A 279,195-nucleotide genomic window follows, 5' to 3' on the forward strand; every position below is an offset into this window, starting at 1 on the left:
GAACTCCAAACAAAAATGGCCCATATATGGGGAAATGTAATTTCATATCCGAGTCGTATTAATAACGTGCAAAGGCTGCGGTCGGCGAGAAATTCAAGAAGAAAATCTTTGGCCTTGATTTTCTTCCCTATAACCGAGCTTTTCCCGCTAAATACGTAGATAGCAACAAAACGTTGAAACAATGTCCCAGACATAACCTAACGTGGTGTTGCACTTAGCAGCGTCACATGAAGGGGTCGTCGCCACGGCTACCACCCAATTACCTTTTCCTTCGCATGATCCAAGTAAGCGCTACGGATATTGCTGCCGGTTTTGTTCACGGAATAATATAGGGTATACAGTACGTGTCGGTATAGCATACATCTCGTGCAGGTCATTCGGCGTGGCGACGCCCCGCGTCCATTCTATGCCACGAAACAGCCACGCTGTGAACTGGGCAAAAATGTGAAATCTACGTCCGATCTTCGTTCAGAATAAACCAAATGAGCATATTTCGGCCGCCTGATTATGGCACGGTGCAGTCGCATAGCACAAGATATGGTGGTGGTGTCTCGCCAATATTGAAGGTAGATCTCGCCGAAGGTAGATCGGAAATTTTTATTTGCGTGTTGTTTGTTGCCTGTTTGCGCTGTGCCAACGCATTTTCCTTACCTTCGCATCTGGATGGCGGCAGCACTCTCGCACCAGGCGTGCGCGTGCACCCGGCACGTGTGCGCGAGGCTAGAGCTCTGCGTGCCAAGAAGACGAAGAAGGTGTCAAGCCGGTGCCCGCTCATCGCTGCGAACCACCTTCTCCTGTAAGCATATCGTTTTGATCTAGAATTGACGCATATTCCACCCATAAGATTCGCACTAAAGCATGCTGACGAGCTACACACCTGTATACACGCACTGTACAGCAGGACCGCTTGGGTCTCGCCCAAAGCGTGCCGGTGGTGTGAGGTGCGCGGACTCGTTTACGTACGTGTGTGTCTGCTAAGCGGTCTTCGCCTCGTCCTGATCTGCAACACGTTTGTTGTTCGGAGCAAAGGAGGCATAGCAAGGAACTACCTATATAACCACGAGTGCCGCCGGTCGTTTGCGCAAATCGAAACATCGTGACAGCTGTATGCGTGGAGTTTACTGATCTATAAGGTAAAACGACACAAAGCACTACGTGTGTACATATAAAATGGTTACATGTCTCTGGGTACACATATGTGACTCGCCAAGAAGAGGGACTATCCAGAAGATGTGCGCACCGTCACATGGTATTAAAGGGTTTCTCTGTCTCTCCGTCATATGGCGCTTATATTGACCCTTTTCACGACGATTCCGTGGGCGCTGCCATGTTTGATCACGTGGTCACGCGCCCATTGTTTGCCTCAGCTGCCTTCGTTTCCTCTGTGTTTACAACGACTGTGCAGGACGCCGGCGCGGCTCTGCGAACCTCTGTTTCGGCGGATATCGTAGACGGTGACTGGGTGGACGACACGCGAAGTTTTGGCTACAGCTTCAAAGGACATGTTCATTACGCTCATTACATGTTCATTAGCTCATTACGCGAGCAGCGTATGCGGTTCTTGTAATAAAAGCCGGGATAAAAATGCATTCCGAGCTATCCTAGCTTTTCGCTTATGAATTGGGTCAGCATCAGTGTGTTTAGTTCTTCGTTATTTATTTAGCAAATACTTTTAAGCAGTGGCGTAAGGTTTCCCGGGCTGTCACTATCTGATTGTTTATTTTCTGCCTGATCGCTCGCGGGCATGCTCAGTTGTGATAAATTTGTTCTTGCTGGGCACAAGACGTGTAACGTAGATGTTCTGCGCGTTGTAATAGCATGTAGCGAATACATATTATCGCTAGTCACTCGCTTACTGTGTGGACCGTTACGAAACGTTCAGCTTCGAACATTAGTGTGCAGTCGGTGTAGTCGCCCTCACCCATGCTTCGGCGCATTGATTCGAGTGTGCGCCCGTTCACTTACTTGATACGTTGAATGGGCGTAAGTTTGCGTGCAAGTTGGGGTGGGTGCGTGTAGATAATGTGCGAGAAACTTGCTATTTGCCAAGAAGCGGCGCTACTCCTTCGTCACCGCGTAACGAGCGGTGCACACTCGAGCACACGTTGTGGGGTTGAAAACCCTTCCTTGGAGGTTAGCGCTACAACGCTGGCGGATGAATGGATCTTTTTTTATCCTCAAGGGAAGCCGTGCATTGACAGTGCAGGCAGTCCTGAAGGAGCAGCGGTCCGTGAACTTGGACATACAGATTCATTCCGTTCCTTAATATGGCAGTCAGAGTTTTTAGAGCCAACTACTTCACACGTCTTCACTGCACCGCTCCGTATTGTGCAGCATGAATTGAGCACAATGCGTTAGCGAAAAACCAGTTGCATTTCTGACAGCTGATCGCACAGAAGCAGGGCAGAAGTAGTAGTGATTTCGTATTCGTGTGCTTTCGCCGAGGCAACGTGCTGCATACCGTGGAAAGTGCCATCTTGTTTCTCAAGAGCGAACTGCTTCGCGAAAAGGGTCATAACAGCACCACCGCGGAGTTCGCACACATGTTCAGTCTCGAAAAGAACTGGTCCGCTGTCTTTCCGACCACAAGAGAACGTATGCGCGGACCGGCTGCTACTGTTTGATCTCTATTTCCAGGTCGGCGAACTCTGATCGGTATAGACAGCTTCGAGTTTCGGCCATGGAGGTGGCATTCCGAACGCTCGCTCTTTTTTCTCGAACGCTCTTTTCAACAGAAGCCTGCTCGTTGCTCTTTTCTGGACGCTTTATTTCGTAATATAGCAGATTCCCATACGCGGCTGCTCTTGACAAACAGCTGACATCAACCAAGAATGGCCTTTGGATCAGTGCGCTTTTCGTCGTCGTCGTCGTCGTCGTCGTCATCACCATCATTATCATTATCATCATCCTCCTCCTCCTATTTAATGACCATTGCAGGACGAACGCCTCTCCCTGCGATCTCCAATTATCCCTGTCTTGCGCCAACCAATTCAGCTAGCGCCTGCGAATTAATATCATCACCCCACCTAGTCTTATGCCGTCCTCGACTGTGCTTCCCTAGGCACCCATTCTAGAAGTAACCCTAATGGTCCACCGGTTATCTAACCTACGCATTACATGAGCTGCACAGCTCTATTTCTTTCTCTTAATGTCGATTAGAATATCGGCTATGCCCGTTTGCTCTCTGATCCGCACCGCTCTCTTCCTGTATCTTCACGTTACGTCTATCATTCTTTGTTACATCGCTCTTTCCGTGGACCTTAACTTGTTTTCAAGCTTCTTTGTTAGTCTCAAAGTTTCTGCACTATATGTTAGCACTCATGGAATGCACTGATTGTACACCTTCATTTTTAATGATAATGGCAAGCTTCCAGTCAGGATCTGACAATGTCTGCCGAATGTGCTCCAATCCATTTTTATTCTTCTGTAAATTTCCTTCTCATGATCAGGGTCCCCTGTGAGTAATTGACCTAGGTGAACGTACTCCTTCACAGACTCTAGAGGCTGACTGGCGATCCTGAACTCTTCTTTCCTTGCCCAGCTATTGATCATAATCTTTGTCTTCTGTACATTAATCTTCAACTCCGCTCTTATACTCTCTCTGTTAAGGTCCTCAATCATTTGTTGTAACTCGTCCCCAGTGTTGCTGAGCAGGACAATGTCATCTGCAAATCGAAGGTTGTTGAGATATTAGCTGTTGATCCTTACTCCTAAGCCTTCAAATAGCTTGAATACTTCTTCCAAGCACCCAGTGAATAGCAGTGGAGAGATTGTGTCTCCTTGCCTGACTCCTTTCTTTATAGGTACTTTCCTACTTTTCTTGTGGAGAATTAAGGTAGCTGTGGAATCTCTGTAGATATTTTCCAAGATATTTATGTAAGCGTCCTGTACTCCTTGATTACGTAATGCCTCTGAGTACTGGTATATCGAGTGAATCAAATGCCTTTTCGTAATCTATGAAAGCCATATAGAGAGGCTGATTGTACTCTGTGGATTTGTCGATTACCTGATTGATGACATGGGTGTGCTCCATTGTAGAGTATCCCTTCCGGAAACCTGCCTGTTGCTTAATTTTTGGTTCACTTAAGTCCAGTGTTACCCTTATTCTATTGGAGATTATCTTGGTGAATATTTTATGTAATATGGAAAGTAAGCTAATGGGCCTATAATTTTTCAACTCTTTAACGCCTCGCTTTTTGTGGATTAGTATAATGTTGGCATTCTTCCAGTTATCTGGGACCCTTGAAGTCGGTAGACAGTTCGTATAAAGGGCCGCTAGTTTTTCAAGCATGATGTCTCCGCCTTCTTTGATTAAATGGACTGGTAGTCCATCTTCTCCTGGCGCTTTTCCCCGTTTCATGTCTTGCAAGGCCCTTCTAACTTCATCACTAGTTTAGAAGGAGCCTCTGTAACCTCTTCATTACTACTTCGAATGGAGGTATCGTGGCTACTTTGGGTACTGTACAGGTCAATATAGAATTATTCCATTGCTTTTACTATATATTCCAGATTGCTGATGATATTACCCTGTTTATCTTTCAGTGCATACATCTTGGTTTGTCCGATGCCTAGTTTCCTTCTCACTGTTTTCAGGATGTGTCCATTTTTTACTGCTTAATTACTCAGCCTTTCTTACGTTATAATTTCGAATATCCCTTATTTTCTCCTTGTTGATTTGTTTTGACAGTTCCGCTAATTACATTTGACCTCTTGAGTTGAGCACTTTCATTCTTCGTCGTTTCTTTATTAGGTCCTTTGTTACTTGGGAGAGCTTGCCTACTGGTTGCCTCGGTGCCTTACCTCCCACTTCAATTGCTGCTTCTAAAACCAGCCTAGCGACGGTTTCATTCATTGCCGTCCATGTCATCTTCATCTTTCCGTTCCGAGGCTGCATATTTGTTTTCTTCGTATACTGTTACTATGTATATTTATTGACGCAGTTTAATAAACAAGCTGAAATAGACAAACATCTACTTTAGAATTTTGATAATAATTACGTTCTCCCGGACGAAGCCGACTGTACGGTCTGCTCACACTCGGGCGCGGCCGCCTACGTAGGAATTTAAGAAGAGTTGACTGTTGGGCTGGTTGGTCGTCCATATCTGAAGTAGTAGCTTAGCGCAAATAAAACCACGGACACAATGAAGACGGACAAGGACAAGCGCTACTCACAACTGTTTAATGGAAGGAAGGATAGTGCATATATATATATATATATATATATATATATATATATATATATATATATATATATATATATATATATATATATATATATATATATATATATATATATATATATATATATATCCTCTTGTCACGCATGCGTCTACCAAGCAGAAGTGAAGCCGGTACATGCACATCAAAGGCGGTCGCGCAAGAAGTTAAATTCGGCATCCAGTAATGTGATGGAAGGCTCACTCACACATCTATCTCTATTTTTCTTGATAAAGAAGGCCTCAAGAGCGAGCCTGGAAGACGCGTTGCCGCTCCTGCCAAAAATAGTTGTCGCAGAAAATCGAGCGTCGCAGCCACACGCGGTAACATGAGCCACCAAATGTGCGCCCTTATCCTCTTTTTTCTTTAGTTTTTGCGCATGTTCCCTTAAACGGTCATTCACACAACGCTCAGTTTGACCAATGTAGAGCTGCCCACAAGGGTGCAAGGGAATTGCATAAACAACCCCTCTGGAGCACTCAACAAAGGGCTTCTCATGCCTCGTGCGGCAGCCCCGCCTGCTCTTACAGCAAACTCGAGAACACAGCTTCGAAAGCTTGTTGGGCGCAGAGAAAACCAGAGGAATACCATGACGGTTAGCAACCTTTTTAAGGTTGTGTGACACCTTGTGTACATAGGGAATAACCTCTGGTCTTACCTTCTGTCGTTCGACTTCTGCGCTCGCCCTTCGTGCTCCAAGCTTTACTTTTTGCAGAAGAGACTCTACTATAGCATTGACGACCGTCAAAGGGTAACCAGCTGCCAAAAGGCGTCCAACTTGGTTCGTAAAACTTCCCTATTAGTTCGTAATTCCCTATGTACACAAGGGAATTCCTTCCATTAAACAGTTGTGAGTAGCGCTTGTCCTTGTCTGTCTTCCTTGTGTCCGTGGTTTTATTTGCGCTAAGCTACTACTTCAAGTAGGAATTTAAACTTTGGCCACGCTGCTTATCGGTGTCGTAGCCGTCGGTTCTCGCTAATTTCGACAAGTTTTGAGCGCTCAACTATCCTCGAATTACGCGAAACGAGGTAAGACCACACACACGTTTGCCAGTGCGCGCTGACTTATGGTCGCTCCTGGCAGACTTAGCTCCGTATTGAATTATTGATAACTCTTTAAAATGCGCAAGTTGGGCGTAGCTGATATCCACCGGTCAAGCTGGTGCTGGACGAAGCCAGTCCGCACCAGCTAGCACGGCCAGACTGGAGCATATGAGCGCGATCGCACACTCATATGAGGGCTCGATGTCGTGCACAAAGCAAGCGCTGCGCATACGCACTACAGTTGCATGTAGCTGCGGTCTGCTACGTAGCGTAGAGACCGCGGCCGCCTCGGGGTGTCGCGATGAGTCCGCTGACTGAGTTCACTGCGGCTCGCTGAGGACAACCACGTTTGGCTCTTCGCAGGCGCCAAAATCGAAAGTAGTACGTGGCGTCTACGTTAACACCCAAAATCAAATTTGAACTGCGCCCTGCGGCGACGTTCAATAGGCGGAGCGTTGTGTGCACACACGGGTCTGCCGTAGCCTTCGCACTGCTAGTCATTGAAGAAGGAGAGTTAAGCACGGCGCAGGGGATGTTTGATTGCCAATAACTCCGCTTCTGCTGAACGCATTGAAGTGCTTACTGTGGCAAAGTATTTCTGAAATAGTCTATTTTAACTTCAAATACAATCTCGATTTTGATATAGAGAGTGGTTCAGGGCGCCTAAACCTAATCAACAAATAAACCGCTGAATTTATCAATCAGTGTAAGTGGAAGGCGCACAACTTGCCGCTTAGGCACGTTCACCGTTATCTGGCGCCGCGGATCTTTAGCTAACGCACATGCGTAGTCAGGCTCGAACGCGTGGTTCCCTGTACATCGGGCTATGATATGCATTATGAAACATCGTTCCAGCGCACAATTGAACACGGACGAGAAGAGAAGGACATCACGAACGCCGGTATATTCACGGAAAACAGGGCTTTATGTACACAGGGGGAGGGGAGGATGGGGGAGAGAGGGGGGCATTGTTAGTGCACCGGACCACCCAAAATTTTTTTTTCTTTGGTACAGGCGACAATCATCGCAGAGGCGTCGAAACCAAAAAAAGTGAGAAGAATGAGGGGAGACAGGGCCCAATGTACTAGAAAGTATATCGCTAAGTATGGACAGCTGGGCTAGTTGGCTCTGAATGGCATTATGAAACATCGTTCCAGCGCACAATTGAACACGGAAGAAGAAAAGAAGAAGAAACAGTAAATATTAGCATCAGCAAAGTTCACGCAAGGAGCAATGACCATATACAGAGACCAACCAGATTACGAACAGCCCTAACATTCGCTTGTCGAAATATTACTCTAAGTGCTCGAGAAAAGAAATGAAACAACACTAGAAAAGAAGATGAAAACAATGATAAGCTATTTATATAACTCTTTTGCATACGGAAATATACTTCCTACAAAGCAGTAAGTTAGCTTACAAGAGCACTGAGGAATCGCACATGTCAAAATAATACTTGTGAACGAGAATGGAATCACGAGTATACTTGTCTTCGAAGTTTCCAACTTGCCAGTAGAAAGCTTAAATAGCGGCAGCAAGTTGCTTTGCTACACGAAAGAGAGCAGAGTCGCCAACGCGTTAGCGACACAGAGCACCCACAGAGCCATAAAACTCTGCTTGAAATCTTTACGGCTATTATATTCGTACATCGATCTGGCAGAGCATTCATTCGCACACCCTGTCTCTCCAGGTGTACGCTATGGCCGATGCCAGCAGCGCAATGTCCAGCAGCCGGTCCGTGCTCGAGGCGCCCCCAGCGGCGAGCGCCGGGAACGCCCACGCCGCCGTCGTCTCCGCTGCCGAGGAGTCTGGCAGCGGGGATGGAGGCAGCGAGCAGCAGGCCGGTGCCCCGCCGTACTTCGTGTCGTGCTCGGACGCCTGCTTCTGCGCCTTCTGCATCCTCTTCGTGGTGGCCCTGAGCTTGTCCTTCGCCCTGGGCATCGCCTACGTACAGGGTGCGCCTTCGGCGGGCTCGGCACTCTTAATTAGCCATGCGTGCTCGATATGTCCTTCCACGAGTGGATCGAGTTAAATCGTTTCCACAGGTGGAGCGGTTCCCTGGGCTTTATAAAGTGCGCAGTAACTTGACAAACCAGGACTCAGGAACCATTCATTACATGAAAGAAGTATTGTGCAGTATGACAATTTGTTTACAACGCACTACTAGCCATTAAACATCGCATAATGCTGCAACGTCCATCAGTTCAGCATATTAACAAGGGCAACTATATCTATGAATGCTTTAGCATTGGGAGTGTGAAAGTGGTAAAAAGTGTGTGCGTGCGCGATGCTGCATGGTCACGTTGTAGAGTGATATATATATATATATATATATATATATATATATATATATATATATATATATATATATATATATATATATCTGTTCCAGACCACTGTCCGTGGCACTTCGCTCCTCGAAGAGCCAGGACGTGTGTCGAGTGAGCTCCTGAACAACAGTTTGAAATGCGGGGAACCCGGTTTAAACCATGGATCCGCAACCTCGAAGAGGAGCGACGTATATGCTAAAGCATTTTCCTCGCATTTACCGCTAAATCGTCACTGAATTTTCAACACTAAGCAGCGCAGAATTAATTTATAGCAGAAACATAAAGCACATACATCGTGTACAAGATGGTTAAAGCCACTGTAACAAACGATAGTGTACAGAACTGCACTAACTGACGTATATACAGTACCATGCAGTATGATTTTACATACCCCACGGTCACACGTGCAGGGCACTTTCGATCGCAAATCGAGCCCTATCGGGATCGATTGCAATCGAAAGTACGGCGTGTGACAGTGATATTACACATTTCAAGTGCAAAGAATTAAAGGGAACTTTACCGTGGCTTCTTAAGTAAAAATAATAAAAAAATGAAAGACTATCTTCTAGCGACATCATGGATTTTTGACAACAGCTGCTCGAGAATAATCTCTTGTATATAATGATGATTATGCAGCAGTTTGATGAACTAAAACACTAAAACTAGCTAATTTAGATAACTTTTTCTGCGCGAAAGTGTAGCCCACACACCCAAAATTAATTTGAGGACAGCGAAGTCACAGTGACCTACAGGTGCAGTTCGGGCGCCGTATTGTAAATGGCAAATTTTGTTCTTCATTTCTATTGCTATAGTGGCCAACAATTTTCCTCCAGGTATATACGAACGTGGTCCCGAAAGAATGATTAAGCTGCCTAATTGATGTTGTGTTGCTCTCTAGTATTATCCTTTCTTATTCCGTTAATCCCTCCTACAGCGACAGTGCTCGACGCTGCACAACTGCCTTTTACACACATGGCCTTTTCGTATCTTACTTATAAATAGCCAAACTTTTAAGCGCGTCATAAATTTTGTCAATTGCACGCCTTTGAACATGCCATCGATTTTGCGCAGGATGCTATAATCGCTTGGGAACCATATTGCTAGTCGCAGGCTAAGTTTGCAATGAACATCTCTTTCTATTTTAGGGGCCAAAGTAGTGCGTAAGTGTTCATGATCAAAGAGGGTCTCGTTATTTCAGCTTGCATGGTGCGCTTGTATATAGTGGAATATTCGGTTTACACGCTTCGTTCTCTTTCGCTTCCAGGCGTGGCGGGTGACGTGGCAACCCCTCCAGGCGCCGCGAGTGAGTCAAAATGATGCGTCCTCGCGTTTAGTGAACGATTTCTGCAGACATGGATGTTATAAATATAACGTGTGTGAATAGTGATTTTTTAATACCGAATTCGAGTACGAGTCGAATATCGAATAGATTTTGAATAGTTTTCAAATAATAAATAGCTGTTATCACAATTAATATAGAAGGATGCTCACATCCCAGTATTGAAGTTGGCAAGTTGCTGTCATCACACAGTGCGTATGCCTTATGAAGCGTTCTTTATTAAAAATACAAATGTAGCATTAAGAGCAAAGTAGTAGCTTTTGGCACGCACAGGACTCTTCAGAGCGTGCGAATGACCGCTGTACAGCCTGTAAAGTATGGATAGCTAAGTGACGTAGCCTGTTCCACTACGCAAGTTGTTGTGTTTTGTGTCTATACTTCGCCCGCGGGGTTGAACAATTACCGTACTTTTGTTCCAATTTTATGTTTATTTGGGCGCAGCTGGTGTTTTTGAATATTCTAAAAGTACTCGAAAAATATTCGTATTTGCGAACAGTGACTGTTTGATTCGTCATACGAAAGTTTCGAATATTCGCACACTCCCAAACATCGCGCGCAGAGGGGACGCTTTATAAAGGTCACGCCGACCCGACGTCACCTTACAAGGGGCACCGAAGGCGGCAGGTTGTCACAGAGCGTTATGACGCTTTCCAGAACGCCAATGCGCGCATTTGAACCGCTCGGAGCGATTCGGGTGTGTTCGCGCCCGTGCCAGTGGCATTTTAGAGGCTGGCGCTCCTGCTCGCTCATTGGTAAGCGCCACTAACCCTTGGGAATAGATGAACTCTGTGGGTTGGTGTATAAACTTCCCTCGTCACGAGTCCTCCAGAAGGAGGAGGGAAGGGACTTGTGAAGGAAATAAGTTAAGGGGGAGCATTATGTCACGCAGCCAGCCTTCGCAAACTAACTTTCCGTGAAGCCCATCCCCTTCGCCTGTCATCTCTCAAAAAGCATAGGCCCAAGACGGGACCCTGCCTGCCGGTCTTGGACCAGTGTGCTTGCACTGGGGCCCCCCAAACTCGGCAGCCCTGGGGAAAAAAAATTCCACCGGAGAAGTAATTGCGTTCGGTGCACCGATGCCTCGCGTGCATCGGCGAATTTTCGCGCGCATCGTGCTTCCGCGTGCCGCCACGAGGTGGCCAGACCCGAGGTGTGCACAAGTCGCCAGCTGCTCCGGCACTGCTTTGACCTGAAGGTTCAGTCCCGTGCAAGGGCCGCACCTCGTCAAAATCGCGAAAAAAAAAAAAAGAAGTGCGGCACTTACACGAGTCCATAAGCGGTGGGTTTTAACATCGACGCGCACGTGTTTGGGCGCCTTGCCAAGCGCTCTGCGCACATTTTCTCTAGGCGTGTTCGAGCTACTTCAGTCGTTTATATTGCAACGAATACTCGATTATCCTTTCTTATTGCAACGTGTAAGTGCGGCTGCCGCACGCTGCTGTCGCACTCTTTCGAAAGAGCGCAGCTATAGGCGGGCGGTGGAAGACATTAAAACTTACCGCATGACTTAGCTCGACATGATCACGTGTTGGGCCGACTCTTCTGGAATAAAGTTTGTTCAGTAACGCTGCCTTCTAGTTCTTCCCTTCCGCCATGGAGTTGCAGAAGTTCAAAGCGACCACTGGCGCCCCCTTATGGTTTCCATTTCCAAAGCGGACCGTGACAAGTATTCTGGAGAGCGTCAGATTTGGCCAAATGGTAGAATTCGCCATCTGCTGTTTTAATTGGCTCTCACTGCTGCTACGGCCTTTCTTATTAGCCATAAACGCCGCCGTTGTATTATTTGACAACATCGCGGAATTTGAAGGTGTCTAGAGTAGGCACCCCGTTTATACCTTTCTGGACACTGCTTCTTAGTTCAGGCAGCAAGCTACCTTCTACGTGTATTATTCTTATGTTTTTATGCCATACGCCATATTTGAACATCGGGTCTTTAGCCTGACTGTAAGCAGCTGTGCTCCACGCGGGCTCAACTGACGCGGAGCTCAATGAAAATACCCCGTATTTTTATTGTCTGCTTGAGAGTGCGTTTACAGCCCGCGTTCCGACCTGCTCTGTGCGTGAAAACAAAAACCGCTCGGAGTGGGACGGGGAAGAGCTGCGTGTGGTACACCGTGGTCTGCATTAATTGCTCTCAGCTGAACGATTCTTTATGCGCACAAGCTTGTTCAAGGCAGTACCGCTTCTTCGTACGGCTCTAAACTGCCCGTCTATTGACTAACGTCCGATAATTAAAGGCACAGGTAACGAGCAGAGAGAGAGAGAAAAAATTTCTGGAGGACGCTTAAGCTTCGCCTTTAAGAGGGGACCGCGATACCATTCAACGATCCTTGACTGCTTCTCACGCTTCCCGGCAACTGGGGCGTATGTAACCGTAATGTTTACCGGGAAGCGCTGGTCGCGAATGCTATGCACGAAGGCGGGCTTTGGGGTAGAAACGCGGCCTCTTGTGTGGGCCGCGATGCGGCGGAGGCGAGCGCCAGCTGGAGGTACTGCAAGGAACCGGGCGTGCCGCTCTGTGGCCCCCCAAGACATCCACGCGCCGGCGTGCACGAATGGTGGACGCCGCGGTCGGTTTGTGAATTGTAGAACTCCTGGAAAAGGGCTTTCTTGGAGTTTTCGCGTAACAGAATTATTTTTCTCGTATAGTCAAATTACAATCTGAGAGCTATCTTGTCTGTAGGTTGTGTGTATGTCGTAGTTTGATTTTTCCGCGTATTTTAGCTTGAGAAATTCAATTATTTCAGTGAATTCCTTGCGTCATATGGATGGCCCGAGTATAAGTGGTGCGAAAATATTTTTGGCGAGATGACGTGCGACGCGAAACGCCGGACACCGTCGGATTTTTCGTGACACGGGCTCCGTAACGCTATCGCGTTAAAAAGAGGGAGATGAATAGCTGCAGATACTTAGTGCGCGAAGTCTGCTCCAGATTTCAAAAGCATGATGAAAGACGCACACCTTACTGATCGCCTCAAAGATTTAAATTGGCTGTTCGCTCAGCAGTCGTGGTAGCAAATTCTTTGCTCAGGTCTTCTAAGTAGAGCCTGGCGGTCCTTTCCTCTTGAAAAGATGTGTTTGTCTTCTCTTTATTTTTTTGCGGTTCCGCAGATAAATTTTCATTTGGCGTAAAGCGCTAAATGAGCGCACTGCCGAAGCTACAGATGCAGGTACAGAAAGATGTTGCATGTATTTTACGACTGGGTCTAGCAGCTCATGGACGTGTTCATATTTTGCCTGCGGATCGAGCCTTCGGAATGCTTTCAATTGACAGACTCGACGTTTGACAGAATAGAAAGGAAAAGCAAGAACTGCGCCCAGAGACGGCTTAGATCAAAATCAGCTGCATGTGCGCCTATAATGCCGCGTTTAGGTCGTCAGCAGAGAATTGACTTCCTATGGAGGGGTCAGTCAACGTGCCTGCTAATTTGACCAGCATGCCAGGCTGATCAAAGCGCCGCCGCACTTCGCTCGTAATACCGTCGATCGCCTCAAAGTACTCTTTGCGCAATGCTGCTTTGGGGCCGAGCACAACTGGCGGGAGAGACGTGTTGGACATTTCAAACCTCCTCGGCGGCTTTGTAGGCCTTCTACTGCGAGGCTCCTTCAGACTATAGCTGAGTTCCAACAGCGGCCGTGTGGTCCCACAACTTCTGCAACGCGGTTCCAGACTGCAGGCGGGACAGTGCCTCGCAAAGAGTCTCTGCAGCTTCTTTCACACCTGCAGCACGAAACATTGAGCGTTGGAGGATACTTGATATAGTTCTTCACACGAACCAAACAAAGCTATGGAGATATTCATTCCCAACAACGTTTCAAACTACCCAGGATTGTTCGGCATTGTTACGTTTCGCCTACGACGCGCGGTTTAGCCGGCGCGACTGCAACAAAGCGGCAGACATTTTGGCCCGTTCGGCGTCGCCGCTACGCTCCCCGCCAAGCGCGTCCAGGCATGTTCCGATGCCACGTGTCTTCATGTGCGTGTGTGAGTGTATGTGCCATTGTGCCCGACCGGAGGCGATACGACAGCAGAGGTCACCTTCTCCTCCCAGCCATTGTGCCCGACCGGAGGCGATACGACAGCAGAGGTCACCTTCTCCTCCCAGTCTTTGTGACCGACCGGCGGCGCTACGACAGTATGCGTCACCTTATCCCATTGTACAATCACGTGCTCGTCTATTGAGGGGTTCCTTCTTGCCCTCAACTGCGAGAGTATAAAAACAGCTGCCCCCGGACGCCAAAAGGAGGGCTCCGATTTCTTCTGTTGAGTAAAGTGCACTCCCGTCTCTCTACTTCGGTCAACCTGACCGCCAACTCTTTGCGATGTTAAAATAAACAAGTTGTTTTGTTGTTACCAGTCGACTCATGCTTTGCCGGGACCTTCGGATGCTTCCAGTTGTACCCCAGGCCGCCAGGCCAACGCTACCCTTGGGGCTTGCGACCCAGGTGCAACCACGGGCGTCAGCGCCGAGTTCCCAACAGGTCGTACCATCGGTGCGACCACAACAACCGTTCAGCATCCATTCAAAATGCCTTTGCTGTTATGTGCCATCGAGCCTGTTCCTTGAAGGATCTCACCTAATGTTTCTTGGACCCTGGAGTAGTTCTCAGTGAACCTTTTCATCGACTTTACCCTTACTGTCCTTCTTGCAGGGCATGGAGGCAGAAGGCTATTTGACATTGGCTCACCCACGGATTCCTTACCGAGGGAAGAACAAGAGACGAACAAACACTTTTGCGCTTTTTTGATTCAATAATGACTCTGGAAAAATGCTTTGCTGTACTCAAAGCACTGCCAATCGTGTCGCAGCGCTTACTAGTTTTCTTCAACACAAAATCTAGGCAGTGATTGCTACCATGTACATGCAAAGACCTCGGTTCCAGACCACTAATCTTTTTCTAGACTCCTGCTAAATGTTCGCACATGTTAGGTGTCCCGTCACTGCAGTGGCAACGAATGTTGTGGAAATCAAGGTAAAGGCGCAATGTCACATCTTTGATGCCCATGCATGTATAGCGTGTCATCCCTACTATCCGGCGCGTTGTACAGGCCAATATAGTTTTCGTGGACGTTGACTGCTCTGTCAGCACAACGAACGTAGATGTCAAACTGCTCTTCAACTGTCACATCAGTTGTTCCGTCAGCTATTATGCCGTAGAACGGCCTACAAACCGTGGCTCTAGCAATTTCCCGCTGTATCGCGTAGGCCACGATCTCAATTAACTCGTTCTGCACGTCACTGCTTATCCATTTATCGTTTTTTGCCATCCTTTTCCTCAATGCTGGAATGTCCTGTGACTTTTCATCAGGCAAATCGAGTAGATTTCCATCGTATTTAGTGCGCTCACTCAGAGCTTGGCCTGTGCGACACAGGAAGCAGACGGAACTTACAATGACACGTAGTATCACCCTGGCTGCTGCTTGCTATACAAGCTGTGTGACACGTATACTCCCCATCTCGGCAGATTGTCGTTCATAGCTTGAATCTAAGTGGATCTGGGGTTTTTCATGCCGTAGGAACCTATCTGTATCTTCTTTCCAGTTATTAAAACTAGTCTTAATAAAAGCTGGTTCGGCTGCTGCAGGCCTGCAACCCTGTCTCTTGGAAAATGAAACGCACTCGGGACAAAGCATCACGTTTGTTGTCGCTGTAGCCTGGCGTTACAGACTGCGCTGAGATAACGGATACTTTCATTCTACACCTCTACTCTAGTTATTCGCACGCGATGTCGGCGATACATACCAGATGTGGGCCTTTAGACATGTTGCGTGCCAGTACTATACTAAAGCGAACTTCGCGGAGTTGGGCGCGCTGAGGGGGTCGCACAATACTCAGGTCGTTACTTGTTTGCCTCTCACTTTAGCGCTACTCCTGCAACCGTGTGGCAGGTGTTCTTGACAGTCCAGACACACTGAGAAGAAAGGTGCTTGGAAGAAAAGTGTAAGGAACCGACAGGTGCTGCGCTCACTGAAAACTTGGGGTTCAAGTAGGGCATCTCCTCATGTGGGGACCTTGCCAAATTTTGTTCCCGACATGTCCAAGGGTAGAACAAGCACCTCATTTTGTCCATTTGACTCGCCGACATCGTGAGAGAGAAGGGGCAGATAACACGGGAGGCACGGGGAGTGGTGAATTGATAATCAGCCTTTTCTTTATTCGAGATGCCGGATGCAAGCAGTAGAAGGGCCACGACAGGCAAGGGGGAGCGGGGATGAAAGACACAGGGAGTGAGTGTGCTGAACTCTGTCAAGGAAAACTACGAGTGGGCTCGAGTGCTTGAACTACGCCCCCTCCCCCCCAGGTAGCACACAAAGTCTTGAAAACGTCGTATTAAGGGATTCAACGTCTGAAACGGATTTTTGACCAAAATCGACGCATCAAAGACGTTCCAAACAAGATAGCTTAAAAACGAGGGGTGAATACGTTTTGATAATGTTGGAAGCCAGACAGCTTAAAAACGAGGGGTGAATACGTTTTGCAAACGACTCAAAACGCCACCGCCACGCCACGGCGCGTCAGCCTCTTTAGCGGCTTCTACAATATTCAACAACCCATCAACGCGATCCAACCTTGCGCAAGGTGGCGATACCATCGTCAAATCATGTGACCAAGGTGGCCACGTGATTCGTGATGCCGGGCGAGCCGGGGCATAGTCGCGTCGTCATGGCGCCGTCGCGTCACCGCACTCGCATTGCGCTGTGGTGTGTTTGCGGCTGTTCTGAACGTGCTGCCGCTGCCCTTTGCTATGTAAGTGTTGCAGTGTTTTGCTGTCAAGAAAACGATATTCTGTGATCAGTTTGGGTTGTGCGATATGTTTGTGTGGTTTTAATTTGGAAATCAGTAGTGTTTTCAATTGTTATGTGATCAAGGCGGCCACGTTATTCGTGAAGCCGGGCATAGTTACGTTATCGCACTCGCATGGCACTATGGTCTGTTTGCGACTGTTCTGAATGTGCTGCCGCTGCCCTTTGTCATGTAAGTGCTGCAGTGCTTTGCTGTCAAGAAAACGACATTCTGTGATTAGTTTGGGTTGTGCGATCTGTTTGAGCCGGGCATAATAACGTTATCGCACTTGCATTGCGCTGTGGTATGATAGCGACTGTTCTGAATGTGCTGCCGCTGCCCTTTGTCATGTAAGTGTTGCAGGGTTTTGCCGTCAAGAAAACGACGTTCTGTGATTAGTTTGGGTTGTGCGATCTGTTTGTGTAGTTTAATTTGGAAATCAGTAGTGTTTTCAATTGGAGGGCGCGGAGTGGAGGGCACTAATCAGCTCTTCAAGTTCATTGTCATGTTATGTGAGGCGCCTTTTCACTGACGCTGTAATTAAGGCGTTAAGCGCAGTATAAGGACGAAAGTTAGAGGAACGAAATCGTGCCTGTGTGTCCCTAGCGTCGAGGTCGGCCGCTATGCGTGATCCTAACAAGAAAGCATGTTGCAGAATGCGAAGAAAGGCGGCAAAATTTCTGTCTGTGCGCACCTTGCCGATCTCCGCAATAGAGCCATCATCGTGGTATTTTAGTCTCCCGTTTAGCAAGAGTGTTGCAGACAAGGGAACTGGTTCAAACAGGCTTTTTTTTAATGATTCACTACTAGTGCGGTATCCCAAAAGGTGAGGTCAAGTGCTCGCCCTATTTTCTTCCCTCGCGCTACAGTGCACTGACAGAATTTTGCGTGCACCATACCGTGCTTTTATCGTTTGCGCTTCAGGTTCTCGATTGTGTTTTCGCCCCCTTTACCCACGTGATGGGTATTTCATGGTATTACCGGGTACCACGTGTGTCCATATATTGTGTCAAATATATGAAACGGCCAAATTCGATTTTATTTGATGCCTCAAATGGTAGTAATGTATTGAGTCCCTTGTAGCTTTGTGCTTGTTATCAATTTTACTACTTGGCGAATGGATACAGCATGTACGCTGCATAACTCGCTTGTGCATACTGCATACGTGAGTCGAGTATGCTCTTGGTATAAAATAACTTGTATGCTTTAGGTAGTACGATTGTTTGCAGTTTGGGACATGTGCCGGAATGTACGCTGTGCGCCCTTCGCGCTTTACGGCGGCCTGCCGAGTTCGTGCGGGTGCCATGTGTGCGCATGGAGTTCGCGAAGCGCTCTCGCAGTTTTTTTTAATATATATATACATGCGTTCTGTTCGCGCGCTTCGCACAACAGGGCATGTCGCAGTTCTTTGTCCTTGTGCAACCCATTTTCCTAGCGTACGTCTGTGCATTATTTGATACCGGTTTCACACGGGGCTCTTTTAGCCGCTATCCAGTCCGTTACAAATCGAATTTCTCGGTCGTGATGGCTCCTCTGCACAAGCTACGAGAGTGAGCCAGTCGCATCGATAATTTCGATCCGGATCGGGCTTGATCGCGATCGAGAGTGGTCGTGTGACACCGGTTTTACACATGGCTTCCACATAGGGAACACTAAGTTCAATGCTACTGAGTGAAGAGCAAGTGCATATATATGCCAGTGGTGGTATGTGGGCAAGTCTTTCTGGTGAAGCCAATACTTGTGCATTCAAAACATTTCAATTACCAGCGTAGCGCATTAATGTGTTTACTTCGACAAAATGGAGCACCAGTGCAGATATCTGAACATACCTGTCCAGGGCAGCAAGTGTGTCTAGATTGAAACCACTACCAGCATGTGCGGCAGTTCTATTTCCAGCAGCGGGACTGCACAATAATCAGTAGGGTGCTTTCAAGCTGTTTATATATATGAAGCTCTGCCTGGACTGTGTGCCAAATATTTTTGGACGTGAAAGTGGGGGTGAATTGGTAAACATCAGTGGAACTGTGCCTGGACTTTCTGGCAAATGTTTTTGGATGTGAAAGTGTGAGTGAACTGGCAAAGAATTTGCTCTGGGCTACATGTGTTAAACATTTTTCTCATTCAGAGTGCTTTCTTTTACTTTAGGAGACTGGAGATGTGCGCAAAGTGTGACATGTCAGTGTGCTAATTAATGTATTTGCTGGTTTGCAAATTATTCGTTGCAACTTTATTTTTGCCAGAGAGGTACAACTTTGCCTCTTGTAAAGGGCTTTTTAGATAAAACACTTACTATTTATTATGACCATTGCTTCATTTGTTACACAAATGCAGCTTCCAGTGCATTCCAGTTTATTTCCATGTTTATGTAAGCTTCTAATATGAGGCTTGTATATTCATTTCTCACGTTCTGGAGTGGCAAGATGCAGCATTACTGTTTCATCGTTCGCTGTACTACAGTAGTGTTCACTTGTTACACGGAATCCCCCGTTTAAGTATTCTGTACTAATTTCACTTTATTGCTTTTTTGTTGTATGGTTATTTTTTCTTGCCATTACCTTCTTTGATATATCCTAAAGGCAATATTTCCAATTTTGCATTGTTCCCATTTTTTTATTTCTGTCACAGGATTGTTTTATGATGGTATGCGGTGGTATTTCTTTTTGTGCTCTTTTAACGCTTCTAGATGATTGGTAACATTGCTTGGAGGCAGTTACCATCCAATTCATACTCTTGCATTTTTCAGTCTACTTCTTCCATTCGCTCCGATGTCACTTCTGCATAACTCTAGTCCATCTAATAGCACGCGCACTTTACTATGATAAATTAGACACTTTAGTACACTCCAGGTTTTTCTGTTCATTTTTGTATGTGTACTTGCAATTTTGTTTATGTGCTAGTGAATGTTCACTTTCGAGTTCATTACGAATCCTTTCTGCGACTTTTGTCAATGTTGATGTACTTTTATTTCTATTTGCATTTCTCACACAGTTTGTTCGAACCTTGCATAAGCATTACATTTTAATAAAGTGTTCTTGCTTTGTCACAATGTTCTCATTTCATGCACTCTTGGCATGAAGGGCTTGGTCTGGCCACCTGCCAAGACGTGGCCATTTGTTCTTTGCAGGATGTCAATCCCATTGTGGTTGTAAGCATCGTAGCTTACTAAAGGCGGTATTAAGGATTTATTATTCCTAACAGGCTCATTTTCGTGCGACTTGGTAGACGATGCGCCGGCCATGCGGGGAACAGTGCTTGGCACTGCGCCATGGCTCTTACAGTCAACACCGACGCTTCTACTCATCTGGGGCGCGACTGGAGATCGTTGTTTGAAACGCCCGATCAGTTTTACCTGACGCGATTGGCCTAGGCCGTGCCAACGGGTGCGGCTGACGACGTCTGCGCGGCATAGGCCAGTCGCGTGAGGCGAAACTAAACGCGTGTTTTGAACAACGATGTCTGATCGCGCCCGTCACCCGCGAAAATTAGCTTCAGATGATCGCAAACCTTTCAAGACCGCTTCTAGACCAGCTTTTCGATAACGTCCTAAAAACGTTTAGAAATTGGTTACGAATAGTTTTGGCAAAGGGATTACTTGTGTCTTTCCCAATCCTTTTTCTAGACCAGCTTTTCGAATACGTCTTGCAGACCTGTTCTAGATCGTCTCAAGAAAGTAATTAAGCCGGACATTAGCAGAGATATCCGACGTTTTCCCGCCGAAGTTCTCTCATTCGTGTCTTCTTTAACCCGTTTTTATCGTCTTGGATAAACGCTACGAAAACGTTACGTATCTCTTTTGTGCTACCTGGGGGGCCCGTTCTGGAGAGCCCGTATGTAGTACAACTAGCGAACAGTATCAACTTTGGTACTTTTCTCTGTTACAAGTGAGGGTTGTCTCCTCCGGAACGCCGTCAGTTGCACTTCGCTCCCCGAAGAGGCAGGTCACGGGTCGAGTGAACTCCTGAACCACATTTTGCAATGTGGCGAACGCTGTTTAAATGTCGGATCTGGGACCTCAAAGAGGTGCGATAATTGCAGAAAGTGCACTTTTTCCCGTGGGAGTCAAACGGCGAAACAAGGCACAGCAAGGTATTTTGTAATGTTTACGCATTTCTCTCGCATTTACCGCTAAATCACCGCAGATTTTTTTTTTTAGGCCTCCTAAGCTCAGATCCGTGACAACACGCTCTAGCAGCTTGCATGGCAAAGCACGCAGTGAGGTAACCACAAACATTGTGATAATGCGTCCTCACCTGATTGAGATGTCAATTTGTAACGAATGTTCTTTTTTTTGAAGCATCAAATGGCCCATAGGGCGAGAAAAGCCAGCTTCTGTAGCAGCAAAACGGCGCCTAAATTCCCATTGGCTGTGGCGCTACATCACGTGCGCGCCACTGAGCAGAGCGCGGGCGAAAGGGAACACCTGCTGCAGCACTGGAACGCCAGGTGTTGTGTGATGGGAAAGAGCACCGCTGCGACGCCACGTGACCCTCGCTCTCGCAAGCCGTGTTATCCGCGCGTTTTATTGTCCACGCAGGCGACTTCGCCCTGGTAATCGCTATAAGGAAATTAACTTATAAAAACCGAATAAATTCGAAAGAAAAAAAGGAAACGTTGACAGTAGTGAGTTCCGAACCCAGGACTTCAGGCTCAGAAGCCGACCATCTTAGCCACTGGGCTAAACTGGCCAAGCTTCTCAACGCGCTCGCTTGCCCGCAAAGAGTTCATAACTCGGAGGACCGCTCATGCAGCATCGTTCAATTGGACATTGACGCTTTCGCATTCCATAGTCATAAGGGCTTAGGCGTCCTCGGATATTTTTTTGTGACCTTTTGAGTAAGCGTTGAAGTACATTTCTGATTTTCGTATACGTAATATCGGTTTCACTTTCAGATTATGGAAGCTTGCTGTCGAGTGTCCTGGCGGGCTCGAGAAGACAGGAGGCGGCGCCCGCTGCCAGGACCGTTAACGACAGTTCTTCCGTCCGCTGACGCCAGTGCGACTCGATGGAAAATATGTGACGGCTTGAGGATATAAATGTGTGCAATGTATACGCAACGAACGTAGCGTGCACTGCAACGTTGTACAAGGACGTCTCACTGCGCGTTGTCGCAAACATTTTTGTCAGGTATCTTTAACTATACTATCAGGAGCAATACTGCAGTAAAGACGTGCGCGTGATTTTGTATTTTCTTCTAAGAACAAGCGTTTAAATTTCGTGATGATTGCTGCGTGCTATAACTATGAGTTTCGTTGGAATAAATAATCACGAGTTTTTCTATGTCCCCGCCAATCGTGCAGACTTTCCAGTTGATTGATAAAACATCGATTAATTAGGTTTGCGAATCTAATAGGACCGAGAGGGTGGGAGCTGCCTTCTCATATTGAATCAAATGTCGAATTCTTTTTATAAAGATGCTTTTGAATATAGTCTGTAGGAAGCTGCGTATCAACAAGGCGTATATATACGGTGTCCAAGTTAATGTTACCCAAGCTGTTAAAAAAAAACAAGATTTAAGAACATGCTGCAAGATATAATTTAAAGCTTACTGTCTTCGGTCGTCAGACCTCTGACAACTTAATATAGCAAGTCTTATAATCGTATTTTGCACCGCGATATTTAAAATTATTTTTGTTAGACAGGTTGGGGGCTAATGTTCTCACTAGGAAAAGCACCTATAAACACCAGAACACTACATCACTTCAGATAAACAAGGTGAGAGTGACAACGGAAACACAAAAAACCGCGAGTCGGATTTCATAAATAGGCATAAATTGCGTATGTGGCGCCAAATAAACGGTGCCTCTCCGTTGCAATCAAATGTATCTTGGATATTCCAAAACCAACTTATTTGGCAAGCTGGTGTTTGCGTTATTCTAATCGACCCAACGTAAGAAGCGTGGAACTGCCTGAGCACAATTAGAAGCGGACATTGCACACAGTCACTTCGCGGACGCCACATGTCTCCCTCAAGTTTCCAGTAACCGTGAAGCTGTTCGGCGTTCTTGGGCATTAAAATTGTTTCGAAAATTTCACAAATATCGCAGTTTCGCCCGAAAGGCGAAGCATTGATTGCGACAGCAAATTATTGGAAAACTACACGAACGATTAACAAGCATGGTGTCGCGCGCACAGGCAAACTTGGAACATATATCATGTGATGACCGTGAACACTCGCTGCCACAACGATGGCGTGATGAGAGCTGACCTCGGGGAAGGGGGGGGGGTGCGTAGCAAACGCTTTTAGAGCGCAGCTCTTTGGCGTCCGTTCCTGGGTTTCGCGTCGTCGTCGGCGTTGTCGTCGGCGTTGTCGTCGGCCTCGTAACCAGCTCCGCCCCCCTTTCATCCCCCCAGCGCTAGCAGCGACCGACTGATACCGCTGGATGCCGCTGACGCCGCTAGAGAGTCAAGATAACGTGACTGCATAGAACACCGTCGCCGCCATGCAGAAAGAGGAGGAAAGGGTCCCCCCCCCCTTTTCTTGTGTGGCGGATAGGGTGCTCTTCAGTTGCCGACGCGCCGGTTATTTCACGTAGGCCCCGGCACGTCGACGAATACGTGACCACCTTCCCACGGCTAGACCTGGTTCTTAGCGCTGCGGAAGCGAGGGTATCATATTGTTTGTGTCGGCATCGGCGGCGTTGTCCCTGAAACCAACTCCGCAGCTGGGGTTGACTCACTATCGGCGTCAGCGGCATCAGTCAGTCGCTGCTATCTCTTCCCTCCTCCCTTTATCGTGTTGTCCGCTTGCTGCGCGCGCTTCTGCCCCCATCGTTTGCCGCTGGGTGTACACGCCGCCCCCCTCCCCCCTCTTCCTGCGAGTCTCCGGTTGTCAAAGCGCCGGTTCGAACTTAATTCCTTTCTTCGCTCCTCCTCCAATGCAACCCCTGTGCGGTGGCAATCAGAGAGCCAGATCGGTGGCGGCGGATCTGTATATGTGCACCGCCCGAGCCGAAATTGCCGCTGCCGTTCGCCACTGCGAAATTATCTGCCAGTTCTTTCTGAGCCATGAGCGAGACGACCGATGGAAGTCCTCCGTCTGCTGCTGCTGCTGCTGCTGCTAAACAAGCTGCCAGAGCAGAGGCCCAGCGCCGTCGCCGTCAGAATCCAGAGGTGCGTGCCGCCGAAGCAGAAGCTTACCGTCGCTGCCGTCGAGATGATCCAGGAGTACGGGAAATATAAAAAAAAAAATTCTGTGATAGCGCATACATGTGTTGCTCGATTTCTTTGCCTCAATCTATCGAAAAGGTGAAACAGCTTATTTGCTGCGCTCAAATTTCGCATTAGGAAGTAACGTAATCGTCGGTAATTTTTTCTTCAGCAAAACGGGCTCAGCAATGAAATGAACTCTACCGCGTACTTTTGAAGAGTCAAATGCTCAGACTCCATACACTTTGTCCATATCTGTTGCGTACCTCATCGCTCCCGCCGATGAAAAGACTCTTCAAGAACAGCAGTCGTCCCGGAGGTATCAAGTACGACGCCATTTTGAAAAGGTCGCATGACGGCGATTTTGTTTTACTTCTGTGGTTGGCTGGTGCAGTAACACAACCCCTGCGCTAGTTCACTATACCCGCGTGGTCCGTGTGCCTTGGTAGCCAACTGTTCTTTTTTGAAAGTCTTATCCTACTATAGCAGACGACACTCCAATCCGCTGCCCATGAGTGAAGATGAGCCGAGAGAATTGAAGTAAAAGTAAACTAAAATAAATATTGATCGACACACATTGTAAAATGACGCGCACATGCACTGCACATAACAGCGCGATTATCAACCTCTGAAGGACAGTCCACAAATTCAGCTGCAGACATAAGTAGGGGTGGGCGAACATTCGACGTTGCTGATGCGAATCGAATAGTAGACACTAACTATTCGAATTCTTATTAAAACCATACTTTTTTAAATATTCAAACGTAACCAAATATTTTCCAACAACTGACTGCTAAAGTCTGGTTACTGTTCTCCGCCTGCTAAACAGTATCGCAAGTTATCTGAAGTGAAACAGCAGCAAGTTCTTGAAGCTCTGATAAACAAAGTTGACAACGCAAACTTTTTAGTTTTGCGTCGTAGGCCTATATGACAACCTACGATTTTTGCTCGTAGTCTGTTATTCATTGCTTCTGGCAGTCTAACCATACAGCAGTTTTACCTTTTACTCGACAAGTCCTTTTACATGTGTCTACGGCACACAAGTTCTTCAGGAACCTCTTATTTTACAACTTCAAACTCTTCTTTTCTTATATTTTTTTGACAAGCATTTATTTAGCGTTCTTGAAAGCTATAGTCATACAGCAGCCATTCATTATTGTAAAGCTTGTTTGAAACTAGGCTCTAAGATGCTGCGAGGCTGTTTGTGCAGTCTTTCCTTTGAGAATGAGTGACCTTGTGCTTAGAACTGACCCTATACAACTGTTAGCTCTTTCTCTATCTCTCGATATACCTATATCGAAATAAATATTCCTGCTGTTAATATAGGCGTCTACGTTTGACTATTCGATATTCGGCACTAACTATTCCTATTTGAAAAAGTTTACATTTGCCCTAATAACATCTTGATGATAACTAAGGTCTGACCATATAAAAAAAAAAACATTTTCTCACGAGCCAACTGAAACATAAGCTCCTGGGAGAACAACTATTACAGCTACGTTCACATGAAGGCCAAAAAAACGTACAGATGGCATACATATCTTTGGGATGTTCTGGCTAGAATATGAGAAATTGGACGCCTGACTGATGGTCCGCTTGTCCTCGAAGAGGTGCTAAACTATGAGATGTTAGTTATGTTTTTTATTTTATTCAGGCAGCTTTATCACCCCCCACCATTATTATTATTATTATTATTATTATTATTATTATTATTATTATTATTCAATTCAATTCTTTATTTGCAGACGTAGAACATACAGAAATACCAAAACTGGTTGGACCCGTAGCCACAGGCTAGTTGCGGGTCCAATGAAAAATAAATAGCAATTACAAGTACTAAACAAGTAAGATACACCGCGTGCATACACATATTTGTCGCACACCATTGCATGAGCGTTCAAAAGAAAATGCGAAAAGGCGTCGTTTTCAATATATCTTGAGCTGTGAAGTACTGCATTGCAGTCTTACGACAGCTTCAAGAGCAACTGTTTTTCTTTATAATTGGTACCGTTGCTAACTTGTTTAAAAAAATGGCACATCTTTCATGCAGAAGACCGCTAACTATAGACAAGAACGGCACCGAGAGCGGCGCTGCTGCGCCGGCGTTGAGAGCGCCGCATGCGAAGCAAAATTCTATTAGCGGGTGGTACCCCTCTCCCATCTCTCGTTCGCGCCGCCTTGATTTCCTCCTGCACTGCGCGTGTTTGGGCACGTTTCGTGCCACGCGCGGTGTGTGCCTACGTGTGTGCGCGTGGACATTTCCTTCGAAAGGCGGTGTACAGTCTGTTTCACATTTAGGGGAAAACTCGAAGCGCATTGCATCGCGATGCGGCGAGCGCTTGAGTCAGGCAGCGGCAGCAGCTCGCGCAGGTGCTCGAGGGGCGGGATCTTGAACGGCGCCGTCTGCTACGGCGGCGCGCGCTGGCCGCATTGTCGGGAAACGTTCTACTGTCAGGTGCAGGGCGCCGATCACATCGTTACTGCGTGAAATGAGCCGGTATTCTTTGCTAAGCGTTGCGCGACGCCCACTGATACGCCTCGAATGTAAGTTCATCGCTGCAGGGCAGTCATAGACGACGTACTGATTCCATACATTCTTGACGGCCCGTTTCTGGAAGGCGACTATATATTCTAACGCGATAGGACGCCGATTCACACAGCTCGTGCTGTGCAAGAACTGCTAGAAGAGCGCGCAGTCACTCTCTTGGAGCGGCCGCCTCAATCCCCGGGCGCCAACATCATTTAAAATGTCTGGGGCTCGTTGAAAGTATCGCTGGCGCAACATCACCTCTATCAGTCGCCCGAGGATAGGCTTCGATCCACCATCGTCAGTGACTGAGACGTGCTGCGAATGAACACATCCCAGATCAACTCATTCTACACTTCACTGCCTTCCAGGATGAGCGCTGTCATCGCTGCCGCTGGGGACATGACGAGATACTAACTGAAGTTCCGAGCGTGACGTGTCCAATTCCCCACCGGCGGGCAGGGTCTGTCTGGTGTAGCGAATGGTTGTCGAGAAAAATCACTTCCAGCTCATTGTCTGAACCTAAAGCTTTCATTTAATCGTATCCGTTTGTTTCATCGTGTTCGACTCCCATTGTTGAGTGCCGTTTTCCTTTCGAGCCAAACAAAGACTGAGCACGTTGCGCGCACATCTTGGTGCGTTTTGTCGCTGCTCATTACGGTAGCACACACACAGTGAAGAAATATACGTGCACACGCTCAGTACTCCGGCCTTTCGAAAGAACAAATGAACCATGCTGTCAAAAGAAGTTTGTGGAACTCCATTATCGCCAATGAAGGATCAGAGTTTGGCGACGCACAACGTTTAGTAAAGAATATCAGCTCAGTTCTCGCAGTACCGATGAAATCGGTGCACTGCCCCTGACAGTACCACGCTTCCCGAAAATGCGGCCAGCGCGCGCCGCCGTAGCAGACGACGCAGATCACGACACCGCCCCTCAAGCGTGTGCGCCTGCTCGAGCTGCTGCCGCCGCACGACTCCATTGCTTGCCGCATCGCGATGCAATACGTTCTGAGTTTTCCCCTTAGTGTGAAACAAACTGCACACGCTATATTTGTCTTTAAGAATTAAGGTCGGTACGCTTGACGATTATTTTTATGGCTGCAATGCGGCGAAAGGGCAGCGTCTGCTTAACCATGTAAGTGACGCTGAGCAGGTAATTGGAAACGACATCGTATGTGCCGCCGGAAAAATCGTCAGCACATACGATGCGGCACATACATACGGCACCTACAAGCTAAAGTCATTTTTGCAGTTTCTCACATTATGTTTGCTACAAATCCGTGTTGTATCTGATGGCGACAACGGACTTCTATCGACACTGTGCGGAAATAAACAAGATATATCGCTGCATAGCACAAGTACGACATGCGCACACAACTTTAACTAGTACGTCTCCTACAATATGGAATAGAGGCAGCAATGTAGACAGCTTGGCCATTTTTTAACAGTACTCAAGAGACGGAAGTTGACAGTATTATTAATCATTCCTGCTTCAGCAATGCCGGCGCGACCAAGACGCGGGTGTGTATTGTCCAGTAACCCGATCGATCGGTGCAGTGGTGAAGCGGGAATGAACTCCGGTCATGTTCAATGCATCATGCACATATTCAATTTCTCGGCACGCGTGAACTTCGGCCACTGCTAGCGCATACAACAGACGTGGTTTCCATTCTTGGGCAGCGCACACACAAACGAAACACGAGAAAGAAGACAGGACAAGCGCTCGTTGAACTTAAAGTTTTTATATGAATAAAAGGATTATGTACCGAGTAATTATTAAATTCACGTGAGTTACATATAGAAACCGTTATACACTCAGGAGTGATCAATGAACGAGCTCGCTTCGTTTGCCAGTTGTTTACTTCGCTCGGGGCACCGCAGTAATCCATGTCTGTCGTCTGCTTCTTTCGTACCATTTTCTTGTGAATCGGCAGAATTTCACTGGTGGCATCAACCATATCATGTTTACATTGCTGTCGTGACAGTTAACAACACAATAATAATTTCCGGTTATTCGAAAGGCGCCGTCGCAAACAAGAGACGTTTCGCGCGCAGCGCGAACTGAACGCGGGCGCGACCGCGAAGGGAAGCGGCGACGGAAACTTACACCCGTTGGAGATGAAATCGCTCCGCCAGGGGAGAAACGAGCGCTGGTGTCTAGGATGAAACTTGGCGTGCGGTCGTCTATAAAACATAGCATTCTGGAAATTCGCCATTAACCTGCTGGAAACCGAAACAAAAATTGGCATATGTTTCTTTTTTATGAAATAATGTTTTAATGAGCCTTAATAGTTCCCCAAAAAATTAATTATAAATAAAAATACGGTCAAGTCATGTTTTAGGAGCATAGGTTTTAGTCATGGCTTTAGTGCTCGTGATGCCTCCTTCGTTGCCTCATTCAACTGCTTCAACTGCGTCAACCTTTGGCAACCCTGGTTATTACGCATCCCAGAGTTCCAAGCTAATGCAAATGGCCGCTTGACTAGCAGCTGCCGATTCAAGACGCTGTTGGACCGGGCGTTCGAGGGCGTGTTTCTGTAAATGTTGTTACACTGTATTCCAGTGAACGCATTTCTAAAATCGGCCGCAAGATGGTGAGTGCAACCTCTATAAATAAGCGTCTCGTCATAATATTGCTCAGCCTGGATTTCATAAGCGAACATAGCATTAACCCGCGGTCTGCATCCCTGCGGATGCTTCCGCTACAGTAGTCTTGATCGTGTAGAACGAACGCGGCCCCTGGATCCAGCGGCAGTGGAACGAATAACTAACGGGCGTTGTCCACGCTTAGCGCATTATGTGCTAAGTACGCTGGCGCCAACAATCGTTCGGTGTCATCAAGTGGGCATTTCGAAGCAATGTACGACGAAGTAAAACTAAAGTAACGTAAATGCTTACGTGTGGCGTCTCGGTGCGATCAATATTTCCAAATATGAGGGAATAACACGCTCGTGCAGAATCAAATGTGCGGCACAGTGAGGCACCGATTAGGGGAGATAGGTATATTGCAAATGTGGAGTAGTGAACAGTTGATTTATTCAAAAAAAGCCAGCTTCGTCACATGGCTCTTGTGTTATTTCCTTTGGTGTCACGATCGGTATTGTGTGTAAATAATTAACTCCGTACCATATCTCCCAATTAGGTTTCTGAGCTCAATGGTCTACGTCGTCTGTTTTGACTCGCGCTGTGATACTGTCACCACAAGCGGGCGTGTTCCGCGCATCGTAGTAGTCGACGAAGCAGTGCGTCGAACGTGATTGTGGGTGCCGGAGCCTTTACCGTTGGTGACCCTATATTTTTGTTTTTCTTTGCAGATGCAATTTATGCTGCTGTTCAGCCGTCAGGGCAAGCTGCGGCTTCAAAAGTGGTACATGGCTCATCCAGACAAGTTGAAGAAGAAGATCACTCGTGAACTAGTCACGACCATCCTTGCCCGGAAGCCGAAGATGTGCTCCTTCCTCGAATGGAAGGACCTGAAAGTTGTCTACAAACGGTATGCACGGTTTTCATAGAGACGTTTGTTCATTTGGGTTGTTCTTACTAGGCATCGGTCATGCTGCGTGATGCACACTTTTGTATGTCGCGTGCACAGGCGTGTGCGATCGTGTACTGTACATGCCGTAAAATCTCCTTAAAAGTGATTAATTAACTGTGATTAATCGCCTAATAAAGAAAGGATGTTGCATTGGTGTTGCAAGTGGTGGTCGCACATTTCTTTTTCGAGGTTGTGGCACGAAAAAGCAACTATGGACAACACGACAGGACACAACCTACAGTCGTAGTTAGCAAAGTGCCATTGGAGTGGTATATGCTTTTTTTTTTATGCTTCTCCACTGTCATCACTAAACACTATGAGCTCATCAGCTGCAAATATTCACGTCAGGATGACACCGATTCCAGTCCACTAACCAGAAAGTAGCTTTACTCTATGTATAATCTGCACATTAGCAGATTACATTGAGCACATTTATCTATGGTAACCCCATTTGTGTCTGCACTAAGGATTTGAATTGGTAGAGTTCTTACCTAAAGGTGTTCTCTGGGCTGCAATTTTTTGCGCTGCACTAATGCCATTATTCTAAACCTGTGTTTCAGTTGTCTATGGTTATATGATTAAGCACATTCTAATGGCAAACGAGCTTCCAGTTATACAGGATTCACCGAAGTGGCAAATCTTTTGAACAGTGGTCATGCCGGAGTCAGTGCACAAATGATAGCACAGTGCACTTAGATTCGAGACAGGAAATGGCACCCATAAAATTCTGGGATTTAAACTCCAAAAGCTACAGAGTTTACGATACATGCAATAGTGGTATCTCCGGATTCATGTTGGCTACTTGTCGTTACTTAGCGTGCACCCAAATCAAGGTAAAGGAGCATTTTTGCATTCCACCTTTACTGGAACGCAGCCACTGCAGCTGGGTATCGAGCCACCACTGAAGCGCCGCAGCCAATCTTGAGGCACAAAATGTCTGCGCTCGCCGGAAGCGCCATCTCATTTCTAGTGAGGAAACCAGTCATTGAAAAGCTTCTATAGCTTCATAATGATGTGGATGTATGTTTGTTGTGGTTTTAAATAATTATTTTATCAACATGACGTAATAATTTGGTTGCTACATTGCTGCAGTAAACAAGTCTAAATCATGATGTGCTTTTTGATGCAGGCACACTGAGACATATAATAAACTACCTTAGCAAATGTCTTTGTCATGGTCTTTATGAAATGTTCGCGGTTGCTGTTCACCATATGATACGTAGTTTGTGTGCCATCTAATCTTCTACTATAAAATCCCGAGAGATAGCCCACCTAAAATCGAGAGAAAATCGAGTGAAAATATGAGGTGGGCTAAATTTCAGTGTGGTGGGTAACATTCAGGTGGGTAGCTTAGTTTTTTTAAGCCGGTAGGTTAGTCAGGGGTGGGCTGTCTTTTAAAGGTGGGGCATCTCACGGCATTTTTTGGTAGCTTTTCTGAGCATGTTTCTCCTAACTGAATGTTGATTGGGGGCCCAAGTGCCGCTCCTGAAATTGGAAATCAAATTATCATTTACTTCCTTTACACACTTCTGCTTGTAGGTTTGTGCAGTGTGAATAGCCATACGCTCCATTTTAGGCACTTGCTGGGGTGTGGATAACTTTCTAGGAAAGGACATATTCAAGGTCACAGGGAAAACTTTTGTCACTTCAGCTTATCTGGGTGCTTGCCTGCTGACTGCATGGCGGTCTAATCTAGTTCAGGGTCCCTTTTTTGGGCAGTTCTTCCTACATGTGTCATTATGACATCATAGGCGGTAGGCATCATTACCATCTTCACCGCACTACCTTCATCATCTGTCTGTTGTTCTGCCAAACCCCTTATCCAGCATGGAGTAACAGGCTTGAGTTGCATCACTCAAGCTGGCCTCTCCTGTCTCTCCTTATGCCAGCACATAAAGAAGCTTGCTATGTGGTTAACTCCTACGCAGTAAAAAACTGAAAAAAAAAAAAAATAAGCCCCCATGTTGTGCTTCATGAACTATAACACCCAAGCATGAGGTCTAGTTGTCCTATGACTTGGTACCAATATTGCTTAATAAGGGTTTTACTTGTCCAAGCTGCAGTTTTTCTTAAGCTCGCCAAAACTAAATTACCACTTCAGCTCATTGCAGAAAATACAGCTGAGCTTGAGTGCATGCATTTATTATTTAGCGATAATTTAATTAAGACATGCTCAGATAATATTATTTCTTTGTTACTACACTTGGAACCAACTTATAGTGATAGCAGTTTTGATTGATTGATTGATTGATTGCTTGATTGATTTTTACCACACACAAAGTACAAAAGAAAATTGCACATGAAATGTGGTTGGGAAAGTGGGAAAAGAAACTACATACATGTAGCTCAAGTGCCCCCACCTCCCAGTACCCAGCAGCGGACACTTCAGCAGAAGTAAATAATACAAGTACACGGAGACTGTCGGAGTTTCGATACTTGTTTGTGAAAGAATAGCAGACACTTTAGCAGTAGTAAATAAAACATGCTAACAAAAACTAACAGCAGCAATATTTGTTAAATAATACATATAGGATGGAAACTACTGCATTGTGTGACCAAATAAACGAAAACACCAAATGATAACAAACATTATGCAAAAAGCGCGTACAAGTCATTTCTCGAAATTGCATGCAAGTTCTCTAATGTCAGATAGGATATATTTAAAATCTGTGGCACGCTAAACTGCATCTTCTGAATACCTTAGTGCGAGATCTTGGTACATACGAAAGTTTTGTGCACCTTAAGGAGCATAAAGAAGTGTTATATTGCAAGTTTGAAAGTGTTCTCATATTGTGCGTACTCTTACATATTTCTTATTTAAAAGCAGACAGTAGCTTAAATCCATATAATTTGTCTAACTTAAAAATTTTGAGTTTAGTAAACAACGGAGATGTGTGCACATCATATGACTGCTTGGCAATGACTCGAGCATTTTTCTGCATTGTAATGTTATAATTATAACGTTATAAGCTTATACACAACTTTCTTAGTGCTATTTCCCCATACAAGATGTCAGTAACGCAAATGCGATTCAAACAAGGCAGTGTGTACTAAACGGTTCTGGAAGGCTTGAAGAAAATACATACACTTCCTTAGCATGCCTAAAGCTTTTGAAAGTTTAGTGCGTAAGTAGTCAGTGTGGTGGTCCCGAAGCATAAATTTGTTACAATTTACTCCAGGGATTTAGCTACAGCGGAGATATTAATGACAGAATGGTTTAAGTGTAGGACATCACCGAGGTTACATGGTACGGATTTTGGATGGAATAAAACAGCTTTGTTTTAGAAGAGTTTCATAATAGTGTGTTTTTGGTTGTAACATATAACAATATATCAGTTATAACAACGAGAAGTTGCTGCGCCAACAACTTTTTGTATGTTTTCCAAAGTGAAATAACCCACTTGCTGCGTAATCACCCTATAACTATGCCGCACCTATGCCGCATTATCAGTTATAATGATGAAGTCCGTCTGCTGGGTGTCTGAGCTGGAAGGTAGTGAAATGTGAAATCCTTCAAGAACAAATAAGGAAAGCGAGAAATTTGAGCTGCAGCACAATAGCCCACTGCTCCAACAGCCGCTGCGCACTCATTTTCCAGCCTTCTTTGTGCGCCTCTTTTCTGTCGCCTTCCTACCCCTCCGGACACGAATGGGCTGCGCCCATAGCTGTATGCTGCGCCACCCTCCGAAACACGAGTGGATCACACCAACTGTGCTGCTCACATGTTGGTTACTTGCCCCTCATTGAGCGCAGTTCTGCAAACAGCTTAATCACTTGCGTTCATCTTTGTTGGTTGCGTCGAAATCGTTCCTGGCCATGTGGTTTCTCAGCCTTGTTTGACTTGCCGCCAAAACGGAAGATGGTTGATCCGCCCAGTGATCATTGGCAATGCATGATGGTGCCGGTGAAAAGAAAGTGCACGGCTGTAGATTTGGGAACTAAGTGCTTCTAACCAATTAGGTGATCATCGGGAATGTGCTTGCATTGGATAGCGATGGGGACGATGGCAGCTGTGATGTGGTAGGGGAGGCTGCCTCAACGTTGTTATCACAGGAGGTCCGGCAGATGATTCAGTCCTTCCGGGGCTTCATTTTGGCGAGGAACTTTCCACTGCAGTGCGTGGAACAACTGGACGTCTTGGAGAAAGATGTCGGCAAGCTTCGCGTAAAGTAGGGTTTTCTTGTTTAAGCCACTGAGAACTACATGGCAAGATGCTTGTGGTGATCTTGCCTCAGCATTTCTTCTGGATTTCTCAAGCTAACAGGCTGCCGTGGCAACCTTCTTGCATTTTTAAAAAAGCCCCTTTTGGGTTCACCAAAGCGATGCCTCGGTGATGCTTTGGTGACCCCTCTTTGCAGTTTTTATAGCAATGCTATTCTTTAATGCCAACAGCTGCGGCTTGTTACACATGATTGGACCGTCCAGAAAGCAGTTTAAACGAATGAACGAAACCAGCAGCTGGATGGAGAAAGGTGGTGGGGAGGGTCACTGGGCCTCCTCGCCATTATAGTTTTCTCACATCAGCTCTGCCATCTCCCTTTTAATTTTTTCATGCAACCCGGTTATAACAATGGAATTTTCGTGGCACTTGAATGTTGTTATAAGTGGGTTTGACTGTAATCTTTAGTATTGAAATCAGCCTTTATTCTTTAATTTTGGGTGCATGTGAAAAGATAAACCATGCACATCACACATTTTATGAATTTGAACATTATCTGCAATAGTGAATAAAGAATAAAGGGAAAATCAGACATCCACCCGTTCGTAGCAATTGCTACTAAGGAAACCTATACGGCTTCATCGAAAGAAAAGCCTCATAGTTGAAGAAAAATTCGTCCTGGTCTGGGACGTCCTGGTACCGGGTTCCACCTTGCGGGTTTCTGCAGAACTACTACGTCAAACTATCTGCAATAGTGTGGCACAGTATAGGAAGATTGGGAAATTTTGTTCATTTTTTGGGGAAAGAACTTTGGATGCAAACGATTAAGAGGCACTCCATGCAGTAAAGTTGCGTCTCGCAGTCGAGTTTTTAACTTCGTAGTAGCAGCCTCTCTTCTCCTGCCATGCTCACTTGGTGGGAAACAATAAACTTTGAAGGCTGCCTCATGCGAGGTGTAGGCAAGCGTGGAGGATTATGGTGCCATTATGGTGACATTGCAGGATTATGGTGCCAGCTTGACATGTGAAAAGAGGTTTATGGATGGGGTCTCGGGTGTGTGCACCTGAGAGAGACAGAGTGAGCTTAATTTTCCCTGCTGGCCAGACATTCACTAATCCCCATGTGCACTAACGGGGCGTGCTGGCCAGGCAGTCGTTTAATTCTACATGCACAAATGAGCCACAACTAAAAAATATTTCTCGTCTCCACTGTGTGACGAACTGTAGGTGCCTGCCATGGTGGCTGGCACTCAGTGGCTATTGTGTATTGCTGTTGGGTGTGAGATTGTGGGTTTGGTTCCCAGCTGTGGCCGCCGCAATCCCAAGGTGATGCAATACAAAAACATTCACTTGCTTAGATTTAGGTTCAGGTTAAGGAACCCTGGATGAGTGAAATCAATTTGGAGCACCCCACTGGGTGTAGTGTCTGTCATAGCCTGTGTGTTACTTTGTGACATTCAAAAATATGATTTGATTTGATTTAGAGTAGGGGAACACCTAAGAAAGCTGGGTAGGGGGTGTTGGAGCATGCAGGGGAATCGTGATGTTCTGAGCAGGGCAGTAATATTGTACGATGTGTTCTAGTAGAGCTATATGGCTCCCCCTCATGAGAGTTTGCATTCTCTGCTTCATTCACCAGTTCACATGATTGGCACAGTATGGCAATCAGTTTTGCAGCTTTTCCAGTGACTCACTTTATGTGTGCCATGCAATGACTCTTTTCAGTCTGTTACAGATGTAATGACACCCCCAACTGCTTGTTGTCTCTCTTTTCCGTCCAGGTACGCCAGTCTGTATTTCTGTTGTGCTGTGGAACAGGTGGACAACGAGCTGCTGACTCTTGAAGTAATTCACCGATATGTGGAGCTGCTGGACAAGTATTTTGGAAGTGTACGTGCCTTCTGCTGTTACAGGATGTGGTCCTTGGTTTTTGAGTATAGTCATTTTGATTGCTGGACCAGTATCGCAGAAGCTTGTCAATGTATACCTCATGACGGCAATTTCTTAACAAGGGAACTCCTGGGCTCCTGTCATGCTGCACAGAACTCGCTGAGTTAAGTAACTTGTTAACCCAAGTGCGAATAAGTTCTGTTGCTGTAAGCCACTGTAGGTCAGCTTGTGAGCTCTTTTCTGGCCCAGTTGATTAGTTGGTAGGTAATATGGCTTGTTCTGAGTAGCTAAAGAGGGGCCTTACCAGAGGTAGTACTGAAGTGGGCTGAGGGGAGAGGGTGCAGCTGACTGCCCGAATTTCATCTTGATTCTCCATCACCCTCCTCCTACCACCATGGAGTGCCCACTGAGGTGCCTTCCTGCACACGAGATGAAAATGGAGAATCATGCTCTGTGCCACCCCACGGAAAAATCCTGGCACTGCTCCTGGGTTGCTACTGTCTGCAAGGCCAGTTCATTTGCCCATCTTACATGGGGCAGCATCACACAGATTCGTTGCAACCATGTGAAATGTCCATAGAGGTAGATGTATGTCTCAGCTTAGATGCACGCAGCAAGAACATTTTTTGTGTGTGTTTTGTCACCTTACCTCTTGCGTAATATTTACTCTCAGATTAAGCAAAGTTTTTGTAAGAAATAATATATGTAGTATATCCTAGCATACCAAATGCTAGATACAATTTTACTTTGTATTAGGAACCTATTTTTGAAGTGATGCAAGTATGTGCAGTATGAAAAGTTTATAATCTTTTTCTACTGCTTTAAACAAATATTATTGAAACAAAGAGTGTGTTCTTTCGGGGGGAGGCCGGGGGGGGGGGGGTGTATGAGAAAGGAGTTACTAGGATAGCCAGTTCACAGCAAATAATTGACCTGTACAGTAAGTATACAAAGACAAATGATCTGGATCTACTATTTTGCCTACAGAAAGATGATTACAATGGACACAAATAAATGATGCTCAGGTCTAGACAAAATTTGAACCCAATTGCAAACAGGAGAACAAGGTCACCCATTGTACATTACAACCTTTGTCTGTTCTGTTGGAGAACGTGTCGGGTACATCATGCGTTGAGGGAAGGACGTTTGCTAGGACACAGCAGCACTATGTCTAGTGATCATTGCGAGAAATCTGTTGTATACAGGATGAGTAGATGCGGACTGCGCAATTACGCTCATTCCTTTGTTGCCATGGCGACATATGTGTGCAGGTGTGCGAGCTGGACATCATCTTCAACTTTGAGAAGGCCTACTTTATCCTTGACGAGCTGCTCGTTGGCGGCGAGATGCAGGAGACGAGCAAGAAGAACGTTCTTAAGGCCATTGCAGCGCAAGATTTACTTCAGGAGGTGAGCGTGCCTTCCTTTCTTCTCATTTGCTTTCTTCTTCCCCCGCTCTGCCATCTGGATGGCTTAGTAGTCTGTCGTGTTGGGCCAAGTGGCCAGGGCGTCACGTACGGGGACTGAAAGTAGTCTCTGGCATTGTGACGTTGTGGGTGCCTTAGGGACATGAAAAGAAAGTGTATTCGGACTGTGTGTTTTCCCAGTCAGCACATATTTTTCTCGCTTTTTTTTCCCAAAACAAATGAACGGGGTTCAACAGTATTAGGATCCTCTTCAATCTGTCAGCTTGTCCACGTAAAGGAGTCTTGAACCACCCCTAAGGCTTGGTGAAAAAAATGCAGTCTACGGATAGCATACTCTGCCCTGAACATCTCAGTGAAATTTTGCAGTCGTGCGCCACACATGTAGCTCATAAGCAGAGTGGGAAGTCATTTATTTCTCAGACACTCTTTTTTTCAAACAAGGCCTCCTCCTCACCTCCTTCGAAGCTGCCTGCGGCTTGCATATTTCATCATATGCAAGGTTGCTCTAGACTGCTGCTATTGGCTGATAGCTGACATAAATGAAGAAGGGTGTTTGGGTCAGTCTGCTTCATCCTACTGTGTATATTTATTGATGCGGTTTTATAAACAGGCTGAGGTAGGCGGAGATCTGCTTTCAAATTCGGGAGAATCACGTACTTTCAGGAGAGGCTCGGCTGCAGCTGCCCATGCAGGAATTAAACTTCGGCCACCCTGCTTATTGTTGTCGTGGTTGTTGGGTCTGGCTAATTTCGATTAGTTTTGAACACTCAACTAGCCCCGAACCCCGCGAAACATCAGGTCAAACCACATGTATGCTTGCCAGTGCGCACTCACTCCTTGCTGCTTCTAGCTCAGTGCCTTGCCAGACTTCACTTCATATTGAATTATTGATGACTCTTCGAAATGCTCGAGTTGAATGTGGCTACTATTCGTTGGTCAAACAGGTGCGGCACAAATCTGGTCCGCGCCACATAGCATGGCGCGACTGAAGCATATGAGTGTGAATGCGCCCTGTCATGTGCAAAGCAAATGCTGCGCATACGCACTACAGTTGCATGTAACTGCGGTCTGCTTCGTATTGTAGGTCGCGTGACACCATGAGCACTGTGGGGGGGGGGGGGGGGGGGCACGATGAGCCCGCACGCTGAGTGTGCTCGCTGAGGAGAACCACGTTTGGTGCATCGTAGGCGCTAAAATCGGAAATGTGGCATTTACATGAACATACAAAATCAAACTTGAACTGCGTGCCACGGTGACATTAAGTAGGCGGAGCACTGTGTCGCCTGCTCTGTCGTAGTCATTGCAGTGCAAGGCACTGAAGAAGGAGCGGCAGTACCGTGAAGCATTGTCAAGGTGATCTTTAGCTGCCAATAACTCATTTGCAGAACAAATTGAAGTACTTTTCGCTGCAAAGTATTTCTGAAATAGTCTACTTTAACGTCAAATGCATTTCTCGACTTCGATAAAAGGGTTATCAGGACCCTCAGTGCCATCATAAAATTTGCAATGCAGTGCCCCATGGATTTTCTTGTGCCTTCCACTTGTGTTTGCTAACGTTTTGGCACTCGGTACCCCCCATTTTCTTTTACTGCTTTCTTAAGACTTTAGCACTAAGAAGACAGTATGTGTTGATGGACTCTAATATGTGTGTGTGTGTGTGTGTGTGTAGCATGCTGCACTGCATTGCCTGTTGCTCTCTATGACCTTAACGGACACTGAAGAGTGACACTAAGTTAAATTAGAGTTGTAAAGTATCGTCTTACAACTGTAATTTCATTCATGTAGCAAGAAAGGTTATTACCACCGGAGAAAAGGAAGGCTGGACTTTCACATTCGAATTGCACTCTGGAACCTCGTCGTCATGTGGCACTGGGGATTTCAAAGTATTTTTTTTGTCTTTCGGCCATTTTGGTGCCGAGAAAGTTATCGAAATTTGATATGTTGAGCATTCGGTTTGTTTAAGATGTGGTGTAGTCCTTTGTTACTGGTGAACGATTAACTAGACTCAAGTAGATGCTGTGAAAATCCATGACGTCGTGACGGCCACCTAGAGCGGGAGTCCCAGGGCGGCGGCACTACTTGTATTTTGTTATTGCACCTTTTCTGGCTCGCCTCTCTTGATACAAACGGCAGTTTCGCAATTTCATGAACATCTACTAATGAAGCATAAAATTATGTTCCTCTGTAGTGCTTCTTTACATTTGTTGTGTCAGGCTGAGCTGCTAATGTTGTTTTTCTCCTGTCCTCCTCCCCAAGGATGAAGCCGTTGAGAACGCCCTCAAAGAGTTTGGACTCATATGAATCTGATGTCTTTTCTTTTAATGGTGGCAACATCGCTGTGGTCATTCTCATCTTGAGAGTGACACTTAAGCAGTCTACGTGCCTGCTTTTCAACCATTTTTTTTTTTTCGCTTCCGTCTTCTGGAATTCCTTTCTCTCTCTCTCTCTCTCTCTCTTTTTTCTGAAAGTGTTTCTTTCACAAACTGTGACATCTTTTGTGTATAATTTTGTGAGACACTTAACGTAGTAAGTGGGAAGAGATGCTGTACCGAAGAAATTTACTCTTGACTACTCATTACTGTTAGTTTTTTCTTAGCAGTAAATCTGAAAGATCTGTTTTGAGTTTGTTTTCTTATGTTTCATGTAGCCTTACTGTATCAGAGAGGAGAGACCATAGAATCTGTTGCATTGCTTGGCAGCACTCATGGTTGGTAGCAGACTTCGTAGCTCTTGAATATGGAAATGCCATTTTCAAGGCGCTGCAAACCCTTAAAATACCTGAATGTCATTTACAGCTAAGCTTAACAGACCTTGGACAATTGACAATGTAATTGGTGCTGTCCAAAAGGGAAGCCAGTCAAATGCAGTTAACAGCACTGCAGTAGTTGGTCGTTATTTGCTCTCTAAGCCTTTTTCAGCTACTATTTCATTTGTGGGCAGGAAAAAAAAGAAAGAGGGGTTGGGTGGGGGTGCTTGTTGTTGACACTTTTGTTCTTTCAAGCAGTCAAATGTAACATTTCTGTAGTCCTTGACATACTTTACCAGGGCCTTGGAAGTTCTTGAAAACCTTTGTAATAGATTTTTGTAAAACATTTTAGCTGCTATCAACTCTGCGTACTGCCAGTTACTGCAGATAAGTTTATTCTAGCCTTTAAGCCTGCTTGTATTTTAGTGACTTGCTCACAGAATGTTTGGGACATTATTTAAGCAATGTCTTTTCTGCCCGGTGTTGTTGATTGTTGTGTGTTCCTGCATGTGGTAATGTGCTTAATGTGTATTGTTCTGTGGTGGCCTCCAGCGCATGAATGGTGGTGGTACATCTGTACTGAAATCTCTGTGCTTCAGCGAATTTAGCGCTGGCATTTTTCGGCACTACCTACCTTTGCTTGCCCTTGCGCTGTTTAACCCTCATGTACATAGAAACATAGCCTCGTACTTCGCTCCTTATGTAGCGCAGATTGTTGTGATTGTATGTATGGAATACGATGGTTTCCACATTATATGAGTGGAAATGTTAGTCTACTGTTGCTCTGTCATTTGCACAATGCAATGGGCCTGCTAGCAACTTTCAATAGCATTTAAATCCACCTTCCCCAGTGGCTTAGCGCTAGAATGTCCTCTTGTCGACCATGAGGACGCATGTATGATTCCTGACCATCATGGCCATGTTTTGATAGAGTCAAATGCAAATGTGTGGGTGTACTTCGATTTAGGTTCATGTCGAAGAACCTCAGGCAGTCATAATTAATATGGAGTCCCCCAATACAACATCTATCATAGCCCCAGTGTGCCTTTGGGATAATAAACCTCATGAATCAGTTGAATTAATCAAGGTCTTCAAAAGCAGTTGTGCGCATGGAACTGTGTCAGTCCCTAGTAGCTGTGGTGACAGAGCCATCTGAACGTACAAAACATGCCTACTCACGATGGCTTTTGTCTGTGAAGTGTTATTATTATATATTATATTATTTCTATTATATTGAACGACTGTGGCTGGCACAGCATAGCCGGAGTCATGTTTGAACCATTAAAGGAACTCTAAAGGCAAATACTAAGTCAATGTGGACTGTTTAAATACCATTCCAGAAACCATGCAACACCTTTTTTGTGCCAAGAAAAGACTTGCCGTATTTACTCTATTCTAACGTGCCCTTGATTGTAACGTTAGTGCACCCGTTTTCCACAACCAATACAGAGGGGGAAAAAGAACGCTCGATTGTAGCACGCACCCGTTTGCTGTGACGTAAAAAACAAAAACTCCTTTACAGTACCGCGAACCTCATTCTTTCATACAGAAATAAAACTTTTGGAAGAGACAGAAGATTTACTCCCCAATGCACTAAAGTTGCGGTAAATAAAGAAAGTTGCCGTTTCGCCCGAAAGGCGAAGCGTTGGTTACGATAGCAAATTAGTAGGCAGCTATACGAAAAGTAAGGATAGTAGCTTTATTGGCCGTAGAAACTTATAAACATTCGCTTTTTAACTAAATTAACAAGCATGGTGTCACGTGCGCACAAGCAAACATGAACACGCTTCACTCAATGACTGCGGAAACTCTTTATCAGAACGCTGGAGCGAGGAAGTGCGGTAGTAGGAGCGAAGAAATTGACATTTGTGTGGTCTCTCGCTTCAATGTGAACTAAGCGACGAGAACACAGCGTGGTACGCCTATATGCGTAGACTGTTGTCTTTGTTGCAGATAGCTTTCAATATAGGAGCCGCGCTGCTGCGCCGTACGTAGCAGCCGTTGGTGTAGAACGCCTCTCCTGTTTGTGCCAGTCCCGCACGCAAGTTTCGGGAACTCCGAACGCCTGTGATGTGGCCCAATTTCCATTCGTCTCTGCACACGATCACTTTCCTTTTAACTGTGGCATCATGATGAACTCGGCATGTCATTGCAGTCAGAACTTCCATGCTGATAGAGCAAACGTAGACGAACGGGAAGACGGATGGTGACCTAGCCTAAGCCAAAGGAAGCATGCCTAAGCACATGTACTGCAGCACATGGAGGAAGCTCCGGCAGCTAGGCTCGAAGCGCATGCGAGGCGGCCATTTTGAAATGCCGATGGCGGTATGGTAACGCAGATTTAGAGTCGTACTCAATTCTAATGTGCACGCAATTTTTGGATCCGTTTTATTGGAAAAAAAGTGCGCGTTGGATTTGAATAAATACAGTAGTTTACGAGAAAATTGCATCTGAAGGGTCCGAATACCTCTTTTGAAATTCAAATCTCCTGCCACTCACGTTGCATACACCATCACTACCCTTTGCTGCCGTCGGTGGGTAAAATGGTGCCCGACAGACGGCGCTACCGAGCCAAGACAGAGCGGTGGATTCGCCACTGCATCTGCTTTTTGGTCAAGTGGCGTAGACTGGTCGGGCATCCCGTGACGTCAAATGGAAGTTGAATTCTCTGATACTTGCACTCTGTGCGAGTTTCGCGAGACAGCAAAACCACTGCAGCACTACACGATAACGAAACTACTGAAACGCGAAAGCATGGGCAGTGCAGAGACAAGCGAAAATGAAACCTTTAAACTGCCTGTGTCATTGTCAAGGGCAATTTCAATGAGTTCTTTTTTCTAAAAGGGAAATTGAATTCGGTAAGTAGCAGTTTATTTAGTCTTGTAATACCATACAAGCGTCTTTTTGCAATGAGTGGTTGAGTACTAATGACAAAATTTAACTGAGGAGTGCTTTTATCATCAGGCAACTAGTTGAATATACCGTGGGAGTCTCTAATCATGTCCTGCATTTACCTGAATTTCTCTATTATTAAGGCTCTGTTTCTGATAATATTGATGCCTTAGAGATTCTCGAGCATCAGTCTATCACTTTAGCTTGACTTAATGTTTGTCTTTAGTGTCCCTTTAAATCCACCTTAGCTGCACTCAACGACTAAGCTAAGTCGGTGGACTCAGTACTCCAACTTAAGTTTTTTACCCAGATGGACCATTTTTCTAATTTGCAATTGCGCATCACAACAGTGCACATCTGCCTAACTAATTATGGCACTGGTAATCGTTCAAGTAAAGATGAAGTGCGAGCTGTGCACCTTAGCAGTGTAGCACATGGGTTCAACATAGGAGCTGCATTTACTTTTTCCATCTGATAAAAAAGATAAAGGAAAGAAGAGCACACACAAAAGATGTGAACACATGCTTTTGCCTAGGCTGCTACAAGCTTGGAAAACTGCTGCACAGGAAAGCTAACTGTACAATTAAGAAAGGGATTTGAAACGAACGTAGCACCTAGAACGTCATACGGACTAACCAAAATAAAAGTTATTTCCTACCATTAGTGTCACGTGCCTTGCGTGCTGATTCTGAGCTTGAAACTTTCTTTTGTACTAAGAATGTCAGTGCTATGTAGCAGCGCAGCCGCAGTATGAAAAGTTTGTGTTAACAGACGTATGACGCTTCCAAGTTTTGCTCTGAGCAATTGAGTCGTTCTTCTGTGAACCATGGAACGTTGCTCATGACAGTTAGCGTCGCACAAATTTCAGCTTTGAAGCTTTGAAGTGTGCTTGGGGAACTTAGTGAACATTCAAAGGGGACAACAAGGAGAAACATGAAAAATGCTTTAATTGGTGAAATCATGTTTTGCAAAACCCAATTTATGTCATCTGGAAGAAAAAGTTTGATTAGCAGCTGAGAAAATGAACGCCAGAGTTCTTTATTTGCCGTGAAATTACCGCGCTGACGTGTCAGCACAATGATGTGCATTTAATTGCAGATTTGGCTGTTTGCATGCCAGAAATGTTTCCGTCTGAGTATTTCCAGGTTGAGTCTTCACTTCTTTTAGAATGAGTTTCGTGTAAATATTTTGATCACTAAACAGTTTACTAGGCCCAAGCACATGTAGTTAAGGTCCATTACATCATGATCAGACTTGCTGTACTCCATCTCAGCAGCTCTGTACAGTGCATGAATGCTGTTGGTTGTGTCAGGCGACCAGAAAAAAACCAGAAGAATAGCTCCTTCTTTATTCGTCTCTGATTGCACTCCACAATGTACTGACTGACTGGAATCTTCATTAAAGGATTTGTAGCATGCAGTGAACGAGCCCCCCTCGTTTCCCTAGAATACACAACCAGCTCTCGTTCCTAGGCTGTGGTGTGCTGCCATGGAATTGGTTAGATGGAGTGTTGAAAGAAGTTGAAGCTTGTATCGCAACCCATCTTCCTTTTCTGCATGCCTGTTGGCTTATAACGCGTTCCCTTATTATAGATCTGATCTGTTCGTTAGAGGAGTGTAATATGCCAGATCTGCTTGACTTGGCATTTTTTCTTTATTGTCTATTTTAGAGTATTTTTTACAGCCTTAGCTTACTGTTCCTTTATCTTGGACATCATTTAGTCAGCCTTGCGTGGCACTTAGACTAGAAAAAATAAAATGGAATACAAAAGAGACAACTCTTCAAAAGTATGAGTGAAAGTTTGCTTCACTGGGGAAAGTGACAGCAGCATCATAGCTTCTAGTGGCAGATTGCCTTTACCACTTCAATGCTTTCACAACAGTCTGTGCTACTGAAAGCATCATGCTATTTCTTTTTATACTATGTATAGAGAGAGACAGGTATTTATAAAATGATAAATGTATTCATGTCACTCTATATTCAATGGCAGAGACAGTATGTCTCATACTATTATGATAGACAAAGCCTGCCTTCAGCTTGTTAATGCCACACCTTTCAACAACACTTTGCATGCTTTACCAAGCAGATGTAAGCTTCATCAGATAACCTTGAGGGCCTTGGTATTGTTATCTTCATCACGAATGCTCTTCTTTTTGCACAGTCACGGGGAGTATAATCTGATTAGCTTGTGTCCAAGGGGATATCAATTGCCCACATACAGCACTTATGGTTACACATTTATAGTAAGACCATCGTAAATTTAGTTAAAAAGGAAATGAACACTTGGGCTCTGAAAGTTGTCTTTCGAAGAAGCAATATAGGTTAAGCAATATGTGTCAGTGTTTGCTCTTAGAGCATGGTTGACATTATACTTCCAAATGAAGGCCGAGCTTATAACTGCAGCTAAGGTTCGTTGTTCTTGGGTTCTGTTTTAAACAGAAGCCAGACAAGAAATAGAAATAGGAGGAAGATGTCTAAATTATGGTTTGTTGAATATTTATTCTGCCTCTTGAAAGCAAGTTACAGAGCTGAACTTCACGTGTCTTTTGACCTGTTCTCAGAAAGCACCTTAAGCCTATTACTTGTGAAGGATTTTTAGATAATCGAGCATCTTTCTTCAGACATATGGCCACGCAGCTTCCACATCAGTTTGATTGATGTGACACTGTGCATGAGATCACAGCTTTTTGATGACTGCCCGTAGTAGGCATTGCTTGCAGGCAACAATTGCCATGGTGCTGTTCCTATTCTCTGAACCCGACAGAGCTGTGCTTCGTGGATGTTGGCTATACTGTTCTGGTAAAGAATGATGGAGAATGTGTAATCATTCAATCCTTTGAAGGTAGACAAACCCGGTGGCCAATGTATATTGCGCACAGGCTTTCTTTACAGTGGTTAGAATTTCATATAGACTCCTAGAAGCTGAAATTCGGTAATGCAAATGTTTTTGCATATTTTGTGGTCTAATGACATTGCAGCTTGAGTAAGACCTTTTAAGCTGAAGACCTTTTTCTTGTGTAAGTTCGGTGCATGCATCTGGCCTATAAGGGCCGTGCTGCATGTGGTGTTGTTATAGTGTCTAGATAAGCAACAAAAATAGCCATAGTTAAGGAAAAAACATGTGAGGCCGCCGTCATTGGCACGGGCCAACATTTGTTCACAGTACCTGTATTTAAATGACCATTGCATCTGTGGTTGAAAATTTCGTCCATGATGACAATCGTTTTGCACTGCAAGTATTGTGATCTTTCGGGGGAGAGATTTTAATGCCTAAAAGTGCTTGCTTCATGTTTTGGGGGATTTGACTTTCTTTTTAATACATATTGCATTCACGATCACTGACCTTGGAACATTGATGTGATGTACATAATTCTATGTCACACAGCCTTAGTTTTTAATGGTTACACATGATATCAGCATTTCATTTAGGCCTGGCATAAGGAAGGACTTCACAAGCAGCAGCTTCATTTATTCTAGAAAGGATTTCTCCTAAATGACATTCTGAATCCACTATAGGCCTGCAAGAAATATTTGTGAATGAGATAGAAACATTCTAGGAATAAATTGCAATGATGAATATGATCAAATATAGCAAGCAGGCATTTTTAACACAGCTACCTATTATTTTGATATGACACTGCAGATACTTAAGGCGTATTTAATATGTGATAAAAGGCACGTTTAAAATGTTAACATTTTTATACTGCGACATTTACTTGCATCAAAAGCAAAATACTCATTGAGTACCTTTCAAGAAATATTTCATATTTGAGGAAATGAAATGTGCCAGGATAATTGAAAAGTATTCTCCTTTTCTGAAATCCTGCTAAAGCTACATACAGTATTTGCTATAATCTGCCAAGTATGTTAGGGAATGAATTGATAGTCTTATTAGGATTTCATTCTAAATGCCTGAAGAAAGAAAAACCTGCCATCCATTAAGAGTGAATTTTATAAGCCAAGAAAGCCTAAAATGGACAATATCTGCTAGAAAATCCGCTCAAGAAGTTGCACTGTTCACAAGACACATCGCCAGTGATTTTGGCTGACTGCTTCCTAAATATTCTGCCTTATATTGCATTATTCTGCATTGTATTAAGAGTGATGTACCTTAGAGGTCATAGTTTCTTCAGAACTTCACGGTAAACATTGTCCTGGACAAGCTGAAAAAAAAAAAATTAATACAGCATATTTAATGCATCATCAGCACCACCTATTGCTAGGAAGGGCAGTGGCAATAAATGTGATGTCAGCGATGTTGTCAGGTGTACTTTAGCGGTATGTCTTTGCAACTTCGATGACTGCTTTATATGATAGTGAACTTTTAATTCGCCAGTTAACATAGCATCCTGCATGCACTGTACAAGCATTAAAAATATGGCGACCACAAACTTGAAGGTTGAGTGAATGCCAGGTGTTTTCCCTTTTGATCATGCTAATCGCATCACATATTATGGTTTATACTATCATCATCACCAGCATTGAAATTTCATGTTGCTGACTAATGAAATTTGTGTACAGTGCAAGTGCGGCATTATGGCAGTTTGCAAAGCTTGCAGCTGAGGGTGTATACAAGCCACTCTTCCCTAGCATTATGCTGACTGATTTTAGTTTAGCTTGTATATTGCATTAGCATATCACAAACAGCTTTCCATTCACCTGACAATGGTGATGTAACCTTGGTTTCTACAGACACTTGGTATTTATACCCTTTCATAGCTTGCAACATCCTTTGTTGAAAAGTATAAAAGTTGCCATGCAGCATGTCACCAAGGCTAGTGCCAGTACATGCTGTGGGACTACCACTGGATTAACAATGAGTTTTTTTTTAGGAATTCGGAAGGGTAGGCTTGGATTTGTGGTAGAAGAACTTCGCCATCCATCTGATTGTAGTGTGATGTTGCAGAGAAAACCCCTGTAAGATATGTTTTGGTGAGCCCTGTAGTCATTGTATGCTCCTACTGAGCATAGAGTTAACTGCTGGTTTGATTCCTAGCCAAGCCAGTTGTGTTTTAATTATGGGGTGGGGCGCATGGAAGACAGCTTGTGTAGTGTAGTAGTAATTGGTTGTTTATTGAAATAAGTTAAAATAAGGAAGGAAAATGGGAGGGAAGGAAATTGCTTCTGACTGCTCTGTAACTGTCTGGCACAGTCTGCTGACACCTGAACCGTGGTCAGCAGTGGGCACAGAAGGTGGAAGAGTAAAAGGACAGGGAGAAAGGATAGAATAAACAAGGGAACTATTTAAATGTACACAACTTGTGAGCCGAGAAGCCAGTGCTTAGTAAAACACCGCAGGGTTTTTAAAAATAAGCTGGAGAGCTTTCCTTCTTCTCTTTTAACTATGAGCTATTCTAAGGAGCCATCGTGGGCTCCCTTTTGATGCCTCATGCTACAGTTACTTGGACAGCAGGTTCTTCTTGCTTTCGCAAGTTTTTTGTTGCATCCCCAAAGCTTCAGACCTTGGAACAGTGAGAAAAGGTTAGCATCTTTGCCTTTCGGAGGTTGGGCTACAGGGCATCTATTCCTCTACCAAAATACCTAATGCTGACACTAACCACTCACGGCTTTTTACCTCTTAAGAGAGGTTGTGCTCATTTTTGCATGTCAAGAAACGTTTTCCCTTCTGCTAGCGTTTGTTCAGTATGTAATGCATTTGTAGCTCACAAATCTTTTTGAACTTGCATAACAGCTTAAAAAAAAAAAAAGAAAAAGAAAAAAAACAAGCCTGCTTTGTCATTTTTTTTTTGTTCTTTCCTCCTTTTCTTGTTTTTTCCCCTACCCATTTTTTAAAGGACGAAATGCTTGAGACTGGCGTGCAAGACTAACCATCGTGTCTGCCTGACCTGCACGTCCCATTCTCCCTTCCTGCGTAGTTGGAGCTTGCTTTTGTGCCCATGCTGAATAACGGATCCTCCCCCCTCATCCTTACACCTTTCATTTGTTTTCTGTGCTACTTGAGCAGAGTTCTCATTTTTTTTTGCTTCTGCCAAGCAAACTTGTATTGCAATTCTGAGAAGCTGGAACACAATTCTTGAACCAGTGACGTGGTGGCACAAAGGATTTTGGTTCACGACTAATATAATACGACCTTTGGCGCTCCGAAGCTATAAATTGGCCTTGGAGAAACTCGTTTAAATCAAACGGCATTTCAGGTGTCACTATGGGATGGTGCTGCTCTGGTTGAGGAACTGCAGAAGAGTCATGTTACATTCTTGTAAACTGTGTGCGTGTCTTTGGCTTTGGTAACGCTTTGATACCAGTGTTCTCAGTGTTTTAGGAAGGCTGTAATGTTACACTTGTGGCCACAGTCAGCATGATATTCCTATTGAAAAGCCAGTATGCCTCTCCACCTCCACATTGAACGGTGTAATGTGATCCTGTGTATTTGTATTTTCTCATATGATCATGTGAGATTACTTGGCCTAGAGGATAAATGGCATGTTAGTGTTCTTAATAGTGGCAGTGTCAAATATTGTATACTAGTAATGCTTTCTTGTTTGGCACTGAATTTTTGTTCTGAATGCTGTAGCATTCATACTAACTTTTTCTGTGATAAGGTTATTGGCTCATAGGTTTGGGACAATGCATGTGGCATTCATACAGGCATTTGAAGTGGAGGCTAGGTGAAAATAAGAAAGCGAGAAAAGTGCTGTAAGACCAGAGACCTGTTTCTTAAAGCTGAATAAGTCGTGCATAAATAACAGTGCTTCTCTTGCTGCTCAAGGAATGTTTGAAAATGAAGTGTTATGACCTGTAATTAAAGAGAGCACTTATCACCAAAAGTTATCTTAATCTTAGCTGTGAGGACCTTGGAGATGAAAATAAAAATCTTGGTTCTGTTCTCGCAAATGTCAAGGTGGGAAGAAGCTTTTATTTCTCACAGCTTTATGGCTTTGATGATGCACAAAATTTTTTCCCGCTGTGAACATGCACACCTTGGAATGAAGAGACGCAGTTATGTCTTTGTTGCATAGTTCTTACAGTGGGCCTTATAATCTCATATTTAATTTTTTTAATACCTGTTTGTTTTAGCTCTTGTGGTTAGGCCTACATCCGGCCACAATTTAGTATTGTGGGGCATGCAAGTGCTGGTCAGAATGCCCTGGTTTCCAGCAACTCTCTCCTGCTATTGGCTGCATTTGCATGTACACGTCATCCGTCTGGGCTTGTACTTGTGCCTGTTATTTCTTGTGTTCTTAAATGGCACAAGCGTTTAGCAAAACTGGACACTAATATTTGCGAGAAATCAAATTGAAATAATAAATCAAAGGCTGAAGATTTCTTCACCTCACGCACCTTCACTTTAAGCACTATATTGCACAAAATGGAGATGTATCTTGCAATGCCTGTAACACCTTTCACCACGGAAAGTCTGGCGAGTGGGCAGCTTGCGAGTGAGAAACAAGGAAAGGAGGGTAAGCATGCGTAAACTCATATGGCAATGGCAGTAATAGAACGAATGATTGTCTTGCTGTGTCATTGCTATCAGCATTTACAAGAGGAGCAGGAAAATAGGTACATGGCTGCAAACATGAAAGCATATGTGTGCGCAGATGTGTATGCTGACCATCTCGTCAGAAGCTGTTGTCATGCGTCTCGGTGAATCCTTTTGTGGTCGGGTGTATAAGGCCTGTTGCAAAAAAAAAAAAGTAAAGACCATTTGGCCATTGCCGGCAATGGCCAACTAGCCCAAAGTTTATTGAAATAAGCTGCACAAGCTGTCGCACCCATTCTCAATAAATAAAATTTTTCATAAGCTTTCCGGCATTTTTTGCAAAGTTGTGAATGTAGTTGGTTACGATTTGTCAATATCTGCAGTTCCTCAACCATAGTATTAGGCTGCCACATTTCATTTTTGCCATTTGAGTCATTTGTGTTGTTTACATGGCAGAGCATTTTTTTTTTGTCATCAGTCATAGAATTTTGCATTTGCCTGCCTTATTGTCCAAATGCACTAGTTGTCAGGCACTGCAAGTTAACTTTTGTGCAAATATGCAAATGCAATTAAATTGGTTTTTTATATGGGGGCCATAGTGTTGATTGCAGCAGTAGTTATATCAGCTTGTGTGTAGCAGTACTTCATGCATATTTCATTTATTCTTTTTTAGCCTTTAGGCTGTGTAAATGTATGCATAAATTTATGCATAACTTTAGTATGAAAATTCTCTTTCTTTTGCTTTTGTGTGAAACTGTTCTGTGGTTGCTGAGTCTGCTTTTTCTTTTTTCCCCACAGTCTTCTAAGTATTCTAATTTCTGGCATAGTACTGGGTTTGCCCCCTAACATTACAATGTGAATGCCACACTAACCAACTAAATTTCTTGGTTAAAGGCTTTGGCCCATGCCCATATTGTTTATAACTGCCATTGTTAGCACTTATATTTCCCACATTAAAACTATGGGACACATGTTCTTTCTTTATATTTATCATGTGAAGCAAATCAAGCTGAAATATGTTTGATCTTACATGTGACACATACATGGCTGTGTTTCAGTGGATTACACCTGCATTTCAGCATACCAGATGCTTCATGTTGGAGCTATGTACATGGAAGTGCTTAGTGTCATTATGTGCCTGTTATCTTTCTCTGGTAGTGTAACAGTTTAGTGGAACCTTTCAGGAAGTTGAGAGTAGGTGTTCATTGTACGTTCTGAATGTTTTACTTCTATAGATGTGGCAATCTTTTTCCAGGCTCTCTTTTTTCAACATGACACACTTTTTCGATTATAAATTGGTGTGTGGAAAACTTTTGTCGTGTAACTTTGTGTAAGAACAGTATTTCTTCTCTGTATATTCCTTGTAATATTTATTGTGAGGCTACATATGGGAACAAAACACTAAACTTTTCAGGACCTTACACCATTAAACATATGAGGAAGTTATGCTAGGAGTGGTTATTAACTTGGTAGGTGGCCCGCTGCATTGGCAACTATGGGAAAATACTCTTAGTGCTGTTTTGGTGGGATGGTGGGATAATATTGGTGGGATATGGGAGGTTGGTGGGCTGTTCCGCACGTTACTTGATCCTGTTATTCATATTTCTTCATAGAATTACTGTTTCACAGACGCTGGCACTTAGCAATGCGCAGGAACTGTGTACGGAATGCACTTTTCATGCTTCATTTAGGTAGCCACGGACACATTGTCATGTTTAAAAAGAAAGCTGTTATGTAGTGCTTGTGACAATCATTATAACAGCGAAACAAACAGATCTGGGAAGCATGGAAATTACTTGCTGGTGCTATATAAATGTGCAGATTACTCTAGAATGTTGCTGAACACAATCGCTGCTTGCAGCAGTACTTTGAAATAGCACAATCATCGGTAAGATAATAAAAATAATTTTCTTGCACTGAGTAATAGGGGTGTTATGCGTGCTTATTATACGCGAGCACACTTTAATCATGCATGGTGCTAATGTATCTAATTTGTTGCTCGTGGTCATTAACTCGTGATCATTATTAAAGTTAACGTATTCTTAAAGATTCTGATAAACATTTATACTGTTGTATGAGTGGTGTGAAGAGTCTGTCATTCCATTTTGTCTTCTGTTACATTACATAATGCTTCACTTCGTAGTTTCAACATATGTGCATTGTGCACTTCTGAGTTAGCATTTATTATAGCCTTTGCTAATGTGATCCGGTGCTGAATATTTACATTTATTGAAAATGAGTACTATCTAATCTATGAAATGCACCTCTGCCTTGTGGATGGCCAGGTTATATTCTCTTTATAATGATAGTTTGTTAGCTTGAATATATGGAGCAAATTCAAAAGATGATTTTGTACAATGTGAAATATTTTTGTTGAAATCTTTGGCGTGACCATTGAATGCTGCTCAAGTCATGTCTGCTAGGGTTTGAAGGTGTTTTGCAGAGACGTTTGTTGTTGTCTATAAACATAATAGACTGGTTTAATGTACTGTGTGCATGTGTTGTGTCTGTAACACACTTTAGGTGTTCAGCATACCGCACTTGGTGATCCTTCTGTTGCACCTTCTGAAAATCATTGTTATGGTGGATCAGTTTGAATAGCTAAATAGTGCACATTGTGTGTTGTGTGCCGAGTTATTGTGTTCTGTCAGTGTTTTGCATTCTGCTTAATAAACTCTTGAAGTGATGAATAAACCCATGTCTGCTGCCAGTTTCTTGTAGCACTCTGTGTCACTGCCATTGCTGATATCTTTATTGTTCATTCCATTTGGTTGCTTGCCGTCCAAGCACACCACGCCCAGTTCTATCTGCATGACTGTCCGTATCCGTTCCGTATCCATATCCGTTCTATCCGTATGTGTGTACTTATAATACACGCATACATACAAAAATAAAAGAAAGGGTGAGGGAGAGGGGGGTGCTTTGTGGTGGAGTGTAGAGTACTTGTTTGTTATGTTGATGACTCCATAGGATGTCAAGTTCAGAGGTTCAGAGATGACTTTGTAATAAACTAACACGAGAAGGAAAAGCAGTCTGGTGCATTCATCTTTGGGTCTTGTTGCATCCTGCAAGGCAAACTGTTTTCGGCAGCATTTACTATCTACAGTTGCAGCAAGCGCTTGTAGGTTGTCATGATAGATGGGATGCTATACTTTGTCTCACCAGTTGCATGCGTCGCTGCGAAAGCTGCTGATTGCATCTGCCAATCTCTGGCAAGAACATCAAAGTTTCAGCTGTTTATTGCCTTCTGCTAATTTCTGCTTACATGATGCTAGCCGCGTAAAACGATTAGGGACCAACTGTGCACAGTGGAAAAGATCTGCTATCTCTTAGACATGCGGCTCGTTGTCATTCTTGACTGGCTGTCATGACTCGTGTTTCACTGCACTGGATGGAGTTCCAGGAAAGATGGGTAAAATTCAGGAAGGCAAGGAAATGGTAGTGGGCATAAAATATGTCTCAGTCTTCAGGCTTTGAGTTGGCACTGCACAGACTTCGAGGTAGTAGCCAAGAAAGGTCAACTCTAAGCGTATCGGCGGGGTTGTACTGTAATTTCTTAGTAAGATCTGTTTCCACATGCATGGAACATGCATGAAGTGTAGTCCTGAACTGAAGCAATTATTGTGGAACTTAAAGTCCATGTTGTCAGGGTATGTGTTTGTATCACATGCACCTTTCACTGCCTTGCTGTTTCACTAGCAGTTAATAACGCAGCTGTACATGGATGTTGAGGTAGTGGCTCATTGTGCTCTGGAAAGCAAAAAAGTAGCAACTGCAGCTGTACTGCTCAAGGATGTTCAAGATATTTGTTACCTATCAAAACTCGCACAAACATTGACACCAATCATGCTAGTATTTACGTGGGGAAATTCTTTGTGGTTATATGGATAAATGGGTAGGGGTAGTTGGTTTTGAAAACTCTTATTTGGCACAGGTTGTCATATTTACCCAAAGCTTTTCATGCTTAATAGTGCTAAGTCATCAAAAAACTTGGTTTGCATTGGGCTTTTTGGTATGTTGCTTTTGTCCGTGTCTTGTGGCATGTTCTTACCAGAGAGGCCTTGAGGTTGCTATCTAATCATCGAAGTTGTATTTCAGATACTAAATAAAAGCACCCAGCTGTCATTGCTTTGTGGCTCTCAGACACCTCTAGCAAAGTGACTCGCCATTTTCTTCATGTGTGAAAGTTACTAAATGGGGTGCAGGGAGCATGGGAGGTGTCTAACAGGGCTAAGCCCCAGCCTCCTTCGACACATGATCATCCACTGTGTAGACATGTTGCAGTGAGTGACGTCATGAGGATGCAGTGGTGCTGCAATTCCACGCCTTGCAGGCAAAAATTGCCACAAGCTCCACTGACATAAATTTTTTTCAGAAAGGAAGGTAGATGTGTCCAGGCTTTCACAGGTTACTTGGAAAAAATTTTTCGCGCTGAGTCGCGTACCTCAGGACCTTCATTAAAGTTTTGCATCCATCTATCCATCATAGTGGTAAACAAAGAACACAAGTGTCAACATTGTCGTCTGCTCTTTTCGCCTGCACTCTGAATTTTTTACGTATGTGGGGCTTGCTTATAAGCAGCATGTGCTAATTTCAGGGGGTCATGTCATGCTCATCTATCTATCCTCGGCAGCGTGTTCATGGGTGATTTTCATGTTCATTCTGGCCACGCATTGACAAGCCTTTGGTGCTTATCAGTGCCTCGATTGATGCTTGATAAACAACTATCTTGGATGTCTCTCTGTGGCTTGTGGTATGGCAATGTGTATTTGCTGTACAACATTTTTGTGTTTGTGTGTGTGTTACCACCAGTTGTTTAACCTTCCCTGCTGAGGGTGTGCTTCTCTGGCTGGCCTCCTTACCCTACTCCTCTCATCGTTGCTTCTTTCTCTCTTTCTGGTGTTCTCCCAAGTGCCCTTGTGGCATGTGGAGTGTTGCCGGGAAACTAACGGTGGCCTCCTCTTTTTTTTTTCTTTGTCTTTCCCCCCGACCTTCTGTAGGAAGAAACTCCGCAAGGGTTTTTTGAGGATCACGGACTCGGTTAGGGCACAACCGTGGGGCTCCGGCCTTCTGCCGATCGGCCGGGGCTTACGGGCAACTTCTAACAAAGAACGCTCTAATCTGTCCACCCCCTAAAGAAACCGTTGTGCATTCCACTCCAAGCAGTATGTGTTCTCTTGTTGTCTTGAGCGAGTCATTTTTTTCATCTTTTTTATATTGAGATGAGGTGGGAGTAAGGAAATGGTGTGCACACCACTGGCTTGATTCATTTAACCTACTTTTTGCTCCTTCCCTCTCGTCTTTTTAATGGATTGCTTTTTTTTTTAGTTTGATTGTGGGTCTGGTTATCACTTGTCTGCTGTTGATACTACGACACCGATTGCTGCTGCTCAAGATTCGGTACTCTGTTGTGGCCCTGAAGAGCCTCTTGATGTTCAGTGTCGGTAGTTCTTACTGGCTCAGCCATTCTCACAGGTATCACTATTTTTTGTGGCATAATGGCAGGTGTGGATGTAGGGCTGTGTGAAAGTCAGCTGACTGCCTTGTAGCAGTAGGAAAATACCACTTCACAGTGATGTGAGTGTTGTGAAATGTTGACTTAACCTATTTAATTTAGTAGTAAACTGTTTTGCTGTGCCAGCAGCGCAGTGTAAGTGTGTTGGATGTTGTTTTTTCTGGCATTGGAGTGTTTTCAAAAGAAGTAACTTTGATTGATTAAGGCCGGGTTTTTTGCTGAAAGTTTATCTGGCAGCTTTTTAAAATATCATGTGATTGGGGCTGCCCATAATACACAGTTTCCTAATGACAGTGTGAAGATGTTCTTATTTAGTGTGGTTAAGAGTGCTCTGTAAGGCCAGGCATGATCTGCTCAAAGCATGTGGAACATTGATCTGGACAACAGTGTCTAAGCTTGTTTAGTGCTCATGTTGTTGCACATACTGCCGCACAATGGCATCAGAAGTACTCTGATTGTGGATGGTCCACACAGCATGAAAGTTGAAGTCTGCTGTCTGGAGCATGGCTTTGTGCGCAGGCACGAATGAAGTATGACCAAATGCTTTGCACGGACCCTGCATGGCAGCTACATGTTTGAGCAGATGGTTTGGCAGCTGGTATATAGATTAGAAGTGATTTTCTTTTTTTGGCATTACATTAATTTCTTTATTCAAGTACAATTTTCACTGACGATTTCCCTGCAAGTTGGTATGTAGTTGTGCACCTATACTTGCCATGTTCAACGTGTTGTCGAACCTGAGGATAATGTCAGCGTTGCACCAAGTTTGTGAGTTGTTGTGTTTAATAATGTCAGCGTTGCACCAAGTTTGTGAGTCATTGTGTTTAAGTTTTCTTATGATTTCTGAGGCTAAGCCTCAGTGGAAAAAGCTTATGACCGAGGCATATTTCCATCCATTTTTAATGAAGCATAGTTTCTTGCTTAATAAATATTAGGGACTGTTGTGAATCAGAAAGGCATTAAGTTGCTTTCGAGTGCTGGCTTTAAGAGCGGTTCTCTGGGTTTGGATGGTACAGCAGACTTTGTTGTGAATTTCTAGTTCCATTCATGCAAGTATGATTTCTTCATGTGACTGCCGAGTCATCAAAGTGTGTCTACAAAGCATTAGTGTGAAGGTGTCATAGGCCACAAGTTCTACCTCAATGGTAGCTTGTCATTTTCAAATGATTCGAAAGTCGGTGTTCAAGTTTCATGTTTTACATGAGAGTGTGAAGCTACGGTTTTTGCTTCTCTTTTGGTTTTTCATTCATGACAAGTCAGAGCAACTCCTCTGCAAGGTTGTTTGCAAATGTTCAAAGCTCTAAAGCTTTTTGTTTAGGCAGTTGGTTTAGGGGATCAGTAGCTCATAACCTTAGCAGCACATAACACAGTGGTAAGAGATCAGGGCCTGCAGGATTGGCTGCAAGTGAGAAATACATGCAGTGAAAGTAACAAGCCATGCCCAACACATCTTCAAAATGATAATAGAAGCGAAGGCCAGCTTTGCAGCAAGGCTTTCTTTATTTCTAGGTATATTCTTGATGAAGCTATAGTCTGGGCTGCCTCTTTGTTTGGAGTTCAGTGCATGGAGTATGAGTAAAGTGTTGGAATTCAGAGCAGTGGAAACATGCATGCACATCAATCAGGTCCGGTGCTCAGGTTAATGCTGGTACTTGAAACAACAGTATTACATCCATACAATGCAGCACTGATTACAAGCAGAGTTGATTGTACCCCTGTCCTTATTTGGACATCTGTGTACATGAGATCGACATGATTGAGAAGCTTTCAGGTTGAATGAGCTCAGACTGAGGCGTTCCTTACTTTGCTTGAACACTGGAGTAGCTTTTTCATGAAACAGTAGAGTGAAGTGTGTTTCCTGGCCTTTACGTTGCACCTGTGCAAATGTGCACATTATGACTTGCTGTGTTCTTTGACTTTTTAGTGTTCAGTGATTTCTTGCACATTTTACTTGTTACCTTCGACTGGTTGTGCAATTTTATACAAGTGCTGCATAGTGAGCTTCGTCAGTTTGAGACGAGTTTACAAGGTTCCTGCTTGTCATGAATCAGCCCGAAATGTGTGGACATTCTTTTGATTGTGGGAAAGGGTAGGAAGCATTGTCATTTGTGATATCTTTAAGCCCTAGGTACTACGTTATGGGGTTCATATAACTGTGATCTCATCATTTTAAGGGTAAAACAAAAGTACTTCTTTCTTTGGCAGCGTTGTCACCAGGTGCGTTGCTGCTTTCTTAACACAAACCTCAGCAGCAAGAGCTATAGGGGTGACTCCTTATTGAGTCTTGTGCTCGTCTTCAAACGAAGTCATATGACACCCAAAGAAGTCAAATGCTTGACAGGTGACTGCACATTCACCTTTGTGTGCATGTTATAGTGCAACTCTTATAGCACAGCTATATCATGTTCTTTTTTGCACAGGCAGCTTTTATTGAGCTGAACCGCCCTTTACGGTGGGTGCAGTTTAATTTACTTATGCATGCCACTCTTTAAAAAATGCAACTGGTTCTGCGTGCTGCACTATAAACTTCGAATTTCTTTATTGATTATTGAGACCCCTCAAGGCTGGAGATATTGACTCTGTTGCATCTGATTTGGAGTGTAAGGGCAGCACAAATTCATTTCTGTGTTGAAAGTTGAACAAGTCTGTGCAGATGACTAAATGTGCCCAAATAAGTTGTTTGAGAAGTCATTTCCTTTCTTTCATTTATCAGAAAAATGAGAGACCCCAAGCTTTTCCTTTGTTATGTTCTTTTTTGAATTGTTGAGCATGTGCTAGGCTGTATGCACAGTAGAGTTATAAGAAGAAGCATTTGTCAGTGTTTCAAGAAATGTGTATGAGTTTTGAGTCACCCTCACAGAGGCCTATGTCACTGGTTAGATAAAATGTGATAGTTATGGCCATAATGTAAACTCTGCCTTAAAGCTGCATTTTTTTTTGTTTGCACTTTACAGCATGTATAGTGGTTCTTTGCATATACTTTTGTTTAGTGTGCCAGAAATGAGCTGCAGTTATGTGTAGTGTGAGTGTGTGAACAGTCCTCAATTGATGTTAACTGTATGTAGTTGTTGTAACCAAGTGTTGCAGGTTGTTTTGACTACTTACTACATTTTGCCAGTGCGCATTATTGGCACTGGAGAATACTGTTTATTTGAAGGAATGGGCAAACTTTTGCTTGCCATGTTCTGGGGCAGCTAAAATGTAATACGTTCCTACACAGGTATCATGGCTGGTTTGGCATTCAAAGCAATTCACACTGTAAAAAAGAAAGAAAATGGTGTGCTGCGAACAGTGAGGCATGTTAGCATTGCTGTGAGCCCAGGAATCGATTAGCATTAAGCTATTAAGGTACATAATGTGTTGATTAACCTTTGTCTGGAAGTTTGCATGACATTTATCCCAACTGAAGCCTTTTCATTGTGGTGTTGCTTGTCCAAAGGGGCATATAGCAAATATCCTCTTATGGCGAGTGCTTTCTTGCCAGCATGTTCAGTGTTTTACATCACGTGAGGTTTGCCAACCTGCTTATCCTCGAGGGTATAGGATGAGAGAAAGCATAAATATCATTTCAATTGCCTTTTTGCGAGTTTTCTCTCAAAAACAGCTTGTAACCAAGATATAGTGAAGTGCGTGGCTTGCCCTAGTGATGAAAGGAAAATGTAACTGACCAAATGGGTTCAATCCTTTTACATGCTGCCAGACATAGGCATGATGTTAACTGGCTAGCCACTTTTATGCTAGGTATGGGCACACTGCTACAGAAACAAAGGGAAGCTGATTTGTTGTTGCTCTACAACTTTTTGCCACCAGATAATAGAGCTTTGTGCCACCAGATAAGTTAGCATACTGGTGTGTATTGTCTGGGAGATTGGTGACTGTGTCCGCGCACTGCTGAAAGCAGGCATAAATAATCTGTTGAAAGGCAAGTTGTGCAGGTCATGCTGACGCACTGCCTGTTGCAAGAATCATCTGCAGACCAACTCTCTGCTTCTGTACTTCTTTCTTTGTCCATTGCATAACTGTTGGCTCAGCAGTGTCGCATGCCTTTCAGCCCATGGCTGGACTCTGTCCATGCCTTCCTTCAGTACTTCTGCTGTCTGTCCATGGTGGTCAACCTCAATAAGACTTGAGAGCATTGCTTGTGTGCTTTGTTGATACCTGCTGCTTATGATCTTTTTGTTGGAATGCCGCTCTACTTGTTGCATAGCATTGGAAACAGAGGTAATCTGTCGCTTGTATTGTGGGCCCCTGTTATTTTTCTTCTTAAATGTATTTGAATGAATTGCTGTGTGAGATTGGTCAAATTAGCATCTGCTACATCAGGCGGCGACTGTGCTGTAAACAAAGCAGAATAAAACGTACCTACAAATATGCCACCTTTTTCTCAAGAGCCGTTAGCAAGCTTGGTGCCGTGTCCACAGAACATGTGCATGACTATCATCATCACTAGTTTCCCTCAAGGTGCTTGAGTGTTCTGCAGGCACGCATACTTGCGCAATTAATCTAGTCTGCAAGTTCACAAGGGAACACACATTGCTTGGATTGGTTGACACGTACATGCTTGATTGCTTCATAGTGCTTATTTCACTAGAGTCCCTGCCGAGTCCGTAGGCTGTGAACTAGCTGTCCTCAGTTTGCCTTCAACCAACCTCACCCTGAACATTGCATACCCTTTCCCTGTTTGAATTCGTTGCTCATATTTGCTTATGTTTTCTTCCTTGCTGTGACCTGGTGCTCCTCGTCGCCAAAGAAGCCTCAATTGTATGCCATACAGCATCTTTTTTTGCAGGATGCTAAGTGGCACTCTGCGATTTCTGCGACGCACGCAGGCCATGGACTGGCACCGCCTTTCATGCCAGCTCATGATGATAGGCCAGTGGTAAATGGAGAGGTATAGTAGACTGGGAGGCCTCTGTCCCGGTATGGCAAACGGCACAGATTAAGTGCTGCTGCGCCTGTGGTAAGGTGTTTAGGGCCGCTGTGCGCAGCGGTATTGTAGTGCGTATTGTGTGCTCTATACCATTACCGGATTCCCAGTCTGCCGTGCTCTCTCCTGTGTTCCTCTTTCACTCAAATTGCAATGACATCTACTGTATCATTTTGAGCAGCGCCCCACCCCCGTCTCATGACAAACTTCTCCCATGGAGTTTAAATAATGGGTTTTAGAACCATTACTTGTGGCAGCGTGAATATCAAAGACTGAATGAATCACGCAGACAGGGCTGAGGAGCAACGAAGAGACATGTATCTTACTTAGATAGTGTCTTAAAAGACTCTTTGCGTATCTTGTATTTGTATCACGATATATTCGTCAAGACAGCTATCAGTGTCTGTACTTTTGAGGCATCAGTTGAGGCATCGTGTATCTTATAAGATATCAGATACAAGATACATCTTCTGCTAAATACTGGAAGACACCCAGAGTCACTGAAGCCTAGCAAATAAGGGTAATTGAATAAATTATTGCAGTAGATGGCAATTTTATGTTAGTTAATTTCTTTTTAATAACCACACATGAAAAGAAACAAATAATTGCAACACATACCATGCAGAAATGCCACACTTTACAACTTCAATGACTGGAGCTCCTGGCCGTCTGTGTTGATAAAACAGCGATGAGCGATGCTAGTATGTTTGTTTTAACAAGGAACAGGGGATACTAAAACTGAAAGCGATCATCATTCATTAGAGAGAGTCTATGATCAATTGGCTTAGCTTCGAAAACAATATATGGCAAGTTCTACTTTGCACATCGTGGGCTTCTTGACTATGATCTTGCATTATTAGAAAGTAAGAGAATAGAGATAAAACTATCATTTTTTCTCACCAAGCTTTGCAGCCGTGACAGGTGCCACAATTTGCGCAATAATTGCCAGTGTGTACGGGCATTTTAGAAATAGCACACTCGAGCCCTTGCTTGTGTTTTTGGAACTCCTTTTGTATCCTCTAGCTTTGGGTACGCAAAAACCTAAAACTGCCTAATACATACTGCTAATCATTAAAGTACCACCAGTTCACTTTTTATTTATTTACTTTAGGGGCCATGTATTCGCTGAATGCAGCATGCCCTTGTGCGAGAAACTGCGTGTAGCATCACCTTTGTTAAGTAAGAACAGCATTTGCAATATCCACAGTGCTGGAACAGCAATGCATGTTGATACAGATTCGAGTACTGCACATTGCGAAAGCATCTCTAGGAACGGCTAAGTATACCAGCACAAGAGCCCATGATGGAATTCGAATCCTCAAAAGCAGCCGCTAAACGCGAGAAACCTTTAATTGCATTTCCTTACTGGCCGCGATAATGCGGTTGTAGTTAGCTGTAGCAGGTATAGTGTGTGCCATATTCTAGTACAGCCTCTGCAAGTGTCCCCTTGCGCCACCATGGTGTTTGAAGTAATGTGATTTAAAAAAAAAAAAATTCTTGTTGACAGGTTGTTCTCCATAACTTGCAAAGGATTTGGTAAGAACTTCACTATCTGAAGTGATCACTGGATACCATGAGTGTGAAGAATATGGCTGCCGCCATGATTAGCCAGCAGCCTGAAAGGCTCTGCAGGGGAATATGGAGCCTGCTCTCTCATTACGTAGCTCTACAACATCAGTCGTCTTTTCCTATACTCTGAACCACAGGTGAAATCATTTATACCCGATAGTCTTGGACATGGCAACTAACAGACTCGTTTACCCCTGGATAAATGAATACTTCGACATGCTGACGAAACATAAATAGTAGTTCCTGCACTATTTTCACATGCTACGGATGGACAATCGCCATCATCAAATTTTCTCTGCGTTGAGAGACTTGATGCTCTCTCATGAAAAAACAAAGAAGCACTACAGTAACACTAGTACGGTTGCTGAATGCTGGTGATGAGCGAGATCTGGAATTCTTGTGAGCCAATTTCCCTTTTTTTTTCTAAGCTACTAACATTGCTAATCGCAATCGGCATGTTCGATTGAGCATCACCTATTGCTTCTTCGTCTGACTGGAACAAGGTAAGCAAGATGCACATTTTGCAAGACCATCCACCACAAGTGGCATGCACAGCGCTGCCTTGAAGAATTTTCACCGAAATTTACGCACATTTTGAACATTCGTGCGTATCATGCACGCCATTGTCACTGAAGCGTGTTTACTACTGCCAAAAAAGAAAGAAGCACTTGCAGCATGAATTTATTGTTTAAAGTGAAAATATTTGCTTTCCCCCCCACTTGGCGTTTGAAATGTAAGCTCTTTCCGCAGTGCATAGGGATGCCCAACTTAATTGGGGCCCAGAGTATGTGCTATAGGGTATGTGGCAGCGGGTGTATGGCACTGGCTATGTGCCCGAATAGGCAGTTAAAATCCACTGCGCACGTGCACACTAAGGATGTGCCCGAATAGACGGGTCGGATCAGTGGTTATGTGCCGTAGGCTATGTGCACGAATTGACAAGCAGAACAAGAGGTAAGCAGTAAAGACTATGGAGAAGTGAAGGTAATGTTGGCAACACAAACACCTGAGTATGGAGAAAAAGGGGAAGTGAACAAAATTGGAGCAGCGCGTCCATTGAGCAAGCGTTGAAATGCGCATGCGTGTCATCAGCCAGCATGTCTCGGGGTGAGGAATCTGCCCTCTTTATCTGCCAGTGTTTTAAGTATGATTTCTTGTATGCATCAAAAGAAAGTGTACAAGAGTCAGGTGTGCAAGTCTTATTGGGCTTGAATGGCAGTGCCTGACAAGCATCGAGATGCTGTGACCTACGTGTTTCCACCATAGTTGGATAGATATGATGGAAGTGTCCCCTTTGAAACGGGATGAAGCTTGTTACTTTTTCCTTTCTTCTGCACCTATGTTCGGTTTTTATAGATCCACGGTTTCTGTTAACAAATTAACAAATCGCTGATCTTGAAAAATCTTTCTTCCCTGCTTTTGCGCCACAAATTTTGCAGTCGCATTTTACTAGTCTACACCGCAGGCTTTCCTTTACTATCCAGTTCAGTTTATTTTCCTTAACGATTAAGTGCTTTACCTCAGGCAGGGTTGCTGCATCCTCGTTGACTTTCGGATGGATACTGTGATGCGCTAACAAAATATGCCCCATGGTTAGCGCTCTATCTGCGCACGCTACGCAAGCATTGTTGTCGGCAAGTCTCCTGCAACACCTTTTCCCCAGACACCTTGGCTTCGCTTCGAACAGCAGAGCGCTGCCCTTTGAATTAGCGCAATGCTTTTCTGGTCCGATTTCATTCTTAGCTGTTTTATATATTTACATCGCTGGCATCTCCATCGTTCCAATCCAGTATGCCGTTCTTGCCTCTGTAACTTTACGTTTAGTCCTCTTTTCCTTGTCACTGTCTCTGCCGTTAACTTAAAATTTACTGGTTAGTTTCCGTGTTCTTTTTCACCACTTTGATTCAACATTTTTATCATTTAAACATAGAAGTGATTTACAATATTGCCTAGAGGGAAATCCGGCGCCAGCGTCTGTTTTCTTCATTCTGGTTAAGATTCGTTCAACTGAAAAAATTTTCCGGTTCTGCTCTGGAACAACAACAAAAAATTGCTGGCTCTCCTGTAATAGAGAGTAGATGTAAGCATGAAATGGCAACCGGCAAAGTAGATTGGTTGGCAATGATGCTAGCCACAATCTTAAAATGGGTGTAGTGCGTGTTCACAACGGCGCAGCCCACCACACTGCAATGCACCGCATCACGGCTCGCTGCACTGGCCCATATGCATGGTGCCCAGCTAGAAGAAAACGAATTGAAGGCGGCATGACAGATCGCATTGCCCAGCTAGAAGAAATTTGCCTGAAGGTGGTGCCATCTCTCGAGGTGACGCAAAGCCTGCGCCGTGGAACTTGCAGACCCCTGGCATTGAAAAGGCAACACTGTCCGAGTGCCAAAATATAATGAAATATGTGGTGCCTTGTATGCGCCTTTTGAACGTCGCTATTGCAAATGATAAAACTTGGGCGTACTAGAAGTTGCAGCGTGAGTGATATCGGGAACAAACAATAGGAAGAACTCGCAAGCAATATGTTTTGGAACTTGTTTGGGCAGTAACGTATGTAATGCGGTCCTACACAAAGGGTTGCGGGCCAGAGACCACAGTTTCTTAAAGAGGCTTTCAACCACCCCTCGGGCTTGGTAAAATAACATAGCCTGTGGGTAGCATACGCTGCTGTCGACGTCTCCGCCATGTTTTGATATCGTACGCGGTGCGTGGAGCTCGCAAGTGGATTGCCAAGTTGCCTTTCTCTCAAACGCTCTCTTTTCAAAGAAGGCCCTGTCATCACTCTCTTCTAGACGCACTATTTCGTCAATTGCAATAGATCCCTTAACGTATATCATTTACTCTGGCCGTGCTCGCAAGCTCATAAACTACGAACAGGACAAGCGCAAGCTTGAAGAAGCAATCCGGAGCGAAGAACTCGCTCCCCAACTCTGGGTCGGCCAGCAGGTCCACGACGCCGCCAGGAAACTCAACCTCCCTTTGCTGTCGTGGGAGACGCCCACTCCATGAGAGCCCAAAGCTCTCGTGGCCTGCAGGACCTCGAATAAAGTTGATTTCTCTCCTTCCTACATGGCGCAGATACCGCGGCCGCCGTGGGGTGCCGCTGCGAGTCCACTGGCTAAGCGCACTGTAGCTCGGTGAGGACAGCCGCGTTTGGCTTATGCTTAGCGCGTCGTAAAGGCGGAAATCGTGGCGTCTACGTTAACGCCCGAATTAAATTTGAACTGCGCACCACGGTAACAGGCCCCACTGCGCCGTAGCCTTCGCAGTGCAAGGCATTGTAGAAGCAACGGGTGCACAGCGGAGGCCGTGTTTGAGTACCAATAACTGGTTCTGCTGAACGCATTGAAGTACTTTTTGCGGCAAAGTATTTCTCAAATAGGCCATTTTCACTTAAAATTCCTTTCTCCACTTCGATAAATAGTGTTTCAGGGCGTCTTCAAGTTTTGACTGTTTTTCCGGATGTTTTTGTTTGAGTTCCCGCTTGACAGCTCTGGCTTTTGGCTCAAGGTCACATGAAGGCCGCCGACAACCGGAGCTCAAAGCATTTCATGCTTTAAAGCAGTGATACGTAACGGTTTACTACAGTTTTGGTTTGCATGCAAAATATTCGAAGCAGAGTAACGATAAAAACATAGTATTTATTGTTCTGAATAATGATGAATTCTGAGGTCATGCTCAGTGCTTTGAGTCAAGGCACTGAGCGTGATCTCAAGTAGCACGGCATCGAGTCCTCTCGCCGAAATGCGAGACAGCTGTTCCTATAAAACTATCCTAAACCAACGGTAAAACTTCAATGAGAAAGCGTTGTAACCGTAGAAAACGAAACAATAAGCTCTTCAGCGCGCAAGCCCTGGGTTTTGCTTGCTACGATGACGATCTGCTAGCGCACCGAGCGGCAGTGGAGCGCTCGATCGGTTATCGCGCGCGCTGTCCCTACATGAGATACGCGCTAATGCTGACGTTGCCTGACGTAGGTTGTTTCGGATTGCGGACTTTCCCGTTGAACCGAAACGAACATATTTCGGTTTCGCTCCGAAAGAAAACGAAAGTTTTCAGTTACGTTCTCGTTCCGGTCAAAAAAAAAAATTTTTTTTTTCGTTCCTTTCCGGCACTGTTTCTAACATATACCGGCGCTGTGCCTCCTTGGGAACACCACCAGGTGGGCGTGTGACGCTTGCCCTAAAACGCGGTCGTATCTGCGCAGATAAAGCTCTTTAAAAAATAGGTTATGGTTCAAACATGGTGACCCCGACGTGTTCGCTGCTCCGCAATCACTTCTGGCTCATGCAGCTTGCTAAAGCATAGCCTTAGAGATCGGTTTCCTTTACCGAGAGGCAGCCGTCGCTGGTGTGTGGGCTTAGGCACCGCCTATAACATCTTCATGCAACAATTGGCTATTTCGCCCGAACGAAACGTTTACAGCAATAGCAATAAGGTTTAACGTTGCGCATGAACTCCTCGGAGGGTGTTCTAACTACATGTGGACGCGACGTTGGCGCGACGAAGCACATAAGGCAACTGCTGCAGGGCAGGAGGAACAGCGCCGCCCGGCAGCTACCAGGCGTCTCACAACGCCGGCGTATGCGCTTTCGTGATGAGCGCCGCCAGTGTCTTGCAGGTTTCATCTCGATTGCGTAACGTCGTTATCCAGGCGCGCGATTTGTGCGTCTTGGCTTTCAGAGAACGATATGCCGATCCCAAGCCACCACATCCCGATATTCCCATGCATTACCGTGCATACTACAGCGGCACAGCGGCAGTTTTCCCTCTAGGTAATGTTGTAAGAAACATGTATATAAGGTACCGAAAAGGTCAGTGGTGATTAACCAGTAAATGCTAGAGAAATTCGTTAGCACGAAGCCGCGCTTCATTGAGGTCATGGATCCATGATTTAAGCCTAGTTCACCACATAGCAAAGTGAATTGTTCAACAGCTCACTCGACGCACGTCCTGTCTCTTCGAGGAGCGAAGTGCAACTGACTGCGGTTCTGAGCAGACCACCGTGACGTGACCGGCTTCCCACACTTCACACACGTGCACTTCTTTCCACTTTGACACTCCTCATGCTAACGCATTAACACCTTAACCGTGACAGATGGTGCCACCATTCTGTAGATTGCAATGGAATCGATAAGCTTGTGTGCGGCGTCGCCGCAGGCGACGCCCACTTTTGATTTAATGTGTTGTGTAAATCGGTAGCTAATTCCCCCAGACGTAGTATTAAGCCAAACGTTACGCAAAATGACACATCTGTGCGCAATTTAAGCAGAGATGAGGCAGCGGTTTGTTGGAATATCATGTATGTACATACACTATATATGGTGCTCCTATTTACGCAACACTCGCCGCAAGCTTTGTACGTGAGCGGGCTCAACATGCCCATGAAGAAATATTGATCAGGCAGCAACGAAAAGTGGCTCGACATTTCTTCCTGACCTGTACACTGTTGCCCTTGCAGTGTGGCACAAAACTTCGGCAAAACTTCTGGAACTATCACATGGGAGTTATTACTTCTATGGCTCTTCCCCGAGCTCACGCGTCTACATCGATTGCTAATTGACCTGTGGTGGGTGCATTTCTGCGTGTGTGGGTCCTGCAGGTTTTCCGTGTGTTTTAACCTTCAGCGCTGCTAAACGCGGTACACAATTGTACTACTTATGCTAATTATACGGCATATTTATACTAGTTTTATAGCCGACGGTAAGCATGCAGCAGTCCATACTATTTATATAACAACGTAAGTGCGCAGCTATCTGGCGAGCTACTACGACGGGCTGGCACTCGCTTTCAAGATACATCATCACCTTTGTCACTGTTCAGAGCAACAGTACCGGCGTGGAAACTATGGTCACAATCAAAGCCACCTTGGACATTTCCGTCACTGAACGAATCACTCTTGATATAGGCGGCATGCACAGGAAAGCTGACTTGGCGCATCTTGTAGCTGTACAGCTTGTACTTTGGCGTTTGTTTGTAAGCCAGTGGGAAAATAAAAAAAAGAACATATACAGACAGCTCCTGCGCGGAGGGATATTAAGCTAGTTCGTCCCACAACTATTGTGCGACGACATCGAAACTCCATGTCATTTTGAAGAAGTAAACTTCACCTGAAACAACAGAAGCTAGACATAGGGTCATCTGTATGGACTGCCAATCGGCGCTTGAAATCGTCATGAATGCAGGGGCAGCCTATGAAAATGGAGAAATCGCTCACAGCATCGCAGCAGTGGAAAATGTACCAGCGCAGGTCTCAGTATAGTATTTCAGGGCGTGCCCAGTCACGCCGCATTACACGTCAACGAGAACACAAGCCGACGGACTCGCCAAAAAGTGCCTGAACGAAAGAAGTTATCGTGTGATTCCGCTAAGGTTTGTATCCACAATACTATAAGACAAGTGCCTTTCCGCTGTTCTATCGACGGCGAAATAACTTTTGCATGAAGTTGATCCACATGGGTAGTTCAACGTAGCAGCAGAACTTCCTCAACTCATGGAGACATTACTTCACAGGCTTATACTGGAAGTGACATTACTAGTAGTTTTCTGCACAAGCTATGCCGTTCCATTGAAGAGTTGGTTGATTGATCACAAGTGACGTGGCGTAATCGAAAACGGAGTATAGGCCGTGGATCGCGCGGTAGTGAAAAAGTGAACTAAAGATATCTTGTAAAAAAAAGAAGATAATAAAAGGATGCTGCTAGTATATATTAGTAAATAATCATAAATAAGGAATAAATAAGGCACCAGAGCAATTCTCGGCCTCGACCTAGAAGGTGCGTTCGATAGAATCGCGCACTCGGCGATCTTACACCAGATATCGCGGCAAAACCTAGGTGTACGCACGTACAACTACATAAAAAATTTCTTGACAGACAGGCGAGCTGTTTTAGAGGCAGGGGACCTCCAGCTAGAAGCGCAAACGCTGGGGAGCACCGGCACCCCGCAAGGCTCCGTCATCTCGCCCACGCTCTTCAACCTGGTCATGATCGGGCTAGCAGAAAAGCTACAAGAACTCAAGGACGTCCGGCACACCATATACGCCGACGACATAACCCTCTGGGTGCACGAAGGCAGCGACGTTCACATCGAAACGGCACTGCAATTAACTAGCAATTGAGACAATGGAGGAATACCTTGTGGGTACGGGGTTACGATGTTCGCCGAAAAAGTCAGAACTCCTACTCTACCACCCCACGCAGAGGGGCAGACCACCCGGTTGTGGCCGGAATGCGGTGACGACCAGGCGAGAATACGAAGAGATCAAACTACACACGAGAAACGGAGCAACCATCCCGATAGTGCAGAGAGTTAGGGTCCTCGGCATGATAATCAAGGCCAACGGCGTCAACGGCGAAACGCTTACTAAATTAAAGCACAAGACGGCTAACGCCATGAGAATCCTCAAGAGGATCACCAGCAGAAGAAGCGGAATGAGGGAGGCGAGTCTCGCACGACTCGCAATGTTTCGTCGTGTGCCGTATTGCGTACGTCGCGGCATTCCACAACTGGTACGAGGGAGAAGCAGCCACGATCAACGTCCTCATCCGCAGGGTGTACAAGATAGCACTGGGTCTACTCGAGTCCACCAGCACGCACCACTTGCTCCAGCTCGGGTTTCACAACACGCTTAGCGAAATCGCCGAGGCGCAGCGCACTTCACAACTAGAACGATTATATAGCGGGCACGAGAGCGGGACGCCAGATCATGGAAAGTCTCGGCATCCGTTACCACGCACAAGGCCAGAAAGTCGCCGTTCCGGACGCCATCAGACAAACGCTGAGTCGACCCGATTCCACGGAACGTCCACCCGGAACACAACCGGGGAAGAAGAGAAGAGAAACGGGGACACGGTTCGTTGATGCCGCGGAATACGCAGAACGCTCGCGATTCGCGGTTGCGGTCGTCGATTCGAGTGGTAAGACGCGCATAACGGCAAGTGTGGCGTGCGAGCGCGCAGAAGAAGCGGAGGAAGCGGTGGTGGCACTCGCCCTCACGGATCCGACGTGCACCACGGCTCTCTGCGACTCGCGACAAGCGGTCAGAAACTTCGCCAAAGGATGGATCTCACGGAGAGCGGCCCGAGTCCTGAGCAATCGACAAGTCCAGCGGGAGGTAGATCTCCAAACCAGAATCCATTGGTTCCCGACGCACATGAGAGACGCATCGGATACATATCGCAACCGAAACGAGACGGCACACGCCAAGGCGCGCGAGCTCGCGAACCGCGCCGGTGACCGTCGTCCGTGGGACAGCACCAAAGACTGCTTGGCCAGCTACAACGAATTTACCGAGGCACTCTGCCTGGCCCGCCAAACCTTCCCTCCGCCCAGCGACAAGCTGGACAGGCCGCAGGCGGTGGCCCTCAGACAACTGCAGACGCTCACGTACCCTAAGGACGACAAATATAAGCAAGGTCTGCCACACTGATATAGCCACTTTAACTCACATGCTCTGGGACTGTAACAAAAACCCGCACGGTGCTAACTCCGGAACCCTTCCGCCGCGGTGGGCCGCTGCCTGGCGAAGCCCTAGCCTCGGCGACCAACTCTGAGCCGTCCAGCATGCAGGCCCGCGAGGCGGCGGCGAGGCGACACCTCGACGTCCCCACGTGAGAGACCTAAGGCCCCTTCGGTGAAAGCTCTGCAGGATTACAAATAAAGTTGCTACCAACCAACCAACCAACCAACCAACCAACCAACCAACCAACCAACCAACCAACCAACCAACCAACCAAAGGGATTTTACTTCCTTAAATTTGTTTTACATATTAAGGTATGTATTAAAGAAGAAATGCTATTAATAGTGTTCATCATTTATGACGAAATAATAAATTAATATTTGTTTCTCCTATAAATTTGAATATGGCAGTGCATACGTTCCTGTCGTAGAAACCTAGCGCTGACGCCCCTATAGAGAACAGCTAGGGAAATTTGAGGCCCAGCCCAAACAGGCTAAGGGGATAAAGAAAAAAATATTTCAATGTCCTAAAGGCCCGGAAGGCATTATATAGGGAAGGGTGGGGGTTAATACGCAATCGGAGGATACAAGGAGTTTACAAAAGTTGCAGAGTAGCAAGTAAGTCAATCAGCATTTACGATAGAAATGAAGCATTTACAAAACAATACATTGGAGTACTAGGTACGTTATCTCGCAATAAAAGGAGATATTACTTCCTAAAACACCAATTTCACGCGCAATATTGATACCAAGATCGCTGAATATCAACTTGATAGAAATACATCGGCAATCCTGTCTTCATATACAATAAGTTGAGTAAGAGTAGCTGTTCGCCCCGGTAAATCATTCCGCTCACGCACAGACAAACAAGTGATGAGTCCTGATATTATAATGCTCTTGCAAAAATCGGTTCTGCTTTCAGACGATGACCATTGCGTGACAAGGTGCGATACGCCGGAAGAGTATTCCTATTCGCAAAAACTGTGTTGCTGCAATGCCTCGAGAGAAAAAGAATGCCAAAGGAGTTATCTTGTGTCGTGTATCAAGATTAGAAATATTAATTAGCACATTGATATGCTTTGATAAAGAATGTAAATAAAATGAATGTGGCTGGCTTGTTCTGCACAGATTCAAGCCTGCTTGTGAGGTCAGCGCTATTTGGATGCCACATTATTGAAGCGATTTTGTGACCTTCCAGAAATATTTTCCTTTGAATTCGAAACCTACGGCAGTCTAGAAGAAAATGTTCCATGGTTTCAGGTTCACTGCAATAATAACATTGAGAGGAAGGAGCCAAACCAGACCTGCATGGATAAAAATGCGGCAGCGGTAGCCGGCAACGCGGCCTTGTAGACAAGTCTAAGCTTTCTTGGGGATCACCGTGCGCTGTGCCAAGGGAAGCCAAGATGCTGAAAATCAACGATGTTTAAGACGGAGGATTTGGCGAGTTCTTCGTGAACAGCGCATTTTATAATTAAACCTTGCGGAAATCTTACGTCGAAGACTGTAGAACACTCGTAACCGGACATTTAAGCTAGGGCTGCCGCCGCAAGTGCGACGGCTGACTCATTTAAAATTAAGCCTGGTGTGGCTTCGTACCCATACCAAAAAGACGATGCGTAAGTGTTTGAGAATTCAATTCTGGGAGAACGCTAGATGAATTTGGCAATGCCAGAGCGGAACAAACGGACAGGGAGCCAGTCATGATAACAACTCAAGAAATAGATGTAGGGAGTGTTCGTTGTGCTAGGATCATCGCCAATAACTCTGCCTGGAATATTGGTTTGAAGTCCGGCAGTCTGTGTGAAAAAGGCCAATTTAATGATGCGCAAGAAATGATCACGCCTACCTTCACTGACTGAAGCATGTATGGCAATCGCTGTATTTATTTGAAGGCTTTCAAAGGGGTCTTCCAACAGTCGCTTCAAGTATCCAATAGGCATGCAGGAATTCAGAATTCTCAGGAAAGATATTAGATTCAATGCTTACAGTGCTGCTGTGGCCACGCAATCGAAAATGTTGCCACGTTTTTCTGGAGTCCTACACCCGTCAGGAGTGCCGAACATGCGCCGTAGAAAGAACATTAATGAATAAAACTAGGAAGATTTGACAAGCGCGCCTTTACAATGGATAAGTTACGTGCACTCTAGTAAGCAAGTCACCTACAGCGAAAAACTAACATAGATGTCTTTTTAGTTATGTGGCTAGATCAACGTTTGTGGTAATTGGTGATGTATCTGTGGTGCTGTGCAGTTATGCATGAAGCAAACGCATGTGTGCACTTTAGTGTGGACTGAATTTGAAGACTGCTGTGTTCGGGCCTGCTATCCATGTTTGTACGTGGAGGACTCTTGCACCAATGGATAAGGGATGCAGTGTGTACGTAGCATTTGGATACAGCGGCGCAGACAAATGTTAGATGTCGAATGAGCACTCCGCTGCGTTAAGTTATTTCTACTATGATTTTTTCACTGAAATATTGTTCATTTATCAGTTTAGAACGAAGCCGAATATTCAACTAGGAGACTTGAATATTTTATACACATGCTTCCACGGTGCCCTGAAATAACTATCGTAATGGGGTAAGGGAATTGGGGACATGCTAGGGCTGATGTGCAGGTAAATGTTGAAGTGCCTATAGGTCATTTAGGCGCTAAATGAAAATTGCTAAACCGCTCGGTTCGGCCTGTTTGGAGGTCTTATTATATTATGATACGCTAACAAAGTTTCCCTGCAGCTCTGGTATAACCTGAAGCGACTTGGCTTTATTGCAGGGTTCCAGGTAGGTGGCCCTCACTAGGAAGCGGCAGCTGCTAGAGACGTTGGCATGGAGGAAACGCTATTTGATGCGTAGACTGTCATAAACCCTACAACACAAGCTGAAGTGCGCGCATAACAATGTAACAGTGTAACAATGTAACTCGCCATCCGCTGGCCGATCAACCTCGGCCGCGGCAGGGCGCACGCATCAGGCACGCGCGCTTGCTGCAATGACCCGAAGCAGTCTCCTTGCTCATCCTGGGTGATGGCTTATGAAGCATAGGGTATACGCTTGCTTCACGATGCGCAGGAAGTCACGTAATCTTTGTGTCACTGTCATAATTGCGTCATCGTCGCACGGCGGTAGCTGCTGCTCCATCACCCCGTATAACAATCGGCGAAATCTTGGCTGTCCCGGCAAACCAAATGTGGTAGAAATGTGATATTTGGAGCAAATGGGGGCCGTGTTACAAGCAATGTGTTCCGAAAGATTAGGTACTTAGAAAATAATTAATGAATACTCTTCCTTCTCTCTAGCTTTTTTTAAAATTCGAAAGCTTGCCCTTAGACATAATACAAAGGATGTTAAATGTAGACGAACAGATTGGACTCGTGCAAAAAATCTAGAAGTGAACGATGATGTGGTCCATGTATCCAACGTTCAAGGGGCCTGGCCGCCCACCCGACCTTGAAAAAAAAAAAGGCCTCTTGCCCGGAGGTGGTGGAGACGGCGTAGATGAACTCCTTTTTCTTCTAGTTCTTCTTTTCGTTTGCTCTACAGGGTGTGTAATTGCCGGTGTTCTCGGTGAACTCAACACCGTACATCATTTACACTTTGTTGAAGTAACTGACTCGTCATCCCAGCCCTGGGAAAGTGGATGTCCAGCGAAGCTGTTGAAAACCACCACTACAACTGCTGAAAGGGGTATGCAATGCTTTGCTGCTAACGGTGGTAATGGTAATTTAGAGTAATGGTAGTATTTAGAGTAATGGTAATTTTGACAGCATGCCGTCACAGGTCGTATTGCCGTCTATTCTACCCTATGCGGCTCCTCGTATTCACACTGGCACTCGGGAGTCCTAACTATGCATTGCCTACCCATAGCGGTGCTGCAACAGTAAAATCAATTGCTAGGCTGGTTCTTTTGTATACGAAAGTCTAGTGAAGTCACTCCTCACGTCACAAGCTGTCGTTGCCGCGGCAGCTTGCACAACAGTAATCTTTACCGGGATACGCATGCGGGGAGAGCTACACGTTCTTCGCATTGTTATGAGGAGCGCCTTATCATCAATTATGCGGTTCCGATGCTTGTTTTGTGCTTGTTCTTTATTGAAACGGATGCTGTTCTGTAGTATGTGTCATTCCAAAGAATGTATCCACTTTTCTTTTCACTTTGCTGAGTGCTTGAAGCCTGCTTTACTTCCACCGCGGGTCGGCCCGGTATTGCACTACCTCCGGCATCGGCTCACATTTTTGCCCACCGACATGGACACAAAAAATGCAGACCAACGAGAGACTAACAGCTTCGGTGCAGCCTGTTGTGGGCGATGCACAATAACATTTTAAAATGCGCGCACGTTAATTACAGCTTGTACAAGGGTTCCAGAATTTAACAAGGGTACGTTGAAAGCAGCGTAGGAAGTTTGTTCAATGTCCTGAAGGAACTCAACGTTCCACGAAGTTGACATTTTGAGAGTATATAATGGGCATGCGTGTCTTGTTCCGGATGTTGAGCCTACTGTTGCGCAGCGGCGGCAAGGCGCACGCAGCCGTCAACAAAATCAAGATCCCATCAGAGCAGGTCCTGAGCATGATCCGGAGAGCCACCAACCGGAACAGAGGAATCAAAGAAGGAGGCGCACTGCGCCTGGTGCAGGCATTCGTCGTGTCACGCGCAACGTACTCCGCTCCGTACCTCCAGCTTACGAAGGTGAACCGCGAGACGCTGAACACGACGATAAGGAAAGCAGTCAAACTCGTCATGGGCATCCCAGTCTACTCGTCAACGCAGAAGCTGCTGGACATGGGCCCACAACACGGTGGAAGAGCTGGTGGAAGCACACCTATTCCACCAGAGAGTAAGGCTGAGCCGGACAGAGCACGGCCGGGCCGTCCTACACAAGATAGGATGGCAAATTGAACAGCAACCGACAACGGAGCCACTCCCCACAACGGGGAGAGACATTAAGACCAAGCCCTTCCCCCGGAACATGCAGCCGCGGAGGAACGACGAGAGACGCTCTGCGCGGCCCAAGGCACTGGCTCGACAGCTGGAAGAGGACCCCGAGGTTCTCTATGCGGACCAGGCACGTAGGCAGATCAATGTTGAGACTTGGCAGCTGTTCATCGGTCAGCATGATGCTGCCTTGTTCACTCCTTCTATATGGCGGTAGTTATCGGCCTCTCTTGTAATGTGAAGGACAGTTTTCTCATAGATTCCGCACCCGCGCAATTAACTCGAGATGCGTTCAGTTGTCACTATCTATTCAACCGTCACGCCCATAGCTGTTGCTTTTGCTAGTTCAACCTTCTTTGTTTAGGCTGATCCTGGGACCAGTATGGGGATGCGGCTGTTACTCAGCTGGTCTGTACTCTCATGGAACGAGTTGCGGCCAGAGAAAACGCCAATTGCATTTAACTTTTCCCTTTGCTTCATTATTTCCTTGAGTTACGGCTCGCCGCGGCGCTGGCAGATGCCCGGAACCATCTACACGTGATATGGGTTAGATAAGGTGGGAAATAAAATAATGTGAAAGAGAGTCCATCATGAAACCCTGCAATAACCCTTAACCCATAAGCAAGATGACTGTCGCCCGTTACCTCGTCTGTTTTTCCCTAATTGTATAGCACTTGTCGTGCAAAATTAGCAACTGGAAACAAAAATCGCAAGGAGTTGAGAAATTCAGCGATCTACTAAGGGAGAGAGCCAAGGCAACAACCAAACTGCAAGCAAAAGCGAATAATAAAAAACTTAACCGTTGTTCATGAGAATATTTATGGATCAACATCTTTTTATTTAAAAAGGAAGTAGAGAAAACGCCGCCGAAAGTGGAGAGCAATTACTTGTTTTGAATGATGCTTCTACAGCTATCGGTCGAACCGCCTCACCTAGCTAATTCTCTGCTGTGCTTATGTGGGTGTTTTTCTAACCTTTCGCAGTGAGCGCAGTACGTCTAGAGTCGCAGAGTCCTGCGCTCTACGCGGTTGTATGGGACTGGCGGCCGCACAGCGTTACGCAATTCGCGTAACTGTCAAAACTGATCAACAAGGCGAAAATAACTGATATTCGAAACTATAACATGAGAAAGACTGAAGAAGCCGTAAAAAATGAACGCAGCCTGAAATCAGTAAAAGAGAAACCTGGCATAGGACAAACCATGATGTACGCACTAAAAGATAAGAAGGATAATATCATCAGCAATCTCGAAGATATAGTAAAAGCAGCGGAAAAATTTTAAGCTGACCTGTATACAGTACCCAGAGGAGTCACGATACCTCACTTAGAAACAGTAATGAACAGGATACAGAAACTCTTCTATAACTAGCGATGAGATCAGAAGGGCCCTGCAAGACATGAAACGATGAAGATCGGGAGGAGAAGGTGGAATAACAGTCGACTTAATCAAAGATGGAGGAGACATAATGCTTGGAAAACTGGCGGCTCCTTATAAGAAGTGTCTATCGACTGCAAGGGTGCCAGAAAACTGCAAGAATGCAGACATTATACTAATCCACAAAAAAGGAGACGTTAAAGAATTGAAAAATTATAGGTCTATTAGCTTGCTCCCGGTATTACATAAAATATTTACCAAAATAATCTCCAATAGAATAAGGGCAACACTGGATTTTGTCAACCAATGGAACAGGCTGGCTTCAGGAAGAGATGCATTACAATGGATCACATCCATGTCATCGATCAGGTTATCGCGAAATCTGCAGAGTAAAAAAGCCTCTCTATGTGGCTTATATAGATTACGCAAATGCATTTGATTCAGTAGAGATACCAGCATTCATAGAGGCACTACGTAATCAAGGAGTACACAACGCTTACGTAAAAAGCTTGGAAAATATTGCTACATGCGTGTGGTATTTGTTTGTTTGAACGAGGCGCGTGGGCGCCATCACTCCAGAAAAGAGGAGGAAGAACGAACTGGGCTCGCGCTGTGAATCTAACCGGTCAGCGCTGCAACCGTTGTTGTAAATATAATCTGTAAATAGCTTCTCGTCTTACTGACTCGTCCTTCGCGTAAGAATATCTACAGAGGTTCTACAGCTACCTTAATTCTACACAAGAAAAGCAGGGAGATACCTATAGAGAAAGGGGTCAGACATGGAGACACAATTTCTCCAAAGCTATTCACTGCGTGCTTAGAAGAATTCAAGCTATTAAACTGGGAAGGCCTAGTAGTAAAGGTCGACGGCAAATATCACAGCAACCTTCGGTTTGCCGATGATATTGTTCTATTCAACGACAATGCAGACGAGTTACAACACATGATTGGAGACCTTAACAGAGAGAGTCTAAGAGTGGGGTAGAATATTAATACGCAGAAGATGAAGATAATGATAAATAGCCGGGCAAAGGAACAAGAGATCAGGATCGCCAGTCGGCCACTAAAGACTGTGAAGGGCAACACTGGATTTTGTCAACCAAGGGAACAGGCTGGCTTCAGGAAGAGATACTTTACAATGGATCACATCCATGTCATCAATCAGGTTATCGCGGAATCTGCAGAGTACTACTGCAATGTGTACGTGTACCTAGGTCAATTAATCACAGGGATCCCTGATCATGAGAAGGAAATTCACAGAAGAATAAAAATAGGTTGGATCGCATACGGCAGAAATTGCCAGCTCCTGACTGGAAGCTTACCATTATTACTGAAAAGTAAGGTGTGCAATCAGTGCATTTTGCCAGTGCTGACATATGGGGCAGAGTCTTGAGAGCCAGTTAAGGACCGCGCAAAGAGCGATCGAAGATTGCTAGGCATAACGTTAATAGAGAGAAAGAGAGCGGTTTGGATCAGAAAGCGAACGGGTATAGACGATATTCTAATTGACATCAAGAGGAAAAAAATGTACCTGGGCAGGTTATGTAATGCGCCGGTTAGATAACCGTTGGACTATTAGGGTTAGAGAATGGGTACCAAGAGAAGGAAAACGCTCTCGAGGACGACAAAACACTAGGTGGAGCGATCAAATTAGGAAATTCGCGGGTGTTTGTTGGAATGGGTTGGCACAGGGCAGGGGAAGAGAGGCCTTCGTCCTGCAGTGGACATAAAACAGGATGATGATGATGATGATGATGATGATGATGATGATGGAGTTGTTGGGCCCCCCCGAAAAAATATCCTGGGTACGTGCCTGATGCGGACACCTCGCTTCCCAAGCACGGCACCAGAGCAACGGTGGTCGTGCACCACCATCGATAAACTGGTCACAGGCGCGTCGATACGGACGACGAATACAGCCGGAGCAGAAGAAGTGGCCGTGGCCCTCGCACAACCGGGAGTGAGAACCGTGGTCACAGACTTCAAGACCGCCTACGCAAGCTAACGCAAGAAGAACATCTCTCCCACGGCACTAGCGATCCTCACCAAACGCAAATTACCGGGACGGGCCGTTGAGCTCGTGTGGGTCCCGGCTCACTCGCAAGTGGAAGGCAACGCACTCGCCGACCACTATGCCCGAGAACTGTCAATCCGAGCCGAGGACGAGCCAGAGCTACCGCATCCCGTGACAAATTACAAAGACAGAATACAGAAGAATACAAATGTACAGAAGCGGCAGATGTAGGCATCCCCGTCCGCATCCGCAACTCAGCCGAAGGCAGCAAACGATCGTGCGACGCACGCAAGCGGGGTCGCTAGCGTATCCCGTGCTCTTCCACAAGATGTTCCCAACAGAGCATGGCACTTCATGCCCGTTTTGTAGACGGTCAGAAGGCACTCTAGCCCACATCCTTGCAGAGCGCACTAAGCTCAAGAAACCCCCACCATCCCTACCCCCCACCCTCCCCAGCCCCAACCACCCCGAGCGAGATACCTTGTTGTCCAGCCCCGACCTACCGACCCAGCTCGCGCTGACAGCTAGGGGCCAGGAACTGCTGGACCCATATGGGACCTGAGAAGAAGGTTCCACCCCGTCTGGTGCCAGCGCGCACCAACCTTTACTAAGGGCTCAATAAAAGTTGATTCTATCTCTCCCTTGTTCCGAAGTTCCTTTGCTTCCATATAGTTTTGCTACACGGAAAAACCTTCATGAGGCACCTTGTTTAAATTAGGTAAAAATAAGGGGCAGTTTACGTGTGAGGGATAGCCGAAGTTCAAATTGTTTGGGTTAATTACGGCACTTGCAGTAAATTACGCATTCGAGCACTCCGTAGCCTTATAAATGTGTGTTACGAACGGAGCAAAATTTAGCCCGCTGTCCAGGGAGAACTGTATTTGCCACCGTGGTTAAAACATTGTGAAAATTTGGGAGGGGAGGGTCATTATGGCCTATGTGCGTAGCAAGGTATATAATGTGTGTAGATGAATTACAGCTTTTCTAACTAATTCTTGAAGTGAGTGCTCGAAAGCGTATATGGGGACAATGTTTCAAGCAGGCGAGTCATGTATGAAGACAACGTTGTCAAGTTGTGTCTTTCGAAGCAAATTGGGGCTTCGCTAAAAATTGGGCTGTGATTCTGCAAGGTCACATAAGCCTGCTGTCATTCTTTTTATTTGTATTTTTGGCAGACGGATGCAAATGGAGACTCGTCTGAATGATTCTGGCGCAGGAGGATCATGGTTGTTACGCAGACGACTCAGTTTCTCAACACATCGGAGGAAATCACGTATGCACAACAATTACCAGCCGTTGAGTAAGCATGTTTTGCGTTAGCCAGCCTTCGAATTCATTGTCTCTATTTAGACAAAAACAATTTGTTATCTGGTCAATTTCACCACCTTCGGATTCCTTTAAAACGAGGTGCCAGTACCCACTAAGTGCTGCCCTTAGTGGTTACTCCTTAGTCGGTGTGAGCCGCAGCCAATGAGGTCACTATCATCATTGCCATAAATGGAGAAGAAGAACAAAGCTCTGTGGTGACGAACGTTGTGCTTTGCCGCGCTGAAAGGTACGTTGGCCGAATGATGGCACGACCGTTAGCCGTCACCCGAACAAATGTTTTTCTGCTTTCCAGCCAGGAGTAACTCGTAAGTATATAAACACAGTGCGTCCTTCATTAGCCTGCCTACTTCTTTGCAAAGCCACTTATTGCCACCGCAGGTGCCATTACGGTAGCCATACAGTACAGCTGTGGGGCTGACATACAGTACACCTTGAGGCCGGACAGGGACCGTTCTTTACAGTACCACTGAGTGGAGAACTAAGGTCTGGATAGTTAATAACGATGCTGCGTTCCGTGTAAATAGTAGGCTTATTCTATAGTAACGATGCTGAGTACCGTGTAAGATTCTTCGAGTGCCCCAATGTATGTCGCGTGTAAGCAGCTGGAGTATCCGTGTTTAGCGGTGAAAGCAGTGTGACCCTCTAAAGTAAGTAGGTCGTGCTTGAAACACACGCCGGAGAGAAAAGCACGTGGTTGTAAACTCCTACATGTAAGTACATTGTTGTCAATGAATTGTGGATGCCAGACGGATAACGCTTAATGTGTAGTAAAGGCAAGCACTACGTCAATCGAAAGTGATATGAGCACCCCAAGCAGTGGTGTATCAAGAGCTTTTTCTTTACTGGCCGCGAACTTGTGATTTCGCCGTGGCTGTGCTCCGAGGACGCATATGACGTCACAACGCGCGCCTCGCCGCGGATATTTCTCTCTCTCTCTCTCTCTCTCTCTCGCTCCCTAGTCACTACTGCGCATGCGCCACTAGTAGCACCGAGCCACAGGTGTTCCGCCGCTGCGCAGCGCCGCGCCTTTCCTCCGCCGCCGTTTGGTATGACGTCACACCGCGCTCCTTGTCGTTGCGCTCGCCTCAGCTCGATTCGCCAGCTGCGTCGCATGCCTGATAACATGTCGGAGGATTGAAAAGGAGAGCTCGCGTGCGCCGCAACCACAGCTGAGGGGGCAGTATGGACGGCGACTATTCTGATAAGCAGAAGGAGGCCTGGAATCGACATCGGAACGAGATGAGGAAACGAATCGCCCAGGAAACAGACGAACAACGCACCGAACGACTGGCTAAACGCCGCAACATAACTAGACAACCAGAGTAACCTGGACTTGCAATCAAGATTAACCAAGGCTAACAATATCCTGGCATAACCGAGCTAAGCCACTGCCACTTTTTTTAGGAGGGCGGAGAAGGAGGGGGGGGGGGGGAAGTGCTCCGTTGCCACCTCCTGGTTACGCCACTAGCCCCAATATGTCCAAAGCGTCGCTTGCATTCCATCATCGATTGTTTCCGCCATCCGCCGTCTCAAATCGTTACTCTAGCTGGTTAACGGATTCCAACGGGCGCTTTGCAGTTGCGTGACGAAAGCAAAATAGCTACTCATACGGTTCCCTGGCCTTCTTTACTAAGAGCGAGCCTCGGCGCACCGCAGAGTCGTGCACTTTACACGTACTCCTCCTTTTGACGCTGCATCACGTTCGCTTCTGTTACTCTGAGGGAGGCATCGCTCGTGGATTGCAGGCATGTCGCAAATTTAGTCCTGAGCGAACGCTGTCAAAAATGCACGTCGCCCAGGGCCTCTTATTAAGTTTTGGCGCGCTGAAGGCCGTCCTGGCCTACTACCGTGACGTCACGTAAACGCTCCCTATACCCGAGTCACTAAATCCGTTTTTCGATCATCGCTCAGGATAAGCCGACATTCTTGAGCGCGCGAAAGAGAGCGTTGAGGCGGTTGTCCTCCACCCACTGGGTGTCACCGACTCATCCCAAGCAATAAGATGCACTTTATTATAGCGTTCCTGTGCTACAGTAATAAGAATGAGCTGTACATTCTTCCGCAAAATTAAGGCTCCCGCTTATCGTTTACAGCACCATTTCCTTCCCAACTTGTGAAGATGTCACAGGCATTCATTGTGCAGCAAAATATTCGTCAAAGCTACTATACGTCTCTGTGCGACATATAAAAAAGAAAAAGCGATATGTACAGCGCAGAGCACTTGCCAATCGAGAAATGGAGAGGCAGAACGCCTTAAACTTGAGAAAGGGTGTGTCAGGCTACTTGTGTTTGATTAGAAAATGTCAATAATAATTTCGTAGCAAGGCGTATTAAGCTTGGTTGGCAATTAATGCCAATTAACACTTCCGTTCTTTGAATATATTTTCTATTCTAAACTTTCTCGTCTTGTTTGTGATTGCAGAAGCAGGCTCGAGCCCTACTTGTACGCAATGAATTACATGTAAATAATTACTTGTAATCAGTTACGTTCTCTGGTAATTTTGTAATTTAACGATTACGTTGTTAATTCGGTAACACTCACTCTAATTCAATTACTTTTTGCAGTAACCATTTACATGTAACTAGTTACAGCTTTTGACGAAAGAAGCTATAAGAGTGGACGCAGCATTGAGTACTGAAATTTGGCGGGAACTACTGAGTTCAAAAGGGATGAAAAATGTGTGCATGGCTTACCTCCTTCGCATCATCCGCATCTAGCAGCTATGCCTGGATTTGCACGCTACTCTTGCAAGTCCGACCACTGAGCCTTTTCCCTTATGCTAAATTTATCTCGCTCCCTTTCTTCTGGAAGCGCTTTATGCGGCCTTCATCTCTCTGATATGCACAGGAAGTTTTGGCCATTAAACGAATATGTTTCCATCCGTTTGAAATATGAGTGACTCATGTAGGCCTATTTTTGTGATTGATGATATGCAGCTTTATATTGTATGACATTAAAGAATGTCATTAAAGATCTCTTCAAGGAAAGTGGACGTTTGCTGGAGTCCGTTACAATTAGCCGTTTAAGTCTAAATGGCTAATGAGTAGAATCTGCCGGGTGGAGGTCCGCCAGGTATTGTTGGCCAACGAATTGAAATGGTGCTTCTATGGTTGGATAGCGATGGCCACTTCGGACGCTGGTGGCAAGCAGTCGCCTATATGAGTCGACCTTCTTTTTTTTTTTACTGACCCTATCGGGAGCGTCTTCCACTAGGCCCAGCAATGATGAAGCGTTGTGCTCCATAGACGCATTGAGTACCCACCATCTTGTGAGCAAGGTGTTCGTATAGGTTTCAAGTTACCATGCAGCCCTTCTCTCCTAAGCGCACATCGAGCGAGTTTTCAGTGTAGCTGCCCAGATGTCATCACAAGAAAACGAGGAAAAATTACCGAACGAAAATCCTTAGTGAAGCTAAACAACGTGTGAATGGCTACCGAGGACGCACTGAAAGAGACAGACCAACTCATTCTATCTACTGTATTTGTGCAATGTTATAAATGGGAGGACGAAATCAACATTAAACTAATTAGCTGCAGTTATTCTCGTAAAGTAGTAATTAGTAACAGTAATCAATTACGTTTTTTGAATTCTGTAATGGTAATCGGTTCCTTTTTTTTCTGTAACGTGTACAAGTCTGGTTGGGGCTGACGTCGTAAGGCTCCTGCTCTGTAGCTACACCTGCTTTGTAGCTGCAAAATTAAAATGCGTCTCTGTAGCAAGTTTGCAGCCCTGTAGTAGCGTTTGAATCTGTATATAGCCCTTGGTATGCAGTAAGTTCGATCTGCATTGGCTGAAGCACTTTCGAAAGATAATCTGATGGAGAGAGTTGAAAATGCAGGAAGTGATATTCAGGCTATATATAGTTAGCGTTGGTTCCTCCATCGCGCTTGTGTATGCTTGGAGTTAACCTTAAAATGCCGCCTGTGACTGTAACGCTTCGGGGCCGACGTTTCTTACTGATGTTTCCTTTCTCGACTTTTATGAATATGCCACGTTTGCAGACCGTGTCCACGTTCCGCAGGGCAGCGCTACCATGAAGTCGCGGCCTTCGAAGTTGTCGGCGTCACGAAACGCACCGGTGCCTCCGTTCTCGGCATCGTCACCGTTGCCGACGTCAAGGAATTCGCCCGTGTCAACGGACCTAGCGTCAACGCTGTCGCTGACGTCGCAGAACCAGCCAGTGACACCTGGCTCGGTTTCGTCAACGCCGCCTACGCCACGGACCGCGCCGGTGCGACTGAACTCGCCATCGTCGGTTTCGTCACGAAACGCACCGATCGCACCGAGCGCGGTGTCGCCACTGTCGACAACGTCATGGAACCCGATGGGGTCACTGACATCGGTGCCGTCAGTGTCGTTAACGTCGCGAAACTTGCGTGTGCAATCGGACTCAGCGTCACCACTGTTGCCGACGTCACGGAACTCGCCGATGCCGCCGGGCTCAGCGTCGTCAGAGTCGCCGACGACACTTCAGAACTCGCCGGTGCCACCATCGATGATGTCGCTGACGTCGCAGAATTGGGACGTGCCACCGAGTTCGGTGTCGTCACTGTTGCCGACGCCACGGAACTTGAAGGGGCCGCAGACCTCGCATGTGACTGCGTGCTCGACGTCGACACCGTCGCCGATGACGAGCGCGGCGCCGGCACCACCAGCCTCGGCGCGGTCACCGTCTCACATGCCATGGGACACGCCCGTGTCGCCGGCTTCGGCGTCGTCACTGTCGCCCAAGCTGAGCAGCATACAGAGCAGCGTCTACTCGCTGAGGGCTCCCATGCACAGCCAGACCGCATCCGAGCGTTCGCTGGACGCCAGGGCCAACCGTGAGCTTTGAATGCAAATGACCTATTCCGTAACGATCCCTTTCGATTCCATCGCGTTTGACACTCTGTCATTATTTGGAGCCACGCCCGTTATCGCCGGGATACTCTTTACACTCGGCGTGACGGATAATAAACGGGTAGAATTACAAGGTAATTAAAAATGTAAACTCACGCAAATTCGGATGGATACATGAATTCGTTTCGTGAACGTACATGTGGAACGTGATAGCGATAGGTACAACAAGGCTCATTCCTATTACCTTTCTAGCTGCATCTTCTTTCGGCTTATTAGATCAGTTGTTCGTGGCAATCGGTAAAAGAATCTTTCGAGTATTTTCTTGCCCAAAAATAAATTAGGGTGGCTTCGGGTTCGACAATCTCCGATGCCGGCGCTGCTGTCGGCTCCTCAAAATTGAAACCGCAACTGGTGTGCTCGCAGAATCAAGTGATTTCAATATTTCTCAATCAGTCAACTTCTACGTTGCAGGTTTTGCATTGAAAGCAGTATTTTAAAATTTTGTCAATTATTTTTTAACTAAGGACGTGAGTTCATAGTAAAAATACATTGCTTGAGAAGGCAGTGAACTAATACTGAGTTTGTTGCATTCGCGTAGCGCACATTTGTTTTTGTTTTTAAGGCTTGCCACAATTTACCTGCAACTCTATGTCATTTGTTTATTTATTATACTTTCTTTAGTTCGAAAAAAAAAAAGGGTGTGACAGAAGGAGTTATCCTGCCTTTTCAAAAAGGCGCATTTCTGGAAGAGGTGAAATTGCCTGCATTAAAGAATTTGATGTGCCCAGGTGGCTAATTAAAAAAATGACTAACTTTCTAATTATTCACTTTAGGATACACTTTTCAATTGCAAAACTGAAGCCGGGCATTACTGAAGTGATGCTTGTTTAGTAGAATTGGTATGATTAGCAGCATTTTCGAGATAGTTTGGCCCCTAAAATATGGTACCAAATACATTCGCGTTCCAGTTAATAGTTTCTTAACAGAAATACACTATTTAGCATACTTTGGACACGTATATCTCCCAAGTGGGGCTAGTCCTACTGTCCCAGGATTTGCGCTAAGTGTATGTACGCCTTCATCATTGCCAGGCTTCACTTTTGCGGTTGCAACATGTACGTTAAATAGTGTAACTTGAAAATCAATAAGCGAATCTTTTAAATTAGCCAACTGGACGTTACGACATGTTCGTGCAACCAGTTTCCTCATCTCCACTTGAGCAGAGCGAATGGCTCTAGATGCTCCATTCGGTATTGAAAAAAATTGTTCGAACTAAACGAAAAGAAAAAGCATTTTAAAAGCAACTTCTCCTTTACCTTGCGTCCATTCACAATAAAGCGGTAGTCAATTCGGGAATAGCTGTATCGGGCTAAGAAACTGAACATGCGAGTAAAGTGATTCCTGTCGCATAGCACTCTTTACTCGTACGTAGCCATGAACCGAAGTTTCATGAACCAGATTCAGGAGAGCAACGTACGCCCGTCGAAAGCATAGCACCCTCAAGGTAACGAATGCGTTCGCATGTTGCAAGGTGCTGTTTTGGCAGCAACCTTTAGAAGACCGCCCAAAAGGCAACGAATCTGAAGCGATATAGAAATCGCGAAACTTACTGATACTCGTGTAGAATAACTTATAATGAACTGAACAATTGTCTATATCGAATGTCTGCCAGGGTGTACATATCCACGCCCTAACGACGGCTTCCTCTGAGTAACAAAACCGGAATCTCAAAGGCTGTGCTTTCACTGACTACGTGCACCGAAAGCGATTTCTGGAGCCCGAAATACGTAATAGCCGCCATGTTTTGGACACCACCTATAGCAACGAGGGAAGTGAACTGGAGCAGGCCTGTACAATCTTGCGCATCGAGAATACCGTTCTTAGTGATTAAAGTTTCAAGGTACAGAAAATAATTTGTGCCTATATACGCCTATTTTCGTGTTTTAAAACGATTGTTTTTTTTTCTTGCTTCCTGTCTTCACTGCGAATAACAAATGCGCATATAACGAACGCATCACAAGAGTTCGTTTAAGTTCGTTATAGGTGAGTTTCGGTATACTGAAGTACTCGATATATCGAGCTGGTTTTTTTTTTTTTGCGTATATGCGTGCTCGTTATAACCGGGTTCGACTGTATATCGAACGCGCCTCCCACTCAAACAGGCATTCTCACTGAATCTTTTGTATCTAATCTTTGTTGCTCGAAACAACGCCCCACAACAGCAGGAGGTAAGAAGTGAAGCCCTGTGCTTGCATTCTTACACTGTTCTTTTTATTCAAGGCGTTTTATTTGAATCAGTCATTGACGTCCACTTACCCGTCTGGTCGGTGCAGTGTTTTCCGCAAGACGATACCTTCTATATCACTCGAAAGGTGCACTTGAGGAAGCCGTGCTTTTCCTTCAGTCCTGTAGTTCTTGTCTTAGCTTTAGCGGCGATACGGGCAGTTAATCTATTTATGCTCGTATTCATCCTTTTGTTGTGTCTGTCTTCGCTTTTTCTTTTTTAACATTTTCGAGTGTTTATCGCTAGTGACTCTCCGTCAGGTGTCCTTTAACAGGACACTAAAGAGAAATGCCATATCACTTTAGACTGATAGTTATATTTAAAACTCAATTTTTTCGTAATGTTACGGCAAGATGATGATTATTAGAGTAGAAAATGAAGGCCAGACTCATTTTTGTTCCTTATCGCGCAGGTGCCCTAGAGCCGCTACATCAGTACGACACTATGGATTTCAAAGTATTTTCTCGTATTCGAGTCGTTGTAGTTCAGTAAAAGGTCCAAACAATTAAGTCACCAGTGGTGACAAGAAGCAAGCTTTCAGACATGATAACGGGCACAATATGGCGGAGTATTCCTCGAGCAACGTTGGGGAACGGCTGCGCTGAAATCCCACAGTGGCCGTGGTTGTAAATACGGGTTGGGCTGTTTATCGAGGCATAGTGGCGAACTATATATACCGTACAATCTCAGCTTGAGCAGACGACGAAACATTGATTCTATATAGGCTGTCAAAAGCCACGTGCCGTGACTAATGACGGCGAAAAAAGGCACTAGTTTCTCCAATACAGCCAAGTTGTCCACGTGACGTTAAGACTATGTCTACGTCACCTTCTCTGCTTTGCACGTCAACATCAACGTCGCTGTTCGCCTTCCTGGCCTACGTGGAAGCGCGTCGTGGTCGAAACCAGTGGGATGCTGGTTCGACGTTTCATTAATCTAGTATTGTAATGTGGCAATATTTTATTTCTGATTGTACGTAATTCTACTGCTGTCATATGGGACATAAAGTTGGAGGTTAACAAAGAAGCCGGATAAAAATTAAGGACTGCGCAACGAACAATGAAACAAAAATGTTAGGTGGAACGTTAAGAGTCACGAAGACAGCGGTGTGGATTAGAAAGCAAATGGGGGTAGTGAACATTCTAGTTAATATTAAAGAGAACCTTTAGTTCGCGGGCTTCTATGTAAATACATGGGAAAGATGGTCTTATTGTGATAGTAAATATATGGACACTCCAGACGTATTGCTGCCGCCGACGCCGCCGTGATGTACCGTATAAAGTGCAAGGGTCACTGTTGCAGCGCGCCCTCGCTATTGGCCTCGAGCTCCACCACTGGAAAAGCTGGCGCCACCGTCGGCGTGACGTGCTAGGAGGGATCACGCGGACATAGCGGCCGCGTCGGCTGCTTCGGGAGCGCCGAAGCGAGCTGAAAACGAGTTTAAATTCCCTAGCACGCTGCGGTCCTCATTTAGTGGCGAGATATTCCCGCTTCGAATGTCTCCTTTACAACGCTGGAAAGCACTACAATAGGTAGTGGCTGCCTTTGAAGGCGCACAACATGGTAGGCATACTGCTCGGTGCCGCAGTGCCGGACGTACGCAACGGAGCCCGGTGTCAGCCTTATTCACACGTAGCCGCTGGACAAGAAGCTGCGTAAAGCTTGGCTAGCGAAACATAAAACCGGCAAATAGTAATCGGCTACAACTCGGGTATGCAGCAAGCACAGACGCGAGGAAGATTTCTGCTACGGCGCCAGGTCTGCGATGTTCAGAAAACGCGCACTGAGATGCTCGCCCGAATCCGCTGCCCAACTAATGTCATGACGGTTTGGTCTATGAACTTGTCGATGCTATAGATACTGACAAGTTCACTGGAGTGGAAAGGGAGCGGTAAGAAGCACATTAAAAAAAGCATGGCATATGGTCATGTTTGTGTTTGGAATTCTGTGCACTGGATTACAAAAAAGAAGCAGCGGGAAATCGCACGCTGAAAACACCAATAAACATACAGTGCGACTCAACTCGAGAAATAATATTGAAGCGTCCAAGAATTTAGAAGAAAAAAAAAAGATTGAATCATCATGACGGCACATCACGTTGAAGTCTCTACAATGAAATTATTTTTGAGCAGCTCTGATAGCGCCCACGCAACAATGGTTGCTTGTATACTGTCAAATGCTCATATTCTGCGGCCTAAAGCTCATGGCACGGTGCGAAAGCGCGCACGCGGCGAAAGCGAAACAGTGCGCGGACAAGCATGCAGACGCGCAGTCGGTCGCTGCGAATCTGTGCGACTGCTGCATTGAGGCTTCATTCTATTACGCTACATTTAGTTATTCAAACACTATAAGAACATATTTCACATAGTTTGTTCTCAGCGTTTACCCACCTTTCACGTAAGAAAGCCGGTTCGGAAGTCTCCATCGCGGCGACCGCGCGCAGTGGCGTTCACTAGTACGTATTCGGTAAAGAGATAGCGTCTGTAAACGAGTCTGTGATTTCAGTTTTGCCAAGATTATTATTTAGACAGTAAAAACCTTCTCTCGTTTCGAAAGTACTTACAGAAATGTCCGGGAGAGCTCGCGCATGGTGTTTTCATTGAGCGCTGACATCAAAACCTATGAGGAGCGCGCCACGTGATCCCTCATACTACGCCAGCGAGGCGCTTCCGATAGATGGCGACTCCGTAACTCCTCGCCGCCAATACGTGCGCGTGAAAGCGTGCGAGGGGAGCCGACGATCGGCGACTCAATCTCGCCCGCGCGAAAGGGAGCAAAGCGGGGAGGAAACGCGCCGTCTTCCGTCGCGCGCGAGGCACCCAACGTTGCTAGGCGCCGGGGGGGGGGGGGTAGGGTGGTGGGCGCGGCGTTCTACCCAGACTGCAACTGCGCGTGTGGCGTCTGCGCGCGGTCGCGCGATCGTACTTGAGAGCGATCTACGTTGTTGCAACTTTCTGTGGCTATGAAGGGAAAGCTACGCAGGCGAAGCGCGCGCAAGTGAGAGCGCTTCTGAAAAGAGTCCCGTGTTTTCATCCACGTTAGTTTAAGCTGGGGAAGAGAAAACATACACACTTTATTACAACAGTTAAATAGGACAAAGCACACCACTGAATGTAATAAAGGTTTACTTATTTTGCGGCTTTTCTCTTCCGCAAATGCGAAACTGCCGCATGTGGAAGCTGCGTGGATTCACAATCCCGAGCAACCAAAAGCACTGTGAAAAGCTGGCGCCGTAACACATGTGCAGAAGCTCCACCGCCGTAGCTTTCTCTTCATAGCCACAGAAAGTTGTCCACGAGTATAGGTGTGTCGGCAGCTAGTAGCTTTGGCGTGCTGTGTGTTCTCGGCGCTCAGTTTGCGTGGAAGCGATAGACAGCACGAAGGTCACTTCACTCGCTGCTGTTGCCGCGTTTCCTCACGCCAGCGTTTTGACAGTGATTGTCTGCAGTCATCGAGCGCGTTGTGTTCATGTCTGTTGCGCGCGCTGACACCATTCTTGTTAATTTAGTTAATAAGCAAATGTGTACAAGCTGATACAGCCGATCAAATTACTATCCCTACTTCCTATGGCTGTCTGCTAATTTCCTATCGCAATCGGTGCTTCGCCGTTCGGGCGAAGCTGCGGCTTCTTCTCACAACCACTGCACCAAATTTGATGAGGTTTATTGCATTAAGCAACAATTAAAACCTCATGGCTTTTGAAAGCGGATTTTTGATCTAGGGCGTCGATTTAAAAAATTAAGAAGGATGCTCTAGCTCAAGAGCATTGCTTTCGTTTCCTGTCATTTATCCAAACACACTCTTCTGTACCTAATGAAATGTCCTATATAGAGCGTTTATGAGGCCGTCAAATTATTAGATCCTGTTATGTGATCTAAGAGAGCTGCTGTTCTCATCTGTCATAAAACACTACTTGTACAGAGTAGGTATACTTTAAATATATACTGCATATACTTTATATACCGATATGTTGTAAATATACACTTTTAAGGTAGTAGGCCACACATACAAAAAAACTTTCTTTTAATCGGAAGCCAGGATTTAATAACTTTTTTTCCTAAATAAACGTGTCTTACTTAACCTAACGAACCATTTAAAGTGCAGAAAATGGTTCATATTATTTTTTGTAGGTAATTTTTGACACAAAATGTGGTAGAAGTGCTGGTCGCACCAGCCGTGATAAGTAATAATGAGTTGCTGAATTGAGTAAAGCTTTGGTATTTATGTAGCTAATTGTGGGTCCTATGCAATGAACTAAGATAAATGCAATGAGATAAATAAATGTTCGAAAAAGTAAGCAAATGACCAAATTTATTTGTAAGATGGGCGGTAAATGCAAGAATTTTTCATGAATTGATTTCGTTCTATTTCGTTGCACAGATCTCCATGTGAGGAATGAGTGCGCAACATTCTATATAAATATATTCATTAAAAAAGTTATCATAGTTTGCGTAACATCAGGTCGAGCAGAATATTTCGTTTCGAGGAAAACGTAAAGAAATCTTCAAACTATGTGAAAGATATCAAAACAACATAGAGGCCTAAACTGCACCAGCTTCATGCAGGAGCCCCGATGAGATGCACTAGAGTCTCCTCTTGTTGATTCGTGTATCCGCTTGATGACTACATAAAATGAAAGAAAAAGGTATTTTGAATAACATTTGTATAAAAGAAATAGTAATGACTCTTGGCTTCGCGATACGAGAGAGTGCGTTGTAAAACTCACTGTAACTTCCAAACTATCGGTGATAGCAAGATAATTTCCTTGACAACATGTTGCTCAATGTTCGGACATACATAAAATGTACAAAAAAATTGACTTTCGAAGGTGGCCTCCCACCTTAAGGAATCTGTGCTCTCGGAGGTTGGACCTATTCTGAATCCCGCGCACCGGATCGCGCCGCAGAAAACGACCGCCTTTTCTATAAGCCCATACTGATGCCCGAGCAACTGATGATGTCTCCCCGTGTATAAACGCGATGTAAACATGTTTTACATGATTCCCCTTGTAAAGGAAACCGCTGAAACCAACCGACATGTATTGCGCGCTCTTCAGACAGCGTAAATACCGCCTGCGTGTTCTGTATGTACGCTGTCTCACCGATATATGGCTGCCGAGTACGTGGTCACGGGTTTGCGTGCCGGCCGCAGCGGCCACGTTCCGCGCCCCCATCAGAGTGTGGTCAAATGCAGCCGGGCATTCAACCCGCGGCTCTGTTTTTTATTCGTCTTGGGTGAAGAGAGCCGATTATTACTGGGGCAACAAAGGCTAAACTTTACTCGAATGTCGCACCGACATCCACGATCGTCTGTGTGACGTCAGGGATTTTCAAAGTATTTTGTCGCATATGGGCCGTGCTGCCTCAGGAAAATCCCTCGAGACTTGCCAGGGTGAGACATTTGTTCCTCCCGACCGCAGTGAAGCGCTTCTTTACCGCTAAAGAATCATCTAGACACGAGGTGAGCGCTGTCAAAATCGGTGGCGTGACGGCGCGAGCAGGTGCGGGAACTTGAGAGCGGCGTCGCCACCCGTCTTTCATTTCGGCGTCTTCATCGCCATAGCAAGCCTGCGCTCACGGTGACTGTTTTGACATTGCCAAAGCGTAGTTTACTACTACAGATTTTTTATTGCGCAAGTAACTATATGGACACTCCAGCCGCATTTGTTCCGTCGGCATCGTCGTCGCCGTGAGGTTCAGTATGATGTCTCTATGCTCTACATGCGTGCGAGGTTGAGCCGGCGATCACGGCTCAATCTCGCGCACGCAAGCAAGGATATTGGGGAGGAAGCGCGCCATATTCCGCCGCGCGCAAGGCTTCGGCGGTAGAGTAGTGACGGGGGAGGGGCCTTCTACTCCGAGGGGCCTGGGCCGCCCGGTTCACTGTATGTTGAAAGCCATCTGCAATGGGGACAGAGTCCGCCGCGCGCTGTGTTTCCGCGGCTTAGTTCGCTTTGATGCGAGACACAACACGAAGGTCAATTCGCTCGCTGCTGCTGCCGCGATTCCTCACTCCAGCGTTCTGACAGCGAGTTTCCGCGGGTATTGAGTGAGATGCTTTCATGTTTGCTTGTGCGCGCCTAACGCAATGCTTGTTAATTTATTTAGTATGCCTATGTTTACGAGTTTATACGGCCGATAAACCCACTATCTTTACTTCGTATGGCTGTCCACTAATTTGATATCGCAATCGATGCTTCGCCTTTCGTGCGAAACTGCTACTTTTTTGTGTATGGACATCTTTTCTTTCAACTTTCGCTTAAGCACGTTCAGTGGGAACACTACAGTATAGATTACTGGTTCAAAAAAGTGGAGGAAGGGGGCGGGTCAATAGTTTCTTGTGCCTATACCCACTTCCTCATTCTAAAGCATTCTACAGAAGTATCGCTGAATGTGGTCCACATTTCTCGTGCGTTCTACAGGCGTGAATGGTATACACCAGCCCCGTATAGCATTTCGCATCGAAAGCCGAGGGTTGCGTGAGCCGATTCTTCATAGGCAAGTCCTTAGATATGTTTCTTTATTCCTGGACGACCAGCCGACATTGCTGACGCGTGGCTTACAGATGGCAGATTAGTCGCATATCGTTCGCTTTTCAGCATAAAAGGGGATGCAACCGTTCTTAATTGCCGACAGCAAGTGCAAGCGTCCTGCAGTGCTTTACCTTTGGGAACGCCAAAATAACGTGCTTTTGTTTTGGTACCCAGCATATCTGCGTGTCACTTATTTGTTCAAACTAGGAAAAATAAGTAAATCATCACAGAGCTCCTCGTTGAGGGATATAAACGGAGGAAATCGAGTGCCATGGTTCGAATACATGCTTATGTGAACATAACAAGAGCCGGCGTAGACTCGTATGGTGATTTTCTTGTTTGCGAGAACTGTGTAACCTCATTCAAGGCTCAGCTAGAAAGACGACCTTCGATAAGGCTTGTGCAAGCAGCAGCCAGTAGCCAGCATTCCGTAGTCCAGTGCAGCAGTACAGACGTTGCAATATCACTGAACGCGGGCGTTATCTTCGTACAGCTGGCCTCCTGTTCGCGCGCGTACATTACATCTCTTGCAAGTGGATATGATACGGAGTTGTTCACCCCGCAGCAGAGTCACTAAGGCGAAATTTTGTGATTGCTATGCCTCGACCAACAAGCACCGACTTTTGAAGAGCGTCCATATTTCAAGTGCTTGTAAAAACTCCTGTCGAGTCTCCATTACATCGCAAAGCATTCGCAGTTTCCTTGGAGAAATTATGTTGTATTGGAGGTCGTCCTCACAGCGCTGCGTAACTCAATGGACGTCGCGCTTCGAAAAATCACATGTTTCCAAGAACCGTCGTTATCAATTAGGATTTTGATTTATGTATGAAAATGATCCGTTTGGCAGCACTTCCGGCAGATTTTAGCAGTGTGGCAATAAAGCTCTGTATACGTTCCCGTGCAGTTTGATTAGCTGAATGGGTTACTTATTCACATTGTTGCGGTACAACAGACGCTTAAGTGACATTGCGCAAAGCAAGACGAAGACGGGCATCGGGGCTTGGCGCTCACGAGCTGCATGGTTCCCACATTAGTCTCTGGCTGCGCTGCTCTCGTAATTAAATGCATTGTAATTAATTTCTTCATTTGCGTCTCTCCGCACGTAATACTTTGGTGAAAGTGCGGGGCAACAAATTGGCCAGGAACCTAGAGATTTATGTTAGCACCACGTTGAAATTTGTCGAAAGTGTTCTCAAGTAGGTCGTTTTTCATGTAGCAAACAGGATCTGTTTCATAACTACGCTTCTTGGAGTAGATTTTTCGAACTTCGACGTCCGTTCAGTAACGCGTAGCGTGAGCAGGCGTACGCCGAGAGGTAGCGAGGCGTCTCGCGCACTAGGGGGGCTATTTTGTAAGAGTCCACCTAGTGGACTGTCCATTTCGGCCGCTGCTGATTGGCTAGGGCCGCCCGTCTCCTCCTCTCCCGTACAGCTGCATCCAATCAGCAGTGGCCGAAATGGACAGTCCACTAGGTGGACTCTTACAGAATAGCCCCCCTGATGTCCCAAATGTCTGGCCACGTGCTCGTGCAGAGCGGCAGTGCATAGAGACAGCACACATTTCCGTAGACGATGAACATAGACCAATTTCTGTGTGCCAGGCGAACTCGGACGCAAGCGACAGCAGTTATCGCGCATGTCTGAACGCGAATAAGGAACGCGCGAGGTGACGTCGACGCACCGACAACTGCAGTGCAGAGTCGCACAGTTTTCATTGCAGTGGTCTCGAATACGCAGCCCAACTTCGCGCCATCAAGTCAGCGGTAAAGAAGCTGCTCACGGCCGCGTCGAGGAGACAATACTCTGGACTGGACTTCAAGAAGCAGACGCACACGGAGCACAGGTGCATCGTGCATCCACGCTCCAGGTTCAGGTGCGTGAGCTGGCCTTCGGCTCGAATGCGCGCTTCAGTCGACACCACCGCACTTCTCAAACAGTAGTTGGCGCACTCGTAGGGGCTGTCCATATGCAGTATAGTATTGCTACTCGTTGCCGTGATAGCTGTTTGGTAGTTATTGTGTAAAGAAAAAAAAGGGGGGGGGGGTGGACGGGGAGAGAGAGAACTGGTTCTTGTAGGGAAAGGAGGAAAGGCTGGTAGGCCTAGGGAAGGCCTAAGGTAGGGAAACTGTCTTTTTTTTTAGAAAGTGAAGTGAAGAAATACTGAAGAAAAATGAAAATCAGTGAGCAAGAAAACGCAAAATGGTGGGAGCTGAACCCTGCCTCGGCGCCATGATGACCGGCAGTCCTCGTTGCTTTCCCGGTGTGCTTGAGTTCAAGGTGCCAATTTTGAAGAACCATGCCGAGGACAGGGGCACTGTGGACTTTTGAGGCCAACTTTAGGAACAAGTTGAGAAGTGGAGGCTGCGTTTGTTCATCCGCTGCTATTGTGGAAACTTATTCTTACCTCCCTGCATTTTGATCTCGAATTGTAAGCGAGTCTGATGTGGTGTAAAGACGCAACATGCTTAGAAGCGCACCATAGTTGCCCACCTCTGCTCCTTTCTCTTAATTACAACCTGCTCCTCCCTAGCGTCACCGTAGTCGCACTTCAGCCCGCTAAGTAGTGCTACTACCGGCATGCTTTGGGGCAGCGGTTGCTTAGTGAAATTTACTCTTTGTGAAATCGGCCTATTCAGCGGGGGCCGCGGCTGCGCGTCCGTCCGCTTTCGTTTCCCTAAACTTAGAGCCATAGGAACGCTGGCCTGAGCAACTCACGGCCAATTCACGGAATGCGGAACATCGTTTGAACCAAAGGAGTCCAGTAGCACCTAAGAGCAGGCGACTAGGCAGTGAGCCTTCGTATGCTGCAGATAGCTCAAGGCATAGCATGGTTGCCAGAGCCGAGATGCTCGCTGTGCAATGAGTGAGCAAACAGGGCTGGTATAATGCGCGGATTACTATCGATTGATTGCGTTCCTCTGTCGTTCACGGTTGACGAGGAGCCAATCTCGGCGCTAATTAACAAGGGCGGAGCGCGACTTGGCCTCACTGGGGCAGCGGGAAAAGGAATATACTACTGAGACAGAATCGTTGCTTTATATAGTGTGCTGGCCCAGTTTCAGTATTGCTGACTCACTTTTATTTGTTATTTCTAAATTTTATTTATTTTGCCTCGATACGCATTGCCAGTAGTGCGTACTCACTGCGGTGAATCGCCGAGGTCCTGTTACATACCTGGAACTTTAAATGGTCTTCCGAATGACACATTTTCATTGACTTCACGCATCAAATGCGATCTACTGTACTTTGTTTAGACAATTGTTAATGTATTTATTTACTTGCTTCTTTTAGTTTGTAACCTCTGTACACTTTTTAACAAATGTAACGCATATTACTTGACATTCAACACTGTAGCAGCTGCCACCTCAGGTGGGCAATTGTGAGCTTCTTTTATGTACAGATATATTGTGTTCTAATAATAATAATAATAATAATAATAATAATAATAATAATAATAATAATAATAATAATAATAATAATAATAATAATAATAATAATAATAATAATAATAATAATAATTATTAGTCCTTTTTTATACTCCATCTTTTACACCAGAGCATAGCCACGGAACCGACCTTTCATAAAGCAAACTTATTCATTTATTTTATTGCCCAGCTGATCGGCTGGTTCACAAACTTACAGACCTGCCTAAGTGATTGGCGGCGTGCCAACCAGCTAACCTTGTGATGGCGTGATTTATTTGTTTGCCCTGCGAACAATTCCATCGACCCGTCGTGGGCCGTGCAGGAAGTGGTGGGACGGCTTCATCGTGCTGTTGCTCCTCATGAACCTGGTACTGGTCCCTCTCCACCTGGCTTTCTTCCCGACGACGGGAATCAAGTGGGCGCTCTACTCTCTCTACTCCGACTTCATGCTCCTCGCAGACATGCTGCTTAACTTCAGGACTGGTAAGAGTACTACCCTCGCCCTCCCCCCCCCCCCCCTTTCCGTATGTTCAAATGATGCTCAACTCGAAACTGTTCCTCCGCTGCACGGAGTTGAGCACAGCGCCGTGCCGCGGCTTCAGAAGACACTACACTTCTAAGGAACTGCCGTGGAGTGTCAGTGAAGCGCAGTGAACGTTCCTGTCGAGGGGCGGTGCTGTGAAAAAAAAAAAAAAGGTTTGATGATGATGCACGGCGTAGTAGGGGATTCCGAAAATTTTGACTACCTAAGGTTATTTAACTTGCACCCAAGTCTAAGTACAAAGGTGCTTTCGCATTTCGCCCCCATCGAAATGCGGCCGCCGTGGCCGGGATTCGATCCCGCGACCTCGTGCTTACCAGCCCTACACCATAGCCACTAAAAGCAACCACGGCGAGTGCGCGGCGCTGTGATCAACTTTTTTTCATCGAGGTGGAGTGCTGAGTAGAGGAGCGTTCTAAAATACGGGGGTGTGCGTCCTAGGTAACTTATGCCAATATTTAGAATATGCAAGTGTCAAGCGTATAGCTGGAAAGAACCAAGGTGAAATGTTTGCCGTCGCTTGGAGCAAGTCGCACTATATTCTGTATTTCGCATGATTATATAATTGGTTATTATCATTTACCCAAGTGTTCGATACGGGATACATAAAAGCTTTTTTCGAGTCCGAAAGAATGCTCGCGAAAAAGAAAAGACAGAGTGCCGCGTAACTGAACGCTGGATCGGGAATTCTTGAGATTGGTCTACAATTTTCTCATCTACGCTTTTGCTCTGAGTATAGGATTTTAAGAAGTAGCCCAATTAATAGTAATTGAGTACGCAATTATGCGAAATACAAGAACAACACCTTAGCACTTAGGAGTCGTGAACGTGAAAGCATTAATGTCCGATTGAACGGCGCTGAGCGATATTTCGAGATTTCCGCTGCGATTAATGTGCCGTAGCGGCACGTGCTGCCCGTGCCACCAAGCAGCACCAGCCTGCGGTGCCAACGCCGCATGCCGCCGGCGCGGTGACGCCCATCGGGTGGCGCGTAGCGGCGGTGCCCTCTCCCCTCACGCAACACCTGGTGCACTCTCGCCGCAGCAGGTGTTCTCTTTCGCCTGCTCTGCGAGGCGTTGACTCTGTTCCGTAGAGGAGCGCTCGTGCCGAGAGCGAGAGCGTAGATGACGTGGCGTCGCGGCGTTGCCCTCTCCCCTCACGCAACACCTGGCGCACTCTCGCCGCAGCAGGTGTTCTCTTTCGCCTGCTCTGCGAGGCGTTGGCTCTGTTCCGTGGAGGAGCGCTCGTGCCGAGAGCGAAGATGACGTATCATCGCGGCGATGCCCTCTCCCCTCACGCAACACCTGGCGCACTCTTGCCGCAGCAGGTGTTCTCCTTCGCCTGCTCTGCGAGGCATTGACTCCGTTACGTCGAGGAGCGCTCGTGGCGAGAGCGAGAGCGTAGATGACGTGGCGTCGCGGCGTTGCCCTCTCCCCCACGCAACACCTGGCGCGCTCTCACCGCAGCAGGTGTACTCTTTCGCCTGCTCTGCGAGGCGTTGGCTCTGTTCCGTGGAGGAGCGCTCGTGCCGAGAGCGTAGATGATGCGGCGTCGCGGCGTTGCCCTCTCCCCCACGCAACACCTCGCGCAATCTCGCCGCAGCAGGTGTTCTCTTTCGCCTGCTCTGCGAAGCCTTGGCTCTGTTCTGTGGAGGAGCGCTCGTGCCGAGAGCGAGAGCATAGATGACGTGGCGTCGCGGCTTTGCCCTCTCCCCTCACGCAACACCTGGCGCGCTCTCGCGCAGCAGGTGTTCTCTTTCGCCTGCTCTGCGAGGCGTCGACTCCATTCCGTCGAGGAGCGCTCGTGCCTAGAGCGAGAGCGTAGATGACATGGCGTCGCGGCGTTGCCCTCTCCTCCCACGCAACAGCTGGCGTGCTGTCGTTGCAGCAGGCGATTCCTTTTCGTGCGCTCTGCTCCGTCGAGGCACAGCTCGTGACATGGCGCCGCAGCCAATGGCAATGCGAGTTTAGGTTCCGCTTTGCTGATACAGATGACAGACGCTGGCTTTCTCGCTTAATGGGCCATTTGATGCTTTCGCATCCAAAATAGTCTCACTTGCTCTATGCGGCGACAAACAGTTGACATTACGTAGGTTCTGTCCGGCTCGTATTTTGATATTTTGGCACAAGTTACGTGGGTATATAAGAAGGACTGCACCGTCGGTAGCGCCGGTCGCCCTCTCGTTTCGGTACTGTATACTGAAATGGCGAGTTGGTACGATAACGCACGATAAAAGTTGTCAGGGTCCGTGTTCACAAACAACCGCTAGAACTGTTGGTACAACAGCAGGCGCTGTAGCCAGTCGTCATGTGGTGCGCATGATTATTGTGAACTCGGCGCCAAGGGGCGTCCTGCTTCGTCCAGTAGGCTTTGCATTATGGAGACAGGACAGCGTTATGGCCTTCTGTGGCTGGCATGAGCGTTATGTGCACGAACACTTAAGGCGTTCCTGCCGAGCAGCTGAGTGCGTACTACTCCTGGTATGGTGACGAAATGTGTGCAGGTTCAGCAGTAGCCGGCCTCGTCTGCCAGGCTAAAAACCGCCTGCTACAACATCACTATCACCACCACTCCGACACCGTGGTGCTTACATTGTTCTCAGTGGAACAAACAGTAATCCTTTAAGCTGCGAACACGGACGGTTTTCCTCTGTGTCTCGCTTACATTTATTTAGATTTCATTTTCTCGCTCTGATCTTCCGCGTTTCGGCAAATGAGAAATCGTGACAGGTAGCAAGGTACGCCGAGTCAGTAAGTGCACGAAAAAACGGGAACAGGAACAGCTGTCAGACTTTGCTGGCTATGCTTGACGCATTGCACGCACATCCCTGTAGCTTTTCCAGCGACGTTTCCTAGCACTCAGCCTCGCAAGTACGGGTAAAGAACAATGCTGCTTAATTTTGGTGATGTGATGAGAACCGGCGCATTCAGCGTTACATGGCCGACGGCCTTCAGAATTATACGGACGATGGCCGACAGTGAGAATCGCGCGACGGTGTTCCGACGACGAGCGATACGAATGACGAATGGGTATTATACTCCGCTTTTGAGTCGTACGAATTCCATATAGTTTGGTCACATGCATATCGAAAATTCAAACAAATATGAACGCTTTGGTCGGTCCGCTGTGTTTAAAATATACTTTGGAACTCCATAAGTAGAATAATCTTATCGTTTGATGGTAGGCACGCACGCTTAAATAATAATTATTATATATTATTTTTAATTAAAAATGTCTTGATACTCGTGAACATTGTTCTGCCTTGTCATTTTCAGTTCGCGTTTCACTTGTCTATGATGGTAAATATCTCTTCATATGTAATTTCATCATAAATCACATCTAATTAAGCTTCAGATAGTCCTGCTTTCTGATAATCCAGTTATAAATGTGGGATCAGAACGACAAATGCCGTGTTGACACGTGACGACTGTGCTATTCGTGATCACGTTTGAAGTAATCATCGATCATAATTTTACGCTCAGGCATTGACGATCGCAAGCAGGGCATCGTTATCATGGACCCAGCTGAGATCAAGCAGCACTACCTAAAAGGATGGTTCCCCGTGGACTTGTTGAGCAGTCTTCCACTGGACTTCATCATCTGGACGTGGCCTACAAAGCACCACGGAAACGGAAACTTCTATATCCGCTCCAGGTTATCGCAACTCGCCAAGCTCCTCAGCTTCGTCAAGCTTATCAAGATCAGCCGTCTCTTCCGATACGGAGGGCGCACCGAGCAGATAATGGTGAGGATTCAGCATAAACCGCTTCTGGTTTCGCTCCTTCTTAAAAGGGACACTGCATAGCTTTTCGAAGAGACAGTTAAGACAAGAAAAAAAGTAATCGTGTAGAGTTATGAATATTAAAAAAATACATTGATTTGCGAACTTCCTTCAAAATTTTTGCAAAATATTTCGCGCTTACCGCGGCTTTGCTATTGCTCAAACTTTACAAGATCACATTTTGGGATCCGGGTAGTTCAAGATAAGGTTTAGTGCTGTTAATGGCCTTGTCTGAAAAGAAAAATTAACGGACTAATACGATAATGCCTAATGCGAAATTTTAGCGCAGCTATGTACGTGTTTTCATTTCGCGATATATTGACTGACGGGAACAATCTGTCTCGCGCAGCACGTTGCAAACAGAGCCAAGTGGTGCGTGAGTGCTTCGCGAATCTGGAGATCGCTAGCGCGTGGGTGACGCGTGAGCGTGATTCACAGCAGCCGCCGAAGACAGACCTCCGCTCATGTAGCGCTGTTTCCACAGCGGGGAGGGGGGTGAGGGGGGGGGGAGGGGGTTCGGGAATAGGTGACATGAGGACACGATAGCAGTTTGAGGCAAACGGGATAAATTTAAGTTCAAGGCACGGTACGGTACGTTTCTGCTATTTCTTAAAAATAAATCAAGCAAGTTTGTCAAGCGAGCAACTTACGCAGGGCGTGCAGAAGCAGACCTGCATTAAAGTACACCGTAGGGTCCAGGTGAACCTACGGAAGCGGTCGCACGTCAAATCAACACTTTGTGCCCGCCGCGGTAGCTTTGAAGCTATGGCATTGCTCGAGGTCGCGGATTTGATCACGACCGCGACAGCACCATTTAGATGGGTGCGAAGTAGAAAACGCACATCCAATTAGATTTTGGGACATGTTAAAGAACACCACTGTGTCAAAATTCAGGGTTTGCCACTATGGCATGCCTCATTGTCCTATTGTGGTTTTTGGCACAGCTGCAGCGGTGGCGTAGAGGTAGAACACCCGCCTCGCGTGCAAGAGGTCCGTGGTTCGAATCCCGGTGCCGGCAATTTTCCACCGGATTACAAAAAAAAAAAAATCCGCGTGTTGATAAAATTGCACAAACAGGCCTGGAGTGTGGCCTGATCCCGGTGACCAGAACCGTTAACGCACTCCCTCACCAGAGCAGGATTGGCCACCCTGGTGCAGTACTTGGCCACAACCTCCTATGAACACAACAATCAAACCCCGGCCCTCAGTCCCCAGAAGCTGCGATGCAACTGACCACGGCGGCGGTCAGACCTGCGACGCAGCAGAGGGTGCTAAGAATCACTGGCTCCGGACAGGCCGCCATTGGAATATGAACCTGGCAACGTTTAACGCTAGAACGTTATCTAGTGGGGCGAGTCTAGCAGTGCTATTGGAGGAATTAGAGGGCAGTAAATGGGATATAATAGGGCTCAGTGAAGTTAGGAGGCCGAAAGAAGCATATACAGTGCTAAATAGCGGGCACGTCCTGTGCTACCGGGGCTTAGCGGATAGAAGAGAACTAGGAGTCGGATTCCTGATTAATAAGAATATAGCTGGTAACATACAGGAATTCTATAGCATTAACGAGAGGGTGGCAGGTCTTGTTGTGAAACTTAATAAGAGGTACAAAATGAAGATTGTACAGGTCTACGCCCCTACATCCAGTCATGATGACCAGGAAGTCGAAAGCTTCTATGAAGACGTGGAATCGGCGGTGGGGAGAGTGAAAACTAAATACACTATACTAATGGGCGACTTTAATGCCAAGGTAGGCAAGAAGCAGGCTGGAGACAAGGCAGTGGGGGAATATGGCATAGGCACTAGGAATAGCAGGGGAGAGTTATTAGTAGAGTTTGCGGAACAGAATAATATGAGGATAATGAATACCTTCTTCCGCAAGCGGGATAGCGGAAAGTGGACGTGGAGGAGCCCGAACGGCGAGACTAGAAATGAAATAGACTTCATACTCTGCGCTAACCCTGGCATCATACAAGATGTGGACGTGCTCGGCAAGGTGCGCTGCAGTGACCACAGGATGGTAAGAACTCGAATTAGCCTAGACCTGAGGAGGGAACGGAAGAAACAGGTACATAAGAAGCCGATCAATGAGTTAGCGGTAAGAGGAAAAATAGAGGAATTCCAGATCAAGCTACAGAACAGGTATTCAGCTTTAACTCAGGAAGAGGACCCTAGTGTTGAAGCAATGAACGACAATCTTGTGGGCATCATTAAGGAGTGTGCAATGGAAGTCGGTGGTAACTCCGTTAGGCAGGATACCAGCAAACTATCGCAGGAGAGGAAAGATCTGATCAAGAAACGCCAATGTATGAAAGCATCTAACCCTACAGCTAGAATAGAACTGGCAGAACTTTCGAAGTTAATCAACAAGCGTAAGACAGCTGACATAAGGAAGTATAATATGGATAGAATTGAACATGCTCTCAGGAGCGGAGGAAGCCTAAAAACAGTGAAGAAACTAGGAATTGGCAAGAATCAGATGTATGCGTTAAGAGACAAAGCCGGCAATATCATTACTAATATGGATGAGATAGTTCAAGTGGCTGAGGAGTTCTATAGAGATTTATACAGTACCAGTGGCACCCACGACGATAATGGAAGAGAAAATAGTCTAGAGGAATTCGAAATCCCGAAGGTAACGCCGGAAGAAGTAAAGAAAGCCTTAGGAGATATGCAAAGGGGGAAGGCAGCTGGGGAGGATCAGGTAACAGCAGATTTGTTGAAGGATGGTGGACAGATTGTTCTAGAGAAACTGGCCACCCTGTATACGCAATGCCTCATGACTTCGAGCGTACCGGAATCTTGGAAGAACGCTAACATAATCCTAATCCATAAGAAAGGGGACGCCAAAGACTTGAAATATTATAGACCGATCAGCTTACTGTCCGTTGCCTACAAAGTATTTACTAAGGTAATTGCAAATAGAATCAGGAACACCTTAGACTTCTGTCAACCAAAGTACCAGGCAGGATTCCGTAAAGGCTACTCAACAATAGACCATATTCACACTATCAATAAAGTGATAGAGAAATGTGCAGAATATAACCAACCCTTATATATAGCTTTCATTGATTACGAGAAAGCGTTTGATTCAGTCGAAACCTCAGCAGTCATGGAGGCAGCAGACCAATTGCAATACATGCTCACTGACCTGGAGAGGCAAAGCAGAAGAGTGGGTCTAAAAATTAATATGCAGAAAACTAAAGTAATGCTTAACAGTCTCGGGAGAGAACAGCAATTTACAATAGGCAACGAGGCACTGGAAGTCGTAAGGGAATACATATACTTAGGGCAGGTAGTGACGGCGGATCCGGATCATGAGAAGGAAATAATCAGAAGAATAAGAATGGGCTGGAGTGCGTTTGGCAGGCATTCCCAAATCATGAACAGCAGGTTGCCGTTATCCCTCAAGAGAAAAGTATATAATAGCTGTGTCTTACCAGTACTCACCTACGGGGAAGAAACCTGGAGGCTTACGAAAAGGGTTCTACTCAAATTGAGGACGACGCAACGAACTATGGAAAGAAGAATGATGGGTGTTTACGTTAAGGGATAAGAAAAGAGCAGATTGGGTGAGGGAACAAACGCGAGTTAATGACACCTTAGTTGACTTTAAGAAAAAGAAATGGGCATGGGAAGGACATGTAATGAGGAGGGAAGATAACCAATGGTCATTAGGGGTTACGGACTGGATCCCAAGGGAAGGGAAGCGTAGCAGGGGGCGGCAGAAAGTTAGGTGGGCGGATGAGATTAAGAAGTTTGCAGGGACGGCATGGCCACAATTAGTACATGACCGGGGTTGTTGGAGAAGTATGGGAGAGGCCTTTGCCCTGCAGTGGGCGTAACGAGGCTGATGATGATGATGATGGTTTTTGGCACGTACAGCCCCATAATCCAATTCAAGGTTAATACTTCTTCCACGATGCGATGTGCCATGTGAGGCAATGACAATGCTCAACCCTCTCAGAGGTTATCATCGCATCATCATCATCATCATCATCATCATCATCATCATCATCATCATCATCATCAGCCTGGTTACGCCCACTGCAGGGCAAAGGCCTCTCCCATACTTCTCCAACAACCCCGGTCATGTACTAATTGTGGTCATGTTGTCCCTGCAAACTTCTTAATGTCATCCGCCCACGTAACTTTCTGCCACCCCCTGCTACGCTTTCCTTCCCTTGGAATCCAGTCCGTAACCCCTAATGACCATTGGTTATCTTCCCTCCTCATTACATGTCCTGCCCATGCCCATTTCTTTTTCTTAATGTCAACTAAGGTGTCATTCACTCGCGTTTGTTCCTTCACCCAATCTGCTCTTTTCTTATCCCTTAACGTAAACACCCATCATTCTTCTTTCCATAGTTCGTTGCGTCGTCCTCAATTTAAGTAGAACCCTTTTCGTAAGCCTCCAGGTTTCTGCCCCGTACGTGAGTACTGGTAAGACACAGCTGTTATACACTTTTCTTTTGAGCGATAATGGGAACCTACTGTTCATGATCTGAGAATGCCTGCCAAACGCACCCCAGCCCATTCTTATTCTTCTGATTATTTCAGTCTCATGATCGTATGGCGCACAACAACGCCTCAAGTAAACACCTCCCCCTGTGTGTTCTGTGCACTACGCACACAAATAGCCGTGGTGCACGCAAGGTAACGTTTAACATCAACTCATTACTCTCATGTTGGACAAAACGTTGAAGAGATTAAACATTCGCCGTCAACATCACCGATATTATCGTTAATCGAAATAAGCAGCGCAGAAAGCTTCGCTTACATTGACTCCCACAGTGCGTGGAATCCGTATAATTTTCTTCTCACGCTTTCACTATACCCACCTTCTCCACTTTCCGCACCATGGTTCCGCTACACTCTCCTACTCCGCTTTCCTCCTCGCGCTCTCCTTGCTGCCACCGTCTTTCATCCCCCACTGCGCTCTGCGTTCGCTCTTTCAGCCTTCACTATGGTTGTTCGCTCGGTTACGCCGAGGGACGCCGACGCTCAACGAAGGAACAGGCGCCTAAGATGCGAATTTGCCTTTGCCTACTCCCCTCGTTGGATCTACACAAAGGTGTACGTGGTGTCGCCATGAATACCGCTAGTCGTAGCGATTTCTCAGTATTGCTCGATTCAACACTCAAACTTTTACACTTAAGGATGCTGGATTGTCCCTTAGTTAACATTCCTTCTCTTAAGGCTATAAGAATTTCATTGCACGCAATAACAAGCTCAGACTACACTTGCGGTGCGAGAAGCTGTAGTTTCGAAACTGTTTTCTGTCGCGGAAGGGGGAACGCAGAATGGGTCTGTTTTGGACGGGACAGGAAAGACGCTATGCCGACCTGACTCGCCCAACAATTTACTATTCTGTGTATTCTGACCAGACGGTGCGGCACCGAAATATCACAGACGAGAGTTTGATAGTGATAGGTGCTAATGTTAACGGACGGACGGACGGACGGACGGACGGACGGACGGATGGATGGATGGATGGATGGATGGATGGATGGATGGGATGGATGGATGGATGGATGGATGGATGGATGGATGGATGGATGGATGGATGGATGGATGGTTATGACCATTTCAGGCAGTTTTCGTGCCGCCTTTCGCTTGCCACGAGAAGTTGCCGAGAAGCTCCATGCACTTTTCCCCTTCAAAGATTCAATCTGAAAAGGTTGAGGCTGTTAGCCATGGGACAACTCAAGCACTCTTTATACGCCCACAAGAGTTTTAAAATTTTTAATGCGATGCGACTTGTCGCTGTGGTTGTCTTGGTATCGTCATGCGCAGCTCGAAAGCAGACAGGGAAGCACCTTCCGCTGTAGACAATGACATCGCGCTTTTTCTTCGGTTGTCCTTCATGCCTCACCCCCCCACCCCCGCCCCCCCCAAAAAAAAAAATCTGTGTGCGTGATATAGTCCTTGTACCCCTTTTATTCAGTGCAATTTTACAAGATGGAAGCGCATATTTTTGATTCCCTTAAAATTGCTTCGGTATCCAGTTTTCACCGAGTAGACCATTTTGGGCCCTTTAAAAATTGGCCATGGTCATGGTATAGCTTACCTATGAATATATAGCTCAACTTTGCGATAACGGCGGTACTAAGTTAATAAAATGCGCTTCTACCATAATTCCGTGATGTCACTGTTGGAGCTTTAGGACTGCTCCCTATTACGCGTCTTTAGGAAATATAGTGATTATATTTATGAAGATATCAGAAGCAATTACAATGGATTTGGGAGGCACCTAGTTTCGTGGCGGATCTCGAACTGAAAGCTTTCATTGCACGATGAGGTGAATTTGAGGTTAGCGGTTTGCGACGCAAGCGTAGGATGTGGGTATCGATTAAAATAAATTGTTTAGTTACAGGAATGCCAGACAGATGCTTTATTCAAACCTCGAGGACCATAATATCAGCGTCAATATGGCTGCTGTTAGATGTTAACCTTGACAAAACGTACGCATTTAAGCGAATATGGGCAGATGGTGCTTCTTTTCTTGGAGCATTCACCGCGGTGCCTCTACATATATATATATATATATATATATATATATATATATATATATATATATATATATATATATATATATATATATGCGTACTGCTGCTGTGCATGAAGCCGCGGCTTTGACTTTCGGATTGGGCGGCCACATTCAGATGGGAGCAGGAGGCCAACGTGCCCCTGCGATGGGATTTTGGTGCGCGTTAAAAGGTCGACGGATGATGCGCCGGTTAAAAATAAACCGGGACCCGTCACCATTCGTGGCACGAGTGTACCTTTAGGACGCAAACCTCTACGATTTACTATTTATTACGAGCAGTTGAGGGTAGTGAACGGATGCGGTTGCGTAAAAGACTGCATACTGCGGCTCGAGCAGTCTGCCTCGAATGCGCCTTCTGCGACTGCAGCTCCAACTGACAACCGAGTGGAACGCTATTGAACTATGCTTCCATGGCAATGGAATGAATCACGTCACTCAAACAACAAAACTATATCGCTCTGAGTCATGACAACGGGCGCGAAAGGAAATACGCATCAGTTAATATCATGCCGTCTAAAGCAGATGATCGCGCTAAGCGTCACCCAAACATTTGTTCATCTGTACATTACTTTAAGGTGCTGCGTGCGCAATTTCGCATGCCGGGATAGCGCATCAAAAGAATACCACTGATGAAAATAACTATTTGAATATAGTCACATACATCTTGAGACACTTCTGATTGGACCTGTCCAGCAAGCTTGAGCAATGTGCGTGGAATCCAGTCGATTAATTAAATCGAATGCTGGAGTTTTACTTGCCAAAACCTAGACATGATTATAAGGCATGCCGTAGCGGGGGACTCCAGATTAATTTCGACTACCTGGGGTTCTTTAACACGCGCCCAATGCACGGCACACGGGCGTTTTAACATTTCGCTCTCATCGGCACGCGGCCGCCGCGGCCGGGATCGGATCACGTGCGCCAAGACTTAGCAACGCAACACCAAAGCCACTAGGCCACCACGGCGCGTGAGTGTTCCAGTACAACGAGTTGAAATGCGTGCTTGCCGATGGTATCACTAAAAATGTCACGTAAAGGGTTCACGTTTTTAATTGTTCTTCACAATGTCTCACATCAGGTACGTGTTTCAAGTGGCTCAATAGCGGCTTTCCAAATATGCTAGGCATGAAATAGTTGATTTTATCATATCTGAGATTCCCGTAGAGAGTTTTCGTATGAGCCCCCATTCTGTACACGTGACCAAAATCCCATGACAATTGAAAGTCCGTGATCCGGGCTGCAGATGTACGCTTTTCATGATTCTGAAGATACAAGAAATGCCGTGAAGCTAAACTCTCAACGAACAGCATCATTTGGTGCCCGAAGGAGATGTACGATCCAATTATTATTTACACAGAAAGGCTGTTTGAGGTTGTCGATGTATAGAAAAACATATGGTGCACTTTTACTCAACGAAACATTACGAGAAGTTTCCGAGTTGCCCCTGCCCGAGGAGTTGTGGCGTAACCTTGACGAAGTACTCTGGACATTTACTCGAAGTTCCAATAAGTGAAGGTGACGGCGTTGCCTCTGTTTTAGAAGTACGTAAGAAATCGAAAATGTGCATCCTCGATAAAGGTTGCTAGGTTAAGGTTTCGGTTCCATTTGACTGCTCCCTTTGTTGTCTCGTCTGCTGCAGTTCTACCAGACGACAGGCGTGTACCTGCAGCTGGGCAACATCCTGGCGCTCATCTTTCTGGCTGTGCACTGGCACGCCTGTCTGCAGTTCTTCGTCGGCAACCTGATGGGTTTCCCGCCGGAGTCGTGGATATCCATCGCCAAACTGCAAGTGGGTGGCGTCCTGCCTTCAACGTCCCGTAACTTCCTGCGCGATCGAGTTCTGCCCTTGTTCTGCGTGGTACACGAACGAGACACAGAGAGCGACCCACGCACACAGTGCTGACTCTCAAGTAAAAAATTTACCGGTAATACACGTGATATAAACGCCCGGGCATGCAATTCAATACTTGAAGTAAATAAGATGACCACGAACGAGAAACGACATATTGAAGAGCAATGTACAATTCCTATTGGCTAACAGTGATACGCTGGACGATGAAAAAGTGAAATGTCTCGTACATTACTGTTGACTATGTCTTCTCTCGTTCGTGAACGTCGTTTTTTCCCTTCAATTAAACTAGCCCGGTATGCATACCACGTGTAGTGCCAATACATCTTTTAGTTGCGAATCAGCGCTGCGTGCGTGTATCATTCTTTGTGTCTCGTTCTTGTGTGGCTGTGTGCGTAGATCATACCTCACCAACTCGCCCGACCCTCCGGCATAGGAAGTTCTGCTGTTGTGCATGCCGAACTAAAAAAAAAACCGTATTCTATGCCTTCGCCTGCTGTCACTCACACAAGTCACTGCTTGGACATCTTCAGGGGAAGAAAATCACGAATTACAGAAACGCAAAGGCAAAGGAACATAGCTAGTGTTGATGTACGGAACGGTACTATTCTGTCACAACGGTGCTAACCATGTATTCTCAGCAGCTGTTACGTGGGGTAACAATAGAGCTTTCTTCTATTTTGTTTGATCGTTCGCCAAAGTCACACGACATACGTATCGAAAGCGTCCTCCTTGATACGCCAGAAGCATAACTTCAGTTAACCTTAGCTAGCTAACGTTTCGCGGCGTAATATATCGTTGACGTACCGCCGGTGCTTTTGTCCCAGCAAGGATTGTAATAGGACGGACACGACATGAATGACAAAATATGTGTCTTGTCTTATGACGCGCTTTGCACGTAAACTGCGGTTGCAGTGCTTCCTTGTTACCAGTGGACTACGGACACTGGAGCGTGATAACCATCTTTGCGGAAGCATATGCAGTTTATGTATCATAAGTAGACAGGAACAGCAGATCATAAGCACCTGACGAGTAGGTTGGCAGCGTCACTACATCAAAGGTCGTAAGCAGGTAAGTGATCATCAGTAGACCATAACATGACCGTACGAGGAGGAGGAAGTTTACGTGGATGATAGAAATCATCCAATGATTGGATACCATAATGCTATCGTATTACAGTTTCATATCGGCTAACTAGACAACTACTGATGCCGAATGCCTCGTCTTACAAAAAGGTAGAACAAGATGCCATATTGGCGGGAGGACTAGACATGCGTGCTAAAGAGGTATCCGCGTAACCTTTGACTGTGATGGCATGTCAAACATGGACGACGAATTGAAGGCACACGCGTGATTACGACGCCGGCCCAGCAGGCCCTCTACATGTAACCTTTGCTCTTCGAAGACGCGCCAGCGGTCCTGACGCATACGCCACTTGGGGTGCAGGACAAACACTGGTGGGAGCAGTACTCGTGGGCTGTGCACAACACGGTGTCCCTCATGATGACCAACAGCTACGGCCTGGCACAGAAGACCGGCCTGCTCGTCGAGGAATGGATCCAGGTGATGGGCATGTTCTTTGGCGCCCTCTGGCAGGCGTTACTTCTGGGCTACGGCGCCAACTTGCTCGCCCACAAGGACTTCACCAAGAACGTCCAGCGGGAGAGGGCAAGTCGTGCTACAACGTTTATTTCTCTGTAATATTTTACCGCGAAGCTGTTAAAATAAAGCTACGGAAATTCTGAGAATGGTCTACTAATGCGTAGGCATCGTTTGGCTCTACTAGTTGTGACTTTGTTGTTGCTTAGTTTTGCTTGCCTGCTTTTCCGAGCTGATGCACGTCTGCCCATGACCTTTCCGGTGGCAAAGAATGCTTAGGCTTTACTAGACAACTGTCAGATTTTCTCACCGCATCCGGCCCCTTCAGTGCAATCGTACCAATTAAGCCGGAAAGCCGGACACGAGCGCGCCTCATCAGAGCAGAGCGGTCGAAAGGGAACACCACCTGCCTCAGTAGCGCGTGAGGCATTGCATGAGGGGAGGGTGCATCGCCGCGAAGCCATGTCACCCTCCCTGTCGCTCTCGCAAGCCTGTGTTATGCATGCGTTCTTTGTCCATGCAAGCTCTTCCCTGCGTTCTGACTGCGCCTTGGTAAGGCCTAATGAAAGCGCGCCAAACGTCTCAACGTGGTCGCTTGCCTGCGAGATGTTCCAAACTTGAAGGACGCTCAGCAGCGTTTTGGACATTGGGCCACCTCAAGATCTCAAAGTTGGCTCACACCCAAATTTACAGTTGACCCACCCCCATATTTCAATTGGCCCACTCCACACACACACACACACACACACACACGCACACACACGCACGCACGCACACGCACACACACACACTTCCGTCGGGGTTCACGTCAGGAAAGGTGCATCTTATTCCCCGAGCTGAGCCCCGCAGCGCGGCCGCCGGTGCTCCATGTCTTGCGTCTTGAAACGCGCGTGGTAAGGGGCCTCCGAAGACGTTCCCTTGGCAACTCCCCCGCTCGCGGCAGACCAGATTGGCGGTGGCGTGTTCAGTCATAAAGCCTGATTCGTCGAACTCATCTCGGCAATCCCGCGATGCAGAGTGGCGGACGTGGCGCATTGTCCGGCAGACACAGTAGACTTAGTGACGCCGTGTGGCTAGAGGGTTGCGGTGGGGTTCCAGGAAAAGTTGACGCCGCTGTCGCAACTGGCTGGCAAAACTTGCACCTCAGCGGGCCGTTTTTAACAACGCCAAGCGTTAATGCGAGCGGGAGAGAGAGAGAATAACTTTATTGAATTGGGGAAAAGGGGGATAGGGGATTAGGAGCTTGATGGGTGATGCCCCTAGTCCAGGGCTCCACTGGCTTCTGCCGCTAGCCGAACGTGACCAAGAAGAGCCTTCTGCACCTTCGGATCTGTGCTGGCGAGTTGTGCCTCCCATTGCTCCAGTGTGTTGGTTAAATTATACCTAACTAAGTAGGCATTAAAATGCGGCGGTCTGTTTTGGCATCCCCATGAGATCTGGTACAAAGACGGTGGCGAGTCGCTACACCACGGACAGGCACGCCCGTACATTGTTGGGAAAATTTTGCCCAATCTTAATTATTTTGGGCAGACCCCTGTTTGAATCCTGCGGAGATCTATTGCGTCTTCCCCTTGCAAAGATGTGTAGGGGGGGGGGGGGGCGCCGCATCTTTGTCGCATGCCGCACTGGTGGGCATGAATATCGCGTGGTGCCATACGTGCCAGATCGTTATCCTCCTCCTCGCGACGGCTTTCCTGTGAAGTGGTGGGTTGTGATTGGAATGGCGATGGTTGCTCCGCTCGGTTCGTGAGCTCTCGAGCTAGAGCGTCAGCCCTCTCATTCCCCTCCAGGCCCACCTGTCCACGACACCAGACCAGTCGGTATGTATTCTTGAGTTCCTTTCCCAGGAGGTGGCTAACCTTGAAAGGGAGACGGCCGTTCATAAGGAAGCGGCACGCTTCCTGAGAGTCTGAGATGGTGGTGTTCTACGACGGCCCCGTCCGTTCCCGGTCTTTGATTGCCAAGGCGATGGCGAAATATTCTGCCTTGGAAATAAGAGGACGTGATCAGGGAGGCGCTTGAGATTAGACTAGTCTTGTCGTTGCCTATGACAGTGACTATCGCACGCTTCCAGTTGTACTGAGATAACATAAACGGTATTCTTATTATTTCTGACTAGTTTGGCTAGTCATTTCACCCTCTGTTCTCTTCGCTTTTTGTTTCTGTCGTTGTGCATATTTCTCGGGACAGGAGCGACTGCGATCCTTGCTTCGGACGGGACCGGGAATATCCACCAGTACCTCGTCCAAGTTTTGGGGGTGTGGTGGAATACCCGCCCTCACTAGGATCTCTCTGTCCGATCTCGTCTGGCTAAGTCGGCTTCTTTGTGAAATTAAAGTCACCGCCTTGAGCTCAGCGTATGTGTTGTATACACCAAGGCCAAGGAGCTTGTGTGTCGGGGTGCCTACCGGTAAGCGCAAGGCAACCTTGTAGGCGCCTCTGATAGTGAACTCTTGTTGAGTGTGTGAAAAGGGAGGCTGTATGTTAGTTTGCTGATAACGAGCGCCTGTACTAAACGGACAGTGTGGCGTTCCTTCACGCCTTGGTTCTGGAAGCTGATTCTTTGAATCATCCTTGCCACTTGTTTTGTTGCCGACTTTGGATGACAGCTTTTAAATGCGAAGCATTTCTTGGCGAACATTTGCCACTTTGACAGTATCTATCTAGCCGCCTAAGTCTTGGTGCTCTCATGGCCGTTTCGTTAACTTGGTGTGTACCGAAATTGGCATAGTATGAGAAGACTGTATGACGAACATAAATGATCGGTCATGACATGAATGTCATGACATGTGTGCGACGTAGGTCATGAAACAGCCGCCTTCGTCTTGGCGCTCTCATGGTCGTTTCGTTAACTTGGCGTGTATCAAAATTGGCATAGTATGACAAGAATGTATGACGAACATAAATAATAGGTTATTAGATTAATGTCATGACATTTGTGTCATGTAAGTCATGAAACAGCCGCCTACGTCTTGGTGCTCTCACGGTCGATTCGTTAACTTTGTATGGGCCAAAATCGGCATAGTAGGACAAGAGTGTATGACGAACCATGGATACCAACCGCGTACACACTATGGAGCTTTAAATGTCCTTCGTGCACGCCGCCGCATGCCGACCTTCACCGACGGATTTCACTGCCGCCACGAAAACAGTTGAGCAACTCCCATTAGCAGCTGCACTGTTAGAAAATTTCTGTGGATTCCACGCACTGCGCAAACAAATATTATGCGATAATTTTTTGTCGCTAGCTATCGAGCCTTGTTTGGGTTGCACAAAGTGTTTCCATTTAAGCGCAACGTGTCCCTATGTGTGTGTGACAAGAACAGGAAGATGATGGCGGCATGTAGACGGCGACGATGATGGCATGGCGACGTCGACTGTGACGACGCATATGACATGCGTGACGCCTTCCGATTGAGCCAATTATTGCTCCGTACTTCTCTCCACAATTCTCCTATTCCCCAGCGCATCGTGCAAGATAGGAACCGCGAAGTCACTAGAATAGGCAAAGAAATGGTCGCATTAAAAAAAAAAGGGGGGGGGGGAGGGACGAAAAGAAACGACGGCACACTTGCGTGCTTCTTGGCGCTACCGTTGCAATCGCATACATGTACATCTGTATGCGCGCATGGCTTATATTATTGTGCATATTAATCTTGCCCCATACGATAGGACACACTATACATTTCAATATAAATATGTGGCGTTCGTTCTTTAATGTACAGAATAATAACGCAGTGCTCAACAGCCCTGCAAAGAAAAAAGTGTACGTGATTTGTAGTCGCTCTCTTCAAGCTGTGAAGCAAGCGTTCATCGAACTTCCTTAAGGAAGGGACATTAACCCCTTTAAGTCGAAGGAAATGTTTATTTTCCATTTAAATGATCAAAATACACTGACCATATTCAACGATCAGAAAAAAAAATTGCACAGGAACAATCGACGATGATTGTCAATGTAAGCATAGCAAGAACGAACGAACGAAGGATCGAGCGACAGCCTCCCCCCCCCCCCCCCCTCCGCTGCCATCTATTCGCCTCTCCCCGCTGCTCTATACACCAAGGGCACGTGCCCTTTCCCTCGGCGCCTTTGTATCGCAAGTCCGACCGACGCCAACCCAGGAAACGGGCGAAAATGCCAAAAGAAAGCTATTCGCCTTAAACATGTTTTGCGGAAAAGTTTTGCAGCACTAGGGGGGCCAACACAAGGTAGAACACTGAAAGCGAGCTTCGCCGCAAGCCTCTCATGGCTTGGTTTGGATCTTGTACGCGCAGTCCTCGTCGGGTGTGAAACATAGGTGCGCGTTGCATTTGCCTTGCATTACCAGCGTGATACAACTGCAGCCGGGGATCTTGCATCGGTCTGTCTCCTCTGTGCTTTCAAAAGCAAACGAGTCGTGCAAAAATTGTTCCTCGTCCTGTGTTCCTGCTCCCATCGAAAAAGGGACGCTCGCTGCCTGTCGTTCAGTGTTGGCCGAAGACATTTAGCCAGGAAGAGTCCCCGGGCATCTCCTGTAGTTCTAGTCAAGAAAAAAGACGGCAGCTTGAGTTTCTGTGTAGACTACCGATAACTAAATCACGTGACAAAGAAAGACGTGTGCCCGCTTCCCCGTATAGACGATTCACTCGACAGGCTTCAACACGCGCGTTACTTCTCTTCAATGGATTTAAAAAGCGGATATTGGCAAATCGAGGTAGACCCGAGAGACCGTGAAAAAACTGCTTTTGTGACACCAGACGGCCTATACGAACTTAAGGTTCGGCTTGTTCTCTGCCCCTGCTACGTTCCAACGCCTCATGGACACTGTGCTTTTAGGCCTGAAGAGGAAAACCTGCTTAGTGTACCTCGACGACGTCATCGTGTTCTCCGCAACATTTGAAGAACACCTCGAACGGCTTGAAGCGGTTCTGCAGTCCATCCGGTCCGCCGGCCTTACCCAGAAACCGGAGAAGTGCCACTTTGACTTTGCGTAACTACAGTTTCTTGGTCACGTCGTCAGCCACGCAGGTGTCCGCCCGGATCCTGAAAAAATTGCTGCCGTCGCACAGTTTTGGGAGGTGTGGCTTGGGAGGTGTTCTTGTGCAGCGGCAGGAGGGCACAGAAAGAGTGCTTGCCTATGCAAGTAGAACAATCTCACGCACAGAGGTTAATTACTCCACAACTGAGAAAGAATGCCGCGCCGTGGTATGGGCGGCTATGAAATTTCGCCCATATATGTATGGCCGCCACTTCGCAGTTATCAGCGACCACCATTCACTCTGACGGTTGACAAACCTTAAAGATCCTTCTGGACGACTGGCGCGTTGGAGCCTAAGGCTGCAAGCATTTTACATGACTGTCATGTGCAAGTCGGGGAAACGGCATACGGATGCTGACTGCCTGTCTCGATCGCCGATAGAGTCACCTGCTCCACCCGAAGAAGAAAACTCAGCATTTCTTTGTGTTCTGGACACATCCGCCATAGCGCAACAACAACGGGACGACCCTGAGTTGCTTGAACTCATCAATTACTTAGAGGGCATATCTGCGAAAACCCCTAGTGTTTTCGCAAGTGGACTGTTGTCATTTTGTTTGCGAGCCAAAGTCCATTACAAAAAGAAACTTTTCTTCGACCGTGTCCCCCTATCTGCTCGTTATTCCTGCAGCTCTTTGCACGCAAGTACTTCAAGCCTGTCACAACGAGGTGACTTCTGGTCACTTGTGCTACACGAGAACTTTGGCCAGAGTGCAGCAAAGGTACTGCTGGCCGAGACTTACCACCACCGTGAAACATCACGTTCGCACTTGCCTCGACTGCCAGAGGCGCAAATCACCTCCGTTGAAACCAGCCGGCCTCCTACAGCCCGTCCAGGTTCCTCGAAGACCATTTGATCAAATCGGAATGGATATTTTGGGCCCATCCTACTTCTACTGCAGGCAATCGCTTTGTTATCTTCGCAATCGACTATCTCACACGTTACGCTGAAATAAAGGCAATCCAGAGAAGCGCAGCAGTCTAGGTGGCGCGCTTTTTTTATTTAGCATTTCGTGTTGCGACACGGTGCACCAACCGTCGTCATAACAGACCGGGGGACCGCATTCACGGCTGCAATACCGAAACTCAGCAAGCATTTTCCTTCCTGGTGTGCCGCCTGTAGGCAACACACCACCCACACGCTTCTAAAGGCAACACGCTGGCGTTGTCTTTATGGACGAGTGTTATACCTTTAGGCAGCCCTCTACCACTGCGACCAATGACATCGTTATAGAGTACATAGCGCAGTAAGAACAAAGGGCAGGTCGAGACAGGACAAGCTCGTCCTTTCTCGGCCTGTCCTTTGTTCTTGCTGCGCTGTGTACTCAGACGCTGTGTACTCTCACGATGAATTCCCAACATGACCAAACCAATACTTCCTTCTGAACAATAGCAGTGCGCTGTGAAGTTAAACTGGCATCATTTTTGCGCGTGCGCTGGAGAAGTGCGGACCTGTGGTTTTGTGTCTACGATGCTTGTGCTGATACAAGAATAAATCTAACATCGCACGACAGGGCCGAGTTGAGGTTCACCTCGATGTCGTTGACCAAAAACTTCGCCAGGTCAGATTACAGTAGGTGTGCAAGGCTGTGACGCTGATTGCAAGTGGTAAACTGTTTATTAAGATTAAATACGCAAGTGATAGAATGGAAACTATTTATACATACATGTAGCAAATACTGCGAGTCAAAAGTTACAATGATGCTACAATTTTGGTCTTTCAAGCTTTGCCGAATCTCTGCCCTGCACGTACCTAAAGAGCTTCCCCGACATCGCCTTCGCCCCATGGTTCGTCCAATCACACTGCGGTGTGCAGTGCGCAAGCAGCTCCAGGCTTGCGCAGTCCGGAGTTTCAATGCCTCGAGGTTATTGCCATAAATCCTTGTTGTGCAGCGGACCCCTTATTCTCACCACCTCGCAGGACACAGACCTCCCCCCCCCCCCCCCCCCCCCGAAGGAAAACACTTTTACGCTCGTTGGGGGCGTCTGGCCCATTCGCGGAATCTTTCGAAAGGGGTGCGGTCAAGAGGCGATTGGTTGACTTCAAAGCAACGCCACTGCTTCCGCGCATCGAACGGCAGAATTCCCGTCTGAGTCAGCCCGCTTTCCGTAAACTAAGAGCTCCTACCAACGGCTACAACTTTCTGCCGCCCGGCTTATTTGTCGGGCAGCGCGTCTCCTTTTACAACCGCTGGCGCCTACGTGTAGCCGGCCACGCAAACAATAACGCTGAAACCCCACTGGCAGGTGGCTGACAATCGGGGCAGCAGGGAGCCCGACTTTTGTTGAGCGATCGCGTGACTATACCACGCGGATAAATGATTGAGGCAGCGAAAGTTGCCCGTATGCGGTCGTCGAACGGAATGCCGCGGTTTGCAACCGCCGTTTATCGCATGTTATCGTAAGTTTCAGCTCGCTTTGTACGGGTATCGCGACAGTCAGAGAGAAAGCTGCAAGCATCAGCTGTCAACGAACAGTCTAATACCGCGACAACAATGCCCGTCTGCGGCGAAGCGACGTGATCGCATAGCTCATTGTAATATCCACGCGACGATGAGTTGCCCGAAAAAAGAAATCACCGTTATCATCATCAGCAGCAACAGAAAGAAAGAAGATCAGCTTCCCGCGGTTATTAAGCTTAACTACTTTCAAGTAGCTAAGCTTACCTCAGTGGCGTAACGTGCATGTACAGTGGTTCCATACTTCAGAGGAAATATAATTTCCACAGTGTCCTCACAGAGAAAGGCTATGGGGTCTCAGTTCAATTCAAATCAATTTTATGTGACAGAAAGCGTACAGTGAATTTCCACGAACTGCTTTGACCCGTAGCCAAAAGCTCGTAATGGGCCCAGTGCAGCAATGCACGCAGGCGTAGGTTTCATATTCGCATTGAATGATAACAGTAGTCAAAGCTCGCAAGTTTGATATTGTGTAAAGAAAAGGAAAAAAAAAAACGAAACCATAAAAAGAAAGCAAAAGAGGACCCTGAACTATAACACATTGAACGCTAAAACATAATACACAAAAGGTGAACGAACGTGGTAGTTTGAGATTCTCGTTGACTCATTAGATAATAGAAATTTTCGCTCAGAGAAACGAAAAAGAAAAAAAAGTGTCATATATATATCAGGGTATTAATACGGGGAGAGGAGACGTGTCAAGACCCCGAAGGGCGCGATGACATGTTATCTGTGCCGTGATATACGCCACGCACCGGCTACGACTGTCTAAAGCGACGCGACGGACGTTATGCTGCAGCAAACGCGAAAGTCAACGAGTCGGACAGAAACCGTGTACTCGGAGACCGCTTTATCGCGGCCTTCTACACCGCTATCAGTTTGCCGGACTTTTTTTTTTTTTTTTTTACTCCGGGTCATGCGTGGGGTAGCCTCCGCGCCGGCTAACTGTGTCAGCGGAATGTCGGAGAATGTTCGCGACGTGCGCGGTAATGTTGCCTTTACACGCGCGAATTCGCCCCGGTCCTGCAAGTGTGCATGTTTGGTATCGGCTTGTACTGCATTGCTAAAAATACATATGTGCGCTTGCGCTGTCAATTTCAACTGCAGCTAAAACGCGTTACTGACGGGACTTGTACGAAGAAACGTAGTTAAGACAACCACGGCGTCGGTGACGCGCCTTTAGCCATTTCAAATAGATTACCAACTCGCCCAAGCTAACACCTTGTGAACTGTGCTATAGGGTCACGCAGTTGAGCTCCCTCTGCGCGTGCGTGCTTGAGTTGGTGCGTGCGTGTGTAAATGCGTGCGTGCTTAGCAATGAGAAACGTTTAGTTACCAGCTAAGGGCTTACGGATATCCATGACGCCCTAATGCGCTGAACACGCAGTCGCCAACGCGATTCCGCAGCGCAGCGATTCGTAAGTATAGGCCAGGACGTCAACGGCCTCTTTAAAGGGACACTAAAGAGAGAAACGATTTGTTCTGCATCAGTAAATTACCTTTCTACGACACTAAACACACCAATCTCACCACCATAAGATGCTTGGTAAGCCAGAAAAAGCGCAAGAACGAAAGACGGGTGGCAACGCCTCCTTGAAGTTCGCGCACCTGGTCGCTGTGACGTCATGGATTTTGATGGCATCTTCTAGGGCCTACGTACTTATGCAGCGGTACAGATTGACTACATTGTGTTCTGAAGGAACCAGATATTAAACATAGCAAGTTTCGGGAACCTTTACTCAGCCAACGCGGCCCAAATGCGAAAACATACTTTGGAGTCCCTGACGTCACACTGACGTACCGGCGTCGGGGTTTCCGCGCGAAATTCGAATGCTGATACTTCTACCTTCATTTCCTCGTCTAATAACCAAACCGTTATTTTGATATGACTGCGTAAAGGGTACTCAGACAATGCTTTATTAATATAAACTGATTTATTGTTCCGCTTTAGTGTCCTTTAAGAGGAAGCTTTAGCTCGAGCCCAGATCCGACGCGGCCTATTCAATTACGTGTAAAACGCAGAAACGCTTTTCTTAGATACCCCCTGGACCAATATGAACATAATTTGTTGCATTTGAGAGAGAAAGGTAAACAATAATGAGTGTTGGAAGCGGAATTTAGATTTAGGGCCCGAATTTTGTTAAAAGAAGTTTCAAAATTACGAAAGTTAAAAAATATAGAAGCACAATGCTCACAAAAATAGCTCAGCATCAAGAAAAAATATCGTAGTTCTGTAAACAGCATCCATTAGATCATTGAAAATGGACAAATTCGGTAAGTCAATTTATATCACGTGAATTCGTTACGTTGAGTACACGGGTTCTGCAAAAGCTGTATTTCCATATTACTAAACTTTCTTTTTTGAGATTAATGTGTAATATATTAAATTTGTCCGCTTTAGATGCATCATTAGATGCAATTCACATAATTGTGATATCATTTTTGGTTGCTGAGTTATAGAGTTGGAAACTTGATAATCTCGTTTCCTGAAAATTTGCGATGTTTGCAAATTTTTAATAACAAATTCACGACCTAGATCGAAAATTCGAAACCAAAAGTCACTAGATTTTAAGTTTTTGCTTTAAATGCAACAGACCTTGTCAAGTTTGCCGCAGTGGTTGCCGAGAAAAACGAATCCTCCTTTTGAATCTATTTAGATAGGAGCACCCGAGTTCTTTCTTTCTTTCTTTCTTTCTTGCTTTCTCTCTTTCTTTCTTTCTTTCTTTCTTTCTTTCCTTTTCTCATTTCTTAGGCGGACAGGTGTTTTAGGTGTTCTTAGAAATACCAAAATGGAATTCTACTACAAAGCAAGCAATGCTTTAAAAAGACATTGGCTAACACAACGCTAACAGAGTTGTAGCTGTGAACAACCGAAATTTGTTACATCGTGTTTGAGTCCAAAACACCATGGAAAAAAATAATGCCTTTTCTAATGTTACCACGTGGTAACAGTTACCGCACACCCGCACGCACGCACGCACACGCGCGCTTACAACGCTTACAAGCTCCATTACCCTGGTGCTACTATTAACGCGATAGCGTTAAGGAGCTCGTGTCGCAGAAAAGCCGGTGTCGTCGGCGTCGGTGTCGGCGTCCGCGGCGTTGGCCGTGAGCGATAAATCACGGCAGGCACTTCATAAATAAAAAGCAACTTCCAAGATGGGCTGGGTGGGAATCGAACCAGGGTCTCCGGAGTGTGAGACGGAGACGTTACCACTGAGCCACCAGTTCGATGCTTCAAAGCGGTACAAAAGCGCCTCTAGTGAACGCGGTGTTGCCTTAGAAACGAGTTGTTTCTACGGCTCAGGCGTGCGTCGCTTGCTCAGGCGCACATTTCGTTGTCGCGCCGAACGCTGCGTTGCTCGACGCTCACCGCGTCCGATGCGGGGCGCGTAGTCGCTGCGCTGTAGCCCATTGTCTTACACCTCTTGGCGGGTCGACGGGAACGCTGTCGCGTTCCACTCTTGAAGGCGAAGCTTAAGCGTCCTCCAATTTTTTACTTAATGATCTGTGAATTGAATTCACAGATCGTTCATCACGTGGTAATTCACCATGCGTTAAGCACCGCAAGTTCTAACAAACTCAGAATTAATTTATTTTCATCTGAGCTAGCTGCGGCAACGCAGACGAACGGGAAACACACTTGCCAAGTTGGTTTTTCATCCACTTTCATTTCCATTAATTTATCTTTTCTTTATTACATTTTCATTTATTAAGCACAAGTAATTTTCCCTATGTTGTCCTTGGTGTCAGTGTTTGTTGGCTTCTTGTGATGCAATAAAAATCGGGCCCCGCTGTTAACCCCTGCCTTCTCATATATATATATATATATATATATATATATATATATGTAACTATTTGTTGGGGCCGTGAATGCGAGAACTAAGAGAGGTCTCTAGCCAGCGCTACGTTGACTGATTTTGTTGAAACGGAGTGTGGCGTCGCTTCGTTCGTCTGCTACGGGATGCCGTTTACCGAATGACGAATGAGAAGCCGTTCAATCGAATGACTGGTGTGACGAACGCAGATGCAAGAGGTCGAGGAGTTCATGAGCTACTACGACTTGCCCGAGTGGCTGCGAGCGCGCATCAGGTCGCACCTGAACGCCCAGCAAATGTACCTGCACGACAAGGACATCCTCTCCTCGCTGTCGGGCACGCTGCGAGAGGTGAGTGTGTCGCTCTCTCTCTCTCTCTCTCTCTCTCTCTCTCTCTCTCTCTCTCTCGTTATCTGCAGGCTCGTGCATATATCGCAGGGTTGCTCATCGTCAGCTTACGTTACTCGCCGAGAAGTGACCTTGCTACGGAAGCATCCGCGTTTGCACATGTCGCGATGGTATAACACAAAGGCCCGGACGCGGATCTCCAAAGCCGTTCGTGAACGCAAGCACGCTGCGTACAGAGCGATAACAACCAAAAGGTACCCTTGGCTGAGTCTGTGCAACTTCATCATCATTATCATTATCACCAATATCATCAATACCAATGGCAGGATGAGGGCACATTCTAGGCATCTCCGATTACCCCTGTCTTGCGCCAGCTGACCCCCCATCTCATGCCTGCAAATTTCCCACTTAGGTCACGCCAGCTATAATTTTCGGCCGTCCTCGACACCCTTCCCTTCGCACCCATTCTGTAATTATAGTAGGCCACCGGTGATCTTCCGCAAGCATGGTATTGCCTGCCCAACTCCACTTCTTCCTGTTAATGTTCGCTAGAATATCGTCTACTCACGTTCGCTCTCTAATCCGCACTGCTCTCTTCTTGTCTCCTAACGTCATACGCGTATAAATTTTCGTTCTGTCGTTCGTTGCGCAGTCCTTAACTTCTTCTCAAACGTCTTCGTTAACCTCCAAGTTGTGCCCTACACGTTAATCAGCATAACGGTGCGTTAATAATGCAAGAATGAAAAAAGGTAGGATACGGACCGCTGTGCAGGCCAACCATCGTGTAGCTATCGAGGCAATGATAACCAAGGCGTCTGCTAAGGATAAATGGCCTCACAAAGCTTTCAAAAAGGCTAGTTTATTTAGCAAACACAGAAATAAAAGCTAATACAAAAAGAAAAGGATGAAAACTAGCAAGCTTCGTGTTCGACAAAAGTGGGAGGAAGAGGTGTTCAATGCAGAAAAAGGGCCGATGGTCGTCTATATAGTTGGGGGGTTTTCAAAGGGAAACGTTGTAGATTTATTCAGTTGCACGGACCTCAACAAAAATCGTTGAGATCCGTGCGGTCCATACGTAAGCCTTACGGCTTGGCTAAGAAATCTGTGATTTGTTCCCTAAGTGGATTTTAATACTGGTCTCCCACACGCTATGGGCTTGCCCTCGAACGAATGGTTTCTGTGCGCTTGTAGCCAGCCTGTCAATTGCCTAGCGTCAAACTGTGGCTGCTTAGTATGGCTACGACACTACGGTCAAATTATAGCTACGTCACTGGTGTGCAGAAGGTGGATGTTCCCGTGTGGTACGTCACATCTGCAGGCCTTCCGGCACCGGGGCCAACTTTCACTAATTCCGGTCCGCTGGTGCGCTGAAATAGAAGATGCAACTTTGTCACCGCACTGTAACTATAGGGCCAGGTGTGGCAACATTCACTAGGTACATGAGAACTTTTAGACTCTCGGTGCAGTATTGGATTTTTCTGGCAGCTGTCTACAAGCGCGTATGGAGCACCGTGCCACGTGCGACATCGCAGTTTCGCCGTGCTATATGTTATGAAGTTTCATATCCAAGACATAAAATATTTTTCTAATAAAAATGTCTGGTTAGCAGACAGTTAGATGAATGTCCATTGCTTTTTATGTTTGAGGATAGTTTGCAGAAATTATATCTCGAAGCGACAACCCCAAAAGTATGTGATGTAAAATCCTAGAACCCGTAATTAACTATACCAAAATTATTATGCACCTCTCCTGAGCGGTCTCTGCAAATACTCCAACACTAGCTAAAAAACGAATATGTAAAATTATGGCGGGTCTCTAGGTGTTCGTTTTCAGCTGTTGCTATTTTTGACGGGAGCCTACTAAATGTCTGCAAAATTGCTTAGAACTGCTTTGTTCTTATTTCTTATTTGATGCTGAATCTCAAAAGTATTTATTTGTTATGAGAAAGTTTTGTTTGCGTGAGGTGACTTTTGTGTCAGACTGATAAGTTAATGGCGAAGCCTGCAGGTACCTCATAGAGCAGCATTTCTTTCTGTTTGGTTCAGTACGAACACGAGCATAAAGGCCCCGAAAGAACAGTTGGTGAGGATCCCTGCAGGGTGAAGCTGATAACTGCAGCTACAGCGAACAACACTTGACAAGTTCGAGTGTCTTGAAGCTCTTCAATGTGCCAGCAATAAAACTCCTCGTTCGTTCACCTACTGGAATTTCACAACAAAACCGAAAAACAAGATACGGGTATAGCCAAAAGTGTCTTTGGGCCATGCAGCATTCATGAGATAAGATCTGTATAGCCAATGTTAGCTAGTTGGGAAGGCGTCTCACGAGCAGTGAGGGCTGACTTGAGGTGGCGATGGAAACGCTCAACGAGACCATTTGTTTGCGGGTGATATGCCGCTGTGCGTAACCGACTCATTTCAAAAAGGTGTACGAGCTCGGTAAAAAGTGATGACTCGAACTGTCGTCCCCTGTCTGTTATACTATAATGGATAGGACAGCCAAAACGTGCCACCCAGCTCGACAGGGAAGGCTGTCGCTACGGTGGCCGCTGTGCTTTCCGTGATAAATTTATTTATTTATTATATGCTGCAGACGAATCTGGTCCAAGCAGGACGGGAACTACAATTTACAATACATCTGTATTACACACACAAGAAAAGAACAACAATAAACGTGATAGCACCTGAGGAAAAAACGCAAAAAAGACATGAGCGTCAAGTCGTACAGTGCGTCATAAGGTTCTGTTCGGCTATTCCAGTCGGACACAGAACGCGGAAAAAAGGAAAACTTATAAATTTCTGTTCTTGCGAAGTAAGGGGTTAGAAAGTGTGTTTGGTAATGTCGCGTAGGTCTTGTAGACAATGGGGAAAGAAACTGGGTCTGATCAATAGCCATATTACCGTTAAGAAGTAAGTTTCAAAAATTCAGACGACATTTTTCTTCTCGATTCCAAGTAGTTCAATGTTGTCAGCTTTCATGAGTTCAAAAGGAGGATCCGTGTGCTTAAATTTCGAGTAGATAGACCTGACAGGGTTTCGCTGAATCCTTTCTGACTTTTTAATGTTAAGTTTAGTGTGAGGATCCCAAACAACGCAGCAATATTCATACTTAGGTCGTGTGAATGGGAAATAGCCAAGAAGTTTGACCTTAGGAGGAGAGACAAGAAGATGTTAAGGATAATAATGTCCATGATAGATTTACTAATATCCTAAGCCACGGAGTAAAATCTGTCGACGCAAATTAAGTTCCGGTGGCCTAGGCAAGGTGATAGACGGCCGACGATGTCTATGTGATCCGTGGCGAAATGGTCTCCGACCAATAAAAAAAAAAATTATGGGGTTTCACGTGCCAAAACCACTTTCTGATTATGAGGCACGCCGTAGTGGAGGACTCCGGAAATTTCGACCACCTGGGGTTCCTTAACGTGCACCTAAATCTGAGTACACGGGTGTTTTCGCATTTCGCCCCCATCGAAATGCGGCCGCCGTGGCGGGGATTCGATCCCGCGACCTCGTGCTCAGCAGCCTAACACCATAGCCACTGAGCAACCACGGCGGGTACCCGGCCAATAGAAACCGCTGGGGTGGAGGGACAGGATGGCGGTGCACAGACAGCGCGCGGCCGTTGTAAGGCGCCATCAGACGTTGTTGTTTATGGGAATCCCCTTTGAAGCGGGGTGGGGGCAAGCAGTACCCTAGTCTGCTTGAAATAGTAACGTTTTACTATACATCTATCGCTATCTGTAGTCTTCTCTCTATCTGACCTCGATCGTATTTAAAACATGTCGCTATATTGTACCATTACCTATACTTGCAATGACCCAGTTTCTATCAGTAGCTTTCCTGATTTCCTTCCGCCCTTACCTTAATCGTTTTACCACTTACGTCGGCTGATGACCGGTTAAGCCTTTAACCATCTTTGAATCCCAACGCTTCTGGTACGGGTCTCGCTGCTGGGTCAATATCTTGGCACACACCATTACCATGTGCCGAGTCGTTTCCGGTCTGCTTTTCTTCTCTATTTTTCTTTTTTCTTCTTTTTTTTTTCAGCACACACACGCCTCATCCTGTCGCGCGTATTTGCTCCTGTATCTTTTTTTGTCCTCTGCCAGCCAGCTCGGTCCTCAAAGAGCGAGGCACTCCCTTTGCGTTATCATTCAGATGTTACCTCCCGATTTTTTTTCTCGCCGTTTTTGTAAATCCCCGTGGTCTTTACTTTTTGTTTCCATACCTTGCATCGAATTGGCCGTCTCTGTTTCACCCACTTGCTTCTTTACGACTCCTGGTTGTCTGTTTACGCTTTCAATTACCCTGTGCTTGGTTGCCAACTTTTTTACCTCTTCCTCCATTCCAGCCATTTTTTTTTTCATCCATGTTTCTTTGTCTTTCTTCAAAACAAAGCTTGCTCCGCGCTTCTCTGACTTCAAAAGAAGCCCATATGTCACATTGCTATGCATCGTTTGTGCTTCTACCGTGGACCCCTAAAACCAGTCGGCCCACCCCCCTCTGGTTAATCTCCAACCCTCACAGATTTCTTATTTATAGCACAGAATTGCGTTTGCGAACGTTAGCGCTGGCACCATGAAATTTTTCCAAATTTCTCGTACTACCTGACGACCCCAAAGTGCCCTATGTTTCATTATTGCTGCACTCCGCTACCTTTTCATTTTTTTATTAGATTATCTAGGTGGACACTTGAATAGGTCCTTCCTTCGTTTATATATGCGCCCAAGTATTTTTATTCCTTGACAAATGGGTATGCGCTTCCTGTTGAATAGTAACCACGCCATTAGCCGTCTCTTCATTAAAGATTGTCATTCCAGATTTCTGTGCTAAACTTACGGATTCGTCGCTGCGTTGCCACTTATATTCGCAAGTCTCTGCACATCCCTGGAATTTTCCTCTTGTAGAACAATGTAGTAGCACTCTGTAGCTTGCTATTAGTAGCACGCTAGTACCAAAATGCAGTAGTACGCCAATGGCGAACAGCGCCGCTAATGGCAGCAGTCAGATTGCTAGCACGTGGTGCACGGATGACGCGGCGAAGGCGAACACGGCGATTCCAGTGATTTCGCAATGCGGGTTTGAAGGCGTAGCTGACCGAAAAACGCAGTTTCGCGTGTTTGCCTTTTTTAGAAATGTCGCCGCTTGTATACGAAGCGGGTCACATTCGGGACATCAGACGACATGGGTTATATAAAGCAGATAACGAGCGCAAATTGCGATGCAAATGCACCCGCAAACAAAACTCACTGCGGCAAGCTAAGACGTGGATTTTCAGCAGTTATTTTGCAGGCGCTTAGCTGTGCACGCCGACACGGTCGTGTGTTTAGTCGTGTAGATTGGCGAAGCAACGCAAAAATCAGGGACAAACGCCGACGTACGTCTCCTTTTCCTTTTTCTTTTTTTCCCCCCTCTTCCTTGCGCTGCTTCGTTGATCGCACATGTATAGGTGTGTTCCCGTTCTCTGTGTACGTTTATTCTGCGTAGCTTCGGCGAGTTTTATGTCGTACAAACTAGGCCAATCCTCAATCTTGATCTACTTCACAGTTTGGCGCGACTAGAACCGGCTGAGGCGGCCGGTGCATGTACTACATTTACGCGCGGCTGCGTTGGCGTTCGCCGTCGACGCAAGGCGCACACAGCCGTGTACCAGGCGCTTCCAGAGCTGCAAAACGCGAGGAAGTAAGACATGCCACAAAAGGAAAAAAAAAAAGGTTGAGCCGCTGAGAGGAAATGACGACTGCATACATGCGTGTTCGCCTTCGATGCCCAAGCTCAGGAGCCCTCACACCTGCGGAGGTGAATGCACAGTTTACATGGAACACGAAGCTATCGCTAGTGAACGCGTCTGCTTTATTTATGTTATAGAACAACCAGACAACGGCAAAGCAGCGTCGGAAATATGCGTACCGTTGCGTATACGAAGCGCGCATGTATCCAAGCTTGCCACTGTTCCATGTGTGAGGCCGCGATGAAAACCCATCGAAATAACTGAATGGCCTGACCGGCTTCACTCATGTTCGAGTGTGCACCCAAGAAAGCAGCATGTTCGTTCGGATTTGGTTCTACGCGGTATTTCGGCAACGCAAAACACAAGTGTCTGAACCTAAACAACAAACGTATAGCTAGCTGGTAGGTGCGCCTGCTGCGCCCTATGGAGTTACAGTTACTGGAGTAGCATATGCCGTAACTCTATAGCACTGCGCCCGGCCCCGTCGTCACATGCATAGCCTCCGAAGTGCGCGCGCGGAAGTAGCCTTATGGATGTGAGCGCACGAGCCGCCGGCGCGCACGAATCTCAGAGGCCATGTCACGTACCGCTACATTCGGGGCGCTGCCTCATAACGGCGTCACCGGTGCGAACTCGCCTCGCGCCCGGTGCCTATACCTTGGCTCGCTGACAAGAGCTATACGAGCGCGAAACCAGTGGGGTATATCAGCATTCAAGCGCGGCCACACAAAGCGAGACACAATGAGACATTCCGTGGCAGGAACACCCGGATGTACTAGCTCGTGCGAAACGTCAAGCAAAGTATTTTTCGTCAATACCGAAAGGCGATTTCCACCGTGTGAGGAAGCGCGGAACGGCCAGAAAAGACGCAGGAATGAAAGGCCGTGGCGCCGCCAACTTCGAAGTCCGCACCAGATCTCCTTAATTGATGTAATGGATTTTGAAGGCGACTCCTCTCTCGAACCTAGATAATTTTTTTTTTCGGTTAAGATGGCCTAAGTTCAAAAGGAACCAAATGCTACGTGTAGCAAGTTTAGAACCCTTTTACGCGGCCCGAACACGCGATTAATGCTTCGAAATCAGTGACGTCCACTTACGTATACCAGCGTTGGGTTTTCGGCGCGAAATTCGTGAAATGTAACTTTGGCGTTCGTTTTCTCTTTCTAAAAGTCAACCCATTACGGCACAATCAAGGATAAACAGTTGCCAAATAATAATATTAGCGTAAAGGCACGCTAATAGAAGCAATAAGCAGCCTACGCTGCTTTATTGCTTCTATTTAGCGTGCCTTTACGGCGCATCCGAAGATGACTTGGACGGAGGGGTCCAATTTTCTACCCTAGCCTGCTGTACAGCATTGACTGACGACAGTTAGCTGAACGTGCATTAGGCGCCACTGTGAACGCTGAAATGTGATGCGAGCCACTCGCTCACACGAGTAAATGTGGTGGTGCGCGGTATCTATCACGCACTGTTGGCTCGCAAAGGATGTTCGAATTTCCTTCTGAACAGGGAACATGTTAATGCCCTGCCGTTGATTCTTCGAGCCATTCGTACCATTTGGTCGCGTCTAAAAGTAGCGCTATCGTGTTTAGTTTATCGTCGGCATTGCCGACTCGTTTGTCTTAAATGGGTACACAAATGCCGAATGGATTTGCCGCAGTTCCAGTGCTGTTGGACTGGGATACATTAAGCGCATTACTTTTGAGGCCGGTGACAAGAAAGACATATATATTTATAACCAAGGCTATAATGCTTAACTCAGTTCAGCCCTGCGAGTGGCATATATTCGTAACGCTTTTGGTTTGCTGTGACGTGTAAAAAAAAAAAATGTAAACGAGCACGTTTGCTTTTTACGATGCGCACGTGATGAGTTCGAAATCTAATCTTCTGGAATATGTCTCTGCGACATATATACAATAAACAACTGCAGTCAGCAGTACCCCTATGGTAGAAATGATCGCAGATAGCACGTATAGAGTGAACATATACGGTGATGGCTGGTGGCATAATTTCGGATATTCTAGCCCGATGTACCCTCGGCCTCGATAAGCCACGACGTCAGGGTGGTATAGGCAGTGTACTATCGCAATACAAGATGGCGGGATGGTTGGTGGATCGCATATTACCCTTAGACAAACTCGTGAAAACAACGGTGGTCACAGCCTGCGGGTTTATACGTAGTCGATCAGACGTCGAGCTCACTCCGAAGATCCGAGTAACAGTTCTAGAAAGAAATAAGACGCGATATCTGGGTCCGCACGAAGTGGCGCGCGCGCCGGAGCGCTTCGTAAAGAAAACGCGCCAGTCGTTCCTCGTTGCGAAAATATTTGGCGGAGCCATCCGGTGAACTAAAGTTACTCTCTTCTTCACGTCTATATTGTATAAAAGAAATTTCTCGTAGTACGCGCTTTTTTTTCTTTTTAAATTTCTTGTTCTCTGTAGCGTTGGCATTATAGTTATACGAAAGAAAACTTAGTCTGCAGGCGGCTATATATGTATATGTCTGTGATGACCATGCTGCTTTTCAATTAATCTTCACAGGTCACCTTTCAACCCGAACAATCACGCGAAAACTAATGCCCCAGTCACAATAAATTGGTAACGCGGAATTGGGGCACGAACTACGACAGTATTATAGGAGCAGAGGCAAGTCTTGATGGAGTCGCCAAGCCCACGAGAGCACCGAAGCCAGCAGCGCTGTACTTTCGATGCTTTTTCAAAGCTTTTCAAAGCGTTGTTTTTCATTAAGATACGTTGTGAAAGGAGGCAAATCAAAATGTGGAAAGAAACGCGCATATTTATTTTGTTCTGAAGGGTTCCTTATATGCTCGGAAATTACGAAGATCTGGTTACGATTGTGTAGCCGTCGAGAGATCGCTTTTTTTTTTCCGAGCAAGAACCAGTGACGCCTTATCATCATTCGCAGTCGCATAAGCGAGCCAGCATCGACATCATTGCGCATGTTGTACTGCGCAGGCGCACTGGCGTCTACGCTGGCTTGCTGGGCCCGCTGAGCTATAACAATAATATTGTTGCCGCTTGATGACGAGATCTATGGTCGGGGATCAACCTAAAACTCTACGTACTAATGGGGTATTCCTAGCGGCTTTAAATACATTTTCAGGTTTCTGTTTTGGCTCTCACGAATAATTACGAAAGAACATAACAGCCAGACTTACAGTGCACACGACAACCAGAAAGATACATAGCAGAAATATTTATGTCGTAAACAGGGGTTCTCACGTCCATCTATATTAAAATCTTTTCATGTTCATCTTGTGCACCATAAAAGTACGTCAGCCGATAGGATACAACATGCACGCGATCGCACACCGGCACATTTCACTCCATCCTTTCTAGGACATTTTCCAGCTTACTTCGCCCCCTTACGAGACCGTCCAGTAGCCGTCGGTACCTCGCAACTCTAGCACCGCATCAGTGTCCCAACATCCCTTGTGGCAGATGGCAACTACGTTGATGCCCCTGTTACGGCATTCGGCTACGAGCTTATCTGCGAGCTCCAAGTCTACGGAGGCGGTCGCTTCGTCCATCAGCGCCATCCTTGGCCGTGCGTAGAGCAGTCGGGCCCAGCTGAGCCGCTGCCGTTCTCCGGGAGACAACGTGTCGTACCACGCGGCGTCCATTTCGCTGTCGAGATCGTTGGCGCTGTTCAGAAGGTTCCTAAGGCCCGTGAGCTCCAGAAGTGAGATCATTTCTTTGTTTTCGTCGTCCAGCTCTTCGAGCCCCTTGCGACAACGGTCAGGAAAGGGGTAGCGAAGCTGCTTCCGGAGGCTTCCCACCGTCAGCCACGGCTGCTGCGGGAAGAACGCCAAAGAATGCAAGCTGGTCACGTGGACGCTTCCGGAGTCGACGTTCCGCAGGCCCTTGATGACCCTCAGCAGAGTGGTCTTGCCGCTTCCGTTAGGTCCCGTGATGAGCGCCGTCCGCTTGCAGTCGAGTCTCCACGTTAGCTTCTCGACGAGCACGCTACCGTCTCGCGGCGAACTGTACGTCACGTCTTGGAGCTCTATCATGGGACAGTCGTCGTCACTAGTGCCTTCTTCCATCGGGTGCTTGTCGTCGTCGGGGGCGTCGGCGGCGGCGCGCAATTCACGTAGCTCTTCGCTCAGTGCCACCAGCTTTTCCCTAAGGGCCGCGATACGATGCGTGTTTCCCGCGATCACAGCCACGCTGCCGGACAGGTCGACGAGGCTGCTGTAGCAGCTGATAAGGTAGATGGACACGAACGCGTTCTTGCTAATGAGTGATGCCAGTTCCGGCGGCGTCAGCGAATCGTACACGCCGCTGAAGATGGGCACAGCGATGACCAGAAGACTAAGGATCGCACCGGTGTAGTCGAAGAGGTGGACGCCAAAGGCGAGAGGGAACTGCCTGTTCACGACGGACTGCTGAGCCTTGACCACGTCGTCCAATACGGCGTTTACGTTCTGTTCCTCCACCGGGTCCCCGTCCAGGAAGGCTATGGATTCGGTGTGGTCCCTGACGCGCGCGTGCGCGTGCCTAAACTGGCCTTCTTGCTTCTCTTGCTGGTAGACGCGCGGAACTACTGGCGCCATCAGGAATTTGTTGAGCACCGTGAAGACGACGAAGAACAGGAACGTCGAGACCGGACCTATCCAGCCGGTGGCCACGTACGCTTGGTAGTTGTAGTAGGCCGTCGTGAACGGAGCGATCAGCGCAGCCGGCAGGGCGTCTGCAAGAGCCTTGCAGAAGCGGTCGACGTCCTGCGTCATTCGTTGGTCGACATTGTCCAGGTCTCCGCCCAGTTCCTTCAAGATGTTGACGCAGTAGTAATTCTTGTCGGCAAAGTAGAGCCCGTGCAGGTGCTTGGTGATGATCTTGCGCCAGTGCACTCCGGTGGTCGACGCCAGGAAAGTGCGCAGAGCCCTCGTCTTGGATATGGCGAAAACGAGACTGAGACCGAGGGCCGTTTGGATCCAGAATCCGTGCAGGTCTTTGTTCCCCAGCACCAAGTAGAAGCGGCTGTTGGTTAGGCCCACTTGGTACGAGACGAACTCGTAGGTTACGACGAAAAACATCAAACCGGCGAGGAGCAGCGCCGCTTTCTTGTCCCTCACGAGAAGGGAGCAGAGACCCCAGAAGCGCCTCACGAGGAGGGTGTTGAAGCCGACGCTGCGCATCGCGACGAACACAGAGCGCCGGCGGCGGGGACTGGCTCCGACAACACGGAGTTCGAATGCTCCGCTATTAGTCGAGGATGCAGTACTCACGTCCGCGCTATCTTCGGGCAGAGACAATGAATAAGAGCGAACCATATTCGATTGTTTTCGGCGGCGCATATCTTATCGCATTTCAGAAGCCGCGCGTGGCCGGCATGGCCTTAAATCGCGGTATGACCATTTCTAAACACCTACTCCCGCGGATATTCGGCTTTTCAAAAGCAGTCGGCCTTATCAGCCGCCTTTGTTTCGTAACCGCAAACGCGGTCAGACCTCGCAGGGCGGAGAAATTGTAGCGCGCCAGCCACCACGTGACGCGCATGTGCCGGCAGTTTGAGGAAGCACCGGTGTTGGTGTATCGGCCGTGCAAAGTACAAAGCTCGCTATGGCTCGCTCACGTTGCGATCTGCGCGGTTTCCTTCGTGTCGCTTCCGCTTGCGGTACTCACTGGCGCACGGTCGCCGTGGCGGTTCACTTACTTCTACGCTCCATCTGTCTCGGAGTTCTCAACCGATGCCACAACCAAAACAGCAGAGCCCTCGTGGCGTGCTCAAACTCGAGGTTCGCCGTCGCATGTGCGAAACACGCGCGTCTCGGTGGAGAGACGTCGGCGTTACCGGTGTTGCCGGCTTTGCCCAGCGATGGCGAAACCTGTTTCCGTTGGAGGCAGCGCAAAAGCGCAGCAAAAAAGGAATCTGTGCATTTTGCCGGTAGCGAGGTTGGCGCGACATCTTTCGGCGTTCGCGAAAAATAGCGCTTGGTCGTGCGGCGAAGGCGCGAGTTTCGTACTTGTACTCAGGGAACGAAGTCGGAGCAACTACAACGGATAATTTCTGTCCCTAAATAGTCGCAGCATGTCACTACGTAGGTCTGCTTGACAGAACATGGTCTTATATATATATGGGTGCGTGTGGCGTGAATAAATCTGAAGGGAGCGATTTTAAGGCTGCAGAAGTGTCTAAGTGAGGAAGAAGTTTTATTAGGCGACCGAACGAATTAAACGTGTAAGACAGGGTTGGCGCCGCCACCGGTAACTGATAAGGAAATAAGTTAATTACGTTGGATTCCAAAATGAAATAGAATGTGTTCGGCGGCACATATCGCATGTCAGGAGAAGTGCATGGCCGGCATGGTCTTAAGTCGCAGTATAACCATTCCAAACACCAACGCCCGCGGATACTCTCTTAAGCTTTTCAAAAGCAGTCTGTCTTAACTTTGTTTCTTAACGACAAACAGGGTGAGACCTCGCAGGGCGGAGATGTTGCAGCGCGCCAGTCGCCACCTGAGGCGCGTTTGTTAGCGATCTGAATTGCGAAAAAAAAAAAAAAAAAGCTGTGGCCGGTCTTTCGATCACGATTTCTTCTGCAATGTAGTAGCCTCCCGATAAAAAAAAAAAAAAGAAATTGCGGCGTTTCTTGGATGGAAATTTAACCATCTACGCAATACGCCCCTGGAAGAAGCGTTCTGTGAACGCAGCAGATGCTGTGGTGCTCCCGCAATTACCGCGTGAGCATTTTGACGAAATCTGGCGAAGTAAGTTCAGTGAGATGACGATTTTGCACGATATTTCAACGACACTGTGAACGTTCTCTTCTTCATGATATATCGCTCAGGGCCCCCCTTAAATGAAACCTTCATGTCCCAGAACCCCCATTTTCAAGATCCCGTAAGATTGCATGGGGATCCCATATAAAACGCCGCATGTTCGCGCAGCATGTGAGATAATTTGATATGGGACTTAAGGAGCACGTAAGATTTGTTTTTTCGTAGGGACCATATATTTTGAAACCCTTTATTCAAGAATTGCGTCGCATTGCCCGCAGGCGTTGTAGCAGGGGGCTAAGTCAGGGATATAACAAGTCTACATTTTCACAACACACTTGCACTTAGGCAGCTTGTTCCATTCCACGATGCTCTTCGGAAAAATGGAGCGAGCGAACAAGCGCGTCCTCGGCTGGTATTGTTCTTCAAGGACGTGATGATCTCGGTTGGAAATGTAAAATAGTTCTTTTATGTATATTTCTTTGTTAATTCCCAATTTTATTATTGAATATCTGGAAAAATTGTTCTAACCTTAACTTTCTTTGTCGCAACGACAGTGGCTTCCAACTCAAATCTTGCTCCATTGTGATTATGCTGTCCGTTCTTTCTATATCGACCCATGCGGAACCCGGCCGCCCTGTTTTGGATACCTTCTACATAAGAATTCAAAGTGGTTTACATAAAGGGCAAACGTATTCTAATATCTGTCTTACACATGTTGCGTATATGCATCCTGATTTGATTCCGACTGGCGACATCTTAAGTTTCGCTGGGCAAAGTTCAGGGCTACGCCAGCTTTTGCGACTATTTCCTTTGTGTGTTCGCTCGATGAGAAGTCAGCAGGAAATGCCACACCTAAATATTTTCTGAGCATCGACTTTGGTTATCCGCATCGTTAGTGATAATGCACTCATTTATAAGTGGCTTGCTTTTCTTAATGAAATAAACACGAACGCACATTTTAGTGTAAGACACATATTCTACTAGTTACACCAGTTATAAACTCTCTCCAATTCATTCCGAAAGACTGTCGGATCATGTTCAACTTTAATTTTCCTGTATACAGCTTGGTCGTCTGGAAACAGTCGTACGGGTAACGAAATACCCGCAGCAATACCCCCGCATTAATACAAATAAAAATAAGATAGGTCCCCAAACTGAACCCTGTGCAACACCAAAAATCACATCCACGTACCCTGCCTTTTTGCCACTCAGTACGACCCATTGGGTGCACTCGGACAGGTAATTCTCGATCCATCTAATAACGTTTTGATCTGTGCCTACCTGCTTGAGTTTGTAAATGAAAAGAGAGCGGGTTGCAGCGTGGAAAAAGTTTTACGGAAATCTAAAAATAAAAAAAATCTATCAGGCTTTCAGCGTCAACCTCTCACACTAAATCATGGTAAAATTCCGCAAGTCGCGTGGAAGTTACGGAAGCTATGTTGTTCCTTGATTCGGATATTGCTGTTTTATGATGTGGTTCATAATTTTCTACGCCGATAATGTACTCCATTACCTTCATGCGACAGATGTCAGCGATATAGGCTTATTTTGTACCGTGTTTTTCCAGCAACCTTTGTTCATTGGGACGTGTGCAATTGGCCTCGAGGACATAGCGTGGCGCCGTCTGTCGTAATCTCTCCGTGACGTAGTAAACGTCATCACGTGATACCGATTGCGAAATGTTAGACGTCTGCAGTGGCTCAGCCAGTTCCGCCACCGTTGTTTTCGTGTTGCAAGCGCTTAATGTGTGCGTTAGCTGCAAAGCAACCCGGTGTGCAGGCCAACAAAGGTGCGGGCCAACGTACGGCGTCGTCCACTCTCGCCGGAGCATGTGCACGCGGCGCCATGGACGACGAGGGTGAAGAGGCCACTCGCGTATATGGGAGCTGTTATGAAGTTTACCCAGTAATCTGCAACTCGAAGCACTCACACATCTCGTGTACACTTTATGTTTGTCGAGGCAAGCGTGATTGCGCGCACCTATCTCTTGCTTTTGCACGCACGGTGTGCGCAGCCGAGAGGCAAGACTGCAATTTGCGTTGATTGCCGTGCACGATTCACGACAATGCTTCGCCCTAGTTTTAAGCGCGTAATTAAATTGGCGACGCATATGATGCCTTGATATTGCTTATTAAGTTCGCATGACCTTTAATAAAGGCAGCCATACGCACTCTTGAGCATTCGTCGTGGCGAGTGCGGCGTGCCACTTTCGTCGCCAGAATTATCGCGGGACGATGATTTATCACGCATATATTTTAATAAGTGGAACTTCAACCGATTATATTTTTGTGTCCTCAATCCATGCTTCCACTATTTGCGTTTCTCTGCGCGTCACTGATGTGATGTCAAGTGAGCACGCTGCAAGCCCAGTGTGCATCGCTTGCTCGACTCTTAATTACGATCACCATATTTCGTTTTCAGTGACGCTATCGGTCTCTAGCACCAACCAATCCGTTGACCAGCAGTTCAACACGTCACGGTTGCTAACAGAAGGAGAGGCAGTGTGTGAGGCTGACCCCGTTCGAATATGCAGCGTAAAGGAACAGCATGAGGACAAATTCACTCTCGCCGCCCTTGTGCTGCAAACAGCTGGAACAAACGTTCCTCTCCGCGAGGTCGTAAACAAAGGACGAATAGTGGAGACCGCATCGTGTAGTTGCAAAGCAGGGTATGAACGCGCATTCTTACTTAAAAAAGAAGCATTTACATCTGTGCAACACTTAATTTCCGCTTGCACCTAGGTTTTGCACAATCTACGCACATATTGTATTGGCAGGCGCTAGTAACGCTGGAAGCCGAGGATGAAGAAGTGTGTGTGGTAGCTGCTGCAAAAACGAAATCTAAACGGCCGTTCACTTGGAATTGACTGCTTGCGTTTTCCTCTCGCGACAAACTGGTGGAGGTGCGGGGTACGCACCCGCGCTATGCCTACTGGTCCTGAACCAGAAGCTACCGACACCAGTACCTCGGAGACGGCAGAAATCCATCGAAGCAGCCGTCGCCTCCAAGGTCTTCCACCGCAATACAGTCCCCTGCCAAGCTCCGTGAGGACGATGTCAACAACAACCGCAGGCCAAACCGAGGTGATACCAAATAATGCTGTACCATGCATTATCAACGCGCCTCGCACGCCTAACCCGTTCCACGGCGATGCCTTTGAGGATGTTGAAAATTGGTTGGACCATTTAGACCGGGTCGCCGCCTTTAATGATTGGGACGATCGCCGTAAGTTGAAGGAGGTCTACTTTTCCCTTGTAGAGGCGGCAAGAGTGTGGTACGAGAACCACGAAACTTCGTTTACCAGCTGCCAGGAGTTCTACCGACTGCTTCGCGACGCCTTCAGCACCCCTGAAAGGAAATAAAGAGCCGAACAGGCACTATCTTCGAAGTTCCAAATGCCGAATGAAACCGTGGCCCTGTTCGTTGAAGACATGACGCAATTGTTCCGTCGGGCCGACCGACTAATGCCAGAAGACAAGAAGGTACGTCTGTTAATGCGAGGTGTAAAAGAACAGCTTTTCGCGGACCTCGTGCGCAATCCTCCTACAACAGTGTACAAGTTCGTTCGTGAGGCAACAGTCATGGAACGCATGCTTCGGCAGCGGCTTTCACTGTATGAACGCCAGACCACCATGACTGCTGCATGCTCTCTTGTACCTGCAAATGATGACAGGGAGTCCCTTACCGAACTAACACGGCAGATTGTTCGAGGAGAACTGGTCTTATGCATCGGCTCCGGTACCTGTGAGTGCCACGGCTCTTACGGACGTCATCTGAGAGGAAATCGGCAAGGTGGTTCATCCCTCGCCCCCAACACGTACCGTCTCCCCCCAAGTTCTCCAAGCCCAGACCGGGGAAACCGAAAACGGTGACCTTCGGGGCTGAGGCCGCTGTGATGCGAACCGTCAAGTATCCTCCGCCGACGCCACCCCCTCGCGACTTACCGCTGACGCCTTCATTCGAAACTGCCAAAAGAACTTCTGCTGCTATTACTGTTTCCGTCGACGGTTATCCGGCAACTGCACTTGTCGATACGGGAGCTGATTACTCGGTTATGAGTGCCTCAATGGCCACTCGGCTACGCAGGGTGCTGACAGCGTGGGACGGCCCACATCTGATCACGGCTGGAGGACACCTGGTGTCGCCCATTGGACGATGCACCGCCAGACTTGCAATTTGTACTTTGACTTTCGTAGCATCTTTCCTTGTGCAGCCCAAGTGTTCTCGGCTGGTTACATTGGGCATAGATTTTCTCCAGGAATATGGGGCGATCATTAACCTGCGTAACTTGTTCGTGACTTTTCTAACTATGCTTCTTCGGATTCGAGTGTGGAGGAAGAACATCATCGCGCGGTTTTACGCGTGGTCGATGACTGCGTGACGTTGCCGCCTCGAAGTAGCATCTTCGTCCTCGTTGAATGCCCCCAAGACCAACTAGGAATAGGCATCTCCGAAGGTAACCTCACCATTTTGCTGGATCGAGAAGTCGGCATCGCACGAGGTCTCGTAGAGCTCCAACATAATCAAACCACGATCCTAGTTACCAACTTCAGCGGTGAATACAAGTACTTTGCGAGGCATACCACCATGGCCTACTTTGAAACAGTGGCCGAGTCCAACGCCTGTGCTTCGGTAACGACAATTTCGATTCCGGAACCCAGCGATGTGAATTTGACCAGTCACATCAACGTCAATCCACAGCTAGAACAACCCGAAAAGGAGAGGCTCCTCAATCTACTATCATCATCTAACGACTGTTTCGCCACCACGTCGAAGGTCAAGCAGTCTCCTTTAACCAAACACAGAATCATCACTGAACCGACCGTCCAACCTGTTCGCCAACACGCTTACCGCGTGTCGCAGAGAGAACGCGATGCTATTCGTCATCAAGTTAAACAATTGCTAGATGATAATTTCATTCAACCATCGACAAGTCCTTGTACTTCACCTGTTGTACTAGTTAAGAGGAAAGACGGTTCACTACGATTCTGTGTCGATTATCGCAAACTGAACAAGATCACGAAAAAAGACGTTTACCCCTTGCCTCGGATTGACGACTCTTTGGCACGCCTGCGACATGCCCGTTAATTTTCTTCAATGGATCTGCGTAGTGGGTACTGGCAGATAGAAGTTGACAAACGAGAGCAGGAAAAAACTGCGTTTATAACACCGGGCGGTCTCTATGTATTTAAGGTCCTCCCTTTTGGATTGTGTTCCGCTCCGGCCACATTTCAACGCATGGTGGACACAATTTTATCTGACCTCAAGTGGCACTCGTGTTTAGTCTACTTAGACGATGTAGTTGTTTTTTCCACCGCGTTTGAGCGACACATCCAGCGGCTTGAGGCGGTTTTTCAAGCTATCCGCACCACCGAACTGTCTCTGAAGCCCGAAAAATGTCCCTCTTTTGGATACGAGGAGCTTAAATTTCAAGGTCATATTGTCAGCAGCACCGGTGTATGCCCTGACCCTGACAAAGCCATGGCAGTTGCTCTGTTCCCGATACCGAAGACAAATCAGGATGTCCGCCGATTTTTAGCGCTTTGTGCGTATTACCACCGTTTTGGGCCCAATTTTTGTGAGATTGCCGAGCCTTTGCAACGACTCATCAAGAACGACGTCACATTTGTTTGGGGCCCGGCACAACCCGACGCCTTCCACGAGCGTCAGTGACGTCTACAGACGCCACCGATCCTTGATCACTTTGACAGAGAGGTCGACACAGGAGTGCATACTGAAGCTAGCAACGTTGGTCTCGGAGCGACACTCGTACAATTTCAAGCTGGTGTTGAACGCGACATTGCCTATGCCAGCCGAACGTTGTCTGCATCTGAAAAAAAGCTACTCAGCAACTGAAAAGGAATGTGTGGGCTACCCAGAAGTTCCGGCCATACTTGTACAGGCGTCCCTTCCGCGTCGTAAGCGACTACCACTTTCTGTGCTGGCTGGCGAATCTCAAGGATCCTTCAGGCCGTCTCGCAAAATGGAGCCTTCGGTTGCAGGAATTTGACGTGACAATCGTGTATAAGTCCGTCCAGAACCACACGGACGCCGGTTGTCTCTACCGCGCCGTCGTCGAAACCGCACCACTAGATACTGAAGACGACTGTGGTTTTCTTTGTACTCTTTCGTCTTTAAGCCTAGCTCAACATCAACGCCAAGATTCCGAGCTTCAACCCTTGATTGAATACCTTGAAGGAAGCCGCCAACAACCCCGTTCGCGCGTCACTTGTCCTCATTCTGCGTACGCGCCTACATACTATACAAGCTGAACATTCACCCTACTCCAACTGTTTTCCTTCTCGTTGTTCCCACTTCTTTCCTCGACGACGTTCTACGTGTATGCCACGACGAACCAACGTCCGGGCATCTTGATTCCACGCGTACTCTGGCAAGGATCAAGCAGAAGTACTACAGGCGAAAACTCACACAAACCGTGAAGTAGTACGTCAGACGTTGTCGAGATTGCCAACCTCGCAAAGTTCAATCAATGAAACCAGCCGGTCTGCTTCAGCCTGTACGACCTCCTTGCTCACCTTTTGAACAAGTCGGGATGGATTTACTTGGCCCGTTTCCCATGTTTTCGGCTGACAACCATTGGATCGTCATCGCCACCGATTACTTCACTCTATACTGCGAAATACAAGCCGTTCAGTGAGCTACTGCTTCAGATGTAGCCAACTTCTTTGTCAAAAATATCGTGCTTCGTCACGGTGCTCCCGATGTCGTTATCACAGGCCGTGGTACGGCCTTCACCGCACAGTTGGTCCGAGATATTCTGCAGCTCAGTGGAACAACGCACCGTACGGCAACTACGAATCACTCGCAGACTAACGGGTTAACTGAGCGTCTTAACAAAACGATTGCAGATATGTTTTCTTATGTGTGCCGCCACGGATAATAAAATTGGGACGAACTACTCCCGTATGTGACATTCGCGTATAACACTGCCCCGCTTCAAGAAACCACCGGATTTCCTCCTTTTCGTCTGGTGTACGGACGCGACGTAACCACTATGCTCGACGTGATGCTCCTACCAACTTCGTCTCAACCTACCGCACCAGATACAGACACCTTTGTTCAGCGTGCCGAAGCAGCGCGGCACCTTGCACGGCAACGAATATTATCTCGACAAAGTCAAGATGCTCGTAGATACAACGCCATCGAGACGTCACATACAGCCCGGGAGATCTCGTATGGGTTTGGATCCCTATATGTCAACGAGGCTGCTCATAAAAATTATTACACCGATACTTTGGACACTACATATCTTTGCATCGTCTAAGTCCTGTCAACTACGTATTACAGCCGAAACATCACACCACTGCCGTAGACTACGTTCCCCTGACATTGTTCACGTCACCAGGATGAAGTCCTACCACTCGCGTTGACTCCCATTCACAAACTTTGTGGTGAAGCCCCTGTCGTCACGTCCGTTGTCTTTCACATTTCTTTCATTTTCTCCTTGTGGCATTTAACAACTCCCCTACTCTTTTTTTTTTTTTGCCTAACTTTCGTCTAGTCGCATCGAGAAGTCGTCTCTCTTCTTTTTCTTTTTTGGGAAGGGAGGGGTAACGGCACGCGCTAGTAACGCTGGAAGCCGAGGATGAAGTGTGTGGTAGCTGCTGCAGAAACGAACAGTAAAAGGCCGTTTCCTTGGAACTGACTGTTTGCATTTTCCTCTCGCGACAGTATACATAAATATACACTTACGTTTCGCTCAAGCCAATTATCCTACTATTGAAATTGAACTTAGCAGACATTAAGCTTGTTTATTCAATTATAGAAACTAAGTTTACTTCTCCATGCTAATACATAGTTGACTATTTTTTACTATAATATAGGAAACACAAATGCAAGCAGATGGTAGCCTTGCTTTCCGATGCGTCAAAGAAGCCCACGAATACACGCAAAGTGCCTCGAGCGACCAGTCCCGCGGCAGTCTTGCGCGGCGACGGTGTCATCGCCCTTGGACTTCACACGGAACCTCACGGTGACGGCGACGGCCGAAATGCGCTTGGAGTGTCCATATAATTGCTCTCGCGATAAAAACTTTACGCAATGAAATCACACCGAGCGCTTCACAAAGGCTATCAAAGCGTAAGGCTCCGCATTGCACGTTGCGCGTAACCTCCCACAAGTTATGCAACCCGAAGGAAATCGGCCACGAGCTTATTTATCTCCAGCTCCCGATTGCGGCGAAGCTCGGTGTGTTTTGGACGGCCACAGGAATTAGGTTCTGCGACGGCACTGCTCCGGGAACAAGGCACCGTCTTTTCGAACCAGGCGCGAATAAACGTCGCAAATCCTAATACGTACAGTCCCGGGAAGAGTACGCATTTGGGTTGGTTGGTTCATGATTGCGTTCACGATTGGTTCCTATCTCATTTATTGTAATTTATTGCCCCTCCGTATTCTGAATTTTCTGTTGCTATAGTGCTTTGAGATAGCGGCACAATATATATATGCTGACTGAAAGAATAAAGACACTTGGTTGTTAGTCAGCGCCGTGGTCTGTGTCCCTCTCTTCGTCCTGTTTAGCGCTGTTTTCTGCTCGCAGTCCCGGGAAGTTCCACGTCGTACTAACCGAGCATTTTAGCTCCAACGATATACGCGAATTCTTCGCGGAAGTGCTCAATTGCTACACACGCGATGATGAATGTTGGGCTGCTTCTCCATTCTCAGCTTTATCAACCATGCATCCCGCTGCTGCTTGGTTGTGGAGTACGCATGAAAACTCGCACTTGGCTCCGTCGAATGCGTTCGGAACAGCTGCGCCGAGCAGTAAACCATGCTAAAACAATAAACCAAATCACTGACTTCGGGTTGAAAGGCAGCGAGCAGCGCTGGATTGGCTGGCGGTGGCAAAGGCGAGTCACGTGATGTCGTTTACTACGTCACAGCGATAGAAGCGCGGGTCTCTCCTGTGGTGGCCCTCGAGGCCAATATTCCACTGACTGCTTAGAAATCAAGGATAGATAATGTTAGACTGGCGTTGCGCAATGTTTGAGCACTCGAGGCGAGATACCATCCGCGCCAACTGCATCGGTTTCATCTAATTGTTCAACTTTTTTTTAATACCCTCTACGCTGACTTCTGCTGGAGCCACGAGTGATGCAGTCCCAACAGGGAACGGCAACGCTTCGGATTGCGTTGGGGGAAATACGAAGTAAAATAATTTATTTAGGCACGTTGCCTTAACATCTTCATATGCTAAAAACTTGATAATTATATGCAATTTCGGTTATTTCTAAATAATTCCAACCACGTCGCTTTAGACACACCACTCCATATTAATATCTTTCCTCTGGCCTTGAGTGTCACTTGAGTTCTTGCTCAACTCTGCTGCCAAGCTTTTCTGCCTCACAAATCCTGCATCGATAGAATTTAATTCGTTCGTGATAACAGCTTGGAAGTCCTGGCTTCTTTTTAGCAGGCTGTCTGCATCACGAGGATCAGCATTTAGATCAATATCTCGGAAAAAGTAGTTAGTGCAGGATCAAACACACTAGTGTGATAAGAGATAAACGATTATTTTTGCACACCCGCGGAGATTACCCTTTTCGTGGCGACGAACACTCGCACATGCCAAAATCGGGGAAGCCTGCAACACTAACGGGTCTTTATGTATCATCAGTGGAAACTAATTGAAAGTCGGGAGAGTTGGTGCAGGTTCATTATTAACTACAGCGTCGCGACAGAAACACAAAATACACGAACCAACGTCTCACTCTTGCTTTCTCACTTTCTTGACCCGCCGTGGTTACTCAATGGCTTTGGCGTTGCGCTGGTAAGCCCAAGGTCGCGGGATCAAGTCCCGGCCCCGGCAGCCGCGTTTTGATGGGGGCAAAAGGCACACAAACGCCCGCGTACCGTGAGTTGGGTGCGCGTCAAAGAACCCCAGTTGGGTTTTTTAATGTCAGTCCCCTTACTGTGGCGTGCATCATAAAGAGATCGTGGTTATGACCGCGAATTTTTTCCTCACTTCCTCGTATTCTTAATGTATTAGTGCGCATGTAGAGAGATAGATGGGAAGGAGTAGATTGCAGCGAATTTTGCATAACACGTGTAGCTTGAGCCCGGGAGGCGTTTTGAAACGTGACATCTAAGCATGCGTATCATTGTTGCCTCTTCTTTGTTTCTTCAAATAAATGCATCTGCGAGCCGCGCTCTGTGTGTTCATTTCGTTCAACTTCAACTTTATTAATTCTTCTAGTATACACGAGAGACGTCCTCTTGGGCTTTTAGCCCTAGAGAATGACCTTTGCGCTTTGTCTTTCTGTCGCGCTGTAGCTAATAATGAATCGGCAATGAAAAATGTTACCAGCCTCCACAAGTAGCAAGAGCGTAGCCGCATTGCCGCTGAGCGTACCGGCTCCAAATGGCACTGTGGAAAAGTGCTGATGTAGCCATGTAGCCTTGCTTGTCTTCACGTGATCCCCTGCGAACAAAGCACATCGGAACCACACAGATGACGTTTTCCTCTTGAACGATTCCCGTGAATGCCGGCGGTCCGTCGCAGTCGCTCGTTACTGACGATTGTCAGTTGATACCAGATGCATCTGACAGGCTGGCCGTGTAGCACAGCGTCGCAGCTTCGTCCCTGCTAGGAGCAGACGGATCTGACTAGACGATTCAGATAATGAATAATCATGCTACTTACGTAACGATTCTTTTCACGTTCTATTCTTTCTGACATTTTTCATTTGCTTGTACGAAATCGTGCCTCAACTATTGCAGGGATGGGACACTCGGTGGGACCTATGACAAGAAATAAATGGAGTCGCTCGGAAAGAACGCTTACAAAATACGACGCTACAGGAAGCAGGTTGTAGTAGGCTGTAGGATGGCTAATTTTATCTTAGAAAGAAAGCTGGCTGCGAAAAAGGTCAATGTTCAGGGCAACATTGTACGTAAAAAAAAAAAAAAATATTATGGAGTTTCCACGCACTCGTTAGAACATTTGTGAAACGAAGCTTTAGTGAAACGGGTAATTTCATACTAATACAGCTAACGACAACGCATGAAACTGTTCTTGCTTTCGTTCTATACAGCGTCTAATCTCGTACAATGTTTTGTTTATATGCCACAAAGGTCACAACCTTCTAACATCATGCAATTTTTAGGTTTAAGTACTGCATCCTTCACAAGCTAGCCGAAATGCAAGCGGATGCACGTTGGAGACCCCTACGAAGCGATGGTATATATATATATATATATATATATATATATATATATATATATATATATATATATATATATATATATATATATATATATATATATGTATATTTAGGACGAAAACAATGACTGACGCTTGTCGAGGGAATAATGGCGATCGATGACAAGTGTACGTAATGAGACGTGCAACACATTTCTAGCTACAATTAAGGATGCCGTACCTGCTGTGCCACAGTAGCACGTGCACATACTGGAGGACTGCTAAGAATGGGCACACAACTTGTTGCGCACACCGAATGGGTAAATCAAAGAAAATAAAGTAAATCACTGAATTCGTTGAAGGTGCTATTCCATTGGGAGGTCGGTGTGCTTTAGAGATATATAGCGATTATCTGTTATGCATTATACATATATATTATACATATATTTTTATCGTACATTATATTGCAGTAGAGTGTGCATTCCGGCTGGTTGGTTCATGGTTACGAGCAGTAAAAGAGCGCTAAACAACAGGACGAGGAGAGAGACACAGACAACAGCGCTGACTAACAATCAAGTGTCTTAATTTATTCTTTCACTGAGCATATATATACTCCGCCACTCTCTGAAAGCACAGAATCAACAGAATTCAGCATGCGCAGGGGAGAAAAATGCAATTAATGCGATGGGAAGGCAGTCTCCTTCGCTAGGAGAGAAATAGAGGGAAGGCTTACACATGCTTGAGCTCGCGCGAACACCCAAACAAAGTTCAAGAACGAGCTAGAGATAGTCACTCTGCATTGCAGTGAATGCGGCTGCAAGCCGTTTTTTAAAGATGTGACCTACATGTCGAAATACCGCGATGACCGCGCACGTCTTATTTCCGAAGCTTTCCACATTCATGTTAGCGGCGAAGCCTTTGCAAGCCTTCCCTCTATTTCTCTCCGTCCGAAGGATATTGCCTTCCTATCGCATCAATTGCATTTTTCTCCCCTGCGCATGCTAAATTCTGCTGATTCTGTGCTTTCAGAGAGTGGCGGAGTATATATATATATATATATATATATATATATATATATATATATATATATATATATATATATATATATATATGCTGACTGAAAGGATAAAGACACTTAATTGTGAGTCAACGCCTGTGTCCCTGTCCTCGTCCTATTGTTTAGCGCTGTTTTACTGCTCGTACATTATATGTTCCGGTTTCATGTCGGAATTTTTTTTATTGCGCAGAAAAGAAGGTGCGCTTAGTAGTAATACTTTGTCAGTCAGCCCTTCCCTCCTCCTCCTTCCCTCTTTCTCCCCCTCTCCCTCATACAGGGTTAGGTTACGTCCGTTTGCTGACACTTTCATTCATTGATTTCTTTCAGTATCTTTTTGTGTCTTCTAGACGGTTACATATTGTTAAAGTGGTCAAGGAGAAAAGCCGTTCCTTGATATACCTTGAAAAAAAAATTCTTGGTCCCGTTTTTAGTACCCACAGGAACACAGCAACAATGTCGTTAACAAACGCAGGAAAAAACAGATGGACACTCTTTTAGAATACATTATATACACTGAGGCAATAATAATAATAATAATAATATAAACTAATAATAATACCACCATCATACGAGGCGAATTCTGGAAGAGCGAAATATCATAGCTAGCGCCCTGGGCTAATCCTGAAGGTGAAAATAATAATAATATTTGGGGTTTTACGTGCCAAAACCACTTTCTGATTATGAGGCACGCCGTAGTGGAGGACTGCGGAAATTTTGACCACCTGGGGTTCTTTAACGTGCACCTAAATCTAAGCACACGGGTGTTTTCGCATTTCGCCCCCATCGAAATGCGGCCGCCGTGGCCGGGATTCGATCCCGCGACCTCGTGCTCAGCAGCCCAACACCATAGCCACTGAGCAACCACGGCGGGTATCCTGAAGGTGGTGCAACGTCACATAGCGTCTCGAAGCACTATAGCTGCCACGAGCGAAGACTGGGAAAAACGGCGACGCATTCGCTTTTTCAAGCGACCTGTCGCTAGGCGACGCGATGCGTGCGAAGGACGAAGGTGTCAATGCTTCCACGTTACATTCCCCGCGCCTGTGGCACGCGCGCTCGTGCTCTCGATCTATCAACGGGAATCACTGCAATGTGCGGCGGGATGCACGAGCCGGTCACCTGGAAGCGCTCGTCGCCGTTGGTGCGAGGGGAGTGGGCTGGATCCATTCGTGATCTGGGTTTTCAGACTGGTATACTGTTACAATTTTACCAGTGCTTTAACTAAAATGTGTCCTTAGGCTTGAAGCATTTTTAAGCATGCGCACGTTCTAATCGGGGTTTGCAAATCCAGTTCACGGAGGCATGGTTGCCCGGAACGTACTTTCTGCTGTGCTTGGATTGTTTACTGCGGTAATAAAGGAAACAAAAGTAAGTGGCCGTATGTGTGGATCAGTGGGTTTTATAGTGCTGGTTGACAAAGCTCCGTCACCCACCAATGGGGCACACAATCTTTTTTTTAAAATTTTTTTCAATAAAGAGGCCCGAAACGATGCGAGACAGGAACGCGCCTACCGCAAAGTGCCCGGTACGAAGCAAAGGATATGCTACGCATTCAAAAAAACGCGCATGAGCCGCGGCGATGGGTCGGCGCGCAAATGAAAGCGCCGCGGCTCTTCCGTCGCGAAACGCAGGAAGTGCTGCGGCACAACTACTCGGCGACGCTCACGCGGGTGCCGTTCTTCGCGCAAGTGGACCCGGACTTCATGAACGCGATCGCGGAGCGGCTGAACGCCGAGTACTACCAGCCGCGCGACGTGATCGCCCGACGCGGCACCATGGGTCAGAAGGTGTACTTCGTGCGGTCCGGTGTCGCCAACGCCCTCAGCGAGAAGGGAGAGCTGCTCGACACCTACAACACGGGAGACTACTTCGGCCGTGAGTTCTTATCCGTACACACGTCGTACATTAGCCGAGTGTGTGTGTGTGCCCTGGCCCGCTGTTTCGATGCGAAGCATTCGTGGGCTTGAAGGCGTGTAGGTGGTCTTGTGCAGGTGACCCTGCGTACACTGCTCGTTGTATCCTTGAAAAAAAAAAAAAAGGCGACTCAAGGCGGCTGTCGCCGCTTACTAGCAAAGAAGCAAGTATTGGCTGTCCAGCTAGTGTTTACGATATATCATGTAATACCCACACACTAAGGAAGATTGAGCCCTTAAGGGCGTTTTCTCACCTCTATAACTCACTTCCTTACACCCATATAAAAGGGTGTAAGCGAATTAATACACCCATTTGAAAGGGTGATTTTTTTTTGGAATTTCACTTTGTGTACCCAGTGTGTGTTTTGTCAAAGTGCACATTACGTTTTATTTTTGCCAACGATATCTTTCATTCTATCACTATCCTAGTCTTTCGGGCGTCCGCGGAAGTAATCCCAAAGTGTTTTGCGTGATGATTAAAGATAAGAAATTAGCACAGCCTGGATTCCAGCTGTAGACCTACAAATTGCGAGCGAGTGAGTGAGTGAGTGAGTGAGTGAAACAACTTCATTTGGTCCACTATAGACGTAAGCAAACTCCACGTCACCTGGCTGAAGCGCTGAAGAGCGAGGTGTCCATCTATCATAGGAGCTAGAGAAGCTACTGTACTTCTAAAGGGCTGTATTATGCACAGTATTCACGTCGGTGGAGTGGTCGAGAAATAGCATTTCGGAAATTGCGAGTCCGAAATGCTATTTCTCGACCACTCCACCGACGTGAATACTGCGCATAATACAGCACTTTAGAAGTACATTAACGCCTCTAGCTCCTATGATACCTCGCTCTTCAGCGCTTCAGTTTATTTAAACATCCGCACCAAGATGAATCAATTTAAGCGAAGCTACCAGTAAGGTGTGAAAGGCAGGAGAAAGGAGAATAATGTAGTTGTGTCTGCCCATTGTACGACAGGGGCGCGCAACCTCCGTAATAAATGCTGTTTTCTTATCGGTAGTAGATTGCTCCTCATGCACTTGCGTATTTTCATGAAATGGCGCTAGACTTACTGCGTATAATATTACACCGGCCGTGATGCTAGACTAGAAAGAACAAGCACCTTAAGGACTATGATTGGCTGATGCGCTATGATTTACTGACAACTGACAGCTGATCTGTAAAACAACGCCGAGCTCAAACAACGTAAGCGAAGCCAGTGGTAAAAAAACACACAAAAGTTAAGGTAGGAAATAAAAGACAATCTTTCCACTTCACTATCGGAAACGCTATGAACACGAAGCATCAGGGTGACATCCACAGCCGACTGTGACCGCATGACGTGCTCGAACAACGAGTGCACAAACCTCTGGAAAATATACGCTTAATTATGGCTTTTTACTTGCTTGAAATGTTGAAGGGCTCCATCACTCTTGAATTCTGCAAGCTGTGTGTTTCGCGCAAAACACCCTTTCGGCACCCTGAAATTAATGAAAGGGTGTTGTAAGGAGATTCTGCTAAGGAACGCACTCATTTTCGAAATTTTGTGAGAAAGTAAGGGTGCAAGGAGGGTGTTTCGACATCCAATCTACCCCCGACGATGTAATTTTCCTTATAGTGTATAGCTGGCCAGTCAATTGAAACCCGCTTCTTGGCTAGTAAGCGGCGGCGGCGCGTCCATGTATTCAGTGCACATTTTCGAGGAAATTCTTAAGTGATTACTAAAAGCGGCACAGCAGACATGATAACGCGTTCTCTTATTCTAGAGGGGGGGGGGGGAGGGAGCGGGAGGAAGGGGGCATATCACACTCGGTACATTATTTCTCTCGTTTCCCTTGAACCTCTATGTCGCGGTTTCATTCATTGAGACGCTCCCACATAGCCGGCTGTGTTCGCATAAGAAGAAGAAATGAACTAGCAATATATTTTTTTCTCATGACTGCGGCTGTGAGACGCATATATATATATATATATATATATATATATATATATATATATATATATATATATATATATATATATATATATATATATATATATATATATATATATATATATATATATATATATATATATAGATGCCGTGTACGTCTTTATGCGTCTTTTTTGAGGATAAACGACGGGTATTTCTCTCGAGATGATGCCTGTGTGTGTCCTTTTAGCCGCTCTTTCCTGACAAACCTGTATTTTGTGGGAATCATTAAGAGACTTGCCGCGTTGCTTACGATTACTCACTAGGCTCATTCGTATTCAGTCGCGGTCAGGCTCGGCCGTGCAGGAGTACTCCATTTCGTATACATAACGGGCAACGATACGAAGTCGTCCTTCTCCGCCCGCACTCGCGACGAAGAAGTCGTGTCACGTATGAAAGGTATCTGTAATTTGATGTGGCATGAAGTCTCGTGCTTTCGTGTCGCAAAGAATGTGACGTAATTTATTACGTAGAAGGTGTTTCCAATTTAGAACACATTTACCATCGAGCGAATGGAGGGACAAGTTTCGATCTCCAACCGGCGGCACCTCTTGCGCTATAGCGACGAGAACACATAGTACTTCGCATACCGGAAGTGCGAAGAGGCACAAATAATACGCGTTTCGACGTAAGCTTGCACCGACGAGTTGTAGTTATAACATATCAAGTAGTTATGTTCCGTGGAAAGTGTCGCAGATCAGAAACAACCGCGCCGTAAAATGCGCTAAGTGAGATTTCTAGGACCGCACTAACTTGCCTACAGAGTAAGAAAATGGGCCCCTACGACCCTCTAGAACTTTAAGGGGTAAGATCGAATCATTGAAACGAACATATGTTATCTTCCTGGCGGCGTTCTTTGGCGAGTAAACATGAGTACACAAAGAACAGACGACATGAAAACTACATGAAAGAAACTTTGCTAGCCGTCGCTGTAAAGCTCTCGTGGTAGTTATTTTGGTGTGCACTAGGCGGCCAGCATTTGGTACACATTTTCAACTCCTTCTCTCATCGCAGCTGCAGGTTGAGCTCGCGTTCATGTATACGGTAAACCTAGTTTACGCCCTTAAGGGCAAGGTGTTGGCCATGGGACAAAGCATCACTCTAAGCTGAAAGGTGCAAAAGTTCTTATTTCGAAGCTTCCCCAGCGCTGCTGGTAGGTATCAAACTGGTGCTCTATGCTGGCAGGAATGCGTCCTGCAGCCTACGCGCGACTCAATCGCATATCCGATTTTCCGTGCAATATTCGCTACTGTATCGCGCAGAATCGAGCCTGTTGGGCGCCAAGGTTCGCCAGGACAACGTCATCGCCGCGAATCACTGCAACGTTCTCACGCTGCTGGCGACTGACTTCCACGAGGTGATGGGACGCTTCCCGTCGGTGCGGGGCATCTTCCAGACGCTGCTGTTCGAGATGAACTCGCAGGAGCACGCGGAGCGGCGTCGCCGTCAGTTGCTGCGCAGGTATATGGCGTTGTTTTATGTAGTATATATATATACGGGCAGAATGCATTGATGGGCTATTCATGTGTATTCATGTAGCAAGCTTTAGCGCAAACAGGACGACACGAGAAGGAGACGGGTGTCACGCCGACGCGGCCTGTCGCCTCACTCGGCAGAGTGAACATTCGGGCGCAAAGTGTTCTGATGTGAATGCGTCAAATGGCCCATTCAGCGATAAAGCCGGCGTCGTATGCAGCATCGAAACGGCACCTAACTTCCCATTGGCTGCGACGTTACGTCACGTCACGCTGGCCCGCGCTCGCTGGCTCGCGCCTCGATGAAGCAGAGCGGGTGAAAGGGAGCGCTTGCTGCGCGGGTGTGGCGTGACGGGAAGGGGAATCGCCGCGACGCCACGTCACATTCGCTCCAGCTCTCGGACGCCTGCGATAGCCGCGCGTTCCTTGAGCTCGCGAGCTCTCGCCTGCGTTCTAACTGCCCCTTGGCACGGCCAAATCTTTAACGCGTCAAGCGTCTCAACCCGCTTGCTAGCCCGCAAGCAGTTCTTAAGGCCAAGGATCGCTCAGCGGCGTTCAATTGGAAATTAATGCTTTCGCATTCACAACACATAAGAAGGGCTTAGGTGTCCTCGGATTATTTTTTTGTCAAAAGAATTGAAACAAGCTTGTCTGGTGAAAGCTTGCTCCGATTCTTTTGATAGAAAAATCGAAACAAGCTTTCTTCAACACAAGAAGGGAGCTTTGCGGGATGACGGCCTTTCTGCTGTACGTTGTTCAGAAACGAGCACTTTTGCGAAAAGGGAAATGACCTCTGTTACGTTTCGCCTACGACGCGCGGTATAGCCGGCGCGGATGCAACGGACGCCGGGGCTTCGTTCAAAGCGGCAGACATTTTGGCCCGTTCGGCGCCGCCGCTACGCCTCCCCGCCAAGCGCGTCCAGGCATGTTCCAATGCCACGTGTCTTCATGTGCGTGTGTGTGTGTATGTGCATGTTGGTGCCCACGCTTGTCGAAGCGCGGCAGCCGGGGAGAGGAGCTCCCCCAACTGTGAAGCGAGGAGGTCTGACCGGCGCCGACACGACGTATGCGCCACCTTCTCTTCCCTTTGTGCCCGAGCGCCGGCACGACGGCTGCGCCACCTTCTCATCCCAACGTGCCCGAGCGGCACAGTCACGTGCTCGTCTATAGAGGGGTTCCTTCTTGCCCTCAACTGCGAGAGTATAAAAGCAGCTGCCCCCGGACGCCAAGGGAGGCTCCGATTTCTTCTGTTGAGTAACGTGCACTCCCGTCTCTCTACTTCGGTCAACCTGACCGCCAACTCTTTGCGATGTTAGAATAAACAAGTTGTTTTGTTGTTACCTGTCGACTCATGCTTTGCCGGGACCTTCGGATGCTTCCAGTTGTACCCCAGGCCGCCAGGCCAACGCTACCCTTGGGGCTTGCGACCCAGGTGCAACAACGGGCGTCAGCGCCGAGCTCGCAACAGCGCTGAGGTTCCCAACAACTGTCTGCCAGCGGTGGGATCACGACAACGGAGGCCAGCAGCGAAGATATGCAGTTGACTGTATGCTGAGCAGCACAACGACCATCCGGGAGCAGTGCAACGAGCCCTGTGTGATGACTGGTTGCCTGCAGCGGAACGACTGCGCTGAATTCTTGGCTGCGAGGTTTGGTGAGTGCGGGACTTTCTTCTTCTGAGTTTTGCCAGGCTTTTGTTAGTGTCAGAAACATAGCTGGTAATTGTGGTTGTCGTTGTTGCCGGGTTAGTTTGCGGCAAGACAATAATAGGCAGTAGAGAAAGCAGCATTCAGAGCAGCCATGGATTTGAAGTCGTTGCGCAAACCGAAATTGCTGGAGCTTGCAAGAGAGTTGGGTCTGGATGTCTCAGACAAACTCAGAAAACCTGAACTGCTAAGGGCTATTCTTGAGTTAGAAGCTGAGGATGACGAGCTGTCGGAATGCCTTGAGACCATTGAGGAGAGGGAGACGGCAAAAGACAGGAGCGCGAAATTAAAGAACAGAAAGAAAAAGAAGAGCGTGAACGTAAAGAACAGAAAGAGCGAGAGCAACAAGAGCGCGACCACGCTTTGGAAATGAAGCGTCTTGAGGTAGAGGTGGAACGCGCTCGTAATGGAAGTCAGGCACACGGTGCAGGAGAACGAGTATTGTTCAAAATGACTGACCTGATGCGGCCGTTTAAGCTTGGAGAGGACATTGGTTTGTTCCTGGTTAACTTTGAGCGAACGTGCGAGAAGCAGGGGTTCTCTCGGGAAACGTGGCCACAGCGCTTGCTCACTTTGTTACCCGGCGAGGCGGCCGACGTAGTCGCTCGCTTGAATAGAGAGGAGGCAGAGGATTTCGACAAAGTGAAATCGAGTCTGCTAAAGAAGTACAGGCTGTCAGCGGAGGCGTTCCGTCGGAAGTTTCGGGAAAATGAGAAAGGCAAAAGTGAGTCATATACAGAGTTTGCCTACAGGCTTATGTCAAACATGCAGGAGTGGCTCAAAGAAGAGAAAGCGTTTGGTGACCACGATAAAGTTCTGCAGTGCTTCGGGCTGGAACAGTTTTATAGTCGGTTACCTGAGAACGTGCGGTACTGGGTCTTGGATAGGCCAGACGTTTGTACGGTGGCTAAAGCCGCTGAGCTAGCCGAGGAGTTTGTGACGCGTCGGGCTCGCGGAGCTAAGGACGGTCAAAAGGGTGAATTTGGCTCGAAGTTTGAGAGGCCGAAGTTCACGCCCATGAGATTAAAGGGGGACACACGTAGTGCGGATGCGAGTGAAAGCAGTCCGACAGAACGTAAGGAGACGGCGGCAGCCGAAGCCGAACGCAGAAAGCGGTTCGAGACGAGGCAAGCGCGCGTTTGTTATACGTGCCAGAAGCCGGGTCACTTTTCGGCGCAGTGTCCAGAAACAAAAACAAAAGTTGTGTTTTTGTCATTATGCAGCACTGACGAGAACATGAAGCTTCTCGAGCCTTACATGCGAGACCTCCTCGTGAACGGGAAAGAGTGCCGAGTGCTTCGCGATTCCGCAGCTACGATGGATGTAGTTCACCCCTCCTACGTAGAACCCGATATGTTCACAGGCGAGTGCGCATGGATCAAGCAAGCTGTGGAAGCTCATAGCGTGTGTCTGCCCGTAGCAAAAGTGCTTATTGAAGGACCTTTCGGAGCGCTTGAGACGGAGGCGGCAGTGTCATCTATGCTGCCCCCCCAGTACCCGTACCTATTTTCGAACAGGTCCGATCACCTCCTGCGCGAGAAGGGGCTTTTGTTTGGTGAGGCTAGCGTTCAGGCCTTAACCAGATCGAAGGTTCGGGAGCTCGCTGCAAAGGCGGTAGTTGCGGGGCCGACGTTGTCGAACAATGAGAAAGGGTCAGAGGCGCAGCAAGCTGATATTCAGAGCACGCCCGAACTGAATAAAATTGAGCCTGTAGCGTTAAAGGCACCAAATACTGGAGAGGAAATTCCCGATGCGGGAAAGTTAGAAGAGCTATCTGCAGATTTGCTCATCGCGCCTACGTCAGACGGACTTAATAGGTTGCTAAAAGTCAGCCGGTCGGCTTTGATAGCCGAGCAAAAGAAGGATGGCAGCCTAGAAAACGTGCGCTGCAATGTCAAGGAAGGTACCGCCAGGAAAAATGCTCGCTTTGTGGAAAGAGGTGGGGTCCTGTACCGGAAATATCTAGACCGCAGGGGAGTGGAGTTCGATCAGCTGATCGTGCCTCAGTGCTACCGTCAGGATCTGTTGCGCTTGTCGCATGGGGGTTCGTGGTCCGGACACCTAGGAGTTAAGAAAGCTAAGGACCGTCTCTTGCAAGAGTACTATTGGCCAGGGTGTTTTCGGGACGCAGACCACTTTGTGAAGACATGTGACACCTGTCAGCGGGTGGGCAAACCAGGGGACAAATCGAGGGCGCCGTTGAGATTGGTACCTATCATTACGGAGCCTTTTAGACGGCTCGTTATTGATACAGTGGGACCTCTGCCGGTAACAGCCACGGGGTACAGACACATTTTGACTGTGATCTGCCCAGCGACAAAGTTCCCTGAAGCAGTGCCGCTTAAAGAACTCAGCTCAGTTGAGATAGTCAATGCACTACTGTCCATATTTGCGCGAGTTGGTTTTCCGGCGGAAATCCAATCAGATCAGGGCACAGTGTTTACTAGCGCTTTGACGACAACTTTTCACGAAAGGTGTGGGGTAAAGCTGTTACACAGCTCAGTGTACCACCCACAGTCGAATTCCGTTGAGAAGCTCCACTCCGTCATGAAGCGCGTGTTGAGAGCATTGTGTTTTGAACATCTAACTGACTGGGAGCTGTGTCTGCCTGGGGTGATGTTTGCATTAAGGACCGCGCCGCATGCGGCTACGGGGTTTTCGCCAGCTGAGCTGGTGTACGGTCGCTCGCTGCGATCTCCGCTTCGCATGCTTCGAGAATCGTGGGAAGGCAGGGGCGACAACCCAGTCGTGGTGGAGTACGTGCTTAAGCTCCTCGAACGCTTAAGAAGGGCACAGGAGTTGTCAGAGGAAGCAATGGCAAAGGCCCAGCAGAGGGCCTAGGTTTATTATGATCGGACAGCCAGGGCCCGTCGTTTTGAGGTGGGCGATGAGGTCATGATATTGCGCACATCGCTAAACAACAAACTAGACGTGCAGTGGGAGGGCCCAGCACGAATTGTTCAGAAACTGTCGGACGTTAACTACGTGGTGAGTCTGCCAGGAAAGCGGAAAGCACAGCAAGTTTACCACTGTAATCTGCTCAAACCTTATAGACAAAGGGAAGCAGTGGTGTGCATGATGGTAAACGTTCCTGAAGAGCTTCCGGTCGAGCTTCCGGGACTAGGCTCAGTGACGAACAGGGAAGACACCGATCAAGTCATTAGTGACTTAATCAGTAAAGCACCGCTGTCGCCTGAGCAGAAAACCGAACTACACCAGCTCTTACAAGAGTTTCAAGGTCTGTTCTCTGAGAGGCCTGGTAGGACTTCTGTCCTTACTCATGATATAGAACTTACCTCCCCAGAGCCAGTACGATCCAAGGCGTATCGGGTGTCACCCCGCCAGAGCGATATTATGGAGGCTGAGGTAAAGAAAATGCTACAGCTCGGTGTTATTGAGGCAGGTGAGAGTGATTATACCTCCCCTTTGATTTTAGTTGAGGTACCGGGCAAGGAACCTCGTCCTTGCGTCGACTACCGCAGGCTTAATTCCATCACTAAGGATCAAATTTATCCGATCCCTAACATCGAGGAGCGCCTTGAGAAAGTTAGTAGCGCTCAGTTTATTTCCACCCTAGATCTTGTCAGGGGTTATTGGCAGGTTCCACTTACAGAAGAGGCTAGTAGGTATGCGGCGTTCATTTCACCAATGGGAACATTCCGTCTTAAAGTGTTGAGTTTTGGTTTGAAGAACGCGCCATACTGCTTTTCAAGCCTCATGGATAAAGTGTTGCGGGGACAGCAAGAATTCGCTTTACCGTATTTAGACGACGTAGCGATATTCTCCGCATCCTGGTCTGAGCATATGGCACACTTGCGGGCAGTGCTAACCCGCCTGCGCGAAGCGGGCTTGACAGTCAAGGCTCCTAAGTGCCAGTTAGCACAGGCCGAGGTTGTCTACCTCGGTCACGTGATTGGTCAGGGTCGTCGCCGCCCCTCTGAAATAAAGGTGGCCGCTGTGCGAGACTTCCCGCAACCGCGCACGAAGACCGATATTCGGTCGTTCTTAGGTGTCGCCGGCTACTATCAGAGGTACATCCCCAGGTACTCTGATATCGCGGCTCCCCTGACGGATGCTCTAAGAAAGACAGAGCCGCAAACAGTCGTATGGGACGAGACAAAGGAAAGAGCTTTTAGCGCCCTAAAGAGTGCCCTAACAAGCCAGCCTGTGCTACGATCACCAGACTATACAAAAGGGTTCGTTGTTCAGTGGGATGCTAGTGAGCGAGGCATGGACGTTGTACTGTGCCAACGGGAAAATGGAGAAGTAGAACACCCCGTCCTGTATGCTAGTCGTAAGCTGACCAGTCGTGAGCAGGCGTATAGCGCCACCGAGAAAGAGTGTGCGTGTCTCGTGTGGGCCGTTCAGAAATTGTCATGCTATCTAGCCGGCTCGAGGTTTATCATTGAGACGGATCACTGCCCTCTCCAATGGCTGCTGACCATCTCTCCCAAAAATGGCCGTCTCCTGCGCTGGAGCTTCGCTTTGCAACAATATTCCTTTGAGGTGCGTTACAAAAAGGGGAGTCTCAACGGTAACGCCGATGGCTTAAGTCGAAGCCCCTAACGTAGGAATCAGCCTCAAAATTGTTTGTTACTGATGTTTTTCTTCCTGAGGCAGGATTTTTAACATATTGCTTTTGTTTAGTGTTTCAAAGTGATGACATGCTTTCTAGTGCAATTTTCCAATTTGTGGACGCGTTCTGAGTGCTCCTAGACTACTGTAAGGAACTAGGCAGTGGTATAAAAGGGGAAAGAGCCTGGCAGGGCTTAGTGAGGGTTGTGCCGTGCTTGCTGACTGAGCGGTTGAGTTTCGGCGTAGTTCTAGCGCTTGCCGAGAACGAGAACAAAAATGTGAACTCTCCCGAAGTCACTTTGCAGTGTCCTGTGTGAACCTGAACGAGAGAACGAGGCCTTCTCTGTGCGCTGCGCTCAAGAAACGTCGAGGGACGCCCGACTTCGGTTATGAGCATCATCGAGCGACATCCCTCCGGACAGCGGATGCAGTCCCCTGACCATCGGGATCTCCTTCCCCCGGCGGGGCGGTCTGTTACGTTTCGCCTACGACGCGCGGTATAGCCGGCGCGGATGCAACGGACGCCGGGGCTTCGTTCAAAGCGGCAGACATTTTGGCCCGTTCGGCGCCGCCGCTACGCCTCCCCGCCAAGCGCGTCCAGGCATGTTCCAATGCCACGTGTCTTCATGTGCGTGTGTGTGTGTATGTGCATGTTGGTGCCCACGCTTGTCGAAGCGCGGCAGCCGGGGAGAGGAGCTCCCCCAACTGTGAAGCGAGGAGGTCTGACCGGCGCCGACACGACGTATGCGCCACCTTCTCTTCCCTTTGTGCCCGAGCGCCGGCACGACGGCTGCGCCACCTTCTCATCCCAACGTGCCCGAGCGGCACAGTCACGTGCTCGTCTATAGAGGGGTTCCTTCTTGCCCTCAACTGCGAGAGTATAAAAGCAGCTGCCCCCGGACGCCAAGGGAGGCTCCGATTTCTTCTGTTGAGTAACGTGCACTCCCGTCTCTCTACTTCGGTCAACCTGACCGCCAACTCTTTCCGATGTTAGAATAAACAAGTTGTTTTGTTGTTACCTGTCGACTCATGCTTTGCCGGGACCTTCGGATGCTTCCAGTTGTACCCCAGGCCGCCAGGCCAACGCTACCCTTGGGGCTTGCGACCCAGGTGCAACAACGGGCGTCAGCGCCGAGCTCCCAACAGCGCTGAGGTTCCCAACACCTCGCACTTTGCCGATGGCTGAAGGCTCGGAAAATTGGCACACATTCGGTCGAGTAAAAAAAAAAAAAAATAACAGAGAGCCTGGCGGCCCCATGTCGCCAATTTCGCAATAGTAATAATAATATTTGTGGTTTTACGTGCCAAAACCACTTTCTGATTATGAGGCACGCCGTAGTGGAGGACTCCGGAAATTTTGACCACCTGGGGTTCTTTAACGTGCACCTAAATCTAAGCACACGGGTGTTTTCGCATTTCACCCCCATCGAAATGCGGCCGCCGTGGCCGGGATTCGATCCCGCGACCTCGTGCTCAGCAGCCCAACACCATAGCCACTGAGCAACCACGGCGGGTAATTTCGCAATAGGCCGATCACCTTTAAAGCGTCTGGAACTCCTGTAGTTGCCGAGCACCAGGGCTGGGACACGCTTATACCTATTTTACCGGTAGGTACCCGGCTTCTGTTAGTTTTCCTTACCTTTGTTTGAAATGTTATTTTCGCGCTGCTCGCTTCAAATATACGAGTAGAGAGCATGGAATTCACCGTACAGGAAGTACTACAAGGAATGATCAACATTAACGCACATTCGACGTTATGTTGCGAAAGGTCACAAGAGCGGAACCCCTACAACGGTCTCCAAAAACTGAATGCATGGACCCAACATGCTGTTAACGAATATTTTGAAGGCGCGATCGAGAGTTCTCAGCCAACAGAACATAACAGAACATAGTCACTGGTTGTGCGTCCGCTATGTTCGACGTGACAAGCTCGCTGATGTGACCCACGAATGGTGCCTGGTTGGCGTGGACGTCGACGTGGTGCCCCACCGAGCCTTGAGCTCAGGCTTGGCGTAGGTGACAGCAGGTACGAGCAACGCGCCAAATCCTTTTTCGACATTTGCTGAGACGCAGCGCCTTCGGCTGTTTCCTTGTCAATGAAGACGCAGGATAAGCCGTTACTCTCAGCTGACATATTAAATAAATAAATAAATAAATAAATAAATAAATAAATAAATAAATAAACGCCGCTACACAAGTGAGCTCAGAAATACGTGCCTCCTCACAGTAATAAGAGTTCATGGAGTACAGTTTCCAAAAATTAACAGTGCTTGCAGGAATGGCTGAGGGGCTAACTAGCTTTTCTGTTAATATACGTTGTAACGGTTGTACCAACGCTACAGAGTTACCACTCTCCTTGTAGTCATTAATGCTCAATCTTATCGTCTGTACACACTTATAAATTAATATTCGATGTTTTGCGATGTCAAATTTTTGAAGCGAAGTGCGAATAAAATACCGATATCTTATCCAATTCTATCTTATTTAGATGGGCTAATTGGCTTTCCTGATAATATGTGTTAACAAAGAACGGTTGTACCAGCGTTACAGTTACCGCTCTCCGTGTAGTAATTATCGTCTGCACCAGTTTACAAATCAATATTCGATGTTTCAAGATGTGGAATTCTGAAATCTAATGCGAATAAAATAGCGATATCTTGTCCAATAAGAACTCATTTGGCACTCATCCATTCGCAGGCCATCGTCGGTGCTCATCCTACCTGAACTGCGTCGCATGGGCGCCATCACGCCTTCCACGGACACCACCGACGAAAGCACTTCCGCGCACAGCATCCTTGACATGGACACAAAGTACGCCCGACCCCCTGTCGCGTAGTGCAGCTCGCTTAAGGGACAAACGGGACAAAGCGCACCCTCCTCCGTAGTACTGTAGGGAATCGGGGAAGGCAGATTTCGTGAGGCAAAAGTCTCCACATGTCTCTCGCGAAACTCATGTATTCGCACAATCGTTGAGCGAACGCCCAGAAGAAAGATTTCCTGCACTCTGAACGATCGGAACTCTAGAGTTTCCTCTAAAGAGAACCTACGCAGACATCTGATAAGACAGCTTTGAGCCCGAGTAATAGAACGCGCCTGGAACAGTCTGGAAGTCTGCGACGTGACGCCAACCCGCGTTGAAATGAAAGAGCTAAGAAAAGCATACAATATCTTTGTATGTTAGCTATTTGCGCATGCACACCTATGAGAAACACAATTTAGCTTATGGTAAGGTACAGTGTGACTACGTTTCCTTGTGCGCAGACGACCTTACCGCCGAGTTTCCAAGCCTTGCGCTCAGCTGCTATCTTGTTTGGACAGCAAAGTATCCCGCATCGTTTTTTGACTTTGGCGTTGTCTTTGGCGGCGTCGTAAGAAGTGGAAAGAGACTTAAGATAGCCGCTGTGCGCCTGGCCGTCTACTTTGCCGTCTACGTCGAGTATTGGAACACAACCTTGTGCATTTAAAGAAGCACAATTTCTTTGAAATTTCGACCAATAAAGATAGATACCACGTTGCAAGTAAAGCTACAAGAACGTCTCGCATCACAAGCCCGCAGGTCGCACATGTCCATGTACTAGCCGTCATATTAATGGAAGCGGAACGATCGCAGCGGCCAGAGTCCTTTCGAGGAATCCTAGTAGGAAGCTCTGTCTCTTCCTTTCCGCTCCCGTTTCGGTCATCCTTTCAACTTCCGGTGTCAAGCCAAACTTACGCCGTCTCGCCTTCCGGTTCCGTGTGGAAGTGACGTCATCTGCTTTCGCGTAGGCCGAGAGCACATGACGTTTCTTACAACAATCAATGTACAGGGAATGGCGCCAATGTTGACGAGAGCTGCAAGCGTGGTTGTTCAGTCAGCGTGGAAATGGTGTTTAGCACATGGACTTGCCTAAACTTCGTCCTTCTGGCTTCCAACGGCTTTGTGACATTGCGAATTGATAATCTGCAACAAGGATATTGCGTTATGAATGCAACTATTCTCAACGATTACGCATCTTATTGACTTCTGCGCTTAGAAAAATAGGATTGATACGAAATTGCAGCCAATAAAGGCAGTTGAAGCGCAGTAAACAAGGACAGAAAGAGGAAGGTCAGACAGATCCGTGTACTGATCATTACTCCCATGGTATGTAACTGACGGCAGCGGCCAGAGTTTCCTTTTGTAATTCCATTACAAAAGTACCGGCGTGAAAAAAATCTGTGAAAACAGAAATTTAGGAAGCGGAAATCGCGCAAGCAAAACTACCGGAAGCCGACATCCTGGAAGCAGGGCAGGTATCAGCCACGAATCAGGGAAGAGTGGCGCACATCAGGGTTTCATGCTTCATGGTTAGACCCTCCCTAAACAGCGATTTGGGATTACAAGAAGCTGGTATATGAGCAGTAAGTAATTAAGACAAACACGGCTCAAATTATTGGGAGTGGAAAGAAGTAGCCACGTAAATGGCGGAAGAAGCGGATAAAGCAATCTATAGAGGAGCGTGAACAGGCACCTTGGGGTCATAGCGAAGCCAGAAAGATGGGTCTACACGACGAGGTACTGCTTAAGTGGAACAATTAAGTACCGGGAAAAGAAAAGGGTGGAAATTGAATTAGTTCAACAAAGAATTAGATGTACAATTTAACACTGATAACATTGCATTAAGAAATAAACAAGACAAAAAGATAAAGGCACACAAAATGATTCTGAAACCATGTAACAGAACTAGAAGCGCGAAATAAAATTTCAGGAACCTTTATGTGGGGCGAAGACAATAATATCTTCGAAAAAGACGACATGGTGCGGTGCATCATCGACGTTATTGGCAAAAACTTTGGCAAGAAAGAAAGTTCAAACAACTCCACTTCAAAGAGCACAATATATAACGTAAGAACTTTAATTGAAATAGAATAAAGCTGTAAATGTCCCTAATAACCCAACAGCAGGACCGGGCGAAATCTCAATGGAGATGATCAAAGAGCTGGGTTCAAAGAGCAAGACACAGCTGACTGTGGTCATCGAGCATCTGATTAAATCGAAGGAAATTCTGATTGGATGGAGTGAAAGCAGGGTGAACTTCATCTATAAAGGCAAAGATGATAAGGATAACAGGAGCTCGTATACAGATGATGAGTAAGGTTGGTGGTTTATAGAATGACCATTAAAGCCATAGAATAAGAGTTGTCGATACTGGTGGAGAAAAATAATGTATCCTGGAAACTACAGTATGAATTCACGCCAGGCAGCCGCTTAGAGGATCAATGTATACAGCGATTTCAATAGCTCAGAATAGACCTGTATGAATAGCATTTCTAGGTATTAAGAGAACTTACGAGAACGCAGACAGTGAATTGCTGTGGGATATGCTAAAACACGAGGGCATAGATGACGATTTTCTGGAGCTGCTCAGGGACCTATACAGTGTCAACATAGTACAGATAGTACGGCAAGGCCGGGAGTACACAGAACTAGCGAAAATTCACCATGTACTGAAGCAAGCACGTCCAATGTCTCCATTTCTGTGCACGCTTTATGTTAAGGGCATAGAAAGGCCACGGGAAAGCAGTTAAGACTTTATCTATCTCACATTCGTAATGGGCAAAAGGTGCAACAGAAGGCCCTCGGGCTGATGTATGCGGACTACATTATGCTACTAAGGGACAACGCGCAAGGTATTTACAGAGGCTTAATTTCGAATATGTGTGGCAGTGAAGCGACAAATTTAGGTGTTAAGTTTAGCACTGAGAAATCGGGAATTATGGCCTTTAAAGAAGAGCCGAGTAATGACGTGGTGTCAATTCAACAGCGCCACGCAAATAGCGAATCAATATATAAATTCCCGGGTGTTTGCATTAACGAAGGAAAAGTCTACTCAAACATCGGCCAACATAATCTGAGGATTAAGGCGAAGTGGAATGCAGCTGTAATGAAACATAGAACACTATTGGGCCGCAATAAATATGGCGGGGAAAAATATGGAAATTTGGAACGGGATGGTGCCAGCGCTAACATTCACAAATCCCGTTCTGTGCTTCAAACCGGAGATCTTGTAAGGATTGGAAGTTAACGAAAGGTCGGTCGACCGATTGGAATTGGGACCCCGTTAATACCAAAAGCGATGCACTACAGGGGGACATGGGCCTCTTTTAAAGTCAGATAAGCGAAGGGCAAAATTAGTTTTGAAGACTCAGGAACATGGGTGAAGAGAAATGGGTGGTTAAAGCGCACAAATATCTGCACATTAGAAGCGTGAGCACAGAATGCAGGAAGCTGTCAAGAAAGTTAGTTAAATGGCATTTGAAAATGTAAATACACAACCCGGCGTCAGAAAAAAAAAAAATAGAGACAGAGAGGGTTAATTGCATGCAAAGGATGGAAAGAAAGAAAATCACGAAGATTTACAAATACAGTAAGAAAGAAATACAGAAAGTATGTACGATAACACAATGGGCAGTGACTTGCCATTTGAGGTCTGAGGTGGCTTTCTGAGGAAAATCATTGCTCGAGCACATGCTCGCAAGAGGACGAGCCATGCGCCTGCTGCTGCATAAGTCCGGACACGACTCCGCGCATCGTGTTGTGAAGTGTCTTGTTTGTTGCCGCCCCGTTTCCACGGGGAGGCCACTACTACTCCTACTACTACTACTACTACTGCTACTACTACTACTACTGCTACTACTACTACTACTATACTAATCATCCCGATCATCATCATCTCAAGTCGCCGCTACTCGCGTGAACTAGATTATGGCGTTGCTTTGTGAAAAAAAGTGCCGGCGCCTGGATACCACGGCGGCACGCGGCTCCAGTACCTTCCGCGCCGTCTGCTGACAACCTTTCTCCAGTCCACGTGCCTGCAGGTGGAAAGCAGCTGCAAATAGCGTGACGGATTATGAAAGATGATAACGGTTGGTAAGCTCTAGCTTCGGGTGGCGAGTACACTTGGCGCAGTGTGAACTCTTTCCTGTCTGACAAGGCTCCAGGGTCGCGATCGGCGAGCTGTGGTGCGACCGAGGGTCGCAAGAACCCAGGCAGACGGGGAGCGTCAATCTTGCGAAAGTTAATCAATAACGGTTTTATTACGACTTCCGGCTTGATCCTGGCACGGATGTCCAGAGCAGCACTGTATGCGCTGTCAGCATACAATGATTTACAATTCATTGGTCACTACTTCCCGGACTTTTGCCGTTGCTCCTGAGGAAAAGGGCCTAGCAAATTAGACAGCTTATATACCTGCGATATTTCAAGTGCGCGTGGAAACACCAACGCCGGTACGGTATTGGTACGGTACCGATCGAGTGCCTTTTTCGTCCAGGACCAAGTCACCCGTGTCCCCGGGCGGCGGCTGTCCCGCTGTCCCGAGTGCCAGCCACACACCGAGCACGTGCCTCCTATCGCCTCCATTGGAAGAGACCGAGGACAGTCCATCGGCCGCCGACTCGGGGGGCGAGAACCGCGACCCGGGAGACGGGGGTCAGCGCGACGGCAGCGACGTCGGTGGCAGGGGTTCGCAATGCAAGCAGTCCTGATGACGCGGCCCGAAGCACTCCTGACGTTCGCAGAAGGCTCGCGAAACGGACGCGATGGCAACGAATGTGGCGGCCTTCGTTCACATGCGCTAAGAGTTTCGGTGGTGTGGCCTCGTATTAAAATACCGGACCGCTTCGACCGTTTGCACACCACCGATGCCGGAAGGCACTGTAATGCCTCAATTCCATGTAACTGTTGTTGCGGTGGACGGCGTTGGTGGTGATGGTGAGGGTGACTTTCAGGTCTTTGGCACGTACCCACTCACGGGAATTATTTGGCCAAGTGTCGGGCAGATTTTACGTATGTGTTAAGTGAATACATTTAGATATCCATTATTTCGATAAATTAAAACAAGTAGAAAATGAACAGAACACAGAAAAAAAAATATATATATAAAGTGAGGCAGTGAGGGAAGTTTGAAATGAATAACGCGATTAAGAACGAAATCGGTTTGATTCAACTATGAATTTCTACATGGCGATGCATACATACCTGTGTGAGTGTCCAGGCACAGAAGCTCCGAAAGGCAGAAGCACCGGAGAGTTCAATGGCTGGGCGAGCTGTCGCACTGTATTTTAAACTGTCCTTTTATTGCGAAAGCAATACTGCTCGCACTTTCGGCCCATTGGTGGTCGTGGCGCTTCCTTACACAGCTGCGCGTCACGTGACCGTGTGACGGGGGCCCCAGCTCGCGGCATCGATGGTGGAGGCGAAGCCTTGCGCGCCGCTGCTGCGGAGCTACCGAGAGAGGACGCTCACTGGTGTGACGTCACGCTAGGAGGATAAATGGGGCTACAGCTCGGCTCCTCGCAGGGGTCGGCGCGCTGCCTTGCGCTATGTCGGATGATGTATGGCCATAAGTTTAACAAAGGGCAAGCATGTCCGCACCATCAGCCGAAACAAGGCGCAATCTTCCAGGCTTAACCGAGCTAAGCCTTCAGCCAATTTTTTCTCAGGGAGGAGAAGCACCGGCAGTCCAATAAGTAATGTTCAATTGTTTCTAATGTGTTGCAGAAATGGCACAAAGGGGAAATCACCAGACCAGGTCGATGCATGTATAAATTTAGAGGTTGGACTCGGCATCGCAGTTTCGTTAATATCACAGCTGTCTCTCGTTTTGCAAAATTTTCTGCTCCAAGGGAACTGTAAGTGGTGTAGTTCCGTTGATGACGTCAGATTTGATTTCGATTTCAAAAGGGGGTATCTTCGAAATCTGACAGACATGATAAAACCCATTGTTGGAATACGTGAAAACACGAGGCCTGCAATGAAGCCTTGACCAAACTGCCTGCCGCATCATTCATAATGTATCTGTGCCCAGGTACCCATAATCTTAAATTCCGCAAGTGACTAATGTATGCAACTTGCTGGGAGCAGCAATTTAGTCTCGGAACGATAGAGAATCTGTGATTATCACCCCTGTTGTCGTAGAAGGTTGTATTGCTTACGCAATCCTGGGACAACAGCAAGGAATTTCGCCAGGAATATCGGAATGAAGTCTGCTGGCCGAACAGAAAAATTCCAGTCATATGACTACGAGAAAACACCAACTACGGCCTCTTCTCACACTGCGAAGCATCCGTTTCTATAATTAGTTTTGTGTGGAGCTGAGTTTTGTGTGGAGTGATGTTGGATTAAGCCGTTAAGAATATGCCAGAGGAACAGTTTTGGATTGTTCGGGTATATGTCATCATTAGTAATAACCAATGAATTTGAGATACTTCTCATTGTGATTACATAATTTATATTTACATTTAGCTATCTCATTAACGATTGTGTTATAATCACCCATAGCGTGTGAAACCGAGGCGATGAGACTCCGAAATATACAGCTGGTTGACTGATAAAGCTCGATTAGAACCTCCTTCGTGGACACTCGTAGAGTTTTATGGATGTTTGAACGGGTAGTATTTCAAATCTCATTTCTAGGGAAGGTAGTCGTGATTCCTTATAGATCACGGTGTTTGCTTTCGGTATTATAGATGTACATGTACAGCCTATATGTTAGTGACACATACACTCTGTGCGGGATTGGCCAAGAACCGGGTAGTTCAATATCACAACAATAAAGAAGAGATAAAATAATGTAAACAGAATTTGTGAATTGGCATACGAGAAATAACTTAGATTCTAGCCTATGATTTCGATAGAATGAAGGAATAAATAGAAAAAATACAGTTAATCTAATTGATGATGTACGAACACAACAAAACTCCAAGTTTTGATTTTATAGTCGAAATCTTTCTGACCCTGTAATAAAATCGTGAATGGCATCGCCAATCTACCTGCCCAGGGATTGAGGACCCCAAAGATGGTAAATGTTGAATATTTAAGTCTTATCTAAGAAGGCGTAAATGTGCCTTTGAATATATGTCTCTGTTTTTGTCGTCTTCATTTCATCTCATAGCTCGTATCCGCACTACATTGCTTGATTTGTGAATTGAGCTACCGTGGCGCCATTTCACCGTTTGACCGTTGCCTTCACCCAAAAAGGAAGGAAGGAAATCAACTTTATTCAGGTCCTGCAGGCCACGAGAGCTGCGGGCTCTCATGGAGTGGGCGTCTCCCACGACGGAACCGGGAGGTTGAGTTTCCTGGCGGCGTCGTGGACCTGCTGGACGGCCCAGAGTTGGGGAGCGAGTTCTTCGCTCCGGATTGCCTCTTCAAACTTGCGCTTGTCCTGTTCGTAGTTTACGTGAGCTTGCGAGCACGGCCAGAGTAAATGATAAACGTTAAGGGATGTATTGCAATTGGTGCAATAAGACTTGTCGTAGAGCTCAGGCATGTAATGGTGTAATCTGTTTTGAGTGGGGTATGTGTCTGTTTGTAGCATTCTGAGTGTAACTGCTTGAGCTCGAGTGAGCGTGCGGTGTGGCGTGCTATATTGTCTGCGTTGTAGGTTCTCGTGACGCCTGCGGCAGAAAGGATGTTTCACATCCATCGCCATGGTCTGTGAGTGGTGGCGCTGGCTAACACTCCCAGACCCAAATACCCAAGAAAGTGGATGGGGAAATGGCACCGCGGTATCTCAATTGGTAGAGCATCGCACGGGAAATGCGAAGGTCGTGGGATCGTTCCTCACCTGCGGCAAGTTGTTTTTTCATCCACTTTAATTTACATTATTTTATCGTTTCTTTATTTCATTTATTAAGCGCAGGTAATTTCCCCTATGTTGTCCTTGGTGTCAGTGTTTGTTGGCTTCTTATGATATGAGTAATAAAAATCGGGCCCCTTGGTTAACCCCCTTTCTTCTCGTTCGTTTTACCAAGATATTCATACTGCTCATATCTCCCTCCTAACTTAAAGAAGACGTTTCCGACGTAATATTTTTCCCCTTCAGGAAAGGTCCGAACCCTCTAAACATTGCAAGAATACTGGCAATAATCAGAGCACACTAAATAATTGAATATAGCACTTGTTTCTACGTGGTCGCTACGGTTTCGGTATCGAGGAGGCGGGCGCGTCATGACATCGCGCTACAGAACCTCGCACCTTTCTCATGATTACTGCCGTTGCCACGCGTGAGAGCTGCTAAGAGAAGCGCGTGCAGTACCATTGTTCATTATCTTATGATCGACGTCAGCATACTTGGCCTTATGGCTAAACATCGTCAGCGAATTGGCATCCACCCTAATTGTAACCCGAAGCTTCAAAGGAAACCCGTACAGGTTTCCCAGAAAGAAAGCCTCGCAGTTGAAGAAAAATCGGCCAAGCCTCCTGTTCAGCCACCATCTTGTTTGGACAGGAAAGTAGCCTGCATCGTTTTTGACTTCGATGTTGCCTTCGCGAAGCTGTCTACTTTGACGTCTTCGTGAGAATTGGAACGAGACTTAAGATGGCCGCTGTCCACATGGCCGTCCACTTTGCCGTCTACGGCGAGTATTGGGGCACAGCTAGAGTTAGTTAGTGGTGCACGATTGAAGTGCGACTAGATGAGTGTGTGTGTGTGGGGGGGGGGGGGGGTGTCAAACACTGAAGCTAAAAAAAAAAAAAGTTCGAAAATTTTTAGTCAGAGTACTGTCACACGAGTATATATTCCGTTTCAAATATTTTTGCTGTGCTAAAACAGCAGATGTTAATGTTTTCTATTCCACAACTTATTAGTTCGTTCTTGGTGACCGCAAGAGTTGGCACAACTGTGCACACCAGCTACTATGCCGTGCGGAACGGTGTTGCTCACCGGAACGTAGAGGTTGCATCCTAGTTTTATTTCTTTTTATTTTCTCGCATGTTTGTTCAGGGTATGGCGTGCACTTCACTTCAAATATTGCGTGACCTAGCGCACGGCATTCATTGGTGAAAAGAAAGAGTGCAGGATTTTTGTTATCGTGCAAGTTCACGCTGCGGCAACCGACGCGCTGTGTCTCGTCGCGACGATAAATGCGGAATGCTCGGCGAAGAAACGTCGCGATATGTTCGTTCATTCCTTAACACAGGCACAGAGTGTCAGATGGGCAGAAAAATTATTAAATCGAATGCTTTCTAAATGACACTGTGAGGTAATGTTGTCTGATAGGTGTTCGATTTGAATACATGGTGTCGCACAGTTGAAGGAAAAAAAAAACCAGTCACAAAAGACAAGAAGAGAGGTTGACCTCTCGTCTTGTCTTTCGTGACTGGTTTTTTTCCTTCAACTATGTACCAACTGGCCCGAATTTCAACCTTTCTGTTGCACAGAATTGCGACTGATTCTGTGAAAATGTTTCACATATGTTGCTATACATAATGGCTGTGCGCTGGCGATATTACTTTTCATCCATTGAAGCATGTTTTGTTTGGTCAGTTATATTTGTTGCATTATTCTAGACGAGTAAAAGTGATGATGCATGCTTTTGAAACCTCTGTGGCACTGTCATTTATTTCCATCCTATTCGCTCACCTTCCCAAGGAAACTGCAGGAGCAAATGCCGTCAGTAACATCCTAGTCAGGTTCACATTAAGACATATGTCACTCATATAGTTTAATGACATGCTGGCGTTTCAGCCGAGGCGAGTCGCAAGCTCGGCTCAGCCTCAAAAGGAAACTGCTGGCGTAGTGGTCCAAATGCCGGACGCTAAAGAAATTCACACGTTCGCGCCAAGCGCCATAAGATGTTGACGTCGCTGCCATTTCCGGTTGTGACGTCACTTGTTTATATTTTTTTCTTGCTGTTACTTGTGCCCCCGATACGTAGATGGCGACGGTTGCAACGAGCCGCCATTTCCTTGACATGTGGGTTTCTGTGGAAGCTTCGCCGGCTTCGCTACCAGTTTACATATACCTTGTACTCGGCACGACATATAAACGTCCACGTTCACCGGCCTCGTTTGGGTACAGCACCGCTACCAGAACGGGATACTCACCCGTGCTCACTTTTCCAGGTTAGTTACTTGAACCATTGCACCTGTATTGAAAGCACTAACTACTGTTTTGTACCGGTGTCGTACCCAGCAGAACTGTGCGATAGGACGAAAGGTTACTTTTTGTTGTAGCATATTCGCGCTTCATTGCTTGATTTCTCACTGATTCTGTGTGGTCATATCGAAGAGAAAACCCGGATTCTTATGACAATGCTTTTACATCTGTTCTTGATGTAATTGGAAGACTTCAGACAGGACACGCGGAAATACTGGATGAAGTAAGGGGCGTTAAAGAAAAACAAATGGCCACTGTCAGCGAAATCAAACCTCTGATGGTCAGTGTATGTGCCCTAGAAACTACCATTACTTCCCCCGGCGGCACTACAACCAGTGTTTCGCTTAATAATAATGTTATGTCCGACATCACAAAACAACTACAATCTATTCATTCAAGATGCGATAACTCTGGAAATAAATCTGGGTGTTCGAACTTGCTGTTCTTCGGCATCAGTGATGACCCTAAAGAAGACTGGCTAGCCTTTAAACCAAAATTAAGACTTTTGCTCAGAACAGCTAGCAATTGCAATTACCGGATCGCAATTCGAAAGAACCCACCGTAGAGGAAGGTTTGCTCCTGACAAGCAACGGCCAATAATAACGATCTTAGCTGCTGCTCGGAAACGTAAAGATTCAGGCTTTTTTATCAGCGAAGATTTTTCTGCTGCCACACGGCTGGCGCGAGAAACATATTCGTACATTACGCCAAAGCGGAGGATAAGTTCAGGTTGTCTCTTGACAAAATGCGCATGGGTGGCAGGACTTATCTTTACGACAGTGGAACAGATTCCGTCGTCTCACGCAGCTAGCTAGCTCGAGAAACAGTCCCGCTTACACATACATTCGCTGGAAGAAGTACATCGGTACCGTCTTTATCAGTAACTTTCGCTTATATACGCAGCTTACTTCCGAAGCGGGACCACAAATATGTTCTTTCTTTGATGATAACAACGCAGATATTCTTATACTAACAGGAACCTGGCTGCACCCTGAGATAAATAAGAGTGAAATTCTTTTTGACAATAACACATATTGCATATATCGTCCTAACCGCTAAGAAAGGAAAATCGGAAATGTTCTGATAGCCGTACAAAAAAAAAAACGAAAAAAAAAACCATTGGGTCATTTGTAGTTGACACACTTTCGCCACTTGAAATCGTCTGGACGGACTTTTGTCTCGTCTTTGACAAAGGCACTTATTGGTGTATGTTACCGTCCACCGGACCACGGTCATTGTTTTGTTGAAAATCTCCGCCATAGCATTGAAACTGCTACCTTGCTACCACATGTATTTCTTTGGTGACTTCAACTTTCCAGATATTGATTGGCCTTCTTTACCTACCGCTAACACTACATCCCATGACTTTCGAAATATGTCTTTGGACTTAAACCCGTCTCAAATTGTTAACGATCCTACACGTGGCCCGAATACTTTCGACCTCTTTCTCAGCAGCGTTACTGATAGCATCGGCGACACTGCATATTATGATGACTTTATCGATCACAAGTTAATGCAGTTAAGAGTGGGAAAGGCTCACAGGCACTCCTGTCGCGAAAATTAAAAAGATACGTGACTACAATAAGGCTAACTACTCTCAAATGAACGCTCCTGTTGAAATCTTCTTTCCTCATACATTTCCGCCACACTTTTCTTCTAGAACGGTTCATGAAAACTGGGTTCTTTTCAGGGATAAGACTTGCGAGTTGGTCGACTTGCACGTCCTGTTAGCCCATGTGAGCAACGAAAAGTAAAATCATTGGTTTAACAAATCCTCAAGAAGGCTTAGAAATGAAAAGAAACGCCGACCCTCAAAAAGTTCAGAGTTGGCAGACCAGCTCTGGGTCGTCCCGCAAGCCGAAGATGCCGCCCGCCACTGGAGGCCACCACAACCAAAGCTGCCGGACCATTCTTTTCAATAAAGTTTCTTTTTCTTATACGAGAAAGCCTTATTGACAGGTAATCAGTCCGACTGGATGAATGATAAGGACTGTGCCAAATCATACCGTGCTTCCTGTATGTGACTCTAAGGATAAACACTTTTCTTACGATCTCCCCCGGAATGCTAAAATCTACGCCAAAAAAAAAAAGTTCTGGCAGGCGATTGCGCCGCAGAAAGATAGCAATCACATTTCTTTACGTGGGGACACACACGTGCCCGTTTCTTATGTAGGGCGTCTGTCTGTGTTCAACGAATTCTTTTCATCTGTCTTCACAAAGGAAGATCATTCCGGAGTACCATTTGTCCCCGAAATTGACTGGCCGTATATGGAACACAATACCATAACTGCTGAAGGCATATGACTTCTAAACGACAAACCTCAACCTTTCTACTTCGTCTGGAATTGATAACATCAACTCTAAGGTGCTGAAGTATACAAAGCCCATGTCAAGCGAAATGTCTTATATTTCAGCAATCATTACAGACAGGTCAACTCCCTGCGGAGTGGAAAACGGCGAAAATAATTCCAGTTTTTAAAAACGGGGAAAGAAGTTCTCCTGAAAGTTACAGACCCATCTCGCTCACATGCTTATGTTGTAAATTACTCGAGCACGTTGTTTCCTCTAACGTTCCCCGTCATCTTGAGTCTAATAAGTTTTTCTTTCCTAACCAGCACGGCTTCAGAAAAGGTTATTCGTGTTACACACAACTGCTCGAGCTAACAAGCGATCTGAATTTTAATATGGATCAAAATGAACAGATAGTTTTAATCTTTCTTGATTTTTCAAAGACGTTTGATCGTGTAGCCCATTGCCGTCTAATCTCCAAATCGTGAGGCTTCGTCTCGAATCCCTAACATTTTTATGGCTTCGTAACTTTCTTTCCTTTCTCGTGCAGTTTGCCTTTCTTAATCATTACTCCTCGTCATCTGCTTGTGTTATCTCGGGTGTTCCACAAGGCAGTGTTATAGGCCCTTTGTTGTTCCTTATTTATATTAATGACTTGCCAACTGATACAGTATCCTGTGTGCGTTTGCTTGCTGATGATTGTTTAATATACCGTGAAATAAAATAATGTGATGGGCATCACCTTCTTCAGCTGGACCTTAATAATACTTCTAGGTGGTGTGAAAAATGGCTCACGACGCTCAACTCCTCCAAATGTAATATGATGACTTTCAGCCGTAAACACGTTAATTCCAAGTTCTCTTAATCTTTAAATAACCTGCCTGTGTCCTAAACTTCGACGTACAAATGTCTCGGCACTCATTTGACGCCTAAACTTTCCTGGTCCGACCATACTACTTCCGTCTGTGCTAAAGCATCCCGCTCACTTGGTTATCTCTGCCGGAACCTGAATAAATCGCCCGCTCATGTCCGTAAATTAGCCTCCGTAACTTATGTACGCCCCCAGTCTGAATTTACATCGCAGATATGGTCACCGCACCAGATCTATCTGATCACAAAACTATAATCAATACAAAACAGAGCTGCCAGGTTCATCTCCAACAACTATAACCGGCAATCCAGCGTGTCTGAAATGGAAAAAAGAAAACGTCCTCCCGCCTTTAGACATTGTCACTTAGTATCGCTTCTGTGCTTGCTACGCAAGCACGTGTGTACGGATCGGTCTTCGCCCCTGCCACTTAGCACTCCACTGCGCACGTCTAGACATTTGCATCATTTTCGGAAGTACAAAATATTTCAAGTCATCTGCACTTCCACCCGCCATATCACTATGGTATGATCTTCCTGGTGCGAGTGCATCATTAACAAATCCTTGTCTTTCTTTCCGTGAGCACGTGTTTAACTTGTGCTGTTAGGAGAATGCATGTGTATTTTGTGACCATGCTAGCCTTCTCTTTTGCATGTAATTCTGATATTTTTGTATGCATCGTCATGTATTGCTATTCTGCATTGTGTTTATATTTGGCAAATATGCTTGCCGAAATGCTTTCTAATTACGTAATGCTTAGTGTTTGCGCCCTGTTCTCTGATATTCATTTTGATCTTGTAACCCCCCTTACACAATGCCCTTTGGCCTGTAGGGTTCAATAAAAAAAAAATTCTCAGTGGGTGGTCGGCGCTAATACTGAAACCGGTTTCCTTTTGATTTAAAATGTTTTGAGCCCCACCCCTACTCGTAAAAAGAACCATTCTTCTTTCGCCAACGACATCCGGGTCGCTTTGTGTAGGCCTGGAGATTAGCCGCTGCCGGAACGCACAAACGTCCAGCGCGTCGCTTTGGTGTTGGGTGCAACGTCGTCTGGTCTTCACTCGGGACAACTGATCATGCGAATGTTATTTCGCAAATATAGGCTAAAACAAGTATATAAGTATACTAGGCGCTGGCTGATTTACGTATCGAAACTGCCATCGATTCCAAATGGCACTTTTTTTTTCTAGCCCAGCGCTCGAAAGTGACTCTTCCGGTGTCGAGGTGCACTCGCTGATACTACATTGACCCTCCTGACTCCGGTTAGCAGCACCGACCATGTAATTCCTCCGCCTAAGGGAAGCGTAAACGCAGCAAGCAAGACAAATTATTAATATTTGGAGTCTGTTGGCAGGGCTTCCATTCCAGCAACGCTGTCTATATGAAAACGTATACAACACGGCTTGGGAGCCGTGTTGTGTACGCTCTAATGTAGACAGCATGTTGTATAGGCAAAATTGTGTCTATGTCTATGGTTCCCTGTCCCCTGTAACAATTCGCGCTTCAACTCTACACTTACTCTCGTATACAACACTGCACAAAACGGAGCCGATCGTCCCCATTGTAATCGTTACAGCTCTATAACCGCCCGTACGGTGCGTGTAATGTGGCACTCGCTTTTAACAGGCTTGTGACAACATATATGAGGCTTCAACTAGGCGGACACATACTCGCACAATGAGAACAATTTTACTGTGGCAGCTATAAGAGCTGGTAACGTATTGAGTGCCATGTTATCCACTAAGCGCATTAGTATGTGTTCCTACTTCTGTGATGCGCCATGTGATGCGAAAGATGCGAAGACATCGCACGGAAGAAAGGTGCACCTCACTCAGCTGCTCGTGCGATATGCTGAATTTTCTATTTTCGCATCGCTTCTCGCCGCACGCCTGTTTCGAGACCCTCGACAGTGTCGTCTCCCAACTACGGCTTTGTAATAAAACCGCAAAAGCACCGTCTTCGCTAGCGCACGCAGCAAAAGTGATGAATCTGCCGTGGCTCTGTAATTTTGCTGAATCACTCAATTTCACGCGGCAACTGCCCGGCGCGCGCAGGTATAGTCCATAACGATCTTGCGAGGCGGCATTGTCCACTTCCTCATTGTCCGGCCTCGGTGGGTGGCGGCTGTGGGACTTCGGTGAGCACGACGAGCGTGTACCTCTTGCTTGGCGAGATGATGACTTCGTGGCGGCGGGTCTTCATCTTGAAGAACGTCGGCTCCTCGCCGGGTCCCGCGTCGCTCATGGCGCTCCTGGCCTGGTCGCAGAGGCCCGCCGCGAGCTGCGCGTACCGGCTGGTCTCGGCGGCGTCCTCGAGCGTCGACTTGATCGGCGCCCCGTCGGCCGTGGTGGCGATTACGCCCAGCACGCGCTCCTGGCCGCGCAGCACCCGAAACACTTCCTCGACCTCGTCCACGGGGGTGCCTGCGAAACGGCAACAGCACAAAACGTTATACCCCTGTCAAGCGGGCAAGTTAAGTGCACTTACGGCGAGTGCACTCAGTTTTTAAGTGCACTTTCCCAAATCTTAACGTCGCAGCGGAGTGTACTCTCAGATGAGTGCACTCAAGTCGGAGTACGTTCACGGAACGCACTTTGCTGGCCGAGTACGTAGCCTCGCCGCCAACGCTTTCAAGGACGCAAAATGTAATGCATAGAAAAAGGACACAGAAGTTCATTTCAGTTAGTGAACAGCTTTTAACAATATAATTTGTGTTTAGCGAAAAGCGAAATAGCACAATAAAGAAACGAATTTATCATGTACGCAACTAACGGCGCCAGAATGATGCGGCACTGCGGCGCCGCCAGGTTCATTCAGTTCGTGTTTATTTTGGTGTGAAAGCATGCTGGGGGGTGGGGGGGGGGGGACCATGCCGGTCGTGCTTTGAGCCGTGTGCGTGGCATTTTGCAGTGTAGCTAAATATCGAACTCGCCGTCTTTGCTCATATATAACTGCTCATATTCTGTTCTAGCAGGATCAACTGCCGCACGCCGCCATGTTGTTTTCGATTTGCTAGGCATTCGTCTTGGCCAGCATTGACTTGCAACAGATTTATAATAAAAACGTCTTCGTTTTTTGTTGAGACAAATAGATGAAGTTTGTTTTTATATATAACTCTACTTAAAACAATCGCTTTTTAGCAGCTTTCTCTTGTTAATTTACACCTTTAAAAACGCGCTCTTAGTCTGTCGCCATTTTTTTTTTACTGGGAGTGCACTCTGTTTTCCCGTTAAGAAGCGCGTTGCCTAAAGTGTGACTCAAGGTCCCGAAGTGCACTCCCAGTAAGTGCACTTAACTTGCCCGCTTGACAGGGGTATTAGTCACGCGGCGATAGGTTTGCACCACGCGTTGGTATGTGAACCCGAACACCTTGCGCGGATTATCCTCGTGGTAGATTAAGCCGACGTATGATAAGGCACGCGCTATAGTGGAGAACTAGTACAACAGCGCGGTTTTTTGGGGACGTCAAGGTGCACCTGCAGAAATGCTTCATGTGTTTAGATCTTAAGCGTGATTTGAGTGGGTTTATTCACCACCGTATACAGGCGGCGACATCTCTTAACCTCACCGCCACGCCATATTATTGAGCCAGAGCAGTTTTGAAATCCGGTTGTCGGGCGTACAGTACATCTAACCTCGACCAGAGTAAGAAAAATATAAAAAAAAATGGCCTAAAGAGTACTTCATGCCGGTGCTCCACTGGCAACATTTCTAAGCTATACTCGCTGCGGGGGACCCGTCATGCTGGATCACGAGGAAAGACATTCGATCGCTACCCAGCATAGAGGCGTGCGATGTCAAGGCGACATAAAATTTTCCGAATAAAACGACTTCTCGGCACCTGGCTTCCCTGGACGGCCAGCGCGATGCTCAGCACTGTGCAAACCAGCGTAACCGAAAGCTAGTCCAGAGTATACGAGGATTTCTCACGTGACTTCCACAGCCGCAAATTCACCTGCCAGTCTATAGTCACTTGTAGGTGAGCGTGTCAGTGACTACTGTTCGTTCTGTGGATTCTTTCGACACACGCAATTTTCTTCGATGGCAGCGATGTTAACGGAACCATCTCACTACTGCGTGAACACACTCGGTTAACGTCGAACTTTATGGCGCACGCGCTTTCTCCTGTTTGCAATTGGCGCCGACACCATCTGTTAATTATTCTGTTTTTTATCTGGGCCCGTACTCACAAAAAGCTCTGACGCCAGATATGTTCATAAAAGAAAATTCCAGCCTATCCTGATTCTGGATATATTATCAGCAAAGGCGGCCAGCCAATGCCAAAGAGCACTTACTAACGAAAATCTTTTTTGAATTCGGGTCTTAGTGGTTATCCGCAAAACAGGAAGGTGCCACGTATTCGATATACGATGCCCGCATGCAGTATGTGCGGCGCGTTTTGCATGGGCCTGTACTGGGTCCATTACTTATTACCATAAAGGGAGTCAATGACTTCATATATAGTTTTACTATACGCGACTCTTTCACGAGGCCAGGTAACACAAAAGAACCACGCCGATCCTACGTACTGTGGGAATTGATATAAGCGAAGCTTTCTGTGCTGTTTCCTTTGATTGACGATAAGTAGCGGGGACGCTGATGGCGAGAGAAAGCTTAATTTCTTCAGCGTTTAGTCGTGATATGAAAGTGGTGAGTGGATATTAAACGTTGTCTTCCGTGCACCACTGCTGTTTGTCTGCGCTGTACGCAGAACACATCGCGAGACTTGTTTGCTTGAGGCGTTGTTGTGCGCCAATGTTCATAACCTCCGAGAAGATTAGCATTGACAATGCCTCAAACGGCTTTTGCTCAAGTGCTTTAAGGTGACTCTGCTTCTGCATGCACTGCGTCAGTTCTCCGCTTGACAAATTTGCACGGTTCATTTTTCAGAAATAGCAGAAACGTACCGCACCGCAATTTTATCTAGTTAGTCCGCAAACGCGTTTCTTTGCCTTCTTACCTCGCCTTTTCGCCCTTCCACCCTCCCCCATGCATGGAATGTGCAAGTGAAGAGTAACAAGGCTGTTATTCACTCGTTTCGCGACGGCGTCGGTTCTACATATTCCCAGCCTCCTCTATACCATTCTATCTACGTCCCCTCTGGACTGTTGCACGTCGGTACAACAGTCGTCAAGAGACTCTCAACGGCTATATGGCGGCTAGTGACGACAACAGCCATCAAGAGGCTATTGTAGCGACGCCCAGGTAGCTTCAGAGGGGCATTGTGGCACACATGATGGAAGCGTACAAATAAGTTTCTCTCGTCGCCTTTCCTCTCTGCTACGCTCCTTCCATGTATATGCATGCTGTGAACTAGCTCCCGACGCGGAGTGCAAAACAGTGACAGCAGCAGCAGGGAAGAAGTCGAAGGAAGAGGGAGAAAAGGAGACTTCGCTTTAATAAACATTGTCTCCACGCAAGCAATTAAGTCAACAAGAAAGACAACTCTGTCCGAATGTTTGCCTCCTGGACTGCGCGGGTATAGCTGGTACCTGTGCGCTAGGCACCTACTGTGGTACATTGCGCGCCTTTCATGTTTGTCCAGCCCTTTGCCCTTATTCGGTTTCGTGAGAACGTACCGTTGCTGCTCGTCCGCGATGCCATGACGTCGGCGGTGGCTGTGTGAGCGCCGGTGGGGACAACTGGACCCTGCGCGGCCACGTGGGCTCCGCCCCAGTCGGGCGGTGCGGTTTCACAGGCAGCGATATTCGGTGGTCTTCCGGCCCATGGCTGGTGGCGCAGCAAAAACGACGATGATGCTGTCCAATGGCAAGACGAATGGGCACTGAGAGGCAGGAGCTGCAAAGAATATGACACGGGGACAGACAAAGCTTGCCGAAACAGCCCGATGGCCCTGGCATTGGTAGCTGATCGAAGTTGAAATTTGCAGTTTCTAACGCCTGATTACGGCATACTTGCGCTTGCGTGTTTTACACATCGTTACGAGCTGTCCAAGAAAATGAGCGAAGAAGAAGACGAATCACGTTGCCACCACAACTCAGCGCGCACGTACATACAGTGGGATTTGTTTAGTTAATACTACGTATGTATCGAATACTGCCTAAGCTATTTGGTCTCATTTTATTTACGTCGAAATTCTGCTTTTGTTCTTGACCTCCCGTACCTTCCGATTCTTGGCAGGTGCGCCTAGTTCGCGCACAGGTGTGTTTATGTATAGCCTATATGGAACGTGGGGTCGAGGGGGTGAGTCGTGTGTGTGAAGGCGTCCTATCCTTGAGGATCAACCAACCAACAACTAGGGAGTAGGACAAGCTGTTTAACAGGTATATACCCCGCTTTTATACTTAACGTTACGATGACGTAGACCTTAAAACCCGCGTTATTGCGAGATTGTACCGAAGAACGCATACTGATACGAGCACTCGCCCGCGCGCGCACCCACAAGCAGGCGCAAAGCAAGCAAAAAACTTGACCATGAGACGGGAAAGTCCAGGAAAGATGAGTTTGGTTTGCTAAAAGAAAAATACACACAGAAGAATGTGTTAAGAATCCTTCATCACGTAAGAGAATTTCAGTTGTCGAGAAGAGGTCAGTGTTTTCAAAGGGCGGCCCATAACCATAAATCTAGGAAAACCAGAAACGCTCGCTCCAATGAAAAGAGACACGCGCAATGGAATAAAACAAAAGAGGGTTCCCACCTTTCCGATTCTCGACATGAATGTCCCGTCTACGGAAATATTTACGAGTCCCGCTGTATCACAAGGGCGCCAGCTATTGACGCGTTGAATAAGAGCTCGAAAGAAGTGCCCATCACGCTTTCTAGAATCCCGCCGCCTGCGCAATATGTCTGCTCCAGTAAGAACACACAGATGCACGTTTTGTCAAGTGAAAGGGGATGCGAGCAAAGAATTGAGAGCTCCCGAGATATCTTTTTCCCGCTGCATCTAGATGCGTATTGAAGAATAACGGTGAAAGCTGCGTGGACTTTAGTATCACATAAAAATGAATAGGAACGCACACAAAGAGCAACATTAGAGCACGTTTCTGGCGAGAGAAGGAACGACGGCCCAAGCCGCCGTCCGGCATCCGTCACTGCCAATTACGGCCCCATTCATGCCGCATACCGGCGGCCTGCGGGCAAAATCGATAGTTTGTCGTCAATGCGTTTGAAGGCGCTAACGTCGCTTCGCGCAGCCGCGTAGTCGCGGGGTACAGAATTGCAGGATACTTTGGGGGAAAATTGAGATCTGTCGATCGATGTCCTGTAAATGAGCAAATAGTCCTAATTATTGACACGGACCAGTATCTTCGATGACGAATGGGCCAGGGGTGTTTAGACGACGACTACGAATGGAGGCTATATAGCGGGCTGTTGCCATTTGGCCATGCGCAGCGCATTCATCAGTAGATACACTTGTATATAGCTTCTCGTCTGCCTTCTTCCCATGTGCACGTAACATATTTGGTGGAGCTGCGGGTGGAAGTGCTATAACGCCGTTATAGAAAATATAAACGTGCGTCCTATGATCGCCCTCTGAGGCCTGAAATGTAACAAATATTCAGAATTTTTCCTTCCGCGGTAATAAATAACGAAAAGGAACGCTTAAGAGCCGCGGTGTGCTGGCAGAATCGAAACACCCCAGATTACCTAAGAACATTTATGCGCACTGAACGTTGATTCAGAAATACTGCCTAAATATTGTGACGAATTAATCGTTTGCAAAATTAATTCTTATCCAAGTGTCTGACGGGATTAGTGCGGCACCTCCGTAAATGAATGAGACAGATAAAACGAAAAAAAAATTTAATAAAGAAAGACGGAACATGTAGGTCTGTGCTGTCGCCGATTTTTCTGTGCTAGTTCTTGCCACAGACTGTATAACAAGGCTGGGCAGCATAAGTCAGAATCACTGTCTAGGAGAAAAAAAAAACATCTTCTCGGTATGCTACCCTTTAAACGAAAATTACGTGCTCAGTAAATTATAACGGTACTTGCATATTAGGCAGAAGCTTGGTGGTTGACATAAAAGCCAGAGAAGAAGTTAGGCACCGAACGAGCCATGGAATGAAAGATGGCAGGCGTAACCTACCGAGAAAGGAAACGGTGTGGATTATAGAGCAAATGGGGGGTAGATAATTTTCTACCCGAGATTCAGGGGAAGGAATGGAGTTGAGCAGGCCATGCATTAAATCACCATCAAGATCAGCGTAATGCGTAGGACAGATAACTGCTGGTCTACTATAGTCTATAGTAGAGTTAAGAATTAGTTGCCGCGGTTGCTCAGTGACTATGGTGTTGGGCTGCTGAGTACGAGGTCGCGGGATCGGATCCCGGCCACGGTGGCCGCATTTAGATGGGGGCGAAATGCGAAAGCACCTGTGTACTTAGATTTAGGTGCACGTTAAAGAACCCCAGGTAGTCGAAATTTCCGGAGTCCTCCACTAAGGCGTTCCTCATAATCAGAAAGTGATTTCACGACCTCTCCGCATTTCGTATCATTAAACTTCTCTCTCTCTCTGGCACGTAAAACCCCCTAATTTAATTTAAGAGTTAAGAACTGGTGCCGCGGAAAGGGAAGCGCAGTCGAGGATGGCGGACGCCCACAGAGATGTGTAACAAGACGGGAAATTGAAGATCTTTGGAATAGAGCTTTTTCCTGCGGTGGAGAGGGATTAAGCTGACGACGATGAATGTGACGTCATACTGTCGCACCCGAACTACGAATCAGCACTAACGCATCCAACAGACAGCTAGAGAAAATTGAATAATACTCACAAACTATGTCGCCCGAGGTGCTTTTGCCGAAATGTTTGAAGTCGCTACTTCACAGTCACTGCGGGCCCATTGACAAAGAAACGTCGCTCCAAATTGCGCAGGCAGCCGAAACGTGGTCAGGACTACACACCACAGTCGTATCCGCTGTTCAAGAGAGATCGAGCCACCAAAAAAAAAAGCAGCCCGTCGGACGTGCCCCAACGGGACGGGTGTTGCCCACTGATCGAACTTCCTACTCCTGCAGCTTTCAGCCGTCGCGCATCACCTTTCCTGCTACAGGCGTGGCACGCATTTCTCCTCCCTTCATGTTTGGACCGAGACCTCCGAAGCAAACAAAAAACGAAGACAAAATTTCGCGAGTGCCGCGATCATGTATGCAGAGAGAGGGAGACTAAGCGAGCAAGAAAACAAAAAGCAAAAAGCAAACGGGAACCCTCAGTCCACCGGCACTACTATATGCGACGTATACGTCGCGTAAGCTAAGCGCCCGCCGCGCCACGAACACAAGCTCGCGCGAAGACCAGCGGGCAAGGAGAGAGGCAAACACGCCTACACGCGCGCGCACACACACTAACGCATGTACACAGCACAAATACACACACACACTATGCGGCGGGGGGACGCATGTAGGTACGCGCGCGAGCGCGACTTATTGCGCCAAGGAATCGCGTGGGACGACGAGGATCTCCCGCCGCCGGCTATGCATATGCGCGGGCGCGTGGGCGCACCGTCGAACTCGCGTATCCGCGAGCTGTAGTGCAGGGATTGGCGTGCATGGTCGCCGGCAACGCAGATTATCCGACAGAAATGTTTATTTTTGCATCGCGACACGAGACGTGGGCAAAGTATAAACATAGCGGGGACCTTTCGGCGTACGCCATGCAGCGTCCACATCCACGTAACCGCTTTTGCGCTAGAATAGTGCGTAAGAGCAAATTCAGGGAAGTCGTGATGTAAAACGCATTAGCGAAGGCGGCCGGCCAATGGTGAACGGCACTTGCGAACCTTTGTGAATTCGGCCGCAGACGTTTGAAAGGGACACTACAAAAAGAGAAAAAGTTCAGTCGTGTTAGTACGTTACGCTTTATAGTGACAAAGAAGTGCCGTCAGAGGAGGCTCGCCAAGTCAGTAAAGAGGCCAAAACCAAAGTCGGGTGGCGACGCCGCCTTGAAGTTCCGGCACCTGCTTGCTGCGACGTCATAGATTTTGAGGGCGTGTTCTTGCACCTAGTTGATTTTCTAACAGTAAAGATAGGCTCCACTGTAGTCTGAAGGAGCAATAGAGTGAACACGGGGAGCTTCAAAAACTTTTGCTGCATCCAAAACGACCCGAATACGAGATGCATTAAAATCGATGACGTCACACGTACTTGTTGTTAGGCGCCTCTGTCCCACGGAAACCTGCGCCCTTGCGCGCCTCGGAAATACTACTTTAATAATTTAGCTTGACGACCCTTCAAGCTAGGGTCGTTCCGTTTGCCCGCGCCTCTGCAGCTGCGGCGGCTGGTGACCGTATTCTCCCTGTGGCTCCGCCGGCTAGCGACCGTGGGGATAACGGGACTGCGCTTGGCAGACACGTGGTCGTCCGTATCCCTGTCCGTAGCTCGGCCTCTGGTAGCCGTCTGGAGTGGAGACGATGTACATTCCGTAGACTGAAGGGCATTCGCTTCCGCTTGGGTAGCTGTTGCCTGCGAGACCCGTTCAAGGATGAGTTTACCTTTGCGCTCGGGCACCGCCACTGTACGCGACAAATTTGTCAGAGAATTATTTTCTGACTAAGGCTCATAATGCTGCAGCTGCTAGTAAGCGATTTATTCGTGCATGCTAAACGGCTTGGCGTTGCGAACTATATTACAGCGGATGTATTTACAAACCTTGGCTACTGAAAGGCCACCGTTTGCAAACACTTATTCAAAAGCATTTTCTCGGTGCTTGTAGAGACGAGCTACTGCTTACTGATGCCGTACAGCTGCTTCAGCGTTCAGTCGGTTTCAAAATTTTTCGGACCGCGGGATTAAAGAAAACAAGGTCATGAACAGTTTCTGGCCAAAGCCATTAAACTGTATACAACACTATCTTGCTCGCGCATGCGATTACAGGCATAACATATGAATACCAGGCTGCGTGTCGGAACTGCGGGAACATCAAACTTTGCCAAAATCCTGCAGTCCGTAAACATTAAACTACTATTGAACACCACAGTGGTGACAGCGCTACCAGTGATCTGGCGCAAACTTTCCAAGACCGGAAGACCTGGGCAACACCATAACAACACCATGACTCAAAAGCAGCGCAAGCCTCCAAACGGCACCGAAACACCGAAAAATGTGCGATAATATGTGCGATAAGATGTGCGGTAAAATGCGCTTCAGTTTGCGTATATTTCATTGACGTATACCCACTAAAGCGATATTTTGAAACAACAAGCGGGGCAGACTGCGCAGTTCAGATGTGTGCTGCAAGGATTGCGCGCAATTGGAGAGAAGAATGTTAAAATCCCGCATGAAAGAGAAACTACCTTAAAAATCGGCACCTTTACCTAAAATTTGGAGGATTCTTAAGCTTCGCCTTTAAGAGTTGAACACAATAGCATTCAAAGGCCCCTGACTGCTTCTCACGCTTCCGGGAAAATGCAGTTTATGTAACCGTAATGCTTATCGGGAAACGCTGACGGAGAAATCTACGCATGAAGGGGGGGGGGGGAGGGGAGTTTTCTGGTAGGAATGCGGCCTCTTGCGTAGGCCGATCTTCTGAGACTGTTTCGAACCTTTGATATTTCAGTCCGAGAAGATTAAATTGTGTTGCCATTTTCAAAATTCCGAGGAATAACTTTGTAAAGAACGTTAGACAACACATGAGCAGCTTTAGCGATAGAACTGCGTGTCAGCCCGTAGTGTAGGGTAGCCAACCGGGCTCAGTTGTGGTTAACCTCCCTGTCTTTCATTTATCATTAGCTCTCTCTCTCCCTCTTAGCGATAGAACTAGTTTAGTGCCCATATGTGTAGTTCGGAATGGACGCGTGACGCCGACGCCGGATTTTCTGGGATCGCGCTAACAGATTGCGTTTAGGCAAGAAGTGGGTGGCAGCTTCGCTGCGTCTGCGATGGTTTATTAGCTACAACTATAAGACTCCACGGAAACGTCTTACGCAGATCCTGCCGCAAGGGGCGCACGCTTCGCACGGGCTATTCTGCACACAGAAACTGGCCATATCTAAAGCGTAGGTGTGAAACTTGGCCCAAACTTCTCATCCGGGAAAGTTGGCGCATCGCTCTCCAAGTTATCGTCCGCGTGCGTGCCCGCTGTCTTCGCCCTTTCGCTCTATTCAGCACTGAGGAGGAAACCCGTGGCGCTTACCGTAGTAGTAATTTTGGCGACCGGCGTCGGCGTTCTGCGGAGAGGGACACCGAGAAGGCCGCGCCCCCGTCGCCTGCTGGTACGTGGCCCGTGGACTTTTTGACTGCTTGTCTGCACATAGACAGAACAAACCATCTCGACGTTGCATGTTAATCCTCTAAGCGCAAGCGTCGGCCTGGCTGTAGGAGCCATTTCGTGCCAAGATCATATCACAGCGAGAGCGCAATGATCAGCCAAGTCGGATCGGCTATAGCGTACATGCGCGCTGACTGCCTCTGGTTGACGGTTGGCGATTGCCGCTATTGACACTTTTTGCGAAGCAGTTTGCTCTGTTAGTTTATTTTTTTTACAGGTACCGCGATTCCATAATAGTATTTTTAGCTGGGCGGGGATACAATTTTGATGACGTGACTAGTCAGGCAGAAAGAAAATAAAATAACATATAGCGCAGCATGTAATAGAAATGCGCATCCAGTGAAAGTACAACAAAAGACATCGATAGGTAATATGAGACATAAACATCATCAAAGAAGGCTGTAAAACTACATCATTTCCATTCGGTTATCGTCCCGGGGAAAAAGGAGTAATTAAAACAGTTATTGCTGCTGGTGAAGGGGGTGATCATTAGTGTATGTCTTTGCCGTGTAGTATAGCCTGTCGAAAAAGTTAGTAATTGGGAAATGTCTACGCTGCAATGTTTTTTGATTAGTTGAAACATAAATTTTAATCATGAAACTTGATTCCGCTGAGTCATGGTTGGCAGGTTGGCTATGTTTAGCAAAGCAGTAATCGACGTGCGTCCGAAGCTGTTATATATACAGGATGCTCTGTTTAGCTGCACCAAATTTTTTAAAGATTGCCTATGGCAGAGAGCACAATTATAACCCTTGATTTAAATTACTTGATGATGCGACCATTACTTCTACGAGAAACTAAGATGTTCAATTAAATAATTAACGTAATTACGCTGTTAAACTTTATATTAATTGAGTCACGCCACGTATTTCTATCTACGAATTATAGCCGCTGACTTCGCGCTACGTATCCACTTGGAACGAATTGTTTGGACAGCACCAGTTCCGAGATATTAATTTTCGAAGAGCCCGACGAAATGCATTGGCGTTTAAGTTACATTTTTTTTAAGAAGCCGCTGTTTTACGCATTCAAGCACAAACGTAACTGGAGCACCCTCTCTTTTCTGAAAACCTCTCTGTTCTGAAAAGTAGCCACTCTCTCGTCCTCGGGCGCGCTTTCCTCCTCTATTCTTCTCGGATTACACTTTCCCAAGGGCCGGTGCGTTGCGCACGGCACGCTTTTCGGGCCAGTAGCCGCCGGGCACCAAAAGAAAAAAAAAATCAATGCGCGCGCTTGTTCTTTCAGTCGTTTGAAGCGTTATTGCGGAATTAATCGCCTAATAGAGACTTTTAGCCTGTCCGCTGTTCCGGTAAACGGGAGCGGTTTGGGCGTATTACCGGATTTGCGGGGGCGTAAACGTGAGCGGCCAGAGCGGTGCAGCCGCCTGGTAGCGTAGAGTTCAACCAGACAAACACAGGGCTAAAATTGCAGTAACTCACTATATCCCGCTTCGCCGCTAGTGCAAATTTTTGGCAGCGCCATAATTGTGAACACGATTACGCCACTGTCGAAAATTTACACCAACAGCTAAGCAGAATATAGTAATTAGCGTTGTGTTTGTGTGATTGAGCTTTGCGCCACCAGCTGGCGCCACAAATCTGGCCGCTCACGTTTACACCCCCGCTAATCCGGCAAACCACCCGCGCTTGCCGGAATACCGGACACGCTAAAAGTCCCTAATGACACTGATACGACTACGGAAAATTGCTAACAGGTTGTGCTGTCGAATATTTTCGAGCATGAACTCCTAGATGAACTACCAGAAGCACTCTATAAAGATGGCTATCGTTCAGCAGCTTTGTCTCCATGGCCGCGGCGCTGTGGCCACCTATGAAGCGGGGGAGTACGTATGCGGAAAATTTAAGCCGTGCAGACAATTAATGCGTTCATTTCATATGCGTAGCTTCGAAAAAAAAAAGAAGAAGAACTCTAGACGCATTCTGGGCTTGCGAGAAAAGTCGTTAAAGGAAACAATGCACGTGCTTGAACTTCACTTGCATCGCTTGAGAATAAACCAACAGCATGTTACATGCTCATTTTAGCAGAATTAAGAGGCCCAATGCAATTAGCGTAGCTCCTATTCTGTGACAAGCCGCGAAGAAAGCCCGTCAATTACGCGATTTTCTTCCGTGTTGCTGTGGCTGCTTACGGCACAGCGGATGCCGGCATAACTTTTATCAGCGATTAAGTGATATATATATTTTAAATTCCGAACGCCACAAAGTGAATGGCGGGTGCCTACAGCACGAGTTTGAAATATCAGGCCACATTCTCCAATTGATGCATAAAAACTTAACGTTATTTGATTTTACCGGACACCATTTCTTACGTGCCATTTTTTTTTTTCAGTAAAGCACGTTGTGGGGCTAGTTGGTGCATATAGCTTTCAAAAGATGAAGCGCCAACAGTGACAGCCCACTAAGAAGCAACAAAGACAGGACAACAGGAAGCGCCTTGTGCTGTCTTTGTTCCTTCTTAGTGTGCTGTCACTGCTGGCGCTTCACTTCTTCAATTTCTTTTTTTGTTCAAGCCATTTCCCACCGGTGTACCATAATTTCCGACTCTTAACTCTACGAAAATGTCGAGCGTCTATGGATGCGAGTACTAATTAATGAATGAAAAGAATGGTTCAGAGATTTGTAGGCGTGATTAGGAGTTCGTGACTGGTGGGTGATTCGTAAAAAAAAAAAAAAGAAATGAAACATGCCCTCGGACATTAGACTCAGAGTAGTTATTGTGACCTGCAATATTTTTTTCTTATTGGTGAACATAATTTTATGAGATAAATTCAGTGCCCAAGGGCACGCCAGTATGACTGTAATGAACATGAAATTTAGCTCGCACTAAATATGTGCGCAATGCACTGTGTCCAGTGAACTAAAACCATGCATGAAAGCTCACTGCACTTGTTGACAGCGAGGCATTATTCCGGCAAACGAAGCCAACATAACTTGCAAAACGCACGTGCGCCGTGGCAGCGCGATTAACACGTGGCCCGCGTATGGCGGCCAGAAAGAAAGTAAAAAACAGTTAAAAAAAAGTTTCACGACGCCTCCTTGACGCGGGTCAGCTAATAGGGCGGTTTCGCGCGCTGCAGCCAATCAGTGCGCGGGAAGCGCAGGCGTGGCGACAACGAGGAGGAAAGAGAGAACTACGGTGGAGCGGGTGAGGGCGCGGCGGCAAATATCTAAGAGTGTCGCTACTTTCCAGACTGAAGAGGTTTTACGCGCAGCACGTTGCGCAGCACGTTGCGAAAGCGCACGAGTACTAAACCTCTTCTGCCCTGCTTATGTGCGATCAGCTGTCCGTTTTTGCTAACGCGCTGTTCTCGATTCATGCTGAGAAATATGGAGCGGTGGAGTGAAGACGTGTGCAAAAATTGTGACTGGCATATTAAGGAATAGAATGATTGTGCGTGTCCAAGTTCACGTACCGCTACAACGTAAGGATCGCCAGTGTTGCAGGCTCTTCGCGATGCACGGCGTCACTCAAGCTTCGAAACGGAGCTTCGTACTTCGCGACCCACGTGCTCGTCCTCACCACGCTAGGAGGGCTGATCAAACGCATGCAATTATGGAATCAAATGCACATGAAGGAAGCGTGCAGTCGTTCCCCGAGGCCACGCGCCTTGCGCCTCAATCACGCGCCTCGTGCCTGAGCTTCGTACTTCGCGACCCACGTGCTCGTCCTCACCACGTTACGATGGCTGAGCAAACGAATGCAATAATCGAATGAAATGCACATGAAGGGAACGAGTAGTCGAGGGAAGAAATGAATGTGGAAACAGCCTTCGAGGCAAACACTAGACGAACGATCGAGACTCAGAACATACTGCAGAAAGTAGGGAGGAGGACAAAACCGGCAAAGGAGGAAACCCCTGGAGCTGCCGCAAGCCAGACAAGGAATCAACAACTTGGAAGCCAAGCAGAAAAGATAAACGTGCAAGCCTCAAAGAAACACACTATTGACGCAGCGAACAAGAAGTACAGGCCGCCACCACTGCCAGAAGAAGATCGAAAAGTCATATATCGACCCCAACCCAGAATGCAACTATCAAGGTGGTCAGCAGTAGCAATTACCTTTGCCTTAGCCAGGGCAAGCAAGCTGAACCCCGAAGCATTCCGAACAAAAGTTACAACACGAGGGCAATGGAGCCAAAATATCATCGTGAACACCCCGGACGACGACGACGTCGCTTTCGAAATCCTACCAAACATTAAGACCATCCATTTGGAGGGAAACGACTACAGCCTGACCCGCTACATCAAAACCCTGACAGACGGGTCAATGGCAGTCACGCACGGCCCAATACCAGAATTGACAACGGAACAACTGATGGAAATGCTGCAAGCAGACGGATACGAAATACTCAGCGCCAGAATGCTTGGAAGTTCGACTTCAGCCATTATTTATTTTCACTGCCCACATGTCCCATTCTACATAAAAGTAGAGGGAGCCCAAATTACGTGCCGACCATGCCGGAAGACCGACAGTATTGCAAAACCTGGGGAGACCTGGGACACAGGCAGGATCTCTGTCCGCAACCAAAACAAAATTTCGATCAAAAGTTCTGCAAAGTTAACCAATCAGCTGAGCATCAATGCAATCCCATATGCAAGATCTGCAACGTCCCTCACAAAACTGCGGGAAAAGACTGCAAGAGAAAGCTGAAATCGGCTCCCCCTCCCCTTGTATGTGAGGAATCAGCGATTGAAACAGCAGTAGCAGCAGAAGTCACAGCTGTCTTGGTCCATATACTCGGACTCAGACTTCTCGCGCATTCTCTTGGCCGCTACGGATAGCGGCATCCCCAGTACACCGAGAGGCCTGATATGCGAGAGGGCACGGGTTCGTGATGTTGGGGGACTATAATGCCTACGACACGGCTTGGGGCTATCATAAGACGGACGAGAAAAGAACGAATGTCCGCGACACTGCGCAATATCATCAGCTAACGTTATGGAATGACCCGCACACCCCTACAAGAAAGGAACGAATGTCCACGACAAGGCGCAATACCATGAGCTAACGTTATGGAATGACCCGCACACCCCTACAAGAATTGGAAACAGTGTATCAAGAGACGGCAACCCGGATCTAACCTTCACAGCGGGAATACCCGAGGTGGAGTGGACAAGACTCGAAGAAACACTGGGAAGCGACCACCACCCGGTAAAGACGGAAGTCGCTTACAGGAGAGCAGTCCTCACAATTGACAAGGCAAAACTCACGGACTAGACCGCTTTCTCAAAAGAAGCCCCACACAAACTGCCGAAGACCTAGAAGAATCGACCAAATTTATCATGGAAACGGTAAAGAAGTACTCTAAATAAATTCAATTGGAGCACGGAAATCCCGCAGTGGACCCCCACCTGCTCCACCTGTGGGAAGCTCATAGAAGCTTTAGCCATAGATTAAACACACACACACACACACACACACACACACACACACACACACACACACACACACACACACACACACACACACACACACACACACGCACACGCACACGCACACGCACACACACACACGCACGCACGCACGCACACGCACGGAATAGAGTCTTCAAAAAAACGCATCGCGCAGCTGACCAAGCAAGTCGAAGAATACGCCGACCATTTATAAAGGCAAAACTGGAACCAGATGTGCGACAGACTTTCAGGGAAGTGTAAGCAACCGCAAGACATGGAACATCCTCAAGTCACTGTTAAACACTACGAAATCAAAAAGTAAGTCAAGAAAGAGCCTGACGAAGCTCCTCCATAATTACGGAGGCTCAGAAGACAAAATCTTGCAAGAACTTATGAAGAAGCTGAAAGAGGCACATTAACTTCTGAAATGCACCTGGATTACACAGGCAACGTAAATGAAGAACTCGATCGCCCATTCACAAAAGCAGAAATGGAAGCGGCACTGGGAAAACTCAATCGAAACACATCCCCAGGTAGAGACCACATAAACAAAATATTTCGCAACCTAAGCAAGAATGCGGCAAAACACCTCTTAAAGACAATCAACGAAATCTGGGCAAGTGGAACAATTTCTGCAATATTGAAACACGCGGAAGTTATGGTCCCGAAGCCAAACAAGCCACTGGGCATAGGAAACATGCAACCCATATCCCTAATACCATGCTTAGGCAAGCTGTACGATCATATAGTCTTTAACACGTTCACTGCGTCTTGGCCCACCAGTGGGTCACGCAACGCAGTCCAGCCATGCTGGCGCAAACAACGAGGCGTTTATCGCAGTGCGGCAATGATATGCTTCCACAAATGCATGAAAATGCGTTTTCACTATGATATCACAGATGGCGGTAGAGACATAAAGCGCGCCTATATTTATTGACATTGGCGCTTGCAATGTGTCTGATGATAAAGCTGATGGCTATCAGGAAGCGGTGCAGAAAATGTTCCAGCTATCCGCTCCAGCCTTTTGTTCGGGCGCTTTCCATATGCGTAACGTACTTTTGAAAAGCGCTCACAATGTGTTCAAGAGCTCAGCTGAAGAATTAGTCCGTCCTCTTCGCAATAACTTGGCTTACTCTCAGTGCCAAGCCTAGTGGTCCACTTCCTTGTGCTTTCCATTTTTTACGAGCATTCAAAAATCGTGGACTGTCAAAAATTCGACGGAGGTACAGAAAACCAGAAGAAAAGACCCTGCGGTGGAAGCGGATCTGCCGGGACGCACGGTAGCCCAAATACGTAGCCATCCACTTCGTGCGACACAACTTCTGCTCCAGCGAACGTTGAGTGTTCAAACAGCGACGATGACAGCCTTGAGCAGTTATTGGAAAATTCTGAACTGTGGGATGGTGAGTCAAGTGTTTGCGGTGAAGCGGTATCTGAGGATTCGGAAAGTAGTGATGTTCAGGCTGCATTACCTGCCGAAAGCTGGAATGCGATAACGACTAGAGTTGGAGCGATGTCGTATTCGAGCCCTCCTGTGCTGATCAGCCTCCCGACTAGCAACGATGCTCTCAGCTTGTTTTCTCTTTTTTTGACTGATGACATTTGGGACATGATCGTCATGAGACAAATAGGTACATAGACTCGAACGTCCTACAAGAGAAATCGCGCGTGATGAAATGGACTGAGACAAACGTGCAAATAATGAAAGTGTTCATTGGTCTACTGATCTGCATGGGTCTAGTAAGGCTTCCTAATCTGCAGCACTATTGGGCAAGAAGTGATCTGTACGGCGTAAACTGCATTCGCCAGAACATGGCCCGCGACCGGTTTCTGCTGCTACTAAGGTTCTGGCATTTCGCAGATAACGAGGAACCCAGCGCACAGCAGGGTCGTCTCTATCGTATTCGACACTTGATGGAAAAAATGAATCGCAATTTATGCTCAGTGTTGGAGCCAGGCAAACAGATTGTCATTGACGAAACGATGATTCCGTGGCGTGGGCACCTCGCCTTTAGGCAATACATCCCTGGTAAAACCCACAAATATGGAGCCAATCTATAGAAGGCCTGCACGAAGGAGGGTTATACATTGAAAATGCAAATATATGCCGGAAAATCTAATGCCATAGCGGGCATGGGGCATGCCGAAGAAGTAGTAAAAATGGGGGAAGTCGTTGGTCTTGAATCCCACAACGGCGTAAAGGTGCTGCAGTGGTTGGATAAACGGCCCGTTCTCCAGATGCCGTATGCTACAAAAATCCATTGTCCATTTTGTTTTTACGGTCCGTTTGGTCCTTGACGGCAGGTCATTATTGTTTGATGACATAGCCATGCCGTTCAAACGTCCGTGGGAAGTGACCTGACTAATGGCTCATTGGCGACCGGACCTCACTATTGGATGCACCTTGCAGCCCATATCGAACCACAGCCCGCAACGAATGGCGAATGCTATCGTCAACGCAGGTGTCTGCTGCTTTTCATTTCTGTGATTGGTCGACTGCTGCTTTCGTCTGATGATTCCGTCAGGCTTACGTCACGCGAAATGGAGCGGAAAATGGACAATGGATTCTTATAAAATGCGGCCCCAGGGGAAGCAACTTCCTGGAAATGCACGGGCCAAGTGAACCACGTGATGATTTTCTGCGCTAGCATGCATGATTGAAGTAGCCTGCGCAAGCTGCAACCGAACATGCCAGTAGAGCCATCTTTCAGCAGGCGGAAAAAACAGCCTCAGAAGTGTGCCCCACCGGTGTGTCACGCCGCACCCGCGGAAAGCATCAGGTGGCCCACCAGTGGGCCACAACGCACAGAAATCAAAACTATGATAACGGGCTACGCAGTGAACGTGTTAACAGACAAACTCCATACATGGAAGAAAACATGTGCATGGATTTCGCCCCCGCTTATCGACCCAAGACATCTTGCTGCAAATGAAGTAGCAGGTTATTTATCATCTAGGTAAGATCACATCTACACTAACTCACACGCAATCTTACGCCCACTCTATCGGCAATGTATCAAGAATAAGACAACGGTCACTCACTTGAATCAATGTGCCGAAGCATGGGTGACGGCGATTGCACCGACTGCACACTAATGTTCGAAGCTGAACGTTTCTTGACGGTCCACACAGTAAGCGAGTGACTAGCGATAATACGTATTTGCTACAGGCTATTACAACGTACAGAACATCTACGTTACAAGTCTTGTGCCCAGTAAGAACAAATCTATTACATCTTAGCACACCCGCGAACCATCAGGCAGAAGAACGATCGGGTAGTGACCACCTCGGAAACTTTACTGGGTGTGAAACGTGACAAGCCGCTGTTTATAAGTGTGTGCTAAGAACGAACGTATAAAAATGCTGATACTGATTCCATTCGTAAGCTGAAAGTTAGGATAGCTTGGAATGCATTTTTAACTCCGCTTTTATTCCAAGCACCGTATACGCTGCTCACGCCGTTTGGACCAAACGTAATGAGCTCTGAAAGCGCTTACATGTCCTTTGAAGCCGTAGCCAAAGTTTCGCATGTCGTCCATTCAGTCACTTTCTATGATATCTGCCGAAACAGAGGTTTGCAGAGCCACACCGGCATCATGCACATCCATTGTAAACGCAGGGGCAACGGAGGCAGCTGAGGCAAGCAATGCACGCGTCACCACATGATCAAACATGGCAGTGCCCACGGGATCACCGTGAAAAGGGTCAAGAAAGCAACACGGACTGTCTCTTTGTCTTCTTTCAATAGATCCAGTTCTCAGTCCGTGCCCGTCCTTTTCAAACTTCTTACGCTTGTTCCGTCTTTAACTGCGCAGTTTTCAAAAATGTCCCCCTGTCACTGACTTCATGCAGGCGCTTCCAGTTTAGTCGAAGTGAATATAGAAACTAGAGCTGTGCACGAGCTCGGGCCGGCCCGAAATCTCGGACCCGTCCCGGCCCGCGGGCCGGACTAGGGCCATTTGGAGATTCTCTTACTCGGGTTTGGGCCGAGCCCGGGCCAGGCTTTCTATGTCTCGGACGGACCGGTCGGGCTCCCCGATCTCGACTGCGTACCTTATGCGGAAGTATGCTTGTCGTCTCGCATGTAGGTACAGCAGGAAGTGCAATGTATTTATTCATCAAAAATGGAATCTACAGGGACGGGAGAAAGGTACAAACGCTAAGAAAAGGCAAACGAAAACTAGCGGAGGCTCGGAATGCGTTTTAGGTTCTACCAAGTACCGACGCTTTGGAAAAGCCGCCGCTTGCAGGCGCCTCCCAGTAAAAAGGCTGAGAAGGGAAGCGTATGGGAAGCGACGATAAGTCTGTGTACGGCGCACGCGGGGTCGCCTTTGCCACACATACAAATTAGCGAAGCGGCGGCGTATAGGGGGCTTTTCCAATGGGCAGTGGTATTGCTTGAAGACTGGTCGTTGACGGAAGTCGACAGGAAGCACACGTCGTCACTACCCATGCTAGAAAGGTCACTGTTTTCTTTCAGCAGCACCTTAGAAACGAGTGAACTTTTTCAACTCGCCGCTGTCGGCACCCAAAAAAGGGGACGATCGGGTGTTTTGCGGCATTCTCAGGAAGAGGCTTCACAAAGCTCCGAAGACGCGCACCCGGAAGCGCTTGCCTTATATCTTGTTCGTCTTCCCGGTCGGAGCAAGTAGCTAGTTGCACGGCCGGGCGCGAGAAGCGGAAAGCGCGCACCGCCGCCGCTCCTCCAGTCCGGCCATGCTAGTTGCGAGCAACAATGGCGGGGGCCGTCCACCGAAAATATCCCTCATTAAAGGTGTGCTAGGGGAGCCCCTTCTACATGAACTCGGCCTAAGGCCGAGCCGGGCCGGTCCGGGCGAACTCGGGCTTCTTTCGAGTTGGGCCGGACCGGGTCGCCTGTGGTAGTGCAGGGCCCGGGCCGAGCGCGGGCTGAGAATTGCGGCCCGTGCACAGCTTTAATAGAAACGACGTTTATTCTACATGAAGAGGCCAATTTGGTTTTGCGATACATTTTTTTTCTGGATTCATGCATGGGATATTAGGTATCACAGCTGGGTCAACCTACGGTCCTGAAACGTACGCCAAACCAGTCTGAAACATTCTGCTTTAGTTAGGCTGCACTGAGTTGCACTGACCAAGTTACTGAGGTTTAAATGAGATGGCAATTAAACGGTCACTCGAGGCTGGTTCATGCCGCCCTCACGCTGTCACAGTTTTGACGGCGCACACGCACAATTCTAGTGGTCTCCAGAGACGAGCTTCGCGCAATGCGCTTGGCTGCAAAAACTGCTAAGCCAAGTGAGCGCATCGTGGCCGACGAGCAGGGGCAGCACTTTGCGTACATGCACTAGCCTTCCTGCTCGACAACTGTGTCCATATGCTGATCAGAGCGGAACAGGCAGTGAACATCAAGCTGTAAAACTATCTAATCCTATGATCGGGCGCTGAGAAACGCCGGCGGCTTTCCGTCGGTCTCGTATCATGCATCATCGAGGTGCGACGCCTGGTACGCCACTGGCGGCACTATTCATAACGCCATCGTTGTGAGACGCGTAGTATAGTTGCCAGGGTGCTGTTTCTGGTTCGCAGCAGCACAATTGCCACACACTCTACAGGAGGTGCTGACTTTTCTCGCGTGCTGCGTTGCGCTGACATGTCCCGGTGTATTGTTATACAAGAACCGACGCAGGAGCTCAAGCCCGACGCTAAATACTGCTATCACCGTGAATGCATTGCCTTTCGAGCGAAACTGCTTATATTTCACTTATTGAAAGCAAAAGACTTACTGGTTAGTTTTCAACGACTGGTTTAAACTCGAGAGTCAACGTGTCTAATATTAACGGTATCAATGCATATTACTCTTGCGTTACAAAGCCTGAAAACTTGATAAAGCCGTGGATTAACATGACATTTAACATGGCGTTAGCATTTGGCTAAGAATGAAGAATTACTAGCCTATATTACAGCCGCGTGACCACCAGAAGTCACTGTCAATGTGCAGTACCGCACGCTACTGCTTCCCGTGGTCTGGCCTGGTAATTTGGCGTTTTGTATACGCACCGGCAGAAGCAGCTGTGCTGGGCCAGCCAGCCGAGTAGCTCGCCGCTCCGTTCAGCGGGGAACCCAAAGAACTAATCTGTGCTCCTGTGTAGCTTTTGGAACCCAGGTAGGCCGGCGACTGCTGGTAAGCCGCCTGGTTGGTCTGCGGCAAGGCATAGGCCTGCGCCGGGTAGTTATGCCAGGCCTGGGCCTGGCGCGCATACTGCTGTGGCTGCACCTGTTGCTCCTGCTTCTGTTGCTGTTCTTTCTGCTGTTGCTGCGGCTGAAGCGCCGCGGCCGCCTGGTAGGCGGCAGCCATCGCGCTCGGGTAGTATCCCTGGTTCGTCATTACGTACAGCTGTTGCTGTGGGAGAGCAGCGGCCTGCAGGACATTCTGGACGGACGCATAGCCCTGCTGCGGTATCTGCGCATGCGTGCCCAATACTTCCTGCAGCTGTTGCGGTTGGATATAAACCGCCTGCGGGGCATGCTGGACGGCCGCGTAGCCCTGCTGCGGTATCTGCCGCTGCGTGTCCAGTACTTGCTGCGGATCTTTCTGTTGGATGTCAGCCGCCTGCAGGGCGTTCTGGACGGTCATGTAGCCCTGCTGCGATACCTTCCGCTGCGTGCCCGGTACTTGCTGGTGCTGTTGCTGTTGGATGGCAGCCGCCTGCGGGGCGTTTTGTACGGCCGCGTAGCCCTGCTGCAGTACCTGTCGCTGCGTGCCCAGTACTTGCTGCGGATCTTTCTGTTGGATGTCAGCCGCCCGCAGGGCGTTCTGGACGGTCATGTAGCCCTGCTGCGATACCTTCCGCTGCGTGCCCGGTACTTGCTGGTGCTGTTGCTGTTGGATGGCAGCCGCCTGCGGGGCGTTTTGTACAGCCGCGTAGCCCTGCTGCAGTACCTGTCGCTGCGTGCCCAGTACTTGCTGCGGATCTTTCTGTTGGATGTCAGCCAGCTGCGGGGCGTTCTGTACAGCCGCGTAGCCCTTCTGCGGTGTGTGGCGCCGCGTGCCTGGTACTCGCTGTTGCTGTTGCTGTTGGATGGCAGCCGCCTGCGGGGCGCTATGGACGGCCGCGTGGCCCTGCTGCGGTACCTGCCGCTGCGTGCCTGGTACTTGCTGCTGCTGTTTCTGCTGGATGACATCCGCCTGCGGGGCGTTCTGGAGAGCCGCGTAGCCCTGCTGCGGTATCTGCCGCTGCGTTCCCGGTACTTGCTCCTGTTGTTGCTCATGGATGTCAACCGGCTGCGGGGCGTTCTGGACAGCCGCATATGCCTGCTGCTGTATCTGCCGCTGCGTGCCCGGTACTCGCTCCTGCTGTTGATGTCGGATGGCAGCCGCCTGTGGGGCGTTATGGACGGCCGCGTGGCCCTGCTGCGGTACCTGCCACTGCATACCCGATACTTGGTAGCCCTGGTTGCGAAAAGGATAGCTTAGCCCTTCGGCAGCTGTCTCGTATGTCTGGTTGGCTGGGGCCGTCGGGTAAGTCATCCTCTTGCACACTAAAAGGTACAGGAAAAACGCTGTTTGGTAGAAAGCGAGCTGAAATGCGTTATGTATTCGCCATCATAGCGCTTACCAGCCACCTCCAAGAGCTAAGACAAGAATTTCTCTTCGTGCTCGTCATAGTTTTGGACTCGAGACGGAATTCATTTATGTTATTTTGAAGTGAGCGTAAATAACGACATGCAAGCAGCCAAAAGTGTTCCGGAGCGCTCCGCTAAAATGTCTTAGCCCAAGTGTGGCTTTGGGAAGCTGGAAAGCTTAAATGAATTCGTGACATTATGTCCCTTCAGTCACTGCTCCACTCTGACGGGATGAAGATGTTGGCAAGACCGCAGCTCAAAGCAAATCTGATCACGTCAAAAAAAAAAAAAAGGAAAGAGAATCGACATGTAAGCAAAAGTAAAAAAATAGAAAAATGAAGGGAATCGTTACAAAATACGACACTAATTTCGCAGGGTGGAGCTGTACCTTTAAGCAAATAACCTAAGGAAAATAAAACGAAGCTGCCCGGAAGCGAAGCCTCCAGCGAGCTTCACAGGGGGAAGTTCGACCCCATCACTAGAGGGTAAGATATTCTGACTAGCTGGGTCAGGCAGTTAGCATCGTGTCTAGCGAAATAGCGAGGACACGCGGCTTTCGATATACTCACAGGGCTACCGTTGTCCTTCGAGGCGTCCAGCCGATTCGAATTCCCCGAGGCTACTGACTCGCGAGGGTCAGAGCACGCACATTAGCATGGAATGATAATGATGATCCTTGCTTCCAGATGATGACACATACCCACAACACCTACAATGGGGCATTGGTCAAGAAGCGGGTGGTACATTTAAAATAAAGGCTGTGTTCTAACGTAGAAGGTTGAGTAGACGGATAAGTGGATAACAGCCATCTTAAGTCTCGTTCCAGTTCTGACAAAGACGTCAAAAGCGAGGGCTTCGCGAAGAGAGTTTCGAAGACAAAAACGCTGCAGGCTCCTTTCCTGTCCAAACAAGATGATAGCCGAGCAGGACGCTTGGAAACTCGACGGAACGGTGGTCTGCGCGCAAGAAAACGTAGTCGCGCTTTCCTATGGGCTTAATGTAAGTCACATCATGCGTTGCATAGTTTCGCAGACGCAAAGAGTTAAAATAAAGAGACAATGTGCGCTTTTCCAACTTTTTGTTGTCGCCGTCAGGTGGTGTCACGCCGCAGAGAGTGTCTTCCATGCGTCTTCCAGACGGACAAAGATACGTAATTCCATTACGTTCAAAGTGGAGAAAACGCATGCGTCTTTGGTATAACACAGCACTCATAAGGCACAGTTAACGAATGAAAATGAGCAGGTAACCTAAAGAAACCAAGGTGAACATTTACTAATTCACAAGCAGGTAGCTTCACGCTCAGGTGGCTCATGAAACAGCATGCTGCGCCGAGAATCTTAGTCGAAGAAGGATGGTGACCATCATGTGCAGTGCCTAGGGGAAACGTATGCAGTAGTACGGCAATACAGGCTTTCCTATTTTTGCTTGCTCATGCCAATTAAACCAATTTATCATAATTAAAGCAACAATCGAAAAATTGGAGAGTAAGAATTGCCCCACACAAGGAACCACTTGTAAAAAAAATTCACCACCCAAGCACTCCGTACAGATGGTTAACCAGCGTAGCTTAAACGTGCGGCCCCGGTGTTTATCACTTGGTTAATTCCGACGGTGTATCAAAGTCTTTCTCAGTTATTGGTTGCGTATTTATAATTCTTAATGAGGTTACGTACACGTTCGACGTCTCGAGTTTGCTCGGCGGCGTGGCTAGCAGCATCCGCCCGCCATCGGTGCTTGCGATTCTTCAAAATTGCTTCAAAATTATACCTTCCCGTCACGACAATGAGCAAAACGAGAACAAGGTGATAGCAGGAGCTACTGCTTTCACCTTATTCTCGTTTTTCTCATCGTCTTGAATTTCTATCTCCCGCCTTCCCCCTGTTTTCCCTGGATCTGTCCGTCGCGTAAAACAATGAATGGCTGAAACTCCCTTAAGCAATGGCTCAGACCACCGTGGATCACATGGGAGACCTGATAAGCAGCGCAACCTAAGGAGCTGCAAGGTAACAGATGGGGAAGAAGCAGCTGTGGCTCTAGCAGCGGCGGAGGGTTATTGTAGAAACAGATCCTTGATAATACTCACAGACTCCAAGGAAGCATGCAGATATTACACGGCAGGTAGAATCAACAAAGGGGCGCTGCGAATCCTCCTCGAGGCAGGGCTTCCGAACGAAAAGATACTGCATACGATTTTCTGGGTGCCGGGTCACACCGGAATAGAGGGTAACCAGAGGGCCGACAGTCTATAGCTCGCGAGCTCACATACCGAGTGGGACAATCAATGGACCCGGATACCCCTATGACGGTGGAACCAACGTACGCGGAAATACTAAACCATCACTGAGGCAAAAGGATAATATATCCACCACCCCACCTATCTTTAACAGAACACGAAGCAGTCGGCTGGCGAAGGCTGCAGACAGGAACATTCTCCAATCTACACATCCTACATAAAATGTTTCCCATTCAATACAGGGACACATGCAAATGGTGTGGGGCCATCCCAACACTATGGGAGTGCAGAAATAACTTCTCTTTCCACAACAACAACAAAAAAAAAAGAAAACCACAGTGCGGAACAGTGGGAGGGCCTGCTCACCGGCGGCGGGCTCACAGTCCAAAAAGGATTGGTGCAACACGCTCTCAATGTGGCCAGGCTCAGCGGTGCTCTGGAATAGGGGCGCCGACCACTCAAGACGACGGAGACTTCAGTAAAACATGAAAACCTCTGTTAGCCGCTGAAAGCTGTAAATAGAGCATTAAAGTTTTTCCTTCCTCTGTTCCGTAAACGCGGTCTTCCCATTACGATACCAGAAAAATTCCACGCTGGAATGGTGAGGGGCGACGGAGCCAGCTGAGGAGGAGGATGATGACGAACGCGGGAGCAGGGGCATGAGAGCGTTCGTGCGGTTGCGCCGAGGGACGCCAACAAGCTTGCGGTGGAAGAAGACGACGTCGCTATTGCTGATGACGATAGTTTTTGCTGCACAGGCGCGGGCAGGCGCATTTTCGTTTCACCTAGCTATATAGCTTCGCTTTAACAATCACCTCTAGCGCTTGTCGCATGGGTGCCTCGTTGCTACAGTTGACTTGCCGAGGGTGGGCCGAGCCCCTCAAAAAATGCAAGGGTAGCGGGCCCCTCCGGGACATTAGGCACTGCTCCTTAGCTGTCTGCATAGACTGTCTCCGATGCTAGCCAGAATTTGAAAACACCCGAAGTAAGAGTGAATGCGTGGAATAAGCAGCCCCACTGTCACGTCTTCGTCTGCCCAGAAGTTTGCGACATGGATTTTGCGTCGCCCTTTCTGCCACTACGTGCCGTAGGAACATTTTCCTCAACTTGTTGGTAGTCATTGCATCCCTTCGATATTGCTGTGTGGAGACTGCTACGGTATTTTCGTTATTTCTCTAGAAACTAATTTCAGATCCTCAGTTTGCGGGAGCATTTAACATCTACTATCAGCTCTCGAATTGCACTAAACGCTGAAGAAATACATTCGCCGTCAACATCACCGCCAATAATCGTCAATAAACGTTAACAGCACAGAAAGATTAGCCCACATAGATTCCCACAGTGCGTGCGGTCCTCCTATTTGTTTTGCTCTTAACGTATCTCACAAACAATAGACGACACAATTACGCAGAATACGTAATGCAAAAAAAAAAAAGTGGGTTCGTAAATTGGAGGCTTCAGTTCCTTTTTGTGAATGCGCACACTAAGCGAAGTAAATTATTTTAAAAATGTAAATGATTTTATTTATTTATTTATTTATTTATTTATTTCTACATGTACCTACAGGGCCCTCTAGGGGCATTGTTGTAGCGTGGTTTACTATAAAAATCATACTACAAGAAATCATAAAATACGTTATGCATTTAACAGCATACCATAGATGGTAAAAAATAATTGGCAGGACAATTGCCCTTGACCTCAAGAATCTTGGTGAAAGAAAGCGACACTAGGTCAAGACATGCTCTTTTAAAAATGAAGGAAACACTGTGCGGGACGGTAATAATCCGTGCCGGGAGGCTGTTCCACTCATGTATTGTTTTAGGAAAAATTGCACTTCCAAACGCGTTTGTTCGACACATATACTCGAGTACTTTCAGAGGATGGTCCCTTCGTAATGAGCTGTAGCTAGGTGACTGTATGCACTTGCGTTTATTGATACCTATTTTGTCGTTTAATATGTTATAGAAGAGACATAATCTGAGATATTTATACCTTGATGAATGTAATGGCCATTCCAATGCGTTGACAACTTCGCTTGAGGTTCTGGTGCAGTTGTAATTGCCCGTCACAAACCGGGTGGTACGTTTCTGGACGCGTTACAGTTCATCGATATTTACTTTAGTTGCAGGGTCCCAGGTGGTGCAGGCGTATTCCGAAATCGGGCGTACATTTAATAAGTAGAGTTTTTCAGAACAGAAGGTGCTTTCCTGAAATTAGGTCATAGAAAGGTTTATTTATTTATTTATTTATTTATTAGTTAACACGCGGCTGGCGCTTGCTGATACGTTATGAACATGATCATTCCAGGAAAGTGTGCGGTTAATGACAAACCATAGGAACGAAGATTCCGTAACAACACGTGCCGGTATCTGTTCCATGCAGTAATCTGTAAGCAGAGGCAACTTTTTGTGTGTAAAGCTAACAACACTGCACTTTGCAACGTTGAGCTTCATCTTGCATTTGCTATACACCATTCTTTTATTGAGTCGAGGTCTTTTTTGCAGTTGTTTGAACTCCTTCGTGCACATAATTTCGCGATATATGCAGCAGTCATCTGCGTACAACTTGATATGACTAGCCACACATTCACCAAGATCATCGATATATATATATATATATATAAAAATAAGCGGCCCCAGAACCGAGCTCTGTGGCACTCCCGACAAGACGGATACATGTGATCATGATGCGCCATGAAGGACGGTGCATTGTTTTCGGCATGAGAAATAGGCTTTTAACCATGCTATAGTTTGTTAGGGGATATGTTAAGACATGATAATTTGAGCAAAAGGAGCAAGTGTGCTACAGTGTCGAAAGCCTTGCTGATATAGAAGAAAATTCAACCCATTTGTCTACCAGAATTTAACATCATGTGTAAGTTCTATTAGTTGAGTGTCTCAGGAAAATTCTTTTCTAAAGCCATGCTATGTCGGACAGAAAATAATTGCATGCCTGAAGGTGGTTTATTGAATTTGTATAAATGATATGCTCAAGAGTCTTACAGGACACACATGTTAAATAAATATGCCGGTAATTAGAAGTACTCGCTTTGTCACCATTCTTATAGGGGGGAGTGACGTTTGCTCGTTTCCTGTAGTCAGGTAATGCCCCTTGCGATAATGATATTCTGAACACAGCTGTAGGAAACAGGCTAATAGAAATGGGGTTTTTACGCGCCAAAACCACGATCTAATTACGAGGCACGTCATAGGGGGACTCCGGAAATATGGACAACCTGGGGCTTTTTAGCGTGCACATAAGACTAAGTACGCGGGTGCTTTCGAATTTCCCTCATCGAAATGCGACCACCATGGCCGGGATTCGATCCCGCTACCTCGTGCTAAGCAACCCAACACAATAACCACTAAGCAACCACGGCGGGTGTAAATTAAGTGCTGATGAAATAATTTGTCGCAGAAGATATGCTGCCTTTCCATTCAACTCCGTTTTGAAGATCATACTGCGTCATGCAACACAGGCTATTTAGACATGCTCACGCTGCTACCCAGCTTTTCTGGACGCGTATCAACTAGCGCCCCAAGCAGCCGCGGGATGAAGTTAGAGCGTTTTCAATGGAACCAGCGGGTTTTTCGAGAATAATTAAAGCTGCAAGTCGATTATTGAAGAAGGCAGGGGACATATGCATCTTCTAGAAGACAATTCACCCGAGACGCGATGACGCTGTGGAAAGCTAGAATTTTGTTCCCAGTGCGGTTAAAGATTCACCAATGGAAGCCTATGGAAACGTTAGAAGACAACAACGAAAATTCTATCGTGACAATCCTGCAGTTACTGGAGACAGAGAGAGAGTAAACTTTTTTATTGCGACAAAGCAATGAGGGGAGTCGTCTATGCTTTCGGTGCTGATGCCTGCAGATTAACGCTACTTTTACGCTTGCGTTCGGGTGTGCATCATGCTTTTATATATTTTCTTCTTTTTTCCTTAGTTATTGTTGCTTGTGTAACGAGTAGCAATAGTAGCAGCAGAAAACTTTATTTATTACCTTGTAATGAAGTCCCAGGAGGTGTATCCCTCATTACAGAGCCCCATTTGCTGCTGCTATCCAGCTCGCCCGGTCAATCAGGTATTGCTGGTCGTGCAAGACTGTGTTGGAAATGGTGGCTTCCCATTGGGATGGGAAGACGTCGGGTATTTTAGGAAGGCCTTGGGGTATTGAGATAGCCGGCTCTGGCCTAGCCAGCCTTCAAATGTTTTTACATATAAAAAACAACAAAAACGTGAAGCAGCAGGAGGAAGATGACGATCTCCAAAACCTAGCTAAATATGTAACCGATGCTGTTGCTTCTCCCACTATACAACTACGTGTTAGCTATCACAACGTGCAAACAAGTTGACTTCGAAGATCAATCGGTCCCTCTTAAATTCCTTGTTATCCCTAACAATTAGAATTATTGGCACGGATTCGTGCTTTGCAGACCAAAGGCAAGGAAGAGGAAGAAGAAAGGTCGCAGTGGTCAGCCGTCGCGTATTATTGTCCCTACCTACCCGCGTTTGAAGCTTTCAACCTTGTGCACGTGTTGAATCTGTCACAAAATCAAGTGAGTATTTCCTTCTGCCTCATCTTTACTTTCTTCTAGACGCAATCAATAACCCAGAATGTACTTTATTTCTTAGACGGTTAATCAAGCGGCTTAGCTTACCGGCGACTGACAACCTCAATCCGTCTCTGGATGTTATCAAGAGAATAGGGGGCGAGCACTTTGAGCTTCAAGAGGCTAGGCCCCTATGATTTCTCGAGCTTGGTCGATTTATGGCATATTCAGGTGGTCGTCTCACAGCGCTCCACAGGTATAGTAACCTCGTTCGGGGTGATTGAGAAAGTGCGCTCCGGCTACATTCGATTGCTTGTTTCGGGTCGCTGAATCCTACTTGCAGCGCCCAGAAGCGTCCCCACCGACGAAGTCGGAGCAATGACTAAATCCGGCCGGTTTCCGGTCGCGCGAGCGATATGAAGCTCTGTCAGCGCGCTTTTGCCGGTGTCGGCTCGGCCGTCAAGGCGGTTTCGTAACTGTGTGGGTCTTTGTATATCTCACTTCGGCAACGGCGACGAGGCAGTGTATGCCTTGTTCTTTTGAGTCGAAAGGCACTCTTTTGAGTCCAGAGGCAAGCAGAGGCAGCATCTTATCACAGTGCTGAAAACTTGCTGCGCTGGCGTAGGACTACTGTCTTGCAAGCGACGGTCACTGCAGCGGTCGCTTTCGTAGTCCACCATTTCTTTTGTCTGGCTCGCGCTCTTGATTAGCCAGTATGCTATAATCCTGTAATGTCGTGTGATACGGCGGCTGTTCATCCGGGCATGATTGAAAGTACGCATCCCTCGGCCCTCGCTTCCTCCTCTCTCTCACTGCTCCTGAACGTGATCCACCGTTCGGGTGGCGCGGGCTTACTGTGACCCGGATCTAAAGCTTCTTGGAATCCTGCGTGGAGGAACGGATGGACACCCAAATTTACCATTAAAATAACACGTTAGGTAAATAAACGTTAGGTTATTCTAGATTTATAGATTACACTTCCGGAAGTGCTGGTAGCTCAGAAGCTGGCTCTGATAATGACTTATTGGCATCCCCTTAGAAGCGGGGTGGTGATAAATAGTCACCTAGGGTTTCCTTGAGTTACTCATGTATGCTATAGGTGCTTTTCATTCTAGCATTTGTGTACAGGTCTCTTTCATCTTTTTTTTCTCTTCCTCAGAACTTCTCTATCTACCTTGTACATCTACCTATGCCCGTAACGGATCCGGTCGTATCAATTTCTTCCCAGCTTTCTTTCCGCCAATACTCCAAAGCTCTCCTGCTTATCTCGACTTCTGACCGATTAATGCATCCGTCCACTCCAATTCTAAGCGCTTCTGGAAGGTGTACGTTCCTTACGGGTCTCACTGGGCGAATCCTTTCGCATTCCATTTGGATGTGCTCAGTGTTCCCTGGATTTTTGCTGCAGCGTACACATGCCTCATCTAGTTGCGAATATTGGCTCCGGTATGGTTTTATCCTTACAGGCAACCAGCTCGAGCCTCAAATAGCAGGGCACTTCCCTTCGTGTTATCGTGCAGATGTTCCCTTCGGATTTCTTTCTTCATGTTATTGTAAATCTCCAAGGTCTTTTTTGTTTCCATTCCGCGCATCTAATTCCACGTCTCCGTTGTGCCTCTCACTTTCTTTCTGATGGCTCCTGGTTGTCTATTTAGACTTTCAGTTACTCTGTACTGGATTGCCAACTTTCTTGACCTCTTGCTTCATTCCGTGTCCACGCTTTTCACGTGCAGCTCTTGTGCACTTCAGACACCCTTTTATTTTGATCCATGTTTCTAAGTCTTTCTTCAAAGCTAATTTTGCTCTCCATTTCTCTGGCTTCAAACGAGGCCTAACCAATGTCGCTCTGCACTGCCTCATTTGTGGTTTTTCCGTGGGTTCCCAAAGCCAACCGGCCTGCCGATCTTTGGTTTACTGCCAGGTTGGACAAGATATCCGATTTTAAGCACAGAATGGCATTCGCGAACATTAGCGCTAGCACCATTACTCCTTTACAGATTCCACGAACCACCTTAAATTTATTTTGGCCCCAAAGTGGTCTATGGTTATTAATTGCTGCATTCCACTTCCCCTTTATTTTCAGATTATCTTGGTGGGTGCTTGAGTAAATCTTCCCTTCGTTTATGTATGCGCCGAGGTACTTATATTGCTTCACTATGGGTATGACTTGCTGTTGAATTTACAACACGTAATTGCTCGTCTCTTCATTAAAGATCATAATTCCCGAGTTCTCCGTGCTAGACTTAACGCCCATATATCTGTGAGTGGCTGTGCAACACCATTTCAATCGCAAAGTTTCCTACAATAATTCATGGAAGGAACAATGGCGATGAAATTCTTCAGTCACCATGGGAATGATGGGAAGTACATGGATTTATCTGATGTTCATGCGTATGAATACAGACGTTCTGGTGGCTTTCCTTATTATGCCTTATCTGCCTGAATTGTTCTAAATTTCAGAGCACTCTATACTTTTCCGAAGTGTTAAAGGCTCTGCTACTGATTGCGGCGGTGGTTCAGTCTGCCGAGGTGGCCAAATCGATACGCGCCAAGCGTCTGGATCTGCTGGCTTGCCCGCAAGAAATTCATAAGGGCCTTTTATGCCACTTGTCGATGCATGCGTCTGCGGCTTGATGGTTTCAATATCGGGCTTCTGTGCTTAGAGGTCCTGTGCTCGAATCCTACCGTCGGACAATTGCTTTAATGTTTATTTGTTACACAGTACTTCGTTGAAAATGACTTTACAAGGCCACGAAGCCGTTTGAAGCCAGAAGGATAAAGGTACGGCAAATCCATGTAATACCCATTATTCTCATGCTGACTAAACGGCCCCGCTTGCAGCACCCGTAAACACTAGCGCCAGAGTTCCCTCTGGTAATTATTGTATGAAACATGTATTGTAACTTGTATGAAACTTGTATGATTTCAAGCCGCAGTCGTCACGCCGTACGCGTGACGTCATATCCTCATACGTCACAAAGGTTTTCTTCTTTGGTTGCAATATGTTCGTTGGCTCCATTTGCTACCAACCAAAATTGAGCCAATCGGTTCCCCTGTTTCTTCTCGCTCAATGCCTTGGGAAGGTCTCGATTCTGCAGTCGAGAACCTCGCTGGGCATTTTAGAGTGCAGCTCTTGGCGAGCATAGCGCAAGATGAAATCGAACGCGGAGCGCAACGGGGGATGAAAGACGCAAGGAGGCAAGTGGAGAGGAGGGTGCAGCGGAACCATGAGGTGGAAAGCGGAGGAGGGTGTGGCGAAAGCGTGTACTTCGCACTGCCAGCGCAGACCGCATCACGCCGGTGGCTGCTTGTACTGCTCGCGTTGTGATTAACGGCCTCCTCTATAGCGTCCAATTTTTGTAGCCCACGTTCTTATTTTGGGCTGGGACTTTCTTTCCGCTAATAAGGCCGTCATCGACTGTAGTCGTACTAAAGTGGACATTAAAACGCTTTGCAACGCTCCGTTTCTTGACGCTCGTGAAGATGAAGTACTTGTTGCAGATGACGTTGCAATACTTCCGTACTCCTCTGCCCTTGGCACCGTGTCCTGCAACATCGCCGCTAACGCAACAGCGCTTTTTACCCCATCTGTCATCGTTCGTCGCAAATGTGCCCCGCTGCATTTTGCTTTTTTAGAAATTTGTGACGGCGTCAGCAGACTGCACGTATCCAACCAATTGTCATATTCCATCACTATGTTTCGCGGGGAATGCGTTGGCCGCGTTCAGTGTGCCGACCCAGCCGCCATCATTGACATGCCATCTGGTTTCATCATCCCTCATGAGGCCGCCAGAGTGACCTGTAAGGCCGCGAAAGAGCCTACTTCGACCGATGTTCTAGATAGCTCCATCGCGGACGCGTTGACTGTTTCCCAACGCGCCCAGCTGCTACGCGTTCTCGGCAAGCTCTGTCATTCTTTTGACTGCCAGCGTGTTTCCATGGGCCGCACGCCATCTGTTTGTCAGCGCATCGACACGGGTACCAATGCGCCACTGTGACAAAGACCGTGCCGTGTGTCCACGACAGAGCACCATGTAGAGCATGGACGAGTACGACAGTCTGTATTGACGAGCACCACGACAGAGCATGTTGGACGAGTAGCCAATATGCTCAAGCGCGGCAGTCATCCAGCCTTTAAATAGCCCCTGGTCATCCTCAGTTCTTCTAGTTAAGAAGGATGGGCCGATTTGTTTTTATGTCGAAGTTAGGGACGGATGTTTGTTCGGGGTTTGTGGTGGTGGTGGTGGTCCAAAGTTACCCCTCTCCCTCGATGGCCCGAGTGCATGCTGGCACTGCGAAAGAACAGCCAGGGCCTGGTGGAGGACAGCGTTTATTTCCACAGCAAAGCGCCCGGCTGGGCGCTTGGGATTCCCCAGGCAAGCTCTCTCTCATCGTGAGCGTGGTTTTTAAAGGCTCGGTCTCGCTCGGTCAAACAACCGCACGAAAAGCGCGTACATCTTCTGACTGTGTCTGCTTTCCCCGCTCCTACGAGAGCAACACTCATCTCGCCAAACCCCGCAAGCGTTTTTAGTCACTCCCTGTCGGTTAATTGGCCCACGTTATACCAGCTTGACCAAACAGCTACCGGTTGATGGCCCTCTGCAGCAACATGGGTTGAAAAAGCGACATCCAGCGGAATTACCTCCCTCGATTAAGGACCCACCGGCACGGCCCAATTTCACGAAACTCACTTTCTACACATGCTTTGTCATCTGTCGTGCCACCCATGTCTTGCGACGCCGTCACGGCTCTCAACCATTTCCCTAACGGCCTCTGTGTGCACTGACGAATAACCTCGGCGCCACTACAGCTGCATCCAGTATACAGACGACAGCTAAGAAAAGCACGGCGAACCGTAGCAAATGCCCCAACTTCTACACTTTCAAACTGACTGTCGATTACTGTCGACTTAACAAATCACTCGCAAGAATGTTTACCCTTTGCTGAGAATTGACTGCCTTCAAGGCGCGGAGTTGTTCTCTTCTATCGACTTACGCAGCGCCTATTGGCAAGTTCCCATACGCCAAGCGACTAACCTAAAACGGCCTTTGTCACGCCAGATGGCCTGTATGAATTTCGTGTCATGCCTTTCGGGCTTTGCAACGCCCCCGGAACATTTGAACCTATTGCGTGGTCTCAAGTGGAACACGAACCTGTGCGACTTAGATGACGTCATTTCTTCACCCGATTTTCCCACCCATCTATGTATAGGCTACAGGAAGTGATGCAGTTCCTAACTGACGCCGGCCTCTAGCTCAACCTGAAGAAATGCCGTTGTTGCGCAAGTCAGCTCACAATACTTGGCCATGTGGTATCTAAAGACATTATTCTTCTTGACGCCGCCAAACTCCGTGAAGTTGCTGATTTTCGCAAACCTTCCGCCATAAAAGAACTTCGCAGCTTCCTTGGCCTCTGTTCTTACTCTTTCGCCACTTCACTCGGAATTTTGCGTCCATCAACGCTCTCTTTAGTCAGCTTCCATGGAGCGACTCTAACAATTACGCCTAGTCGCCCGCCTGTGACGATGCCTTTCAAGAGTTGCGTCGTCTACTAACCTCGCTGCCCATACTGCGTCACTTCGATCCTACAGCTCCGACCGAAGTACACTCCAACGCCAGCGGTGTTAAACTCAGTGCTGTGCCCGCACAGCAAATCTGGCTTTCACGAGTACGTCATTGCATAGTCAAGCCGCACCCTCACCAAACCAGAGATGAATTATCCCGTTACGGAAAAGGAATCTTTGGCCATTATCTGGGCACTTTGTTAATTTCGGCCCTAGCTACCTCTATGTCTGTCCCTTCAACGTAATTACGCACCACCATGCTCTTTGTTGGCTGTACACGTTGAAGGACCCCTCAGATCGATAAGCTCGCTGGGCTTTGCGGTTGCAAGGTTCCGACACGCGTGTTGTCTACAGATCTGGCCGCTGCCACACAGATGCCAACGCGCTTTCATGTTCGCCCGCGTCTACCTATGTCGTAGCCTGCCTGTCTGCCCCTGTCGGAGTACTTTCGTTCCCAGCAGGCTGCGACACAGCTTCGCAACAACGCAAAGGCGCCTGGATTAGCGCTCTTTTGCGCTTCCTTTCAAGCCCATTGATTCTTCCTCCACCTTCTCGAGCTTTGCACCGTCCAGCTTCTCCCATCGAGATGCAGGACGGCCTTCTCTATCGCCGGAAATACCTGTATGATGACTGCAAGTGGCTGCTGCGGTCATACCTCGGCATCATTGTGGTGAAATATCTACTGCCTTCCACGCTGACCCACATTGTGCGCATGCGGATGTCTTCAAAAGGTACGCCCGACTTCACTTAGGGTTTTATTGGCGTGGCACGCGCGCCTTTGCGTGCAAATACACTCGATCGTGCCCTCAGTGCCAATACCGCAAGGTTCCTGGTCATGTTGTCTCTGGCTCACTCCAGCTGATTTTGTGCTCTGCCAGGCCCTTCGATCGCATAGGCATCGACATGCACGGACCCCTTCCGCGCATGGCATCCGCAAACCGCTGAATAGTCGTCGTCATCGATCATTTGATGCGATGCGCAGAAACAGCCGCTCTGCCAGTTGCCACAGACCGTGATATAGCAGCCTTCCTCCTGCGAAACTTCATTTTCCAGTACTGCGCACCTCTCGAATTTATGAGCAATAGAGGACGTGTGTTCCTATCCGAAGTCGTAAACGCGCTCCTTGCTGAATGTAACATCGTTCATCGCACCACTACCGCCTACCATCCTCAAACTGGTGGTTTGACGGAAATATTCAACCGCATTCTTGGCGCCTCGCTCTCCAAATACATTGCCTCTGACCACACAGATTGGGACCTTATTTTGCAGTTCATGACATACGCCTACAACACTGCTCCACAGGCGACCACAGGTTCTTCCCCATTCTTCCTCTTGTATGGCCGCAAACCTTCAACCACTCTCGATACTATTTTTCCGTACCCGTCAGAGTTATCCGAATGCACGCCCATCTCTGAAGCTGCACGCACCGCCGAGGAATGCTGTCAGCTCGCCCGCTACGCCACAAATGTCGAACAGTGACAACAAAAATCTCGTCGTCACGATACCACCCGCATTGTCACTTTCTTCCAGACTACTTTGTGTGGCTATGGGTTCCACCTGTTCCTGCTGGCATCTCCTCTAAGCTTGTCTCCAAACATCAAAGACCCTAGTGTTGTAGCGTAGACACTGCCTGTGAACTATATCGTCGAGCCTGTTACGCCATCTACGGACCAACGCTGTCGTGTTCGCGAAACCGTCCACGTACATAGCGTTAAGCCGTATTACAACCCATTCGTACTATCGTCACCATGAGGCGCCAGGATAGCTCCTTTTGCGATTTTGCGATGGAAGATGTAATGGAGAGGAATGCCTGGCGCTGCAACCAAATTGCCGGTCGTCCGGGGGGTGCGAGCTCGAGTTTGCCTGGGCTGCTCTGGTTGAGACGCTGCCAACGGTGCCTGCTGCTCTCTTGTCCTATCCTTTGTGCGCATTAGGAAATAAATAAATAAATAAATAAATAAATAAATAAATAAACGCCAACGCGAGCGTGTCAACTTTTCACGAAAGAAAATCCATTTTTAACTTATCCAGGTAATATCCAGAGTGGCCTGCTGTCGGATACGACTCGATCGCTAGCTGACATCAACGAAGTGCGACTCGTGCAAAGCGGCTGCCCGTCATGGGACGAAAGAGGAAGCGTTCCAGGCGCCGGAGCAAGTCCGGTTCTCGCCGCACGAGACGCTCAATGGCGTCCTCGGAGCCGTTGCCGGATCAGCCGTCCCCAGATACGCAGGCTCTGTCGTCCTCGAACCAGACGCAAGTGCCGTCGTCGCCGGACCAGTTACAGGAGGCGTCCGCCGCTGACGACACGCAGGTGAAGTGGGCGCCCGAACCGGTGCATGTGCCGTCGTCCCCGGACCACACGCAAGCCCTGTCGTCCGAGGAGCAGCGGACCAGGGAAAGCAAGTCTTCCAAGTCTTCCAAAGCTTCCAAGGCATCCAGGGCATCTCACGGCGTCTCCTGGGGTGAAGTGCGTGAAACCAACGTGCAGGCGGAAGGCACAGACGCCTCGCCGGATCGCGGAACATCACGTCCGTTGTGGGACAGCGCTGCGCCCGAAGAAACCGATTCGGAGCAGCCCGCCAAAGAGATCGTACGTAATCGGGCGCGGGCGCGCACCCACCCGCACGCACGCAAGCACGTGGACATACTTCGCCGCTGATAGTGTTAGTACCAAAAGACTCATTAACAAATAATGTTCATTAACTTTTTACTAGAGCTTGGAGGCAGTTGTTTATGTGGCAAATTCGGAGGCAGTCATATTTTAGTGCAGCCCTATCTTTTTAAAATATTGAATATCGTGTCGAATTTGAAAGATTCATCTCGAATGGAATGTTCAGTTTCCTTGCTTGATCCAGTGAATATCAATCCAATCTGGAAGGTGACGTCGCCGCTTTCAAGTTTCCGCACCAGCTTCCCCTGACGTCATAAATCTCGACAGTGTCTTTTCGTGTCTGGTTTGGTACATTTATCAATAAAGAAGGGTTATATTGCATGCCAGAACTTAACTTTGCAACTGGCTGGCGACTTTTGTTTCGCGAAAGCAGTCAAAACCGAAAATATTGTCGACTCCAGAAAATCACAATGACTTCGATAGTGCCGTGACTTATACGCGACATTAAAGAGTAAAGTAGCCGTCATTTCTTAAGCCAGTAGTAGGCAACCTTTTTTCGCCGATGAAACTCGTGTATAGTGTCTTGGAAGAACTAATTTGGTGTTTCACGTTACAGGGGAGTGGGCACACTAAATGGAACGACCGAATCAGCTCAGGCAGATGAACCATTATTCTAAAACTTTGTTCATTTGCTTTCACAGCCAAGGTAATATGCTAATTATTGGAATGTTAAAAGTAGGTCTAAACTCAATTTATCGAATTTGATGCCGAAGTCTCAGCCCTGATACGTCATATTGACGTCATGAATTCTAATCTACTACTTGATCATACTTGTTCCACTGATCATCATACTTGATCATCTAATCATACTTGTTCCACTGCCCCGGCTCAGTATATAAAGCATAAATTCTTTAAAACTTGGGAGTTCAGTCTTTACTTCTTTAGAGTGCAATTTGATCAGTCTTTACCGATAACAAGTCAATTGGGTTCAAGCAGATGTCGTCAAAATCTATGACGTAACATTGATCTGATGCAGGAACTTCCAGGCATCGTCGCCACCCGTGTTTCGTTTTCGTGTTTCGTGGCCTCACACTCCTCTCATGTCGCCTTGAAGACAAGTCGACTTGTCAAAACGTTGGCTCCCACTTTTATTCTGTTCTTGTTTTTCTCATCGTCTCGCGTTAAGACTAACTTTATTGGCACTGTAGAAGAGTAATTTACTGAAACAGCTAGCGTAATTTCCAGTGCATTACAAATATTTCAAGTGTGCTACAAACGAGATTCACAACGTGAATTCGACATGCGAGCGCACCAACTCGAGCGACAGGCGTTGAAGGCACGTAAGATTCTCCTCTAGCCGTGACCTCATCATCTAGCCGTGATCACGATCATCATCAGCAGCAGCAGCCTGTTTAAGGTTCACTGCAGGACGATGGCCTCTCCCTGCGATCTCCAATTACCCCTGTCCTGCGCCAACCGATTCCAACTAGCGCCCGCGAATTTCCTAATTTGATCGCTTCACCTAGTCTTTTGTCGTCCTCGATTGCGTTTTCCTTCTCTTGGTATCCATTCTATAACCCTAATAGTCCAACAGTTGTCTAACCGGCGCATTACATGACCTGCCCTGCTCTTCTTCTTGATGTCATGAGGATATCGTCTATACCCGTTTGCGCTCTGATCCAAACTGCCCTCTTTCTGTCTCCTAACGTTATGCCTAGCAATTGTCGTTCCATCGCTCTTTGTGCGGTCCTTAACTTGTTCTCAAGCTTCTTTGTCAGTCTCCAAGTCTCTGCCCCATATGTCAGCACTGGTAAAATGCACTGATTGTACACCTTCCTTTTCAATGATAATGGTAAGTTTCCAGTCAGGAGCTGGCAATGTCTGCCTTATGCGATCCGAACCATTTTTATTCTTCTGTGATTTCCTTCTCATGATCAGGGTTCCCTGTAATTAATTAACCTGCGTAAACTTACTCCTTCACAGACTCTAGAGACCGACTGGCAATCTTGAACTCTTGTTCCTTTGCCCGGCTATTTATCTTTATCTTTGTCTTCTGCATATTAATCTTCAACCCCACTCTTACACTTTCTCTGCTAAGGTCGCCAATCATTTGTTGTAACTCGTCTGCATTGTTGCTGAATAAAACAATGTCATCGGCAAACCGAAGGTTGCTGAGATATTCGCCATCGATCTTTACTTCTAAGCCTTCCCAGTTTAATAGCTTTATTCCTAAGCACGCAGTGAATAGCATTGGAGAGATTGTGTCTCCCTGTCTGACCCCTTTCTTTATAGGTATCTTCCTGCTTTTCTTATGTAGAATTAAGGTAGCTGTAGAACTTCTGTAGATATTTTCCAAGGTATTTACGTAAGCGTTCTGTACTCCTTGATTATGTAATGCCTCTATGACTGCTGGTATCTCTACTGAATCAAATGCCTTTTCGTAATCCATGAAAGCCATATAGAGAGGCTTATTGTACTCTGCGGATTTCTCGATAACCTGATTGATGACATGGATGTGATCCATTGTAGAGTAGCGCTTCCTGAAGCCAGCCTGTTCCCTTGGTTGACTAAAGTCCAGTGTTGCCCTTATTCTACCGGAGAATATTTTAGTAAATATTTGATATAATACTGGGAGTAAGCTAATGGACCTATAATTTTTCAATTCTTTAACGTCTCCCTTTTTGTGGATTAGTATAATGTTTGCATTCTTCCAATTTTCTGGGACCCTTGCAGTCGATAGACACTTCTTATAAAGAGCCGCCAGTTTTCCAAGCAATATGCATCCTCCATCTTTGGTTAAATCGACTGTTATTCCATCTTCTCCTGCAGCTCTTCCTCGTTTCATGTCTTGCAGGGCCCTTCTGACCTCATCGCAAGTTATAGGAGGAGTTTCTGTATCCTGTTAATTACTGTTTGTAATTGAGGTATCCTGACTCCTATGGGTACTGTACAGGTCAGTATAGAATTCTTCCACTGCTTTTACTATATCTTCGAGATTGCTGATGATATTACCCCGCTTATCTTTTAGTGCGTACATCTTGGTTTGTCCTACGCCAAGTTTCTTTCTCACTGATTTCAGGCTGCGTCCATTTTCTACGGCTTCTTCAGTCTTTCTCACGTTATAGTTTCGAATCTCACTTATTTTCGCATTGTTGATCAGTTTTGACAGTTCCGTGAATTATATCTTCTCTTGAGTTGGACACTTTCATTTTTTGTCGCTTCTTAATTAGGTCCTTTGTTACTTGGGAGAGTTTGCCCACTGGTTGCCTTGGTGCCTGACCTTCCACTTCAATTGCTGCCTCTGAAGTCAGCCTAGTTACAGTTTCATTCATTAGCTGCATGTCATCATCACCTCTCTGTTCTTAAGGCTGCATATTTGTTTGCAAGTACCAGCCTGAAGTTGTCTGCTTTTACCCTTACTGCCTCAAGGTTTACCTATTTTTTCTTGACCAATTGTGCTCTTTCTCTTCAAATTGAGGTGAATCCTAGCCCTCACTAACTTATGATACTGCACTTTACCCTGCCTATCACTTCTACATCCTGCACTATGCAGGGATCAGCAGAAAGTATGAAGTCAATTTCATTTCTTGTTTCACCATTGGGGCTTTTCCAGGTCCACTTTGTGTTGCTACGCTTCTTGAAAAGGTGTTCAATATTCGAAGCTTATTCCTTTCTGCGAAATCTACCAGCATCTCTCTTCTAGCGTTCCTAGAATCGATGCCGTAGTTGCTAATTGCTTGTTCCCCAGCATGCCTTTTCCCCACTTTTGCATTGAAGTCGCCCATTGTTATAGTATAGTGAGTTTGCACTTTCCTCATCGCTAATTCAACATCTTCATGAAACTGATCTACTTCCTCATCGTCGTAACTGGATGTTGGAGCGTAGGCTTGTATTACCTTTAATCTATACCTCTTATTAAGCTTGATTACGACTACACCTACCCTCTCATTAATGCTTGTAGAATTCGTCAATGTTGCCCGCTATGTCCTTACGCATTGGGAATCCTAACCCGTGTGGCTTCTTATCTAGAAGACCTCTATAGCAGAGGACATGTCCGTTATTCAGCAATGTATAAGCCTCGCCCGTTCTTCTAATCTCACTAAGGCTGATGATATCCCAAACAATGTCTGATAATTCCTCAAAGAGTCCTGCTAAGCCAGCCTCACTCGGGAGGGTTCAGCTGTTAAACCTTGCAAGGGTCAGTTTCTATTGGCGGCCTGTCCGGATCCAGAGAGTCTTAGCACCCTCTGCTGCGTTACAGGTCTGACCGCCACCTTGGTCAGGTGCTCCGCAGCTGCTGGGGACTGAGGGCCATTGGGTAATTGAGTGAGCCATGTGGGAGGGGGTGGCCGAATACTGCACCTGGGAGGCCAATTCCTGTTCTGGTGAGGGAGTGTCTTCTTGAAGCTTAGTAGGTTTTCCTAATTTGTATGTACCTGGGTTAGAATAACCCCACTCCCACTCGGCATCTTTTGCCGGTGGCAGGCGTCACTCCAACCCTGCAGATGTCATGATAGAATCGATCACGATAGATGGAAACATTTCGCAAAGGGCGAATGAAAAAAAGTATTAAAAAAGGAACGCTGATGTACTTAGATTTAAGTGCACGTTAGAAATACACTGGTTGTCAAAATTAATCCCGAACTCTCTACTACCGACTGTGCAGCGCCAGGACATTAAGCCCTACAATAATAATAATAATAAATTGAACGAAAGTTTCAAAGCGCACTCGCGCGGCTGGAAGGGCTTAACGTATTTACTCTAACGCACGCCTACACTTTTCCTTAAAAAAATATGCTACGGACCTCGAGGGTCGGCTTATATTCGAGGATACGGTTTGTGAGGAATTATTCGGGCACTGCTGACCCCAGAAAGGTCTCTGCCACGAGATACACGAAGATGTTGGTGATCTCTTAACACAACGAAAAGCGGGAGTGTCCGTATCGACGTAAGTCATACAGATGGAAATAAAGAAAGTCACAACAGTTTGAGGCATCACTCGTAAGAAGTTCAGGAAGCCTGTCAATGTACTTCGACGAGCCTACTTCGCTTAGTCAGCATATTATACTAAACTACTGGGTCGCGGTGGCATGGGATGAAATTCCGGCCCATCTAAGGATGCGAGCACATCGAAAGCTCCAGCATCTCAAGGATGCTGCATGTTATTTTGGCAGCCGAAGCCCCCCCTCCCATTTTTTTTCAGCTTGCCTTTTCTGACCTTCCGAATTTCGGGAGTCGGCCTAGAATCGAGGCCACCCGAGATTTCAATAAATTCAGTAAGCTCTAACAAACACGCTAAACGGTGCTACTGCGACAGTGTATTTCACAAAACCCAGGGTGATAATCTTAAGTTTCATGGAATTTCTCAGAATAGCAGGTTGCTGTTAATCCTAGTCCTTAAGCCGGATTATCCAGAGAGGCGGACATTACTTTCGCGAAAAATCAAAACACGTATTCAACGAATTAACAAAAATCACTGATTATCATTTCAATTCATTACTTAGCGCGGCACATATTGCAATTTACGAATTGTAGCCGATGAGCTTGCAAAACATATCCACTTGGGATGGATTTCCAGAATGACGCTAGTTTGGAGACATGCTACAGCAAATTCGACAGTAAACGTGCATCGTTCTTCCACTTACTTTTTTACCAAAACAATCTTTTATGCATCGAAGCACAAAAATAATTGAAACTCCCATGTATTTCGTTCCACACTTTGGAAAATACCTCGAAACTGGTGTCATTCTCGGAAAATAAGTTCAAGTGGATATGTCTTGCAAGCTCACCGGCTAAAATTCGTAAATTGCAATATATACCGTAAAATCACTAATTAAGAAGTTGCTTAGTGAATTTTTTGCTAGTTGAGTATGTGTTTAGATTTCTCGTTCTAGATTTCCACCTCTTAGAATAATCGAGTTTAAGGACAAAAATTACGCTACCTGCCACAGACGATTCCTAAGAATCAACCTGATTACCAATGAAAACAGGACACCACCATTGCTAATGGCTCATAACTACGTGTCACCGCGCATTGAACGCAGACACAAGGTTGGTATCCCAGTTTCAAGAACTAATCTGCATCGTTTATTCCCGTCGTCTCCTGTCGTCTCCCGTCGACTCCATCTAAGATGTCACAATGTCTGCACATTGTCGTCACCCCTACCTAACAACTTCGTGGTATTTTTTTCTCCACTTTCTTATTTTCCATCGTCATCCCCGTCTTCCTGTAATGCATGAACGACCTTGAAAGTAAATACATTAAAAAACTCGAAAGAGCATAAAAGTGGATTTGCCGTTTCCGTCCGCCCGTCGTGTCGTCTCAATTGTCATCGACGTTATCGCTTCGTCATCGTCAGGTCACTTCCTCGTCAGCTTCGTGCTCGCGATAGGAGGGTAAGAAACAAAACTTTTCCTCAAACCACCGCTGGGACTCGAACTTGTGTAGCGCGGCCTTGCGTATCAGTTCGCCATATACTATGCCCGATTGGTGACGCGTTCTTCTGTCGACGCAGGACAAAGACGTGGAGCGTCGACTCGTGGCGATGTTCAAGCGGCAGCTCAAGACGTTCCTGTTCCCGCCGAGGAAGCGACAGGGCTTCGTGTTCCCTCTAGACTACGACGACAAAAGCATTCTCGACGGTCGTTCCATCCGCGAGGAGCGCCACTTCCCGTGGATGATACACCCCAAGACCACTTTCAGGTTGGCGCGCTGTTCTCGGTTCCTTAATTCTGTACGCCACGTGACATTTTGCTCTTGCAGGGCGGGACGTGTGTTTGGTCGGGCGCATGATCCACATCAAACGAATCTCGCAAAGCTACGCGTCCTCAATTCTCATTTCTCGTCTAATGGTGCCACAGAAACTGAACGATTGGGGACGTAGAAATAAGTAGACACGGTGGATACAATCGCCGGCTCTCAGCTCAGGGTTCAATCCGAAACTATAGTAACACGAGTTGGCACGAAGTGATGTCACGATTGGGCGATGAAATTAGGCGGCGCTAGTTGTCTACCCAGTGTCGGCCTTTTCCACCCTCTTTTTACTTTCCACTGCACCATTACACTAGAAATGAACCCGTACCAACTACTCCAACTTTCAGCGCTGCTGAATGAATCCTGATGCTCAGTGTTGCCAGTCCAAAATAAGGTGCATGAAGCTTGTGACGCTTCTTTACTCACTTCATATACAGTGAATAATTCCCTACGCAAACTTCTGGGATTATGATAATATTGCACTGAACAGTAAATTTAGGCCTTTCGCAAATTTCTGAATCCCTCTGAATCGGGTAACCCTCGCCCTACTGATATAGTGCGGGCGATATTAGATTACAGATGAAATTGCGGACCTTATCGATCTCAAGCAACGGACGGCTTACGCCATAGAGGAGGGGGAGGGCGCTGCGGATTAATTCCGACCACCCGCAACACGAGCGTTTTGCAACTTCCTTCCGAAGTCGGGAGTCGGACCTGAGTCTTCGAGCTCGTCGGCATAACGTCATAACCACTGAGCCAATGCGATGGGTCACCGTGTAACAGAGGACGCGCCCATTGACTTCAGTATTCGGAAATACTGTGGTGTCATGCAAACAGGGCATAACGTCGCAGATAGGGCTTGCGCCGTGGGAGTGGCCGAGTTTGAAGGCATGTGGTGTTGTCGCCCTTTAAGAAATTAATGGTAGGTGCAAATTTAATGAAGACTGGATCGCTTGCGTCAGTTTGTTTAGCCTTCGACACGTCATGTTTTATTTCGTCAGAGTCACTTGCGAATTTAGGAGAGGTTTGTGAAGCCCTGATTTTGTGACGGAATCGACGGCAGACCTTTATTATTTGCACGCAGGAGAGTCCATTTCTTCCCCACGGCAATTACAACGCTTGTAAACACGGCTTATGCGCTTCAATACAGGCGTGACAAGCGCGCATCCGAAACGCTCTGGCTGCGCACTTTTAGGTGGCTCTACCGTTTACGCCAGTCAAACATTTCATCGAATCACATACCTTCGTCCTTCGCACGAGTTGCAGCTTCTTCGACAGTCCTGCGTAGTATATGGTCGCATAAGAAAACCGTCCTAATGTTCATCTAAACAGAGAGCTGTGCAAGTTGGTATGGTTCCATCTTAGCAAAAAACTGCGTGAAAAAAAATGTTCATCTTCCTTTCTACTGGCGACAGTCATTACGCAGGTCAGTTGCGAGTTTCGCTTAATGTATGCTTGTTCGGTCGGTCGGTGACCACAACGCCACCGAGTTGCAATGCAGCGCAGTGCGAGTATTCTGCAAGCGTTCGCATTATGCGACGCAATGAGCCTCCAGACTGTGAGCTATACAGGGTGTTTCAGCGAACACTGTCAAATTTTTTTTTAAATTGCCTGTCGCAGACAGCACATTTCTAGTCCATAAGCTGGTCTACTCGAAGAGACGGACATTACTTGCACGAAAAACTGAAATGCACCATCGACTAATTAACAAAAATTTACTCATTAAGTTTTTTAGCCCGTCGCCTTAGGCGCCATATTGCAATTTAGAAATTCTGGCGGGTGAGACTGGAAGGCACTTGGGAAGAACTGTGCGGATGACACCATTTACGAGATATGCGCCGTCATACTTGCGGTAAATGTGCACTGTCGTTCAACTTACTTTCTTAACAAAGCGTCGTTTTATGCACTGAAGGACAAGGGTAACGGGAGCACGAATGCATTTCTGTGCAAACTTTGGAAATTAGTATCTCGAAACTTGCGTCATCGTGAGAATTCACGATGACACCATTGATGCATTTTTCAAAATTTTTAAAGGTACTTTCCCATTGGCTGTCGCCATTATATCTCGTTCTTTGTCGAAATCGCAGACTCTCGTAGTGTTTCTTGATTGAAGCGTTCTAACTTTAATCCTGCTGCCGCAACAGGATTCACTCTTGCAGCATTTGTTAAGCGTAGCATTCGCTGATGCTCAAATCCCGCCGATCAAGCTCATTAACGAACGTCCGTTGGGCGCAGGAACGCGTGGGACTTGTGCATGTTGGTGATGAGCTTCGCCAGCGTTATCCTCGTGCCTCTGAACGTGGCCTACTTTGAGACCGTGCAGGAGGAGCGACTCGAATGGCGCATCTTCAACATCGCCTCCGACCTGCTCTTCTTCGCTGACGTTATCTTCAACTTCAGAACAGGTAACGCGGACGTCGAATGCTGCCCGGGCGCTTACTCGTGTCGTGGCTATCGCACGAATTCACTCGGGAAGTCGCCACTAAGGCGCTCTCTGTCGAAAGGCGCAGAGCGCTTTTTATATGCAGGCACCCACCACCGGTTAAATGTTTCAACTGGAGACCCTTGCGGGCCTTGGCTTCGCTGCAAGTTGACGTCGTTCTTCGCGTATGCCTCCTCCTAAGTATTGGCACCCACCTTCTAGCGGCGGATTTTTCACTGCAACAGCAGCTAAGTGAGAGCCAAAACTGGGTTAGGTGTACCCGTTCACCGATCTTTCGCGTTCAGTGTCGGCGTGAGGCGGCCTGCTCGTACTTTCCCTACAACTGGGGATCGAGTTCACGAACCCTGCGGCAATGTGCAGTTAGAAGTCGGACGCGCTAACTGTGCAGCTATCGCGCTAGTTTGGCCCTAGGCAACTTATGCAGGGATTTCTGCAACACGAGCGCTGTGAAAGCGGTGTGTGTTTACTTATTTCGGAGGCCGCTGCAAACAAGTCTAGGCCCATTCTATTCGCTTGCACTTTCCGAACTACTAGTGCAGGAACTGCTGCAGTTCGCTATTCGTTTCACCAGTTCAACAGGGCGGCATGTAGGTGTCGCCATTCGTTTTACACAGTGCAGGCTCCGTGCAGGACGAGTTCAGAGTATTCTCTGCACTTATCGGAGAGCTATAGAGCAAGGCTCGCGTAGGTTGTGCTACGCTGGTTGTGCACAAACAAGAATGTCACTGAGGTGGCGGGAACTAAGTTCCTGAAGTGCATGGCGAATCGAAAAAACCTATATCGTAGCGGACAAAGGCGACGTATTGCACATTGAAAAAAAATATTCTGGAGGAAGTGACGGCACAAGATATGAGAACCAGCTGCTGTCGCATTAAATGCGTTTACGGCTGGAGGAATTGCAGAAGTTTGCAAATTTTCAGGGCAACACAAAGTACAACATCGCCACGACTTCTTAACGAGGACAAAACTGAAGAACAGAGAAAGACAAGCGCCGATTTTCAACCGAGGATCTTTATTGGGAACGAAATATATATACATGTTGCGGAATGCAAAGAAACAATGAAGAAATAAGCTAGAAGAACGGCACTTTATTGCACGTTTGCAATAAATATTCTAGTCGAGAGTCAGCGTTTGTCTCTCTGTTCTTTGGTTCTGTCGTCGTTGAAGAAGTGGCGATGTTATAGTTTGAACTGTGCAGAACAAACTATCCCAATCTTAGATCTTAAAGTGATATAGCAGCACGGGAATTGAGGCGTGAATAAATGAGAGAATTAAGTTCATAAACTACATCATACCGCCATCGTTTTCGCGCCTTGATCACATCGTCGTCATGCTGTGGTTCCCGCCGTCTACAGTCGTCGTCTTCGTCACGCACACTCGCATTTACAAGGTGCGCCGTAAATAATGTCACACGCTTCTATCAAAAATTGTGCCTCTAATATTTTTTAACAGTTCGGCACATACTTTCATCAAACATTCTTAAATCTTGCTTCTGTAATTCTACTATATTTGATGCTGGCTTGCTTGTTTTTTCGGAAAATGATTCATCCTGGATGACATCGACCCGCAATCTCGTCATTGATCGAGGCCGGACACTTTTCTTCCGAGGTCGCCAAAATTTAAAAAATTCAGTGCTAGATTGTCCACCGGGTTCTCAAGCGTGGCACTCTTATGGACGCAACCCGCAGTGGTCGTCCTGTCTCTGTGGCCACTTGTCACCTTAATAACATTCTGAGGAATACAATCTAATGACAGCCACGGAGCAGTATCATAAATGCGGTCTCGGAGCTGATTGTGTTGGCGGCAACAACGACAAGAGCCGTGCGAAGGGACCTTAAGGCGTTTCCTTATAAGTTCCAGAGGACTGATGGAAGTGTAGGGTAAAGGAAGATGGGGAAAATGCCGGCTGCTGTTGGTACGGACGGCGAATGGGGAACACTTGGAAGAAAATTTTCAGGCTGGAAACCCGCCACAACAGTCGCAACTCTCGTGTGCTTGTTTCGACGTCAGAGTTCGCTAACAAAGCCAATTGGACAGTTTTTCGAAACGCCCATGCGATGTGTGTCATGGTTGAGCTGGGGTAACCACCACTGGCCGCATTTATCTTGTTTCTTTTTTTTTTTTTTTGACAACAGGGGCAAAGATCGACTCTCACTCATACCTCAAAGATATTCTAGAGCTTCACTTGCTGCTCTTATCACTGTCCCAGTTCGGCAAGTAGTGTTGGACTTTGCAACATGCAGAACGGCGCCTTAGCAAAAACAATCGAAGAGCAGATCACCACCCCAGCAGTAGAGTCGCGCTCTCACGCCCGATTTCATTCCAGCTGAAGAATGGGCGGCGAGCTACCCCGAAATAGACCCTATAGACTACTGTGTGTGGGCTATTCTTAAAAAGGAGGGCTATGCCCTTCAACACACTAGCATGGTAGTCCTGAAAGCATCGCTGTAGCGAGCATGGAGAAACATTTTCCTGGGAATACAATGCGTTTAAAGGCCGCAGTCAAGGCCAAGAGCGGATACATGGAATGAAATGTATTATGTTGCATATCTAAAATATCGGGTAAATTTCCGTCGTCCCGTCCGCGTCGGCAAGTGCCGAAGCCCCCACCCCTGCCAGAAGACGACTTCAAAGTGGTTCTCCGACCGCATGACGGATTCAATACAGCCGGCTGGAGCTCCGCGCTCATCACCGACAACATCATGAGAACGGCCGCTGTGGAAGTGGCAACGCAGCTAGAAGACACGATCCGAATCAACACCAGCCAAAATATCATTATTGTCAGCACACCAAGAGAAGACAACGCCGTCAAATACAGCCAAATCAAGGAGCTCAAATTACAGGAGAAGAGATTCAGCATGACTACGTACATTACGGCGCCCGAAAACTCGGCCAAAGGAATCATCCATGGGATTCCGGACTACGACACACAAGAAGACATTATTAGAAGTTTGGCGCGTAATACCCCCCGGGTCCTGCACGCCAGGCGCATGGGCAAGACGTCCTCAGTTATCATCGTTTTTCAAGGTGAAGAAGTACCACACTACGTCAACTACCGAAATACTACGTACCGATGCCTTCTGTACAAGAAGAAGATCGAAGTGTGCGGAATCTGCCGAAAAGTCGGCCACCGGGACGATGTGTGCCCCACCCCGAACGAAAAATGTTGTATCCGGTGCGGCAAGCAAAACCCGCCAACAGACCATGACTGCGAACTAGTATGCGCTATCTGCAACGGCAACCATCTCTCCGGCTCAATGCAATGCAGGAAACGTTTCCAAATCCCCTACATCATCCGACAACGACAGTGGCAGAAACTCTCGGTGGAAGCACAGAACCACCCTAACGAGCGCAGGCAAAGTAGATCGCGAGAACGCCGATCGACGCAGAACAGCCAAGAAACCAGTGCAAGCTTTTTTCCCGGAGGATCGAGCAGTAGGAGCCGATCTCGGTCTTACCCGAGACTAAGCTCAACTCCGAGTGCCACCGACTCCGACGGGACGTCGCGGAACCGGTCGAGTTCCGGGAGACGAACGACCCCGACCAACAGCGGTCCACAGGTGAGCTGGGCTAACACGGTCTCTTCTCCCAACGCTCAGTATCCTAAGATGCAGGCTCTCGAGGCAGAACTCCAACAAATGAGGCAGTTAATAGAACAACAGAGAACCGAAATCACTAAGCAGCGTGCAGAAATCACCCGATTACAACAAAAACAACAGGAGCGCAGTCAAACGCCGCGCCCAACCCCACCATCTAATCCCTCACTCAACACCACAGCACCACCACATAAACGTAAGGCAGAAGATCATACAGACAACTCTTCAGACATATCCCCAAGATTCGAGAAACTAGAACATATGCTTACTGAACTTGCCAACCAGATGCTTCAGCAACATCAGGAGAATGGTGCCCACTTGCAACAAATAAGCGCACGTCTAGACGCTCTGGAAACCAGAACCACCAACCTAGAATCTCGGGTAGCCACGACCGAAGCCAAAGTACTTCGCTGGGAGTCGAGATTTACATCCACGGCCTCCGGCTCCCTTAAGGGCGTGGCATCCAAACCCTATGACCGCCCACCCCTATCCGAAATCTCCAAACCGATCGCTGAACCCTCGCCACCTCAAAATGGCTCACACTCCTAACTACAATATCTGGCAGTGGAACTGCCGTGGGTTTCGCCGCAAACGGGGAAACCTTCAGCAGTTCCTTCGGGGTAAGGCGGCCCCTGATATCATTGCCCTTCAGGAGACGGGAGGCCACGCAAAATTGGCAGGGTACAAATCCTATAATGCTTCTGGGTCGGATTCCACCACCGCTATTCTAGTTCACAGAAATCTAACAGTCATTAAACATGATATTGAAGCAGTCGACATAGACCACGTCTTTATTGAACTCATTCCTAAACGTAAGGAGGATGAAAGCATATTCATTCTTAATGTCTATAGTAGCCCAAAGTGCCGACGTCACAAGTTCGGAACTCTATTCAGGAAGGTTCTCAAAATCTCCCAACAAAAGGCCATATTATTATTAGGTGACTTTAACGCTCCCCACACTGCATGGGGTTACCGCACAGAGGTAGTCAAAGGTCGTAATCTTTGGCTAGAAGCCCAACAACAGGGACTGACTCTCATCACAGACCCCCAGACACCCACCCGTATCGGGAATAGTGTCAGTGTTGACACCACTCCCGACCTAACTTTCATCAAAAACATAGGCAACTATGATTGGACTAATACCGGGGAAAGCCTCGGTAGCGATCATTATATCATAGAAATCCACATTCAGGCGGGTCCACCCCGCAAGAAGGGCAAACGAGTTTCGCTCACGGAATGGGACCGCTTCCGCCAGATTCGGGAGACAACCGCCACCGAGCATATAAACGATCTCGAGGCCTGGATCGGCGATCTCAGAGATTGCGTGAAACGCGCCACGAGGGAAATCCCTGAAGACGATGGTCTGGTAGAGGTGGATAGCCGCCTCCTGCACTTGTGGGAAGCCAAAAATAGCATGCAAACCCGCTGGAAAAAGAATAAACTAAACCGTACACTCCGCTTGCGCATCGCGCAAATTAACATAGAAATCGAGGAATACGCTAACCAATTAACCAAAAACCAATGGGAAAAGGTATGCGACAGCATGCAGGGACAACTCGGTCTAGCCAAAACGTGGAATCTCCTCCGATACCTTATGGACCCGGATAAGAGTAAATCCGAGCAGAGGAAAAGCCTCAATAAGATCACTCACCAATACCAGGGCACGAACGACGAGCTCCTAACAGAGCTTAAAACCCGGTACATAGGCACAAATGCACAAATCCCCCAGAAACCATACACTGGTCCGGAGAATCTTAACCTAGACGCACCCATCCTAGAGGCTGAAGTACGAGCCGTCTTGCTCAAAATCCGAACTAAATCTGCACCAGGCCCCGATGGAATAACGAATAAGTCCCTCCGAAATCTAGACGACGTATCTATCACTGCCCTAACAGAGTACTTCAACCGCTGTTGGGAAACAGGTTCTATCCCCTCGCAGTGGAAGCATGCACAAATAATATTCATACCTAAACATGGTAAGCGACTACAGATCGAGAACTTACGCCCGATCTCTCTGACCTCATGCGTAGGAAAACTCATGGAGCACGTTATACTTAACCGCCTCCACAATTTTGCGGAGGACAACAACTTATTGCCGAACTCCATAATTGGCTTTCGTCCAAAACTTTCCACGCAAGACATCATGCTTCAGCTTAAACACCACGTTCTGGACCACATACCCAAGAATGGTACCCGGGCTGTCCTGGGCCTTGATCTTATAAAGGCCTTTGACAACGTAGCGCATCAGGCTATACTAGAGAATCTGCAGTACCTAGGTGTGGGCCAGAGGACCTACAACTACATCAAAGATTTCCTCAACCACCGCACAGCGGAACTAAGAATAGGAGAACTACAATCGGACAAGATCCCTCTTGGAAGTCGTGGCACACCGCAGGGATCAGTCTTATCCCCGTTCCTCTTTAATTTAGCGATGATCAGATTACCGGAACAACTTAATCACATTCCAGGTCTACACCACAGTCTGTATGCCGACGACATTACCCTGTGGGTGGTTAAAGGTAGTGATGGAGATATAGAAACCACGCTGCAACAAGCTGTAGACACGGTTGAAAAGTACGTTACCGACAAAGGCCTCGCCTGCTCCCCGCAAAAATCAGAACTCTTCCTACTCAGAGCCCCTACAAACCGCAAATCCGACACTGCGCCATCCCCAGAAATCACTGTGCGAGCCGGAGGAGGCGCGATCCCGGTGGTGACCACCATCCGTGTACTAGGCCTCTTCATGCAAGCTCACGGGCGCAACGGCAACACAATTCATAAACTGGAAGCATGCGTTCAGCAGACGATGCGACTCATTTCAAGAATTGCCAACCGACACTCTGGCATGAAAGAAGCCAACCTCATAAGGTTGGTACAAGCCTTCGTTCTCAGCCGCATCACCTACATCACCCCGTACCTCTGCCTCAAAGCGGCTGAGAGAGAGAAAATAGAGGGGATTATCCGGAGGGCCTATAAACAGGCTCTTGGGCTACCTATAAGAACGGCCAACGCTAAATTGCTAGCCCTAGGTGTGCACAACACCCTCGATGAACTAGTAGAAGCGCACCTTATATCTCAATACGAAAGGCTAGCTCAGAGTGCCGCCGGGCGAAACATCCTCCAGAATCTCGGCATCAACTACGAGTCGATGCAAAGCATTAAAGTAGACATTTCTCACGATCAGAGGCGCCATCTCAAAATTAATCCACTCCCTAAAAACATGCACCCCGAATTCCACAAGGAAAGGAGGGCCGAGCGGTCCAAAGCCCTACATCAGAAATTCCACTCCTTCAAAGACGTAGTCTATGTCGACGCAGCAGAATACATAGAACGCAACTGCATGTCCCTTGCAGTGGTGGACTCCTCAGGTCAAATACGCGCTGGTGGTTCAATTCGCACCAGAAGCTCCGAAACAGCGGAAGAGGCGGCTATCGCTCTGGCAATAGCCTCCACACATTGTCATTACATTATTAGCGATTCCAGAGCAGCAGTACGCAATTTTGCGAAAGGTCGGGTCTCGGCTCCCGTAAAACCCATAATAGACACAAACCAACACCCACGACCAATCCAGATCATTTGGGCACCAGCACACTCCTCCCTACCCGGCAACGATGCCGCCCACACCGCCGCTCGAGGACTCGCCAACCGAGCACCCGGACGGCTCACGCTAGGGTCAGGGAGGGATCGCATGGTCAGTTACCAGGAAATAACTCAGCACTACAGGTTAGCCAGGGCAGAGTACCCGCCAGCACACAAATCGCTTAACAAGCGACAAGAAGTAGCTTGGAGACGACTTCAGACGAACACCTACCCCAACCCCGTAGCCTATCACTACTACTACCCGGACCAATACCCTAATACATGTAAGCATTGTAAGCAAAAAGCGGATCTATTCCATATTATGTGGTCGTGCCCAGCCGAAAATCACACAAATCACGAAATAAGTAGTACTGAGCAGTGGGAGGCCGTGTTGCTCAGCTCCGACCCTGACCTGCAGGCCAAGGTCATCGAGAGAGCTGAAGAAGCCGCCCGGGCCCAGGGGCTCGTGGCTGCCTAACAACAAGGTCATCCGTCAATACCTTGTTTTCAAATAAAGTCTTTACTCACTCTCACTCCTAAGGTTTCATTCTCAAGCAAAATATTAGACATAAGCCTTGTGACAGTATTTATGGCGCACCCTGCGTACATGATTGGATATATCAGCGGACTTGCACTACGCAGGTGATTGCTCGACTTAGATAATCGTTCGCCGATGATTCCTGCCAAATTTTACCGCAGAAGCAGTTTATATCAAAGTTCCACGTAAGCTTTCGGCATCAGAATGGAACGGAAACTACGTCGTGATATAACACGGTGGCGCCCTGCTTGCCCGTTTCAGGCCAAACGGATAGACATTTGTGACTTGTTTGGCCCCTTCACGTTAGAGGAATAGTGTTGTAGACTTTCGCTACCTTGCATCTGAACTCAGCAGCAAAGTTCGGACGTTGCCTCGGTGGTCCTTGTTGAGATTTGTTCTAGATATCGCGGTAAAAACGCCTAGCCTATAGCAGCACACATCTGGCTCGACATGTCACTGGCTTTGTTTGCTGTGGCTTCAGAAAGCACACGCCAGTATACGCTTTTTTATTCATGGCTGTTCGCGCCTCGAAACTATTTGAAACCTCAATAACGTACGCAAAAGCATGAACGCGCCAAAATTTGAATAAATTCAATGGGATGAACTAATCGTGACATAGACACATTCACCTTATTCTACGCACCTTCTCTAAAATGCCGTTTGAGTCTTGAGATGCTTGACACACACGCACGCACACAAGCACACACCTCATACGCGCACGCAAGCATACCCGCGCACACGCGTACACGCACGCGCATTTTACGCAGACACACACACAAACATGCGCACACAGACATGCATCGATTGTAGAATCTTGCGAAGTTTGATGTACATCTGCTGTGTCAGTGCTTTACTCCTAACTGCATGGAATGCGCAGGCGTTTCCATGAAGGAAGATCACGGCCGCATCAACATGGATCCGGAGTACGTCGCAGTACAGTACCGGCGGGGGTGGTTCTATGTGGACTCGTTCTGCTGCCTGCCGCTGGACTACACCGCCATGGTTGTGCTGCACACGGGCGACGCGGCCGACGACCCGTCCACTACGTCAGCATACCCCAGCATCCTGCGTATCAACAAGCTGCTGGCACTGCCCAAGATCGGGCGGCTGACCACCATAATCAGGAACATAGCCGACGTTGAGGAAAACTTCGTGAGCACCGTGACTCGTTTGCTCCCTCCCTCCCTCCACTCACTCACTCACTCACTCACTCACTCACTCACTCACTCACTCATTCACTCACTCACTCACTCGCTCGCTCGCTCGCTCACTCACTCACTCACTCACTCACTCACTCACTCACTCACTCACTCACTCACTCACTCACTCACTCACTCACTCACTCACTCGCTCGCTCGCTCACTCGCTCACTCACTCGCTCACTCACTCGCTCGCTCACTCACTCGCTCACTCACTCGCTCGCTCACTCACTCACTCACTCACTCACTCACTCACTCGCTCGCTCGCTCACTCACTCACTCACTCACTCACTCACTCACTCACTCACTCACTCACTCACTCACTCACTCACTCACTCACTCACAGAACGGTCAGCGAAATCTAGTTACTAGACACTGTTGTAACGGCACATCATTTGGAACTCGGCTTGATATCTTTTTGACAGGCGTCTTTTCTTTTGTTTATGAAATCAAGCTGTGCGTCAGAGATAACGTCTGTGAAGGAGCTCGACGGGAGCCACTAGAGCATAGAAGGTGCAAAATATATTTTCTGTATATTTAATATATAGGCTGCTGCGAACATTGTGCAGGCTCAAACAGAGTAGATGCGCCTTAAATTCGCACATGGATGAACAATAAGAAGGAGACTCACTGAGTTAATCAAAGGAATGCGTCATACAATACCAGTCATTATTGGCACGCTAAAATAAAAGGAACGCACATCTAACTCTGTGGCCAAATGTGGTGTTATTGTGTGCGGCTGCTGAGTGTGTGCTCCGGCGCCTTTGTGCGGTGCTCTGGATTTCGCGAATTGTTCGCGCAGTTCGTGTACTCCAAGGGAGTGTACGTGCGCCTGCTGTTCCACTTGGGTCTGCTCTTCCTGCTCATCCACTGGCACGGTTGCCTGCAGTACTACGTGGACCGCCTGGAGGGGTTCCCCACTAACTCCTGGGTTGCGCGACTCGAGCTCGTGGTGAGTGCGTATCTCGAGGCAGGCTCAAAGGGGCCCCGCGACACTTTTGTAATGCCATTCCTTACAAGAACTGTTACATAAGAGACATAATCGTAATGAGATTTGATAGTCTTAATAATAATCTTAGTACGAGTTGCGCAAGGCAGAAAGCGTGAAGAACGTTCGAAAGGTTGCTGTGGTGCTCCTTCTTTGTCTTTGGATAGACGATGTCTATTTATAGGCTGCGAAATATGCCCAAGTGTGTTCTCAAGATGTCAGGCGTAATCTTCTAAAGCCAAACAAGCAAGTTTTTTTTAAGAGTGATAAGCGGTTATATTCAACCAAGTCAAAAGAAGTGTATTTCCTCGTTTTTTCACTTAAGGGATGGTCCAAAAGTCCCTGCATGGGTCGGTTCGGGAAAAGTAACGGTCGCCGACAGTTTCGTCAATGATGTTGCCGATCCTCGCCATATGAGAAGGTTTCAGATCACTTTGATGATTCAGAGCTCGGGTTCCCAGGGCGCCCCTTTTGATTCGCCAAGGCTCCAGATTGATCTCGATTACATGTTTAACTGGTGTCGGAGGTGACAAACGGGACTAAATACGCCCAAGCGTAAATCGATGCTGGTCTACCGTCACGCGCCTACAAGTGACGGGAGAATTGATAACACGGTGCTTGACGGGAGTCTTTATATAAGCACATACCTGTGCACACCATCTCTTATTTAACATATAAATCACATGTTCATTCAGCCATTGCAAAAGGTTATCGTCGTTTTGGCTACATCCGCAGAATTTTTTTGCGATGCTACTGTAGCATCGAAAAAAAAAAGACAGTTTACACCAGCAATATCCGGCCACATTTGGAATATGCTTTGTCCGTACGGAAGGCCAGGGACAATTCTCTTTTCAACCAACTTTAAGCTAAACAAGATAACTCATCCGTCGTAAGGTGACTGTGAATGAACTCCGAGTGTGACGCACATGAAATGCTCCCTTAAAAGTCTCCTCACCCGGCCCTATCAGAATTCTTGGTTATAACAGGAAGTTGTGAATATCTATCTAGGTAGCATGTTACTGTAAGATTTTTTTTTTTCGTTTCTTATTACAGGAGATGAAAGACATTGAAATGTCACGTCGCCGTGCTGGCAGGAGGCGAGCTTCGCTAGAGTCCCTAGCTTCGCACCCTGCATAGACACCCACTTCTTTTGCTTCGGCTAACGTCAGCTAGCGACGTTCCTTCCCTGCCTTAATTCTCCTATAGTTAAGTCGAGAGACCGCGTCAGGTCTACGTCACGAGACCTGACTCGTTTTTTTTTTCTTTTCCATTTTTCTTTCTTGCTATACGGCGCACTTCCAGCGGCGGCTTTGCACGTTCTGTATTGGATGGTTTATCAAATTCACGTGCCATATAGTTGGCGATGTTACAGGCAGTGCGTCTGATGTAGAGATTTTTGTGCGAATAATCTTGATCCTTCGGCAGGGATCGAGGCGGCCTTTAGAGGGAGAGAGATAAAAACTTTAGTATGTCCTTGATGGGGTTCAGAGGTGGCGGGAGTCGGAAGACTAACCCCCAATAGCCCCCCCCCCCCCCCCCACTTCCTCAGACGGCGGCCAGTCGTTGCTTTCTGGCGGCGTCTTCGGCCATCCGGACGGCCCAGAGCTGCTCCTCTGGGTCCAAGCTGAGCAGCAATGTCTCCCACTGCTCGGCCGTAGTTATGATGTGTGTGTTAGTGCGGGAGGTGTTGGTGGGTGAGGATTTGGGGCATTGCCAGATAATATGATCGGGGTCAGCGCGGACCTCGCACGCTTTGCAGAGTGGGGAGTATGCATCGGGGTAAATGCGGTTGTAAAGCACGGGGTACGGAAAAGTTCGTGTCTGAAGAAGTCGCCAAATGGTGGATTGAGATTTATTCAGTGTTTTGTGTGCTGGGGGGTAGCGTAACCGCTCTCTGCTGTAGTGTAGGAGAATTTCTCTGAACGTGACCATTCGGTCCCGCGCGTGACCGCGATGCAGAACAGAGGGCTGGTCGGGATCGGAAGACGCAGGATAAGGATGATGCGCCCGGTTTGCGAGAGCTCGGGCGGCATCGTGGGCGGCTTCGTTTCCAGCCAGACCCGAGTGACCAGGGGCCAAGATGACCTGCACGCGGCGTTGCCTTGAGGGAGGAGTGCCAGAGAGAATCTTCTGCGCTTGGGGTGCTATCAGTCCTCTTGTGTAGTTACGAATGGCCGTCTTTGAATCGCTGATGATGCAGTGTGCATTGGTAGCCGCGTAGGCCAAAGCGATGGCCGTTTCTTCTCCTACTTCGGGTTGCGTGGTGAATATTGATGCGGCCGCGGCGAGGCGGTACTGCGAACCCGCGACTGCGACGACCGCCATGGCGTTTTGGTTGGGGTATTCTGCTGCGTCCACGTAGGTTACGTCAGCGGCTTGGTCGTAGCACTTTTGTAGTTGTTTAGTTCTTTCTGCACGTCGCTCTGGATTGTGTTCAGGTTGCATATTGCGAGGTATGGGCGGGATAACTATCTGAGCACGAATGCTCGCACATGCTTTGGCGAGAAATGTCGGCTGTTTTCGCGCCATGTAGCGGTTTCATACTTTGCACACAGGATCATCATCGCATGGCCGGCGCACCGTGCTTGCTCATTTACAATGCCCCAAATGTGACGGGGGTCCGAGGGTCCCCTGAGATGACGCCTTTACTTCGGAGTCAACTCCAATTTTCGAGGAAATCATTTCTCATTCGCTACGCAATCATTAAATTAGATTTCCACTGCTTAGAATTGCTCTCATTAGATAACCGCTGAACAGATTTAAATGAAATTTATTGCATTTAAGAGAGACCCCACGCGAGCGACGACTTCAAGGACTTCTCGGTGTGGCCGGTATGAGCGCAGCAAACACGCACCAAAACTGGCGTGACGCATGCTCTAGCTAATAAAGTAAGTTGATTTGTTTTGCCATACAGAACAGCGTAAATAATTTCCGAAGATCTTACAGGGTTTTTTTGTTATCCTTGGACGTATAAAAATCCGGTCGTATGCTCGTTCTGTGCGACAACCTGTGGTACATGTCACTGACGTATGCATCTTGTTCCGGGTTCACGCTATAGGTAGTCGCTCATAGCACTTCCGGGCGACGAGCGTCAAATGCTATTTACAGAACCGAGCAATCGAGTGAGGAGAACGACTGATCTGTTTGCACGACGGCCCCCTTTCGTCGCTCGAAGTCTTCGCTCGACTCTTTCGTGCGCAGAATCACTCACATCGGGCTTGGGCTTAACAACCTTTCTTTCTATGCGGGTATAGATACTATGAAAGTCGCAATGATGAATCCTTGCTTAAATTTGACTGGTATGTTTTAGAGTGCAGATCTTAGGTACCCGTTCCTGCGGCGTCCTCGGCGTAACCGAGCGAACCAGCACAGCGAAAGATCAGAGAGCGAAGCCGGAGTGCAGCGGGAAATGAAAGACGGCGATAGCGAAAGGAGCGCGAGGAGGAAAGCGGAGGAGGAGGGCGCAGCGAAGCCATGAAGCTGAAAGCGGAGGAGGAGGGTAGGATGAAAGCGTGAGAAAAAAAAGCGTAGTGCAGCGTAACAGGCTCTGCGGTGACAATGGCTACGAGATGGCGCCAGAGCAGAATGCGTCGTCTGTTCACCGATGACGCCACCATTACCATATATGGAAACAAAGCGATGCATGAGCAGAGGTCTGTGCGCGGCGGCTCTTGTGAATCACGCCCACGCGTCACACATGCGCTGCCTCTCGCGCTCTCCCGGTTAGCGAAGCAGTCGCGCCACACTTCGCTCTTTCTGCAACATGCCGCACGAGACAGATTATCTGCGCCAGCAAATATATCGCGAAATGAAAACACACACAGAGCTGCGCTCAAATTTCACATTACGGAGTGTCGTACTCGTTGGTGTATTCTTTAAAATTTGTAATTGCACATTCTATGACGTCACGAGCAACTGGTGCGGCATTACCGAAGCGCCATCGCCACCGTAATTTAGTTATGCCCCTTTTTATTGCTAAGGCAATACTGCTCGCACTTTCGGCCCATCGGTGGTCGTGGCGCCTCCTTACACAGCTGCGCGTCGCGTGACCGTGTGACGTCACGCCAGACCGAGAGACGGGGCCCCAGCTCGCGGCATCGATGGTGGAGGCGAAGCCTTGCGCGCCGCTGCTGCGGCGCTACCGAGAGAAGGCGCTCGCTGATGTGACGTCACGCTAGGATAAATGGGGCTACAGCTCGGCTCCTCGCAGTGGTCGTGCTGCCTTGCGCTATGTCGGATGATGCATAGCCATAAGTTTAACAAAGGGCAACCATGTCCACACCATCAGGCGAACCAAGGCGCAGTCAAGCGCAATCTTACAGGCTTAACCAAGCTAAGCCTTCAGCCATTTTTTTTTCGGTGGTTAACTAATAAGCCTCTGTTCGCCTTAAGACTGTTCGGTTCGCAATTCCATGAAGCCAGTGCGAAATGCCAATCTAGATTACCATTACAATGTGCTGTCCCTTTTAAGCTAATCGATTGAGCGAGCGGTCCAAGAAAGTCATTGGAGGGAAACAATTCTTTTCATGGTTTTGATAAATTACATAGTAGTTTTGTCGTGCGTGAGTTTTCTCGTGGGTGTTTACTCGGACGAAAAAGCCACAGTGCGACACGTGGGTTGTTGCAACGAACATCCAGAAAAAGTTGGGGAGCTTGCTCCTGCATGTGAATGACGTATCTGCCTTACAAACTCTCATAGTAAAAATACTTACACCCTACCTCGTTCCCCCTTTCATTGGTATGACCCGTCAAAGTATTGTCATATCCGAAGTCAGAAATAAAGACTTCACGCAAGCTAGCGCCGTGTGGCCGATAGTGTGCTCGCAGAGACAGCACTAAGGTGTTTCACATAATCAGGTCTCCCGTATACAGGGCATAACCTGCAAGACTGCAGTTCCAGTAGTGACAATATTTTTTTTTTCAGTCTTGCGCTAAAGTGTAACAAATCTGCCTTTTCCTTAAACATTAGGGAAGTAAGAAGCGACAGAGACGACAGAACAACACAGGACGAGCGCTTACTAACCACTCAAATTATTTTTATGTAGACTTATATGTATACGTATATGTTTATAGACCACATTGCGTGCGCATGCCAAAAGACTAGCTTCTCAACGGTAGGGATGAAGCTGAGATTACCTTTCCAATTTATCTGCCACTGCTCAGAACAGGTATCAGGAAATCCATCCAGTGGCGTACCAATCATTTTTCGAGTGAAGGGGGGGGGGCGCAAGTCACCTCTCTCTCTTTGATTTAATGAGATCTTAATGACGAAACGGGACCCCGGCGTTTCGTATGTTCTTTCATTCATTTTGTGTGCTTTTGAAGGGAATGGATTATCCGGAGAAACATTCAAATAAAGAAATCATAAAGTAATTGAGTTTAAAGTGGATGAAGAACTTGCCGCAGGTGGGGAACGATCCCACGTCTTCACATTACGCGTGCGATGCTCTACCAATTGAGCTACGCTCGTGGTAGCAGAACTAGGTTCTGCGGAACGCGCTTGACCACGTGTTTTTAACACGGCGATGACAATTACCCGAGCTTTGTGGAGGTTAAATGCGACATTTTCACCCTCGATCTACCTGAAAGCCGCCGTGAACTACTGATTGATCCGAAAGCCGTGACAGTTCGGAAGCGATTTGTTCAGACACACATGAATGAGCCCAGTCGTTTCGATATTTACGACTTTTCTACGTAGTCGATATGTCTTATTCACCTGCTGCGTTCCAAATCTGAACATAACATTTGTTCCATTTTGTTTTGGTAAGTTAGCTCTCTGACACTCTTGCGCACGCGTCTACCAATTGAATGGATTTGGTGACACCACTGAACCCGCATTGTTTAAACACACTCGAATTGTTTTTGTAAATAATAAATAAACTTCATTTTTGTTAACACTGTGATGGCTATGATGGCCACTGCGCTAGGAAGCACAATCACAATGTGAAGGCAACCGTTGGCGTATCATGGTCACGAAGCCTATGCATCGTAGAGCGAGTTTCGGCCGCTTACATTTACCTTTTGAATATTAAAATGCGTTGTAGAACGACATTCTTCATGGAATCTTTCTAACTTACAAATTGTTGAAATATCGCAAATTGTTCATTCAAATAACTAAAGAAAGTCGCTGATTGATAAATACACAAACTTTGCAGTAAACAGACAAAAATAATTCAATAAACCTAGGGAAAACTCTTGAATCTCAACACTGATTGATATCGGTACACTGTAAAAAGCAAATCTCATTTTGTGTTTTTAAAGATGGTTAGGTTAGATGGCCCCAACAATCACATGGTGATGCAAGGGATGTGTGCGTGCGTGCGTGCGTGCGTGCGTGCGTGCGTGCGTGCGTGTGTGCGTGCGTGCGTGTGTGCGTGTGTGTGTTTGTGTGTGTGTAATCTCACTCGAATCCGTGTGCAGCTGGTGGAGAGGCCAGAGTCCCATTATCAGGGCTTCAAGCGCCTTTCTGTAGCCTCGAGGGATCTTGGTTGGGACTCCAGGCGCCATATTCCCGGTTTTCAAAAGTGTGTGGGGGGAGCAAATAACCTACTGCCCTCCCCCCGGTAGATACGCCTATGAATCCATCTTACTATGACGCAACGACACAGGAGGTTGACTCACACACGTGTTTTTGTTGTCTTCAATGAAAAACGCCTCGATGATTTCACGTTCGAGTTTAAAGAACATGTTTAAAGAAAGTCTTGGTTTAGCCCACCGCTGGAGAGCAGCCCCAACTTTGACAATGCCGAGGCAAATTCTAATTTGACGTTCTTTTCATGCAATTCCCTCGTTGCCTTAGGTTCTCATTAACTGATTGGCTCGTCTGTAGTGCACCTTGTGCCATATGTCATAAGAACACCGCACACAACGGCTATCTGGCTAAGGGTAAGCACTTAGAGTGCGAAACTTCAGTAACAGTCCTTATGCCAGTGCGCGCCATGGTGTAAACAGCATTAAACCTCGCTCCTTGCTCTCGCTTCCGGAGGCGCGAGCGGTTCCAATAAACTGGTTCCATGAGCTTTCTGGTTCATGGTCGGATGCCGAATTGTTCGTCCGGATGCTCGCAGAATGCGTCGTGGCCGGTCCTCTACTCGTGGTCGGTGTACGGCTCGAGTTCCATGATGCTGGGCGTCGGCATGGGCGCCATCGAGGCGGACATCACCACGGACTCGTGGCTGCGCTGCGGCTGCATGGCGACGGGCCACGCCCTGCAGGCCCTGCTGGTCGGCGCGTGCATCGACATGATCACCTCCATGAACTTCACAGGCCTCAGGAACAGGCAAAAGGTGCTTCGCATTGCTATTTTATTCCAGTTTCGCGTGAAAAAATTAAGTGCACAATTTTCCGAGCTGCATTTTTTTATGCAAAAGCACATGTTTTAATGCGTTGGCGCAACTTCTTGTCAAAAAGATCGTGGACGATGCAATATGGCCTGTCTCCCGTAATTAGGTGCTGTAGGGTGTGGGAACGCTCACCTCTCCCGCGCACCCTGAGGTTGTTTTCACTGCATGGCTCACCCGTCTCCAGAGGTCCGGTTTTCCTGCATAGTACAGACGCTGTGCAGGAAGTCGGTCTAGTTACGCAGTAGTACGAGAGATGGCGCTAGAGTTCTGATGCTAGCGCCATCTGACGGCGTGGATATACCTGCAAAACAGGAAGTATCTTCCTTGTATTCGGCTGCTGGACGGTGCTGCGCGCAGACTAACCGCGCGCTCATCGGCTCCCTTCGTGAGATCGAACCCCCGGGAGGCTTCCCGATCACTCGAGCGCGCCGTTCGCGACGCTGTGCCCGCGACCTACTTCGGCGTCGTATCCGGTCGTGGTGAATCAAACCCTCTCGATTCCTCAGCTTGTTCTATTTCTTGTTTGGTTCGGTTAGCTGGCATCGTTGAGTAAAAGGAGCAACAAATGCCTTTTTTGCGTGTCTCCACTACCGTGTGTTGTGGTTCCTTTACAAGCACTTGAGATCGCACAAGGTTTACCTCCCAATGCGATCCGCTCCCAATCACGCATGCACACGCCCACATAGCACACGCTTGCGCGCGGCAATACCAAAGCAAATCCAAAGGTTTGTTGGCTTTTTGCACTAAGACGCGTTGGCTTCTGACACACTTGATGAGCAGGCAGGAGGCTGGCAAGTAAACAAAATCTCGCATTTTCTTCTGAAATGCAAAGAATAGATAGCGACAGCAAATTATCAGGTTAATAAAGCGAAGCTTTCTTTGCCTCTTCCTTCGACTTTCCCACTTCCGCTGCTGCTGCTGTGGCTGCTGCTATCTGGCACACCGCGTCGGGAGGTGGTTCAGAGCGTGTGTATACATGACAGGAGCGAGTCAGGGAGGAAAGTCGACGCGAGAAACTAGTTTGTGCTCCACCACGTCGAATGTGCACAATCTCCTCTGGAGCTCCCTGGGCGTCTCCACATTAGCCTCATGGCAGCTGTAATTATCCGTGACCCCCTTGAAAGGCATTGCAGACACTGCAGCACTTCCCTTTCTACTAACGCGCGAGTCCAGAGGAGACGTAGCTCGAACTGTAGAAAGGAGGGAGGAGAAGTGGCAGTTCCCATAAAAGTGGGGGGGGGGGGGGTAGGTGAGGTGAAAAGGCAAGGAAACCGTACTGTTATGCGACAGCGGTTACAGGGAAACTGTATGAACTTAAGTTCAAGGTACGGTACAGTACGCTTCTGCTGTTTTGGAAGAATAAACACCATGCTAATATGCCAAGCGGACAAATTACGCAGGGCGTCCAGAAACAGAGCCGCATTAATTAAAGCGCATCGCAGGGTCCAGAAGACACAACGGAAGCGGTCGATCGTCAAATCAACACTTCTGTGCCAGCCGCGGTAGCTTTGCGGCTATGGCATTATTAGAGGTCGCGGACTTGATCCCGACCGCGGCAGCCGCATTTAGACGGGGACAAAATAGAAAACGCACGTGCACTTAGATCTTGGGACACGTTAAGGAATATCACGGTGTCAAAATTAACACGGAGTTCGCCACTACGGCGTGCTTCATAATCTGATTGTGGTTTTGGAACGTACAGCCCCATAATCCCAATTCAAGTTTAATACTTCTGCCACGATGCGATGTGCCATATGAGACAGTGACGATGCTCAACCCTCTCAGAGGTTATGAAATATGGCGCATAAGAACGCCTCAAGCAAACACCTCTCCCTGTATGTTCTGCCTAGTACGCAGACAAACAGCAGTGGTGCACGTAAGGTAACGTTTGACATCAACTCACCACTTTCGTTTTGGACACTAAACGTGCCGTCAACATCTCCGCTAATTATCGTCAATCAAAGAAACCTGCACAGAAAGCCTCGCCTACATCAGTTCCCACAGCGCGTGGGATCTGCATAATCTTACTCCAAGCTAGGTTTGTAGTTTCATGAGTAGTATAAATTGCAGTAAACCTTCGCTTTAAACAAGCGTGGTGTCTCACGCCCAAAGACGCTCATGGCTACAGTTCACTCGATGACCGTGAGCACTCGCCGCCACAACTTTGGCTTGATGAGGGACGCAGCAAAGAGCGCGCGTTCAGGTATGGGCCTAAAAGCGCATGTTTCCTGCCGCCGCTTCCTTCGAAATTTGAGCTGCATTGCATTTCCGAAACTCGGCTGATCTCGTGACCTCCAACACTGGGCGCGCGGGAAGAAGGCGCGTACGAAGCCATCAGCCTTCTATGCTCGCCCTTGCATACTCGCCTCTCGTCCTGGCACCCGCAGCAGATCACGTGACCTACAAGCACTGCGCGCCGGCCGTGTATGAGCTTGGCCGCGCGGGCAGTGCGGACTGAATCACGTCACCTCACATCACACATCAAGCCGCCAGCCATGGAGGAAGGAATGAAAAAACTGCGGAAAGCATCCCAGTCCGTGCACTAGGAGAAAAGTGTGGAGGAAGTCACATTGTATTTTTCAGTGTAGCGGCCGCGTTGCCGGTGTACAAGGGAGGCTTTGTTATGGTGGTGTGTGCTCATGTGTGTGTTGTTCCGCAGGTCTTGTATCGTGGTAAACGCGTCGTATGTGCAGGTTTGCGCTAATATCCGTGCTTTGTGCCGCCGTGTTAGCTAGACCGCGCTCTCCCGGTTGATGTTGTGGTCAGGTGAAACTCGAAGAAGTAAAAATTATGAAACGAGCACGCATAAAACGCTTTACAGCACGTAACTCACCATGGTCAAAGGATGCTATGGCAGTATTTTTGCCGTCTCTGGGTGTATTGCCATCTGTCGCTCGTTGTGTCTCGTCACACCGCCGCGGTGCGCGGCCACCTGCAACTTGTTCACTAAAGGAAAACGATGCCTCAAGCTACGACTGGCATACATGTTTGTTCTGGTAAACTGCAGATGGGCTAGCCATAAGTCGATGTACGTGTCGTGATGTACGTAAACTGTAATGCCAGCCATCGCCATGTGTATTCTTGCAGAACAGTGAGAATGCGCAGATTTGTTTTCCTAAAAGCCGGCAAAAGTAGTGTGGACCGGCCTCATTGTCTAATTTGCGGAGTTCACTATGAACTTCTTTCAACACTATAGATCACAATACTCGGACGACATGACTTGGATCATGACGATTGACAGTTGGATCACGGATGACGATTGGATCAGTTGATCGGATCGCTACGGCGCGCACGCGTGCACGCAGTCCGCCTGGTTGCACGCCGGAGGCAAGAAATGTAGGAGACGAGAATCTGCCTCTACAAAATGGCGCAGTAAAGTTAGCTTCCGGCGTCACGGAGGCCTCAGAAACAATCCCTCCTCAGTTTTATTGCGATAGCAATTATGCGGACACTCAAGGCGCATTTCTGCCGTCACCGTGAGGGTCCGTATAAAACTCCAAGGGCGATAAAATTGTCGCGTTGTGCCATGTACTGCATGTGCGAGTGAAAGTGTGCGAAGGTGAGCTGGCGAACGCGGCTCAATCTCGCGTACGCAAGCGAGGGAAGCGGGGAGTAAGCGCGCCGTCTTCCGCCGCGCGGAATTAACGATCCGGGGGGAGGGTATTGAGAGGGATTGGGGAGCGTCCTACATATATGTGTGTTCTGTGGTTCTACTCTGGGCTGCCGCGCGCACCCGCAAGGGCCGCTGTGTCTTGAAAGCCTTCTACGACGGGGACAGACTCCAGTCGCCCGCTGTTTTCGCGACTTAAAGGCTCATTCACACCGGCGACTGACGGCGGTCGCGCGACCAAGTTGATCGCAAAGCGACTAGTCGCGAGTGGTCGCTTTTCTCGAAAAGCGACTATTCTGGGCCAGTCGCTCGCTGCTCGATTTTTCAGTCGTGCGACCGTGGTCGCAAAACTGCTAAACCAATCAGCGGCGCGCCGGCAGTTATGTTAGCATGTGGTTTCCTGCGGCGTCCTCCTGTGTCGCATGTCGAACGTACACTGTAAAATAAGTTACACCCTTAAAAGTGAAAGGGGGTCTAAATGTGTCTATAACTAACACCCTCAGGGTGTGGTTTATCTGACACCCTAAGGGTGCGAGTTGTAGACATATTTAGACGCTCTTTAACTTTTAAGGGTGTAAGTTATTTTGCACTGTACATGGTAGCATTCGCAGGAAGCTAAAGAGTAGCAAAAGAAAACAGAAATTGTCCACCGATCATGGAGAAATGCATGGGCGTTCCAGTTGTGTGCTCCAGTGCATGAAACGACGTTTTGTTAACAAATTAACTGGAACACCAATGCATTTCTCCGCAAAGTTCGGGAATTTATATCTCGAAACTGGTGTCGTCCTGAGAATTCGTTCCAAGTGAATCCGCCTTGCGAAGTCCACTGCTAGAAATTGTAAATTGCACACTGTGGGCCATAATGTAATTAGGGAAAAACTTAATGAGTGAATTTTCATTAATTATTCGATTTTGCATCTCAATTTTTGTGCAAGTGTTGTCCGCCGCTTCTAGTAGACCAGCTCGTGAACTAGAATTGTGACATATGCCACAGGCAACATTTAAAGATTTTTGAAAGTGTTCGCTGAAACACCCTGTATAGTGGTGGTATAGTACTCACAGAATTTAAGAGAGATGTCAGCGTATTCGATCACAGAGCCAAAAGACCCTCACTGGACTTGCCAGGCTTACGGTTTCGAATATTATTTCCAAAAGTGTGAGACTAAATATATGGGCGTTCCAGTTACGTTTGTGCTTCAACGCATTAAAGAGCGTTTTGTTAAAAAGTTAAGTGGAACAGTGCACTTTTACGGCGAGCTTGATGGTGCATGTCTCCAGACCGGCGTTATTTTAGAAATTCATTCCAAGAGGATACGCCTTGCAATCTCACCGACTGTTGACTTGTGTGCCGTAAAGTAATTAATTAGGAATTTATTTAGTGATTTTTTTGTAATTTGCTGAATACGTATTTCGATTTTTCACGCAAGTAATGTCCACCTGTCTGGATAATCCCGCCCAAGGACTAGAATTATGTTATCTGCAACAGGCGGTTTTAAAAAAAAATTCGGTAAAACCTAAAAATGATCACCCCGTAGAATGTACATATTGTGACAAAACATTTACAAACGCTTCTTTGTATGCACACTCTTCTATGGCTATTTCTACTTTCACTCGTTACTACTAAGAAAGGTTAGGATACTTTTCCAGCGCTTGCAACATTTCCGGAAATTTTACTCACCGCAAAGATATCCTGAAGAAAGAAAGAAAAGTTACAGAAAGGAAGCTGAGGCAGAGAGAGGGAGGGGGGGGGCAGGAGAATCGGAAGAGTATAAGGATCAAGATAGACATGGCGTCACGAAAAACAAACAACAAAAATGTATTCTGTCTCTTCATACATGCGGGCTCGTTAGACGTTTCTTTGCCTGTGTCTGAATGAAACGAGGGGGAAAAAAATGGTGTACGTACCTTTATATGGTTAACTGCTTGCACAGTGCACGACTCAAGAAAGGAAATGGGCGCTACATGTTTCGTGTTTTTCTTTTTTGCAGATACGCGACCTGGACGACTACATGCAGTACAAGATGCTGCCGCTGAACCTGCGGCGCCGTATTCGTGACTACGCCGAGAACCGCTTCAAGGGGCGCGTCTTCGACGAAGGCCAGATCATCCAGTCGCTGTCGGATCCCCTTCGCGAGGTACGGGACGCCCTCTGGGCCTCTGGCTCTTGTATACCGGCCGTACACAGGCGATCTGAAGGTGTCTCGTTGGCGGCGGTTGCGCGCCGAATCGCCGCAGGCGAATTCAGTGGGTCCCGGAGCATTTCAACACATACGAGGTCGCGTGTTCGATCCCCGATCCACGTTAATCCGGCGCCTTCCACTGCGGCGTCCCCCACCCCCTCCCACCTCACTGTGCGGCTGCCAGGACGTGAAACCCCACGATTTTAGTATTTTGATGTATCATGTATGGAGCTCGTTTGCAGGTAAAGAAGCTGTGTCGGCTACTCCTCTCTTTAAACATGGAATCGTGGTGCGTCCTAAAACTAAGCCAACAAGGCAGCTTTGAAATCAAGTAGACCGCGGGAATGAAAATCACACAAAGCACATTCGAACTTCCAAGCCTGGTCGCACAAATGCAATATAAGAGAAGACACAAACACAAACGCCAAGTCATTTTTAGGGGAGGACTGAGGAAAAATGAAGTTTTTTTTTTTGATGACGACTTACGCTACAGGCTTATTTTAAAAAGTAATATATTACTCTGCTTCATTGTTCTACGCAATTGGTATTTATGAATTAATATTTGCATATAACACTTGTTATGACTGCATTGCGTTGCATCTGTATTGCATTTTCTTTTTCATAACTACTATGTTACAAAATTTTCACTATTATTAATTTCCTTTAGGCGTCTTATCCACGAAAGAAATTACTTTTGTTCATTCCCACGTAATCTTGAACTATCTTCGTTTAATTCAGTTCACTTGATTTCAACACCAAAATGTTGAAGACCGCTAACAGAAACCATTTTTATGACTTGGTGTGGTCCGCAGCCCTTTTTAAAAGGCCTTAGCAGAGCATAAGATGACGCGTTACATATTCAGTAGCAGTCTTCTCAGTACCAATAAGATGAGCGACAAACATAATGCACATTAAATACAAGTGAAGCAGAATGCATATATAGCGCATATAAGATGCATGTATGTGATGATGCAATCGAAACAGAAAGAAAAAGAAAGAACGCTATTACAAATGCACATTATACATAAATGGAATCAACAAATGTGTCAGGCGGAACATACTGCAATGCACAGTCCGACAAACACACAGTAGCAAGAAGCGCAAATTTTCACCTTTTTGCGTACACAAAGAAAAGAAAGTAAGAAGCACAGTAACGAATGTTAGGCAATCTAGATTTTGTTTAGACAAAAGGTTAATCTGAAGTATAACATTTGGTTCATGTAATTAGTCCTTGCCCGTGGCATCTCCAAAAGTTCGCTACAGAGCGTATTTAGCTTGCTGTCTCTGCGTTTTAAGTTCAAGATAATATTTAACCTGTTATTATTTCTGTTAATACCCGTATTACACCGGTGAATAAGTGTTTTCTCATAAATATCTGCCATAGGAAATAAATTTAGTTTTCTTAAAAGTGGGCTTGTATGAGTGTCATGGGAAGCATCCAGAGCACTACGGACAACTTTCTTTTTTGTATTCTGTGGAGTGTGGCGATATTAATAAGAGTCGCAGTACCCCTAACAAGATAGCTTGGTGCTTTTAGGTAGAAAAAAAAAATCTTAACCTGCTCGAAATTCTACTCACACGGAATAGTCTAGCAGCGACAAGATCCGCATATGCGCTCCACAACATATGTTGTTCGAATACAAACCCAATACATTTAGCAGTAGTCACAATCGGAGTAATAGGATTGTTAAGTTATAATGTTATGTCGGTAGCGACATTACGATTTTTGGGTCTGAAAAGAACATCTGTCATTTTCTTAGCATGTATACGAAGTAAGCTTGCGATGGAACAAGATGATAGTATTATTAGTGCCTGATTTGCGATACCGATTGCCTCAGTGGAATTCGCTGCAGTAACCTGAATAGTTAGGTCGCCCACGTAAATAAAAAAAAATTTGTCGCCATCCGGGCCCTGCGAAAGTGGGTGTCCAGCGAAGCCGTTGAAAACCACTACGTACTACATTAAGTTCTGAGGGGGGGGGTGCAATGCTGTATTGCTCAATTCCTCCTCCTGCACGTTATTCAGCCACCGGAGAATGTGGACGGGTGGTTCCCCTGTGCTGAATTCCACGGCAATACGACCAGCGGCAACACGTCACCGCTGGTCGTATTGCCGTTTTCATCATCATCATCATCATCATCATCATCATCATCATCATCATCATCATCATCATCATTTATTTATTTACCCTTAAAGGTCATTGGCTTAGGGAATTACATAAGGGGGGGGAGCAGTCGTTACATATACAATGGTCGGTAACAACAAAAAAGCAATACAAAGTGCAGGGTTCATGTTCAACATTAACATCATCAGAAGCATCAACACTAAGATAGACACAGTGGCTCAAGAACAACTTGGAAACAAAACAAAACACGCATGCACATTCAAAAACACGGCAAAATAACTCAGCCCTTGAAATGTGCTGTTAATAAGTGCCTGAATTTATTAGGTTCTATTTCAGTAACTATGGAATCGGGTAAGTCATTCCACAATGTAATGGAGCTAGGTAAAAAAGATTTATTAAATGAGTTTGTGGAGCCATGTATGCGCTGCAAACTTAAAGAGTTGGAAAGACGGCGTGAGGTGCGAAGCGGCGGGTGTAATACAGAATTTCTTTTTTTTTTTTTACTTTGCCGCTCCTCGTATTCATGCTGCTCCTCGGGAGTCCTAACTATTCGTTGCTTACCTAGAACGGTGCTGCTACAACAACGAAAACAGTTGCTATACTTGTCTTTTACATATGAAAGGCAAGTGACGTCACTTCCCACGTCGCAAGCGCGGCCGCTTGCACAACAGTAATATTTACCGGGAAACGTATGCGAGGAACGGGGCCACCGGCTTCACATTGTTATCAGGAGCGCCTTATCATAAATTGCGTGGTTTAGATGCTTGTTTTGTGCTGTTCTTTGTTGAAACGAATGCTGCGATATATGTTGTAGGCGTGATTCCAAAGAATGTACGCGCTTCTCGCTTCAGTCTCTCAAGGTATTTTTTTTTCTTTCGTGAGGACGATGCCGCGAAAAATCTTGACCAACTATAGTCTGACAGCTTCGCTGTAACAAATTTTCCGTTATTATCAATAGTAACTATGTCGTTAATATAAACATAAAAACGCAGGGGCCCCAGGTTACATCTTTGTGGTACTTCCGCGTGAACAGGCTTTAGATTTGTCATGTATCTGTCCATAATTACTCGTTGCCTACAGTGATGAAGATATGACTGTATTAATAAGTTCAACAAAGACGCCACGAAAACTGTAATTTTCTAGTTTGTTGAGCACTGTAGCTAGATTTATACAATCGAACACATTCGAATAATCAACAAAGTTAGCCAGAGCAGATAATGGTTGTTCAAACGACCGAAATATCATTTCTTTTTGAGTAAGTAAGGCAGTTTCTGTCGACCGCCCTTTCACAAAGCCATACTGCGTACTAGTAATCCGTATGTTCTTGTTTGGTTAGTCAATCTGTTTATCTAGTTACTGATTAACTTCCAATATACCCACATGTACTCATTGCGTTGTCTTAAACGTCTCCTGCTAAGCGAACGTTGTTAATTGTATTCAGGTTGTAAGAGGAGGTGCTCCGGGCATTCAACACTTCGCAATATATTTCCAAATGCATTTCCGCTTGTATTTTGTATATACATATTTATAGTTAGTATTACATGATAACCGTTGTCCGAACCGCATGCGTGAGCCGGGACCTTTGTTAGGCCACGCGCGGCTTTGGTCCTCGCTTTCCCTTGAACTTTCAAGAAAACTGATCAATCAATCAATCGATCGATCTGTCGATCACACTCAAAAGCGCCCTCGTCCTCCCGCGCACGTGTTCAGCGCGTGATGTGGCACAACTGCCGGCGGGTCCTGCGCAACGTGCCTTTCTTCGCGCGGGCCGAGCCGGACTTCCTGCGCGACCTGGTGGCGCGCATGAAGATCGAGTTCTTCATCCCCAACGAAGTGGTGGCCGCCGCGGGGACCATGGGCGACCGGCTCTACCTGCTGCAGTCCGGCAGCGCGCACGTCGTCGACGCGGCGGGCATCACCGTGGCCACGGTCATGCCCGGCGACCGGTTCGGCGGTACGTACGATGGTACCGTGTATCGTCTCGCGATGATAAGGCTATAGGTGAGAGAGGTAAAGTGTCCCCGTATGGAAAGCTGCTTTCGGCGTATCAGTCATGTGCGCGAAAAGATTCAGTGGACCGCTAACACCTGGGGGAAGAAAAAAATTGGGTGGAGAACCCAGCAATCGTGGGGGGGGGGGGGGAAATTAGGAAACAGTACTTTAAGGCCAGTGGGGACGCCCCACAGTCTTCGTGAGAAGGACACGTCGTGTACCTTCGCGGTCAGAAAAATTTCGCGGTTATTCTTGTCTGTGGCATCAGGGACCGAATAATATGAGATTTTTTTTTTTACCTTTGAGCCTATTAGTTTATCATTCGTGGCAGCGAGTGGCCTGTACTGGTGATAATCGAGAGATGGTGTCATACCAAAGGACGGAACAAATAAAAATTAAAAGAAATACGACATATTTACTTAGATATGGCGCCAGGTTAATGTGACTCGTGCACTTCAATCGTATAGTGAAGCATAGCGAACGCTTCGATCCTTAGCATTCATGAAAATGAATGATAGCAAAATGCAAAGGGTTTCCCATTGTAGCGGAAGCCAGAGTACAACGCATGCTTTCAGAGTCAGAATCAAGTTTATTATGTTACAGCAGAAAACAGCATACAAATCGATATACGGAAGGAGGTACGAGAGCACAAGGCTATAAGAAATCTGACTTCCTGTCAAAGGTTGCTTAAAGAGTGTTTGTTAAACAGCAATGAAGCGGCAGTAAACTTACATATATTACAACAAAGAATTAACGCAGAACTATTCAGAAAGTACAAGAACCAAAAGCCATGAAAATATGCTAAAGAGAGAAACGTGGAAAAATGAAAAAAATCCTTAAGTAGGAAGACAATGTTTTAGTGTATTAAGTGGTGAATGACATTTAAAGTATATAAGATGGCAGACCATTTCAAATAGGTAAAGCAAGAAAAAGAATGCGTTATGTTGTTCCTATTTATCACGTATTACAGGTCACATATGACGCCTGACCTGACTCAAGTATAATATAGGTTTAGTGTTGAAGGAGAACAGGAGGGAAAATTACGCTTGATTTTACTGGAAAAAAATTGCCCTACCCATTCAGACTGGCGTGAGCAACTGCTTAATGAGGAAAAGACAAGTACCGAGCACAACAAGACCCTCGAACTTCTTATTTTACACCGCAGCAATCACTTCTGCATCTATTGCTTTGTGTGCGTGCTCCGGTTGAATCATTCCTTAATATCGCGAAGAAATAAAATTTAGACGGATACTTTTAACAGTTTCAACCGTGGGCCTATACACAGCCTTAGAGCACCGTTATAATGTTTGGGTGTATACTTCGCCGAAGACGCAACACGAGAACTAACGTGTTCAACGTGATCGTCAAGCCAGGCACTGTGCATTGTGCAAACTTGTTCTCGCGCACCTGCACTTCCTGCTGGGAATACCGAATGGTATTTCCTTTTCAGCTAATATATGGGCGCAACACCTGAGTGATTAATTAGCGATTTCAGTGCCTCTTGAGTAATTAAGACAACGGGCTGGTTGAACTTGAGGTTGTGTGTTCAGCCGTTTGTTATACTTTCCATGCATATAGCGTAATCAATACGTTTTCTAAAGTGAGAGTCGCGACCTATGTGTCTTGTGCACATACAAATGACTGTTGTACTAGAAGAATGCCAGCGAAGTAAAAAAAAAAAAAGTCGAGAGGCAGACATAGACAAAGTGACAGGAAGGTGGCTGGAGCCGGTCGTTTGTCTATGTTTGCCTCTCGATTTTTTTTCCCCTTCAAGTCTGCTGCCACCTTCCTGTCCCTTTGTCTTTGTCTGCCTCTCGATGTTTTTTTTTTTTCTTTTTCAGGTTTGATGGCATTCTACCAGCCACCTTCCTGTCGCTTTGTCTATGTCTGCCTCTCACTTTTTTTTTCTAAGTTTGCTGGCATTCTCACAGTGTAACCATGTACCAACTAGCCGAACAAGCCGCTCTCATGAGCAGATGAATGGGTAAAATACCGTGCTTTAATTTCGCTCCTTGCAACAGCTCTCTACTAGCGAAAAAGTGTTCTACGCCTTAAAGGTGAATACACCCATAGCGGTAAACCTTAATTCTATTCAAATATAGTTCACGGTGGAACTCTTCGGTTTCCTGGAGTTAACTCCATTGCAAGCGTGATCGTTTTCTCCTTGCGCAAGATCTACGAGAACCAGTGACGATATTCGCACAATATGCCACGAAGGAGATGGGAGTTTCACTACTTTCTCCACTCCAGGCCATGCGTTGTCTACCGGTATAAGTGTTCTGGAAAGGACCCTTTGTTTGACATAACCATTCAGCAACTATCTCACTTTACGAACCAGTCCGTTGTGGTCCTGGAAACAACTTCAGACACATTTGTGTGTGAATTCGTTTGCCAATGCTGCAGGAGAGAGAATGCGGTGACACATATACAGGGTGCCCCAGCTAACGTTAACCGAGCTCTGTAAGGAAAGCTAAATGATTTAGAAAGCACGATGCAAAATAAAATTTCGAATACTACGGTGCTCGGTCTTCAGAGGCCAGACCGCCGATTATCGTAGGTCTTAAAATCGTATCTTGCACCACGTTTTTTGTCTCTTTTTTTTTCTTTGAACAGCTCGGCTATAGCGTTAGCTGGGACATACGGTACACTGCTGTTCAACTAAAAGCGAATATGTATTCATGCGCCAGCCAGTAACATTAGTTCATTTCCCTGACGTCACGGCGGACGTTGACTCCTTTCCTTATATCGACGTCTCGGAAACCATATAGACGAAAGAAGTAAACTAGGAGGGATACTCATGTCAGGCTTTCCGTGACGCCCACCCCTTCGTCCATTTCCCTCCTATAACGACGACCCAACATGTGACCCTGCGCTCGGCGGACTCAGCCCTGTATGCCACGGTTCCCTGTAGATTTTAATCGACGTGCACTTGTGCTTTGTCAACTGCTGGGCGCAGATTTTATCCCGACATTCTTGCGCAACCTTAGTCGCTTGTTTGCGACGTATCCATTTGTCAGCGCTGTAACGAACGAGTGCTGTAGCAGCTCGTTGCTGTCGCGCCCACTGTCTCTATTTTTGTTTTGTTTTTTTTTGGGGGGGGGGAGGGCGTGCGCTGGGGGGGGGGGTGAGGGGAGGCATTATGAAGCTTACCGCGACACGATCACGTCTTGTGCTGACTTTTCTTGGCTTCGGTTTTGTTACGTAATGCCAGCTCGCGTAGAATTGTTTCCCTCCTCCATGTCTGGATCGGTGGTTTGGAGGTCGGAGGTACAGAAGGTAGACGGAGCATGTTTACGTGGGCAACACGTACTGCACGCTTACGCTGTCTCCGTGCATAGCTCACTACAGTTTAAAAACGGGGCATGAGGCAATGTTCAAAACCGAACTGAGAGCCCGCCTGTGTCGCTGCCACCTGTGTAAAATTAATTGTTTGGGAGACAGTGATCAAGTTCTATATGAGCCTACTCTCTAAGTTTTGTCTTGCATTCTTCTCTGTCTTAATTTCCTGATATCATTAACGTATCCCAGCAAAGTAACGCGCAATGAACGTTCCCACGGTTGTGGGAACAGGCTTATTAGAGATGTCCTGTGGCAGATATCGCGATTCTGTTATACCAGACATTAATTGCAAGACAAGGGGTTATCTGAGTTAATTTTGAAAAATAGACAAATCAACGCTCCATCTTCTGCAGTGCTTATTATTGTTAACTGGAACATTAACTAATAAGCATCTTCAATAAAGTCATTACCGCTGGGCCTAAATTCCGCATTTGGGACATTATTTAAATAAATTAATTACGAAGTTCACACACTGCGATTTTAGCTTCTTAGTGCTTAGTCCGGGCGTTAAAACGAGCAAGAAGACCTAGACGAGCACTTTATCCCCTGTTATATTGCTATATTTGGCTGTGGTATAACACTAGCTGTATATTCGTCGTCGTTTCACTGTGTGTGTGTGTGTGTGTGCGTGTGTGTGCGTGTGCGTGTGTGTGTGCGTGTGTGTGTGCGTGTGTGTGTGCGTGTGTGCGTGCGTGCGTGCGTGCGTGCGTGCGCGTGTTCTTATAGCAGTCAACGTATAAACTCTCTTCATCGCTGGCTAGAATTGGAGCACACCATGTATGTAAACCTCTGCTCCCTCGACCTGCCACCTGCCTGTATAAGTTCCACCCAGCATGACTGGTAAAAGCCTGTGTCTTCTCAGTGAACTCTTTCCGGCTTCGGCGATGACGTCGACGTGTGGACGGTGTGCGCGCATGCATACACGCACACGTCTCCCGTGCAGAGGTGTGCCTCCTGCACGACACGCTGCGGCTGCGGACGGTGATCGCCGATCGCTACTGCCACTTCTTCTCGTTGACGCGCGCCGACTTCAACGAGGTGCTGGCGCGCCACCCGGACGTGCGTGACATCGTGGACGAGATCCTGACCGAGCGCAGTGTGCGGAGCAGCGCGCAGGCGTCGCTCGATGCCAACGAAGACCTCGTGGGCGTGTAGGTGGCGCCACGCGCTGCTGCGTTGCCGGGGATTCTTCGAGAGCCCGACGACCTGGAGTCGATCGACTTCCATCAATTTTTTTTATGTATTATGCAGTTATCTTTATTTATTTACCGTCAAGGCCGAGGACATTACAGAGTGGAGTGGGAAAAAAGATGCGACCATAAAGAGAACAGCAAGAAACGGGCATGCACTTGAGCAATGGTGGTTAGTACCTGGCGAGAACGTTGGTTATCAATTATCGATGCGATGTCAGCAGGAAGGTGGTTCCACTCGACTGCTGTGCGTGGCAGAAAAAAGATTTAGAAAATGTTTTCGTTTTGCAAAATGGAATACGTATACCTTATGGCGACATCAATGCGATGGGACGCATACTGCGGTGACAGAATAAATTTGTCGTGAAAAACGGTATGGTAGCTTTCGACGCGCTGCTAGAGACGGACTGAGAGAAAGGCTGACTTTCATTGCTGTTATGCTAGCAGTGCGATTGTAGTTAGAGACAATGAAGCGAGCTGAGTTATCCTGAACAAGTTCCAAGGCAGTGATTAAAAATTATGAATACAAGGGGTCCAAGGATGGACCCTTGTGGAACGCCGGATTTGTACGTTAGTAAAGGAGAAGTTATAACCATTAGCACTAACAAATTGTAGTCGGTGAAGAAGGAAAGATTCAGTGCACCTGAGAACGTTAGGGTCAAGGTTAAGAAAACTTAGCTTGTGAAGCAGCAGCTGGTGACAGGTGACACACTTTGTCGAATGCTTTCGAGAAGTCCAATAATATGCAGTCGGCGCAGGATGATTCATCAAGAATATGGTGCAGTTTGAGTGAATGAAAAGAGTTCAGTTTCACATGAGTATGTTTTACGAAATCCATGTTGTGCAGACGTCCAAATTGCATTACATTCAAGAAAAATATTTTATGATTTATATGCTAGCATTGCCAATGAGATCTGATGTAACATGAGCCAAAGTAGGAAACTGTAACCGCTCTCTGCAATGGGCGTACGAAGGAGCACTGTGTATTTGTCTAGTGTACATTATGTCACATTCTATTCGCACAGAATGGCTAACTGGGCTGGTTGGTTTACTTGCATCTTGGAACTGTAAAAGCGCACAAGGACGAGAACGAAGAGAACTAAGCGCCTCTTCCTGTCCACTGTCTTCATTCTCGTCTTTGTGCAATTTTACAGTTTCAAGACACATTCTATTCGACTGTGCTAACGCGGGATATATGTGATTCACAAAGAACAATGTGTTACGTGCTTCATGTACTAGTTTCGTTAATTATTTATGCGTACTATTGCTTCAAAATAAAAAAAAAATTACCGTAGAACACACCTTGTGTCGATACCCATGCAAGCGATAGGTGTGTAAGCGTCTCTCGGAATATCATCTTATGTAGCAACACGTACATGTTCGTTCTTGTTTACGGTTCTCGAGACAGGCCGTGTGAGCATCGTTACAGATTGAACGCTCGCGTGTCTTGAATGGCTGAATGTTATCTGCACGATATGAAGGGCGAAAACGGAGGGCTCGTTTTTTTTTGTTGATCGCAATCGTACGAAATGACAGACAATGAAGCAGGGGAAAGCATAAGGGAAGCTAATTGTTCTGCTTAATTGAAATGTAGAAATAATAACGTAAAGGGACAATGAAAGTGGACGAATAAATGACTTCGTGCAGGCGAGTGTATATATATATATATAAATATATATATATATATATATATATAAATATATATATATATATATATAAATATATATATATATATATATATATATATATATATATACAGTGAACGCTCACTTGAGTGAACTTCAAGGGACCGAAGGAAATGGTTAACTTAACTGAAAGTTCACGAAACTGAATATTCACTAGACCAACATAAGGCATGGCATACAGAGTCAAAAGTTTGAAGTACAATTCATGGAGCGAAAGACTTGGCATCCATAGTGTTAGAAATGTGTGAAATGGAATTTGTAGATATCAACAAGTACAAGGTTCATAACAGTTATAATGCTGCCTTTCTCACTTAGAAAAAAATCTGTGATCTTCTTCTGCACTTTTACTTTTAAAGCACAGGAAGCAACAAAACTGTCCAAAGAGTCAATGTTTTTGTACACTTCTTCTGGCACAGCTTGCTGTTGAGACACAAAGTCTCTCAACTTTCCAATGTACCCTACAACCTCAGCTAGAGTTATAGGGCTTGAAACTGACTCGGCAGTTGCCTCTTCTTCGTCGCACTCTTCTTCAGGACGAACACTGGAAACAACCTCCAGATCCGTCTGTCCAGCACAGGTAATCAGTGCACTGTCACACTCTGCATAGTCTTCAAACAAAGTATTGCTATCGACCTCCAGCTGATGACAAAGATAAGCCTTGGTCCTTTGAGCAAGTTCGTTCAACTGAAATATTGACTTCCGAAATTCGTTTAAGTGAAACCTTTTTGCATAGAATCTATAAGAAAACTGCCGGGGATATTTAAAAAGTTCCTTATTCTGAAATATTCGATAAACCGACGTTTGTACAACTGAGAGTTTATATATATATATATATATATATATATATATATATATATATATATTCTAGTGTTCCATAAATAAATGTGCCTTCCTACCCTCCCGGTAGATATACGCATATAAGCCCCGGCCACTTTCTTGGGTATTTGTGTACACGATGAGCCCTGGATATAGTGTCTGGTGTTGTCGAATAGATTTTGTCAATGTCTCTCTCACTTAAAACTGCTGCTAAAACTTCTCTGCGCATGACTCATCCAGAGCAGCAGCATTCAGCAGCAACAGAAACCGCTATTTTCTGTCCTGTCACTTCTTTATATGATTTTTGCGTCTTTCGCAGCATAACCGCGTCCGATATGGTACAACGTTGCACCTCAGTGCCAAGTTCCATGCCTTGTTACCGTTCGCTAAATTTTACAAGGTGCATTCTATTTAAAAGGCGCTGCGCGACTGAGACGGAGACAAAGAAACACAAACCACAACACAAGCGCTGGCTAACAACTGCTTTTATTTGCGCCGAAACCGGCCTATTAATGCGCTAAAAGGCTTGCCATGTAGAATAGCAGTTAGCACAGATATGGTCACACATGATCAACCAAAAACGAGATACCGCAAACGTTTAAGAACACGTTACTAACCCCATAGAAACAGTAAGAACAAGATATGATCTTCGAACATATATTTTACTATCGCCACGTGTCTCAATGCTTCGGCCTAAGGCGAAGTCACTATGCATGAGAAAATATAATAAAAACAAGGAATATGCGCACAGAACAAAGTCTCCACACACTTGGTTTGAGTAGGTTTCTGCAAGGAAAAAAAAAACACCTTTAAACACCATATTGTCACGCGGTGGTAACGTTGAATAACACAGTAGCAATACTGTGAACGACAAAACTTTTATTGGGCGAACCTGTGCCCACAAAACAGGCTACACTTATAGCACAACGATAGCGGCGAACACGGTCGGCGATCGTCGAAAATCTGATCAGCGGGTCAAGCGCGTCGGCTTTTGTACAGCAGTCGTCGAATGTTCCAGACTAATCGTTGGGACCCGCGTGCCTTCCACAAAGTTCTGCACCATTCGCGTCAGGCGATGAGATCAGTTAACATAAGATTCGGCGACAACAGACAGCGGATAGAAGCATCGATGAGAGAGAGAGAGTAAAACTTTATTCAATGGAAATAAAATAAGGCACGATGGTTGGAGCCCCTATTCCAGGGCCCCACTGGCACGAGCGGCTCGCTGGGCTTGGTCCAGAAGAGCCAACTGGCTCTCCCGACCCTCGTCCGCAAGCCATGCCTCCCACTGCCTATTCCTCATTAGTGGATGTTGGTGTAATATGGGACTGTCTATGTGCGGAGGCCTCCTGGGGCACTCCCATGTGATGTGTTTTAGTGTGGGTGTGTCTGTGCACCACGGGCACTCGTCAGAGAACCTCGTGGGGTGTATTCTGTGTAGGTGGTGCAGGTTGGGGTATGTATTCGTCTGAATACGACGCCAGTCCCTCTCCTGTTCGCTGTTTAAATCGGAGTGAGGATGTCCAAAACGTCTCCGCTCCTGCCTTTGCTGTAGGAGGATGTCACGAGAATTCGGTGGAAGGACGTCGCTAGGCCATGCCGTTGCTCGGACGTTCAAACCTCGAGCAATACGGTCTGCCCTAGCGTTTCCTGCCAGTCGCTCGTGTGCCGGACACCAGACGATAGTGTGGTGCCCCTCTAGTTGAGTGCCTAAAATTTTGATTATTGATTTGGGTGCCGTTCCTTGTAAAAACAGGCGGCAAGCCGCTTGTGAGTCGGATAATATGACAGCCGAATTGGTTTGGCGCTCGGCGTCCTGAATGGCCAAGGCAATGGCTGCAGCCTCTGCCACGCATGCCGAGGCGGTTTTGAAGGATGCCGTTGTTACGTTGTTGTTGCATGTAGAGACTATGGTGAAAGTGTCTGAGCTGGCTCGACTGGCATCCGTATAATACACCCCCGGTCCCATGCCGAAACGTTTGTGAAGGGTCTTTGCCCTTGCTCTGCGTCGTCCGGGATGGTACTTGGGGTGCATGTTTTTGGGAATTGGGGCCACCGCGATGTGCGATCGAACGTTGCGGTCTATCTGTGCCGTTTCCTCTCCGCAATACTGGGGTATCAGGGGAAAGCCTAACCTCGCCAATACTTCCCTGCCCTGAGTTGAAGAACAAAGTCGTTCTTTCTGGGAATATAACGTCGCGACTGCGTACTCGTCAAAAGTATTGTGCAGGCCCAGTCCCTCGAATCTCTCTGTGCTAGTGCATTCGGGAAGACCAAGGGCGGCTTTGAAGGCTTTTCTTATTATTGCGTTTGCCTCTTTAATCTCTTGGTTTGTCAAAGCATCGATGACTTTCCAGAAACTTCGGATACATGCAGACGCGTCTCGCGCTGTGCGATAACATTTGTTAGGCGGCGAAACGTGGTCGCCCGATAAAGATAAGTACACGTGTCAATACATGTGCTAACTGCGATGATACGTGGCAAACCTTCTTTGCGCATAAATAGGCCGTTTTCGGTGCAAATAGAACCAACTGTTAGTCAGCGCTTGTGTTGTGGTTTGTCTTTCTTTGTCTCCCTCCCCAATCGCGCTGCGCCTTCTGAATAGCCACGAACCAACTCGCCCATATCAAAGTTTTGCTGCATTATAAGAGCCTCAGCAGTGTTTCAATAAGTCAAGCAAACCTAGAAAACAACAATTTCTTGCCTGCATTTCCATATATACGGTTGATGTACCCTCTTCAACCATGCATTCCTGCGGCCGGCTGTTTATACCATCACGATGCACGAATAAAAACACTTTGCAGACGATCAAAGCGGTTCTGTGCGTGTCGGGCGCCGTACTGCTCTCCGTGCGCCGAAGTACTCGCAGTACTGTACACATGCTACCGGTGTGCACCGTGACAGTGGCGGCGTAACGTCTCCCGGTGAGATGCGGGCAAGAAATTGTTGTTTTCTAGGTTTGCTTGACTTATTGAAACACTGCTGAGGCTCTTATAATGCAGTAAAACTTTGATATGGGTGAGTTGGTTCGTGGCTATTCAAAAGGCGCAGCGCGAGTCGGGACGGAGACAAAGAAGACAAACCACAGCACAAGCGCTGACTAACAACTGGTTCTATTGAACAACTGGTTCTGTTGACGGAGTTTCTCCCGAGGTCACGACGACGAGGCACCTTCCAGAACTTCTGTTCGAGAAAGTTCACCAAGAAGGCACGTTAAAAAGGGTTCATTGAACGTCTGCAAGCAGACCAAACTTAATGACGCTGACTGACAAACTTGCTAACTTCAAGAATACTGGGAAGTGAACAGTTTTATATTATTTGTGATAACGTGGCTATTCATTATTGGAAAAATCACCGCCCAAGCACTCAGTACAGATGGTTAACCAGCGAAGCTGAAACGTGCGGCCCCGGCGTTTATCACTGGGTTAATCCTGACGGTGCATTAAAGTATTTCTCAATTATTGTTTACGTCTTTGTTTCTGAATGAGGTTACGCACACGTTGGGCTGAGACGTGGAGAGCGACGTCAGTGACGGTGTGCCCGCAGTGCGCCGTTGTCGCTCGCGTTCCATGTCTCGAGTTTGCTCGGTGGCGCGGTTAGCAGCATCCCCCGTTAAGTCGTCGACGTCTTCTTCCCCAGCTGGCTGCATGCATTGCCGCTCATCATTCCAGCGTAGAATTTAACTACTGTCGTCGTAATGGGGAGCCCGCGTTTACGGGGGTATCAGCCATCGCTTAAGGGGATATGGACCATTCATTGTCTTAGGTGACAGAGAGATTTCATTTTGAAGCAGTACAATTTTGAAGAGTCGCAAGCGGCAATTTACGCGGGAGCAGTGGCACGAGCTGTTACGTTTCGCCTAAGACGCGCGGTAAAGCCGGCGAGGATACAACAGACGCCAGGGCTTCGTTCAAAGCGGCAGACATTTTGGCCCGTTCGGCGCCGCCGCTACGCCTCCCTGCCAAGCGCGTCCAGGCATGTTCCGATGCCACGTGTCTTCATGTGCGTGTGTGAGTGTATGTGCATATTGGTGCCCACGCTTGTCGAAGCGCGGCAGCCGGGGAGAAGAGCTCCCAACAACTGTGAAGCAAGGGGGTCCGAGCGGCGCCGACACGACGGCTGCTCCTCCTTCTCTTCCCATTGTGCCCACGCTTGTCGAAGCGCGGCAGCCGGGGAGAGGAGCTCCCAACAACTGTGAAGCAAGGGGGTCCGAGCGGCGCCGACACGACGGCTGCTCCTCCTTCTCTTCCCATTGTGCCCACGCTTGTCGAAGCGCGGCAGCCGGGGAGAGGAGCTCCCAACAACTGTGAAGCAAGGGGGTCCGAGCGGCGCCGACACGACGGCTGCTCCTCCTTCCCTTCCCATTGTGCCTACGCTTGTCGAAGCGCGGCAGCCGGGGAGAGGAGCTCCCAACAACTGTGAAGCAAGGGGGGGTCCGAGTGGCGCCGACACGACGCTGCGCCACCTTATCCCATTGTTCCCGAGCGGCACCGTCACGTGCTCGTCTATAGAGGGGTTCCTTCTTGCCCTCAACTGCGAGAGTATAAAAGCAGCTGCCCCCGGACGCCAAAAGGAGGGCTCCGATTTCTTCTGTTGAGTGAAGTGCTCTCCCGTCTCTCTACTTCGGTCAAACCTGACCACCAACTCTTTGCGATGTTAAAATAAACAAGTTGTTTCGTTGTTACCAGTCGACTCATGCTTTGCCGGGACCTTCGGATGCTTCCAGTTGTACCCCAGGCCGCCAGGCCAACGCTACCCTTGGGGCTTGCGACCCAGGTACAGCCACGGGCGTCAGCGCCGAGTTCCCAACAGATCGTACCAGCAGTCCGGATCCAAACATCTGGTTGGCAGCGGTGAGATCGCCTACGACTTCAAACAACTGTCTGCGAGCGGTGAGATCGCGACAACGGAGGCCAGCAGCAAAGAGATGCAGTTGACGGTATGCTGAGCAGCTCAACGACGATCCGGGAGCAGTGCAACGAGCCCTGTGTGACGACTGGTTGCCTGCAGCGGAACGACTGCGCGGAATTCCTGCCTGCGAGGTTTGGTGAGTGCGGGACTTTCTTCTTCTGAGCTTTGCCAGGCTTTTGTTAGTGTCAGAAACAGAGCTGGTAATTGTGGTTGTCGTTGCTGCCGGGTTAGTTTGCGGCAAGACAATAATAAGCAGTAGAGAAAGCAGCATTCAGAGCAGCCATGGATTTGAAGTCGTTGCGCAAACCGAAATTGCTGGAGCTTGCAAGAGAGTTGGGTCTGGATGTCTCAGACAAACTAAGAAAACCTGAACTGCTAAGGGCTATTCTTGAGTTAGAAGCTGAGGATGACGAGCTGTCGGAATGCCTTGAGACTATTGAGGAGAGGTCAAAAAGACAGGAGCGCGAACTTAAAGAGCAAAAAGAGAGACAGGAGCGCGAACTTAAAGAACAGAAAGAAAAAGAAGAGCGTGAACGTAAAGAACAGAAAGAGCGAGAGCAACAAGAGAAAAAAGAAGAGCGCGAACACGCTTTGGAAATGAAGCGTCTCGAGGTAGAGATGGAACGCGCTCGTAATGGAAGTCAGGCACACGGTGCAGGAGAACGCGTATTGTTCAAAATGACTGACCTGATGCGGCCGTTTAAGCTTGGAGAGGACATTGGTTTGTTCCTGGTTAACTTTGAGCGAACGTGCGAGAAGCAGGGGTTCTCTCGGGAAACGTGGCCACAGCGCTTGCTCACTTTGTTACCCGGCGAGGCGGCCGACGTAGTCGCTCGCTTGGATAGAGAGGAGGCAGAGGATTTCGACAAAGTAAAATCGAGTCTGCTAAAAAAGTACCGGCTGTCTGCGGAGGCGTTCCGTCGGAAGTTTCGGGAAAATGAGAAAGGCAGAAGTGAGTCATATACAGAGTTTGCGTATAGGCTTATGTCGAACATGCAGGAGTGGCTCAAAGAAGAGAAAGCGTTTGGTGACCACGATAAAGTTCTGCAGTGCTTCGGGCTAGAACAGTTTTATAGTCGGTTACCGGAGAACGTGCGATACTGGGTCTTGGATAGGCCAGACGTTTGTACGGTGGCTAAAGCCGCTGAGCTAGCCGAGGAGTTTGTGACGCGTCGGGCTCGCGGAGCTAAGGACGGTCAAAAGGGTGAATTTGGCTCGAAGTTTGAGAGGCCAAAGTTCACACCCATGAGATTAAAGGGGGACACGCGTAGTGCGGATGCGAGCGAAAGCAGTCCGACCAAACGTAAAGAGACGGCGGCAGCCAAACGCAGAAAGCGGTTCGAGATGAGGCGAGCGCGCTTGTGTTATACGTGCCAGAAGCCGGGTCACTTTTCGGCGCAGTGTCCGGAAACAACACCAAAAGTTGTGTTTTTTTCAATAGGCAGCACTGACGAGAACATGAAGCTTCTCGAGCCTTACATGCGAGACCTCCTCGTGAACGGGAAAGAGTGCCGAGTGCTTCGCGATTCCGCAGCTACGATGGATGTAGTTCACCCGTCTTACGTAGAACCCCATATGTTCACGGGCGAGTGCGCGTGGATCAAGCAAGCCGTGGAAGCTCATAGCGTGTGTCTGCCAGTAGCAAAGGTGCTTATTGAAGGACCTTTCGGAGCGCTTGAGACGGAGGCGGCAGTGTCATCTATGCTGCCACCCCAGTACCCGTACCTATTTTCAAACAGGTCCGATCACCTCCTGCGCGAGAAGGGGCTTTTGTTTGGTGAAGCTAGTGTTCAGGCCTTAACCAGATCGAAGGTTCGGGAGCTCGCTGCAAAGGCGGTAGTTGCGGGGCCGACGTTATCAAACAACGAAAAATGGTCAGAGGCGCAGCAAGCTGATATTCAAAGCACGCCCGAACTGAATAAAATTGAGTCTGTAGCGTTGAAGGCGCCAAATACCGGAGAGGAAATTGCCGATGCGGGAAAGTCAGAAGAGCTATCTGCAGATTTGCTCGTCGCGCCTACGTCAGACGGACTTGATAGGTTGCTAAAAGTCAGCCGGTCGGCTTTGATAGCCGAGCAAAAGAAGGATGGTAGCCTAGAAAACGTGCGCTGCAATGGCAAGGAAGGTATCGCCAAGAAAAATGCTCGTTTTGTGGAAAGAGGTGGAGTCCTGTACCGGAAGTATCTAGACCGCCGAGGAGTGGAGTTCGATCAGCTGATCGTGCCTCAATGCTATCGTCAGGATCTGTTGCGCTTGTCGCACGGGGGTTCGTGGTCCGGACACCTAGGAGTTAAGAAAACTAAGGACCGTCTCTTGCAAGAGTACTATTGGCCAGGGTGTTTTCGGGACGCAGACCATTTCGTGAGGACATGTGACACCTGTCAGCGGGTGGGCAAACCAGGGGACAAATCGAGGGCGCCGTTGAGATTGGTACCTATCATTACGGAGCCTTTTAGACGGCTCGTTATTGATACAGTGGGACCTCTGCCGGTAACAGCCACGGGGTACAGACACATTTTGACTGTGATCTGCCCAGCGACAAAGTTCCCTGAAGCAGTGCCGCTTAAAGAACTCAGCTCAGTTGAAATAGTCAATGCACTACTGTCCATATTTGCGCGAGTTGGTTTTCCTGCGGAAATCCAATCAGATCAGGGCACAGTGTTTACTAGCGCTTTGACGACAACTTTTCTCGAAAGGTGTGGGGTAAAGCTGTTACACAGCTCAGTGTACCACCCACAGTCGAATTCCGTTGAGAAGCTCCACTCCGTCATGAAGCGCGTGTTGAGAGCCTTGTGTTTTGAACATCAAACTGACTGGGAGCTGTGTCTGCCTGGGGTGATGTTTGCTTTAAGGACCGCGCCGCATGCGGCTACGGGGTTTTCGCCAGCTGAACTGGTGTACGGTCGCTCGCTTCGATCTCCGCTTCGCATGCTTCGAGAATCATGGGAAGGTAGGGGCGACGACCCAGTCGTGGTGGAGTACGTGCTTAAGCTCCTCGAACGCTTAAGAAGGGCACAGGAGTTGTCAGGTGAAGCAATGACAAAGGCCCAGCAGAGGGCCAAGGTTTATTATGATCGGACAGCCAGGGCCCGTCGTTTTGAGGTTGGCGATGAGGTCATGATATTGCGCACATCGCTAAACAACAAACTAGACGTGCAGTGGGAGGGCCCAGCGCGAATTGTTCAGAAACTGTCGGACGTTAACTACGTGGTAAGTCTGCCAGGAAAGCGGAAAGCACAGCAAGTTTACCACTGTAATCTGCTCAAACCTTATAGACAAAGGGAAGCAGTAGTGTGCATGATGGTAAACGTTCCTGAAGAGCTTCCAGTCGAGCTTCCGGGACTAGGCTCAGTGACGAACAGGGAAGACACCGGTCAAGTCATTAGTGACCTTATCAGTAAAGCACCGCTGTCGCCCGAGCAGAAAACCGAACTACACCAGCTATTACAAGAGTTTCAAGGTCTGTTCTCTGAGAGGCCTGGTAGGACTTCTGTACTTACTCATGATATAGAACTTACCTCCACAGAGCCAGTACGATCCAAGGCGTATCGGGTGTCACCCCGCCAGAGCGATATTATGGAGGCTGAGGTAAAGAAAATGCTACAGCTCGGTGTTATTGAGGCAGGTGAGAGTGATTATACCTCCCCTTTGATTTTAGTTGAGGTACCGGGCAAGGAACCTCGTCCTTGCGTCGACTACCGCAGGCTTAATTCCATCACTAAGGATCAAATTTATCCGATCCCTAACATCGAGGAGCGCCTTGAGAAAGTTAGTAGCGCTCAGTTTATTTCCACCCTAGATCTTGTCAGGGGTTATTGGCAGGTTCCACTTACAGAAGAGGCTAGTAGGTATGCGGCGTTCATTTCACCAATGGGAACATTCCGTCCTAAAGTGTTGAGTTTTGGTTTGAAGAACGCGCCATACTGTTTTTCAAGTCTCATGGATAAAGTGTTGCGGGGACAGCAAGAATTCGCTTTACCGTATCTAGACGACGTAGCGATATTCTCCGCATCCTGGTCTGAGCATATGGCACACTTGCGGGCAGTGCTAACCCGCCTGCGCGAAGCGGGCTTGACAGTCAAGGCTCCTAAGTGCCAGTTAGCACAGGCCGAGGTTGTCTACCTCGGTCACGTGATTGGTCAGGGTCGTCGCCGCCCCTCTGAAATAAAAGTGGCCGCTGTGCGAGACTTTCCTCAACCGCGCACAAAGACCGATATTCGGTCGTTCTTGGGTGTCGCCGGCTACTATCAGAGGTACATCCCTAGGTACTCTGATATCGCGGCTCCCCTGACGGATGCTCTAAGAAAGACAGAGCCTCAAACAGTCGTCTGGGACGAGACAAAGGAAAGAGCTTTTAGCGCCCTAAAGAGTGCCCTAACAAGCCAGCGTGTGCTACGATCGCCAGACTATACAAAAGGGTTCATTGTTCAGTGCGATGCTAGTGAGCGAGGCATGGGCGTTGTACTGTGCCAACGGGAAAATGGAGAAGTAGAACACCCCGTCCTGTATGCTAGTCGTAAGCTGACCAGTCGTGAGCAGGCGTATAGCGCCACCGAGAAAGAGTGTGCATGTCTCGTGTGGGCCGTTCAGAAATTGTCATGCTATCTAGCCGGCTCGAGGTTTATCATTGAGACGGATCACTGCCCTCTCCAATGGCTGCAGACCATCTCTCCCAAAAATGGCCGCCTCCTGCGCTGGAGCCTCGCTTTACAACAATATTCCTTTGAGGTGCGTTACAAAAAGGGGAGTCTCAACGGTAACGCCGATGGCTTAAGTCGAAGCCCCTAACGTAGGAATCAGCCTCAAAATTGTTTGTTACTGATGTTTTTCTTCCTGAGGCAGGATTTTTAACATATTGCTTTTGTTTAGTGTTTCGAAGTGATGACATGCTTTCTAGTGCAATTTTACAATTTGTGGACGCGTTCTAAGTGCTGCTAGACTACTGTAAGGAACTAGGCAGTGGTATAGAAGGGGAAAGAGCCTGGCAGGGCTTAGTGAGGGTTGTGCCGTGCTTGCTGACTGAGCGGTTGAGTTTCAGCGTAGTTCTAACGCTTGCCGGGAACGAGAACAAAAATGTGAACTCTCCCGAAGTCACTTTGCAGTGTCCCGTGCGAACCTGAACGAGAGAACGAGGCTTTCTCTGTGCGCTGCGCTCAAGAAACGTCGAGGGACGCCCGACTTCGGTTATGAGCATCATCGAGCGACATCCCTCCGGACAGCGGATGCAGTCCCCTGTCCATCGGGATCTCCTTCCCCCGGCGGGGCGGTCTGTTACGTTTCGCCTAAGACGCGCGGTAAAGCCGGCGAGGATACAACAGACGCCAGGGCTTCGTTCAAAGCGGCAGACATTTTGGCCCGTTCGGCGCCGCCGCTACGCCTCCCTGCCAAGCGCGTCCAGGCATGTTCCGATGCCACGTGTCTTCATGTGCGTGTGTGAGTGTATGTGCATATTGGTGCCCACGCTTGTCGAAGCGCGGCAGCCGGGGAGAAGAGCTCCCAACAACTGTGAAGCAAGGGGGTCCGAGCGGCGCCGACACGACGGCTGCTCCTCCTTCTCTTCCCATTGTGCCCACGCTTGTCGAAGCGCGGCAGCCGGGGAGAGGAGCTCCCAACAACTGTGAAGCAAGGGGGTCCGAGCGGCGCCGACACGACGGCTGCTCCTCCTTCTCTTCCCATTGTGCCCACGCTTGTCGAAGCGCGGCAGCCGGGGAGAGGAGCTCCCAACAACTGTGAAGCAAGGGGGTCCGAGCGGCGCCGACACGACGGCTGCTCCTCCTTCCCTTCCCATTGTGCCTACGCTTGTCGAAGCGCGGCAGCCGGGGAGAGGAGCTCCCAACAACTGTGAAGCAAGGGGGGGTCCGAGTGGCGCCGACACGACGCTGCGCCACCTTATCCCATTGTGCCCGAGCGGCACCGTCACGTGCTCGTCTATAGAGGGGTTCCTTCTTGCCCTCAACTGCGAGAGTATAAAAGCAGCTGCCCCCGGACGCCAAAAGGAGGGCTCCGATTTCTTCTGTTGAGTGAAGTGCTCTCCCGTCTCTCTACTTCGGTCAAACCTGACCACCAACTCTTTGCGATGTTAAAATAAACAAGTTGTTTCGTTGTTACCAGTCGACTCATGCTTTGCCGGGACCTTCGGATGCTTCCAGTTGTACCCCAGGCCGCCAGGCCAACGCTACCCTTGGGGCTTGCGACCCAGGTACAGCCACGGGCGTCAGCGCCGAGTTCCCAACAGATCGTACCAGCAGTCCGGATCCAAACAGAGCACATTCGCGCGGTAGTGCCGAGGGGCGCCAACGAGCTAGCTGTGGAAGAAGACGACGACGCTCGAACCACTGTTGATGATGATAGTTTTCTGCACATAGGCGCGGACAGACGCATTTTCCTTTCGCCTAGCCATATAAATCTTCGCTTAATAATAATAATAATAGAAACTTTATTGCAATGGAAAATATTTGTAGGAGGGGTGGTCGGAGCCTCTCAGTGCAGGGCCCCACTGGCCTCTGCCGCCTGCCTGACCTGGCTAATTAAGGACTTTTGTACTGCCAGGTGGGAGCGGGCGAGCTGTGCCTCCCACTGCTCCATTGTGTTACTGGTGTTTGGGCTATGAGGGTGCTTAGTGCACTCCCAGGCTGCCACCTCACCTCACCTCACCAAGGACAGTTGGCCCTATAACGAGTGGGATACATGGCGTTTAGCAATTTTAAATGGTGGAATACCTCGGTCTGTATTTTACGCCAATCGGTGGTCTCTTCCCCGCTAAGTTGTGGGTGAGGCGGTGGGTATTTTCTGCGGACTCCGCGCTGATGAGCAAGGATGTCTTTGGCATTTAAATTGGTAGAATTTTGTGAGGGATAGTGTGGGTGGTTAGGGTTAGAAGAGGACGCCGTCGCTCGGTTAGTGAACCCTCGAGCTAACGCGTCAGCCTTTTCGTTCCCGTGTACCCTCGCGTGGCCCGGGCACCAGAGTAGGCGATGATGGTGGTTGAAGGATTTGGGAATTATCGCGAGGCTAGCCGCAGTCACGTGCCCCTTGAGAAACATGCGACATGTCTCCTGGGAGTCCGTGACCGCGACCGAGTCCCTTTGCGAACGCTCCGCGTGAGCGAGTGCGATCGCCACTGCTAATATTTCAGCCGAGGTGGGGGACCCCGCCGTGGCCGACGCGGTAATTTGCTGTTGGCTGATCGCGTTCACAACTGCCAGGGCGTACCTCCTTTGGTAGCGCTGCCCGGTCGCTTCTGCGTACACAGTAAGATCTTGATGAGGGCTAGTTGGTTCATACTTAGAACTGAGGTGAAACAGCGCGAAAAAGACGAGGACGCAAGGAAACAAATACCACAGACAAGTGCTGACTGCCAACTGGAAGTTTATTTGAAATTCACCGGACATTTATACCTTCTTCAGCATAGGCATGCGCACATCAGTCGCAAAAACATCTGCAAATGAACATTTTAATCTTTCTTCCAAAAACGTGATTTCTTTTCCCGACAAGGCAAGAGAGGGCGTGCTTACACATTTATCGCCTTCCTTTCTTATATGAAAGGCTTCTACTATTTCCCTTTCCTTCTTACTATTTCCTTTCCCTATGAATTTTGTCTTTTCAAATATGGGGGTGCATTGACATTTGTTACAGTGTCCAGCTAAATGACTCCCATAGCCATTACATAAGCCATAACCACAGACAGCGCTTGTCTGTGGTATTTGTTTCCTTGTGTCCTCGTCTTTTTCGCGCTGTTTCACCTCAGTTCTGCGTACACAGCTGCGTCCGTGTAGTACGCGTTGTACCTATGGTTATTAGAGTACGCTGATTGAATGGGTTGTGCGCGTGTTTTGCGCCTTTCTTTGTTGTACAAGGGATGCATATTCTTTGGAATTGGGGCTACTGTAATTTTGGATCTCATCGAAGGAGGCAGAGGTACGGTCTGCTCTGTGAGATAAATGGGGTATGCTGGGATATTGAGTCTAGCCAATATTGCCCTACCAGTTTTTGTGATGCTGAGGCGCTCCCTCTGTAGGGTGGCCTGCCTCATTTCGTCGAAAGTATTGTGCACTCCCATAGCTAACATGCACTCCGTTGAAGTACACTTAGGCAGGCCCGGAGCAGCTTTGAAAGCGGTTCGGATTATTGTGTTAGCCTGCTTTTCCTCCTCCCTGTTCAGGATTTGGTACGGTAAGCCATACGTGATTCGACTAACCACTAAGGCCTGTACGAGCCTTAGGGTATCGTCACGGGTATCGTCACGTATACGTCACGCGACGTATCATTTGGGCTATGTGGTGGGCTGTGGATTTGAGGGTCTTGAGTGTCTGTACTGCTCTCCCGTCGCTCTGAAGCTACAAACCCAGGGCTCACATCGTGAGTACCTCTCGGAATGATTGGCCCTCAACCACGATGTTAATCGATCCTCTGGGTTCGTAGCCTTTCGCGTGTATCCGGATGACCTCAAATTTTTCGGGTGCGCACTTCAGGCCACTCCATGTAGAAAATTTCTCCACCGCTAATACTGTGCTTTGGAGCGTATATTCCTTATCCCCTAGTGAACCTCTGCTCGTCCACAGCGTGATGTCGTCCGCGTAGAGCGTGTAACCTAGGTCGGGTATCCGATCCAGATCGCGCGCGAGGCGACACATCGCCACGTTGAAGAGAAGAGGAGATAATATAGCTCCTTGAGGTGTTCCTTTCTCAGGCATTTTAAGTGAATCCGAAGTGATTTGGCCAATACTGATGCTCGCCTCGCGGTTGGAAAGAAACGCTCTTAAGTAATTGTATGTGCGCTCACCACAACCCGCGAGTTCGAGTTCCTCTAATATTGCGGCGTGAGAGACGTTGTCGAAGGCTCCTTTGAGGTCTAGTGCTAGGACTAGACTCTCGTCGCCGTACGGTATATTAGTTAGAATTTCCTCTCTAAGTAGGAGGAACGCGTCCTGGCAAGATAAACCCGTGCGAAATCCTATCATGGAGTCCGGGAACCAGCTCCGCTCTTCCAGGTATCGCTGCAATCTGCTATGGATAACCCTTTCATAGAGCTTACCCAGGCAGGACGTGAGCGACACCGGCCGTAGTGCATGAATCGAGCGATTCTTTTTTGGTTTGGGGATCATGATTATTTTAGCCATTTTCCACTCTTCTTGGCCCAGCACTCGCTATTGAAAATCTTTATTTTCGCTAGGGCTACCGAATCCATGTTTCGAATCATTGCATTTGTGATCGAGTCTGGGCCCTGTGCCGAGTTTTTAACTGCGGATTGTGCCGCCTCATACACTTCCGCGTACGTTATTTTTTCGTCTAATTTTGGGTTCGCCTCCCCCGCGTATTGTCTCTTCGCGTACGACGATACCGTGGCAGGTGAGGGTCATATGTACTTTTTCTGAAGAGCATGGACTAGATCTTGGTCTGGTACCCTCGAAGTTGTCTGCTATAATTTGGAGCTTCTTGTTATTCTCAGTACGCGTGCTCATCGGGTCTAGCATGCTTCGTAGTATTCACCACGTATTGGTCGTTCCCAGAGTTTCTGATAAGGTTCCACAGAACGCCGCCCACTCGTTTTTAGCGAGCTCGTTGGCGTGGCCTTGGGCTTGCTCTGCCAAGAGAGCGATGCGTTGTCTCAGGTGTTTGTTTAGACGTTGCCTTTTCCACCTCTTGGCCAGTTTCCGCTTCTCTTCCCATAGGCTGACCAGGTAAGAGTCTATCACCGGCACCTACGCTGTACGCGCAGTGGCTTTAGTGGTGTCCCCATGTGCTCGTCGAAGGATTTAGTCCATCCTCGCATGTTGGTCGAGGCTGTATCCGACTCCTCTGCAGCGCTCTCTGGAGTTCTCTATAACGAGGCCAGTCAGTTAATTTAGTCATTCCTATTGTTCTCCGTATGTTGGGCGTGAGAGCGCTACTCGGATTATGTCGTGATCGCTTCCCAGGTTTTCGTCAAAGGAAACCAATTGTGCGTCTCTGATGTTAATTGTAAAGGCAAGGTCGGGCGCTGTGTCTCTGCTGACGCTGTTTCCCGTGCGCGTCGGTTTGCCGATCTGATTGATTGCCCGTAAGCCCAAGGCCGTTGCGGTGGGCTCGAGTGAGAACCCTTTGAGCGACGTTTTCGCGTATCCCCATAGTATGTCACCCACTATCAGTTACCCACTATCACCGCCTTATCCCTGGTGCCCGCTAAATCTCTTGTTGCTGAGAGAATGTGGGGTAGGTCGTCTCCTTTGCTTTTGGGAGGACTGTACAGATTTGTGATTATTGTGTGCGCCTTACTTCGTTTCTTTGGCATCACACTGATAACTATGGAATTAGTATCTCCCTCAGTTTGCGGAAGTGTTAATAATTGAGCGTTTATCGACTTGCTCACCAGCGTGGTGACCTTCGAATTTTGAGGATCGCTCAGAGTGTAGTATCCCTGCAGTTTGGCCGGCTTGGCCCCGACCTCCAGCAGACATATCACGTCAGTTTTTGATAAACATATCAGTTTTTGATAAACTGGTGGAAAACTGCCGCTTTCCTCGAGAAGGAGCGGCAGTTCCATTGCCATATCTCTAATTGTCCTGAATTTTGTATTCGTTGGGATTTCTTAGCGTGATTAGCCATGTTGCCCACTCCTATTTTAAGCCTGTGACGTTTCCGTGTCCGAGCCGTCGGATTCTGTTACGCAGTGGCTTATTTTAGTTTTTGCTGAACCAGCTCATATCGCGATTGCGCGTTTTTTGGTGGGAACAGCCTTCGAGACTGCCTTAAGCTGTTCCGCCATGAATACCTTGTGTTTCTCGAAGTCGTTCGTGCATAGTTGTTGAAATTCCAGACAATCTAGACAATCCAGACAATCCAGACAATGATCGCGGAAAACTTGAAAATATTTATGCATGAAATGATGACGTTAGTAACCCGAAGCTTCGCTTAAAGATATTCTAAAAAGCTTTAAATATTGGATTAGATTCGCATCTGGCACTATTCGGTTCGCATTCGATTCGGTCTCAGAAAATCACTCTTCGCACAGCTATAATATCTACTAAATGTGAACATGGTGCCTGGTTACTGTAAGTTCTAGCACAGCGGATGACCATTCTATGTGTTTCGTAAAGCATATATAACGCTTTCGAGCGCTTATGTAAACAACTTACAGCAAGTATCGTTATTGGCGCACATACTTTACACTTTCAGATCACCCATTACGTGACTCGTATTGTCGTCAAACGCACAATTGATACCGCATCCACTTCACCGAGGACCCTCGAAGCATGCTACGCGCTCCATGTGACAGATGAAAAGAGGGAGAAATTCAGAAATAATCTGCAAAGTATGGAATTAACGAAGAAAATGTTGCACTTGGCCGCAACATTTCCACCAAATTTTGACTCTGCCCTGCGGATATATATATTCCAATAAACTGCCTCTTTGTGTAACATTTCTTACTGCTGCCTCGAACATTCTATAGTGGTCGCGGCCATTCTGTGTTCAGCAGCGAAAAATTCTTGAATAGGCCTGGCTTTCCAGCTTTCGCCCGTGCATGGAATGGTGTACATCAACTGTGGCGCTTCGTATGCAACCCACGCACTGAATGCGCTTTTCTTTCCTTTATCGAAGGTTTTGGGCAAGAATTGTTGTCTCGATGTTGATGGCTCTCTCTGGCTTGCTTGACGCAAAACTGTTTTCTCCTGACTGCGCCAGCTTACGCTAATTCTTTTCGCGCGGAACCGACGCTGAAATAATTTCTTACCCACATACGGTTATATACGGCTCTTTATGGACATGCGTTGCGCGAACTACATTCAGGAGCTTGACAGCCCTTCGGAAAATCTGCACGCCCTTCACGCGATGCTTGCGGCGTGTCGGGTTCTCAAACGCACGCGTAAATGACAGGCGCGCAACGGGCGGCCAGGGAGAATCTACAGAGAAAACAGCTGCTTGAATTGTTGCCCGAGTCGCGTTTGCGGTAAAAGTGTGCTAGGGCCGTCGCGCTCGTATGTGGGTTCATAAAAGAAGGGGAGAAAAAGAGAACAACAAAAGAAGCCGATCTGGCGCAAGATTATATGGAAAACTCGCGTGTCAGGCACGGTGGTGAATAGCTGTTGTTTCACGCGGACACCTTCACTGTCTGAACAGGGCCTGACGCGAGCGACGGTAAGAATAGGGTACTGACGACGCTCCTCCACTCCGTAGTGCACAAAGAAAGGACGCCACAGCCATATATAGGTTAGTGAAAAGAGGCGTTACCTATACTAAAATTGTTTTGTAGGAAACTCTGTGGGTTCATCGAGGCGCCAACACGGCGCAAAGAAGGCTTCAAAGATAAAGGGTCGATAAACCCGGATTTATTAGCAATCACACTTGCTTGTCTCACGTGGTAGCCTTTGAAAAGATGCCGCTATATTGCTGAATGGCGTACGCAGTTTACTTAGCTTGTGCTAGTTTCTCTTTCTCTCCCTGTACGCCCTGTTTTTTTTTTTATCCCTTTGTAGCCCTTTCCCCGTGCAGGGTATAGTCAACGGGAACTACCCATTGTTAACCTGTATGCCCAGATCCTCTTTCTCTTACTCGCACTTACTGCGGCACACTCGGCTGATAGTTTGAGGACAAGTCCGTGGGATAGCTTTTAAAAGTAGACTTCTGGCTGATATCAAGTACCATTAAAACCGTCTGGCATTTAGGGTACCATTGAGACCTGCTGATAATTGTAGATTCCCACTGGTGCCTCTGGAAACTGCCGAATAACAACTCGAGCAACATGACCCCTCAAATATGTTCCAACAAGGCACAAATTACGACTGTCTGCCACATCAGATAGGCAACGAGGCCCAATCGGAACTGCCTTAAAGGGACGCTCACCAGGTCCCACAGCAAATTTTGGTTATATGCTGGAAGTTGTTACGTGTCCTCTATACGGAGCGTTCCGCCGCAAAAACTTTTCAAATCGGTTCATTAATAGCCGAGATAGAAATATTTCAGTGCCGCGAACCCATGATTTCAGGAGACGAGCTCCACTGCCAAGCTAGACATTCTATCCACTCGCACCGTCTAGCTTCCGCAAGCGAAATTCCTTCCCTGCGTTCTCCCATACCCGGCCTCGAGGATCGCGTGACGCCTACGTCACGGGCCCCGCCTTTATTATATTTTTTCTGCTCGCTTTTTTGCGGCGCGGCGCACTTCCGCTGTCGGCATCGCGGGCGAGCCGGCGAGCTGCCGCGTCTCGTCTCGCACAGCACACGCTTTCGCGCGCTGTGCACGAGGACATCCGACTAGCGGTACAAGTCAGTGCTACGCGAATACAGAGGCAAACACAAGCGGATCACAGAGCGTGATCCCGCGCTGGAACACGGTAGAAGATGACATAGCTTCGATGTCAGCGCGCGCGACTGCGCGACGTGGGAAAAAGCGGACGAAACGGAAGTACATCTCTATTGCTGCGGTGCGAAGTAAAACAAAAATATGCAGACATTTGGTTTGTATGTTTTATTATTTCTCTAAGCTTTAATTCGTCTATTCAAGCCACATATTGGACAAACAATAGATGTTGCCTTGAATAATTCTCGAAAAAAAAAAACGAAAAAAAAATCGAGGAGAAAAAAATGGAGGCGGGGCCCGTGACGTATGCGTCACGCGATCCTCGAGGTCCGGTATGGGCGAATGGAGGGGAGGAATTTCGCTTGCGGAACCTAGACGGTGCCAGTGGAGAGAGTGTCTCGCTTTGCAGTGGAGCCCGCCTGCTTAAATAATGGGATCGCGGCACTAAAATATTTCCATCTCGGCTATTAATGAACCGATTTGATTTTTTTTTTGGTTGCAGAACGCTCCCTAGAGGACTCGTAACAACTTCCAGCGTATAACCAAAGTTTGCTATGAGGCCTGGTGAGGGGCCTTTTAACATCAATTGAACCCCCCACAGTGATATTAAATCGGAATAACAATGCTCAATTCGAAATATTTTTCCTCGACGTCAAGTTGGACCCAGTATGACACAAAAAGCATCTAATTACGTCTCATTAAAAAGCGCAGCTGGATCTATTTCTTGTTTTTTGTTTGTTCTTACTGGAAAATGTGGTGATCGCGAACTTCCGCAGCCTGAGCTCTGCCTAACCCTTATAGAAAGCCTGGAACACAGCATTGATGACGGCTTTCGGCCTTCACCCATTCTTCCTGGAAACTGGGCCGCTTAACAACGAGTGAATGTCATCATACACGTAAAGCTGCGAAATAAAGAAGCCAGGCATTTAATCTCCTGACGGACCATCTGCTGGTCGCGTGCGATTCAGTGGTTAACCTGACACAGCGAAGCGAGCTTTAGAAGATTAACAGTAAGTATCACCGCGTATATTAATTTTTTCACTGTGGACTAGTGTTCTTTTTACCTCTTGGTCGAATCACCGTTCACTGCGTACCCATTTTTTTTTCAGGAACCAATGGCGCTTCTCGCTAAAATCGCCCATCACAAGCAACACCATGAACACCCGAAATTTAGAGGCTGCCCTGGAGCCCTGGATGCCAAAGAACAGAGTGCATGCACAGATATTACGCTCTAAATCAATGAAATTAGCCTCTATGAATCAGTGATCATTTAGACTCTCTATATAAGTATAATTTTCCAGTATTGAAAAGATATCAATAATAGATATCAAGCAATCAAAGATATCAAGCAATCAGCGAAGGTGATATGATGCAAGCAACCGCGCTT

General features: G+C 47.3%; 5 protein-coding genes and 1 pseudogene across 7 annotated transcripts; 4 read left to right on the plus strand and 2 right to left on the minus strand.

Moving 5' to 3' along the window:
• Positions 1 to 740: 740 nt before the first annotated feature.
• On the plus strand, positions 741 to 21,993 carry LOC142571035 (uncharacterized). The gene is made up of 5 exons (XM_075679334.1): positions 741 to 796; positions 7,952 to 8,216; positions 9,737 to 9,751; positions 9,856 to 9,894; positions 21,606 to 21,993. Exons 2-5 carry the CDS (start codon positions 7,961 to 7,963, stop codon positions 21,701 to 21,703), a joined length of 408 nt encoding a protein of 135 aa, XP_075535449.1. The 5' UTR covers positions 741 to 796; positions 7,952 to 7,960; the 3' UTR covers positions 21,704 to 21,993.
• Positions 21,994 to 28,833: 6,840 nt separating this feature from the next.
• On the plus strand, positions 28,834 to 60,361 carry AP-1sigma (AP-1 complex subunit sigma-2). Of its 3 annotated transcripts, none has more exons than XM_075682310.1 (5): positions 28,834 to 28,986; positions 29,707 to 29,885; positions 35,867 to 35,975; positions 37,247 to 37,384; positions 55,478 to 60,361. In XM_075682310.1, exons 1-5 carry the CDS (start codon positions 28,984 to 28,986, stop codon positions 55,520 to 55,522), a joined length of 474 nt encoding a protein of 157 aa, XP_075538425.1. In that variant the 5' UTR covers positions 28,834 to 28,983; the 3' UTR covers positions 55,523 to 60,361. The 3 variants fall into 3 exon arrangements, with proteins under 3 accessions (XP_075538425.1, XP_075538427.1, XP_075538426.1); XM_075682312.1 differs by lacking the exon at positions 55,478 to 60,361 and adding an exon at positions 48,835 to 53,171; XM_075682311.1 differs by lacking the exon at positions 55,478 to 60,361 and adding an exon at positions 39,658 to 40,018.
• A 10,288-nt stretch (positions 60,362 to 70,649) lies between these two features.
• Positions 70,650 to 167,630, plus strand: LOC142570508 (uncharacterized). Its single transcript, XM_075678889.1, has 13 exons — positions 70,650 to 70,911; positions 84,633 to 84,953; positions 85,006 to 85,434; positions 96,003 to 96,138; positions 98,013 to 98,173; positions 101,714 to 101,976; positions 110,199 to 110,348; positions 111,855 to 112,076; positions 123,506 to 123,646; positions 149,975 to 150,218; positions 153,482 to 153,680; positions 162,673 to 162,786; positions 167,268 to 167,630. The coding sequence occupies exons 1-13, from the start codon at positions 70,650 to 70,652 to the stop codon at positions 167,479 to 167,481; spliced, it is 2,856 nt and encodes a 951-aa protein (XP_075535004.1). The 3' UTR covers positions 167,482 to 167,630.
• On the minus strand, positions 132,582 to 135,230 carry LOC142572877 (lysosomal cobalamin transporter ABCD4 pseudogene; annotated as a pseudogene).
• Positions 167,631 to 175,266: 7,636 nt separating the features above from the next.
• On the minus strand, positions 175,267 to 185,294 carry LOC142572878 (dynein light chain roadblock-type 1-like). The gene is made up of 3 exons (XM_075682315.1): positions 184,772 to 185,294; positions 181,614 to 181,833; positions 175,267 to 178,457 (listed from the first exon to the last, which is right to left on the minus strand). The coding sequence occupies exons 2-3, from the start codon at positions 181,636 to 181,638 to the stop codon at positions 178,132 to 178,134; spliced, it is 351 nt and encodes a 116-aa protein (XP_075538430.1). The 5' UTR covers positions 181,639 to 181,833; positions 184,772 to 185,294; the 3' UTR covers positions 175,267 to 178,131.
• A 22,700-nt stretch (positions 185,295 to 207,994) lies between these two features.
• Positions 207,995 to 258,432, plus strand: LOC142571036 (potassium/sodium hyperpolarization-activated cyclic nucleotide-gated channel 1-like). Its single transcript, XM_075679336.1, has 10 exons — positions 207,995 to 208,074; positions 215,663 to 216,224; positions 222,761 to 222,948; positions 225,235 to 225,404; positions 234,033 to 234,307; positions 235,157 to 235,306; positions 242,410 to 242,628; positions 248,284 to 248,430; positions 252,311 to 252,554; positions 256,875 to 258,432. The coding sequence occupies exons 2-10, from the start codon at positions 215,751 to 215,753 to the stop codon at positions 257,084 to 257,086; spliced, it is 2,079 nt and encodes a 692-aa protein (XP_075535451.1). The 5' UTR covers positions 207,995 to 208,074; positions 215,663 to 215,750; the 3' UTR covers positions 257,087 to 258,432.
• The last annotated feature ends 20,763 nt before the right edge of the window (positions 258,433 to 279,195 follow it).

This window comes from Dermacentor variabilis, chromosome 2, assembly GCF_050947875.1.
Source record: "Dermacentor variabilis isolate Ectoservices chromosome 2, ASM5094787v1, whole genome shotgun sequence".
NCBI lineage: Eukaryota > Metazoa > Arthropoda > Arachnida > Ixodida > Ixodidae > Dermacentor > Dermacentor variabilis.

Coding starts and splice junctions, on each gene's coding strand:
- LOC142571035 (XM_075679334.1), top strand. CDS start 7,961: ATGGCCGATGCCAGCAGCGCAATGTCCAGCAGCCGGTCCGTGCTCGAG. Junction 9,895..21,605: donor AACCCCTCCAGGCGCCGCGA/GTGAGTCAAAAT, acceptor TTTCACTTTCAG/ATTATGGAAGCTTGCTGTCG.
- AP-1sigma (XM_075682310.1), top strand. Junction 35,976..37,246: donor TGGACAAGTATTTTGGAAGT/GTACGTGCCTTC, acceptor ATATGTGTGCAG/GTGTGCGAGCTGGACATCAT. Junction 37,385..55,477: donor CGCAAGATTTACTTCAGGAG/GTGAGCGTGCCT, acceptor GACCTTCTGTAG/GAAGAAACTCCGCAAGGGTT.
- LOC142570508 (XM_075678889.1), top strand. CDS start 70,650: ATGAGAGACGCATCGGATACATATCGCAACCGAAACGAGACGGCACAC. Junction 84,954..85,005: donor CGATGGGGTCACTGACATCG/GTGCCGTCAGTG, acceptor AATCGGACTCAG/CGTCACCACTGTTGCCGACG. Junction 150,219..153,481: donor CACGGGAGACTACTTCGGCC/GTGAGTTCTTAT, acceptor TGTATCGCGCAG/AATCGAGCCTGTTGGGCGCC.
- LOC142572878 (XM_075682315.1), bottom strand. CDS start 181,638: ATGGCATCGCGGACGAGCAGCAACG. Junction 178,458..181,613: donor ATCGCGGACGAGCAGCAACG/GTACGTTCTCAC, acceptor GCCGTTTCGCAG/GCACCCCCGTGGACGAGGTC.
- LOC142571036 (XM_075679336.1), top strand. CDS start 215,751: ATGGGACGAAAGAGGAAGCGTTCCAGGCGCCGGAGCAAGTCCGGTTCT. Junction 222,949..225,234: donor CACCCCAAGACCACTTTCAG/GTTGGCGCGCTG, acceptor CGTTGGGCGCAG/GAACGCGTGGGACTTGTGCA. Junction 225,405..234,032: donor TATCTTCAACTTCAGAACAG/GTAACGCGGACG, acceptor TGGAATGCGCAG/GCGTTTCCATGAAGGAAGAT.